The sequence below is a fragment of the Haemaphysalis longicornis genome, unplaced genomic scaffold (assembly GCF_048455015.1).
Source record: "Haemaphysalis longicornis isolate Haplotype H1 unplaced genomic scaffold, Haemaphysalis longicornis Haplotype H1 scaffold_7, whole genome shotgun sequence".
Classification (NCBI taxonomy): domain Eukaryota; kingdom Metazoa; phylum Arthropoda; class Arachnida; order Ixodida; family Ixodidae; genus Haemaphysalis; species Haemaphysalis longicornis.
In genome coordinates this window covers 137,513,257-137,790,247 of record NW_027526422.1, presented here as the reverse complement: position 1 = coordinate 137,790,247, position 276,991 = coordinate 137,513,257, and the positions used below count along the sequence as shown (strand labels likewise).

Sequence of the window (276,991 nt, the reverse complement as noted above, 5' to 3'; positions counted from 1 at the left end):
GACTGAATTCGGCCCCTTGGACCCTACGCTCCAACCTGGTAGTGACGGGCGCATTATCTCTGGAAGAGTTCAGGTAAATAAAAACTGGTTTGAACGACTAAAACGAGCACGCAAAAAGCATACGCTTGTAGCCCCCTCTGTTTGATAGGACTAAAGCTTGTCGCTGAATCATGGCGCCGCTACCGAATGTGAATGTTTCAACTCCAACTCAGTGTTTTAGTACACCAAAGCAGCGCACTTCTAGTAAAGATGCTGCGGCTTCAGTTCTACAAACGAAGATTGTCCGTCTGTCTAGGACTGCAGCACGGATTGAAGCGGGCCAGTTGGTACATAACGGAGTTATAAAACACCGCATGAAAGAGAGAGAGAAGGAAGACAGCCGTGATCCGCTACATCCACGGGGTGAGCCACAGGATCGAGAATAATAGTAGGACGATCCGGTGTTGACCTCGTGTTTCCACCTCGTGACAAATTGAGTAGCCTTTGCCGTAAAGTGAACAGCGAGAGTCCAGCGACGAAAAAGTGCGCGAAGAAACTTGCGAAGCCCTACGTCCAATGCAAGGGGTAGGTTATCTACGAGACACCACTGTCTTGTAAGCGGTCGTACGTGGGACAAACGGGGCGCTGCCTCAACTATCATCTTCGGGAGCCCGCGTGTGACGTAAGAAACGCCACAGGTAGCACACTCGCTGTACACGTTGCCAAATGCCCAGGCTGCTCGCCTCTGTTTGAGAAAAGCCACGTGCTAGCGCGATGCCGGGACCGGATGCGACGAGAGATTAGAGAAGCCCGGGAAATGCATACCCGGAAGCTTTGTTACAAACAGTGCACCACACAACTGGTCGTCAACCGCATTCTGTCTAAGCCAGTTTCGATTAAGTCGTCTGTTAGACAGGGCTGCCCCCTTTCACCCTTGTTGTTTGCCTTATACCTCGAAGCTCTGTGCCTTAGTATTCAGCAGAGTGAAAGAGTACGGGGCTTTTCATCGCTATCCTGTGAGGTTAAGGTCCTTGCTTACGCGGATGACATTGCCTATTTTTGTGCCGATAAAAAAAGCGTTCAAAAAGCCCTTAATCCCACCAGGCAGTTTTGTGGCGCGTCTGGAGCAGCTGTGAATATGGAAGAAACAAAGTGATTTTGGTTTGGTGAATGGGGTGCGAAACCGTCCTTATTTGGTGGCATTACTTGGGATAAGCACGCACTTCAATACCTAGGTGTACCTTTGCACCAAATACGAAACACCGGGCCTCATTGGTCACTGGCACTCCAAAAAGTCAAGCGAGCCTCTCAGGCATGGATGGGGCGAGAACTTTCTGTGTTTCCGCGTGCGCACGTTTGTAATGTCTTCCTTGTCGCAAAGCTTGTTTATGTGCTGCAAGTACTCCACTGTGCGCGTTCTAAAGTAAGTTTTTGCAACATTTGTGTGGGGGTCCCAATGGGAACCTATGTGTAGGGACAATTTGTTTCTTCCATTAGTGGCTGGGGGTGCTGGGCTGATACATTTGTTTGTACACCAGCTTGTATCTCGGTTTTTCTTCTATAAGGTGACCCATCATCTACTTCTGCTCAACGTTATTCAACAGCGCATAAGTTTTCATTTACCGTTTTTGCTTGTCTCCACTGGTGAAGTCAGTACGAAGCCGCCATGGGGGATTTTAAAGGAGGTGGTCGACACCTTCAATTTCCTTACTGCGAGGTTTTCCCTGCAATATCTGTTTACCCTTTCCAGGAAGGATTTGACGAACACTTTATTAGAGAGTCTGTTCCCAGTGCCGGTTTATCGCCAGCCTTACATTGGCCACCATAAGGACAGTGTTTTGAAGTGGGTCACACCTACGTGTCTTCCTCCAAATGCAAAAACGTTTTTCTTTAAACTGCATACATCAACACTCCCAGTGAAAACATGGTTGCGCGATAAAGGAATGTCTATTCCTTGGTCTGACAATTGCCGTTTAATCAATCAACCTGAAACTATTGATCATTGTTTTGTTTTGTGCCGGGATGCAGTGTTTTTCTAGGATGTGTTGCAACGAACTCTTAAAAAGGACATGGACATTACCCCTTATACAATTCGGTTCTTGCCTTTTAGAGATGTTACTGGAGTGCCCTATGATATATTTGTTGTGATCGGATAGTATAGCTTGTTGAACTGCCGCATGACGGACAGGCACGCGGAACCCCCTCGCCCAACGAAGTCCAGTTTTCGGGAGCAAACTGCGTTGGTGCGGAGCATTTATGCGGTGCAAAGTGACCCACCAGAATGGCTGCATCTGTTGGACGCGTGCGTCTGCTTGCCAGAGTTGTGACGGACGGCCTATTTTAGCTGCAGTGATGTGCATCTTCTTGGATGAGTCATAACGTTTGCAGGCTGTATTAAGGGCAGTTTTTCATGCAGTAAAAAAAAACTGGCTCATGGCCGAGTGGTTTGAACCGCTATAATTGGTAGTTTGCAATTCTCAAGTTCGAGTCCCCGAGGGTACATCTTTTCTTTTTTTTTTGTAAGTTGATGTTTTCGTTTGCGGGCGATCATTTCCAAACTGAGTTCACCATTTCTGGGCCGTAACGTTCACTGCTCCACGAGCGAGTTCGCAGAACGCGCGCAGACTGACACTGACGCGCTAGCGAGTTCTCGTCCGCGTGCTGCTACCACAAGCACCGACTTATTGCGGGAAGTGGGCACAGGCCAGAATCAGCAGACCCTTGGCCTGGTGCGAACACGCTTTTTACGATACAGGCATAAGTGAGGCAAGCTGCGAATATGCGAGAAAAGCGCATGGCATTTGAGCGTCTGCGGCGATGCGGAGGGCGTTCATCCACTGCGTAGGCCTCGGCTAGTGATTGCTACTATTCCAAGCCATCCAGTAAGGGTTATCTTAGGCATTTTGCAGCCGACAACATGGCAGAAGCATGGTACGACGATTACTATGATATCGAGAATGCCCATCCAACGATGCCGCCGGATGTGAAGCATGCTCTTTTACAGAACCGAAACCAAAACTTGTTTGAATGCTAACCTTAGACATCGTCCAATTAAGGTACATCTCCTACTGTCGTCACAGCCTTTAATTGGTGCGTCCGCCACAGACTGCGCACGGTAGTTTTTCTTCTTTACTGCTTTATAAAATAATTACCGACTTATCAACCGGACAAACGATGAAGAGTGTGGTAATTTGAGCCAGTCTACGCAGTGCAAGCAAAACCGGGAGCGTGACAAATTCACTTTAGTGTCCCTTTAAAATTTATTCAATTTCCAGCCGATAAATAAAACAGACATGGCTTCAGAATGGCTTCAGACATGGGGCCCGGTGTGGCCCCTCATGGCTATGCTCGTGCACACACCAAGAAGTTTTATACAACCTCCTTGGCACACACCCACGCATACGCCGGAACCGGTGCGCTGACTCACTTTCGCCTCGGCGGCGGATGCTCGCCGCTGCCGTTGCGCACACGCCGGCGCCGCTAGGCTGACACACTCATGTCAGCGGTGGATGCTCGCCGCTCCTCTTGGGCGTTGCGTGCTCTTGATAGAAGTTAATGACCTTGAGGCAGCAACGTAGTTTCCCTTCTTCTCCGTCGCCGTCTTCCACTCGCGCTCCAAGATCCGCAGTCTCTGCGCAGCGACCGCTCCGTCTCTCCTCTTGCGGGGAAGTTACGCTCTCGCTTGCCGCACCTCCATGGCCGTGTCGTCGTCACTTTCCTCCTTTCCAGGTTTTAAGTGCGAATGCACTTTATAAGCGACCCCAAACCATCCACCGCCGGCGGCGGCGGTGGTGGCGGCGTCCGCAGTGCTCCTCTATATTTAAAAAAGAAACAGCATCCGGCGCCAGGTTTCGATCCGAGGACTTTGCGGCCGCAGCGCGACGCTCTACCGACCAAGCCACGGACGCGACGGTGATATCAGTGTTAGTGACGCGCCTTATATCTTTAACGCATTCAAACTACGTCGTCAGCGGCGTGCGTTGGCGACTCAGCGGCGTTATAGCGGCTTGATAACTGCGTGGTGTACACGTGATACTACAAACCCGATGGAAGAGATGGAAGAGAAGGCGGCGAGGCGGTGGGCTGCGGGGGCCGAGCGCAAGCGCCGCAAGCGGGCCGACAACCGTGCATTCGCACTTTCACATTCTCCCCCTCGGGGAAATGGGGGGGAATTTTTTTTACCTCCTTGTCATTCTCCTTCTGTTGTACAGTCGCGTTCTCTTTAGGGTATTGTTTTGCCTGAACAACCTCCTCCTTCTCTCCGGCTTCCTCGACTGGCGCTGATTTTGCGGCGATGTTATTTCGTTGCTTCCGTCGACCTGCCGAGGACGCCCGCGGTGCTGTGTCGGCGGCGGCGCTGCGCTCGTTGTTATGCGCTCCCAACGCCGCAGTCGCCGCGTTCACAGCCTTCTCCTTCTCCACCAGATAAAAACTTAACAGCTGCAGAGCATCAGTCTCTCAGACAAATACAGACGAACACCTATACGAACATCCTCAGGCTATCGAAGATGTTCCCCGAGAAATTCTCTAACGCATGTAATAAGTGCGGTGAAATATCCACCCTATTTCATGCATCCATGGGTTGTCGTACTATATGGCCCTCAGTAAACACCAACACCAAGTTATATGAGCTATGGGAGGCAGCTCTGGCCAGCTCTGACCCTGGGGTTCAGAAGTATCTGATCTTTAGGGCCAAGACTGGGGCAGAGGAAACATTGGCCCTGGAAGGAGGGAACCTACCCTAGTTCAATCAAGACCATCCATTTCAAATAAACGTTTCATCTCTCTCTCTCTCCACGAGGTCGTTCGTGGGTTCGTTGGCTAGTTCGTTGCCTGATACGCGCGGATACGTGCGTACGCAGTCCTGCCGTTGGTGCACGACCCCGGGACACTTCAAGCACTGCGGGGTTTGGCACTCTCGCCTGATGTGGCCGTTCATCCTGCAACGCAGGCACGTAGCGGCCCGACCCAGCACGGCACACAACACCACGCTGTTTCCTCGGCTGACACAACACGACAGAAAAATGAGCAAACAATGAAGAAAAACTATGCACACGAGAGCCCCTATCACTAATGCAGGACACACGTGGTCTGCTTGGTTGGCCAAATGGGCTTAAAAATGAGCAAACAGTACAGGTCCACGACATAGCTGTACTTTTTCCACAAGACTAATAGCATTTTCAAAGCTTTTACAACGCGCATTCGCCACACCAGTGATGAATTTATACTAAAACAGAATTTCTGCGTCTAGAATACAGTCCGCAACGAACGCTGCGGGTTGCGTTACATTTTAACTTACGCTCTATGTTGTTTTGGGCGTTTTGTTAGTTTTCTCCCACGTGCTGCGTTAGCGCGCATTGCTGCGTTAGCGCGCTTTCGTTGCTCGCGTGCTCCGGCGGATTGGCGCTTTCGTGTGGTTCTCAATATTCTGCTCCGTACCTGTTCTTGCTTCAGGCGCACCGAGCTTTTGTTCCGCACTTGCATTTCGACGCTGACATGCGGTTTCGGTTCTGCTTCTCTTTTCGTGTTCCTATTGGCGGTGAGTGCGACCACAGGCGGCGCTGCGAACTACATCTCCATGACGTCAGCCTAGGAATTCTCGCGTTTGTCGTCCGCTTCATTGGCGCTCGCTCTCCCTGTTGTTTCTTGAGCACGGTTGACTTTTGATGCTTCTACGCATCAGACGTTTCGTATGCGCAAATGTTTCTCATAATCAAAGGCTTTAAATCGCATACACTGGCTGAAGGCGGGATTTAAACTATAGTTTTTTATACTGCTCAGAAAGAAACGTTGCCGGTGTCACCCCCATTCTTGCGAAGCCGGTTTGTGCTGAGTGCGAGGAGTCGGAACTAGGCGTCAGCTCGTGTGTCGAGCAATCTTTCTAACAAAGCGAACAGCGAGAGTCCGATATCCTGCAACAGTTAAAAGGAAAGACCAAAACACGTTCCAGGCCTTCGGGGCTGTCGGCTTTGGCAGGAGGCATTACGATATCCGGTAATTGTAGACACGCCAAAACTGTTTTCGAAACCTCGTCTAACGCTCGAACGTATTGCATCACATCACTTTATGTTTTCATGGCATGAAAGTGTGCGGATATGCACTAAGGGGCGCAAAAATGTAGGTTGAGTTCCAAAACACCTACTCTGCGTGTGCTGGTTTCATAGCAGATTTTGATCCGGTATGGAGGCTTACTGAGCAAAACGCGTCACGTATATGGTAAAAATACAATAGCACTAGGCTTCTTCAGACGTGGAAGGATATTTTGGCACATTTCCCGCAGCCATATCTTCCAAATATTCAGGTATGCGTTATAGTGATACTGCACTCAAGCGAAGGAGGATACGGAGGAAGAGAAAACGTTATTTAACAGTAAAATCGGGCAATGGTAAGTGACGGGGTTCTCACTCTAGGATAAAAGAGCAAGAATAATTTTCCTCAATTCATAGAATGTCCTCCCGAGTACGCCAGGATTTGTTCTTTACGCAGGAAGGGGTTGGAAAACAATAAAGAGCTGCTTGTGAATATTCATCGGTTTCGACTCTTGTTTTACTGAAAACCGGCACGAGTACGATCTATTGAGTTTGTTAGCGAAGATATCAAGCCTTCAACCCCGTAATCCTGTCATAACTGTTCGGATCGAGATTCCGTTCGTTACGATAACGATGGCTAAGATAGAAATTCAATGTACATACCCGCCTTTGAGTACTCGATAAGCTTGCCTCCGCCATTTCGCGGTGGCGTAGCACATACCTTCTCGTTGCAGTTTCATGTAAATAAACAGCGCACGCTGCGGATATGCACCTTCTTGTACGCAGGCATAGTGAAATATAATTTTTGAGGAACTTATTGTATGCCTTAAAGCCCGAAGAAAATTATCCACACGAACTTTGTAAGCCTACCAAACATCCCCAAAACTCCCAGTAAGACGTTTGTGACAGTGCAGAAAAACGAATGCGTTGGTCTCAGCAATAACAATTATCTAATACAGTAGGATCTTAATATAACGAAGTAGTATCGGGGCAGTGAATTAGTTCGTTATATCCGATATTCGTTGTAACCCTAGATGTAGAAATCGGCTCTAATAAATCGGAAATCTGGCTTGCGCGACAATCCTAGATAAAAACAACGCATTGTTCTTGTCTTCGCACCCACTATAAACGAGGTAATCCTTATCTGTCGCCTTGTAGCATTTCAAACTAAACATACCGGAACGTCAGTTCGTGAAATTACAGCCGATTAAAGTTCGTTCGGCAAAACAGGCCTGCGTACCCGCCGCGGTGGCTCAGTGGATAAGGCGTTGCGCTGCTGAGCACGAGGTCGCGGGTTCGATTCCCGGCCGCGGCGGCCGCTTTTCTGATGGAGGCGAAAAGCAACAACGCCCGTGTGTACGAGATTTCGGCGCACGATAAAGATCCCCAGGTGGTCAAAATTAATCCGGAGCGCTCCACTACGGCGCGCCTCATCGCCTGCGTTGCGTCCGCGCGTTAAACCCCTCAATCAATCAATCAAAACAGGCCTGCGTAGTTATTTATTTGAAGGAGGATGTCGCCTTCGCCGGGTGGCTTTTCACACTCTGAGCGGAAGGAAGTTTTTCAGTGTCCACGCAACAAAGGACTTTTCCTAAGTGTGCAGCTTTACAAGCTACTACTAAAAATGTTTGTTTTGTCCCACTTTTTTGCGTTTTTCAGATGCTTGCTGTCGAGTTTTGAACCTCGCGGAAACCAAATGTTTCCTTCGTTATAGGGACCGGGCAGCTGGACGGGTCGTGCCACCACTGGGCGCTCCGCTCGTTACTGGAATGAGCCGGTACATTGGACTACGCAGCCTCCCGTTGCTTTCTCCCTGTGTGCTTGGGAGCTTTGAAAGTTTTGGTGGTGTTGTGAGCGGATATGTGCGGTGAAACGAAGTCTAGACAGATGTGTTCAGTTCTTAGCCTAAAATAGCTACGTAAACTTGTCAGATGCTTCTAAATTTGGGTATGGGCTGCAATGACATCAGCGCTTTTTTCAGCAATCTACGCTTGGCACCAGGCGATCTGAGTATGAATTTTCTTCTTAAATGCACTAACGACTACGTAAACTTACTGGACGCTTCTAAGGTTGGGAATGGGCTACATTGACATGAGCGCTTTTTGCAGCGCTCTGCGACTGGTTCCACGCGATCTGAGCAGGGATAAAACTAATAACATTAGTATTCATTTCTACCACTGCAAAATATCTTCTCTGGTTACAATGTCTACCATTTCGAACCAAGCCTTAACGATCGGATACGTCGAAACGTTTGCTTTGAAGAGAAAATCACTTACGTACAAGATCGATTACCGTGTGGCCGTGGAAACATCGCGGCAGTTTACATCTTCTTTCTGTAGCCGTGAGATTTGTGCCGTCGGTTTCGGTGAGTAACACTGACAGCATGGGAGCTTGAGACCCGAAGTGGAACTCCCGCATTTGTAATGGTCATTTTATCAGGAGCCAAAGTTATTCAACCACCCAACAGCCGGAGCTACAAACCCTCCCCCCTCCGCTTCCTGTTTTACCACCTACGTGGAATAAAGGATGGCAGTGATAGTTAAAAATTGTGGCAGTGAGAACATCACCGTGTGGTTTTTAATGCTTAAGTAATGTTTTTTTGAGTACCTAAAAAAAATATGTAACGCCTTGTGAAGAAACCACAAACGGGCGACTAGTTTCCTCAAATAAGGGTGCATCAGCCCGAGTCCTCCAGCACAAACGCATCTCCGACACGCTTGGAAGCAGTTAGGATTTCTAAAAAACGTGCATGGAAGCGCAAAAATACACAGCACAATCATCCAGCCCTCCATCTAACGTCAAAGATGGTTGACCGCGAAGCTTCCCTCATGCGAAATAGAATGAGAAAGGGTCAAAGTTAGAGTCTCTCAGATCGAAAAACCAAACTGCCTGCTGGTGAAATTCAAAGCTAAACTAGTCAAAGTTTAAATCCGGAAGGCAACCAAGAAAACCCAAACGAGAAAGCATTGCGATAAACTATCATCGCGTCGTTAGACGGAGGAGTGCATGATTGTTCAAGCGTAGGCGGCAGCTTGTATATAAACCTCGACCGCAGCACTCAGTTGCGAAACTGAGTGCAGATTTTTGGCACTATCCTGTCTCTGGTCGTTCAACTACGCAAGAATTATTTTTTGCAAAATCATTTACCAACTACCCAGCAACCAAGTATGTAAAGCAATGCTTTTCGACGACAAGTAAAAACGTTCTACTATAATGCGGTATTCCTTGTGTAAACGATTCCCGGTGACTGTTGTAAGCTTATTTCTGTAAAATTAAACGTTTCTACCGAAGCTATTGAGGTTACGGTGCGCCGTTTCTCACAATTTCTGTTTTTGGCGCAAATATTAGAAGGCACCCCCAACTTTGTTTCTCGCTTGTGCACGACGCCGTTTCGTCATCAACTGCCAAAGGCCAGCGCTACAGCTTTCCTGAATCGGCTGCACACACGGGCTTTGTAGGAGCATTTAGCTGCTATAGATTAGTCGACACGCCAAACTGCATGCAGGCTGAAAAATGTGCACGAGAGAACGGACTTGCACTTCCAGCTTGACTTCCAGCTTGGCGCATTGAGCGTCGTCTGCTACTTGTAATTACTGAGTATGGGCGTATATCTCACGCATGGCATAGTTCATAAAGTTCGCTTCTATGTTCAAAATTTACCAATCTAAAAAACGTTCTTGTGATTACCTACGCTTTGCGAGCCGCCCCGCAGCAGAACGACAGAAAGCGATGCACAACTACGCTACGTTGACCGCACCGGCATTCCACTGACGAGCAGTTCGCCTCTGGCGGAGCTGTTCGCTGAAGTGACAGTGGTGCCATACAATGGCGTCCCGTTCCCAATAGCCGATATCGCGAGGCTCTTGAGGTTTCGTTAACAAAAGAATACGTGTCATTGAAATGAAGCACGACTACGCAAACTACGTGTTTAGTTTTCTATACCGGATAATTCTCTATATCAGTGTTCGCTATAACGAGGTTCTACTGCACCACTCAGCGCCACAAAAGAAATAAAAGACAGCCTTTTATTTTCTGCTGAGCGATGCGCGTACGCGACCCGATGCCTGGAGCGTAGCATTAAACTGATGAGTCGTCATAAGATCATCTCAGAAATACTTTTGGAAAGCTTACGTATTTAGAATACTTGTCGAAAAGCTCTGAGCACTGAACCTTCCAAATAAGCTAGAAAGGACGAGGTACACACCATCGTCTGAGCGATGCTCTAGGAAAGTTGTTGTCTCTCCTCGTGTATTGCAATCTTGTCCAGGATACAGCTTGAAATTTTTCTGAGAAGTTAGAAGCTGACAAAATAACTGAATGACTAGAAATACGCATTTTAATGCGCTAACACATCAAAGCGGGCGATTTCTAGCACAGGCACTGCTGCCCCTCATAAGCGTACGATAGCAGCGGGAGTGCAGCAGCGGCGTGAATGCAGCATACGACAGCGGCGAAAGTCCGTAGGCCGACGTCAGAGACAGGGGGGGCCTCTCAAACACCTCACCGCCAGTTAAGCGCTCCGCACGTTCGTTGTGCGTGCGTGGGTGTGCGCAAACATGTTTAATTATTTACATTCCCGAAAGTGAGCAGCTACAATAAACAGATGACACATTGATGTTGTCTCCCCGCTCTTGAGCCGCTGCACATGCGTGATCCTTAAAAAAATCGAAACCACTTAAGCCGCTGCCCACGATCTTCCGTTGTTAAATTGTAAGAGGAGCCTAGCAGGCACCGAACTTGTTAATATGTTCTTGGTTCTTTCTTTTAATTGTTCCTCATGAAGATGTAAGTGATTAAACGTAAATAATGAGTAATTATTTTATGTTTATGGATGCTCAGTGTGCCAAAAAGGGTGCAGTTTTACAATGTTCGCGCAGGAAAATGATTTCGTGTGGCTTGTTGCTTTTCTGAGAATTGCGGTTGCGAATCCTGTAAATTACAGGAGTTTCGTGTACTTGATTAATGTTTTAAGACATCTGTCATGTGTGCTGCGTGGGACAAAGTTGGAAAAAGACAACGTAAACGTTTGCGCACGCACGACGCTGTTTGCCCGGTAGGCAAAACTTGATATAATATTCAGCAAAAAAATCAACAAAAAAGCCGAAAAATGGACGTACGCCAGCCAGCCTAAAGCACGCCGCTCATTCCTCAGTTGATACAACACGATAGAAAAATCATGAAACAACGAAGAGGGAAGTTCCACACGCTAGCCTCCTTCGCTAAAGCACGGCGTGCGCGGTCAGCTAGCTTGGCCAAATGTGATGAAAAAATGAGCAAACAGTAAATACATGACGTAGCTACGTTTACTATAAAAAAACCCTTGTACATTAATAGCATTCTCTACATTTTTACACGAAAAGAAAACTGTAGCTTCTCGGAGACTGTCCAAAGCACGCCTGCCCGCCGCTTCCCGCGGCTTTTAAAGAAGCGCTCGGGCGGGGCACGCGAGCGCCCCCTCGTGGAGTTGGACACTGAGTGCCTCACTCGGAGACGGACCCTTTATCCACTGCCCAAGTATTCTAGTTCACTCTAGCGAGGTTGCGCTGTATCACTCTTCGAAAGACACTCCTCTCCGTCTTCTTTCTGCCGACGCACGGCCGGGCAACCGCGGCGGCGTCCGTGGTTGCCCGGCCGTGGCCTACGCTCCGTGGCCTACGAGCCGGCCGTGGCCTACGCTCCTGCGTTCGGGACGCCGCCTCCGCGAATTACAGGTAACGGCGGGCAGAATCTCTGGTTTCACCCTTTGTAGAGCCACGTGAGTGAATTCAAGCGACATCGCCTAGGCATGTGGGTGTCGTTTAAAGCTTTGCTTCCCAACCACCTTCCCAGCGTGGATTGGAGCTGATTTTTTCTTTACGATAGTCTTTCTCGAACTACCTCGACGGCAACATTGGAGCCTCTTTGTCTGTTTGCACGTCTTGCCAAAAGATAAACAACAATTGATGAGCACATAATAAACAGGCAGGGCCATTCTAAAATATTGGAACCACGTCGTATGGGTCATACATGTTCACATTATGCCGGGCAAAGAAAAACCACGGCGTGTTCGAGACAACAGAGCAGTGGATAAGCAATTGTAGCACGCTAATTTTAGCTGGGCGTAAATGCTGAATTGGTGTTCAACGAAGCAGGCAAGAACGTCGAAAAAGGGGGCAGCTCCCACCAGAGAAAGAAAGGTGAGATTTATCAATCACTGGCTGTGTCTCATAGTAAGCAATTTAAACTGTATTGTGTGTAGAGGCGATTTTTTTTATTTTCTAGGCATAAACGACAATCAGTCAAGAAGTGCTTCGTGTTTTATTTTTTCCTCCAGTAACATGTATTTCAGAAAAAAAAAATGGTTTCTGATATTGCACAACTTTAGGATTCTCATTTGTGGAAATGTACATTTTTATATACATATTTTTTTCTCTCTGTATTACTGGATCTTATTGCTAAGCATGCATTAGGTGACTGAAACGGGTCCTCTGTTGTCACTCGTCCCCTTTAGCCCCTGAAATTTCCGGAGGAATTGTAACGCCGTCTGCTGAGAAATAAAGTCTTCTTCTTCTCCTTTTTCTATAGTGGTGCAAGGCTGGAGAAGCAGCACAGCTGGGAGTCGAGATAGCGTTTCACTACACTGACAGCAGATTTCAGGAGCGCGGGAACTGCGGCACCTCAACAGTGCAAAACCGTTTTCGACGGCACCGTAAAGCAAGTACCATAAAAGTATTTGCAGTGTTTGATTAGTATCAATCGTCGTCATCCTTTTCCTCATCGTCTTCCGACGGCACAGCCACGTTGGGGTAATCCTCTTGTAGCTTGTCTTGGTCCCGGTAGACCTCCACTTTTAGACAGGTAGTCCGGTGGACGTCTCCACAAGTTAATTGTGAAGGGACGCCTTGAGAGATTTTGTTCTCGTCTGCGGTGTGGCGGACCCGTGGCGCGGGAGCTCCTCATGTGGCGCGAGCCCTCGCGCAAGCCTGGACGACGCCGGGCGGGCGCCGCGAGGCATGCGCTCACGTGGGCTGTTTTTTTTTTTTTTTGGTGAAGTCACTTGCGCGAAGGTCGTAGCCGGTGCTTCGCGGCGGGGACGCCGGGCAGTCACCGTCAGGCACGAGCTCACGTGCGCTAGAGGTTTTTTGTCTCCGCCGGATGGATTCGCATCCTTCAGCCTTATTAGTTCTGCTGTTAAAAACGGAGTAACACCAAGGCACGTTAGGCGTTGTCGCACCACACAGAACTCGATCGGTGCTTGGGTGTAAATATGAAATTTTTATGAAACAAATCCAATCGCATAATGGGGGAGGAGCAAAGGGAAAGGCAAAAACCGAGGAGTGTAGGTGTTGAAGGGTGGAGAGAAGGTGTTGAGCAGAGGCAGCGCAAAACAATTGTCTTTAGCAGACAATTTCTGTAAAGAAAACAGATCAGTGATGTTTTTTTATTTACCCGCAGTTTTTTTTCATTTGTTATGTTTTGGGTTTGATGTTTTTAAAACCTAGGTAATGCAAATTGTCTCGCTGGGCAAGTCCGCAGCTGTTGTATGCACCTACCGCCAGAGCAGCTGGTCAGCGTTGCCTGCATTGTTTTATCAACATTCCTCGTCTATGCAAATGAGCGGAGCCGATTTCCACCACAAAACAGTACATAGCAAAGCTGCAAGGTTTTATGGTTTTCGGAAGTTATCAGGCGAAATTATTTTTGCGTTCGCTAAATCGGCAGCAGCTGCCTAGTAATGTTCAATTAACCAGAATTGTACATTTGGTTGTTCTCCGTTTGCATGTAATAAATATAGGTGGGGATTTAGCGAAATCACCAGGGTGGTTGGCCGTGCGGCGCAATTACGGGTCTATACAAGGTCCGCCCCATACAGCAACTTGTAATTCCGCATCCTTTCAGACACGCGGTCATGAGGAAGGCTCATGAAGGAATTCCAGGTCATCATGGATTTTCAAAAACATCTAAAAGAATCCTCCGAGAGTTTTATTGGCCAAACATTTACGCCGACCTCCGAAGGTTTCTTAGGACCTGTCAGCGATGCAAGACGGCAAATCCCAAAAGGGAGGTGGGCATTGCTCTTTCAAGAAAGGTGCCTACTGTCGGCCTGTGCTTAACTGAAAGTCTGTTTTCAAGCAAAACAACAAGCCCATAGTGCACATACACGCCACGCCGAACAGAAGCATCTTCGTTCTGAAGTCAAAGTTTTTAACCTTGTTTTGGCGTCTCTGCAGTGAGGTGTCGTGGACTCCAGACGATGCTTACGGCCGGGTCGCGAAATCTCTTGACTGTGTGAACAGTGCTTTATTTTCCTGCACCAGCTTTCGCCCACCGGAGTCTTCTGAAAGTGTGTGTGTGGCGTCACCCCAAAAATTCCCCCGCATTTCCCCGAGGGGGAGAATGTGAAAGTGCGAATGCACGGTTGTCGGCCCGCTTGCGGCGCTTGCGCTCGGCCCCCGCCGCCCACCGCCTCGCCGCCTTCTCTTCCATCTCTTCCATCGGGTTTGTAGTATCACGTGTACACCACGCAGTTATCAAGCCGCTATAACGCCGCTGAGTCGCCAACGCACGCCGCTGACGACGTAGTTTGAATGCGTTAAAGATATAAGGCGCGTCACTAACACTGATATCACCGTCGCGTCCGTGGCTTGGTCGGTAGAGCGTCGCGCTGCGGCCGCAAAGTCCTCTGATCGAAACCTGGCGCCGGATGCTGTTTCTTTTTTAAATATAGAGGAGCACTGCGGACGCCGCCGCCGCCGCCGCCGCCGTCGGCGGTGGATGGTTTGGGCTCGCTTATAAAGTGCATTCGCACTTAAAACACTTTCTAAAGCCGGGGGTAATGTGATGAGCTCCAGGGAGAAAACAGGCGCAGAAAAGAAAACAGTGGAAGGAGAGGAGGCCAATCACCCACTAATGGGTATGCGCCTCCAGAGACGAGGAAGAGGAGGAGGAACGCGACCGGGCTCTTGGGCGGACGAGCGTTCGGGGTGCGCCTGCATCAGCTGCGAAGACACCCATCGACGGCGCCCGTGCTACCGCACCGGGACATCGCCAGGTACCTCCTGGTCACCAGCCGGATCCGCTACTGCACTGGGCAACAGCGCCGGGATCCCTCTCCTGCCGTTTTCGCTGCGCCTGGTCTCTTCGCCTTCCGTTCCGGTCAGCGTGGAGCCATCGAGCCACTCGCGACCGAGTCATAACGGACTGCATCAGTGAGAGTGTTGTGGTTTTCTTCACGCATGTGCTTTCTCTCACGAATCGCCAAGAAACTGCGACAGGGAAGGGCTTAGTTGTGGTTTCCTCTCCCTTTGCATTTCATTACTTTATTTTTCAATTTTGTTCTTGTTTTTCCATCGCCTTCTGCATAGCCCCGTGTGTCCGCTCTCTGCAATATATTGCCTCTACCCGCTTCACCTTCGTGTTGTGGCCTCTGTCGTCATTGATCTTGCGTATACGTCTCGTGGTTCCCACCACCGAACCCTGAGATTATCACAATTGGCGTCCACGAGATCATCACAATTGGCGTCCCTCCCAAAGTATACGAAACACGCGGGAATGGTGCAGTCAAGTAACGGTGATGGCGTTCGGTCACACATGGACGCATTCATTTACAATGGAATATCGTTGATACGTACTCCGCTTTCACAACGGCCCGCTTCGGATCACCGCAGTCCTGGTAAACTGCCCAGAAACTATGCATTAAAAACTCCGATGATATGACGATCGGGTGCACGCGGTCCGCTTCATACGACGAATCATGGCTCGGATAAACCGGCGTTTCCCCATATTTTGCACCACTTCACCGGCTTGTTCCGACCTTTATTCCGATTCCTGGTTTGACGCTTCGTGATGTCCAAAGGTCCGGAGGCGGGCCAGACAACTTGCTGAACAGACGCAAGTAAGCAAGCGGGTACTCGTAAGGGGGAGTTAACCTTCGGCAGCCCCGTGCGGCATCAGTACGCCGACTTCCCCAAGCGAGAAATCGAAGTTCAGGTGAAAGGCGAACCGTGAATTTCAAGCTCACATCGAGCCGCCGATGAACGCGAGAACACATACGACGCAACCCCACGGTGATGACCAAACAGCCACTTTCCCGTCCGCTCGATCCAAGTTTCTTCCTTTCAAAACGCTCTCTCTCCCTGTATCACTGCTGTCCGCTTATCTGTTTATTTCAAAGCCGCGTTGTCACTCCACTCTTTCTTTCGATAGAGTTCCTCAATTAAGGCGCGTCCGCCGCAAGGGTGGAGACACCTATACGTTGGCAGCGCCGTTTTGGATCATCCGCTGGCCGGCGCAGCAAGTCACTGTAGCAAAACTGCGCTATAAATTTCGCCGCGACACAGTTTACTCGCGAAGTGTGAATCATCTTGCCTATTTCGTATTTCTGGGTGTTGTGGGAAACGAAAGCACCTATGTCCTTTGACCCACAAGCGACCGCACGAGACTGTTCAAAGGGAATCTTATGTACGGCAATGCTGTTTTTTTTTTTCATCTCCGCCTTGTACTATCCTGCGTTTCGCTTGGCGGTTACATTTCCTGCTGTGCTGGCGGGTTATAAATAGTGCCGGGCGGAACGGGTGTTGCGTAGCACGCGGCGCTTGGCTGGTGGGATAGCCGGACGCCATGGAGGCCAGGCGGCACAACATAAGCATTGCTTTTTTACTTTGCATTTCAGCTAAAGAATCGTAAATCACGGGAGAAGGCGCTAAATATTGTAGTTAAAAAACAGCTCTTAACTCAACTGTCTCGTGAGAGCGTCTGCTAGGCCGACATGTACCCGCCTCCCGGGAGTACGACACCCCGGTTATACGACGCTTTCTCGTGGTCCCTAGTAAGTCGTATTATCGGAATTCTACTGTAGCTAGGAAGAAGGTGAAGAGAGAGCGAAAAGGCTGGGGAGTCCCGCAGAATTATAACGCTCAAGGGAGGGGATGCAAGAGCCAACTATTTATGGGTGGTATTCATTGAAAAGTTTAGCTGGCAGTTTCTTTGCTTGGCAACACTGAAAATGGCCACGGACATGACCGAAGCGCGACGGACATGGCGCGGCTTGTGCCGCTGCGGCCGCACTCCGTAGAAAAAAATAACACCGGCGTGCGTCGTCTGCTCCGTTTCAACCCCATTCTCAACGGTGGTGTCAACCGAGTTATTAATAATCGCACTCATATTGGAGCCGAGGCTTTTCGTTGCTTTCGGTGGGCTAAAGCTTAGAATCTCGGACCCATATCATGCGCTTAGCACGGACAAGTACCGCCATCCCGCGGAGCCCGACGTAAGCAGTGACGGCGCACTCACATGGTTGCCTGTATGCGTGCCTCGCTATTGAATACCGGCTATATACCCCTCTACAACACAGTAAGGACCATCGGTGACTACTGCAGTTGAGCAGTAAGCTACCTACTTCCACTTCGAGTTCTTGGGATCTATTCCGCAATAGCGCTCATGGAAGAAAAATGGAAATCTTTAAGCCAGACATCATGCGAAATATGCACACGGCCCCAAAAATAGATTACTTGTTGCTGAGCATTTGTTATTTTTATAGCAAATTCCTGTTTCTGTATCGCCTTCCGCCCCCTTTTTTCTTCTCTTCCTCGATCTTCCTTGCTTTCCGAGTCCCCCCACCCCTAAACACATATACACACATTTCCTACCTCCCTAAATGACATACTGGCCGTAACAGCAGCTGCATGATTCTTTGGCAGTACTCGATCACAGCAAATGTAAATACAAGCCCACGAAAATCCAGACCTAACGATGTTCTCAACGTTGTCGCATTTTGACTTGACAGCAAAGATGTGTATAGCGCTGTTTTCGCCTTTTTTTCGGATTCATCAACAAAACACAGTGCGCCTACTTTTTAGCACCGATCCAGTCACGTACGTCCCAGCTTCCTTCTCCTCCGCTCTCCTGCGAGTGCCGGTATGTCGCAGAGTGCGGAGCATGTGGAAAAGCCCGGCGTGTCAATATTTATCCAACTGTTCATGCTGTCGGTAGTCCTCCAAAACAAATTTTGATAGCATCAGAATGGAAAGACAAACATTTCGCGTACTTTTCGCCAGGACGACTACTGTAATAGAGAATAAATACTTTCGAACGCTTCTTCAAGACGTTTTATAACTTCAGCATCATTGGACATCAAATTTTACAAAATAAAATGTCTTAAGATTTCTAAAGAAATCATGTTTTTGCAGCAATTTTATTATAAAAGCCAGAAGGTTTATGTAAGCATAATTTTGCTCTGAATGACAAATGCACTAATTTGGCTATACGAAAATCGCAGTTGAATTTATATTTGGAGTAGCTTCGCTGGAAACTTACAAAATACCGCCTGAGTGGTGTGTTTGCCCGCACAAAAATAAAACCAATTCAACTTTGACCCGAAAGTGTAATGACAAGTAAGCGACACGCAGATAACGTGATTGAAGGAAGGACAGAGCACACATCCCTCACGTTGTAAAGCCTGTGTAGCGTGACAATATTTTCTGCTCTACCTGAATATGTTCTGCCGCCTATTCCACAGCGTACACGTAACTGCGGTTCCGCGGCCTTCACGGGCAAAACGCGAAGCAGTTTTTGTGCTCTGTTTATTACCTCGCACTCCTAAGAATGAGATATGCTGTCCTGGTTCTTATTGTAAAATGGCGCTGTCAGGGATGATAACAAGTTTTTATACTTCCGTTCTTTGTCTTCCAGTCGGATAAGCGCAGTCGGATATCTGCTCTTAAGTGCCAGTATGTGTATACAGTTAAAACCCGATCTAACGGGGTAACCGGAAACCGGAGAATATTTTGTTCAACTGAGAACTTCGTAAAATTGCGACTGCCATTTTACAAGTAGTTGATTCCATAAATTCCACGTTGAAAGAAGGCGCATACCAGCAGCTACCATAACATTGTAATTACGGCAGCCTCGGCACTCGCCGGCCGATAATATAGCATTTCGCTAAAAGTTTGCGGAAAAACAATAATAAAGTGATATGGGTTTGGGGAAACCAATTTATTTCATGGCAAAAAATTGGCTCCAAACGACGCTGTGAAGATGGTTCGAAAGCAAAGCTTTAAACGACACCAACAGCAATTGGCAATGCGACGTCAATTGTATTAACACACGACGCTCTACAAAGAGTGAAAGCACAGATTCTGCCATCTGTTTCTTGAAATTCTCGGGGGCGGCTTGCCGAATGCAGCAGCGTCGAGCACGGCCGGACATGAGCGGCGGACGCCACCGCTGTAGCCCGGCCGAGCGTCGGCGGAAATAAACGGAGAGGAGCGTCCTTCGAAGGGTGAGACAGGGGAGCATAGCCATACTGATGCGTGAACTCGGGCCTACACCGCCGCGCGACAGAATCGAAGACACAGAAAAAGTTTAGCATGTCCGTTTAAGGATTTGAATTTATACTGATTTCAAATAGTTAGTTTAAAAAATTAAAAAATTGCTAGAAGGCTGAGGGAACTTTTATAATCTCTATTTACCAGATGCAGTTGCTCCTTTCGGATTTTGTAATACCTCTTAAAACAGAACAGAATTGGGATTCGCCAATTTAGAAAACGGAGTCCCATTCGCGGCAAGCAGTGCGCAAAATGTAGCGTTTCTGTAGCGGACAGATGCCTGTATGTGGTCTCAACATTTAGTTTAATTTTTTATTACCACTCTGTTGCTGACAGCGATTGCTCAATTTGTGTACATTCATAGGTCCAGTGTTTATAGATTCCATGAAATATTTGTTGACATTACAATGCTGCAGACACAGTGTGTTGGGCGCTGAGGGCCCCTGTCAGATCGTGTGTGCCTCATGTCCCAATGTCTTGGCGCTTAGACAAGGAGTCATGGTTTTATATTGAAGAATCGCTAGTTGACAATACGTTCTGCCACTACAAGCTTGCTCGCTTGCTACCGCATACCACTTAGATCGTAGCTGGTGGGCCCACTCGCGGGGACGAGTCAGTGCTGATTACCAGCAGTGACTGCCGCTTAGCTTTGCCGATATTATTCTCCCTTGGGTGACCGAGAAATCTTCTGCATAAACTCCTACCCAGAAGCTGGCGGGGGATATTTATTCAACATCTGTCTAGCAGAGCCCAGTGGCAGGGGGCTCCGCATTTGGAGATCCCAGTGTGAGGAGGCGCTTTTGACGGCTCGAAGACGCGAAGAAGACGAGGTGCGTGCAGACGTCGAAGAAGAGCGCGTGAGAGAAAAGGGGAAGAGGGAGAAGAAGCGGGACGAGGTGACAAGCTGACGGCAGGAGGAACGTGGCTCTCGGCGAGTCCTCTGCGGGACGCGAACGCCCACGAGACTCAGAGCCGAGCCACACTTGACTCCTGGCCTTGTAGACTGCCAAAGCCGTATCTGTGGTGTCCTCACAACAGCCTTTTTCCGTGACCAGCGAGCGTAGAGGCAACAGCGTCGCGTCATCGCACGGCACCTCTCACGACACGGCATCTCTCGGCCACGACAGCGCCAACGACCATCGCACCGAGCCAGAGCACCGGAGACATCGTACTTGCACGTGAGGGCTAACAGTTTTGTGCGCAGGACTGTTCTTGTAGGACAGTTTCTTCTAGATTATGTTGAATATCTATTTGTGAATTTTGTTTTCCCAATTTGTCCCGTCAATATACGTTGCGCTTGTTCTAAGCCTACAGCTTCGTTTTCTACGTCGGGTCAGCATAACACCTCCTCGTTGTAAAAACAGTCTCCTTCAAACCCAGACTCTGTGAAACGAGGCGCGGCACCTGCCCGGAAATGTTTGAGGCGAAAGTCGTAAGTCTCATTGTTCAGTAGACCACTAGCGTTGTTAGCGTCTACGCCTATCTTATTGTAAAGAAATGCGCGCGCCTTCGAATGCCTAGCTCTATGAAGAGCCTCACGTTTCCACAACCCCGTTTTTTCTGATATCACATTAAACAGAAACAAAAAAATGACATTTGTGTTTCGTCACTGTCTCTGCCGCTCCGCACAAACTACCCAACGACAAGGAACGTATCACGCTTCAAACACGCAAAGGACTGTTTAGAAGCCTGCAGCGAGTTAACAATACGTAAGTGATAATTTAGTTTAGAAACCCTCTAAGTAGGGCAATCAATAAATTTCAAATCATACAGGGAATTATGCTGTTTTAATTCTTACGGAAAACTGTGGGCGACAAACGAAGGTTTTGCCGGTGGAATAGTGCCCGCTCAACAGGAGCAAGTATGTGTCCATAGTGGAGGTAAAAATAGCGCCGCTGGAAGAAGTATATGCACACGAATTCACAGGTGAGTCCCGCCAACATTTCCGAAACACGTGCGAGCATTTTGAGGAGTAATCGCAGAAGGCGAAGCGATGAAAACGTGAAACAGAGTAAACCATGTCTCTGTGGGCACGACACCGCCGCCTTCAAGTCGCCCTAGTTATAACATGAGAGACAAAGTCAGTTATTGCGTTCAGTGGAAAAGGGAATGGACCAGACTAATAATTATGCGGATAACGTAATAATTACTATGAGAGCATGATTTCTCTTCCAAGCTATTCACTAAGGCTACGTACCCTTACCTCTGCTGTCACCTCGACAAACAGTCAGTTTTTAAGCTTTAAAGGTCGAATTTTGTCGACAAATTCTACCACCCAGAATCGTTTTTTTATTGCTGATTTAAATTCTTCGGATGAATCTATTTCGAGAAATTATAATAATTTTTTATGGTGACCTTAAGTGACCATAAAAATCATTTGTGTTGTTGCATAGATGGGTTTATTCAATAGTAACACAAGAAAAATTCTAAATAAAAAGGAGAGAGTAACAAGCCGGTACCTTTTCAGTGAATCGAAATCAGATAGACATCAGTTTCGCGGGCGCTAAAAGCGGGACGCGCCCGGAGGACTATACCGAAACCAGCCGCTGAGCCCACGCGCGCGCGCGGCCGGATGCGCGAGTGATAAACGGCACACCGCTCCTGAAAAATACAAAAAAGGAGAAAACAGCCTGATCAGTTTCGCAGGCGCCCTTGGTCTGTGGCAAGCGCAAGAAGCGGGAGGCGTCCGGTGGGCGTAAGGGTTGTAAGGGGTTATGATGGACGATACCCAGCGCGCCCCCTTTTTACCGGATGCGCAAGTGATAGCCGGCGCCCCGCTGAAGTAAATCATAAGGGGCCTTAGATGGGCTAGAGTTCCTGTATATCGCGTAGCGCAAGAGTTGCGCGTCTGATTACCACATGCCGCTCGTTCCAGTTCGACAGAAAAGCCCACTTTCAGTGCTGCGCACAAGAACCCGTATTCAGTCAGTTCTGCTCAACTGTGCATCGGTGGTTGCCAGGAAGCGGCGGCCGCTGATAAGCAGCCGACCAGCGGACTATCCTTCGCCAGTTTTTGTGCGCGCCGCTCCTCGCCACTCCTCCTCGCCACTGCCGCTGGCGCGGCGGTTCGGCTGCAGCTCCTACATGCTACACTCGGTGACAACTTAAGAACGGCACCGGAAGTTGCCGCTTTGCCTTATCACCGTAGCCAAATGTTTCTTCGCGCGGCGCAAGTAGGGCGTTACTGGGAATATTTTGAACATTGCGTGAGCCGTTCCCATGATTTTTTGGATTTAATACGATTACAAACGACTCCAGTGACAACAAACAAACTGCGTGAGACAAGGCAGACGATATCACGCATTCATAGCAAACCCCTTTCAAAACGCGCGCGCACGGACGTCACGGGTGATACACTACATGAGGTGGTGCCGTTCTTGAGTTGTAACCGAGTATAGACGGGTGGCTCTCCCGCACGACTGGAACTCAAGATGGCGGATGGACGCGCAACTCTGCTCCCTTAGGGGAGTTATATACAGGAACACTAGATGGGCGGTACCAGAGTCCTTCAATGCCTTACTGGTCACGAAACTGCTCCGTAACTCAATGGGAGAGCTTCATACGCTGCGTTTGGCCGCCGCACGGTGGCGCCACCCTCTCACTGAGGTCCTCCTCGGGCGGCGTTGCGCTGGCTCGAACGGCGGAGCAGCGGCGAGTTGTATTTGTTTTATGCGGGGGAAAAAAAATGTAACGGGCATCTCGCGCTCTTGTGATGCGACTTAAGTAGTGCAACGACGATGCCGAACATGTGTTTCGTCCCGGGATGTCGTTCCTTGTACAACGATACCACAGAAAATGATTCCTTGTTCTGTTGACCGAGCGACGGGGAGCTGCGTGAGAAATGGAGGCGCGCCATTCCAAAGCAAGCAACGGGAGATTTCAGCTTCGATTATAAGTGTATGAGAGTGTGTGGAAATGCACTGTGTGTGAGAATGGAAAAAGCAATGTACCCTTTTGAGAGCATCGTGGACCTAGAATTGTACAAGGCTAACTTAAAGCCGGATTTTTGTCATATCAGTCAGGTTTTAGCGGTGCTTTATTACCTGTTTGTTTACTTGTGTTATATTGGGCTCAGGGTCGCATGTAAAAAAGCTGTGGGACGTCCTTGTGCTTTTACTTTTCATATTTCCGCGAATTATTCCTTAGGGATCGTTTTGTTTGTTTTGTAACCGCGCGTGGCCGATTCCGGTTTCTTATCTGGCGTTTCAACCGGAGCGCCCGTTTGCTCTTTTTGCCGCACTTCCCGTCGAACAATATTGTTTGATATGAAAAGGGTGCCACCTTGTCGCTAACTTGATTTTTTTAAGTGCGAATGCACTTAAAAGAATCAAGTTAGCGACATTATTAAGAGCGAATGCACTTTATAAGCGACCCCAAACCATCCACCGCCGGCGGCGGCGGCGGCGGCGGCGGCGTCGGCGTCCGCAGTGCTCCTCTATATTTAAAAAAGAAACAGCATCCGGCGCCAGGTTTCGATCCGAGGACTTTGCGGCTGCAGCGCGACGCTCTACCGACCAAGCCACGGAGGCGACGCTGATAGCAGTGTTAGTGACGCGCCTTATATCTTTAACGCATTCAAACTACGTCGTCAGCGGCGTGCGTTGGCGACTCAGCGGCGTTATAGCGGCTTGATAACTGCGTGGTGTACACGTGATACTACAAACCCGATGGAAGAGATGGAAGAGAAGGCGGCGAGGCGGTGGGCTGCGGGGGCCGAGCGCAAGCGCCGCAAGCGGGCCGACAACCGTGCTTTCGCACTTTCACATTCTCCCCCTCGGGGAAATGCGGGGGAATTTTGTTCCTTCGACAATGTTCTCGATCCTATTTCCATGGATTAGAAATTAATAACATTCGGAGAGTAATGCATGCATAGCAAACACCGCGCAACTCACTTTATCGACGTTCATCTGTGCACGTCATACTGCGGACTGCTTCTTCGACGTTTGTGTTTCATTGTAGTCTTTTGTAGAGCAGAAGCTCGCTAGCTGGCTGCGTTCAGAAAAGCTTTGCGTCGTTCTTGGCTACGTGGTAATAATATTCTGTTTTCTCCGTGTGCTGCACATCGCAGCGCGAAAAAATAAATTTTTGTACGCTGGCCCACGCTCTTTTGTCTCCCTTCGTAACACTGAAACTTTTCGTTGCGTGTGATAAAATCAGTTGTATTGTTATTTTTTCGCTTCCTGTTTTTGCAAGGATTGCAAAGCGTGGAAGTGGAAAGACACATGGTGCAACATTTATCTCTTCGTGTTTTGATCCTTCGCGTTTCTGCAGCGTTTTTAGATGTTCTCAAGTATGTACCCACTGATCGAAACGACAATACTATTGGGCTATCTCTTTTAGCGTTCTGTGCATTCCAGAGCAATCAACGGATTCATTAAGCGTAGTCTGAACGACGCGTACTTGGTTTCTTTCAGTTTTTTTTATTGTATTGTCGATAGGCCCGCAGCAGTCCGTGACTACGCATCTACCGTATGTGTGGTATTTACAACTTTTGCTTTAGGAAAAAAAGCAATAGAGATTTAAAAATTCGTAAACACGACAGCGTATTGCTTGTTCGAGAGCACGCAGAAGCCGTTGCCGTCCACGGCTGAAGACTAGGTAATTTACTTCGAAAACTAAAACCCCATTCAAGGCAGGTGATATACACAATGACTGGACTATTCGTCGCTAACTACTACGAAAAAAAAACACTTATTCAGCGCGTAGACACCAAAAGCAGCGAGCGTTTGCACGCCAAGAGCTGGCCAATACGCCGCACGCGGGGCCGCTGGATGCTCTTCGTGCGGCGGTGGCGCCTGCTGTGGCGCCCGCGGTCCCTATAAGTTCCGTTTAGTCAAGTTTGCCCAGCGGGCGTAGCGCCATCTACCGCGCCTCCGCGCAACACTGGGTAGGCCGAGCCGCACCGTCCTGGCCGGCCGCCTGCTTTAGGCACTGTGCACGCGCCCCTGCAAAGGCGTCTAACAAGTGGTTAGGTGGGCTTAAGTGGCTCAAGTTGGCGGAATACGCTGCAACGGCGACAGGATGGAGTGTAATCGACCGAGAGGCTTTAAAAAGAAACAAAGCGCAGAAGGAAAGCTACCGCCTGCGCTGCCCTGAATCGCCTGGTTCTGAGGTTGCTCACAGCCTCACAGGCGGCACAATTACGTGAAATGTTTAGAAAATACAACCGCGATGAGTAACAAGCAGATTATATGCTGCTGTCAAAGCAACGTATATCGGTTTGCCAGCTGTTAATACTCGTGAGCTTACAATAAATTACCCCTTTAGAGAATACCGCGCGCATTGGCAGTATTGGCACGAAGGTTGTTTTTTCTGCTTTGTGCATGTGTCTTCCGCGGCGGTTATAATGAAAATTCGTGCGGCACGTAACACTCAGCTGTTGTTTTAACGGGGCTCACAACAGCAACTTCAGAGAACAATAAAAAAATCACGCCATATCCACGGAATGAATGATGATAAGTGAGGCGAAGCTCGAGAGGGGGAGATCACCGGTAACCATAACTCTCCCGTGAAAGTTCGCCCATTACATCATTAGGAAAGACGTAAGACTGTGTGCGTACATTGTACAAATCAACTTTTATTTTGTTCTTTTATTTTGTTCTTGTTCGTTTGTTGTTGTTGTTGCAGGGTTCGTGAGGCTGCAAGCAAAAGCTCGTATCGGCAGGCAAACCCCGATGCAGTGAGAGCTCGCGAGGCGGCTGCAAAACGCATCAAGCGAGCTCAGCCCGAAGCTGCCGACGCGCGGTTTAAGCGCGACTTTCTAGACGAGATGCTTCGTCCTCTCTTTCGCGCACGGCGCGATCCTGTCGGCGAGCGCGCGCTGCCGCCGCCCTGCGCGCCCTCCGCTCCGAGTGACACCATCATGACGTCACTCACACCAGCGCCACCTGCGAATGAGTCATCGAACTAGGCGGTCACGTAGCGCCACCTGCGAGTGAGTCATCGAACTAGGCGGTCACGTACCACGAGACACAAGGAATGGACAGACCCACGGCTTTCGGAGCTACGCCCCTAAAAATAAACGGAGTTTATGATGATTCTAATATTTGGAGGCCCTGCTTACCCCGTAAAAAGGAAAAGGTAGTCTTGCAGCGAAACCCGTGTACATTGTGAATGTATTCACGGAAAAGGAGACGGAAGGCACAGAGGTTGTAGTCTTTCTCTCCTGAGGCGAGAATGGACTTCGTGCACGGAGCAAGAAAACGTGCTCACTCCGTGTTCTCGGGGTGGGACGAACTGGCACCTGCGGAAACGAACTGTCAGGGGCGAGGAGCAAGACGCATTCTGGGGCGATACTTCAAGCCGTGAAATTGAAAATTGTCGTCAGGTTCGTTTCCCGGCCGCAGCGGTCCCTTTTCCGATAGAGGTGAAAAGCGAAAACGCCCGCGTGTTGGAGGTTGTGGCCACGCGAAAGATCCCCAGGTGGTCAAAATTAATACCGATCCCTCCACTACGGCGCGCCTCATCGCCTGTCTGGCGTCGGCGAGTTGAACCACACAATCAATCGAAAGTCTCCGCCAGTAAGTGTGCAGTTCTCGATGCTTCCCACCTGCACGATCCACACTGGAGCCCACTTGCTTTGAAGTAAATGCTACTAGCACGTAGCGCAGCGTACACACCACTCTACACCCAAACAATCGACGCCGTGAGACGGGCACCGTACCCGCGAAACCACGTCGGTCCGATCTCAAGTATGCGAACAAAACGGCTTTATTCCAATGCTGTGAACAGCTAATTAATTTCTGCTTTCTAGTGGAAACACAAATTCTCTGAAGAAACTATGTGGAAACGTGAAAACGTGCGCACGAAAGGCTCCACCTGCGTTCTGCCTATCCATGGCAAAGTCAATATCGCTTGCCCTCCTCCTCCGTACGCGTAGTAAACAGTTCAGTCCTTTCTATTCCTAGCCCGGTGCGGCAGGATTACTGTAGTATGTTTTAATTATTCTGAAACTTAAAAATTGCCTATACTACATTTCATGCGGTGCCGCCAAGCAGGAGCGCAACCGAAACCCGACCACGCTGGCGAGCGGTGGCCTACCCAGTGTTTTTCTTATTCCCCGATGGCGGCGCTGGGTGTCGCGGCTCAGTGTCGCCCTCTGTTCACTGCACGGCCCCTATATGAAACGAGCGCGAAGTTTTGTGACCAGTAAAGCATTGAAGGACTCTGGCGATACCCAGCGGGCCCCCTCGTTGCCGGATGCGCACGTGATAGCCGGCGCTCCGCTGCAGTAAACCATAAAAAAATAAAATGAAGAGCCATCAGCACAAGACAATAATTTCACATATTTCCGCAGTGTAGCAGCACATGCCCAGCAATAGAAGTGGGCGAAAAAGGCGCACTTTTTAAACATACAAGTGATGACGTACATGTGTTTTATTGTCCATTTTAAAGGTGTTTACAGACGACGTACAAGTACGTCCTTGCCCTGAAACTGTTAATACCCGTAAAAAACTCAGCAAAACAATTTGAATTTCTGTTGAGTACACACAAGTTACTCAGAGTTTTTAATTTGACTATTTAATTCCTGATTGAGGTTATTGTTTTTATTTCACTTTTCCTCCATGCTTTTCGACTGATGATGCCGCTCTCACATGATCGACCACCCAACTAGCTATCACTTGCTGAAGAAAAGGTTTACTCACACTCCTTATTTCCTGCTTTAAATCTTTTCATATTCTGCCGCTCCCCTCTTTTCTGTGTTCCATCTTCCCACGAAATGAAATGCTGGCAATGGCATAGCCCCATATCTTCATCAATAAACATGTGGCAGCCTGCAACGCCTTCTTTTTGTTTTTCTGAGCCATACGGCTACACTGTGGTAAGTTTAAGGACTTGCACTCGATAGAGCAATATCACTACCAAGTAACACGATATAAATATCCGGCTGAGGCACTGTGAGCGGCTCTAAAGTTGCCATCATTTTTAGCAGCCTATTTACATCCACTGCCGGACGGAGGCCCCTCCCATTGACTTCTACCCAATCGTGTCCCGCGCTGCCCCAGACGTTCTTTGCCTCAGAAATTTCTTATTCCGTCTTTTAATGGCGCCATTGGCCTTTCCCTCTTTCTTGTCCTGTCTCTCGGTACCCTTCCATTTTGTCACCGTTCCATTCGATACCATTCAGCTACGCTCGTCGTCGACCTGTGTATAGTTGTTGTTACTACGTGGCCACGTAAATAACTTTTTTTCTGAATTTGACCGATCATATCTTCTACTCGAGGTGGTTCCGTGATCTAGAATGCTCGTTTCCTGTCCCTAAGGGTTACTCCTATCATTCTTCGGTCCATGATCCTTTGGGCCTACCTATGTTTGCTTTCTCGTTGTTCAGGAAGGCGCCAAGTTTCAGCTTTGTATGCCGACACCGGTAGAACGGATTGCTTCGGTCTGCAGCGCATTGGCGCTGGACTACCTTTCAATTATTATTGCGTTGAAACGAAATATTCCCAGGTTGTCCCAACCCAACCCAAGAGTAAATGAAGGGGAATAGTTTATTGGTGATGCTTAAAGAGAGGCGCATGTCTTCGTTACACGGTTTCTGTTTGAAGTTCGCTGAATACTCCCTGGGAGGAGCGCACCTCTTGTGTAACGTTGGCGCAAATGCGTACCGCGTACCTTTTGAATCGGAGTGTGGGTCGTGCGGGAATATAGGTCAGCCTGCTCACCTTGCAGACAGGAAATTTAAGAAAAGTAGATACACATCATCTTTTTACTGAGGCTATAAGCACTTTTTTGGGCTCAGGCTACTCATGAGAGCTGTCAAAAGTCTTGTAAGATGACTGCTTCCGTCTGGCTGCCTCCCACAAAATAAGCTGTCCTCGTTGCAGTCCGGAGAACGGGTTATGGAGCCCTTTTTAAATACTCACAAGAAAATGTCATCAGGAAGCGACAGGGAAGTATAAAACGACCATGATCAGATCGTCGCAAGAGCTGGTGTGTTGAGGCGGCCAGCAGGCGTCTTAGGGTTGTCGCAGGCATTCATTCGTAGAGGCGTCGCATGGGGCTCGCGGTCAAAATTCTGCACCTTTATTTCAGTTCCAGGAGCACAGCTCGGCGCCCACGGAACGAGGTCTTACGAGCGTTGCATACTGATAGCTGCTCCTTCACCTAACGCCAGTAGGATTCACACTTCTCGATGAAGCTGAACAGGCGCTAGTCGGACGCGTTGCTGTTGGCTTGGGCACTTATGGGACGTTTTTGTAAACGACGTGGTGACTGGCGGCAAGTTCCTGAACTTCTTTTGAGCAACAAGAAACTAGCACGCACTTGCATAGCACATGACATCTGACAGCGATAGAACCGGAGAAGATCAACAAAACAAAGAAGGCGGCGCCTCCGATTGATGCCGGTGGCGATGGTGTCTTTGCAGTTTGGGTGGGCCCGAAGGGCTGCTTGGTTGCCAGATGAGATCTAATATTAAGCCAATGACCAGTTAAAAGGTCGAAAGACGACTTTTCGGCAAATTCGTGGTTAAAAATCTCGACCTATATCCTCATTATACGGTGTTCTTTTCCAGGACCGGTACAAGCCAGGCACTTCCGTTGGGATGCACAACGTTAATTAAACGTGTCGGTGTGCCGCGAAGAGCCCCTGAGCCAACGTACCTGCGTCCAGACCCTAAGCCGACCTAAACGCACTTATGCAGAAAAATAATGCGGAAGCTGAAACCGAATTGATATTCTACAATAGAAACAAAAATGTCGGATGTTGTAAAATATTTGATACACTTGGGGCAGGCTGTTCTCAGAAAAACCGGAGTCACCTTGGATCTACAGAGGCCAATCTGAAGTTTTATTAAGCAGTTGCTCCAACAGTAAAAGCGTTCCAAATCAACCAGGAGATAGCGCTGGTTCGGCAGAAAGACTAGCGGAGTTCCACGGTTGAAGAAACAGGGGAAAGGAACCTCGCGGGAGGTACTCATTAGCGCGCGAATTTCACAGCAGTGGCCTTTGGTTCGGTGGCTCAGTGGCTAAGGTGTTGCGCTGCTGAGTACGAGGTCGCGGGTTCGATTCCCGGGAGCGGTGGCCGCTTTTCTGATGGAGGCGAAAAGCAAAAACACCCGTGTGTACGAGATTTCGGCGCACGTTAAAGATTCCCAGGTGGTCAAAATTAATCTGTAGCCCTCCACTACGGTGCGCTTATCGCCTGCGCTGCGTCGGCGCGTTGAACCCTACAATCAATCAATCAATCAAATTAATCAGTGGCCTTTGTTTACTGTACGATAGGTTTAGACGCAATAATGTTACACGTATGCTTCATGCGACGAGGAAAGCATTTTCTTGGAAGTTTCTTTTCTACTCTGGGATTAAAACGGCCCTCAAATGCGTCGCACCGCGAGCAGCTCTGCGTAGTACTTGAAGCTCACGTTGGTAAAGGGCAGCATAGAGTTTCTTACTATATACACTAGAGAGGAGTATGGCGCTAACGCCCATGTGGCTCGTACTAAGGCCGTCTGTGTCATGATGGTGCCGCGATTATATCCTGCGCTCACATTAGTTTTTTCATTGGTGTTAAGATCGAGGGGTTGCATTGAGTGGTTGAGAAGACTGGCCGGCGAGGTTTCTTTTTGTTTGTTTGTTTCGACTATGAGCGCCGGAGGTAGGAGCAACCTTTCGAGTGCCGTTTTTGTTTGTTCTTCTCTCGTGGTCGGGGGCCGCGGACCCCGCTCAACGCTTCGGCAGCGAAAGGAACCGTTTGCCGCTAATTCTCAGAAGCGGTGGAGGGGCGAGACCATGTGGTGCATTGCTCGCAACGGGCGCGTCGGGTGTCAAGTTCGGGAGCGGACCCGAAGCGGCCGGTTCTAAATCGTTGGGCAGCCTCGCCCCAAAGACGCGAAATGTCAACGTGGCGGCGGCCACCTTCTTTAAACAAATCACGACACTGTACCGGCCTGTTTTGAAATGGGGAATTCGGGGAATGACCGGAAGCAGCTGCCGGTGGCAGCTGGGAAGCGGGGATGAAGCGATGACGGCGATCCACGTAAACAAACTGCGCCAGCACGACACAGATGTGCATTGGAACAACGGTTCGGGATTTATTGCTTTCGGTACCTATGAGGCTACTCCTAAATCAATGCAACAACGCGTCAGACTTGGGTAGTTTGTTGGTTTTTAGTGTCGCGACTTCCAGTGCGAATCTTTTCTGAGCATTGATGTCTAGTTTGCGTGGGAATGGGAAAGGAGTTTTGGACAAGGGGTGGGCCAATTGCCTAATTATGAGCTCCGCCTGTGGGTGGGTGTGCGGCCTATAAACGGTCAGAACTGTTAATTTTGTGCCCTCCTCTTTTTCTTTGGTTCCGCCTTCCTTGGAGGCGTGGTTTTTTCTAATAAAACCAACGTGTTTGTCGTAGGAGGGAAGAGAGCCCCGCTTGATGCGGGCTCGTCTCGAGCTCTCCTCGAGCAATGGTACTGCGATGTTTGTTGTAACCCTGCTGTAAATATTGTATTAAAGTGTACAGTTTGTGGAGTAGACCGTCGTCAGCTATGTATCTTCGATCAGCGAGCCATCTTCAAAATGACATCATCATCACCGATCTCATCCATCCATCGTAATTTCAACTATTGGCATGAATCAAAACGTTTTAGCAACAGTGCATTAAAACACAGTGAGACAAAAACGCGGAGAATAGTGTGATATTATTAAAGGTAAAATAAAACAGGCTAGTTTTAAAGCTAAGAAAGAAGGGTGTAAATTGTGTTTTTGCCGGGGGGATGGTTCTGCCTACTATTCTCAAGATCAAACTCGTAGTTAACAATGGTTATATTCGGGGGGAAACTTATTAGAGCCTGTTCTTTTATTATTTTATCATTATCTCAAGTAATAAGGTGTTTGAAGAGCACCTGGAAATGTTTTTAGCGGGCCTATGAAAACTCGCCTTCGTAGTGAATCGGTGCACCGACATGTCATAACAAAACGTGTTGCTGAGCGAGTTGGTTCATAGTTGAAGGAAAAAGAAAACGTTGCGTTAAGCAATCGTGGACGAAGACAAGAGTAGACGGATACGGGCGCCCGTATCTGTCGTATCTTGCCTTCTTTTAAGTACGTTTGGTTTCTTTTTGTTCGTCAGCCACAAGTTTTGACAAACACTAGTTACGATTTCGCACTGCCTGCTATTTCTCCTAACGCACCGTTGCCACGGCTTACGGCTACCACTGAAAACAGAGGATTTCGGCTGCCTCGTGCCTCGTAGGCGTTTTAATGCATACTGAGAAAAGCAAATCCAAAAAAACTGCTTAAGAATCCAATTGCCATGCGAAGCCCAAGCCAGAAGATGTGGCCTTCTCATAACGCTTAGGACGACATGGATTCCCAGGTGCAGTTTCCTCTCTAGTATACTCGCTAAGGAACTCTATGAAGGGAAGAACTCCAGGAGGATTGACTGCCGCATGCAGCGAGCTCACGGCGGTACCTTATCGGAACACGCCCAATCACCAATTCGTTTACCTCTTGCGCACTTGCGCGTCTAGTTTAGTCGTTTCCCGGAAGTATGTTGTGTACTTCCCCAAATCCCGTTATGATACACACGCAGATTATAATCCATTCACGCAATTTGCGCGCAACGTATCACATGCCCGCACGTCACGCCTCCGTGCGTAATCATGAGAGGCAGCACGGCAGGCGGCGGGCCCTCGGGAGCAGCGCCTTTGGGATCAGGAACGGCTTATCCGGGTATTTCTTGGCCGTTGGCGAAAGGATTTAGCTTCATCCGCAAGCATCGCTGCTCATTGGGCGTGCTATCGACATATTTTATTACATTTCCCACTGGCGGTGATGGCCGGTGAAATTATTGATTGAAGGTTTGGTTTTAATGGCGCAAGGCCAACCAGTGCAAAGAGCGCCAAAGACAAAATTGTTTGATGATGACACAGATATGCAATTAAATACTAAATTGTCTCCGTGAAACCAAAAGTGAAGCGACTTAAAATTCATGAAGATGACTGGTGTATAAGGCCAGGATGATCACGCATGATATGAAAGCCAATGAAAGAAGCTGCAAAAACCTGACATACGATGACAACTTAAAAACACGCTTAATAGAAAACATTGGGTTGTCCGACAAGAAGTGTGCTGGGTGTAGCGGGATGCGTTGTCTGTAAAGTTTAGGAAAATGTTTGCGTCATGTGGTGTCGAGTGCCTTGCATTGAATGAGTATGCGAACTAGGGATATTGCTTCTCCGCACCTGCTGCACTGGGGTCTTGAAGATCGTATGAGCAGATACGAGTGCGTTGCAGGCGTGTGCCCTATTCCTAGCCTACCCAGAGCAACGTATACGTATCTGTTCATTGAATGAGTATGCGAACTAGGGATGTTGCTTCTCCGCACCTGCTGCACTGGGGTCTTGAAGATCGTATGAGCAGATACGAGTGCGTTGCAGGCGTGTGCCCTATTCCTAGCCTACCCAGAGCAACGTATACGTATCTGTTGCGTGTGTCAGTGGTGTATGGTCCTAAGTGTGGTCTTATTACGTTTAATTTGCTGTCTGTCTGTTCACTTCCCTCTTTTTGCCTTGTCTTACGAAGGTGTTGTCTTATGTGTCGCTTGAAGTCAGTGTAGGGTGGTGTTGGTAAGTGCACTGCATAAAGGAGTGTAGCGAAAGCGGCAATATGATCAGTGGTTTCATTAGCGGCAATTCCACAGTGTCCTGGAACCCAACAGAAGGTCGGGTGAAATGCTTTATTCGCTGTTGTGCCACCGCGTGCCACCCTGTTCCATGGTGCAAACCGCGTCCGGGCGGTACCAATGAGCGGGTATTTCAGTATTGCGCCCTTGTTTTGACTCTTATAAGCCTAACCCTGTGCCCGAGTTATGATACACGCTACAGAAGGTGAAATCAGGTGGCATGTATTCATAAAAAAAGTTTTTATATGGCGGATCGTTCACACTGCCTCTAGATGTACCCCCAAACACACCCCTTGTGGCTCCTGAACGGCTCCTTTTGGATACCCCAATCATGGTCGTAGTAGAGTGCCCTCGTCACAACTTCACCTGTGCATATCGTGCTAAGTGAACGAACGCTCACAGTGCAGTGCAGTCTTTATATGAACAATCTTCCCCTCCCCTTTTCCCCGTGCCCCACACCAGGGCCTATTGGCCTCCTCCTGTAATAAAGTAATCCATTCCATTCCATATTACCCGATGACAAAGTCCACACATCACGGACGTACGAAGAGGCTAATCTTGGCGTCGCCAGGGCAAATTGTGTACAATTGCCTGTGTTTTTTTTCGCGATCATATACGCCCAGTCAGCGGGCGCAACTACCTTGATTACGCTTGCGCTCAGGACCGCTGGCTTATTTAGTCACGTCCCACATGCATAATGTTACCATTTTGACAGAAATGAGCGTACGTCTTCTCATAGCAATTGCAGATATTTTATATTTCCACGCAGTTTGCAGATGATTGAAATGCGTAATAAAAAGATTGGTCGAAGTGTTTTTATTTCCAAGAAGGCATGTAAGGGTTCCTTCATGAATAAGAGAACACCGCAAAAGCATTCTTTGGGCTTCATAATAATCATTGAAAGCGAGGGTAACAAAACAAGCATTTTGGGCTACTGCAGCACCCAGGACTGGTTATCCGTAGGCGATACACGATGACATTGTATAGCATTTCTCTATGGCTATTTCCATGTAAATCGGTGTCTTCGCGGTAGATATACGTGTCGCAAAGCAGTGGTACTTAGGGCCAACATGCGTAAAGTTTATGTTCGGCGGTTGATTGATGTTATTCTTAGAACGGGGATTATTGTCCACTTTTGTGATTAAAGCACAAGCAGAAGGGCTAGTAAGTACATGAATGTGTGAGCAATGTTTATATAGAACAAGAATGCCAAATGATGCATGTTATTGTCTCGACGTTTTGTGAATTTGGGCTATGTTTGGGAACTATATAATCATTTTATACTCTGCTTTGGCGGATAATTGGATCAATTGCGGCCAGTATTTGCGCGACCTTGTTAGATTCCGAGCCAGAAGAACACGCATATATGGAGTTCTGCAAAAAACGGAAAAACTGTATTACACAAAGTAACCAGGGTTGAAATAAAATTCCTTCGTCCACCCGTTTTTGTTGACACTTGGTGTCTGCCTGTTTCCCCTGAGAGTTTGACATTCCATCACCATTTCGTGCACTCGATGCATCAGACCATCCAGGGACATGGAGCAGGCATGCTCACTAAACACTTTGGTTACTGCCGACATAAACCAGGATCCCATGGCCCTGTTTCTGAGTGCGATGTACCCAGGAATAGTCGCGTATGCGATGTACATATCCGACAGAACAGGTATCCGGTTGCGGGTTGGCTCGGAAGTCACCGTGGAGTTCCCGTCTGGTATGTTTGGACTGTCCGCCCTTATCCTGACATCATCGGTTCCGCTGTCCCACTCGCCTGCGTAAAAGCGCATTAGAAAAGGTTACCCAAAACGGTTACGCACTGGAACGTAGCTCAATCACATTAACGTTTCTCATTCACCAAACCAGAAAGGAGAAAGCACGCAAAGTCATGCCTTGACCTATCGTCCAAGCTGGAGTATGAAATATGTGAGTTTCAACACACCATGACTAAAAAATCTACAGAACGCGTGAAAGCACTGACACTGGCACCTACAACAGCAAAAACAGGCTGGACAAGTGAGCGCTTGCAAAACGCATCATCCCGCACTTTGATGACGCTTTTTGAGCCGCATTCACTCCAATGACAGGCTCATTCAGAAATGACGTAATAGTGCTGAGATACAAGCACGTGTGTTTCTTCCGTAGGTTGAACTGCGAGTGTGCGAGAGCATTGAAAAACGGAGAGCGCAGCGCTCTACGAAACACGTACGGGCGTCCCAAATAGACACACGCAGCCTACAGCAATGTTCTGCGAGAGCTCTCAAGCTTCATGGAGACAGCACCGTAGGTCACATAGTCGCTGGCGCCAATGGGCTCACATTTTCGGCCCTAATTGTCGCTGTTATTTAGCATCATCATCATCATCATCACCAGCCTATCTACGCCCACTGCAGGGCAAAGGCCTCTCCCATTATTCTGCAATTACCTCGGTCCTGTGCCAACTGTGACCAATTTATCCGCGCAAACTTCTTGATCTCGTCTGCCCATCTAACTTTCTGCCGCCCCCTGCAACGCTTGCCTTCTCTAGGGATCCACTCTGTTACCCTTAATGACCAGCGGTTATCTTGCCTTCGCATTACATGCCCTGCCCACGTCCATTTCTTCTTCTTAATTTGAACTAATATATCTTTAACACCAGTTTGCTCCCTGACCCACTCCGCTCTCTTCTTGTCGCTTAATGTTACACCTATCATTTTCCGCTTCATTGCCCGCTGAGTCGTTCTCAATTTAAGGTTAACCCTCTTAGTGAGCCTCCAAGTTTCTGCCCCGTAGGTGAGTACCGGTAAGATGCAGCTGTCAAACACTTTCTTCTTCAGCGACAATGGTAGGCTGCTATTCATTATCTGAGAATGTCTGCCATATGCACCGCACCCTGTTCTGATCCTTCTAATTAATTCTGCCTCATGGTTGTAATCTTTGGTCACAACTTGGCCTAAGTAGATATATTCGCTTACCACTTCCAGTGCGTCGCCACCTATCTCAAACCGCTGTGCTGTCCCGAGCAAAGTTATTTAGCATAGAGAAATAAACGAGCGGTTCAGCGTGTGTTCATTGGCATAAAAATTTCATTTATTATAATTTTTACCTTTATATGTTTATTACATTTTTATTTTTCATTTTTAAAGCATCATACTTCCATTAGTACATATTCTTACATTTCATTTATTATTCCGTACATATAAACTCCCCCGACTGTACATGCAAAGGACTGAAAAGATTTGACAGCATGTGACCGGAAAACTATCCTTATTACCACGTGAGGGAAATAAATTGCTTTAAAACTGCAACAGACGCTAAGTTTCGTCTGTATGAATAATGTATTCTTGGGAGAGTTTTTGCGTACACTCATGTAGCATTTGCCTTTTCCGGAGTAAACATTTTGTTTTAAAATTTCTTCGACGAGCTTTGCAACCTGATTCCGAAGCCACATTTTGGGGAAAACAGTAGTACAAGTGTTCAACACTATAAGGCATGACAAAAGTCGTTTCTTTATGCATTGGAATTGCTTTCTTATACGTTTTGTCCTAGAAAGAGTAGCACTCAAATTTGTCAGACAATTTACTGCTTGTAAATAAGGGAACTACCACTTGAGGTTTACCTACTCAAAAGAAATCTCTAGAAAAAAATGAGCGAAGTGTATTCGTCACGACACGGAGGAAAGGTGCACCCACCTCCGCGGCACGCCTGAACGAGAAAAATCTTTGGCTTCCCTTGAAGTGTGGGGCATTCCTCGTTGTTGAAGGGCCCGTAGACGTCATGCTGGAGGCGCAGTTTTTCGCCATCGCTGCCATATATGAACCCTTCCTCGCCGTGAGACATGAGTATGACCACCAGGCAGTCAGCGAACCTGTGAGATTCCGCTTTTGACACGCGCCTCAGGAGGTCTTTCATTTCCTGCGTGGCGGCACATAAAACATCAAAGCATTGCTTACACTTCTCGCTTGAGGTAAACAGGCTTAATATTTTTTGTGCGTGTTACAGTTTGGCCCTTTACCCGAGTTTGTTCCGCATCTTTTCAACAGCTCCGAAGTGGAAGGGGGTCAAGTTGTGAAACCAGGACGATGTTTAAAAGTATAGAAGGCACACACGGAAGAGTTCTAGAGAGAATGAGGGTACGTGGAAAGGTATGCTTCACCAATAGAAGCACGTCAAGCAACCAGCAGAATGGTACAAGCACAAAGTAGGCAGACATCTTAAATGTGTTCTCCCTGAAGTTTTTGACACCACCCTAATACACATCAAGATAACCTACGTATCGAAGACTGCCGCCGACGAGAAGTCCCCAATGGAGGCAGTTCCAAGAGATCCGTAACCGTTCCCGGGAGCAAATATTTATTTTTGCACATTTAATTTTAATATTCAATTTTAACAGCAAATATTTAATTTTAGCAAATGAAGTCAATGAATACCTGCTGGTTAACTCAGAAATCGCACAAGGCTTTTTGCATAAAAAGAAAACCGAATTTAGCCTCATTCACTAAATCGTTACTAACCGCCATTTCACAGAACGTTTCATACGGCAAAATCATCACAGATGAGCTATTAATTCATGTGTGGTCCACCTATTTTCGCCGCATCGACCAAAGAAGTAGCACATTAAAAATGTTTGATTAAGTGTGAAATTTTGCCTCCACACTTGGCCAGTATTCCTAGTGTATAGGTTAATTAGTCAAGAAATTAAATTTCTTTCGAAATGATTTATTTATTTATCGTGGGCTAACCAACGCGGCAATGTCAAGATCACGTAGGGAGGTTACTGAAATTAAGCATATTAGTCGCGATAATACTCAAGTAACTGCTTATTTACAAAATTTAGGTCTCTGAACGCGATCCCAACATTGCTCTTGGTCTCTTCCTTACGACAGCAAAAAGACTGATCACTTTCTCCTCATCTTTACTTCGTACATTATTCCGATATTTCAAATTTCCAATCATGGCCTGTTAGGCATGATAAATATTACGACGACTTGCAGTGACGTGCGCACGGACGGTCGATGGTGAAGTTTGACAAATATCGTATGCTCACAGTGATAGTGAACAGAAAAAGGAGGGCTGTCTTCCAAACACAACGCTTTTCTGCTTTTTTTATGGCAGAGCTTCAGCTTCTGGCGAAAGCGGCTGAAGAGCTCTAAAGGGGGTTAGGAGTTCATTAATTTTGCCAAGGCGTCTGGGTCTTTCAACAATATTACAAATATAGTATTTCTCGCCGCAAAATTTCATACCAGTAGAAAGAGTTAGAGCTTCCTATATTGTTTACCACAGTAGTTTCTCGTCATCATATATATGTGTTAAATACAACAGTCTTTCTTTGGGAACTAAAATGCGAAACGTTTGTCTATCTGGATGTCCGTCTCCGTGTCGGCAGAAGGCCAAAAGTTATGAAGAATTCTTGAACATGTTCATATACTTGTAAGAAAAACAATGCAAAATGACTTGATGTCGTTGAATACTTCTTCTTGGCGTCATTGTTCAGCTAAAAAGCAAACTATAGGCGTACTTGAGTAAAACACAATTACGTAACTGATACTAGCAATGATCTTTTAATTAGACATGATGTGTGTGGAACACTGAGGAAACGCGTAAAGACGAAATGGTACTCTTCCGAAGTGGTACTCCTTCGCGAGAAAAAAGGGAGAAATGGTGTTTTCGTAAATTTGTCAATATCACTCTAATCCGTTCATATATCTAAGTGGTTTTTGTTGATATATGTAGTCAATACGAGTGCCTAAAAAGTAGTTTTACGTTCTCCCGTAAATCAACGCTATTGGTCCGATTCTGCATTTCGGAACGAAATAAATGCTCTGAAAGATCCTCCAATAAATGCTTGATTGACTGATATATCCAATCCGGCCGCGGCGGCTTTTTACTGCAAAGCAGTATATGTCTATCCTGCCCCCCCCCCCCCCTCCCCCTGTTTTCATTCCGGTGTCATTGATTTACTCGGCGCCGCTCCCGGGTTCCACCTCACCACCGCTGACACCTCTTTCACAACTATTTTCCCCCTCGCATCCACCGATGCCCATTTGGCCAGTTGCGCAAACGGCTTCTAACGGCGGCAGTGCGATAATTACATGATTGCGAAAAATAAACATATGCACCAATAAGCGTAAAACATATACTGAAGATAACTACACTCCCTACCATGCAATTTGTGCGCAGCGTTAGCTGCAGTCTTCCCGGTGACGGTGCATTTCTGCTGCGTCTCAGGAACTGTTCGCGTGATCAGCTAACATACGGCGGCGTGCGCTACTCTGCTGCTACCTCGCAGTGCACCGCCGCCTCCAGCCAGAATGTTGCAAATCATGTTTGAACCTCCCGCGCAAATGTAACGTGGTTCGCATTAATCCCACACAAGGGAGCAGCGACCATGTTGTAGTATGTCATGTTTGAACCTCCCGCGAAAACGTCACGTGGTTTGGATTAGTGGAAAATGGAACAGCGTATGGGGAAAGTGTCAGGTGGAGGGCGCTCTTTGATGGCGACACATGAAACATGTGTGAAGGAAAGGCAGTGAGAGAGATGACGCCGTAGCCGCAGGTGTCGTACTCTACTTCACGCTACCCTAGACGCGCCTCTACGTTTTCCTCCTTTCGTCGCTCCTGCATTCGCTCACTCGTTTACGCATACATAAACAGACGCCGCTAGCACGACGCCGAGGTAACGGCTGCCGAAGGGCTGCCCCTAAAACGACCGATGCTCGCCGTCGCCGTTTCCGCTCCAATACCGTTCATTAGAAGCTGGGAATCCCACGCAGTAAAAGAGAAAGTTTCCCAGTTGGAACGCCGGCTTGAGTCCATATTTTTCAGCTAGGAAGGCCTTCCGAGCGACATTTTCGCCGGTGTCTTTCACGCCTGTTGCCGGTTTACGCGTGCACGGTTCGCGGGTACAAAAATGGAGGCGTGCACGCCCGCCTAGGCTTCACGATCCTACCGATAAAATGCCGGTTGTGCCGGTATTTAGGTGTCGAAATACATGGCTTAATGCGGTTAGTCGGCTGTCCTCCTCAATCGAGTGGTTAGGGTGGGTTGATGTGTTACACAGACATCTTACGCACACAGTAAGACGCATACGAGGGGGAAGGAAAACGGACAACACATGTCTGTACGTGAGAACAGAGCTCATGGGTTTCCAGGTTTTAAACCGTTAAGGGACGGATGCATGCCGTTCATTTGGAGAAAGAAGTGCAAGAATCGAAGTGTTGGCCCTAAAATAAGCCCGAATGGGTGCACCAACGGATAGCTACTGTAAGTGGCGTTAGCGCATGAAGTTCAGCTCGTGGAGCAGCGGCGAGTCGCTCCCGGATGAACAGCAAAATGCCCTCTTGGAACACCGGCGTGAGCGAATACCACTTTTTCAGAGAGCTTTTCAGGGGATATTTTCGACGGCGTCTGTCACTTCTAAGCACGCGCACATGACCAGTTGCCGGTTTATGCGTGCGCAGGTTTGTAGTGGAGAATAGTGGGAGGGAGGAGAGGAGGCGTGCAAGTGCGGCTATCGGTTTCGTGCCCGCACTGATGGAAGGCATGTTCGTTGTGCTGGTGCGAGATTTAAACTCGGACATTAAACGGCCCAAGGGGACCTGTCCGGAGTCCGTAGTGGTAGAGCAGATTGGGTTTGTGTTTGGGTATATTAAGATTACCGACGCAAAACCCGTATCGTGATCTAGGGACGTGAAAAAATGCCATGTCACGCAGTTCGGTAGCTTGAGATGTGAACTGACGCAATTCTTTAAAGTTATTACGACAGTTGCGGCAACAGTCTAAACCAGGCCTTACACAAACAGTGATGACGGGGGAGGAACGCTGGAGGGGCACGACGCGGGAGGGACACAGGCAGTTCCATGTTTATCGGAAAGAACAAAGCTTGGATACGCCAGAGACTCATTGAGCTAATTTGCTTGTAAATAAGCTCCATCAAAAATTGCGATAAAGGTATTTTGTTTCGTGCACTCCGTGGACTTCGTCCAGCTTTTCAGGTCGTCCTTCTTCACAGAGTGGAAGGGCACTAATTTTTGAGAGAGACCAAAAGCAAAAACTTCCATGTGTTCGATGTTTCAGCGCACGTTAAAAATTTTCAGGTGTTCAGAATTAATACGGAGCGTCGGCGCTGTAAACCTCACAATCAATCAATCAATCAATCAATCAATCAATCAATCAATCAATCAATCAATCAATCAATCAATCAATCAATCAATCAATCAATCAATCAATCAATCTTTCGATAAATCAATGATTTATACAATTGGTTTTCGCAAGTCATGTTCCATTACAAATACACACAAACCAATTTTAACGATTTCCTCCTGCGGCGCCGGTAAAAAGGGCGAAATAACTTTTTCTATAAATAACACGCCTGACGAACTGCAAGCAACTAACAGGTGGTATCAACGGCTAGCCAAACTGCTGATTTAAGTAGCTCCCAATTACAGTAGCCCATTGTGATTATGCTGTAGTCGCTGAATATTGCGTATACTTTTAAAAATTACACACGGGAGGGAGTGAAAAGCCCTGAAATAGATTTTATATATGTATTTTTTATCTCACGCCAGCTCAGACATCGAACTGGTTTTTTGTGATCGAGGTAACTTTTCTAGGTAGCAAGACACTGTTTTATAAGAATTTCCCCAAAAACCACCGGTTAGGAATAATCACTTTTTGGAACATTACGCGTTTTAACCAATTACACAATAACTTAACAGGCGGTTCGTATAGCCAATTTTTTGCTTGCAAGTGCCTCCGTTACAGTTGTCCACAAACACATTTCAGGATTTTCTCGTTATACGCAAATAAAAACGCGAGCGAGATTTTTTTTTCGCCCACACCCCTGTGAACACGGGATTCAGTTCAATTTTGCCGCGTTTGCATAGCTCTCGCCATCTCTTGGGAGTTTCTGACACCATGCACCTCCCAGTAGCAGCCATGTTATTCATCATTAAATTGCTGCTGATGAGCACCCTTCATACCAACTGAGATAACACGCCCTATGGGTAAGCGTAATTTGAGCGCACGATCTTGGTAGAGTGTTTCGGGAGAGCTCCAATAAAACATGAGCTCCAGCCTTTCCTCATTACCCCGCAGTTCCGTAGGAGCCAATGTATTGACAGCACGCGGGAGTTCCTAATTGTGCACTTCATGGTGAATTACATAATTGTGGCAAGAAATAGCTGAACTGGTGTTACGCCCATTAGTTTCATTAGTATAGTGGCCCACCAGGGCATCGCCGTGTACTACCGCTAGTCTAGCACAAAAAGTATGTAGTCTAAAACCATAGCCTTATGTATATGCTTACATCGCGTGTGAGGTTGAGTGCGACCGTGACATTGAAGTGGAGCTGCGTGAAAAGGGTCTTCATGCAATCAGCATCGAGCTCGGATCCCTCCCTGTCTTCTAAAGGGCCGTCGAAGTTGACGTTGTTGATGATGATGCACCGACCTCTTGGGTTCTGTCTCATGCTGTACACCTACAAAAGGCAACAGAAAGGTACAAATTACCGCTATGTTGGTTCTGCATTCTCACTACATGCCGTACTAACGGGGTCGTAACTGTGAGAAAGTAAAAGCAAAAAATCTCCAAAGCAGTCGAGCAATATGCAGCAGAAGGGTGGATGTGCTACGATGGCCATTGCATTGAACTCTAAGTGATACTGCTGCTGTCATGTGATGTAAGGAAAAGCGCAGTCGGCACGATCTTCAACTGTGATGACGAGAGACCGGAAGTTTAGGCACTAAACCAATGGGTTTTAGGCGCCTATTGTAGGCGCTCACAATCGTACTTTAAGCATACATAGTTGCAAAGGGCTACCTTATAGGCGTATATAGCCTCGAATAATATTTACTCACGCGACGTATTTCAGTGCAATTTTTCGGCTTTGAGGATAAAAACAGGATAGAAACATCGGGATTTCGAAAATAAAATTTTATTTCCTTCATGAAACACTCAAGGGTCGCTCTTTCAAGATATTTAGGGTGACGCAACACTGTGCGAAAGACTGTGGAAACAGTGACAAACAAGCACCATCTCCAGGTTTTCGGGCTTGAAGTTTGGTGTTTTCTCACTTGTACTTGTACTTGTACGAAGAAAAAGAACGCTCCACATCTACGGAAGTTAGCGGAGCGTACTTATACTTCGGCACGTTAGTTGTTTGGATTCCATTTGGAATCGCCGTATGTCCGCCTCTAAAAACCTCAGACAGCTCTTTCAGCCCAGAAAGTCTGGAATTTTTCTTCAAAACAGATGTAAGCTTCTCTAGCTCTGTCAGCAACAGGTCTCCTGGGAGCACTAGCGAACCTTTTCTGGGCGTCCAAAATCAGCTGAATATTTTGAGTCAGCGTGGTGCCCGAACTTTCAAGTTTCTGCATTGTTGTTGCCAAGAGCGTGAAATGGGCACACAAATACGCCAAGTCACGTGGAAGTGTACCATCCTGTAGAAACTTCTGGGCCCTTCTCACGGCGACACTCTCGTCTTCTGCAAAGCTGCTAACAACAGCCTAACACCGTTTAAGTGTTGGTTGTAGTGTTCCACTTCTTTCAGCCAAATTCCCCAGCGAGTAACAACAGGCTCCAGTGGAAGAGGTCCACACGGCAACTTCTCTCTGGAAGCACGAACCCGGGAAGGAGCCTTGAGGAACACCGCCTTCCCTGCAGCTATCAGTTCGTTAATCGAACTGAACAAGTTTTGTAGCTTTTCTCACACCCAATGAATCGCGTGAGCAAGACAAGTGACGTGCAATAATTCTGGATAAAAAACCTTGGCAAGTGCACCAGCCTTATGCATATAAGCTGCTGCATCTGTGTAGAGCAGCAGTACTCGGTCGTCGTGGGCTCCAGTGGGGTACAAAAGCTTCAAGGACGAGTTCATGAAGCGGGCGATGGTCTCGCCGCTAGTTTTTTCTAGCTGTTTTGAGCATACCAGGAAAGGTGTTGTTTTCTCTTCTGCGTCAAGCTTTCCGACTAAAAAGTGACCGAGTACTCGTCCGGTCGCATCGGTCGTCTCGTCCACAGAAATCCATATGTGGAGTTTACCGATTTCTCTTCTAATTTCTTGTAGCGTCATCTGGTACAGTGGTCGCAGGTACTCCTTACGAAGAGCCGACTCGGATGGTACATTTTGTTTGCAGTACTTTTGCAAGAAATTCTTGCAAGTGTTGTTTGCGATCTTCGCCCAAGAGGTGATAGCAGCGACTAATGCTTCACATAGGTGAATTAGCAATGTTGAATTAGCAATGTTAGCAATATTAGCAAGCTTCAAGTTTGCAATGGAGAGGGACAAGATGCTTATGCATTCCCATCGGTCCAACAATAGATCTCCCATTTTTCCACCGAGGTATACGAGTGATGTTGGTAAAATCTCTACTCGAGAGCCCAAAAAATGCATTTATAGGCGCTTAAAAACTTGTATAGGCACGAACCTCAAAACAGGCGCGCATAGGCACAGTGAACTATTGTTTAAAATGTTCCCCTTCCCTTAGTCCCTGCTTATATATTAAATAGGCTCGATACGGACTCAAATAAAAAAAGGCATTTTGCCTCAAGTTTCGGTCTCTAGTGCTGACTCAGCCAGCACATGGGCGAGACGGGCCCTCGACGGACGGAGCTCGTGGAGAAATCACGGTCTGCTGAACGAGATCAGTAGGAGCAGCGAGGTCGCGAACCAGGTGGAGAAGCGGCTCGACCCGCTCTCAACGGAGAGTGGGGCAATCTCTTTGGCCTGCTGAGCAGCAGAAACGCTGATTGACCAGCGGTCAGCGGATGCAGCAGCAGCCTGCTGAACGTGAACGGCTGCAGCTGTGAGCGAGCTGGCCACACCAGAAGGCGGTGACGTCTACTGCTGCGGGAGGACACCTCGGGGGAAGGAGCCGCGCATAAAGGATATCGAAGTTGCACCGGTGTGGCATCTCTACACGCACAGGTGTATGCAGGTCAGTGCCTCGCTTGACGATGGGTCTGCGGTTCAAGATGACATCTAGCGGCTATCTGAGTGTAGCGGCAGGATAATGATGAGGATCACGAAGCGTTGGATATGACCGGTGGAGAAACAGCAAGAATTCCAAAGTCGTTGCAATGCTTTCTAACACCTCTTTCCTACTGGGTGCTAAAATGATAATTGGTTCGTAAGAACCTCGGATCTGACAATTCAACTTGGAGCGATCACTGAACTCATGACTGGCTCTGATCAGTACTTCAAAACTGGGGTCGCCCCGGTAAAAACTTGGGATGCTTTCAAAAGAGGAATTCCTTTTGTAATATAAGGCCAATCATCTTTATTCGGCTGGCTCGATGACGTTCCTAAATATTCAGAAACCCAAACAAGAACATCTCTGCATCGTTTCATGCCTTTAGCGTGTACCATAAATACGCGCTTCTCGGAGGCCTGCTGAAGCCTTACCAGCAATCACAAGGAAGACAACCGCATCTTCTGTACCAACACAGAACCACCTAACAAAAAAGCACTAAATATAGCAGTAATATCTCGAATGGGAATTGACTTTCTTCGTGGCACACGTCACAAGCTATTCCCACCACTGGGCGAACTTGACGTTTACGTCAACGTCCGGTTGTCCGCTACCCAGCAAGAGTGAGAACCCGAAATTCTTGTTTGCACTTAAGTCTGCTTACGTGCTTCGAAGGCGAAAGCGTGGTGAAACGTTTTAATAACTTCTTTTCCGCAGCGTTTCATTTGGATTGCTTTTTTTCCCTCAGTTTATTTGCCTTGAATCACGCATGACCTCTCCCTACCTTCTTTGCGCTACACAGTCTACGCGTATGAGTAATCCCTTTTCTTTCTTCTGCTTAGAGCCTTAATTACTTCAGCAAGTACACTTGCACACGCCACAAAAAATCCGACTTCTCCGCGCCTTGTGTTCATTGGTTATACTCATGGGCTATCACGTTAAGGTTCACATGACAGGCTTTATTCTACAACGCCTGCGTTTGCAATTTATGGTTGTGCATTTCGTAAAGCGGGAAGAGTGGCCCGCAAAGTTCCCGATGCTTGTCGAAGCCCCGAACTGTGCGTGTGTGCCACAAAGATAGGAACAACGAAAATGACAGCAACTTTTCTGTCATGGTCCCAGCGTGTAGTGTCTTCATACTGTCGCAGTTGAGCGCATTCTCCCATGCAATAAAAATGAGAGAGCACAATTGGTAGAAAGCTCACCTGTTCCTGTACCTAAGCAGGTTCAAATCCTCTCAGATCACACATGTGTCCGTTATTCATAACACGCTTTGTTGCGGCGGCCATTTTCTGGACGGGAAATTAGTAACTACGACAACGTCGCTTTTTCGAAGAATGTGGTACTTAAGAAAATATACCGAAGATCTTTCACTCTTTGAATCATTCACTGCCACCAATATTCCACGCATTAAAAGCTGGATAGCGGTCACCACATGACTTGTTAAGCTACTACATAAAGCCTAGGCGAAGAATTAGCTAGCGATAATTTACAGCTTTCGAAGCAAGAAGTAGTCAGCCCGATTTGAGTGCAATAACAAATAGCGCCCCAATACCAGGCAATTCCACAGTTTGGATTCTTCCTAAACCTAGCAGGGACTAACTACGTAAGTCACCGAAATTTTCCCACATGAGCGGCGGTCCCCAAAACCAGCGAAACGCAGCTAATTTTAGCTGCATAAGAAATCGAATTAAGCCTCTTCGTTTTGAGAAACTATGACCTATTCCTCTTGTTTTCTCTGTGGGCAAATTTAATCGAAGCGGCTGTGCCCACACCACTTACGCATGCACTGCTCACTTACTTGATGCGGGCGTGTTTTGCTTGTGGAAAACAAAACAAAAACATCAAATTCGGAATTGAAAACACAAGCCATGCTTTGGTCTATTTCTCGCCCTGTTTTTATACCGCTCACCTAGGGTTTTTGTGCAGCTGAAGCTCAGTTCTACATAGCATTCCCCGAGATTCCCCAAGCACTCCCCATAGCAGCATTCCCCATACAGCATTCCCCATAGCATAAGAGCATCTCCCATAGCATTGCACCAGAACAGCATTCCCCCAGATACATTCAAGACACGTTCCAATGCTGTCTACAAAAGCAGGAACTTATCATCGTCCGTAAACATCCTTCTTTTTTTCAAGCTGATTGTGTGTGCACTCTTTTGACGGCAATACTGTACGACCATGTTGTTCACTTGACACATTCCCATACATAGAACGACCAAGAGAGACGGCAACCTAATTTATTGGAAGGAAAACACCAACAGGTCGGCCTGATCGTATAGGTTCTGGAATGCTACGACAAAGTAGGCGGGCACTCTTCAAGCCTTTTAAGTGCGAATGCACTTCTTAAGTGAGCCTGAAGCATCCACCGCCGTCCGCATTCCGCCGCCGTCCGCATAGCAACAGCTGCGGGTGCGCGCGCTCCTCGTCTTCCTTGGCAACGGGGGGAGATGGGCGCGCGCTGCCTGGCCGCTGACATGGCACATACCCACGTGGGGGATTGGCCAGGAATCTCCTCGTCTTCTTCGGCAACGGGGGGAGATGGGCGCGCGCTGCCTGGCCGCTGACATGGCACATACCCACGTGGGGGATTGGCCAGGAATCGGGCGTAAGAAGGGCTAATGCACCCCGCGCTGCCTGGCCGCTGACATGGCACATACCCACGTGGGGGATTGGCCAGGAATCTCCTCGTCTTCTTTGGCAATTGGGGGAGATGGGCGCGCGCTGCCTGGCCGCTGACATGGCACATACCCACGTGGGGGATTGGCCAGGAATTGGGCGTGAGAAGAGCTAATGCACCCGCTTAAAGGAGTACTGACACGAAATTTCAAAGCTGAGATCCGCTCTAGCAATCAAGTACAACGACAACACAAATAGGTGTCTGTGAATGAATGCATCTTTCTTTCTTTGTAGTTGTGTGTGTGTGTGATCTCTCTTTCGCGAACATTACCGAACCGCGAAAATTCAACTCATGCATTCGCACTTTCACATTCTTCCCCTCGGGGAAATGCGGGGAATTTTTTTTCCAAGTCTCTTCTACGCACCGACCGGTTTCTCACCGCCAGCGCTTAAGTGACGGAGGAAACCTCCCTTAACTGGTTGAAACCATCGCAACATATCGTGTCATGTATATTCTAACTTCCCTTTTAGTCCCTACAAGTGACGTTGGTGCAATTGGTGAATAATAACCAAACGTTCAAAATGTTCAAAGCTTTAGGTACCGTGTCTTAAAGTTGGGAATTTACAGCATGGCTTCTAATCGCGTCTAAGTTCCCCTATCCAGACAACGTGTCCACGGTACCCACACAAATGTAGGCTTAGCACTAGTCATGTCTGCATATAACAAATGTAGCAATCTACTGGCTCTGGGGCATTCGCGTCATATTGGTTATGTCAAATGCGGCGCCATGCCCTGTGCCAAAAACCGTGTACCTTGGCACCTATTTTGACCGAGAAAAAGTCTGATCTTAAGAGCGTGAAACGAATGCAGAGAAACATGCACACAAAATATAGTACACAACGTAATGGCTGGCACAAGGTGGTCATTATTATTACGAAGTCCACTGTCAGCATGAGTTCCTCATTCAAGGCCTCGTAAACTATTATTGTAGACGCTCTAGCTATCATCGCAATGGTCACATTTTCGGGGCGCCAACCTCGTCAGCCCAGTGCTCACTCATTGCTCACGCCCAACGCCTTGTTCATCAGTAAGCCTGTGCCATCTCCGGTCATGCTTCTAAAGAACGCGTACGGTAGACTTGCAGCGCAACTTTTTGAAAACGCCAAGCAGTTTTAGCATTTCCCAAGCCCCCCTCCTCTCCCCCCCCGCAGTACACTAATTTCTAAAATCCAGAAGATTGGCCAATTCCTAGTCTAATGACAAGTTCCATTTCTGATCCAATCCTGGGGCCCAATTTTCGACTTCATAGATTCACGGTGAATTCGCCATGTTTTTTTGCGTATACAGAACGTAAGCAATCAGTGACGTTATGCGAGTACGGCTATGGCAACGTGAAGCGTAATTCAACGCCTAGAAACCAAGCTCTCAAATAGTGGGCATAAAACATATATAAACACTTGGACTGTATTATAAAAAATGAGGACAGCAGCTGACGCTTGCAAGTGAAACAGATTTCTTCAGGTTAAAATTAGCATAAACACCTCAAGGCGATAACGTCACGTTGACCCAAAATCGAGCTAAATGCGGTTGAGCTAAAGAACGTAATGCTTTTTACCGTATTTATATAGTTCTTTCATTCGCTTTTAGTAATGTAGTTTTGCTGTCTGCTTCAATGCAAGCTTGGTTCCGTTGTCACCTTTCTTGCCGGCAGTGCCGTCACACTATCATCTGCTGCTGTGTTACAAGTTAGTGGCGTTATCCCAGAAAAAGACGTCCGTGACCGTCTGTTGCCTGACACAGTTAGAAAAGGGGAACGCTACGCCTGATAACGACGCAGCGTACGGATGCTGCCGATTCACGTATTTGCCTAGGTGGGACTCAATCAGCGCCGTAATGAATAAAGCAGTCAGTTTTCATTAATATATTTTCTTGAATTCGGACATGCTACCCTCCAGCTTACTGAAGGACGTGTGGACAAATTCCATGCATTGAGTCTTTTGGGAAGGTTCATACTGGCCTCGTATGTTACCGATACGCCAACAGAGTAATTGCTATTTTATTGACAAATAGAAAAACAAAATTTGGGACGGCATTTTTAGGCGCCGTTGTTACTGACTAGGAAAGAGGCAAAACTATTACTTTTTTCGCTAGAAATTCGTTTCAAACCGCGTGTTCTGCAAATTTTGTTCGGTACGGCGTTGAAAGTTTTCACCACAAGGGGAGGAACGTCCAAAGATGGCAGCTGCAGTCAGTTGTTTCCTTGTGCCAGTGAAGTGCAAACAATGCTACGGCTACTCAGTTTTTCGCGGTTGGACTCCCTGTTGAGGTCGGTGACAATGCCCGTGCATCACGATAACCGTCCAGTTACGTATTTTGGCATCGACGGATTTGTAGCATGCCGACGCGGGCTTTTCCAAGGACCTGGAACGGTGCTTTACGTCGTTGATATTTTTGTGGAGCTCTAGGAGTAAAAAAATGTGCAAGAGGGGGGATTTACGTTTCTTAACGACGTACCTATTGCGCGAGAAGTCCACGAACGTGAAGCGGGTATGCGTATCGGTAAAATACAAATAAAGGGTTATAAATGTCACGCGGAGTGCTTCTGTAATTTTGGTCGTCTGCTCGACAGCTATAAATCGCACAGACGATCGTTTATTACATTGCACCTGCTGACCGTTCAGAGCTCTGACCGTTAGCTAGCTCGCGGACGAACCTTTATTTCACTGTGCGGTGGTGGCGTATTGATGCACAGGCTCACGGAGGGCTGCGACAGCGATATCGTCTCTTCATTACCGGCCGCCGACTGAAAGCCACCGGTAGCGAAGAAACAAAGGGCGCATAACACTTGCTACTCGGCGCTGAGCCCGCGCGTCCGCCGACAAAAGTTGCCCCGGAGCTCGTCGCACAGCTACCGCGCGGTCCTCTGTGAGAGGCGAAAATGCTGGCGGAATGCTTCTTGGGCATATCGAACCTGTCTACATTGATTCTAGACCGCTTGTTCCGCCGGAGAGCCAACAACAAGGCGGTAATAGGCGCATTATGACTCTTCCAAACACCGTCTGTTTGAAATTCAAATCGCCTGTTCGAAGAAGCCGCGGTCAAACGCAGTGGTTCCGCCACGCTTGCGTTACGTCAAATCCGGTTGTTTGCTTTCAGCCTATCAGGGCTCGCTGAAAAGGGACACTTTTGAAAGGGACACAAAAGGGACAAAACACGAGAATACCGCCTCTTCTTCGTCAACCGAGAGCACGTGACAAAAACTGAAAGCCAATGAGACAAAGCTTCCGCCAAGTCCACAGATCATGGTGAATTTATGACGTTGGAAATAGGGCGCCATGTCAAAGTTCAACTTCTATTGCCAACCTTGCACTATGTGGATTAGGTGAAATCATAATAGCATGATAATGATACCCCAACTTTTCTACCAGTCTGTATTCTTTCCACCCACGAGCTGTTCAAGAGCGGCATTGCCAGTATTGGCAGTCCACCAGATCATGGCGTAGGGAGTCAGAAGAGCATGCTACTGTCAAGAAGCTTGCTGGGTGCTCTGTAATGTGCAAATAAATTGCAGAAAATCAAGAGACATTGTAAAACGAAAGCGAGAGGGTGGCGGTCGTTAAGATAAAATTTATCATTTGCATAAAACCTAACTCATAGGCGTTGCAGTCCTTCCTACTAACTTCGAGATCATGCTATCAGACTATATCAGTTACTAGAGTTTTTACGCTCACGCCGGGTTGAACAGAAAGGTCAACATGCAGAAAAAATTTACACCAAAAGCTTCTAACAGAAAAGTTAGACAAACCCGTCTGCGAAACATGCAGCAGAAAATTGAGAATATCCAGTCACAATAGCTGATAATATTGACTGGTTAAATCTGCCTGAAGAAAAGGAACAAAACATATATGCTTGTGTGGCTTAAGATTTTGGCACGACAGCGCGCGGATGCGCTGTTTTGGTGAGTTTGAATGAAAATGCGACAGTTTGTGTTCCCGCGTGTACCTTGCCGTGAACCATGCCTATTGATTTGTTACCTTCTTAATTTTTAGCAGACCTGCTAAACACCACTAGAAAGCGAACACAGGGCGGTACAACGACGTCTGAAAAAAACATTCTTATAGCGTACCATAAGAAGGTGACTGCATTAGTGTGGGTTAACGAGTAATTGTGTATGTAAGGCAGCGTCTTCTGAGCCAAGGCACGGGAGAGACAGTTTTACCCACTCATACAGTACGGTTTGTTAACACCACTACACATCACTTTATTCAAAAGTGGCTATCGACGGGCAGGCCCAGAACCAAAAGAAAGAAGCTCACAGATATTTCCAAGCGTGTGGAAGACGACTTTTTCTAGCAGTAATTATAAATTGGAGTATGTGGCTGACGAATCCTTAACCGAATTGTTTCATAAAAAAGAAATATCAATAATCAAATTGTAAAAGCTAATACTTTATACTCCCACGAAGGTTAACGAATTTCAAGCATTGGGCCAGGACGTTTCTCTTTTCCGTCAAACTAGAAAGCCCATTTTGCAACAGCAATTCATATATATATTGTCTTCGGTATATTCTCCGCCTGATTACTTTAAGGTGAGCTCTACAACACTGCAACTAGGCCATCACCTCAAAACAAGGTTCTCGTAAGTATTTCAGGACGAGCAGTGTACTATATTCGTACAGACTCAACCAGCAGGGGGTGCTGAGTAGATGCAAAATCTTTTCTGCGAACACAGATTTGAAGACGAGCCGCATCGCAACATCATCTCCACAGTGCGATTAAAGCAAAGAGAACGAGAACAAGAGAACTCACGTCGGAGGTAAGCTTGGGCGATGTCGCTGGTTTGACTTTAATTGTTTCCGGCATGGGTTTGGTCAGGTGTATGTTACCTGAAAAACAAAACGTCATGGTTTGAATTGCGCTGTAGTGTCGAGTAACAACGACGTCTAACGTATAAACCACTACTTGGTGCTTATTTGTGTAACGAACACTATCGCAAAGCGCATAGTGTAATTATTTAACACAATCTAACAATTAAATGACGTATTTAATTTAACTAACATATTTAAATAACATAAGTAAATATTGAACAGTTTATTTATTAAACACAAACAGAACGCAGCTGGCGCGCCGTCAAATGCGAGGCTGAGGAACGATGCGCATCAAATCAGCAGGCGAAACAGCGCTTACGTGTGTTTTCAGTCCCCGTGGAGTGTTTTCATTTATCATTCGTAATAACCTCGCCTAGTCACGGGGTTCACTTGTACTGAAACGCATAGAGTTTCTTACAGTATACACTAGAGAGGAATCTGGCGCTAGCGTCTATGCGGCTGACATCAAGGTCGTCTGTGTCGTCATTAACCGCCATTATACATCGCGCTCGCCTTAGTTTTATCATTGGCTTGGATTGAAACGTTTTAGTGACCGCAAATTTAAACAAAGTGCCACAAAAACGCGAAGAATAGTGTTCAATTATGTAAGGAGAAAATAAAAACAGGTTATTTTAAAACTAAGAAAAAAAGAAGTAAAGCGTATTTTTGCCGGAACGGTTGTGCCTGCTATTCCGCAGGCCAAGGTTGTAGTTTCGAACAATGTTATTATTTGGGGGGTAACTCAATAGAGAATGTGATTTTAATACTTTTACCATTATTTGAAATAATAAGTTGTTTGAAGAGTTTGGAAAGTATTTTGAGCGTGCCTGTGAAAACGTTGCCTTCGTGGTGAACCAGTGCACAGCTACCGCCAGCTACCCGAAAAATGAAAACGGGGCGTTAAGCAGTCGTGGACGATGACAAGATAGGACGCATAAAAGCTCCCGTATCTGCCGTATCTTGACTTCGGCGAAGTACGTTTTGTTTCTTCTTTTTGTCGGCTACAAATTTCGCGGTGGCGTTTTACCTGCTCACTTATACGTCCTTCGACTGCGGCATGAGCAACGTCAGGTGCGATCGCGCATTGCCTGCTGTTTCACTGAAGACGGTTACCACAGAAACGGGAGGATTTCGGCTTCCTTGTAGCTCGTAAACGCGTGAATGCTTAGTGAAGAAAGCAAATACCAAAAACCGCTTAAGAATCAAGTTGTCATGCCAAGCCCAAGCCAAAAAATTGCCCCCACCTCCCCGAAGGGAATCGTGAGGAAGTGCGAATGCATTTCTTGCGCCGAGAGTACACGGCGTAGTAATTCTGCCATCGCCTTGAGAGGCGCAGTACCGGCGAGGGGGAGCTGTCAGGCGAGGGGAGAGGCGCGCGCCGAGGGTGAGTGCAAACCTAACGGGGGGAGAGGCGCGCCAGCTGCAGAGCATGTGACGTCACGGTGCGAGGAGAGGGGGAGCAGACGCAAAGGCGCCAGCGCGCGGTCACGTGGGAGTGTGACGTCACGGCGCGAGGAGCGGTGCGGGAGCCGGCGCGGGCGCCGGCGCGGGCGCGCGCAGCCACGGCGCGGGAGGCGGAGCGCGCGCGGGTCACGTGGGGTGTGACGTCGCTGCGCCGTTGCTGCAGACGCTCCTCTCCGCTCCTCGCGCCGTTGCTAGGGAAGAGGAGGAGGAGCAATGCGGATGGCGGATTCAGGGTCGCTTATAAAGTGCATCGCACTTAAAAGGATGTTCTCCCATGAACCCCAACGACGACATGGCTTACGAGGCGCAGTTTCCTCTCTAGTATACTTACTAAGAAACTCTATGCTGAAACGGACGCGCAGACGGCCTAGCTGTCAGTGGATGATAAGACGCACGCGAAGCAACCCTGCACCCTCGCCCAGTTACGTTACACCGCAACAGCGAAGCTTCGAGTGAACGAAGGGATAAGAAAGGCGCAGGTTGTCGTAAGAGGACGACGCAGCTTGCTCCCCGGCGGCTGAAGGTCATCGCGACACAATGAATCGTCTTGAAAATGTAGCATAGCAGAGTTTTCGCTCTGAACTGTTGCTCCTACAGTTTGGTACACTTCTGTGGAGCAATAGGACTTTTGATTTCAGAACATTGCGTTATGGATCCTCACTTACCAGTAGCAGGCCTTTCAACAATTAGGGTTCCGCAGCTGAAACAGCGTTTCATGGGCTGAGCACAATCTTTGCAATATAAGCAATGCCCGCATGGTGCAAAAGAAATTTCGGCGGGCGCTTCAAGGCATCCGTCGCATTTTCCACTCTCAGGAATCCTGTAAATAAGCATATGCAGAATCTTATCACATGCGGGAATACATTGTACATTCTTGAGTATCTTTTGCGTGTTTATTAGCAACAAAATTTCAAATTGACGTTGATTCGGACATTTTGGACGGTATAAAGTGATGCTACTCTCAACAGCTGCGCAGGCATTCGTTCACTTTGGGAGGTAAGTATGCACTCTACGCCAAGAGTTTACCATTGAACCATGAAATCACTGTTATAATGATGATGCAGTTGCTCTCACATAACCTGATTTATGAAATTGATGAAATGAAACAACAATTTCAAAAAATGCTTATATAGATCGAAAGTACCTAAAGACTTTGAGAAGTCGAAAGCTTCACCTAGATGCGTGGAAGGCGATGATATGTTCGCGCACATTGCGATGAAGGGGACACAGATATATGGCACCGCATGAACCACACTCGCATCGGGCGTGAGCGGGCACTTCGTCATTCTAAGGACAACTTATAGCCCGGTGTATCTGGCGCCCTGGCAGCAGACGTCGACTTAGCGACCTCATGTTTGTCCTTCACGTTGGCTAGAAAACGAAATCTTCATATTTCAACGCGGTCAACCTACTGTGCCGTTTCATACCGGCTTGATGCATCCTCAAATTATACTGAGTTGCGACACAAAACGACGAGATGACACGAAAGGCATGAAACAAAACAATGAACTCTCAGTACTCCGGAGTAAAAACCCCACCAACACGATGACACTACACTAGCGACTCGATAACACTAGCAACACGATAACACTGGCGACATGCAGTCGTCGCCAGCCGCACCTCGCGTAGGCTTCCGCCAGAAGATGCCGGCTGTTTGGACGCGACCTTTTGGGGCAGTTGCTGACGTTGTCACTGGGTTTACCGGGTGATGCAAGCGGCGCTATAAATATTAATTCGGAGCATTATTTGCCGAATACCCGCACTGCCCGGACCGTGTAACGTCTTGTAGTGGCACCAAATTGAATAATTGGCGGAACTGACGCATAGAATCACTATAAGAGCCTAAAAAAAGATAACCGGTGAAACAAAACTTTGAAAAAAGCTAAAAATCTAAAAATAATGCAAAAATCCACGAAACTGTGCCAAAACTGACAAAATCGAAATTATGCGTTTGCTAGAATGCTCTACAAAACAAGGAGAAAACTACAAAAGTCCGGAAAAAAACGTTGGAAAAACTAGAGAAAAAAATTGCAATAAGAAGCCAACCGCCTAACGGCGCACATTCTCCCACAAAGGCGTAATTGTCGGACGTAACATACTAAGGCGGCCATGCAGACCGAACAAAAGATTGTTTCATTCGATAGATTGCCTCGTTATAATCATACTGACACGACTCTGAACGTAAACTTCACTCAAATGGGTTATATAGTTAGGAAAAAAGGGAATGGCCATGCGACCAACTAGCTTATTTCCCGCAACAGAACCTATGATGTCTTATGTGGCAGCTGTACGATTGGCTGGGGGTGACAAAAGCAAACAAAAATTAGTCGGGTTTATAGGCTTGCGGAATGAGATATTTGCGCTTACATTTAGGGCACATTCTTTTTATAGAGTAAGAACGGTGGGATAAACAGTGGAAGTTACAAAAGTACACGTAAACACAGAAGTGCCGATGCATACTTTTGTTGGTACTGCACGCACTATGCTTGTTTTAGCTACACAGCACTGCGGCGCTTTGCGTATAGGGAACTAGAAGTATTCTCGTTCACTGTAGTTATGAGTATGTCTCAGACGACAATGGCCTATTGGCGTAAGCGACTGTCTTAAGTGACCATAATTGTCGAGGGCGCCCAACGATTCACGAAACGATGATTTACTGTCTGAACAAAAATAAGCCTGGTAAAAAACACGGTCAAAACCAGAGCAAAGCAGAACACGGCCCACCGAGGTATGGTGGCGTCATGCAGGTTGACTCAGGGTAAGCACGGCTCCACAGTGCACCAGGTTTCGCTTGAAGGCCGGTTCTTGTGATGAATTTGCAGACGTCATGAAAACATGCGATTTTGTGGCGTAATCAAAATTTTACCTTAATTGGATTATTTTTCAGTGAATAAAGCACCTTTTCTTTCGGGAGAAGTGCTGCGGGCACTATAACGACGAAATGTTTCGAATAAAACAAACTTCTGTTTTGTCTGCATGGCCTCTTTCGGACTTAGCGGCTAGCGTGCGCTACACTAGCAGTGGTATGCATGCGACGCATTCCGATGAATGTCTGCCAACATCGCCGTAGCCGCACAATAGTTCCACTAGGAGTCATCCCCATCGCCTTCGCCCACGCGCGCATGCGCTGTCGAGCACCGGTACCCGCCGCCGGTAGCGTAGCGTACGGTAGCCACTGTACTAAAATTCTGTATTTGTTAGTTACAACAGTGCGAATAGAGGTAAACGATAGAATCAAATTTTCAGAAGCAAACAATTACGAAAAATAGAAAAAATAAAATACAAAAATTAATGCACTAAATAAAAAGTAGGCATCTTGTAGATGTCAGGAAACGGAGACTGAACGAAAACATTTCGCGAAAAAGACCGACAAAACAGCAATAAATATTTGCGATAAACAATTACGAATCCAGCTACGAATAAACAAGTAAGAATTGCATCACGAGGTAACTACAAATTTGGCGATGAATAGGCACATAATGGCTATGCCATGTAAACCTACAATAGTAGTGAAAAGAAGCAAAAATATCGTAAAAGCAATTAAATAATTCCACGTATTTTGATACTCAGCCAAATTTGGCTGTAAACTACTCGGAATGTCGACAATTGGGGAAGAATGCTACGAATTAGTATCAATCGTCCGAATCTATGCAGAGGTTTCGCCCATGGGCCTCGCCTCTAATGACGCCGCACCTCTTGTGCAGACAACAGGCCCGCGCCAAGTTCGACTGCTCTCATGGTACTCAATTATTTTTATACAGAACGTTTACGGCGGAAACCAGGAATTCAATCCAATGGTCACGCTTTTCGACGGTTTTTCTTCGCGGATTCGAAGCCTCCTTGCCATATAACATTTATCGAAACAGCAATAGCAGGAGTATAGGCCTTGGGCGAAATCTGCTATCCTCCTGCGGCCACCGCTTGCGCGACCGCCATGTTCAAGGGTAGAAACCGAAAGTCTGGCAGCTACCTGCAGGAAGTGTTGGGGGATCTGGCATGTGCTCTTAATTCAGGATGTCCACACAGTGTTGTGCTTCACAAACTGCGAATAAGGATGGTTAAGGGAGAAAGGAAACAACTCTAGAAGTCAATATATTATTGTTGATTGATTCATCGCAGGCGCCGTAACGACGGTGTGCGCTGCAACCTTCTCACGTATGTGCGTCGCGTCAAGCGCAAATCTTATCTCTTTTACCTTCATTCATGTAACAAAGACAAGAATAATCTTTTACCTTCATTCATGTAACAAAGACAAGAATAATTTGCAGTAATGCGAAACACAAGGTTTTACCAAAGAATTGTCTGCTTCCCTCAATTGTGCCATTTCCTTCGCGGTAACGCAGTGGCGACTGCGCTCTACTACTGCGGTGATCGGCGCGAACGCGACTGAGGCGGTAAAACGATTTACAGCCATTACTAAATGAATCGGCTACGTACGTGCGCCTAATTTTATGTTAGCGTTCGTTTTTGCTCCGTTGTTCCGTGAAATTATTTCATTATGGGAAGCAAAAATGTTAACTGCCGGTTTACCGGGCAGGATGCAATCGCTGTGTCGATATACACAATTAACGAGCTGAAGGAAAACTTAGCTGCTACAATTCATGGCCTGATGTTCCTTACGTACTGTTGGGAAGAATAATTGTTTTAACGTTTCCACGAAAAAGAAAGCTCCCCGCAGTAATTTTTGCACGCGATGTACGCACTCTCTTTTCGCACTGCAGGGCGTGCGTAATAAGCTCTAGTGGTCGTGTGATTGGACTCTGCGCGGAATCCCAACCACTGTTTGATCTGTCATTGTTCTTGCCACAAATGACGATTATTTGGCGGGCGCATTTAAACAACCAGAGCGCATAAAACGACTAGCGCATTAAAAAACGCTGCGTGCAGATTTTCTACAGCGAAAGTGAGAACATAAAAAAAACGCACAGTGTGGGTTCGTTACACATAGGTAATCTTTGTTGCTTCAGTGCGCGATCAGCTCAATAAATGATTTTCGAACAGCGTTCTCAGTGCCAGGAGATTCCACTAAAAGGTAAACGCTGAGGGGGGGGGGGGGGGGGGTACTGTTTCTTTGATTTTGTTCTGTGTGGTGACCACCGTCATACTCCATTTCATAAAAGATTGCTGTTCACAAGCACCAATGTGTGAACCTATCATATCATATCTGTGATTACCAGCAAGCACAAATTTTTTGTGAGGGAAACAGGATGAAGAGAATAGTTTTCTTTTTTTTGCCCCTCATAGCAATCATCCCACCTCATTGTTCGCATTAGTCATTCGACTGTATTCATCACAATAAACCGGCACGTAAGGCATGGCTTAGTGCCACGCATTACGTTAACAATCAGCCGGAGTTTTTTCCAGAGCGATTCCCCGAAGGTGGTTTCTTTAATACCGTGGCAACGTGGCAAACTTGTATCTCCGCAATTGGTGCCGATGGATTGCGTTTCGGACGCATATGTCTCCCGAGAAGCAGAACGGGAACCGGGGGCACCACAAACAAGTCCAAACACCATTCATCAGTCATTATATGCTATCAAAGAGCACGAGCAGGCAACGAGTTCGCACGATAGGAAAAAAACGCGCGTGTTGCATGCGTATCAACGACCGCCGCTACGCTTTAACGTTGCGTGAAAAGGAGGGCTCGCTTTGATTCCGAACGAGGGCCGCAGATTTGCATAAGTTCTACAACCTGTGTGGCTCACGGAAGGTACTTAGAACCTCTTGTTGCAGTATGAGCATTCAAAATCTCCTGAAACACGTCCGTTACACCGAAATAAAACGATGCATGAAACAAGGATTTGAAACTTCTGAAAAGATAATTCCAGAGGGTCATCTGTAACAACCACTATTATCGCTCACACACACACACACACACACACACGCACATACGCACGCACGCGCACACACGCACGCACGCACGCACGCACACACACACACACGCATACGCACACGCACACACGCACGCACGCACGCGAACACACGCACACACGCACACGAACACACACGCGTGCGCGCACACGCATGCACTAACGCACGCACGCGCAGGCACACGCACAGGCACGCGCTCACACCCACACGCGCACACACACACACACACACACACGCACACACACGCACGCACGCACGCACGTACACGAACACACGCACACACGCACACGAACACACGCGAGCGCGCACACGCACGCACGCACGCGCACGCACACGCACAGGCACGCGCTCACACCCACACGCACACACACACACACACACACACACACACACACGCACGCACGCACGCATGCATATGCATATATTGATATATATACCAAATATGCCACTCATTGCTGATTCCTACAGTAACATTTAAAACCAAACGAGAAGCATGCGTGCGCAATTAATGCCGCGTATCATATTATAGCGTGGTATATTACGAAGTAAATCTACAATATACAGTCCTTTTTGAGGATGCTTTGTCGAAGAAATTTCGGGCATACAGCCAACGAAAATTTGGTATCACAAAAGTGCGTATTCCCGCTTTAGTAATACAGAAAACGCGGCAAAAATTTTCGTTGTCCTAAGGCTTATTGAAAGTAACTCAGAATGTTGCTTTTGTGTGGAGAAAAATCATTTCAGCTACGAAAAAATGAGGCGTTAATATACGGGGCATTTTAATGAGCAGTGAAAAATTGATGCTTACAGCATCTATGGGAACGCAGTGGGGTTGAAACACAAATGGACTCAGTGATGTTCTGTGCGGGGATATTTCCCGTTTTCGGGGAAATTTCAGGCGTTTTAGGCCGATAGGGAAAAAGTAAATCTTTCATAAATCACGGAGTTTGAAGAGTCCTACGTAAAAAGGGAAAATAGCGGCAGTAAACCGGACTCCGCATTATTTATTGCTTTGTTTTCCTTTTAAAAGTTCTCAGCATTTTGTCGGATTTACTTTCAAATATTCATAGTCTCCATTCCGGAAGCAGAAAGCCTGCAAGACCGCTCACAATCCAGTTCGTAACACAGGAAGGAGCGTAGAGAAAAGAATACTCCATGAAAAACATGTGCTAAAGCGCGAAACTGCGGCGCCTGAAGTGCTGGATCCTGTTCGCATGTATACCTGCGCAGTATAAAAAAACATATCCGGGGTACGTCTTCATCCGCGTTCCGTTAACAAGCGAAGGCAAATTACTTGTATGGATTATATCAATTACACAGCAATGCCTTGTTCTTTTTGACACAGGCAGTTTTAACTTACAGCTTTAGCATGCAAAGTAAGCACGCTCTTTCGTACAAAACGTGACATAAATAATCAAATCTGCTTAGCGGCTGATTCAAAGGAACGGCAGAGTTCAAGCTGAAACTATGATTCTCTGTACGGCATCTGCGTCCGGAAGCCTACGTATAGTGGCACTGGCTAAAGACCTCAACCGAGCAAAACTCCACGTGAAGATCAATCAACTACACAAAACGAATACAGCAAAATTTACAAGGAATTGTTGACAATCCTGTGGTGAAAAGTGGTAAAGAGAGAGAATGCCTCAACCTAGACATCGGAATTCTCGTCCCCAGTATGGAACACCAACGAACGAACTACATATGTGCTATCCCTTTACGGCCCAGACCACACAAACGTGTGGGTCAACAAATTCGTTTACTCAGTGGCGCCTGTTTCGGTTTCGGTTTCACACCCCTAAGTAGCCGCTGCGAACGCTTCCGAGACTTCATTGGTTTCGGTAGTTCACACATTTTGCCACCAGGGGACGAGAAATCGCACATTGAAAACGGCTCCCGAGCAGGCGCGATCACGATAGCCGCCTTCAAGATTAAAAAGTGATATTTCTTCTTGCTATTCTCGTATTTTCTGAATAACAAGATTAAGACACGACTTGCAGGACTTGGAAAAACACGTTCGGGTAAAAAATACACCCGTTCCCTTCGTGTGCGTTCCGTCATTACGCTTGAAAAATGCACCCACACATATGTGTGGGCTGGGCTTTCGTCGTTACGAAAATTTTGCTGGGCGGTATAGGCTGGCGGGCTCGTGCACTGCAGCGCTAGAGATAAATAAATTTTTCTTGCTTTCTTAGTGCCTCATTTATTCGGGGTTTTGTGCTGGCTCATTGGTAATCTTTTCTTGCGCCTTAATCTTGAACTAGTTCAGTAATTACTTGTGATAATATTAATATTTATAATTATTCATGATATTAATTAAAACTTCATTATTATTTATTTTCACAAAATCCTATTTATAATATAGGTACTCCTGAAAACAATATAAAACTTCTAAGTAATGCATAAAAATGGAGTTTTTTTGGGCCTGATGCCGTTTTTAAGGTATTCTTACTATGCGCCGATCACACGAATAGAAGACCAGCCCACACATATGTGTGGGTTTGTTTTCTGTGTGAAATACTCTGAGCTTTCCATTTTCACATGTCGAAGCATCATTAGGAAGGGATAAATGCACAAAACTTAATGACTTGTTGCCATTTTTTCTAAAAAAAATTTGTTGTGCAGGAAAGGGCTATGAGAACATGCTCTAAAAATAGTGCTGTCGGTATGGAGTACCAAGAATTTCGGCGAAAACTATAAGGCATAGTACTTTATCAACAGTAAAAACGTGTGGTGGAAACGTGTTGACTTACCATGTACATGACTGTACGAATACCAGCACTTGTAGTGAAGGCTGCCCTAGGCAGTAAGCGATCTCCAAAGGGGTGATGCCTTCTTCGTTGCGGCACAAAATGCCAGCTCCGCGTCGAAGAAGAAAGCATGCCATCCGAAGTCGCGTGTCAAAATTAGGGTGGCCGTACTCAAGAATTTTCTTCTCGACCTGTGCAACAAACGCCACGAGAAATCAGTTTTCAAGATAACTAGGATTACAACACTGTTTTTTTTTCGGTTGTGTAAAAAAGCATTACATTGAATATTCATTAGAGCGGGGCACACATTATTCAATCACAACTGTCCATCTCAACCCTGTGTCGAAATGGTCTTGTGTCTCGCTGAATTGATTGATTGGTTGTAGTGTTTAACGTGCCAACACTACACAGGCGGTGAGACGCACCGTAGTGATGGGCTCCCGATTAATTTTGACCCCCTGCGGATCCTTAAAATGCACCGAAATCTCCAACACACGGGCGTTTTTGCTTTTCGCCTCCAACACAAAACCGGCCGCCGCCGCCGGGAATAGAAACCGCGTCCTTGTGCTCAGCAGCCCAACACCACAGTCACTCAGCCACGGCGGGGGGTGTCTGGTTGACTTGCCTATGATGAATCCGCTCCTGTGCATATACGAGGCACTCCGTTCTCTAAGTCTAACTCGTGTACTGCCTCCTGTGAAACTCCGACAACAGTAAAACTATCGAAGCACCTCGTCGAGACAAAAACCTAGCGCCTTCTTTTGAAAATTAGCTCTTTGCAGTGTTCTTGTGAAATTTACATAAACAATGACGGTCTTTTAATGGTCCTCCCGCCTGTCAAGTCTATCCCTCCGCTCAAACTGCCCTAATTTCTTTGCAGTCTTTTTCTTGAAATAGTACATAGTACACATTACAGTTCATATCTGTATACCTGGGTGTCGAACCGAAAAAAAAATACCGGTGTGGTCAAGGTTCGGGTTCAGGTGGATTCATTTCGTTCTAATTCCGTTCCGGATCGCCAAAATCCCATGCTGAACCGCTTCGCGAACAAGTGCGAAAGGTTTGAACCGGTTCCCGAATCGGTTGGATGAGTTAAAAGTGAGGAAAAAAATGTTAAGTAGTTTAGAGCGACCGGGAAAACAATGTATGTGTATGTATGTTTGTGTTTGTTGGCGCAAGGGTATCCAAGAACAAAGAACGCCAAAACTATGTTACGTGGTCCTTCAATAGTCAGGTTTGATCATAAAATATGTATGACACGAGTAGGATATATTTTAAAATACTAATACTATATATATAGGCGTAGAGCTTCCGTAGACTAAAACATGAAGATATGGCGGATGAAGGGAAGTATGGATGGATCGTGCCTGCAGCTCGGGCCGAAGAGCATGCTACGCGAGTGAGCTCTGCCGTGTTATCAAAGGAAACATCAGGGCCTTGGTCGATGCTCTCAGGCTCCGAGGTCACGCACTGTACGAGATGAGCTTTAAAACTTGATATCTGCAAGATAGCTGAAAAGACATTTGTTTGTGAACAAAGGTTCATCTCCTAAAAACAGTCAGGGGTGTCGCGGAATGTTACAGGCATATATTTTAGGAAAGTGTTCTTTTATATCCCCATTGTAAGATGTACACTCAATTAGCACATGGAGGACGGAGAGCCGGTCCCCACTCTTCAAATGGTATGCGTATGTAGCGTAAGTGTGACCTATGCGCAGCCTGCAAATCGTTACTTCAGTGAATCTGTCTTGTTTTTCTGTTCGTATTTTTCTAGGTGTGCTTTTATTAAGGGGGCTCGTCTGTGTGCGTGTCCAACGTGCGCTGCCAGAATTTACGGATTCCCCTTCGGATTACTAGCTTAAAATCCAGGTAAGGACTTGCGGTACGTCAACACCCCTATGGAGGGCCGCCAAACTGGCATTCCGGTCGGCAATTTTGTTGCCTAGAATGCCACTGTATCCAGGGAACCAGCAAACAAGAATTTGTAGTTTTCACTTATAAGCAGTCAAGAGAGATTTAAAAAGGTGACTGAGGACAGCGTTTTTGCTAGGTTAAATTGAATCTAGTACTGTAACCACACTTAAGGAGTCTCTGTATATAATTGAATCTTGTATTTTGTTCTGAGTAATGTGCTCCACTGTGATTAAAATACCATAGGCTTCGGCCGTAGGCATACTACTATTTTTGTTCAAGACCCTTGTGCTGGAAAAATTCGGGCCATGTGCAGCGCACGATACAGCGGAAGCAGACGTGATGGCATCTGAGTAAAACGAGGCACACGGATGTGTGTGTTGTAAATGTAAAAAAATGCTGCATGATTCATTCACGGGGTGTACGACGCTTATCAATGAGTTTAAAGGATGCGTCGCAACGATACCTTGAGATTTCCCAAGGCGGGACTACATCGGTGATAGAGGTCGTCATGCCCTCATCAAAAGACACCCCCTTCTTCTGCAAGGCCCCTTTGACACGTAAAGATAAATGGGAATGAATCGTGGGGCGTGATCAATACAAACGGGCAGATGAGGCGTAATTCAGAATATAGCTGCGTGGGTGATTCTTCACAGACATTGTCCTAATAGCACATAGCAGTGCTGTATACGCGCACTGGTGCTCTAGGCACCAGTGCTCTCATTCTACATAGATACTTTGAATTGGACTTGTCCTGAAGGTTCCCGAAGCAAGGCGAAGGCCCAGATGTAGCACGGGGCTAACACATTTAGAGCAGTTTTATACGCTGTCCCTTACATTAAGGTACCGCAGTCTATACGTGACCTCACTAAATTGACAAAAAGGTGTAGAAGGCAGTCTTTATCAGCACCGTAAGACTGATGCGACAAGACTTTTAAAATTTTCATGGTGTTTAAGCATTTTTGTTTGAGTGTCGTTATGTGCGGTATGAATGTTAGCTTTTCGTCAATTATGACACCTAAAAACTTGAGTTCTTTCTGGACAGGAATTCGTTCTCCGTTCAGTGTGATGTTGGGTTTTGATGAATACCACGCTGTTTTGGGAATAAAACACATGTACATTTTGGAGGATTCAGTTTAAATCCATTTTATGCTGTCCATTTGCAAGTCTGTTTACGCCTCAGTGTATCGGTTTTTCAGATATGGACAGGTTGCTTGATCTAAAGCTAACGTGGACGTCGTCAACATACATTGAGAAGGAGATTGCGGCTGGCAACGATTTCCCAAGAGAAATAATTTTCCCAAGCGAAGATTTCCCAAGCGAATTAATTAATTAATTGCCATGCCTACACACAGTACAGCTTAACACTCCACCATGGGAACACCATTTTCTTGGAAAAGTTTGGTGTTGGGCCTGTTGGTATATACCTTGCTTTTCCTTCCGAATTTTATTCATTAAACTGTTGCTAGTCCCAGCGTGAGTGTTGTCTATTGTCTCCTCGTGTACGCGTTTTTAAGGCTGGGTTTCACCGTTCTTCAAAAAATTTTCTTGTATGTACGTTCTAGGTAGCACTGTCCCTACTCTTACCCTAAATGTTCGCTGTGACAAATAACTTTCGATAGTGTCCAACATGTGCCCAGGCACACTGAATGCCTTGAGATTAGGCGCTATGCCATGGCGCCAACTTGTGTCGTATGCTTTTTCTAAGTCAAAGAAAACAGAAAGACAGTGCTGTTTGTGGATAAAACCCAGTCGAAAAACACAACAGAAAAATACGACAGAATGATCCTGTGAGGGAATGGGACAATCTGTAGTCTGTAGTAAATCCTGTCCTGTAGTCTGTAGTAAACCCTGTCCTGTAGTCTGTAGTAAATCCTGTCCTGTAGTCTGTAGTAAATCCTGTCCTGTAGTCTGTAGTAAATCCTGTCCTATAGTTTGTCGTAAATCCTGTCATGTAGTCCGTAGTAAATCCTGTCCTGTAGTCTGTAGTAAATCCTGTTCTGTAGTCTGTAGTAAATCCTGTCATGTCTGTTTTTGTAGTAGATCCTGTCATGTCTCGAATTTCAACTTGTTTTGCATAAGAAATTTACTTCCCGTGATGTTTTTTTCTATTAAGTACCTGAAGTATGCAGGATATGCATAACAATTTTAATAAAAATATGACCAACAAACATAAGCATTTGGGGGAATTCTTGCCTTTCTGGAACAAGCTTAAAATTGTTTTCAGTGAATAACTGATTTCAGAAAGCTGTACCAAAAGGCAATGTAAGCAATGCAACAAGTGGTACATTCATGCATGCAATACAAAAGTTTGATGTTACGCAGATTGCACATGCCTGATGCATGTGCAGTCGCGGAAACTCGTGCACACGCACACTGCACACGCGGAAACTCGTGGATCCGGCAGCCGCAGAACGTAACGCTGGAACACGGCGGAGACAACGCGGTCTCCAGCGAATAGCGTGGCCGATGCTCGCGCTACGCCTTTTTTCTTTAATGGCCGTGTAATTACAAACCCGCGTAGCTGTTAAGAAGAAATACACAAGTCCTTCAGGGACACCTAAGTAGCGCTACAAAATTTAGCTAGACTCATTTGGGCACTTTTCAGCTGATTTGGCCGTGCTTCTGAAGCAGGGCCAAATCGCGTCCCATCATCGCGTTCCGTCAATGACGCTCAATCTGTTCATGAAAGCAAATTTATTCTCCCGTACAGAAAAAAAAACTATTAAACGAGCATGGACAATAACCGTTCGAAAATTCGTTCCTTATACTAGTTAGGACCATTAAAACACAAGCAAACAAATATTTCTTGAACCTGATTTATTTAAACAGCAAAACGCGAGAGAACGTAAGAGAATTAAAATGGAAAGTCATATATTTAGCTGGAATGCTTGCCTTGGTGAACCTTGATCCGTTGACAATGCATTCGCACAGCAAAACGTGGAGGGGTATCCTGTGGCGAAAAGCGCACGTCTCTGTGGTGCTGCACTATCTCGAAGAGTATTCACGCCCGATACCTGCCGAAGTCACGCAGGGGTCATTGCAAGTTCAGTCGATTGTCGAAGCACATCGCACGTATTCGAGATCACACTGCCTGCGAAATTCGTCGTATTCACTCGCATCAGTGTGCCAAAATCCCAAGCGCCACGGTTACTCGTGGCTAGAGGAGTCCTCACTTCGAGATGCTTGAAATCCGGACCACTGATCTTGCTTTTACCACAGCTTCCGAAGCTTCAAATGTTGCTGCTGATACTTCGCGGAGACATAAGATGCACGTTTTAACAATAACTTACGCGTCACTTCAGCTAGGCAAAGCGCCGATGTTAAATGTGAACGAGCCACTCGGCCACGCTGCCACCGCCAAATTTTGACCGAAAGACGAAAAGCAAGAGGGAACAAAGCAGGAGGGAACTAAGGAAGGGTAAGGAGGGAACCGGCCGATCACGAGAAGTTGTTTCGCGACCCCTCCTGACCCCTCTCGATTCTTCGTATTGTGGTCTCCCCGTCCCGCGAGTGCTGTCGCGCCGCGACATGCCTTCAGTGGTGACGATGCTTCCCCGAACTTCTTCCGAAGGGCCGGGCTAGAGGGAAAACGTGCGTTTTCTTTCTTTCTACATTTATTTTTTTAACACATCTCGGTAATGCAACGAGTTCACTGGCGCCATTTCTTTTTTTTTTCACACAGGTAGTGGCAACTGGTTCGCTGTTTTTAAAATCTTATTTTAACTATTTAGGCTTGATTGGACACATGTTACGCGTTAAAATAAACAAATTGCGTGCTAAAAAAATAAAACAACAGCACGCAGATTGAAACAATGGGGCTCTCAAAGACACCCAGAAATACGTGTCAGAATGTGCACTGCAATTTTACACCACGTCTTCAAAAAGCATGTCTTGCTTGTCCTTTATGCGTCCGCTTTGCCGACGGGCTACCCTTATTGCCTCATTCTTTTATCAAAGATTGTCCACAGTACAATATGTGCAATTGCAATTCCCTCAAAGAATTAAAGGAATTTGCGAAGTTCTTTATGTATACATTTCTTTGGTTATGGGGCTACGCTTAGATGTTGCAACAATTACAGTGATTTGTGCTAAGTTGCGTTGTTAATTGCAAATTTGTAGCGAAGGTTTTTTCAAACACGGACGGAATGCTAATGGCAGTAATGCAACAAACGTTCATTACAACAGACGCTTGCGATGCAATTCAACGAGATGACCGTCACTCGCACGCACCATTGTTTTCGTGCAGCGCACGCTAAAAAAGTGGGGATTCGCGGCACCGCACAGGCCGAAAACACCACGTTTCGGAGCATCTGCGTCGATCGCGGCACTGGAATACAGCCAGTCCACCCCTTAAGCGGCGCGCGGCATTCCCGTGTCCAGCGAAGCAGCGGTACGACACTAACTATCCTGTTCGTGCTATCCCGTTTGCCCTGTCTGAAGCTCTGTCCTCAAAGGCAATGGCCCCGTGTTATTCGATGCTCTCCAGCAACCACCCCGCGTTGCTGTCGTTCAGCGCGGCGTTTTCCAATGTTTTCTGTTGTCTCCAGCGTATTACATCGCTCTCTCGATGGAAAATGCGGTCCCCGCGTTGATGTTGCCCAGCTCTGCGTTTTCCGGTGTATTCCGTTCTTTCCTGCCTATTCCATCGCTCTCCTAATGCTGGAAAACGCGGGGTTTGCCGACAGGGTAAGCAAGAGATTTTGTAGCAATACTGAACGGTCTGTCGTGTGACACTTTTGCAATGAATCTAAAATTCTCTTTCAGACTGTAAAAATCTGCAGGGACTAAAAATGTTAGGTCGCATGGCAGATAATAATACTAATTACGGAATCCAGTCGTAGTGGCTGAAGGACAGTCTGTGGTATTTGTGTAGTGCCTACAGGGTGTTGCACAACAGAAGTTTCTTTAGTATAGAAGAAATGTCTCATGCGACAGACATTTTGTAGTTCTACTGCAAAGGTTTTTGTAGTGGGGCTACACAATGTCTGTCGCATGATAGATATGTGTGTTGTACTACATAAATTTCTGTCGTACGACAGACATTCTGTCGTCCTACTACAGAGATTCCTGTCTCACAACAGACCATCCTGCATTCCCAACAGAAATTCCTGTTGTGCGACAGAAATGCCTGTCGTACGACAGATTTTGTGTAGTTGTACTACAGAAATTCCTGTCGCACGACTGACCGTCCTGTAGTCCCAACAGAAATCCCTGTCGTGCGACAGAAATGCCTGTGGTACGACAGATTTTCTGTAGTTGTACTACAGAAATTTCTGTCGCACGACAGACCATCCTGTAGTCCCAACAGAAATCCCTGTCGTGCGACAGAAATTTTTGTTGTGCGACAGAAATTCCTGTTGTGTTTTTCGACTGGGAAGCATCTTTCACATACGACTCAAAAGCAACAAGCTGTTTAGCCGTGCTTCGGCTCGATCTAAAACTTGCCTGACAATTGTGCAACACGCCATTATATTCAACAAAATGCAGTAGCTTTTTTATTACTATTTATTCAAAACCACCTTTCCAGGCAACTTTTCAGAGCTATTGGTCGGTAACTGGCAGGTAGTCAGGCATCTTTTCCATCTTTACACACAGCAACTACAACTGCTTCTCTCGAAGCCTTCGGAAAGTATCCTGCCGCCCATATTTTATACAATAAGTGCAAAAGCGTTTGGAGAGTTTCCGTGTGCAGACGTTGAACCATGTCGTATGATATGCCATCTGGCCCTGGCGCTGAAGTTTTACATGTTTTGAGAGCCACCAAAACCTCTTTTATGCAAAATTTGGAGTTGTATGATTCGTCAGATTTTTTGTTATCACAAATCCGTTTTTTCGCCATAGATGTTTTGTGTCGCAAGAAAGCATTCATGTAGTGAGGAGAACTTGATATGTAAGAGGAGTGTTTGGCCAGTGTGTTTGCCTGGTCCTCAAGGGTGTCACCTGTACTGCTGACCAAGGGTAGGCTGTGTTTTCCATCCATTAAGCTTTTTAATTGTGTTTCATACTTTGCCTGTATCTGTCTACGAATTAATAGAGGTTACAAAAGTGCGCCAGCTCTCCCTGTTCTCTTGCTGCCGAATGCGTCTTCGTTGTGCTTTTGCACGTTGGAAGGAAAACAAGATTTGCGCCATGGGGTACCTGCGAAGGATACCCCACGCCTTATTTTGAGCCTGCCGTGAATTCCTACACTCTTCATTCCATCACTGCATCCTATTTTTAGGTGTGGCGCCGGATGTTTTCGGAATGGAGCACTCCACAGCATAAAGAATGTGGGCTGTCACCAGTTCACAGGCTTCGCCATGCTCAAATGGCTTAAAGACGTGTACGGAGGTTGTGATGATTGCGTAATCTTTAACAAATCTGCACCAGATTCCTTAAATGTTTTGTGGCAGATGGAACTGTTTGGTCCTTTGTCAATGCCTTCAGGATGACTGGGAAGTCGTCACTCCCGTAAGGGTTGTCGACCACTCCTCCATTCAAGGGACGGAAAGAGGACAGAAGAGCCCATTGCCAGTTGCATGTGTGAGTATGTGTTGTGTGTAGTGTTGTAGTATGTCGGTTCTTTTTTGTTAAGAAGACAAGCTGCGATTGAGAAGAGAAATTTTTTTTACCAAGCGACCCCGGGAATCTGTGCGTTCATACCCCCATAGTGGACTGTGCGCATTCAGATTACCTACAAGTAAAAACGGTTCTGGCAGATCATGTATAAAGAATTCAAATTCGGAGCTCAACAATCGACATTCAGGAGGAATGTATAGTGAGCAAATGGTTCTTAACCTGTTGAAAATTATTGCCCGGACAGCAACCGCTTCTAGGGCGGTGGACAACTGAAGATATTAGCAAGGGACAGATTGTTGCGTAACTATAGCTAGGCTACCAGAGGAGTGCGTGCAGCTACCTCTGTCTTTTCTAAATACTGTGTATTGGTTAAGGAAGTTGGTGTGCTTGGGGTTCAAGTGTTTCTCTTATAAACAGAGGAGAGATGATTGCGTTTTGTGTAGGAATTCATTTATATCATCTATGTTTTAATCAGACCCCTGCAGCTCAACTGTGTGATTATTTGAGGTATCATTAATGTTCAAAAACGCTAGTTCGGACTCGGCCCTGTGACACGGCCAGCTGGTGGCGTTTTGCCCCGCACTGCAATGGTCCGCTGTACTCTTGCCAAATTTGGCGCTTGCTGAGGTGGTGTTACCTCCTGTCATCGTTTTCGTGTAGTGACAGTGAGGAGATGGAGTCCTTGCGGGCTCCTCTTCTGGATATGTTTGAGGTGGAGGGAGGAGTCCCTGCCATCACCGACTGTTGCTTGTCGGACCCCGAAGCGGTCGTGACACACGCCACATCTACGTCTATGACCGCCTAAGTCCGGCAGCGGAAGAGGACTGACGCAGAGCCGTCACTCCTGACGTCCGTGGGTGGCACAACACTTGCGGGCAGCGCAGGTGTCGTGTCGGCTGGTTGGGCTGCCTTGGGCAGCACCCGGGGGGGGGGGACGGCACCAAGTCTGCTTCGCAGTACTCGGTGGCCGCTGTGGCAAGACGCCGCTCCGCCCCCCATCGAGCTGCGTCGGCATACCATTGTGAAAACATCGAATGTTTTTGTCACTCTTATTCATAGGTAATGTTCAGGGTGACTTTCAATTTATTAGTTCTTTCTCTGCTTTGAATGTACTGCATGACCGGGAGTAAGCATCATGGCGTTGTTCACAGTTGGCACATTTCAATACCTTAGAAGCACAGTCCTCTGAAGGGTCATTATGTGCTTCGCACTTTGCGCATATCAGTTTTCGCATATCAGGCAGGTAGTAGTACTGTGCCCATAAAAATGGCACGTGACGCAGCGGAGTGGGTTTGGTATGAATGGTCGGACGTTGCATTGAAGGCAGCCTGCACTGACAGACTCCGGTAGGACACTTCGGTCAAAAGGTAAATTTACACGTTTGGTTTTTACTTCGTTGCCATCCCGTCTGATCCTTATTCTTCTCACGGCAGTAACGCCCTGGTCACGCATGCTATTAAGTATGCAGATCCATCTCAGAAATCACGCCCTGCGAATAGTTAAGTCTGCGATGTGGCGGCAGAGTTATTTGAAGGCCAAGTAAGTCGGTCTGGTTCCGAAGGCTGTCAAATTTTTTTAAGTAGATAGTTCAAAAACATGTCCCCTATTGCCAGCTTATTTGCCTCGTAGTTCGCATCTCCTACACTCTTAATGAACTTGGCAATTAAGAAGACCGACTTGCATGTAATTGAAGCTTACTTGTTCTTGGATTGTTTTACCAAGAAGCGAGGAAAATTGTCCGGGTTGTTAAACATCATGGTGGGAAGAGGTTTGAATATTACATGTCACCCAGAGTCATGTCTCTTAGGGTGCGGATGTATTATACCAGACATATAAATGTCTTGTATAATACCTACCCAGGGCCCGTAGAGTGAACGAAATGCATCCTTTTTGATTTAAAATGTTTGTTACAAACCCCTGCAGTATGCCACCGCAATACAGCAACAATGCCATATTTTGTGCTTTGTATTAGCAAAAGTACACAAACAATGCAATACGTTTTCGGGCATATGATACCCAACAACGTTTGGCTTGGATTTGCGAAAACTGTCAAAAATTTAGGATGACCATTACTTATACTGCTTATCATATTAGAGTAAAATCCCCTACTGATCGGCAGTGCGAAGCATATTTTTAATTGAACAAATTTTCCTATATAGACAACAATGGGAACGAAGAATAAAAACGTATAAAAATAGTACTCAAAATCGAAATACGTAGCTCTAAATTGAAATAACTAGGGCCCGCATTTCGCAATTTTTAAAATTCGGTCGTCTTTGTAAATTTCTTATAAATAATTCTGCTGGAAACAAAAAATAAATGCGATAACTCGTTTAAATTGAAAGATGACTTTACAGAAAAAGGTATGCTGCCATAGGTGCAATAGTACATGCATTACAAAGTTGTAATTTTAGAATTTCGTGTGATTTGTCCCACGCGCCTGTGACCCAATTTGGTTGTAGGATTTTTTGGTAAAACAAAAGTTATCGCTCTGCCAGCTACTTCGGATATCTTATTCCTCCATCACAAGGAGCTGTATAGAATATTTAGCAAGATTTAGAGGTATTGACGGGAACAGGTGTTTTACTTTTGGAGAAAACAACCCTAACTAATCGCCAGGATAACATAACGGCTGAGTGACAAATTTATTTACTAATAGTGCAGGCTTACAAACACCAAGCAGGAGTGGCAATGGCGAGTACACATAAAACTCTATACAAACCACTTTGTGCAATAGTAAAGTAAAAAACCAACACTGAAACATGATAAAAAAGAAGGAAAAGCCGCACAAGTAAACAAAACATAACGGCGAAAAAAAAAGCACAACGTGAGGTAATCAATACTAGACAATTCGCAGGCACAATGCAGCGAACTTCCATTCGGGACAGCGGCACCTCGGTAAACATACATTTCGAAGTTTTCCATCAAAGACGAAAGCGCAGTCACGGGTAACAAATTCTGTTCCTAAATGGTGCAAGGGAAAAACGAAAATTTGAAAGTGTTAGCCTTGGGAAAAAAATGGGTTTAAAGAAAAGCAATGGGTGTGACGGTCTTTTCGTGTTGAAACGGTTCTAAGATAAATAGTACAGTCTAACCCAAGCTTATTGGTGAACAATTGGTAAAGAAACTTCACCCTAAGGAATTTTAGTCTTACCTCGACGGTGGGGATGGTATTACTGACCATAAGATTCGTAACACACTCGCGGCGATTATGTTTTGAGCAAATAAAGAGTACAGATAAACCTTGGATTTTTTCGATACTGTTGTTGTGGATTGATTGTAGGGTTTAACGCACAGACGCAGCGCAGGCGATGAGGTGCGCCCTAGTAGTGGGCTCCAGATTAATTTCGACCACCTGGGGATGTTTAACGTGCGCCGAAATATCAAACACACTGGCGTTTTTGCTTTTCCCCTCCATGAGAAAAGCGGCCGCAGCGGCCGGGTATCAAAAGCGGCCGGGAATTGTAAGACAATTTCAGCGACGCGCCGCAAACACTAAAGGAAACCCTGTATATTACAAATGTGCGCCCAATTCTAGAGTATGGTTGTGTTTCTTGGGACCCTTTCACAAATGTACAGAGAGAAAAGTTGGAGAGGGTGCAAAAAAGGGCTGCCAGGTTTGTAACAGGTAATTACGATTTCAGAATAAGGTCTTCTGGAATTCTTGAGGCCCTGGGATGGAAACCCCTTTGTGGACGACGGAAAGTTCAAAGACTTAAATTTCTATATAATATATATCATGGCAAGACTGGAATAAATAAAGAGCGGTATTTAAAGACCACTAGTTATATGTCCGAACGGAAAGATCACTTATATAAAATTAGAGAATATACCTTTCGATTAAATGTCCTTAAATACTCTTTCTTTCCAAACTCTCTTAACGACTGGAATGCCCTAAAAATACCAATATTCTCTGATTCTAATTTCCTAACAGCCATTGAAGCAGCATTTTGAGTTGCTGAAATGGCCCATATATTTAATTTTAGCTTTGTACTTCTCGTGGTAGTTGATTTTTGATATGTATAATTACTGCTTTCGTTATATAATCTTGTGTTTTGTACTGTTGTTACAATGCTGTACTGCAAGTATTTAGATTTCTCATGTATAATGTTATGCATGAATTTAGTTCGGTTACAATTTTGCTGTTTGTATTCTATTTTCTACTGTAACCCCCCTACAACAATGCCCAATGGGCGATGTAGGTACTTGAAATAAATAAATAAATAAATAAAAACCCGCGACCTCGTGCTCAGCAGCGCAGCGGCGTAGCCACTGAGCCACCGCGGCGGGTGATACTGTTGATGTTAGATTCCGTGTAGGGATTCCGGACTATAGAAGCATATTCCTATTCTGGTATAAAAAAAGTGGTGTAGGCGAGATGTTTTGCATGAGGGGGAGCATGTTTAAGCTTATGCCGCCGTCGACAAAGCTTACCGAACGCTGAAGCACAAGCCTTATGGATGTGTATGTTCCGGGTAAAATTGTTAGTAATTGTAACTCTGAGATATTTATATTCGATAACTTCGACTAGGGGATAGCTGGAAACCATATGAAGCATATTGCGACATGACCGGCGCCAGAGGCAGAGATGGTAGTGCCGCTACGTGAGAGTACGATGGGATCATTACAGGAGCGGGAGTGTCGGTTGAAGAGAGACCAGGCATTGCCGCAGTTTCCTCCCTAACAATTTTCCATAGGCCGGTCGCAAAAAAATGTCTACAGTTCCTGTTCACCTTTATCTTCAAATGGGGGTGACCTCTAACTTAGTAGAGTATATACTATCCCCAGAAGACGATCAGGAGGAGACTAGAGCAGGGCGCTGTGTTGACGTGCGCCTGACGTGCGGGGGAGCACTCATGGGACAAACGTAAATATAATTCTGGACCATACTTCAGCTCACTTTGGTCCTTGCGCCGCGTGACAATACGTTTCTTGCTTAAAGGTCTTTTGACAACCACCTTTATAAAATCAGGATATTACAACGCACTCTATATAACACTGTTTTGACGCGACTAGAAAAAAGCGTGAAATTGAATATTGCTGTAATATAATCCACGTTCTTATGGCGCAAGGGCGTCTTTAGTGGAACGGCGCCAGGCGAACATGACAGAAACACAGGGTAGCAGCTAGGCGAAATTATCGTAGTGAGTACACAGAGAGGGTTTAATAAAATAAGAGAAGACGATGTAGGTATCTAAAGCACCAGGATGAAGCATTTATGTGATCTGTATAAATGTCTGCTCTGTTCTCCATGCACAATTGTGACCTATATCGCGGTAAAAGGGTGTTACGTACCGCTTTCATTGCAGGGTGTGTTGGTATATCTTGATGGTCGCCTGAATGCTCGTTCAATGCCATCAAGCTCAAGTGCAATGCTGTGTTTCCCTGCCGGTCTGCTAGGTGCACATTTGCCCCGGCTAGGATCAGCAACTGTACAACGCCCCAGTAACCTTGTTGGGCGGCGAGCAAAAGTGCCGTCTTCTGGTTTTTGTTTGGTAGGTCGACTGTACACGCCTCCTGTTGGCACATAGAAAGAACGTGAATATAACCATTAGGTATAAATGGCGTCAGGCGCGCCCTAGAAGCGTGTAAAAGTTCCGTTTGAAGAAGCGTCTTTAAATGTTACGAAGGAGTATAAGACTGCTCCATGCAATAGCGTTACTCAGCCATAGCTTCATTGATTCAGTAAGTGTACTTCAGTGTTTAGTCGCAAAAAAGATTAGTTCTATCTTCTAACCTACGAACGCCCTGAGAACACAAATATTCGCCCTTAATTGCGATCACAGCTTTTGCAAGGTAATAAGGTATTGGGTCGAAGATGCCGTGTGCAATGTGAAATATTAGCGAAATTGGTTAAATTGTCGTTTTAATATTGCTGTTATCATTGTCCTAAAAAGTTTTTGAATTTTTGTTTGCATACGAACAGACTTAAAACGGCTTGCTAGAAGCAATGGGAACGCGGAAAACAGGTTTCATTTAAGAGAATCTTTGACGACGTTTGCTTTGGACGCTTGCAGCCTAGTTCCTGCCGAGAATAAGGTGTGTCTCTTAGCAAACACAATGAGTAATGGTTATTTACTTGTGGTAACAGAAAGAACGCTCTGTTAATATTTATTGGTTGTCGTATAAAATATTTTGAGAAATATTAAAAACACGTGTATCGCGTCACCATTCTTGTGTGTGTTTAGGAATTATTTTGGTGCCCTTTTGCCTTCCTCCTCCCTCGATCGTCCCCTGCTTGTATTTTTCTGCGTTGCTTTGATGATTGACAGGCATGTATGAAGCTGGTTCCCGATTAAGTAAATCTTATGGTTGTTAGTAACCGTCGGTTTGTGTCGTATCCTGTTCGTCCCACTTGTAGCTCTGCCGTTTACCCTCTCTGGTGATTGGCCATCAAGCACAAGGCCGTAAAAGATGACGCTGGTGACTGGGAGAATTGCCAACTGGGGGAAGAAAGAGGGAAAGAAAAAAAGCGGAGGTAAAAGCTGTCGATGAAACTGGGTGAGTCTGGCTGGCGTATCTGGAAAGCCTGTATTCACATGGCGAGGCTTACGACCGTCCAGGACCATGTCGCCTGTCGACTCGGGAGCACACTTTGACTCGCCATCGCGTGTGGCTCCAGATCTACATGGAACAATCAGGCTCCATCACCCGCAGAAGGCCCGCTGTTCCAGGGCGAGGCTTAGCGACATCATACTGCGACCGCCTGACGGGCGGCTGGACACGCCACTACGTGTAGGTTCGGATGACCCAACGAAAAACGAACAACATTGGGTTTCAAGAGTTGTCGCTTGGACGTTAGGACAGCAACACTTGTCTCCTGCCTGCCCGCTACGCTGCTTCATCGCAAGAGATGGCTCCTGCGTCATTCCGTGGACACGGCGGTGAACACGCCACCACCACTCGTGAGAACGTTTTCATACTTTTGCGCGGAATTGTGAAAAACACTGGACCTGTTTACGCAGATACATGCATCGTGAGCTGCAATGAGTGCGGGAAAAAATGGCGTAGTAATTTTTGCTACGAAGTCTCCGTTGGCGTAAATATAATCGTTGTTGCCTTTTCCCTCATTTTTCCTGTAACTAAATTTCCTGTCACTGCAAATGTACTTGCGTTCTTCCCTCTCTGAACTTTGAATACCGCGCAGTTTCTTTTCCATGGTCCTAAGCCCTCTTTGTTTTTCCTTGTCAGACACCAGCAAGGAGCTCGCTTCATTCTTCACACCCTCCAACCACCTCAAGCTTCAACTCTTCTGAGGTGACCGAATAGTTGCAGGCAGATGCGAAAGCTCATTTTCTGCGGAAGAAAGATGTCAGGCATGACATGGGGTTCAAAAGCGGCCAAAGGCAAAATTTAGAAGCTTGCTTCCCCCAAGTTCAAATAAGCGATTAGACCCGCCGCATGCAGGCGAAGAGGTAGGGCTGGTGGATGAAAAAAGGAATGGAGGAAAAGAGGCAAAAAACATGAAACGTTTGACGAGCCCTACTAAAATGTGATGTGTAAATATGTTTCAGAATTTTCCAAACTATTTTGTAGCTTCACGTTACGCCAAGTTTGCAAATGCAAGCTTTTTATGAGGACCAATTGTTAGCAGTAGTAGTAGTAGTAGTTGTGGAATACGTCGACCCCCAAGGACAAGACTCGAGGGTCAAGGTAGGAGAGAAGCGATAATCAAGGTCTACATTTCATGGAACGTCGAGCGGTAAGGTGAAGAGAAAGAAGCAAAACGTGTGCTCGTTAAGCGTGATCCCTGATGATGACGACGATGCCAGCCAAGACAGATTGACCTCAGTTCACTACAGAAAATGGCTGGCCGCACCAGGGCTATGGCGGTCGATGAAGATGTGGCTGTGACTTCTAGAAAGAGATTCTACAGTAGTAATAAAATTTATTCCTGTGAAATTCAGAGAGGGGGGGGGGTTCAGTTAGCCTCCACTGCCGTGGAGGTCGCCTACTCCCACTCTCTGCTACCAAGGTTCTAAGAACGGCAGATTGTGTTCCTTCGGCGATGATTGGGTCAGTGCTGTCGCTCATTGCTCAAGGGAGGGGTTGGTGGATAGTTGGTCTGGTTGGGCAAGCGAAGACAGTGTCAGCTTGTAAGAGTAAGGTAGCAGTACCAGCATGAGAGGTCGTAAAGGGCGGAAGACATAGTAGTAAGCCTGGCGCCGCTGTAAATCCCAAACGGCAGTGCCTGACGGGCAATTTTTGGAAACCCCATGGGTCACTATTGACTTCCAAGCAATCGGCCACCCATTGGTAACTCGGACGAAGGATTGATTGAGCGCCAAGCCAGCGGCGACCGGAAGGAGCGTCACACGGAAAGCCGATCGGAAGCCAAGCTTTAGCAGGGCTTCGTCAGGGCTTCGTCAGTGTTCGGGCTCTCCTGAGCACGAATAAACCCCTTTACAATTATTTCCGGTGCGCAGTAGTAAGCAAATGCAATTATGAGTCCTTCAGGGTGGTATGTGCGGTCCCCATACGCTTTCCAGAAAGTTTTTTTATTTTTTATACATGCAGCCTGATATCGGGTGGTATGAATCCTAACAAATTTCAACAAATTGAACACATTCCATATGCTCGTACTGAAATGCATGTAGTCTTGCGTGCGGACCCATGATACTAAAATCTCGGAGCAACATCTCACCCCAATGTACAAAAAGCAGCAGTTGAAAATAGTTTGACGCGGTTTGGATGAACAAACCCTCAATGTTCACTCGTGCTTAAAAAAACTGAGTTGGCCACCCGAACATGTTCGATGTATGGCCATCCCAGCGCCTTTCTTTTTGATTCGAAATGATTCGCTGATTTTAAGAAAAATCTGTCTTCGCGCGTACAGAGAAATGACGTGTCATTTTAAATTAGGTTGTAACTGGACTAACTGGCTCATGCCCACAAAGGAGCAGCTGATCACGGGTCCTTAGGAGAATGTCTATCATAACTGCGCCCTGTTTAAAGATGAAACACTAAAGAGGGCTTGTAAAGGGGTTGAACACCTGGACCAAATCCTCAGCGACAAGTTCTATAACGCTACAGGGATGTGTCGGTGAGAATATAAAAATGCACGAAGGTATATTTTCATTTCAGCTTAATGCGAACAGAAATCGAAAGTAACCTAACGCTCTAGCTATGACTGTCCTGTGCACCATTGCGTCATCGCCATGCCTTGATTCACAAGGAAGGGTCTGGGACCTTATGTGCACTAAAAGTTTGATTCACTATTATGCACACCAAAAACTTTCCTCCCTACCTGCGTTAGTAGCGTCTCCACCACGTGGCAGTGGCCGTTGACAGCTGCGAAATGGAGGGCCGCGTATCCATGGTCCTGTTGTTTCACATCAACAAAGCCACTCATTTTTGACAGCAGCTTTTCCGTCATTCTGAATAAAACACAGAGAAAATAGCAAAAAATCAAAGTTTACGTCTCTTGGACAAGTATGAGATTGATATTTAAGAACAGGTAAACACAACCCACGCATGGGAGCCTATGAAATTCCAAAACATTTATTCATGCAAAAAACAAAAAAACTGGGAGTGGCTTGTGGCGCCCACTCTACGTAGGGGCAGTGTAGAGTTTAGCCTTTTATCCTGACTCACATCCTGCCTCAGAGATTGTTGGTAGTTTGCCAGCGCAAAATCTTTGAGCCTGGCTGTAAGAAAGGCGCATTTTCTTTGCCAAAATGTGTCGTACGAAGGTTTCGTAATACTCATAGGGTCAAAATCTTACAATGTTTTTTTTACCGGGTTTGAGTAGTATAGGTTCGTCAATTAGAATTTTATATCCAGACACAGTTGCGAAGAAATTCACCGTTGACGTTCTTTGTAGCGTTTGGTTCATGATGATTCTCTGTTTACATTACACCCACCATGTACTCATAGTCTCCGAGCATATGTGATGCTGACAGCAGGCAAAATACAATGGCCGTTCTTCATTTTAAATCTTGCATAAAGAAATATGCGAGCAAATGGGGCGCACACGACACAGTGGTCTGGTAAAAGTAAAATTCAAGCTTTAACTTAAAAGACTTCACTATGCTGGCAGTAATAAAAGAAGCTATTTCAGACTCAAAAAGGCAGCAAACCGGTTGGATTTCTTGATGTTTCAGTAAGGCTATAAATATCAGAGAGCCTTGGATACAACGCAGATGTAGTAGAAGGAGACTGTTTGTCTCTTCTTTTCGATAAAGTTGACAACAGGGGGCGATCACGTATTGGGATCGGGACCACTGCACCGAAGTAAAGATTCTGCAAGTTAACTCAACTATTACCCATATTTGGCGGCACCACAGGCTGCAGTGCTCTCCAATCATTCGGATATCTGCGAAAGGGCGTTTTAAGAACATGTGACTTTTCTTGGCTGTGGAGGACAAAGCAGACAAGCGTGTTCATTTTTGTATGGCTGGCGTTATTCTTCGCACAACGTACGTACTATCTCGCATGATGTCCCGGTTAGTGGAATCGGTCACGGCGTGCGACACTTGGCAGATGAAAATAATTACAGCGTATGCTTGATGTTTTCCAGGAATGTTGTTAGGAAGATTGTCACAGATTAGCTTTAAAAAGGACGCCAAATGCGCTGGGCCGAAGTGGGATCATAATTAATCAGGGGAAATGCAGATGATGCTGACGGTGACGTGTGGGTAGTTCGATGCCTTGCTTGCACCCCATTCTCTTCCATCTTGCCTTCTGTCAACCGCAACTTGTAAATCAGCACTCGATGCCTTGCTTGCACCCCATTCTCTTCCATCTTGCCTTCTGTCAACCGCAACTTGTAAATCAGCACTCTAAATAACTTCTGGTAATACCGTTCAACCCCGTATCATTTCGTAGAGGCGAAAGGACAGGGGCGATTTCACAGTTCACTTCAGAAACTTGGCACAGGACACGGAAGAGGCCGTAACAGAAGATAATCTTGTCAGCACGCACTACTAGGCGCGCAGGAAACCAGGGGAGCACGACGGATATGGGCATAACGTCCCGGGTGCGGCGGCGTCTTTCATAACAGGGCGTTTGGGAATCCTGAATGAAGTGAGCCTGTTGCGTGCAATGTCGCGGGCAAAGTCAGCCCGAACGATGGTATCTTGTGGATAACCAGGAAGATGCGAGGTTTGTTCGAGTAAGGTGTGCAGGGGTAAGGTCAGCTCAAGAGCCAAGAGGAGGTAGAAAGGAGAAAACTCGGCAGTAGTCTGACGGGACGACGTATATGCTAATATGTGGTAAGGAAAAGAAGTGTCCCAGTCGCGATAGTCCTCAGAAACGCACATGGAAAGCACATCAGTTAAAGTCCACTTAAGACGCTCCGTAAGGCCGAAGGTCTGAGGATGATACGAAGTCGTAAGTTTGTGCGTGCTTCCACCGGCGCGGAGGATGTCACCGGCTACTCGCGACAGGCAGCTTCGTCCGCCCTCAGTCCTTACCTGGCGAGGAGCACTATGCATCGGATTACCTCATATAGAAGAAACTCTCCGAAACCAGGAGCGCAGCTGTTTGGACGGGCTTATGTAACTGCGTAGCGTGTCGTATAATCAGGGTAACTCAAATCTACCGATTTCCTGCAGCGGAGTGGCGAAAGGGCCTAAGCAGACGTTAACGAATGCGGCAAAATGGTTCAGCGGGCACATCTAGTGGCTGAAGAGGGCCTGCGGGTGAAGAGTTTTGTGCTTTTCGACATTAGAACTTGTCGCATACACTTACGTAACGGCGAATAGGGCCGTAAGGCCTTGGATAGAAGAAATGGTGTCGGACGCGGTCGTATGCTCTGTAAACTCCTAACTTCCAAGCTGTAGGAAAATAGTGCCGATGCTTGAGGGTGTGCAAACGAAGGTCCCCACGTACAGCAGGGAGGAGCTTAGGATCTTAAGGGCGGACATTCTTAGGAGAGAGGACAGCGTCTTTTATTTCGAAAAATCATACTGTTGAGTCAAGGAGGCCGTTAAGCAGGCGGTCAATGATATCTCGCAAAAATGCATCCCGGCGCTGCTAATCACCAAGTTGGAGGAAAGAGGTAATCTATATTGATGCAAATGCCTCAGAACACGTGAGCTCAGGAGGTTCGTCGGCGTAGCGTGAGAGACAGTTGGTGTCCGGGTGTTGGCTGCCCGATCTGTAGTCGACACAAAAGTCTGGTTGGAACATTTGTTAATCTGCTGTTGATTTTGTTAATCTGCTGCGCGTTAAACCGAACAATCAATCAATCAACACTGTTAACATTGTGGTGCGGCTGCCAAGAGATATTACAACCAACTAATTTATTTGCAGTTTTACATCGAATTTTTCTCATGATTATCTGATAAGCTTATTACCCAATTAGCTTAGTAGGAATGGTGCAAGTTATCACCACTTTATTCTTCGAAACAAAAACATAGATGTATTTTATCCCGGTAGCATAATTTGAACTCTTAAGTGTGAGCACCCAGAAAGAAACGCGACAGTGATTTGGTGCTAGCATTTGTTCGACCGCCCGTCCTCTAGGTATTGACAAAGAGAAATGTTGAGCTATGGGTGCAAGCGCGGCTTGTTATGCACGGGGAGATACCGCAGATCTTACATACATTGATATGTAACCAAGTATGCTTCCTCTAACAGCACGTGCAGTTTATAGAATTTTTTAGTTTGCAGTTTTTATTCTGCAAAATAAACTCAAAGCGACCACTAACGGTATGTAACACCTCTTTGAAATGTGTAAACAGAAACTGTACGCATTTTATATTGTTCTCACCCCTGCAGGAACCCCTGCAGGAAAACGTAAACTAAACAACATTAGCGAATATCGACTTGAAATTTCAGCTTGAACAAAAAACGATAGGACTTAGGAAGGAAACACGGACACAGTGCTGTGTCCGTGTTTCCTTCCTAAGTCCTATCGTTTTTTGTTGAAGCTGAAATTTCAAGTCGATATGGAAAACCAACTCGCCCAAACCCAAGCAATTCAACATTAGCGAAGACATAAATCAGTCACTCAACAAAAAAGACGCTTTCTGTAGTTGGCGCCTACAGCAGCGGAATAAGCGGAATAATGCAGAATAATACGTCCGGCGGAGAAAAGAAATGGCACAATGGTGGATTTGAAAAGAAACCTTAGGATAATTGATAACATAGCTTTGGAAACACTATCCAGTTTGCCTAGACCACGCTACCTCTGCTCTTTGTGTTTACCTACACAAAGGTAATCGAGTGAGTGGGTTGAGGTCATCGAAATGCGAGGGGCAAAGAGGTGACAGCTGGTGCACGCAGCTAGACAAGACGTTTCTTCAGAGGAACGTCAGCATGAACCCTTTGGTAGTAACCACATCAATACACAATGGTAAGGGCCCGAGCAGTCGGCCATATGATATGACGTTCAAATGAAGGTACAGCAATCTAAGGCTTTCGCAGATATATCTACACTTCAATACACGTTCGTGACACGGCTACACACGGAGGTGGCCACTCAAAAATTCAGAGCGCACATCCTGGACGCCGGCAAATTGTCTCTGCCGCAGGCTTTCTGTGCTCTGCGCAAGTTAATGAGACCCGGGTGACACGAGGACTGTAGGCGTGGGGTATCTTCACTAAAATATGCTCTTCATCTCGTTAGTGCATATTGCTTCAAGAAAAAGAGCACTACAAATACCGGCAGAAAACATGAAGAAGGACGAGAGAGATGCGCTTCTGTCTCGTCCTTCTTTTTTTCTTTCGCGGTTTGTAGCACTGTTTTTCTTGAAGCGTGGGGTATCATGGGGTATCCCCCATAGAGGATACTCCAGGCTAGAAAAATAAAACCTGGGGTATTCTCCGTCGATACTCCACATCTGGCAGCTTCATATCCTTCAAAAGCGCAAACGGTCTTGGAAAACGTGTGGGCCCTGAGGCAAAAGGAGACACTAAGCACAGCAGGGGACACACTCGAAGACCAGGCTAACATTCTTACAAAATACTGGAAGCATGTGTCCAGTTGTGCACACTACATAACACCTTCATGAAGCACAAAAAATCTTGCGAAAAGAAGCTCTGACGTGACAACGAAAATGGAACCGCTTTTTTACAGACCCCTTTTGCCATTTGTGAGCTGAAGGCTGCTCTGAGCACATTAAAGCCTTTAGCTCCATGCGCAGACGTTACATATACTATGATGCAACGCATGCTCAGACACACTTGAAACGGTCCTCCACTTATACAACAAAAAAGGTGTTGCTTTTGGTGCACGTTCCGAGGTTCGGATGCAGGCCATCGTAGCAGATAATCTGAAGAAGGGGAAAACAGGTCTCATTCCTCCAGCTATTATCCCATCAACCTGACACACTGCCCATGCAAGCTTCTCGAGAACATGATCTTTAGGAGACTTCGGTGCTTTTGTAGTACATTGCACTCCTTCAGAGTTTCCAGGCACACATAAGACCGGTGCCATTGACGAACGATGGATTCATGACCCTTGAACAGTAGAGGAAGGATGTCTTCGTCTGTAAACATCTTTCGTAAGTGTTTTTGACCTTTACTGGGCTTCTGACACCGCTTGGTGGTAATGAATCGTTATGAACCTGAAGCCTTTTGGTAAATAAGGTAACATGCCAAACACGCCAGGTAGTTGTATGTCTGAGATAACCTTTCTGTGAGAGCTTTAACGACACTCTCTAAGGCTTATATGCAGTAAACTATCGTGCCTCATGACATAGTTTTGACGTGCAAGTTGTTTAGGTTGATTTCACTTTGACAGGCATTGCCACCACCACTGTCCTTTCAATCTATGGGGAGGATGTAGAACCATCCTTCAAATCCTCTAACCTCTCTGTTTGCAGGGGGCAAGTCAACAAACTTTTTGAATTGGCCGAGAGCAATTATTTTAAATTTTACGCGGCAAAACTTGCTCGTGTTTTGTTTTCTAATAGTGTGGGATTCGGCAAGACCCAAATACCAAACTAATAGGTGACGCGATTTCAGTCGAAAAGGAACACCAGGTTTAAGGTTCAGTCCTTGACCAAAAACTCACATTTGCCCACGTAGCAAAGAACATAAATATTAATGCTTAAAACAATCACTGTCGTCAAGGTTATATTATACACTTTCTATGGTGCTGCTGAATAACTTCTGTGTGTTTTACCGGCATGGGACGCCCTGCGAATGGCAGTGTTGTCTATGAGCCAAACACTAAAATATCCCTCGACATTTTGGACCCAGCTTTGCACCCTGGGCTCAGGCTTGCATGTGGCGCCTTTCGTACTAGCCTGGTGCAACCCCTCTGTATCAAATGGGACAAATCGAGTTTAAAACATCAGTGGGCGTACTCTGATCTGTTGTGTGCCTTCAAAATTTTAGCACTCCCCAACCATCCATTTGAATCAGATTTTACGATATATTCGTAACCAAAAACTGTTTTATTAAACCATTCATTTATGCCGCCTTCTCTTGCAGAGCGAGAAATAAGCTACATAGATCCTTATGCGCTTGTTAGACAACATAAAAATTTTTAACGGAATTTAAAGCCCCATGACGTCTTCGACGTCTATCCTGTCATGTATACTTCCGAAAGTCATGTCGAAAAAAAACGAGTGTCTGCTACTCAATCTTTCAGCATTTCCTTTCGGTGTAGTATAAATCCAATTCTGCAGAACTTTATAATGACGCATCATAAACTGCCATTACTGTGCCTTGTGCTGCGCGTGGACCCACGTTGAATGCCTGTAAAGGGCTTACTCAATATGTATTGCATGAAATATTATACTTTGAAATAAATTTCCCAATTCGTTATTTATACTTAATCTGGGAGTTTTACGTGGGCATTTGTGTGAACCGCGTGTAACAAGAATCATGTAGTCAAGTGTCTATATAATGCCATTACGTGCGTTATAAATTACTATTTATTACAGTGCGTTAAAACTTGAACTAACGGTATGCGGGGTCCAGGCCACTCTGGGATCGCGTGTACTGAGGCCGCGAATAAAATGGCTGCTGCTGCACTTACAAATTTCTCAAACATAGCAACAGTAGCCTGCAGCGAACTCAAGCCACACATCAAACAACACCTCCAATCAACCGGGCAGGCAGCTGGAATGAACAGACAGATGACAAAGTAACCGTAATAAAGCCACACATGGGACGATACAACACTCACACACAAAACAGGTACACAGACGTCACCTTATCTACGTTTTAGATAGGCACATACATGCAGTGCATTGAAATCTTCTCACGCAATTTTAAACAATGATAAATAGGAGGTGTGGAGAGCCCTAACTCGTAGTTTTTATTTTAATGCACTGTAAGACACTTGACACAACACGACACCTCCAAGAACTCTGTAGGCCACAGAGAGTATTACATCCTTCATTTTTTCTGGAGGACGACCTTTTAATTATTGTAAGCGAGTTTTCAAGTACCTGTCAAATATTCTAAAAAAACCTAAACTCAATTTAAAAAGGTTAAATTCGAAGTGCATACTCAAAACCTGGCCCTAAGGACCAGCCATCTCTATTGTCTTTCTATGGTCTCACTTTTTCTGCAAGCCATATAATGATTACCTTTACACTGCGTTTACAAAACTATGATTAGGTGCTCCTTCCCCTCCTTGACCTTGCGACTTTAAACCCCTTTACCTTCATAATACTTACAAATACACTACAGCAAAGACAAAATATAACGACCTTAGGCAGGATGTCTGAGTAGAACCCAACCACGATAAAAAAATCGGGCGCAGCAAATGAATGGCTTGCTGTGAAATTGTAAATTCATACTAAATACTAAAATGTAAGCTACGCCTTTGACGAGACAGATAAGTATGCAACAAATTCTAATTCCGATTCCAGAATTCCCTCACCCTTCATTAGAAAAAAATCAAAGCTGTTCCACTCAATGTGAAGGCTGCCGGAAGTGCAGAGCAGTGATTCGCCGTAACGGTCTGTAGCGCCATTATCCGGTCACTGTTACCACCCAATGCAAATCAAATTTCCCGCATTCACAGTGCTCGCGCGCCCCCTGCCTGAAACTGCGCCAGCGCCAGCGGCAGTTTTGTTCTTTTTGTACTTGCTTTTCCTCTCGCACGTGCCTGAAATGCACTGCCACTTTTTCACACTTACTATCGTAAAAACCAACCAAACGAGCGTTCCTAACTAAATAAGCATGGGGGCTGCCGCCTAATTACGTATATTTTGCCTCAAATGTACGTACAGTTTTCTTTGCGCTAAACAACGTGGAGATATATGACAGGCGCCAGTGGTTCACGAGTTTCTACCGCTTATGACTATATAAACCGCTTGGCTTTTGTTGCCTCTGGATCATGCCGCGACGACGTAGCGCCGTGTGGTTCACTTGGGCCCAGCGAGCGAGCTACGACGAGAAGGCAAACCTCCAAAGTGTTCTGCTCATAACAATCTGCAGGACTAGGCTTGCTCCACCTAGGTTTCGGAACAGCGCTAGGCGTCAGCCAATATAACAAAAAAGGTCGTAAGCCCCAAAAGCATGCGTAATAGTGAACGCCAATTTGAGAATCTCCAAAAACAGTCTTGCGGTAAAACTGCACCACATCAAAGCAAGATTTAGAAAGGTACACGTAAATTCGTATAAGAAAAACAAGAAAAAGATACTAAGAAGGCCGACACACTAGTTCACCACAAAGAAGCAGTTACACTGTGGCAAGAAACAAAATAACAGGGAATAAAAGAACCAAAACAAACTGGGACAAGTCGTTCACTATATGTGCACTAGTTAAACTTCAGTAAACGTCCTCGTGTAAGCGCGGAATTGGGGAAAGGATTAAGACATGAGGATAAAATATTCCACACAAAGGTAATCACACCGATTACATATCGTAATATGAACGAGCTACAAGAAGCCCAAGTAGAAAATATCTTAGTTGAAATTGAGGAATACGGAATAGATTTAGGCTGGCCGTGACGAGAGATGATATCTCAACCGCTGGTTCACCGCGGTAAGCGGGTGCACACTGTACAGTTGGTCTCAAAGAAGGAGGAGGCGATTAACTCGTGGAGGAAATTAAAAAAAAAATTAGCAATGGCTTAGCTCGGCTATGCCAGGATATACGTAGCGTGAGCTAAAGTTCATCTGCCTATTTATAGGTTTCGTGGTTGTCTAGGATTAGATCATTATCATGCTTACCGCTGCTATAACGATTTCAAATGCACTCCAATCCAATTTAATCTAATACAGTCCAGTCCAGTCAAGTGCAATCTAGTACAGTCCAGTTCAGTCCAGTCCAGTCTGGTCCAGTCCAGTCCAGTCACTGCTTCTCGCGCATACGCAGTACAGCTCTCCAGGAGCCACGCAAAATGGCTATCAAGCGTCTCCGCCCGACCGTTAGACTTGGCTACTGCGCAACGGAGGCGCACAGCTGGGCACGCGCCGGTGCCAGTGCGTCTGCCGCGGCTATGACGTCACTACTCTGGAATCCGCAGACCGGCGAATGTGCAGACCCGATACTCTACACACCCGTACTCCAATTGGATTTGCAACCCAATCCAATACAATCTAATTTAATCCACTCCTATACAAAGACTACAAATACAATCCACATTTAGTCCAACCCAATTAAATCCAATCTAATACTCCTCGCGCGTGCGCAGCACGGCCCTTCAAAGTAAACGCGAAACTGGTCAACTTCTGCCAGCGTAGGTTACGTTGCAAAAAATAGGGGGAAAAGAAGGACTGGGCTTCACAAGAGCCGATGGAGATCAATTGGCGAGGTATTCGTCCGGAGTCGGGCCTAAATTTGCTCTTGATGATTTTGATGTTTATGTTTGTCATTTAAAACAAACTGTCGAGCAATTAAAAAAAAATTGCGGCGAGCCAGTCTCCAAAAAGTTCTCCCAGGCACCTGGCGTGTTTCGTTCTAGCCCAATCGAGAAGATGTATTTCAATTAAAGTAACAAAATTGTAAATAAGAAAATATTGTTATTTTTGCAAGAAACTGGGCACTTCTAAAGTGTCTGCTCGGTGCAATTCTGTCTGATAAAGCAATAAACAGGCAGCCAGAAGCAGGTTTTTCTAATGGATGTGGCTAGCGTTCCCTCCAGACGGAACGATGTAGAAGTGCTACAGTTCCGTCCAGACAGAACAGAGCGCAGCGGGTTATCCTTCTGTCCAAACGGAATACAAGTGAGAGCTTAACGTCCCGTCCAGACGGAGCCGGCGCGAAATTTGTACAGTTCCGTCCAGACGAAAGCAAAACCGGACGATTAGATGCTACGCTTAGTCTTAAGATTTGGTGCAGAAGTTGCGCCTGTGATTATTGCACTATCGGAACGGGGTAGATTCCCCCCGTACATGCTTTTTTTTTCTGTTTTTGCGTAGTTGTGCCAGCGTTTTGTAACAGCTAACTTTGCGCCAATTTAAAATTGATGCAGTGAGAGCAGTTGGTCTTGATTTTGCACTCAACCGGCCGCTGCGCTACCGCTCACATGAGCCAAGGCCGACGTATCCACCGCCAGAGTTGCGATCATCTGTAGTTCGTAATGGCGATTACTAATTAACCGTTATTCTGGCTAGTCAATGAGCGGAATCGGTTCGTTTGGCTGAGTAAATATCAAGAAAGACAGCTATCGCTGCTTGCTGTGAAGCGGGCGTGGTCGAGGTAGCAGCTTGGAGTTCAGTGTGACGGAGTTAGTGTTAGTCCCATCGCCTTTCTTGAGTTTTGTTGATTTTTACCAAACTGGTCAAATGGCTTGCGCTCATTGACTAGCCAGTCACATTTGATTAATTATCACTCTCAATGATTACGGATTATCGGCCCTCAATTGAACCGCCAAGCTCGATCACGCCCGCTACACAAGAAGCAGCAAAAGCTGTCTTTCTTGGTATTGCCCAGCTGAACGAACCGCTTCGCTCATTGACTAGCCAGAATAACCGTTACTTAGTAATAACCATTATGAACTACAGATTATCTGAGCTCTGGCGATGGATACGTCGGCCTTGGCTCTAGTGAGCAGTAGTGGAGCGGCCGGGTGAGTGCAAAATCAAGACCAACTGCTCTCACCGCGTCAATTGTAAAGTGGCGCGAAGTTAGCTGTTACAAAACAGTGGCACAAGCGCGCAAAAAAAGTAAAAAAAACGTGTAATCGGGAATCGAACCCCGTACACTAGTGCAATATACCGAGGAGCAACCAAAATCTGAAGATTGAGCGTACCGTTTAATCAGCCGGTTTTGCTTTCGTCAGGACGAAGTGTAAAAATTTCACGCCGCCTTCGTCTGGACGGAACGCTAAGCTCTCACTTGTATTCCGTCTGCACGGAAGGATAACACGCAGCGCTTCGTTCCGTGTGAACGGAACTTTAGCACTTGTATCGTTCCGTTTGGACGGAAGGCTAGCCACAGCGTTTTCTAATTTATCTCTTTCTAAACATTTTGCATAAGTTCAACAATTTCCGCAAGGCTGACCAATACTAATCTTTGTTTAAAATCTTTCAATACTTACGTGGCGTCTCCTTTCAGGGCTGCCATGTGCAGAGCGTTGAGTCCATATTTGTTGGTGAGAGTAAAATCGACATTCGGAAGCTGCAAGAGCTCATTGAAAATCCCAACGTTTGTATTGGCAATGGCCACATGTAGGGCGGTATTTCCAATGTCGTCCTGGAGAAACAAGCAACGGGATAATTATTTGTTATAACGGCACACGGTGGAGCATTCAGGTAGGCTACTTGGCATGTGATATTCAGGTGACCCAAGAAAAAAAAACTGGCGAAGCTTGCACCACGTCGCGCAAGGCCTGAACTATAGCGAAGCTGCAGGATTTCTTTCTACGTGAGCACTGAAGAACACATCGCCCCACATTTGTAGAAGTTAGAATTTTCTCTTTACGTGCTCCGTCGTAGTTCTGTGCTGTGCTAGCAGTAGTCATCGTTATGTGCATTGATATGGTCGTGTTCCTGCTGCCAAGCGTTACATGCGGGGTAACGCTTTACTGCAGCTGGGGAGCAGACGCGTACGTGCACGATGCATGCTGGATGTTCTGGGAGCCGCGTCGAGGTTCCGTGGTGCAGGTGTTGCGCCAGCTCTGGCGTTGTTGGTTGCTAGGCAAAGCGAGGCATTTCTCGGTGATTTCGCTATTTTGGTCGTTTTTGGTAAAGACACTGGGCGAGCCGAAGAAGCTCGGCGGTCGCCGCGATGCACGCGCTTCCAGGCACGCTCGGTGTTTTCTTAGTATTGTTAGCGCGTTACGTGTTGCACGCCGCACATTGAGCAAAGCTACAACCGCTCCGCTATGAAAATTATCTCAGTCATAGTACATTTCCAAGCAACTCTTACAATATAATTCCGGGCATTTTAAATCTGTAAAACATGCTACCACCCCTATGTGCCTTCAATCTGCCCTGCACAAATCTTGTGAGCATCCCGCGGAAAGCAGTTCTGACCATCGAATGGCCAGGCCTTAAGCTGCTGGTTTTCCTAGATAAATCCTTACTGACGCGGCGGAGGGTTTGTTAAGGGAAACGAAAGCTCCTCCACAAACAGCTCCGCTGAACTTTTGTCAAATGACCCAAGGCCTAAGGTCATACCGTACTCCACCTAGTTGTGCGCAACCTTAAGAACGTTGCTTCGAGGTACGAAATTCAGGCTGTGTTTTCAGCGCACTTGAAATGTTCTGAGCTGTGGTCAAGAATAACGCGAGAACCGAAGCGCAAGAAATGCGACAAGAAGCACGTCAAGCCATTCATCAAGCGTGCAATAGAAGTTCCGTTTGAGATTCTTTGATTTGTAATAAGGTGTATATCGGCAAAACAAGCCGTTGCATCAATGACCGGCTGAGAAAACATGCCCCATTGATGAAAACTGGAAGTGGTTCACACTTGCCACTCCATTGTAAGGATTGCGCTTGAGATTATAAGCCTGACCTTGAATGAACCAAAATTATTGAATGATGCTGAGATGTGACTGCACGTGTGGTTGCCTAGGCATTTTTCTTAAAAAGAAAGGGGCTCATATGCTTTATTGTGCTGTACTTTCTATTTGTGATAAGGAAGGTGGTGATCTAAAAAACATTTTTAGATGTTTGCTCTCTGCCAGATGCACGCGGGGTATCTTTTCCTTCCTTTGTTTTTTTTCTTTGTTGTAAGCCTGTCCTATGTATTCTTCTCCTTTTCAAAATAAACTCAGTTGTTAGTTGCACATGTCTGTTCTTCCACCGTGCTCGTATTTATTGGTCTAAGCCTCTCACTATTGAATATTGTTCCGTTTTTAAGAAGTTTTATTTTTACTTGGAGCCATGATGTATGTAATATTAGTTATTTAATCGGATATATCTTTATTTACGAGCTATCACCCAGCCATCCGCACTGATTTTGACATTTTTCAGGCCTTTTTCACAGAGAAAAAATTAGGTCAGTTAAACCATTATATGTTGTCTGATTTTGCACCACTGTTGAACAATGAACTACGCTGGAACAAAATGTACCAGGAAAATCTCCGAAAGGAAGGACCCCGGACTGTGCTTCATAGGGACACAGGAAAGCTTGCTTAAAACAGTGCCTTCCTTGTTCGCAAATATTTGTTACTTCGTTCTACACCATAGCAGGAGGTTGTTCATGAAAAAACAACCGCTTTTTGTCGAGAAAGCGGCAGCCTGAAAGTAATTGTTTCGAAAATCTTTTAGTTGTTATTGTACAGAATGCTTTTGCTTAGGTAATGGATGCAAAATCAATTTCGGCCTGAATTTAGTCGTCTGCTTTTGTGTATTTTATCTGCAGCAAAAATGCGTTTGCAATGCTCGACCGCAACTGCCTGTGCCCGCCATCAGCGACAACTGAAACTAGAGGGTTCTTGCAAGCTGATGCTTGAATTCTTAGTCAAGCTTAACTCCGCTTGAATCCGCTGAACTTACAAAAATGGTCAAATGTGAGTGCACTGAACTTGCAGCAATATTTTGTACGCCTCTTCTACACTAACAAATATGTCGCAAACTCAGTATGCTTGAAATTACGAAAACCTGTTTAATGCCATTGTTCAGGCAAAATCAAGTTAAATGTTTGTCAGTAGAACGTCTGCACAGTTCGTAATCAACCACTTTGTTATCTCTATATCTTGATGGAATATATTGCCGGTGACCAAAACAGACTGGCATCACCGTGGCCAGAAATTGTAACATTTGCAAAATAAATCAGAATTATTTGGTAGGTTGAATAAAAATAATGAGGGTGTGGGTTAGACTACATATTACGGTTGAAACTACCATATTGTTGATATATCACTAATACGTTCCGCGTTTTCAAACCGGAGCGAGTACATCGGTTATTCCTTGGTACGAGCTTCAGAAAATTTTCACACCTCTGTGTTTTACTACGCAGCTTAAGGATATCATATTTGGAAAAATACACATTAGCCAGCGGTGAAATTTGGTTTCATCATTGCCGTAATTGGCGTGCTTTCGGAAATAGCTTATTGAGGGAAGGCTCTCGTTGGTGTTAAATGTAGTTTACTTTGTTCACACGGTTGAAAGGTTCCTTTGCCTCTTTTAGAGGCCAATAATTTACGAAGGACGTTGATATAAAGCATTGCAAGCCCGCCTTAAAAATGACCGTTTGAATGCGCAACGCTGCACGCGGAAAACACCCATGGGCACATTTGTTATTAGGTTAGATAATTCTGTCCCCTCAAAAAAGATGACTTACCTGGATGTTCGGATTCAGTCTGTTGTGGTGCTTTGTAAGTTCTCGCACACAGCCGAGAAAGCCGTCTTTCATGGAAACTTGCAGAGCTGTGTGGCTGCGGTTGTTGGTGGCATTTATATTTGCTCCCAAACTCAGAAGATGATTTATCATTTCTGGTTGGTTGCTGCAAAATAGAAAAAGTAATTCTTGAAATACAATAAAACCTACGTAGATTTTAAACAGGTTTTTTCACAACATTGTATGGTGGACCCACTGCAGAGCCTTCGATATATGGTGATAGAGGTAAAATTAACGTTTTTCTCTGATTAGTGGCCTGCAGTATTCAAATGCGTCAAAATAGCAATTTCAGCGACTCATGGTTAAGGGTCTGTACGCACATATTTATTTTAGGGGCGGAGCCCATTTGGGGCTGAGACTTTCGGCGTCCCCTGTCATCGTGGACCTTGTCCTCGCATCTTGTCTGATGTACTCACAGTACTAAAACACCGGGACACTTATTTTCCCACGCATAGCGGTAGAACGTAATTACTACTAAAACAACCTGCATGGACATTCGTTTTCAAACACGTCGCGAGAGAACGTAATGCGTACTAAAAGAACACACCAAGACACCCGTTTCCAAATGCCCTTTGCCGGAATGCTTCGTGCTCCAAAGACACGACACGTTTACACCAAAGCTGAATACCTCTACCTCCAAACTGTTTCATCTCCGTAGGAAAAATCGCCAAGGCGCCAAGAACACACTTATACATTGCATGGTTCGCCCTTCCGCAGGTTTCACGCTAGTGGCGATGATCCGAGGATTGTTCGCTGCCTTCAGCCGGCGAGTAAAAAACACCAAAAGGTGTATTTCTGTAATAATTTCAATTAGATTCAATTAAGTAATTCAGCGTTCTTTTTACATTCGTAAAAAAAATGCCAGGACAGAAACAAAAAGCCACAAAGGTAGCTTGACGTGGTTTCAGCCCCAAAATTGTCATCAGAGACAACGAGAGAAAGACTCATTACACTTTCATAACATACACTTAACGCAGACTTAAAGTATGATACATTTTGGTGTATCCTAAGCACAGGCTTGATATGTGGGTATTCATAAAGGTATGAGGCAAAAACAAGAATACAATCGAACACAACACGGTGGATGCGTACGAACACATGTGCGACAAAATCGGCAAATGAACCGTCACATACACGTCGGCATAATATAAATGTATGATTGTCGGCAATTTAGTGCACAGTCAATGAGAACTTGATACAATATTCTTTCCACTTACGCTTTGAACCAGTATCTGTATTTACGCGCGAGTTTTCTAGGCAGTTTTAAAACCTAGGCCTAGGATACTATTTCCTCTGCATGCCATGGTTTGTTCTGAAAAAGGGTACAAGCCCATTTTATTTTTGTCTCATATAATAACGGGCTTCTGCGGGTGTCCGGAGATTGCATAGTTTGAAGGAAAACTTGTTGTTAAGATTGAGGCATTTGTTATATTTTGCAACTAAACTGTATCTATACATTTGCGTAAAAGCAATAGCATTAGAGGCGGCTAACAGCCCGTACGTATCGTACCTATATGCAGCGTTCGAATATGTCGAATGGCTCTTTTCTGCAGTTAATACTACCTGTGAATATGTGTTTCAGGTGCGTCCCCCCAAACAAGGTTGCAACAACTTAAATGTGAAGATAAAATTGCGTTGTAAATGAAAAGCTTAACTTTCCGTGGCATCATCTGGCTGAACCTGGAAAGTACGCCACTATCCCTAGCCAGGTTTCTAGCAATAGGTTCCAAGTGTACCCCAAATGAAATTTTGATAACCCGTAATGTGTTGACAACGTCCGCTATTTTGGCGGGTTTGCCACTTATACAGACTCTACTGTCTCATGTGGTCCAAACATTCTGTTTTACGTGGTCCAGCGAGAAAATCCCGAATTGAGCATAACGGTTATGTAACTTTATACTGAAGTATGCCGTTGGGTACCGGGCGCAATTTTGCCATTATTTGCCCGCATCTAACAACTATACTACCCTGACACCACAATATTTCTGGAGCTCAACGTCCTCCAACAGCTCATTCTAAATGATGCGGTCCTACTTGAGCACAAAAGTTGTATTTGTGCAGATTGTATGGGTTTCAGCTGCAAAAATACTTTGCCTGATAGCAACGTCACAGATTCTCCTGCAGAAAACACTACACGTATGTCCAGCCAATACTTCGAACTACAGCCTCTCCATCACCGTGAACGCCTAGCACTGCAAGGAATGGTACACTGGAGCCAGTCCTGTATGACCCTTTTAGGTGTACCCCTTCCTTGAGCCAGTGAACACTTCTTCAACAATGGCCTTGTCAATAAAAATTCAACACCAATATGTGAGAAAATGGGTCGCCAGTGGACGTCTCTTGCACAAGCCCTACAAAAACGTTTTCGTCTGTGACCTTAACAATCTTCCTGGGAAACTGTTCTCTTGGTCACATCTATTAAAATTTCTACATTTCTTAACGCGCCAAAAACTACACCAATACAAAATATCGGAGTCAAAAATTTGTATTGTACGTTACATGACTCTTTTCAATCAGAGGTGTCTCATATTGGGTCATTTTCATAGGTCTACCTGCAGAGTCTAGTATAGAGATGCTTGCAATCCCTTATTTTTCGCCAACAACTGGTCGCAAGCTGTGCTCCTACTACTTCTGTTGCCAAGGTAACGTCAACGTTGTTTACTCACCTGTGAGCTGCGTAGTGAAGGAGCTTGTTTCCATTTTTGTCTTCACATTCCACGTTCACGTCTTTCGTGATGTTCAGACTGAGTAAATGTTTGCTGCCCGAAAAGCAGGCAGCACGCAGGCATCCTGTGCGTATCTGCGGTAAAGAGTGCCAAGCGGTAGACAATTGGGCCCAACTTTTGCTCGATTAGCGTTTAGTATTGTCGTTACTTTAAAGTGTTCTTCCACTGCAAACAGATGACTAGAAGAATTCCGCTGTAAGGCTGCCCACTTATTTCTGATACTGTTCCGATCACGGCATATAAAAAAACGCAGCTTCCTTCTACCACTATCCAAAAATACCTACGACGCGGCAGTGGAAAGAGCACCCGATGTTTGTCATTTAAAATAAAAGTGGAGTTCCTCACAGTTTCTTGCAAGTAAATGGCGTATACCTATTTAGAATCACGAACTACAAAGCGAATATTTTAAAGAGAAGCTTTCTATGCCCCACTGGTGGCGACGTCGCCGAAGACCGCACTCAAGAAAAGCCAGCTTTTTCTCATCATGGTGATGATCGCAGGGAAAGGTAAAGGTAGTTCAGCCGCGAGGCGTTCCCTGGTCGACAGCCAAACATTCGGGTAGTTATGCGGAAGATGCACCGCAGCCTACCAAAGTACACAATGATTGTTTTCAAGGGCTTGTTATCGTAGTCGCAATTAAAAAAAAACACGTTGCAACAACGAACGTCGCAGAGTCGCAAAAGAACGCTTGCTGAAGTCGCAATCCAAACTATTTTTTTCACGTTATGGCACCCACGTCGTTCCGGTGGCGCCAGTCCGACACGGTCGAAGCGTTTTGTAGTTTGGATACTGAATTTGATCCAGGTTACTTGAAAAAGCTTCGCAGTGTACACATTTTGTCTTTAAAAATGCTTTCATTTTTTTACATCACACTGCTTGTACTGAGCCGAGGTTCGATGCACAGCCTTCACAGAGTGGAAGGACACTGAGTTTTGAACTTTCCTTATAGCTGGGCCCCGGGAATTGGAAGCAGTGAGGTTTCATGAAGGTTGCTATGTATCCCCTTATAAACATTGCGTCTCAGAGACCTTATGCAGTTATGCCATACCTTGGGGTTTTGTTTGACCCTAAAATGATTTCGTAGGGCACTTCTCGAGAAGTTACACGTTTGCAAGTGGCACGTGTATATCACATACACGGGCTGTAGCTTTAAACGTGAGCCGATTAGGGAGCCTCTGTGCAATGTGGCTAAGGAATTCGTGACTTAGGCGCTAACTGCACAATCAGTCAATCGTTAAAGAGAAATGTTTCATATCCCCTGGTTGAGAAAAAACATTTGTCCCTTTACTGTGTGTGTATGCTTGTTTTTCTATAACCTTTTGCCGTCTACTCGGGCCCTCGTGCATCACAAGTTGACACAGCCGAATACCTAGTATCGCAAGTTTCCTTGTCAAACACACCGAATCGAAAGGCATCAACGATGTTTTTTTTTTCTCTCAACCGAAGTTCCAAAGTTCTTTTTACTAGTGGAAACTTTTCGGCAGAGCATCACCATTCATGCATTGTTGCTGTTACCTGGGAATGTGTACCTATGAATGCTAAACAAGCGAGAACGGCAATATTGGAAAGTGAAACTTTACGGAAATACAGATTTTTAAACCTCAGTTATATCTTTGCGTTTCTGTCAATCTGAGCAGACTAATCAGTCTGTTTTATGTCTTTTGAGCCATAATGTAGGCCTGGCCGAACATTGGTGGCCAATCTGTAAAGTAAGAGCTAAATGCTCTTGGAAACATTTTGAGTAAAAATCTGACTTTCTGCGCGTATCCCTAAACCTTTGACTGAACAACAGTCTGTTGCTTTTTGGTATCTGAAAGTTTCATACCACAGCGGTTACAAGTTGTATAGTCTCGGCCAAAATATTTAGTAATGGCCGCGGAGTACACACCAATGCTTTTATTATGCGCCGCAGTAACCCAGGAACTAGAAAAACATGCTAATCAAGACCGAAGTGGTAGAGCTGTCGTGTTGGTGTTAAAAAGAGTGTTCTCAGCGTGGGCACAAACACACATATGTTTTATGTCTGGTTTTAGTTTTTATGTCTGTGGTTTTAGTTTTTATGTCTGGAAAGAAAAAGCATTCCATTTGTTACGTTTGATGGTACGCAGGCGAAATAACCCTACCAGTTTCCATTCTGACACAAATCTCGTGCCCCCCTCATGAGCGCTTACGAATTTCCGCCGCACGTACTGAGATAATCCGATATGTTTTGTTCGCTCAAACTGATACACAATGAAAGCGCGATTCCGATATGTCGGGTTGCACCTTGGTCACCTTTAAAATCTTTTGTAGGTTTTTTTAAAATGGAATTCGCAATAATGAAAACACAAACACATAGGGAGCAAAGACGTTTCTTCGAAGATATAATTATGAAAAGTATTTCGTGAACTTAACCTGAGTGAAAATATATATTTAATGGACTAGGCTTAACCAAAGATCTTCGCTAGATTGATTGATTGTACGGTTTAACGCGCCAACGCAACGCAGACGATGAGGCGCGCCGTAGTGGAGGGCTCCGGATTAATTTTGACCACCTGGGGATCTTTATCGTGCGCCGAAATCTCGTACGCACGGGAGTTTTTGCTTTTCGCCTCCATCAGAAAAGCGGCCGCCGCGGCCGGGAATCGAACCCGCGACCTCGTGTTCAGCAGCGCAACACCTTAGCCACTGAGCCACCGCGGCGGGTAAAGATCTTCGCTAACCAATCTCGCATTGTCTTGCTGATCGCCAGTGAAAAATGTCTCAAGCAAGAGCATGAACATTGGCTGAAGTTTTGGGCATGAGGTCTGCAAAATTTGTGCCCCCGGAAATACAGGACCGCGGGAAGAATGAATCTGGCGCCGGTGAATGTAATGCAAGTGCCAGCCTTGAATATCCAGGTTGCTTCTCTGCAACCCTTGTGTATTTTGTGCTGTGGAAATTATTGAATTGTAAGCCAAGCGACAGTCAGTATAATAAATATGCTAGATATTTCATTGCATCTTCCTGACAACTTGAAACCAATCACAAAATGCATAATCACTAGGCCTGTCAGTACATTTACGTTATGGCTGTTTGTTAACCGACATACTGTATGAAATGCGCGCAGTAACCAGGTTGTTGTGCTTGCTTTTGCGCTATGTATAAGCACTTGGTAGAACGCCCCATATAATCGTGCAAAAAACTGTGTGCGATTCCAAATGACATTCCCATATTTATAATAGTGATCTAAGCTACCGGCTAACCAATATTCGACAAACGCATCGAATGAGCTGTTCATTCTGCATGATAGCGTTTTATCTTGATAATGGTTCAGCTTTAAGATTTGGAAAAGTACTTATTATTAGCAAAAGGTGTCTTATTTCGTTTTGCGAATTATCTGCAGGCACAGTTTTGTCAAAATTAGGTTACACATGTTACACTTCCGCTGCGGCAGTTGCACGCAACCTGTTGCACGCAATTGCACGGGACACTGAGCGGCAGAGGGCGTGCCGGGGAAGCAGCCGCAAGAGCCTCGGCTTGTGACATAGTAGCGAAGCACGAGTCACAGAGCAAGCGCACCTGCGACGCGTCTCTTCAGAAGGTAACGTGGCCTTAAAGAATTCTTACCACGCTGGAGCAGCTCAAGGTCACTAGGAAGGAAAAAATGATCTTGTGAAACGTGTTAACTAAAACTTTATAATACCATTCGCCCCTTTAGGACTAACGTATTAAATATGGCCTCATAATGCGAAATCGGTTCATAACTCTAGAATATGGCAATCGACTGATAGGATAATCAGAAGAAACTTTATTAAGTAGGTACAACCCATATATTGGCATTTGACTTGCAGGCGGTTTCGTATATTGATATTTCTATGGTTCAAGGCCAGAAGAGTATTACGTAAATGGATTTAGTTTGCGTGTTTGCACCGTTGGTGAGAGAAATTTGTCATTGAGAATATTTCTTATGACCTTGCCTTTACTCGGATGATACGTTGAAGTGCAACGGGAGAGAAGTGAATAATTGTCTGCCTCGCCCAGAAAACAACGTGTTCAATGCGAACAACATAAAGTTACGATATAACCTGGTCTGCTTTCCTTATTACAATCTCTGCCGGAACACGACATCATCATTGTCTAATGCAACTAATAGCATAGTATTTTCACGACGTGCTCGATGTGGTCTAAAATGTAAATATTATTCATCATAATACCCGCTCCTATCAGCCAGCACTAAAATTTCTTCCGGGCATTTGAATCTGCGTAAGTGGTTTGAAGACAAAAGCCTGGCGATAATTCTTAGGAATTTATTTTCTGTTACTTCGCACTGGTCTCAGTTTTTCGCTTTTGTTTCATTGTGTTTTTATAAGAATTATTTTAATTATTCAGTATTTTTTCTGCTGCACCATATATCTGTCCCACACTAAATACGTCAGCAAGCAGGCTAGCACACTCCACAGCCTCCATAGTACCGGGCACCTGTGCGACTGGCGCAAACCTATTCTAAAAAAATGTGGTTCGGTGCCCGTCTTTGGAAGCATGCGGAATAGTGGAATGAAGTGAAACTGTCCCAAAACACCTTGAATATGAAGAGCGCATGCGGCGGAAGCCTTGAAAGAGGCCTTGATTTATTCCGAGCGCCGTGGGGTCTCCTTCTACTGATGCCAGGGGCGCACGAGTCCTCCGGCGAGTGAGTGCGCTCATGGGCCTATGTTGCTCTGCTGCCGCTGACACTGTGGCTTGCCGCAACAATTGCATTTTGCTTACTCTTCAAAGCAGAAACTACAACTGCAGCAGGACAACTGGCCAGTTTGATCGGTATGAGCAGTCGTGAGAGCAGTAGTCTGAACTGGGGGCAGGAGCATAGCCGTGGTACAAAATTTTTTATGCTTGAGGTGACCTTGGTTACCTTGACTGCCATTGCTGTGTCTTTTGCTACCGGGTGCCTACATGTCTTGGACGGTCGATCGTACGTGAAGGGAGCCTGCTTCCGTTTTGCCGTATTGCCAAACGTCGTAATAATCATGTTCAAACTCGTTTCTTTCTAGCAGCTCACCTATCATCTCGTTCACATTGTGGAGTTCGGTGTTTTTTCTTTGAAGCTCGTACATTGCCCGGGCAAGTCGAACACAGACTGTGAGGGGTGTTTCTGGATCTCTGCCGCTGTAATTAACAGCATAATAATTGCTGCGAACCTTCAGCAATGAAAGCGGAGGGTCTATGTCATCACGAGCTGACTACAAGGAAGACGGGCCGTTAATACCGAGCCTGGTGCTTTTCTGGTTACGTTGCGCGGCACCGTCACGTTGAAGGTTCTGGTCGGTAGTAGGTGGCTGGTCAGGGCCAGCCATGCCGCCCTACGGCTGAGTGCGGGAAGACGCGGTCAAAGGCGGTAATAACAACAGGTTCTGCGAACCTGTAGTAAGAGGAGACGACGGTGGTCTGCTTTGCAGCATTCGGTGATTACTACAGGTACCAAAATGTAACCCTTTATAGAAAATAAACCTGACTTTTACTGAATCGATCAAGAATTGATGAGATCAAGAAGTTTCGGCGATAAATTGGTTGCCGTTAGCGCAAGACCCGCATAATTGGAGAATAATGGGAGAGGCTTTTGCACTGCAATGGGAGTAGATAGCCTGGTTATGATGATGATGATGAATTGAATTGAATTGAATTGAACATGCAGCGGAAGTGGTAGGCAAGACAGGCAGCAGCCGTGGCTACCCGCAAAGAAAATGATCACTGTAATGAGACGCGCATATTTTACACGATGATTGTTAGAAATGGCGCATGGCCAGACGTAGATTTAACACTAATGTTAAAAAGGAAGCGTAAGGGCGCCCCGACCGAGTGCGCCTCTCCCTTAAAGTACAGCCTTTGACGCAATACTTTTCGCCGCGTCACTGGGACACTTTGGGCATGAAAAACAAACCAACCGGTTTTCTCGTTGAGTGAAGATAGAAATACCTACCCACGTGAAAACCAGACGTAGGGTACCAGTTATGGTTACTTAGTTCTCGTCAACTTACCTCCAAATTGTGAAGACTGGATGACTCACGAACATCGTCAATCAAGAGGTCGACCTTCGTCGAAAGGACCTCTGGAAAAAGCGTTCTTTCACCTTCAAAAAAGAACATAAGAAGTAGCGAGTTTGCAAAGCTTTGACGACTTCCCAATAAAGAAGCCAACATCCTATTGTATGAGTATGCCTGGTTGAATGTGAAGGACTATTTATACTTCGTTAGCACATCAGAGACACTCATCTACGTGACCCGATTCATGCCTCAGTAAAAAAAATGAAAGCCCTATTTATTTATCCCTGCATGTAACCGCAACGCACACTGTTTTTCATCTTTTAACACAAAGAAAAGTTTCAGCAATGGGCGACGCCACCAATGAAACGTATTGTCACGTAGCCATGGAAGAAGCAGGTTTCTTCAAGTAACAAACGTTTATTGGAACAAAGCTATGCTCTGCTAAGGCCTTAAGAGAACACACGTACCGACGTGGCAGTCAACACCGTCATGGGCGAGGGCGGTGGCCGGCGCATCAAATGCCGCTGGTCTTGCTCTCCAAGCATTTACCTTTAGTCTTTAATCATTGGAGAACCATCCAATCACATCGAGAAAATGGCAATCAAAGGCGGACAGTTTACTGGCAGATCGCCTTAATGTAACCTTCTGCAGTTAAGGTTGCTGCTTGCTTAAAGCCATATGCGGCAACTTGGTCCTTACCGGACTGAGTTATTACGGCAGACGAATTGCGGCTGAAAAACAGCAGAACAAACCTGAAAGTACAGCTTAGTGCAAACCCTAGGTAATCAAACCGCGGAGTCAAATTCTCTGGAAGATCACCGCTGCCGACAAACCCCCTCAAAACCTCCTGCAAGCTTCAATCTTCGTCGAATTCGGGTGATGTTTCAAAAAAGGTGCCAATGAATATTGGACATCAGCTGCTTCTATTACAATATGCGCTGGCAACACTGACAAATAGTTTCGTTCACTAGGACACACAAGCAGCGCACAATCAATCAGCACCACAAAATGACAAGAAGCGTAAACATCCACGCCAGCAGCCTAGAAGTCCCCACCAGCAATTCTTTTACCAGGAGTAGCACTGATTATCTGCAGCGCAGGTTGCAGCTTCAAGGCAACGTTCCATCATACCTCGAACTCCTAGTACAGCGCCGAAGCACTCAGTTGCGATGAGATGTTTTTATCTCGGACGCACTCGGCAAGTCGCAAACAGACAAGACGCCGTCCTATGTGTAAGTTTCTATCTGCGGCGTGGGGCCCAAGTCGCCAAGGACTGGTTGTCCAAGGCTCCTCCTCGCACTAGCATCATAAAAACCATCGTATGCGCATGGGAGGTTCCCAGTCACACCCAGGAAACAGAACGGTAGGGGAAGGCTTAAGGTGCACGTTACACTGCTGAAAATTCTTGCCAAGGATGCTCGGTTGATTGTCGAACTTTTCCTATTCGAAAGGGTAAACCGACGGTAGAGTAGTTGGTATTCGATTGACGTGGACAGCTCCGCCCGTGAGAAAGCACTTCATTGTCGGCTCCGGCACGCTCACTCTGTCACAGATCTACACATCGTCCACGCCACCATAGCACGAGACCCTTACTGAAGCTGTGCACAGGTTGGACACAGCTAGGGAGCGACCTCCGTCTTACGTCGCAACGCATGGGCCCCCGCCCAACGAGTGGGTCAAGCAGGTCTTCATTGAGACAGATATAGCCGACTACGCGACCCTATTGTTGACAGCCGTCCGGAATGAATAAATGATGCAGACGTTCTTGGAGTCCTTTTTTCTTGGTAGGAATATTTAAGAAATTTGTAAGCATAGTCACGTTGTTGATGGCACATTTTGACTAATAGAAGTGCTCTCACATGGGTTAACTGTAACGCTCATGCTATGGCACACAATAAATAACTGCGTGCCATTCATTAGCAGCCTACTGAACGTCGAAGAAACTCGAGGATTTATAAGGCGCTCACTAAGTTTTGCGAACAACGGGAAATGCACAGGGGATGAAAGGTTACAGAAATCATTGGTGGTAAGCCGGTCAGCGAGAGAATTGGACATTGTGCAGGGGAACGTTTCTACGGTCAACGCACCAAACATTTTGTGACCTATTCTTGGGAGAATCTTCGTTTACATCATGCTGGATTGACTGCGCTTTTTAATTGCATACTGGCCCCTGGACCACTCGCAGGCAATTTTCTAGGCTCTGAATCAGTTTCCCTACATTTTAGCGCTTGTTGCAGGGCGCTTGGTTTGTCCGGTATTTCTAATGACGGTCGTGGGCACGTGGCTGCCGGTACCAATCAGTGCCTTTGTCGTGTTTTGTTTGGGTTGCGTGCTTGTCGTCAGCCTCAGCTCTTATCTCCATGACGCTGTGTATCTGGCGCTCGTAGTTTCTGTACTTGTGTGGCATTGTAGGCTTTCCGGTAAAATCGCTCTTTCTATTTTGGTCTATGACAGCATCCGTGAAACATTCAGCAGCCTGCATTTTTTCTTTGGGAGCCCCCACAGTTGATTTTACTAGCCATTTATCGACTTTTGCTAATCAGTGAGTGGTCAGTGTGGTGAACAAACGGACACTCAGGAGCGCACCACGTACAGCGGTGAGGTCGCTTAGGGTGACCGTCGGTACTATCAGAGCATGCTAACGTTGGCTCATCGAAACATCACGCAGACGCAGGGCGGGTCGAGTCAGAATTTGCCTTCAGCGCGCGCGTCGCGTCATCGCAGCGTTGGTTCGTCTTCTGCAATGTTGCGCGTCATCTGCTAATGATGTCTCGTTCGAACCTCGAATTCTCGATCCTTGTATGAACCTGCCTAATAAAAATCACCAAGTTGCTTTTACATCGGTAATTGAATCTATGCGGTAGTGCGAAAGGTAACTTCAAGCTCTCTATTTATTTTTTCTAAAACATTACGCCCACGTGTTCATTCGGGTTCAGTTGCAATAAATTACAAAAAATAAAATGCTGCTAAAATGAATGTCGTCCTTTCATGCAGTCTGCTTGAAGCAACCTGACCACTTGCAATATGACGAACCGATTGCAATGCTTTCAAGCTAATGAACGAATAACTGCTCACTCAGGACCATTTATTAGCCGATTCCAGTTTCCAGTTATTTATAGAGCGGCTGATTTCTCCACCTCCATAAGCAAGATGAAGTTAGCAGACGACGCTGACACGCTCCGATGACGCGATGCGCGCTCTGAAAGCATAGCCTCACTCGACGCGCACAGCACATTCGTGTTACTTCACGCATCCCATGGTGGGCTGTTGTGATAGTACCTGCTGCCGCGTGCTCCAGTGTTGACTCTAAGCGCGCTCACCGCTGTACTTTAGGCATCATTTAAACGCTTGTTCGACGGAGTAGTGAACGAAAGAACATTTGACTCCATCGTCTGCCACCCACGACAGAATATGCTCTAAAACGTGTCTCTCCGGGAGTACAGGGTTGGGCTGAGACAAGTGATTAACCTATACGTGCAGGGATCTATGCTTTCACTTGACTGACTGGTGACTGTGCCGAACAATGATGACGGTTGAACGTCGGCAACGTTTTTCAGAGCCAGCGTAAGAGACACAGACCTGTTGTGTGGCACCTACATGGCAAAATGGTTCTGCACTTAATACGATGCCAGCGTTCAAAAGCGGCAGTGTCGTGCTCCATTCTCAAGACTGCAATTTATTGTTTAACCCTTCAAGATATCTTTGGTCTTTGTTTGCGGATATTTGGCAATAAAGCAATTTCCACTGCGCGAATCCTGTGGCACCACAAGCGTTACAAACACAGAGTTGTTTTTGTGGAGTCGATATAAATGACCTAACGCCAGTACAGAATGAGTCAGTTATCAGTTATCTGACCGAGTCCGCCGACACTGCTGCAAACTTCAGCCACGCAGATAGCCTAGAGACACCCTACCAAAACAAAAGTAACCCCCTCGTTAAACTTCGCAGGAGAAGTTACACATGTTTGGGCCTCTTGCATGGTCGGCCTTGCTGGCCTTCTGAAAAGAGGCCACCATGGTTAGAAGTTAGTACTTTTCCACTTAAACCACACTACAGGTCCTCTTTCGAGGCTGAGGCATCAGTAGGCGGCCGCAACAATTTGTTAGAACGATTTGCTCTTTCAAAATAAAAATCAAATTTTAATCCACCTCTGAGAGTTGAACCACAGCGCAAACGACGGGACAAAGGACGAATGCAAGAGGAAACACGAAGCCCTTTCCTTTTGCTTTTGTCCTTTGTGTTGTCGTTCGCGCTTTTGGTCAGCATGCATCACCAACTCGTCCAAGTTTCACCTCTGAGAGGTCAGCTGGCCAGCTTGAATGATTCAGGAGGATATCACGCGATACCGGGGCTTCATTTGTGTTAGTAAAGGACACTGTTATACCACGGTGAGGTGCTGGTACGTTGAGCGAGACAGAGCGAAGTTCTACCAACGAAAAGTAACCAAACAGCCCCCGTGTTCCCGTCACGGCTGCCGACGTTTAGCGCTACCCTAAGTAGCATTAAGAAGCGCTATATAGATAACCCGAAGTCTGCAGTAGTAGGTTGTGGGAACGGATGGCTGTAAAGCTTACATCCAAAACACTACAGCACATAGTCTCTTTCGCGATAACATGGTGTATGTTCTGTTGTGGGTGTTTATGTAGCGCACCTGCATGCGCTGAATCTCAGTTTCATGCGCCGATCCCTCGAGGCTCCAGATACCGGAGCCTGCGCCATATTGGGCTCCAATCTCCTGCTCCGGTCTTCTTTTAAAGCACCGACGCGGCGGGCTGCCCAGCAAGAGGCAAAGCACCGTTTCGCCACACCATCCCCACGCACAAAAGAGCCCTAAGGGTTAAAGAACATTGTTGAACGGCACCCGGCTCTCAAACAAGGTAGTGTAAGGCACAAGCAGAATCATCGCAGGTTTGGTTGCGCCAGAGCGCCCGGCCCAAATTCGTAACACGGGGCGACGCGCCGACAGCGGTGCCGGTTCACGCCTCGACCAAACCAGACAAAACTGCCCGCTGCCGACAGGCCCAAACTTGCATCGCTGGAACGTCGCCTCTCCTTTTTCCGTCGTGGTGGCTCGGCAGAATCATGCATCGGGGGAAGGACCGGCCACCGACATGCCGCTACTTCGCTGGAGGCGGTTTCGCTGAGACGGCGTCGCCTTCCCTTTCCCCGTCGGGGCGGCTCAGCTTACGCAACCGCTTCGCCTCCATTCATCGGATTTCACTCTTCGGCCAGCGACAGTGCTGATTGGAGCGATTTAAACTTGTGTTGGCCGCAACGGACTTCCGGGGGTATAAAATCTCGCCCGGAGGCTCTAACCGATGGCACTTTTAGAACGCACCGAGTGGACAGGTGTTGTCGCCTTTGTGCGAGCTATATAATGCCTTTGTTAACCTTGTACATACTGTATATAAATGTTGCTTCAACTTTTCGCCGACTCAAGACCTTCAGCGCTCTGCTCTACGCTGCGTCGATAGCGGACGGAGCAAGGCAACGTGGCTACACCGGTTACTGTGCTCGGTCATGGTCAGTCGCTACATTGGTGTCTGCGGTGGGGTGCCCATTCCCAACATCTGTAACAGTGTTGGGAAGGCCCGTCCCAATAGTGGATGGCAGCTGCAGCATCGAAAGGCAACGATACTACCTAGTGTTTTAAGTGCTGAATGTTCGCTCTCAGTTCACCAGACTTCTCTAGCACAGGTTATCGTAGCTTAGAGAAGGGCTGTGTGAAGCACTGTGTGCAGCTTTGAATGTTTCAAGCCTAGACAAAGTGTTCTGAAACCAAAGCTAGTGCCGAGAGTGTAAACAAAGCACTGTAGGGAATTACTTGCTCGTGCCTTACTAGTAGGTGATAGTATCGGAAGGGCAAGATAATTCTCACATGGGCAAGCAGCAAGAGGATAGTGCAAACGATAGAGGACCATAAAGTAAATGTACTCATGGAAATTTGCGAGGAGCTAGGCCTGGACTTGGGCCATGCGAAACAGAAGCATGCTATCCTTGAGATCATGCCGAAGGAGAACCTGACGGCTGAGGAAGTCAATCAGGCCAGGGATGAAGTCAAAGAGCGCGTGAGCGCGAGGAGGTGAAACAGTGCCTTGAGTGCGAAGAGGCGGAAAGAAAGGAACGAAGGGACGAAGCCGAAAGGCAGGACCGAAGTGAGCAAGTCGAAAGGCAGCTTCATTTGAAGCGGTATGAGTTGAGGCTCCGGCGGTGCTCCCTGGAGTGCAGCGTGACTTCTGCAACAGTTCAGGCGAGCTGTCTGAGAATTCGGGACCAACCTCTGCCGTTTGTTGTTCAGAGGTCAGGGCCGCAAGACGGAGCGTCCCAGAGCAAACGCGAAGCGAGCTCAATCGTATTCTTGGACACACAAACTAGCCAGGAAAACGAGAACCGGGCATAGGCAGAGGACCCCCGTCGAAAGAACGATTTCGAAACGCCCAAACAGTCAGTGAGTAGTGGCCAGTGCATGTCACTTACGAGATCGCAAGCGCGGAAGCTCACAGAAACTTCACTCGTCCCCAGTGAGCGAGACGCAAAAGGACGCCGGCCAGCGCAGCCCGAGCTACGAGACGACGGAAAGCGCTCGTGGTAGCCTAGTCACGACGCCAGCGGGTGAATTGGGTTCTATCAAACCCTTCGGCGGAGAAACCCAGCTGGCCGAGCCGGACGAGGCAAACAGTACCTTGTTCCAGGTCTCCGATCAGCTGTTGCGCGAAAACGAGTTCAGGTTCGAAGGGCTGCCTAGAAAGAAATCCAGTGACCTCGTATCGAACGACACTAACATAGAAAGCACCGCCATCTCGGAGAGCAAAGGGGTAACTAAACGAGATAACGCCCTTTCTGAGACGTCCGATAGACGGCCGTACGAGTTCGCTGTTCGCGTTCATGTGTCGGCGTGGGCTTCAACGATCTCAGCAGAATGCTCAGAATCGGGGGCGGCCTCGGAGACGGCTTCCAACCGGAGCGCACACAGTGCGCGCGATAACGAGGTTTCGCGAAAGAGTGTAAAGTGCGAGGTAAGCCAGACGAAGCCGCACGAGCTCCCGGAAACAGAAGGCGTTCCTTCGGGTGTGAGCTCTAGCTTGGGCGATGCTGTGGCAAAGCCTGCGAACGGGACACAAAAGACGCTCGAGAAACAAAGGCAGTGCGGCGAGCGGTTCGAGAGCTCTGGCGGTAGCTTAAGCGAGCCGCCAAGGCCTAAGCGGTAGACGTCATCACCATTGGCAGGGAAACCCATCTGGCGGCGCCTTGCGAGGCAAATTTGATGTTTTGCCCAGTTCTCGATGGCTTGCCTGAAATCAAGGTTGGACACTTTCACCTCCATTCCAACCCAGTGGACCGGAAGTACTCAGGGCGAAAACTCAGAGCTCTCTGCTTTCAGCGAAAACACGATTGGGAGGCATGCGTGCCTGTCGCCATGTTGACCTTGAAGTCAGCTCCGCACGAGATTACGGTCGTTTGCCCTGCGAAGCTTGTATATGAGGGGGAAAGAAAACGCCCTTCATATGATGAGCCGAGCTGAGGGCAAAGAGCTAGTTCTAATGCTGGGTTCGTTTCCCTGTTAGGAGAATTAGGTCTCAAAAGCGAGCCGTATTGCTTCTCGAAACTAATGGAGCACGTGCTTCGTGGCCTGTTTGAGTACGCACCCGCTTACCTCGCCGATGTCGCCATCTTTTCTAACACATGGAAGGAGCACGTACAGCACTTACAAGTCGTGCTGAGCAAGCTCAAAGAGGCCTCCTAACAGTCAAACCATTGAAGTGTCACCTTGGTTGCGCCGAAGTGGTGTACTTAGGGCATGCAGTGGGGCGCGGCCAATGCTGGCTGTCGGAATTCAAAGTAGCCGCGGTAGTCAACTATCGCCGACCAACCATTAAGTCTGAGATAAGGGTTTTTGGGTTGGGCTGGATATTACCACCATTATGTGAAAGATTAGTCCCCACTTGCTAGTCCTTTAACTGACGCCCTTAAAAAGACTGAAGACTGAGCCAGTAAAGGTCGAATGGGACGCAAACAAGGAGAATGTGTTTCAAACGCTTAAAGGAGCCTTAAACGGGGAGCCAGTTCTAATGGCCCCGCCTTTTCAATGGGTTTCGTGCTTCAGTGCGATGCGAGCGATCGTGGCGTGGGAGCCGTGCTATGCCAGATTTCTAATTAAGCCGGAAGCTTATCTGCAGAGAAGAGGCGAACAGTACAACCGAAAAGGAATGTGGCTGCGTCGTGTGGGCAGTGCAGAAGTTTCCGCGCTATGTAGCCTGTTCCCAGCTTGTGGCAAAATCTGATCATTGCCCGCTAACCTGGCTAAATAGCATGTCGACTAAAAGCCGTCGTTTGCAAAGGTGGAGTATGATACTACAGCAGAACAATCTTGTCGTTCGCTACAATAAAGGAAAGTTGAACGCTAACGGCGACGCACTAAGCCGTGCGTTCTAAGTAATGCTGCCTTCGTCCTCCCTGGATCTTCGTCTCTTGAACAGTTTTTTGCTTAGCAGGTGTATGGGAGCAAAATTCTTGCCTTGATTTGTTGCCTCAGTTGATTATTTCCGCAGCGCGTGATGATTTCAAGTAATCAACGTCACGTACAATCATGTCATGCGGTGTGTCAGGTTTGACGCATAGTGTGAGCTCTTATTTTAAGAGGCTTCCGTCCCGCATGGTTCTCTTGGTGCAGAGGGTCCAAACTGGGGATGGACACTTATCTAGGGGAGTTTATTATGTTTTGGAGTGTAGTGTTCTTATGGAGGACAGAGGGTGGTTGTACAAAAGAGAAGCGAACACTGACCATGAATAAAAATATATTTGACGTTTCGGAACAACATACGGGTTCCGAAAAGGCAGTGAACAAGGAACTTGCATGTGGTTCCGAAACGTAAACTATAATTTTATTCATGGTCAGTGTTCCCTTTTCTTTTGTACGTTCTCATGCCTGACCACACGACATTACGCCGAATTCTGGATTAGAGTGTGGTTGCTTGCGCTGGGTGTTGCCTGTTCTCGGTCGGTTCTTTGCAAGCTGCAGAACGATTAGCCACCGGTTCTGAGAAACGAAACCGTGAGAGGCGGGCGAAGCTAGTCGAGACACCTGGGCAGCACAGCAGATGAACCTGTGATCCGGACCTGGCAGGTAGTATCTGTTCGTGGGAGGAGCTAGGTCCGCCCTTTTTCCTGGAGCAGTGGAGGTGAACCTGGATGGGCATAGCAAACGAGCGTGCCCGGCATCCCTGCCACCTGGCAGGGCGAAGAGGGAATGGAGAAGCAGGTGGAGGATGGCGAGGACGCCGTCGCCGCAGCGATAAGTGCGCGCGACGAAGCAAGGTGACGTGCGCGCAGAGCCGTGTGTGATAGAGTAGGACGAACATCCAACTGTGGTAGCTCGTACAGCGGCGACACTTAAACAACGCCGTGAAGCAAAAAAAGAGGAGACCTGCTACTGCTGTGTCCAGCTTCGCTACCTTTAAGTCTTACGCGTTAGTGTGAGCTTCCTTCATTTGTGCTGTAGCCACTGCATGGAGGTCGTGTTAGGGGGCTCTCACCTTGGACGCCGGGTGGTCGCCGGGGGGCCTCGCACACGTGCGCTCGGGGTTTCCTGAATCGGCCGACAGATTTGCGTCGGCCAAAACCACGCTGCGGCTAAACTTCCGGTTCGGCACCGTCTTGGCAGCCTTAAAACGCTTCTGATAAAGCTGGTGTACAAGTGATAGATTGGTTGGGTCGCAGGCCAAGCAACGCGTTGTGAACGGGGGCCTGACAGGTGGCGGCTGTAGGTATGAAGCACATGCATAGGTTAAGCATACAAAGAAAACGGTGGAAGCCATTTGCGATAGTAGCCCCAGAATAGTTTTGTACGGCCAAGTGGTGATCAGACACGGGTCTGCTCACTTCTGAAGATATTTGATAACCGAAGAAGGTAACGATGGGGAGCCGAGCATGCTATTCTTGTCAATGATTATGCCGCTGCTGGCGCTGGCACTGTTCATTGAGAGAGAGCATTAGAATGTCCTCTATGCAGACGAGTAATAAATCTAGGCCTCGAAGAACGTTGTCAATGAAGCGTTGAAATATGTGTCCCGCGTTATGGAGGCCGAAGATTATGAAAGGGGAGTCGAATGAGCCCAAGGGCGTGAGCATTGGAGTCTTTTAGACGTTATCCCGATTGAAATCAATTTAAGTGTCGGCCTTTAGTAGATAAGCAATTGGGAAGACGGTGCTCGTGTGTAAGTGGGGTCAAAAGTGCTGTATGTGACGGACGGGGTTCCTGTCTCAGGTGATGCTGGCGTTGAAGATGGGGTGTACTCCGCAATGTCGCCTGCCCCACGGCTTCTTTTGCACCAAATGGAGCGCTAAGGGGAAGGGTCCCTCTAAGCAGCGGGCGACTCATTCGGGATGAGTTTCTTCCAACTCGGCTTGAGTAAACCGCAGGTGGTCTGGAGCTAGGCGTCAGGTCAATGATACTTTAATGGTACGGATCAAAGGGGCCAATGGTACTTTATTCATTTGCAACTGAAACTCCGTTATCCTCCATAGTTCGGTGGTCGTACTATAGCTCGACGAGAAGAAACCTGCTGTGACATCGCTAAGTCGGTCGTGTCTACAGTCGGATAAGAGATTGCAATTCCCCAAGAATACAAACCCGATGATTAACTCTGGTACGCCGGCGATACCAAAATGCCAAGACATTTGCAGCATAGGTTTTCGAGAGGGATGTTAGGCGGAGCAAGCCGTAGCTGTAATGTTCCAGGAGTCCCCACATTTAGCTGAAATGGATGACATGTACTTCTGTCGTGCAGAAAGGCTTGTGCAGAGCAGCAGATGACCGAACCGCAGTCGACGAAGAATTTGTGCTTATTGACTAAGTCGGTGACCAAAATGCGACGGGCTGCAGGTTTACAGCTGGGGGTCATCTCTGTTGGCTGGCGTTGCTGTTTTAATGCGGGTTGGCTGAACAGGGTGGTTGACCTTTCCGGACCCTGTTCCCGAAGCAATGATGGGAGTACCACGGACCGTTGTCATTGCATTGTGATGAGGTCTCGGCTGCATGAGCCGTTGCTGGAATTTGGGTGTGGGCGTTGATTGAGGTGCCTTAGAATCGAGTTCAGAATACGGTGAACGGGTTCGGGGGGTGGCTGGGGGCCGCCGATGGCATGCGTGGTTGTTGGCGGCAATCACAGAGAGACTTGACGCCTCCGCCCGCCAGCTCGGCTAGTTGGTCTAGCGGTGGATTGAACTCAACCTGGAGGATGGCCTGTGCCAGGGGCTGTAGTAGGGGCTGGAGCCAGGGAAATCGGAGCACGGAATCATCGACACGCGAGTTCTCGGGGGGGGGGGGGGGAGGGCGGGTGAGGGGGGGTATACAGAAGGCGCCGAACTAGGACGTGTTGGCGTTGCCGTGCTCTCGTACGGCAGTAGTTGACGAATTTTCTGGTCTTCCAAAAGGCGAAATGATCAGATCTTTTCCGCCCTTAAATGCAGGAAATTGTCCTTAGACGGAGCAATCGCGTAGTGGGAGTCGAGGTGGACGACCAGTTGTTTATAGTGCGTCCTGCCCAGGGTGATACATGCCGGGCACACTGGTGCAGTGATTAAACGCCATATTGGATGGGCTGTTGCTGTTCACTGACAGTATTTATGTTGTGGCACCCTGAGGACCATATGATATTAGAGAAGGCAGTGATAACAAACAGAAGTAGGGCATTACGCGATACAATGTTTTACACTTGCTTGACCCTAGTATCGGAGTGTTTTTAAAATATACGGTGATCCTGGATTTCGGCCGCAAGCTCGGGAAGATGGCTGCATGCAATGAATGTGCGAGGTGTGTACACCTAAAAATTATTATTAGTTTGGCATGGTGCCTCACATTTTTGTGCACATGATATGAATTAGCTGTAGTGAGGAAATGAGTCTATAACGCTGGAATGAATGGTTAAATGTTTTATAAAATAGGCTGAGGCGAAACATTTTGCGTCGAGATCCCAAAGGTTGCCGGCTAGCACAAGATCTTATTTATGTTATTCTTGTGGTTCAATTATGTTATTAAGTACAAAACGAACTCAGTTGTTTCGAATAATTAATAATGAATGTATTAGCTAAGTTTGTTAAGGGCTTCCACGGAGGCGGCGTATTCCAATGTAGGTCGAATTGGTGCTTGATATCAAATGATTTTTTCTTAGGAATGGGCTTTAGCAAATTTATAGCCGAAATAACCCGACATCCCATTCGCATTAATAATTAGTCTCTCCATAAATTTTGCAATTGTAATAATCGCAATATAAAGAAGAATTATTGCAATTATTATTCAATAAAACATTGAATTTTTACTCATAATTAGTCTGCTTCCTTAGAAGTAACAGGTGGTATTCCGCAAAGGTCGGTAATGGGTCCTCTACTTGTTCCTATATTTAATAACGATTGGGTTAAACTCTCGCCGATTAAATTTTTTGCCGGTGATTGCTTAATAACAAAATTTTTAACCCCTCTGAAGTTCCCAATCCTCAAAAGAACCTTAAGAGCATTACTAATTCTTGCGATAACCGGCGTATGCAATCAAGCATTTCGAAGTGCAAAAGTAGGCGAATACTTCACCGGACTGATTACCCAAATGCTTGCATGTATTTCCTCGATAACATTCTCCTGCTGTCTGGTAATAGTTACAAGCACCTAGGGTTTTACATCTGTAATGGCCTTTCTTGGAATACCACGATATAAGGGTTTATAGACAATGCTAACGCATGCTGGGCTACTTACACCGCAACTTTTCATCCGTTTCTTCATCCCTTACACTAACACTGTACAAAACACTTGTTCATTCTAAATTAAAGTACACATGGGCATAACAGGATCCTGATGAATTCACACTCAGCCTTCGTCCGAAATCAATTGAAGATTCAGCAACTCGCTACACCTTTTCTTCGTTCACGTACTTGCAGTGTTACGTGGGTAAAAAACAGCAGAAATCTCGGACCATGCACCGCAGCGTAAATGTTCCCTGTTTATTTAAAAACTATTTATCAACAAACCCACCTTACCAAGGTTTGAGGAAGGGCTTCTCAACCTTAGATCATATTCACACTATTCAGAGTATAATGCACCACTGTGTATGGCATTCACATATTCTGAAAAGGCATTTGACTCAGTGACCTCTTCAACATTAATAAACGCGTTACGTGATCACAGCATCCACGAGGGAGATATTGCGCTATCGAAAGATATATACGGCGACAGTACGGGAAGTACCCGGCTCCATCGCAAAACCCGTAAGTTGCCTATGCAAAAAGGGGTCCGACAAAGGGCCACAATATTGCCATAATTATTTACAGCCTGTCTGGAGGGTGTGTTCAGAAAGCTCAGGTGGAGGAAAACCGGAGGCCGCATCAATGGGGCTATCTATCTATCAGCTATCTAAGGTTTGCAGACGGCATTTTCTTGTTCAGTCATAGCAGGCAGGATGTGTAGCGCATGCTTTGCCAATTGTTCTCGGCAAGTGTGATTGCAGGCTTGAAAATAAACACTGAAAAATCCAAGATAATGTCGAGTCAGTACCACGCCAAGATACATCATTTCCACATAGGCAATAAAATCTTGCAAACAGTCACATAATACATATATCTTGGGAAAGGCATAGCTGCTGATCCAAACCATGAACGGGAAAATACCCGCAGAATAAGCATGGGTGGGCTGCGTTTGTTATGAACTCCGACATACTTACTGGTACGCTTGCTCTGCCACTCAAAAAGGTTGTATTTAATCACTGCGTTCTTCCAGTAATGACGTACGGGGCAGAAAGTTGGGGTCTCACGAAACGACTTAAAAAAAAACATATCGCACAACGGGCCATGGAATGCCGAATGCTAGGGGTCGGGTTGAGGGAAAGGAAAACAACCGTACGTATTAGAGAACAAACCAAGGCGGAGGACAGTCTAGTTCAAATTAAGCGAAGGAAATGTGGATGGGATGGTCACGTAGTGCCAATGAGGGACAGCAGGTGGACCTTCAGTTTGACGGAATGGCTGCCAATTGACCCCAAACGCATTAGGGGTCAGCCGAGAACTCGTTTGCGAGATGAGCTACGAAAATTTGGAGGGAAAACGTGGACTCAGCTAGCCCTCGATAGGCGTGGCTGAAAATCTTTGGGAAAGGCTTTCGTCCTGCAGTGGACACGTGCTGGCTTATGATCTCTCAGTATTCCGTCTGCCACCCTGGTGGCCCAATGGCTGTCATTTCGCCAAACCTCTTAGTCAGCCCTAGTTCATTTCTTTTTCTTCCTTTGAAATATGATTGGTTCTATCCTAGGTTGTTGTCTAATGCTACCTTGCTCTACTCTAGCTAACTTCTAATATTCTTCTTTCCATGGCCCGTTCAGCCGACGTAAATTTGTTTCAGAATTCTTAGTGCACCGCCAAGATTCAGGTTTATGTTTAATCCCCGAGTGGGCGCATTCGTTGCACAATCTTCTTTTAAGTGGTACGCTCTGCTTACTTTTCATTATTCGAGAGTGTCGGCCGAGTTAATCCGAGCCCATGCTTATCATGCGCCGAATTTCCTTCTCGTGATTGCGGTTAGGTGTGGTAACCTGACGGAGAGAGATATTTTGTTTTACTTGCTCTAGCGTTTCGTTACACAGGCTCAATAGGGGGATTTCACATCATTATTCGCCACGACTTTAGATTTATTCGTATTTATCTTTAGTATTTCGCCTTTTCTGAGGGTTTGCAGCTCTTCAGGCGGTTTTTTTTCAGGTGCTATGCAGAGTCACTTAGCAAGACAATGTCGTCTGCGAAGGTAAACTTGCTCAACTATTCTCCGTTTATCCGTCAGGATGTCTTCCCAGTCAACTTTCCTGAGCACGGCCACCTGACAAATTGTGAAATATTATGACCAGATAGTATTTTCGGATCAGGAATTTGTCGCGTTTCTTGTGAAGGATTAAAGTTCTTGCACATACTTTATACATGTCTGCCAAGAGCCTAATGTGGGCCTCCTCAAATTGTCACAGCACAACTTCATTGCTCATCGAGTTAAGCGCTTCTGTGTAGTCTATTAGGTCAAGTAAAAGGTTTCACATACTATGCGGATTTTCTTGTCACTAGAAGTAAGCTTTCCTAAGCCCAGTCTTCTTACTCGGTTGATAACATTCTAGGCAGTTACTTATTCGATTAACTATTACTTTGGTAAGCAGGCTTGTACACAAACGAGAGCAGGCTGATAAGTGTGTAGTTCTTTAATAGCCATGCAGACAAAACACAAGTACGTTTTATTCGAAAAATTGCCTCGTTAGAATCAAACTTACACCACTTTTAAAGTAATCTTTGCTCAAATAAGCTACATCATTAAGAAAAAAAGGAAATGGCAATGCGACCCACTAGCTCATTTCAAGCATCAGAAGCTATGATGTCATATGTGGCATCTCTGCGATTGGCTGAGGCAGGCAAAAGCAAACGCAAATTAGGCAGTGGTTGCAAGCTTACCGAACGAGTTATTTGCGCCTAAATTCAAAGCACATTCTTTTTCTAGCACTAAGAATGGAAGGAAAAACAGAGGAAGTTACGAAAGTTCACGTGAACATAAATAACGATGCGTACTGCTGTTTGTACTGACGCACTATGCTTGTTTTAGCTGCACAGCACTGCGCCGCTCCGGGGTTGCCTCAGACAACACTGGCCGACTGGCTGTGGTGCGTTACGTGACCATCGCTCTCGAGCGAACACCATGTTTCCCGAAACGATTTTTTTCTAACTTAACAAAGACAAGGCAGGTACAAATACGGTCAAAAATAAAGCAATGAAAAAAACGGCCAATCGCGGTATGGTAGCGCCATACAGTTTGACTAACGGAGAACAAGGCTCCGCCATCGGGTGCAAAGCGGTTCTTGTAGTGTCATTGCGGACGTCCCGAAAACACGATTTAGTGGGAGAAGCAAACTTTTTACCTAAAACAATTAATTCCTTGGTGAAAAGGATCGTTTCTTTCTGGACAAGCGCTGAGGCGCTGTAAAACACAAAATATATGGAATAAAGAAACTTGTCTTTTGTCTGCATGGTCTCGTTAAGGTTTTCGGTGTCCCCCCTATTGCGAATCGCAGTTATGTTTCCGTCTTTCCAGGCTATGGACATTTTGCAGTCTTTAAATGGTGCAGGAAGCTCCTCCTCCTCCTCCTATCTCCTCCCGCTTTTAAATGACTTATGCTTATGCCATCGTCTTCGGCAGCGTTCGGCACTTCTATGCCCTTCAACGTCTTTTCAACTTCGTCTTTGGTTATTAGTGGGACTTTGGTTATTACGGCCATGCTGGACAGCTTTTACAAGGATCACGCTGTCCGATTTTGCTCACAGGCACAAGATGTTTTCGCACCTTACGTTGGTCTTTCAGCAGTGCCCCTTGTATAATAAATTTAGAGCCGTGCGATGTCTGCGACATGATTGTTTGAAAAGAAGACGCCTCGTCTCCCTCGTGCCCGTCATCATCATGATGATCATGTTAGATTAAAGCACGCATCAGAACGGGTGACTGCGGCTCGTCTCTTTCTCTACAATTTGGTGCAAGAAACCCGGGACCAAGGGACCTCCGGAGATAAGCCACTCCGACCGGAATTGTCTGACTACCTTCGACCGCTTTCTCACCTCTGGGGAATAGAAATGAAGCCGCCGTTCCAGCGAACCCGTTGAGAAAGGTTGGCCAGCTAAAGAAGAAGAACCGAGCCGGACCCATTCATACTGCATCACATTTGGCGACTTGTGAATTCTGCCTTCGTGGCTGCGTGACTGCCGCTACTATGGCGCCGACTTCTGCCCCATGAGTGGGAATCCAGCCATATTGACGTCTGTGACGCTGGGCTGGAACATAAGGGCCCTCATCGAAAGACGGCGGATCGTGCGAGAGCGACTAAAACTTGTTATCGGCAAGGTTGAAGACTTTCTCCTCATCGAGCAACCACCTATACGTGAGTTGACTGATCTTTTAAAAACTTTGACTTACCAAAACGATTGCTTGGAAAATATTAACCGGGAAATAGAAAATATCGTGGAGATTGAAAAGCTCGGAACGGATATGTTTGACGCCTTTGATTTTGAAGGCAGGGTAATATCGGCGAAAGTTCAACTGGAAATGAAGATCACCCACGCCAAAACTAACCGACAAGCTCGCATAGCGTCCGTCAAAACCCTAATTTGGTCAAACCTCCGACAGCACCGAAAGGGTGAAGATATAGATGGGAAACATATGGAAACACCGAATGAAACGAGCAAAGTTGGCCCCCCAAATCCCAGATGCCACTACAATTCAGCATTATATTTGCAAAGTATATTGCCAATGGAGAACGGCCGTCCGGGGTGCTGTGCCGCAAATCCTTCATACCATCTAACGGCCGATAACTGCTCAGAGTAAAGTGAAAATCTTTTGAAAAGAGACAGACTAAAGCAAACAAAAAACGTCGTTGACGACTGGACCGTTGGGTATCAGACAGCAAGAATCATAAATGTGGCAGTTAATGTATCCGACCACAAGAAATTGCGTGAAACAGATAGCCGCAGGTCATCTCAAGGGCAAGAGAAAAAGACACCACGTTTCTGGAGCGTCCGCACATGTTTATGTTCCCTATATCTATATATCTACGTAATAGATATATCTATATATCTACCCTATATATCTACGTAAAAATCAGCAAATGGCGTTGACCACTTATGTTATCGGCACGCTGCCCCCCTCACTGAATGTTACCTGGGGATGACGAGTTCTTAGGTTCGTTGCGGCTCAAAAAACCACCTACCGTATTGAACGCCTCGGCGTCTCCACCTTTTTCAAGGGATTAGGTCTTTGCTTTATCTTAAGTAACTGTGCGTGCAGGGCACAAATATTTGTCGTGAATTTGTGCAGAGAAACTTGAAAATGTCGACACGGTAACAATAATTCTCTCACCGCACCGTGATAAGGGACATGACGACGTAATGTCCCTTCCGGGGGAATAATGGTGCTTGATTTCAATTATGCAGGTATTTCATAAAACAGCGTGCATTGTTAGAACCAGCAGATGACGTTTTACCTTAAAGTGCACCTTTGCTCTGTGATGTATTGCTCCCGAAATGTCTAGTGATGTCATTCTTCATTACACTTACTGGCAGTGCTCATGATACTTGACGTTGGAATTTTTTTTCTCCTATTGCAAGCGTGTTTACTATTGCCACATCTTGTTCATTATGAAAGTAAACTGTATCAAATTTGGCATCTTCCTGCAGAAGCCGGTTGAAGCATTATTTATATTATTATTATTATTATTATTATTATTTATATGTTTTTTATCAGAATGTGCGAGGTCTTCGAACTAAGGCGACTGAATTTTTTGGTAATGTTCTGGCATCTTGCTTTCCGTTAATAGCTATATCTGAAACTTGGTTGTGCCCTGATATTCTATGCACTGATTATTTTCCTCAAAATTACCATGTATATCGTAATGATCGTGCCTTAATGGGATGCAAACAAAAGGGGGGCGGTGTACTTCGCGCAGTTAACAAATCTCTCCCGTGTGTGCTACGTAGCGATATTGAAAACGCAGGTGAGTCTTTATGGGTCGAAATTCATATCTCTAAAACTGAAAAACTTCTAGTTGGTGTTTTTTACGTTCCTCCTGATGTAGTTCCTGACGCGTTCAATAAGTTAGTCTCCTCCACTGAACAGGTGCTCACTACTCATTGCGACCTCAAAATCCTCCTCCTTGGAGATTTTAACGCTCCTGGCGTTCAGTGGAGCCACATCACCTGTTCCCACTACAACCACCACTTTCAGCAGAAGGGTAATAGGTTACTAGATTTTTCGTCTTTCCCTTCTATGGCACAGCGTAATCACATAAAAAACTGCAATGGAAACATTCTGGACCTGTGCTTTTCAAACTTCGATGGCGTTAGTGTGTCGCGCTCTTTTTGTGCTTTAGTAATACCCGACAAATATCATCCTCCTGTTTCTATTTCCTGTTGCCTTCCTACAATACTCCACCGTTCTGTAATTTCAAGCAATGCGTAACCTCGCTACGCGTTCGCCCGGGGAGATTACGTTGGGCTGTATGGCTACTTTTCTGCTGCCCCTTGGTCAACAGTCATTGACCTCTCTGATGTCAATGAACAAGTTGACCGTTTTACTGAGATTGTGCTTTTGGGTATGAAGAAATACATCCCGCAAAATTTACCAAAGAAGTTCAAGTTCCCACACTGGTTTTCTTCTGAATTGCGGGATGCCCTGAAACTCGAAGAACGTGCGCACAGAAAGATGAAGCGCTCTGGTGCAAATCAGTTCGCTCAGGAGTTCCGGCGCCTACGTGCCCTATGCAAAATATTGCACAAGCGTGATCATGCTTTGTACCTGGCGTCAGTTGAAGCTAAAGCAACTCATCAGCCGAGAGCCTTCTGGAAGTACATTCATTTTAGATGTAGTACAACGGAAGAATCTATTTGTCTTCTGGATTCCAACGGCGATGAGGTTGCAGATGCGGCCGACTGCTTTGCTCGTCAGTTTTCCTCCTTGTTTGGGCTTAGCGGTGGTAGTGATGACGGCAGCGTCTCTTGTCACCAGGACGGTAACTCCGCTTGTTTCCAATTGGATGAGAACATCGTGCGGGCCAGCATCAAGCGGCTAAAACCCTCGTTGTCTTCTGGCCCAGATAGTATTCCTGCTGCAATTCTAAAAACGTATACAAATATATTCGTTCCTGTGTTCACCTCAATATTTATTAACTGTCTCCGCTCTGGCACGTACCCTCGCTCATGGAAAATTTCTCGTGTATTCCCTGTTTTCAAGTCAGGCCCAAAAACTGATCCCATGGACTATACGCCAGTGTCGCTCCTTTGTTCTGCCTCTGAAATATTCGAGTTATCTCTTCATACGGTCTTGTCTTTCTCACTTAAACACGTCCTCATTCCTAATCAACATGGTTTCATGCGTGGTCGCTCAACTTCCACAAACCTCGCATGCTTCATGGAGCAGGCTGTCCCAGCAGTCGTTGGTAGAAGCCAGCTTGATGCGGTCTACTGTGACATGAGCAAGGCCTTTGATGTAGTCAACCACTCGTTATTGCTTACCAAGCTCATTCTGTTAGATGTTCACGCTTCTTTAGTGGGTCTTATGCGTTGCTACCTCCAGGAGCGATATTGCTATGTAAGTGTTAACGGTCAAACATCATTTAGGTACAAAGAAACAAGTGTTGTACCCCAGGGCTCCGTTCTGGGCCCCCTTCTTTTTTACATTTTCATTAACGATGTTGCTTCTGCCATTCAAAATTCATCTTTTTTGTTGTATGCTGATGATATGAAAATCTTCAGAGAAGTGCGTAATGTTGAGGACTTTAATTCTGCTCAGGCTGATATCGTGTCATTCCATCGTTGGTGCACCAAAAACGACTTAATTTTAGACCCCTCAAAAACTAAAGTTGTTTCCTATAGTACGAAAACTCAACAGCGGCAATACTCCTATAAAATAGCAAGCACTGCACGGCCGAGGGTGACCGAAATTCGGGTCTTGTGAGTACTATTTGATTCTTCTCTGACTTTCTCTTCCCACGTTACACAAATTACCGGACGCTCTCTTCGATGTCTGGGTGCTGTTTGCAGGTATTCTAGAGAGTTTAAAATTCCTCTTCGTTTCTTAAAGTTGTATTCAGCTCTGTGCTTACCTCTTCTCGAATACGGTTCTGTTGTTTGGAATGGAACTTGCAAGTCCAATAGTGACCGCATCGAAAGGGTTCAAAATAAGTTCCTTTCTATCTTTAGGCATCGTTTCCGTCATGTACAAGAAGACGCAAACGGCAGCATGTCTTGTCTCAAAAGTATTCCTTCCCTTTGGTGTCGACGAATGAGAGCTGACATTATCTTTCTTTATAAACTTCTTCATGGTGATATTTTGTGTGATGACTTGGTTGCACTTATCAATGCCAACTTGCCGAACAAACTTTTCCGAAGATTTCGAACGTTCAGAACAGATGCTTTAAGTAGACGACGCTCGTCCATCTGCAGAATACAATATGCATATAATGAATATTCCGATCGTCTTGATATATTCCAGAACTGTTTGTCTTTGTTCTCTAATGAATTGAAAACTGTTGTAGCTTAAGTGCCTTTATGTCATTTATGTGCCGTATTTCTGTTCCGTATTTATTTTATGCAAATCATCATCTTGCTTCTTTGTTTTTCACTTTTCCCTATTTTGTGTTGCTTGAATTTCTGTCGGTTTAAGTGTCAGTGCTTGTAACGCTGAACTTCGTTTTTCCATTTTGAAACTTCCTAAGATTTTGTTACAAAACCTTTCTTTTATGTGTATAATCTATCTCCGTCATGTTCATTGAGTATTTGCTTGTGTATTTTCAATTTTTCACGTGCCCTCAACGTTTTGCTGGCCGGGTGTTATGACTTCCAACACTAGGCTTCCTTTTTTTTTGCTGTTTTGCTTTCTGGGATCTCTGTAACTATTTTTACTTTATTGTTTCTTTCATATATATGGTTTTCTGTGTAGTGTTGTCTTGATTTTAGTTTGTTTTTATGAATGCTCGTATATGGTGTACCAGTACCAAGACCCTAGGGTTGTTCCTGGGCACCAAAAATAAAGGTTGATTGATTATTATTATTATTATTATTATTATTATTATTATTATTATTATTATTATTAAAAAGAAAAAAGAAATTATTATTATTATTATTATTATTATTAATAAGAAAAAAGAACACATTAGCCTGCTTAATTCCGATGGGGAACAGGTTGACGATGTCGTCACAAGCTTTGCTCAGTACTTTCATTCTGTCTTTCAACTGCCAGATGGTCACGACGAACGCCTATCGTTTAATAATATGTCTAATTTTAGTACACTTATGTTCGATGAAAAACTTGTCAATGATAGCCTTAAACGGATGAAACCGTCATTTTCCTGTGGTGCAGACGGAATTCCAGCAGCCCTCGTGAAGGCTTACTGCAACATTTTTGTGCCTGTCTCACCTTCCATTTATAATAACTGTTTACTTTTCGGCAAATTCCCTCGTGCATGGAAGATTGCTCGAATTTTTCCAATATTTAAGTCTGGTGATAAGTCAGCCGTTACCAACTATCGCCCAATCTCACTCCTTAGTGTCGCCTCAAAACTCTTTGAGTCAGCTCTGCACAACGTTCTTGCTGCCTGCGTCAAGAACGTTCTGATACCAAATCAGCACGGCTTTTTCTCGGGTCGATCGACGGTTACAAATCTTGCAAGCTTCATGACTCAGGCTTCGGCTGCAGTTTGTGAAAACGGCCAGTTGGACGTTATCTATTTTGACCTCAGTAAGGCGTTTGATGTAGTGAACCATAAATTATAATTAACAAGCTTACTATGTCCGGTGTTGATGCAAGCCTTGTTGCCTTATTGTCCAACTATCTCCATGACCGATCCTTTTACGTAGATGTAAACTTCAAAAGGTCTAGTGTTTACACTGCAACGAGTGGTGTACCTCAGGGTTCTGTGCTGGGTCTACTATTGTTTTCTATCTTTATCAATGATGTGTCAACAGTGTTAACAAAATCTTCATTTCTTCTCCATGCTGATGATGTCAAACTATTTAGGCACATTAGCAGTTTTCAGGACTGCTGTGCCTTGCAGAGGGATGTGTCGGAATTATCGGTCTGGTGCAGCAAAAACTGTATAATTTTAAATCCAGCTAAAACAAAGGTTGTCACGTACAGCCGGAAAACCCATCGTCTACTGTTTTCCTACAGTACAGAGGGAGCTCCTTTGCAAAGGGTTGAGGAGATTAGGGACCTCGGGGTTCTTTTCGACAGTACCCTCTCTTTTTCTTCTCATATTAGGCTCATCACCCGCCGAGCGCTCCGAAGTCTTGGAAATGTGTGTCGGATTACAAAGGAATTCTCTTCTCCAGATCCATTTCTAATGCTATACAATGCAATACGTATCCCCCACTTAGAATATGCTTCTGTTGCCTGGAACGGCATCTCCAAATCTAGTAGTGAATTAATAGAACGTGTGCAGAAGAAGTTTTTATCCATATTTAAGCACCGTCATCACAATCACAGTTTTCATCCTGATTCTGACTTACCCATAGTTACTTCCATCCCTTCGTTGACCTGCAGACGTATGCGTGCAGACCTTTCATTTCTTCACAAAATTGTTCATGGTGACCTTTCTTGCGCGGACCTGCTTAACTGTTTAGAGTTTAGTGTTCCACAGAGGCCCACCAGGTCGCATCGCCCTTTCTTGACCGCTGCGCGCAACTCCAATAATTCTCCTGTGCGCAGAATACAGAATTGCTACAACCGCTTATCTGAACGCCTTGACATCTTTCAAAGCTCCTTTACAATTTACCCTACTGCGCTGTTGAACACAGTATGTTAAACATCTATGATATCTCTGTCGTTCGTTTTTCTTTTTTTTTATTGCTGAAATTTGGTTTCTCTGCGGTTGTGTTTAACCAATATAGTTGCCTGTTTTTGAAACTGTTTACTTATCATGCTTGTCTTATCATTTGTCTCTATACTCTTGTCATTGTCTTTGTCGTCTTACTGTCAAACTTTGTTCTCTGCTTGTTGTGTATTCATTACAATAAGCTGAGCCACAAAGGCATCTTCTTTTTTCTTTTTTACCTCTACCCAGGCTCCGCCTGTGCTTTATTTCTGTAATTTTCGCTACTTCAATTTGTGTGTGTCTTGTCGCTTGTTTGTTTCTTGCAATATGTTTCTTGCATTTTGTTTTCATGTAACTATCCGTGCGCCAGCACTCAGGCCACTGGCTGTTCCTGGGCACGTAAATAAACATGATTGATTGATTGCAAGCTTCAATCCTCGTGCATGGAAAAAATGCTTCATCCTATTGCTATGGTTCTTGTACGATGCGTTTTTTCAATGTACCGTAATTTGTAGTCTCTGTTAGTCGTGTAATGTAGGTTGGATAACACTTTTAATTTTATTCTCTGTAGTATTTCGAGTTTTTTTATTCTTCTTCACTCACCCACCTTTTTACTAGCTGTTTATTTGACAGCCGCTGGTGTATTTCAATGCGGCCTGTTTTCCCCCTCTCAGTGCACCGGCACGAAGGCTTCGGCTGTTCCTGGGCACTCTAATAAAGGCTGATTGATTGATTGATTGATTATTATTATTGGTATTATTATTATTATGTTATTATTATTATTATCATTTCAAAATAACCCTAAAGGCCCTGCGGCGGAGGGTATTACATAGGGTGTACATCCAAACACAATGGTGAAACTAAATCAAAATTTCATTAAAACAAAACACAAGAACAAAAAGAGCAAGAAAAACGACAGTGCATCGCGTAACAAAAAAAACATTCGCAGAGGAAAAAAATAAAGAAAGAAAAAGAAAAAAGAGTAGTTCTGGGAGCCGCGTAGCAAAATTGATACAACGTCCCAGCACGTTTTCTAGCCTGTGGAAAGAAAATTAGCAATAAAAAGGAAAACAAAATGTACAAATGGGGCAGGTAAATGGCGTTAGGTCTGCATATTTCTGTTTAGGGCATCTGTAAATTTCGAGACATTTTTTTCCATGACAATGTGTGATGGCAGATTATTCCATTCTATTGCGGTTCGAGGTATGAATGATTGAGCAACTGCGAGTGAACGACATGTGATGCATTTGACCTTGTTCGGATGATCATGACGCAGGAAGATTACTGAAGGTTACACATGAAATCATTATGAAGAGACGCATGATAGTAAAGTTTGTGAAAGAGTGTTAAACGAGATACACAACGACGATGGAATAAGGCTTGAAACCCGGCGCGATTTTTTAATGCTGTTACACTGGTGTGACGTGAATAATCCGATAAAATGAAGCGTACAGCACGGTTTTACAGGGCTTCTAGATCAGTTATTAGGTATGCTTGATGGGGATCCGATATCGCTGAAGCGTGCTCTATTTCGGGACCTATTAGTGTTGTGTATGCTAGTTTGCGTAATTGTGCAGGAGCATGTTTCAGGTTACGTTTCAGAAAGCCAAGAGAGTGGTTTGCAGATGCGAGAATATGGTTAATGTGATCATTCCTCCTCAAGTTAGTAGTTAGGTGAACGCCAAGGTATTTGTAGGAAGCAACCTGTTCCACATGATTGTTGTTTAAGATGTAAGATACTGATTCCACGTTCAGCACAACGCGGAAGAGGACGAATTCAAACTTGTTTCTCGGGTTGATTTTTTTTCTGAAATAACAGGATAAGCACTGACTCCTTTTAAAATTTATGTCTCGTATTTTGGGCACTGATACATATGCTAGCTGAGAAAGATTTTGCTTTGATCTCACCCATTTCTGGAGAAACACGGTGCCCAATCTCATTGACGCACAATTGATTTAAGTGTTTTCATCAGAAAGAGGCTTGACAGAAATAAACCGTGCCACAATATATGACTTTAACAGACAGGCCGCACAAACCGCACAAACTGATACTCTCGTTTTTTATTTCTTACAGTTGCCCGGTGTCCCTATTTCTTATTATTTTCTTTCTTACAGCTGCCCTGCCGTTTGATCTCTGTGTGAACGTCCATACTTTTCAACAACAGCATGAAACATTTGCGTTCAGACTCACTGCAGTAAAACTTGAGAGCGTCATCACAGTCTTACCACTGCCGCAGCCGTTCGAGCTTTGGACGATCTTGAGAAAGCTGGATTGTATGTGCCACACAGTACCATCAGTGAACAGTACAGTGACGTATCCAGAAGAGTTGACCTGAAGTACTTTGCCGTATCTTTTCAGGCTTTCAGTCCTTTCCCAGGGAGTCTGAAAAGCGGAATAAGAACAGGGTTTCTTTCATTCATAGCGCGTCCAGAAATTGTTGCGTCAACACTTTAGTTGTTTCTTTATTGACAACATAAAGCACCTAGCTCATGTAATTTTTAAACACTAAGTTTTTGCACAAGTGTATATGTGTTTCTTCAATACGTTGGCATGGCACGTTCCGATGCATCACCCAATATTAGGGCGCACTAAGACACTCACTCCCGTTTACTACTTCCAAGCTAATGAAACACAAGGAAGCTGCTTTTTGTAGAACCCGCACAGACACCTCCCCTTAATCACTTGGCTGCAGCGCCTATATCGAGCGAACTACCGGACAAATCAAAATGTCTAACCACATCCAAACTTATAACGTGTAAACAGCAGCTGCGCTTGCTCACAAAAAATAAGCAACAACTTAATTTAAAATGCACCGCTCTTGTTCATTATTCATTTTCCCTGCTCGCTAGGGGATCGGAACTTACCATTTAAGCTTCGTTTGAAAAACCCGGTTTAGTGAATGCGTTCTTATAATGGCTTTATATCCTCTTTCACAACATTGTATCTGACCTAAGAAAGCTAACCTACCTGAGGGGCCGTGCGACTTCCGTTTCCCACGTCCGCTGTAAAAGCGCTCCGTCACTATGGCATATTGGTACAGGTCTTATGCGCACATTGTTCTAGCGAAAATTTAGCCCTCCGACGAACACTGAAGTATGACGCGAGATGGAGGTCAGGAATGGGGTTAATGAATATTCCCGTAGTGTTCACATCACATGATCACATGAGCGTTTATGAACGGAAAAAGCCTAATAATTGTAGGCCTTTGTCTGACCTGAACTTCCAAATCTAAATACCTCATGTAGTATGTGCTTTCAGTATGGGTGCTTGAAGCCGAGAAATTTGCAGACAGCGCCAGAACCTGGGTGAATGGGTGAAAGCCATTTTGTATCCGCCCGCCCCCTCACCCACCAGCCCTGCCTAGACCTTCTGCAGCATGTGTGCAGGAATGCTTTTGTGGTACTGTCGGCACTTACGCCGCCATAACTAAGGCCCCGGTGTGCACTAGGATTAATGATATTGAAAACATAGGCACCCATAATACCAGACAGGAGAATTTCCCCCCTCTAATGAGCTAACTAATATTTAGATCAAGTAGTTTGTCTGCTTCAATTAACACAATCTGTGGGAAATTTAAGGGGAGAAAGGCGAGGAAACTTGTCTGTAGAAAGCGAAATGACTGCCGGAAAATATTACGTATCTGTTTCCAGCCAACGGTGCAGCCACAGCGTTTTAGGATGCTAATCTTCGCAGCCTGACCAATTTATCGCACCATACAAAAATTTGCAATTGCGAAGCTGCGGCGACGCTCTCAGCATGTGAAAATATAGTAAACCAACCTGGATAATCCTTACTGTAAGGACCCATATCTTAGTGTAGGCGCGTATAAATTTGTTGCACTACCTTTCCGGCGCCTATCTTTGCACACGCCCCAAGAAAAAGCTGAGGGTCTGTGTGTCGGACCCTTCACCGATTGTCCGAACTACATCGACGTTGTGAAGATAGTTCAAATGTTATGCGAACCCGGCATTCTGTGAGAGTTTCATTATACCGAAGGGACAGAACTCCATGTGTTGTCTGACGCTCTCCACTTCCTCTTCTATGACGAAGTTTAGCCCATTTCCAGAAACGTTGAGGCGAAATAAACAAAATTTTACGAAGCCCTAAAAACTTCGAAGATTCCTTATTCCCAATCATTGCACAGCCAAGACATCAACCAAAAAGTGTCCCTTCACCGAACCTAGATTACTTTCCGTTTTGTGTTTTATTGATCAATTTTCTATCTTGTATATTTCTTTTTGTCGTTATATCACAAGAATATTACGTCTTGTGTTTTAATTTATAATGATTGTGGTTTCTTTCAGTTTGTGCTTCTGCGCGTTTGGTTTACTGTATGTGTTACTGCCCCTCCATATATAATACCCTCCAGCGAGAAGGCCTTTCGGAGTGTTCTGAATAAATTAAATAAATTAACTCTGCGGCACTCGGCTTCCCATAGCATAGCACATACGTTCATTATAAATGTCATTTAAATGTATGGCATTCACCGGAACCTCTCCGAATATGGTATTGGAACCCTTGAACGAGAGATGTTGCTGTCAATGAGCCGAAAATGCTGAACTGCGTTATCGCAACTTGATATGCCCATATTCTGTCGATACCGCAGTTTGGCTTAGCCGACCCACAACCTCAACCACTATAGAATCTCCCTATTAAATGAACACTTTTCTTTGACTGTGTGGTTTGCTACCCCAGTAGCATTGCGACTGGCTACGTAAACCAATGAACCACTCGTTCGTCAATAAGCCTGAATAGGGAAGTATCCTACCCAGCCTCTGGATTTCCTACTCAACCCTTACGCACCATTTTATCAAAGCTAGGAACGCCCTTCACATTTTAATAGGTATCATTCTTTGCCGAGTACCCAAAACCAGAACTGTGTTACTCCATGCACTTTTACAAAAATTCAGATTTCGTGAATGTTACACATTTGATCGTTGTAATACCGGAGAGAATTCGAAAAACCACAAAATAAGAAAAATTAATAGCGAAAATGTGGAACCGTGGAACGCCTAACTTCCACAAATTCAAGATTTCGAGGGAATTCCATGTGTATTCTTTAAAATATCATAAATGGAGGTAATTTGTCGTACAAAATCTTCAAAAACTTAAAAACAACAAAATAATACTGGTAAAACTGGCCAACCCTCTAACGCGCTGGATTTCTCCTTTATTCTACCGTTCTATTCTCTAGAATAGAGTACATGGAGATCATTTTTCACTGCAAATTTTTAAAATCCAGAGAACAAATAAAAAAAATGATGAAAGTGGCGAACCGTGTAACACCCTGCATTTCTACAAAAATGCAAATTTCCCCCAAGTTCCACCTTTAATTGTTATAATTGTTTAAATGAAGATATTTTCCCGATGTTTTTTTTTGAAAAACACAAAAATAAGAGAAAGAGAAAATAATAGCGAAAATATTAAACACTGCAACGCCTCGCGTTTCCAAAAAAATGCATATTTCGCTGAAGTTAGACTTATAATTGTTATTCTGGTGTTAATGCAGGTTGTTGCTGAGTCTGAATATTGAAAAACCACAAAACATGAAAAGTACGCAAAAAAGACGAAAATTGCGACCCGTGTAACGCCCTGCATTTCCACAACAACACAAATCTCGCAGAAGCTCCGCCTTTAACATTTAAAATAGTTCTGACAGAATTCTGAAAACCCCAACAGAACAAAAACAGAAAATTAGCAAAAATGAAAAATCGTGTAACGCCCTTCATCTACGTAAAAATGCAGATTGGGTGCAAGGAACACCTGTAATGGTTATAATACCATAAATAGAGATAGCTCGTCTTACAATTCTAGAAAAGCCAGAACAAAAACTTTGCTTGTAAAGAACTCACACTCTACACAAGCGGCATAGAAATGCTGGGCATTAGTAGACAATTAAGCAATTTTGGGAATTTCTGCAGATTTTTTAACAAGTATTCTATGGTTGGCCTGTAGCGTTCACGTGGTGAATGAAGTATTGAACAAGTGATGATGCAGTTTTGCATCGTAATAATGGAACTATAGATATGTGGGCGCGAGTTGCATACCGCTAAAGCTGATAAATAGTTTCAGGCTTCGAAAAATGTGCGCGAACCAAAATTGCTTCTTTGTGACAGTTACATCACTTAATAGTGCCATAACAAGACTTCGCTCTAAATTACAAGCATTCATGTAAAGTGGCTACGATACAGAGAGAACTACCATCAAATAACCATATCCTTTCGCACAAGGTGGAGGTGCCTGCAAGAATGTCCACACCTAGTCTTGTGAAGCCGAACTCAATATATCTAGAAGGCTGGTTACTTCACAAAAAAAAAACGGGTCGCAATTTTCCCTACGTCTTCTAAAATTGTTTCTCACTGTAGTCATAAACAATGTTTATAAAACGCCCCCAAGAATTTTTTCTGGAAACCGTAATGGTTGCTCAATTTTTTCTTCGCGTGCCTTGTAGATTCAGCGTTTAAAACTCTCACAACAAAAAACGCCCTTTCATTTATACGCTTTTCGTCAGCCGTTCTGTTGGTAGGTTCGCACTTTGCTCATCGAAAATAGCAGCAATTTTCAAGCTCACTCGTACAATGTTCGTTTGTTATTGCAGGGATGTGGTACACAAAAGCACGCGGGCATGATTGTGGCATCTGTAAGCGCTTAAACGTGTAAACCAATAATATTTCTTTCCCTCAAAATATTTTTACAACGTTTTATTTAGGGCATAGTGGTTTATCTTGTAGCAGCCAGGAAGGTCGGCTGCCGAAGAAAGCGAGAAGCAGACGTGGTGCTCGAGTAAAGTTTCAAGACACCCTGTTTATTTTCCTAAGATGCGAGTGCCGAGAGTCCCCCCCACCCCCCGAGAGGGAGAGAACGGGAACCCCCGCGTTCTTCTAAACAAGAGAGTAAAAAGGGGCCCCCGAGCGAGCAGACGTAGCATGCCGCCAGGGCTAATCCCAAGAGTCGGCCCGAGAGGAAGTTGTTCTCCGAAAAGGGTAGGGACAGGCGCCGGCGCCGCGAATACCAGTGTTTCACAAAGGCGCGCTGTCGATGGCCGGCTGCAGACGCGAGAAAGGAATGCGGCGGTGCTAAGCAGCTTCCGCTACAAAGGCTCCCCTCCCCCCCTAGATTGCGGAGCTTTTAAAGAAAGACAGCAGTTACGGGCTGAATGGCGAAAGGTCAGTCCAATGGTTAGCACTGAAAACGTACGTGACAGGCTGCATGAACGAAAACATCAATATGAGCAGGCTTGGCGAGGTCAACGTCGACGACTTCTCGTTTGCCCCGCACTTCGATTGCGATGGTTTTGTTAGTACGTCCCAAAACTTTGAATGGGCCATCGTACGGCGGAGTGAGGGGCGGCTTCGTTGCGTCGTGTCGCTCGAACACATGTGTAGCTGAGTCCATGTCGGGAAAAGTGAAAACCTTCCTGTTGCGGGCGATGCGAGGTGCTGTTGGCCTGAGTAGCGGAAGCCATGCGCGCAGCTTCTCGATGTGATCGCAGGCTGTTGGGACGGAAGGTGTCTGGTCGGAGCAGAATTCTCCCGGGAGGCGCACTTTTGAGCCGTAGACCATTTCCGCTGCACTGAAGCCAAAGTCTTCCTTCACCGTTGAGCGTAGGCCACGAAGAACGAGCGGGAGTTTCTCCACCCAGTTCGGGTGATCGAGGTTCGCTGCAAGTGCGACTTTGAGTTGCCGGTGCAAGCGCTCAACCATTCGGTTGCTGGCGGGGTGGTAGGCGGTTGTATGCTGCAGCCTCGTGCCGAGAAGGGTTTAAAGCGCGGAAAAAACGTTGCTCTGGAATTGCCGTCCCCGGTCAGTTGGTATGCGGGCGGGGCAGCCAAAGCGGGACACCCATGTTTGAGTGAAGGCCTGCGCAACGGTCTCAGCTGATATGTCCACAATTGGTATAGCTTCGGGCCACAGGCTGCACCTGTCGATGCACGTGAGCAGGTACCTGAATCCTTGGCAGGGCGGTAGCGCTCCCACCAGGTCGAGGTGAACGTGGTCTAACCGCGACTCAGGAGTCCGAAATTCCTGTAGGGCAGCATGAGTGCGGCGAGTCACCTTCACTTGCTGACATGTTTCACATTTCCGAGCCCAACGTCGCACGTCTGCGTTGACTCCGGGCCAAACGAAGCGTTCTGTTATCAGCCGCTGGTTGGCGCAGACACCTGGGTGGCTGATGGAGTGGAAAGTGTTGAATACCACTCGGCGAAAATTCAGTGGGACGAAAGGTCGTAGGGCAGCCTGGGAGAGGTATCGCTGGTTATCATGCCCTGGGCGTAGGGAAGTGCAACCTCCGAGAGCATGAGTGAAGATCCCCCTCCGTTAAGACTTGTCAACTCAGTGTCCTCCCGCTGAGCCGCGGCCATCGCTTCGAAGTCCAGGACTTCTGTGCCGGAAGCGTTGACGCTAGACAAGCCGTCGGCTGCTTCGTTTTTGACCCCGGGAACGTGGCGGATGTCTGTAGAAAACTCAGGTATGAATGAGAGCTCACGAATTTCTCGTTCTCAGTAGGAGGAACTGTTGTTGTTGAATACGTACGTGAGGGGCTTGTGGTCTGTCAAGATGTAGAACTCACGACCTTCGTGGAAGTAACGGAAATGCTTAATGGAACAATAAATTGCGAGCATCTCCCTTCCAAAAGTGCTGTACCGTACTTCTGGAGGCCTCAGACGTTTCGAAAAAAAGCCCAGTGGCTTCCACTGCGCACCCTCCTTTCGCTGCAGCACTTCTCCGACCGATGAGGAGGAGGAGTCCACCATGAGGAGTGTAGGAGCTTCAGGCAGTGGATGAATGAGCGGGGTAGCCGTGGCCAGTTTGTCCTTAGCTTTCTGGAAAGCGTTCTGGTGTTCATCAGACCAACAAAATGCTGGTGCCTTCTGGTCATCTCAGCGCAGCAGGTTGGTCAATGGCTGGAGTACTCGAGCACAACATGGAATGAACCGCCTGTGCAAGTTTAAGAGCCCAAGGAATTCTCTCAGCTTGCGGAAAGATGTTGGAGCTGGAAACTTCTTGACGGATTACACCCTCGATTCCAATGGCATATTGCCTTCAGCAGTGATGTGGTGGCCGAGGAATTTGAGCGCCTCTACCCCAAACACGCACTTTGGAGGTTTCAACACGAGACCGTGCTCATCCAGATGCTGAAAGCCCTGGTGGAGGTGCTCTTCGTGCTCCATAAGCGTTCTGCTGGCCACCAAAATGTCATCCAGGTAGACCAAGACGAAAGGAAGACACCGGGTGACCTCATCCGCGAACCTTTGAAGGGTCTCTGCGGTATTTTTCACGCCGTAGGGCATGCAGACAAACTCAAAGAGCCCGAACAGAGTTGTTATGGAACAAGGTCGAGAACTGGACCAGTTGGTATACATTCATTCTGAGGGAGCAGCACAAACTAGACAGGACAAAGGGTAGGGCACAACACGAGCGCTCGTGTTGTGTCCAACCCTTTGTCCTGTCTAGTTTGCGCTGCTCCCTCAGAAAGAGTTGTTATGGCTGTTTTTGGTATGTCTTTCGGTTCGACCGGGATTTCGTGGTATGCCGCTACTAGGTCGATCTTGCTTTATATTTTCGTACCTGCCAGCCGCGCACTAAAATCGTGAATGTGTGCCAGAGGATACTGGTCCAGCGTTGTCGATGCGTTCAAGGCTCTGTAATCACCGCGCGGGCGCCTGTCGTCCCCGTCGTATTTAGGCACCATGTGTAGCGGCGATGAATGGTTGCTCGACGAAGGGCGAACAATTCCCAGCTGCAGCATATGCTCGAACTCCCTGCGTGCAGCTTGAAGCCTTTTGCTGGACAGTCGTCGTGGCCGGGGTGTGACTGGCGGCCCGGTGGTGACGATGTGGTGAGTCACGTTATGTTTCACCGGTTGTTCCGTGTTGCGGGGCTTGGTGAGAGAGGGGAATTCGGCCAGGACGTGGTGGTAGGCAGATACTGGCTGGAAGGCACAGGTGCCAGATGAGCAGATGTTTTACTCGAAAACACGTACTTTGAGGGATGTGTTGTTATCCTTGAGGCAACGGTCACGTACGCTCACATTCAGGTTGAAGTGGCTGAGAAAGTCTGCTAAGAGTATGGCGAAATTAACGTCCGCCACCACGAAGACCCAGCGAAACCAGAGCCTGAGCGCGACGTCTATTGTCAGCGAGCGCACGCCGTACGTAGCCATGACAGTGTTGTGGACTGCCTGCAGCTACGATGTGTTCTTGCTAAGTCGGCGGGGGTTGCCGGGACAATAGAGATTTCGGCTGCCATGTCGACTAGCAGGCGCGAGTTGCTTACGCGGTCGACTACGAAGAACAGGCGGCTGGGTGGAGGGCGGATATCGTAAGCCGCCGTTAAGGACTGGCCGGAGCGTTTGCCGGAAACGAGCAAGGTTTAGTGCAGCGGCTAGCACCCGTGCCGAAACGACGGTGGTACCAGCAAACTCCGTTCTGTCTATCTCGTGAATGGCTACTCAGGAAGAGCTTGGCTGTCTTGAAAGGTATCGGTTACATCGTGGCTCGTCCTGTTGGGGAGCGCCAGATGCTGCATTGTCTCGGTAAGGTGTTGCACTTTCTCCTCAAGGCGCGACAGTCGATGTGGTTGCTCATGTGTCCTTGCCGCAGCTATGGGCGCGAAGGTTGGAGTTGAGTATTCCGTGATGTGATGGGGAAGTTGCGCTAGTCGATGAAGGGACGTCTGATTTGAACCCGCGAGAACCACGCGCACCGACTGAGGCAGCCGTTGCACAAAAGGTTCACGAAGAAGTGGGAGCTGGCCGTCCTGACGCGCGTGCACACATAGTAGTTGCCGCATCCGGTGCAGCAGTTGGGAAGGTCGTTGGTCGCTCAGCTCTTCGCCACACAAGAGCTGCTGACGTCTGCTTTCTTCAGACGCCTCGAAGCGGTCCAGCACCGTCTTTTTGAGGGTGTCGTATTCTTCTTGTGCGGGGGGTGAAACCAAAATGTCGTCGATAGCATCGGCGATTTCTGGGGGCAGAGCTGAGACGACGTGAAGGTACTTCGTCACCTACGAGGTGATGTGCCGGAGCTGAAAACGGGCCTCCACTTGGCTAAGCCAATCTCTTAGATTTTTAGGCCAAAAATTTGGTAGCGTCAGTTCTGTGGCGATGACTGCAGGAGTGGAGACAGCTGTGTTGTCGTCGGAGCTCATCGCGGCGTGTTCGTTGAAGCGTTGTTCGGGTCACCAATTTTGTAGCAGCCGGGAAGGTCGGCTGCCGAAGGAAGCGAGAAGCAGACGTGGTGCTGAAGTGGAGTTTCAAGACACACTGCTTATTTTCTAAAGATGAGAGTGCCGAGAGTCCCCCCCGACGAGGGAGAGAAGGGGGAACCCCCGCGTTCTTCTAAAGGAGAGAGGAAAAAGGGGCCCCCGAGCGAGCAGACGTAGCATGCCGCCAGGGCTAATCCCAGAAGTCGGCCCGACAACAAGTTGTTCCCAGAATAGGGTAGGGAGAGGCGCCGGCGCCGCGAATACCAGTGTTTCACAAAGGCGCGCTGTCTACGGCCGGCTGCAGATGGGAGAGAAAGAATGCGGCGGTGCTAAGCAGCTTCCGCTACCATGTCGAGCTATTTGCGAGAAGCCCGACATCGTACGAAAAAGGAATATCTTACCGCACGTGTGGGTTTAGGCCTTTTCAAGAAAATGTTGAAAGACATCAGTTCTGCCCTGATTGAAGTGAGCTCGTCCATATGGTCACGTAGAGCAATGGCCAAGTCCTCTGAGACCTTGACAATATTTCCAGACGCATATGGTGAAGCCTGCGGGAAAATCACAGATTTCTATTTTGAACAATGTTGTGCGATCGAGAATTGGTAAATAGTTTTCAATGACATTCTGTCTAGCTGTGTCGTTCGGAGCCGCTGTAGGCGAACATACACTGTTTCCTGCATTAAAAGCGTAGGACCAGGCTTAGGTGCTAGACCAACCCATCTCACATACATAGGCAGCTCACTCTAAGGTACTGGGCTATATATAAAAAATCCGTCAGAAAACCAACGTCTGAAAAAGGGGTTAATCCGAAGGCCTCCCGTTTGCCTTCTCAAAAATGTGCAGTGCAAGCACTAAGCAAAATTCTTATTAAAAAGGCCCCGTATCTGCTGCTCTCATTGCAAGTGTCGCCGAAAAACGACAGTCTATGGCGCCCCTGCCAAGTAAATTTCTCCACTCTCTTTCCCGCTCACCTCTCATGCTGTTCTTCTCCAGTCTCATTCCTCCCAAGATAACAAGCTAGAACTTCGCTCAACTAAATCTACATTTACCGCGTCCTACTGCTCAAAGTCGGGTGCCTCGATGCCGGCGTTGCCGTAAGGCGGTGACAGGAGTATATCGAGGCACCGCAATACAGCGTTTATAGAACCGCGTTGCCCTAATCTACAGCTTTCCATGCGGAACGAGGAACCTATCTAGTGGAAGCTTTCGTTGTTGTTGCCGTTTGGCTTTCTAAATGCGGCCAGGTAGAGCGGGCCTCAGCACAAGGCGGTTTTCTGCAGTTGATGTAGCATTACATTTGCTATCGCAAAACGAAGCATCCCTTAATTTTTAAGGAACACTGCAAATATCACTCATGTATTGATTTTCGGCCTTACATTTGCGTAATGTCTTGTTCTTGTTCAATATTGTTTACACGTGTGAGCATTAACACCTCGATTAGCCGTTTAAATTTCGATGTGTGTATATAAGACTATTGTGCAGCTCCTCTTTCACTTTAGCAGGGTAGCGGAATCGAGTCACAGACAGACAGCAAGACAGACATACAGACAGACAGATCGAACTTTCTGCGTTTAAATAGCCCAAGAAACATTGTCCTCTTTAAAAAGTAAAAAAACACTCTAACCTTCGCCATTACAATTTCTAGACAAGAATCAGGGTGTATCTCCGATAACTCGCGCACATTGCGGTAGTAATAGTATGCGACAATTCAAGGCACAAAGACGGCTCAGGGCAAAGGGCGTGGAGATTTTGTGGCCCACTGCCACACTATTCTTTTCCGCTAACATGCGACTATCAGGACTTTCACGTAACTCACGTGGTTTCCAATTGTATGAAGAATTGGAAACTAGGTGAGTTACGTGGAAGCATGTTCAATCGCCCAAAAAATGAAACGCCTCCTTTCGGAATTAGCAGGACTGACCATATTTCAGAAGCAAAAAAATGTACAAGAATACAAAGCACTGGGCAGGAAATATGCAAGATCAAGATGACCACAACAAGGCAAAATGTTTCGAATGAGACCGATCTTCCAAACACAGACAAGCTCTAGAACCTACTTTTGAAGAAAAGCGCAGCTTCTCCAGCTAGCGATCATAAGAAGCTGCGCACGGCTTCCTCGCTGCCTGGCGGATCGGGTTCGGAGTAAAGCAGGCTGAAGGTGACGCTGTGCCCTCTCCAACCATCGGCAACTCGCACGAGATGCCACTTCATTGGAGATGCCGCTTCAATCCACTTCAATGCAGCCCTGAACGTCTTCACACACCTTTGGCCCCTCCGTGCTGGTAGCTGCTTCCCCAGCATGTTTAACCTATGTTCCTTAAGCCTATACTTTAAGGATATATTTGCAGAGAGTCGTGCTCCCCGCTATTCCCGAAAGCATTGTTACAAATCGGAATCGCAATGTTCGCACCATCGCTCATTTTTACGGCGATGCCGTCGAGGGGTGATTCTAGTATTGGGCACGCTTAAACATGTTCAATGCCAGAATTCCTATTGGTAGCCATCGTAAGCCATGTAAAGCTTGAAGTCGGCTTCCCAATATTGCAGGGCGCTACAAGGAAAGCCGTTTCAGTTCAAGCCTTTTTGCTTGGTATAGGCAGCACGTACTATAGAACAATATGTCGGTACGGTAGTACCTTTAATTGCCTGATATTGCAAAAAAGCGGCGTTGTTGCTCCAGTTGTACGATCTAAAAAATGGCTAAAGCAGTACAGAGTAAAAAACTGACACACGTACGATCCAAGGCCGCGGGGGACGCTTTTCTGATTGAGGCGAAAAACGGAATAACCTGTGAGTCTGAGATATCGGCCCACGTTAAAGATTCCCAAATGGTCAAATTCATACCAGTGCCCTCCACTACGGCGCTCCTAATCGCCTGCCTAGGTTTGGAGCGTTAAACCTCATAATCAATGAATCAACCAGAACTGTGATACGACGGGACTTCTACACGGGATTGCACTGTAGCAGCCTACAGCTCTCACAACTGCGCTATCTGATTTTTTCCGTAAAATATTAGCTAAATTAACGCATGACAATTACACACAATATAAATGCTAACAGACCGCGAGCAATGATCACATCAACCTACCAAAAAAATCGGCATCATTTAGAAACTCGGCAAGACGCATGTATTCAAAATAAATATACAGCCACTCCGATGGATCACACTGCGCCGCATAGACGCTCCGCACCAACGCTGCCTATTCGGGAAAAAAACGCACGTGCTTGGCTGAAAGGATAGCCCAGGAAAACAAGAGAACGACTATAAACAACAAGTAGCGACCGACCGCCAACACACCCGAGGCGTTGGACCTGGCCCCAAAGCACCTGAATTTCAATTATGGCAATGTTCGTCTGAAAGCTATCTGCCGACTGCTGTGATTTGACCCACTCGTAGACACGGGGCCCACTAAGTTATGAGAGATAATTGGCGTTGAAGCTGAAAAAAGTTACGTCCTGCTTGAAAAGTCCACATATCCGCGCAGTAAGAGGCAATTACGTCATACTACATGGAAAGTGTGCATTACGCGTCGCAATAATATTACCACGTGCACGAGCGATTTTGGCATACTCCATAGTTTCCCCAGCGCCGTAATTTTCGAAATGGAGTCTGTGACCAACCACGTAGCTATTATACATTTCCAGGACAAGTCCACCAGTTCCTCCACTAATCGCGCCGTTACAGGGATAACAAGCCCCAAACAAATATATGCTCTAAAGATTGCCGACGACAGCGTCACCTTACTTTTCAGTGCAACTCGTAACCATTCAGTGCAACTCGTAACCATTAGAGATTCTGCTCCTAGATTCTTATTTAGTGTGGTTTTTGACACAGGGGCATCTAAGGTGAAGAGCGCCATAGCTATGATGAGGTAGATATGTATTGATGAAAGGGGTGCCAATAGTGCATAAATTTACTTCGGTGTTAATGGCGGATTATACAACATAAGTCAGCAGCATAACGAGGCATGCATTGAGCTTGTGGTGTAAAGGGCCATGGTAATTATAACACTAAGAATGGACATGCTAATGAAGAAGGCCTTAGACGAAAGTAATGATTCTCAAAGTGGCCTGATGCTACGTGCCAAAACAACGTGCTTCAAAAAAAATTGATGTCATGGAGGTATTCTAAAGCTTTCCTAGAATTAAACACAAGACAATCTCATAAAACATGGCAATGGGCCGTGGGATATGCTTGCTCTGCATTTCTGGTAGCTGGGATGTCCTTTGCAGATCCATAGCAGAGCCCTCAACCAAATCATGGAGGACTCAGAGGCCCTCGCCTCATCTAGCGCATTTTAGCGGATATCGCAAGAGGGAACGTAGCACTGGGTGCTATGTGTGTAACCTATCTGAAAAGTCCACCGCAGGACCTCTGTGGCCCTCGTTTTATGGGCGAAGCTCCTCTTGCTCGGGTTCTGTCCCGTCTCTCGTTGCTGCTGTACACGGCACAATAATGATGACTGCGGCCGGATCCCTCTAGGGATTGGCGAACCAAAGATTGACCAAAGAGGTCGAAACGTTCAATGCGTTCATTGCTACACAACAAGGAGGAGAGGAAGAAGAAGAGGTTGTCGTTCGTCGCCTGGCAGCTCACGACTTGCTCGAGCGCTGTCCCGTCCCTCGTTGCTGATATACACGGCAGAATGATGAGGAATATGGCAGGACCCCCCTAGGGATTGGCCAACCAAAGATTGGCTAAAGAGGTCAAAACGTTCAACGCATTCGTTGCTACCAAACAAGGAGGAGAGGAAGAAGAAGAGGTTGTCGTTCGTCGCCTGCGAGTTGAAGACACGTACCGGGGGTACGCGACACAAGACGCTCTACAGAAGGCGACGGCCAAGGTGGCTAAAATGTCACACACCGAATTCGCCAACTTACCCATGGAGATTCTCATCGTCCCAAACAAGCCCTACATAATCACCACAACCATCGACGTCGTCGCCGGGCATGTCAATGGAGCAGTGGAAAGCTTGACGTGTAGAGTCTTTATTTGATATGTGGGCAAATGTTTCACGGTTTTACCAATAAGCATTTTAGCTTCGCCCCTCTTATCATCATTCACTTCGTGGAGAGGGCGGGATTTTTTTCTCTGCAATATTTGGTCGTCGAAGTCTTGTTTTGTGGCAGGTTTGTTGTCCAATTTGTTGTCTAGGTTTGTTGTTGGGGTGTTGTCCACTTACTATTCTCATCCTTTGTGCATAGCTCACGGATAACGAGCTTTACTGTCGGTTTGATTCCATGCTGTGGTACTTCAGGAGTTTGAGTACTGTTCTTTGCTCTTTCAGCTGTTTGGGTGGCACCTTGGTCGACTTCGTTGTTACCACCATTGTAACAATGGCCAGAAACCCAACACACTATGATTTTTAGCTTTTGTTGGCGTGATCTATACAAAGCATTAAGAAGGGTAGTAAATGTGTCGTTTCTGCTTACCTTTCCTGCCGGCAGGGCCGTGAGAACACTGAGTGAGTCTGTGTATATTATAAAACTTTTGTTTGGCCTCCGATTATGTGGTCAAAACCCAGATATGCTCTGTGTGCTTCTGCTGTAAATGTGGTAGTGTTTTTGTTGGTTGTTTTTGTTACTGAAATATAATATCCAACGGCTGCACAGGCAAGAGCCGATTTGGTTTTCCGTGCATCAGTGGAAAACTCAGCGACCTTGTACTTCTTTTGGAGGTATAAGAAGTATTGTTTGAGTGCCAGTAGCGAACATTATCTGTATGTGTTTAATGAGCACTCCATGATATGATGCTAATAACCAACGGCACCACGCTTTCATTTGAAGTCACTCTGTGTGCCTCAGTAGAAGAGATGGATAACTCTTAAGCAATAGAGTAGATCACCAGGAAGAACTCCTTTATTAAAGAAGGCCCCATCATTCTTCAGGTATCTGTTATCAGAGAGCTACCTGGGTGTTCAGGCTCAGATGTAGCCGGCAGGGCGTAAGTAGAATCCAGGGTGGTTCCCTGGTGTTCTAAAGATCAGAGGTCGGAATCCGCATAAAGACATTTTACTGGCGTAATGCGGGAAGCCGTTCTGACCAATCTGAGACCTCGATTGCGAATGGGATTAATCATCTTGAGCGCTCTGTTGGAGGCTAACCAGTACAGCATGCATCCATAGTGCGCTCGAGACAGGACAAGGTTTCTGTACACATGCAATAAACACTTTTTTCTGTGCCTCGTTTCATATATGCCAATAACTTCAGTACAGTCATTGCCTGCAAGTACTTTATAGATGCTTTAGTTGCGGAAAAAAGGGCAACCTAGAGTCAATGGGTTGATATGTAGGCAACAGCACGGGCTCAGGCAAGGGCTTCCCACACTATCCCAACTGGTTGCATCTCTCCACGATTTTACCGCTGCTGTAGATAACAAGGAACATGTCGACGTGATATGCATAGATAAGGTCTCGCACCGTAAATTGCTCTTCAAGGTAAAACAAACAGGCGTAAACAATAATATGTTGAAGTGGATTGAGGCATACTTAACGGACCGCAAGCAGTTGGTGCGAATTGATGCGTTTGAGTCTGAAGCTCTTGACGTTTATTCCGGTGTCCCACAAGGGTCCGTGTTGGGCCCATTGCTGTTCTTGGTGTATAGAAATGATGTTGACGTTGTTAACCCTCCTTTAAAAATTCAATTGTTTGCCGATGATTGCCTAATCTATGCCCCAGTGACGTGTACGAATGACCAAAATGTAATTAATGACTGCCTCCAGGATTTTCAAACATGGTGCGATGAATGAGAGAAGAAAATAAATTATTCTAAGACAACATATACGCACATAACTAACAAGAAACACCTTCACCAATTTACCTACAGCATTGGACCTAATTATTTACCGCAGGTGTGTGCATTTAAATATTTGAGAGTGCATATTACGAATGGCTTGAAATTGCGTGTACATGTCGAGAAAGTATGTTGTGTCCCTTACAGAAAACTGCGGTTCTCACATGCCTAATTACCGAACGCTACGAAAGATGTCAATCTGCTTGCATATAAAACATTTGTGTTCCCTGTTTTAGAATATGCTTGTGCTATTTGGAGCCCCCACCAAAGGATTTATTAGGTAAACTGGAACAAATTCAGAGACCTCCGTGCGATTTATATGTTCGAAGTATAAAAGAACAAATTCGGTTACCGAGATGTTAAAACTAAGCGGTTTGGAATCTCTACAAACTAGACGACAAAAACAGCGCTTAAAAGTATTCTTTCAGGTATGGCAAGGTCAGATAAAAATAGATAGAAGAATTTCCCTACACCCTCCGAGTAAGCTCAGCGTCGGGATCAACCATGACGCGGCAGTTCGCCCCTTCGGTGCTCGCGCGTACGTCTTTCGTAATTCTTTTTTTCGTAATGTTATAAAAGCATGGAACAAATTGCCGCGACATATTGTTGAAAATTCTGATGTTAACAAATTTGAATGTGCTCTGCATGAGTACTTCGCCGAGCAATGAATATGTGATTTTGCTCTTGTTCTAAGTTGCTGAAAGTATCAATGTCTGTATTTACTTTCCGTATGGTATGCTTTCTCCCTGTAATGACCCTAAAGTGAGGGTTGACAGTATAAATAAAAAAAAGAACAATCCAAGAAACTTGTGTTTTCTTAGGACAGGTAGTGGGTGACTGCTTAGGTCGACTTCTGATTCTGGAGCAATGCCCCTTTCTTTTGATAGTAGGACAGAGACCCTTCTTGATGGGTTGAACTTGAATCTTTTCTTTTCGGCCCATTTTGACAAATTATAAACTGAAAACTGAACGTGGCGTTCGTAAAGAAGATTGCACTATTCGAACCTAATCTGCACACCATCAACATTTACAGAGTGAAACATAGCGGCGGCAGTACGGTGCGAAGGTAGTTCATTTTTCCAAAAAGCATTGTGCAAATGAGCACACCTGCCGCGGCGCATCTGTTGGTTGCGTAAAAGGTTCTCTAAGGGTAACACGTGACCTAATGCCAAAAGACCGATCAGAGTGGTAGTTTTGAGATATTTTTAAGTGTATCTTCTTGAACATCAAGGGCACAAAAGTCTTTTACAATACAGAAACGCCATGTTGTACGAAATGCCTTTTTAATCTAAACAAATATTACCGACAAAACAATTTATATGCGAACGCAGTCAGTTCGGATTTCAAACGCAACACACGGGTTGGTCAGGCGTGAATTTTTGTTTTCGGAAGCCGCACTGGAAGGGATGTTGGAGCCTGTTCACCCGTAGACAATAGATTAACCTTCGGTTTATCAACTTTTCAAATAAATCTCAGAGACAAATTTTCAGTGATATAGGTCTGTAGCTTGATCAACCACCTGGATATTTTCCTTGTTTCATAAATAGAACAAGAATGGCATCTTTCAGACTTGTGGTTTTGCATCCGTCTTTCACATCCAACTGAAAAGGAATAATAAGGCGATTTTTGTTTCTGCGTGAACGTTTCTGATAATTTCATAATAGAAGTTACCAGGACCAGGCACTGTTGTATTGAGAGTATTCAGGGAAGCTTTGGGCTCGCACACTAAACTCGGTGTTATATGGTTAATAGGAAGACGGTTTCCGACGAAGTTGTAGTTTTCTTCTCTGTGCCTGTACTTCGGAACCCTACTCTAGGAATGAATTTGAATTGATACAGAATAAAAGTACGACCCCTGTGCGTCTGCCTGATCTTGCAATCTGTCACTACCATTGCGAACTATAGGTGGAGGACAGCTTTGCTGCCCATGCAGATTGTGTATCCTGTTCCATACCTTTTTTGAGCAATGTAAGAGTTGATTCTCTATAGGAATTTCTCCCAGCTGTGACTTTTTGCTAAGCGCCTTATTCGTCTTGGCTGGGATTTGACGCCATTGAAGTTGTTCCATGCTGCATTCTGCTTCTTCATAGCATTTTGGCAGTCTTCATTTCACCAAGATATCGGGTTTCTCTTTATATTGCTGAAAATCTGAAGGATACACTCCGTAGCCCCTTCAATTATGTGACTTGATATGAAGGATATAACCTGTCGATGCCCACAGAATTTTCGTGATGCAATGGTAGATAGGCAAGTCAAAGATTCTTTTTATATTCCCAATCGGCATACGCCTTCTAACAGCGCGGTACACTGATCCGAATGCCAGTAAACTGACCATTTTCCTTAATTATGACGGGGAAGTGGTAGTCCTCGTATAGGTCGTCCAGTACTTGCCAACAAAGTAGCAAGAACAGGTTAGCTGAGCAAAGAGCTAATGGCGAATTTCATTGAGAGAACAGAAGCAGTGGCGTCGTGCAGTGAGGAGTAGGGGACAGAAAACTTGGGAGTACGTGGGAGCAGGGCCACTGCACGCGCCCTTGGAATGCGGCACCCACCCGAAGCGCAGGTGGGAGAGGAAAAAACGACGAGGGGAAAACACGGTCCCGACCCGAATGTCGTGGCTTGTGCCGCCGAGATGAGCATGCACGATAGAATTCATAAGGTTAAATATGGGCAGTACGGTCACATAGCTTGTAGTAGTTGAGGCCAGTCTGCAAGATGGGCGAGTGAGGAACAGGCGGTATCACTACGAGGGCTTCACAAATACGACAAAAAACAAGTAACAGCTAGCCGTATTAGGACGCTGTACTTTGCACATATGCGCCGTCTCTCGAGGTGGAGTAGAAGTTAAATGCCGGCTACTTCTTCTTAGACTCGCTGGTTCGAATCTCTCCGGCAACGTTCGTCATTTTTTGTCCTGTCAAGCGTTTTCGAGAACAGAGAACGAATATTTCAGTAGAAGAAACGCCCCCTCCCCATGCAGAATCGGTAAATCACGTAGAACCAAAGTGGTAAGCTACTTCGCTGGGCCTGTTTACTGAACGGCACCGTTGATTCTGGGCATGGATGTCACTCAGAGCAACCCAGCGGCGACGCAGCAGCGTGCCGTGTCGTTGCTCCATGTAGCTCAGCCCGACAAACATACAGCATCCTGCCGCAGGAGAATTCCCTCCGCGCGAACGTCGTCGTGAAAGTTCGCTCCACGTATTCCGGCCTTTAAGCATCCCAGCAATGTCTGCGGAAAAGCATGTGTGAGCAAATCCGGCCAAAGCACGTGTGGCAATAGGAAGCACTCGCATGCTCGTAGGGCTCGCTGCCTATTCCGCAAAGTTGCAAATGCCCGATAGATACCGCCGCGCTCTACGGGCCGCACTCGCCGAAGTGAGCAAAAGCAAAAAAAGGGGGGATAGATATGACGTTAAGGTCATGTGATTTCCTTCCTACTGTGCTTACTCCGCTTTTCATGCGGGAGCAGATCGGACTGCCCCCAGCTGCTCTCGGAGCAGTGAAAGTGATCTCGCTCTACCCCTGGATGACAGCTCCTACTCCTGTTCGACCACTGTAACACGCCTGCTCAGGAGACAGGACTTTCCAAGCTCTTTTGAGTGCTCCTGCTCTCCCAATGCAATTCGCCATAAGTGTAAATATTAGTATGTTCTTGGGTTGGACTATGTGTTGACCTTTTGTTTAATAAGCATGTTTTGGGGGAACGTGCAAATTTTTCGATCATTTACCCCCTGGCATCGATTTCTCCCAACTCATAAAAGGATGATAGGCGTTGCAGTCGCCTGCTCTTTTTATGATTCTTGGAGCTGGTTTACAGCGTTGTGCAAGTCATATTTTTGGAGTCGTTTGTCAGGGCGAACATTGATTCAGCGCATTAGAATGAGTTTCTGTAGCTATACAACTTTTACTACTGCAGCCTCCATATCATTCGGGAATTTCACTTCTTTAGCTGTGGCTGACCCTGGAAGAATAATTGTAAGACCACCTGATTTTTCGCCGGTGTTTTGCCTGTCTCTTCTATATGTCCTGTATTGAGGAAAAAGACTTCCGTGCTTACTGCTGAGTGGGTTTCTTAAAGGCACATCGCCAGTGGCGCATGCTCACAGAGCAGATCTTTGATATCTTCGAAGATTTTTATAAACCCTCTGTAGTTCCACGGCAAAACACCACAAATACCCATTAGTAGTATGAACACTTTCGTGCTAGAGCAAAGCTCAGCCTATTAGCTGCCAACGTCTATTCCAAGCGGACTTATTTTAGGGCGCTCTCTTCTTGTGACGGGTTTTTGTGAGTTCCAGCGCTGCAGTGATTTTCGACGATCCCTTGGCGAACTTGATAAGGGTGGTTCACTCGCGGCCACACCTTCCTCATGAGGCTTTTTGTTTCGAGAATGCGACCTCTTCACTTTGAATACCTCGGGTTCTCTTTTGAGGGGGCACCCCTCTTATTCACATTAGTAAGGAGGGATGGCCGCGAGGCTACGACCGACATATTGTTAACCGTTTAGCGGCTGTCACTTGGGTATGGTGCAGCAGCTGCAGATGCTTGCACCCGGGGAGCTGGAGCTGTGTTATCAGGTCATCCCGAGAAGGTGCCTGACGAGAGGAGTGCCGCACGTGGCACTTCCCCCGGACGCGCCACGTCAAGGTATTCCACCGTGTGCGTGATAGCAAGATGCCTTCGTGCTTCGGGGTAGGAGAAGTTTTCTTTACTTTTCGGGCAGGATTTATTTTATTTTTAGTTCTGGGAAGTTGACCTTACTGATCCCTCCACGAAAAGTGTTCATGAAGCGAAGTGGGCTTAGGCTGACGGGAATTTAAGCTTCTTTTTTGACTTTTTGCAGCTCCATGCATTGCTCCTTGTCTTTCACTTTCATAGCAGCTCGTCGCTTGACATTTTTTTCCAGAGTAACCACTCCCGGTCAGACTCTGGAAGTACTTGAACAAAAAAGCTAATAGTTTTCACATTGTGGTAGTCGCATTTTTTCAGTGCTTGACGTGAAAGCGGGAAAATAATCGTTGTTTCTTAGCAATGAATATTCAAACGTTCTTTCGGTGCGCCCTTTTTTAAGAGAGCGATTGACAGAACGAGGGTTGGAAGATGCCATACGAAAAGCATGTGCTGGGAGGCAAGGCCGATCTCTTACAACCCAGCCCAACAAGGGAGCGTGACTTCGTAGAACACGCTAACCACAGCTTGCCACTGTAATATTATGCATGGAATCAAAAGTGATATCTTCGCACAGGGTTAACCCTCGCGGCTTGGAAGAGCATGAATATAATGAAGAATAGCGATTACAGGACACAGTTAAGAAAGTAGATAGGAAAGAGGAAGAGCTGACGGGAGAATAAGAAAACGCTTAGGACTGTTTCCACTCTGGCGATTGACAAAAAAGTGATGCGGCGCGGGGGAAAAGAAGCGGCCACCTCCAGGGGCCGAGAAGGACCAAAACAGCCCTGGATATTGCTTAGGCACCACGATGCCCCTTGCCCACCTAGGGCACTCGCTAGATTTGAGCCTCACAGAAATAAAAGTTCTCTCCCTGTCTCGTCCCTCTCTCTCTATCTATCTCTCTCTCCCCCCGGATACGGCGAAGCCACGCACAGCCTATGGCGCGAGTGGGTTCAACAGAGGTCACAGGCTAGGGCGCGAGTGGGGTCTACGGTGTTGCCACTACTGTCACGCTGAATTGAAACGGTGCTCCTGACACATACACAATAGTGGATACGTAGAACAGCTCGCTTTTGTAGCGTTGCGTTTCTATCGTAAGAGGTATTGCGCTCTTGATGCAAAAAACAATCTACTTTCAGAAAACAAATTTTACTGAAGAATATCAGCACTTCAATAAAGGCACTTGTAATGCCTTCCTCGAAGTTTTTATGCAGAACGTCACAAGATCACAATCACCGAGTGTAAGCACGATTTTGACGAATCCCTCAATTTTGTTGACCTCATCAATTTCAACTGGGTGCTACCACACGAATACCATAAAGAATTGAGGGTTGCTTGCAGCTGCAGCGACTATTTTTTGTGGTACGGTCCTCTGCTGCGGCGCTGCAGTCGCGCGTCTTAAGAATTAGGAGAAGAAACGCAGAGTGGGAATACATCCTGTTCGCTGAAGCTGGAGACACCAGTCTGTTCACATCTGCGTAAACCAGACAAAGTCGTTTTGAAGATTGTGGTTAGAGGTGGAGCCTGATCATTCTGAAGCAAAATTCCGTGAGGAATCCACCGCTAAACGAATCGAACCTCGACAAGAAAGCAAGCAAGACGGTCGACGCTCAGACTGTCACACCTCCACATCGCTGAACGAGTGGCCGAAATAAACGATGTGCTTTCAAAGCTTTTGTACCTCTTCTGTACTAAGTGCAAACCCTGAAGAACACCAAAGCGCACCCTGCATTATATCACGGATGACCAGGCTGAAGACATCCTTCGCACCTTCAACCTGACCACCAAGGTCAGGTTGAAGGTGTGCCTTCTGCGCCTTCACGCCGTTCTATGAGGATGCCCAATTAAATTTAGTAAGTCCAGCAGTCGTAGAAGCGGCATCGTCATCAACTTGCAGCTCCACAATAATCATCATTAGCCGCATCCTGCCACCATCATGACCGCTGAGGTTGTACCGAGCGTCGCTGGACGACGGCAGGTCTAAGATGACTGTTCGCCAGGGCTCTCGCAGTACTTACAAAACTGCGCTAAGTTTATGAAGCCACATTCAAAATTTTAGTCACTGGATCCTTTCTCCAAGTGCTAACATGGACGTCTGCAAGGTGTTGACCCAGACATCCTAGCAGTGACTGGGATGTTCTTGCTTGGAACTCGAGCCGCGGGACACCACTATGGCGACCTGCAGCCCACTGCTGCAAGAGTTGCAGCTACGCTATCCAAGCTACGCTTGCAAACACCTACCGCCTAAGCAACGTCCCCATACACCCTCTTAAGCCCTCCATCATTTAGAAAGCGCACTCTATCCAGATGCACAGCTCCTTCATGGTACAGTAATGTACCACCGCCCAGCGCCACCTTTCAGTATACCCTCGCGCCTCCCTGTTCAAGCATTACAATTTCAGGTACTGTTTCGGTCCGCCTGCAGCACAAAGTCAATGCACATGACCAGTACATGATTCGCCACCAAACTCGGTATTCTTCACGCCATCCAGGACCGCGTCATTCCTTGTCACTAGCGTCAGCTTACTGATCCTCATCTCCAGAGTGGCAGACATGCCTCAACCGACAAGACTTACCACCGATATCATCGCAGTCTCTCACCGGCCACCACCATCCATCTTTCGCCCTCTTACCACGGCCTGGGACAATTCCGGTTAGCCGATCTTCTTGGATAAAGTGTTCGAATTTTCGCATCCCTCATGCACACAATAGTCATCCACACCCAGTGTAGATTATACTGTCTTCACCTCCAGCTGTCCATTAACTTATAGTGATATATGCCAGGACCAATAGCGACGTCGAAGCAGACACACTTCAACCAACAACCCTAAAGGCACCACCCTCGTGTTTCACCTGAAGAGCAGGTCTAGGTCTTAAAAATGAAACCTCTACGCCAGAACAACCTGCCGGGTATAAAATAGCCTCTCCATCAATATCCCGTGTCTGACACGGTGCAGCCACCATTACGTGCGAGTTGCTGTAGCCATGGCGTTCTTCGAATTGTGTCGTCGGCATACCTCGGCAAAGTTGGTGCGGCGCACTCAAACTCACTCACAATTTGCTTTTTCGAATCACCACTCACTCAAACTCAGACTCAATGCTGAGCAGCACATCTGCGCTCACTCAAACGCAAACTCACATTGAGGGCAAAACTCAGAACTCACTCGGACTCAAAATTCAAAATGTACTCAGGACTCAATGTACTCAAACTCAAAATGTACTCAAAACTCATACGTACTCAGAACTCAAAATATGCTCAAAGCTCAATATGTACTCAAACTCAAAATGTACTCAAACTCAAAATGTACTCACAACTCAAAATGGACACTCAAAATGTACTCAGAACTCAAAATGGACTCAAACTCAAAATGTACTCAGAACACAAAATGTACTCTAAACTCAATATGTACTCACACTCAAGATGTACTCAAACTCAAAATGTACTCCGAACTCAAAATGGACTCAAACTCAAAATTTACGCAGAACTCAATATGTACTCAAACTGAAAATGGACTCAAAAGTCAAAATGTGCTCAAAACTCAAAATGAACTCAGAACTCGAAATTGGCTGAGAACTCCAAATGAATTCAGAACTCAAATGGCATCAAACTCTCCCGTGCTAGGAATTTACTGTGGCTCAGATGGACTCTGATTTCATTAGCATTCAGTATTGTCAAATTCACGCGTTGTAAAAATATTACGGGGGCAAATTCGTGAGCTCAAACTCTTGCATTCGGCACGACATGACACCGTAGCTCCTGTGAGGTCGGAAACAATTTTCGTTGCATATTTAATACAGCTATAGCTGCGGCCTATGATGACTAGCGCTGATTGCAAGTAATTGTACGTATATATTGGATACCAAACTCTTGATGTAGGCTCCGTGTTCGTGTTTATGAGAGAGCTGGTCCAGACTCGACGGTGTGCTGGGTCCCTTGGCCGAAACAAGCAAGATTGAGCGAGGGGATGTGCGCTCACTGCTCCGTTAATTTATGTCGAAGCTGTTTAGGGTTACGGTTCCGTGCATTCTTGCTCTGCATCCTGAAAAAAAGCCTTGCGTCAAATCGAACTGTCCCCGCGAATCTCTTAAGTGCGAGGTGTTCATGGATATGCCTTTGGTTTTTTAATGCGTAGCATTCTTTGCCGAGTACACCCTCTCCCTACCCCCACCAGGATCGTGTAACGCCCTGCATTTACACAAAAATGCAGATATCGCGGAAGTTTAACCCGTAATAATTATAAAAGCGTAAATGTAGACAATTGATCAAACTAAATGTTAAAAAACTAAAAAAATAATAATAAGAAAAAGTATCGAAAATGGCGAACCGTGCAACACGGGAGTCATGGATAGTCTCAGATTGGGTTAAATTCAGAGATATGTGGCGCTAAATAATGTGGGGTATCAAATTGAGGGTCTCGAGGAGGGAAATCACGTAGGACAAACAGAAAAGTACCTCGTTGTTTGCTGAGGCACTTGTATTAGTTGTTACTAGCATTTTCTAGGTGGGATGAGCTCTCGTAGCTCGGCTCAGCACCACGCTATCGTAAGCAATTACCGCCACCGTACCCATCTGTTAATTTCCAGCATGCACGCGTGTGCGTGTGCGAGTGCAAGTGCGAGTGCGAGTGCGCGTGCGTTTGCGCGTGTGTGTGTGTGCGTGTGCGTGTGCGTGTGAGTGTGCGTGTGTGCGCGTGCGCGGATGCGCGTGCGCGTGTGCGTGTGCGCGTGGGCGCGCGTGTGCGTGTGCTTGTGCGTGCGTGTGCGTGTGCGTGGGCAAGTGTGCGCGTGTGCGCGTGCGTGCGTGTGTGCGTGTGTGCGTGTGCATGTGCGTGTGTGTGTGTTTGTGTGTGTGCGTGCGCGTGCGCATGCGCGTGCGTGGGCGCGTGTGTGTGTGTGTCTGTTGCGTCAGTCATGTGTTCTTTCATTGTGTTTGAGATGTAGTCTTTGGAAAACTGCAGAGCCGAGTTAATTCTTTTCCTTTACAATGTCATCATGTGCTAGTTTTGATATCTTGCGCTGATTTCTCATTGTAATAAAATCAGTTTAAACGCACACACAAACTGCTCTTGCTTATTTTTCTGAAGTGTTTTCCTTCTGTCGCAATGTCTGTTTATGTCTTGGAGGCTCTGTTGCCTCTCTATCTCCGACACTCCAGCAAGGAGTTATGTCTCGCATGTAATTGGCAGACTCTGGATTGGAGTGCACGCTGGTACACTGTGGGAAAAAAATTGCGGACACCAAACGCGGCCGCGAGGCTTATTCACAAACAAATGTGAAATTCGCCTTTCTGATGAGCTCTGATGCCCCCGGTTACCTATGGTCGTCCACAATTTCCACAACACCTTATGTGCCGAAGGATTTGCTTGTTTGTTGGGACACGGGGAAATGGAGGAAGTAACGTTTGAATGGCAGCTATTAGCAGAGAGGTTTTAAGTCTGGTGATTTAAGTTCGAGAGCTTGGCATGGCTTTTGTTCTTACCCCATGCGATTCTGCCTCTATGATTCAGCAATTACCCGCCAATATTTTTATTACTATATACCGCATTGATGGACATCTCTGGACAAGCCCTCGCATGTATATAGCACAAATGCCTTACCGGTTGGCAGGGAGTTTGGTTAAACCCTACCCAGCAAAAAAGAAAGATACCATTTGCTATATCCTCATAACTATAATCAGAAAGCATTTTTATATTTGTCCCACGTGATCCCCTTCGGCGAGACCTTTAATTTGATACCCCACACACCCTTTCAGGCTCATATGGAATTCATACCAGTCAAACTAACCATGACTCTCATGACTGTAACCAGGACGCATTCTTTAAATGTCCGACGTGAATATCCTAACTGAAAGCTTCAATTTGACCTCCCACATGCTTTAGTGACCTCACCTTGAATTTAACCCTTTCTATGACTCATAATGACTATCTCATGATTAGAACCACGAAGCCTTTATTATTTGTACCACGTGATTCCCCTCGTCAAAACCATAAATTTGATACCCTACATGCCCTAGCGGGGACACTTCGAATTTTAACCAAATATAAGATTCGCCATGACTATCTCATGGTTATAACCAGGAAGGATTTTTGTGTTTCTCCCACGTGATTCCGCTCATCAACACCATTATCACATCCTAGCGGAATGAATTTGAAAGTTAAACCAATCAATGACTAACCATGCCTATCTCATTATACAGCCATACCGCATTTTTGACCCACGTGATTCCCTCATCGCAACCTTCAATTTGATGCCCCGCACACCCAGTGGTGTCATTGTGAATTTTAACCTAATTTATGACGCACCTTGAGTATGTCATGATAATAATCGGGAAGCACGTGATTACCCTCATCGAGACCAATAATTTGATACGCCCCACACCCTAGCGCAATGAACGTAAATTTTAACCGAATCTATGACTAACCATGACTACGTCATTATATAACCAGAACGCATTTTTGTGCCGAATGATTCCCCACCTTGAATTTGATTCCGCACATACCCTCGCAGCGTCATTTTGAATTTTAACTCAATCTATCACTCATTATGACTGCCTGATGACTACAATCAGGAAGCATTTTTTATTTACCCCTCGTGATTCCGCTAATCGGGACCTTTCATTTGATACCTTACACGCCTTAACGTCATCAGTTTGACATTTCACCCAATCTAATGCGGTCATTATTCTGTCTAAAGGGGCGTTGTCCAGTCAATTCAGCTAATTCTTTTGAAACAGAAGAAGGGACAGCTCCCGCCCCCTTTTCCCCCCGGCTCTCACCTCTTCCATTGTGACCCCTAGTATATCAAGCCGTTAACAGTAGCAGGCGAACAACAAGCAAGCAAGCGCCGCAGTGTGCTTTGCCACCACCCTATCCCACCCTCTTAGTGAATCCATCAGGAGAAAAAGTTAAGACAACCCTTTTTTATGACCTCAAGTCAATTATCTCTCACGCGCCAGCCGCGAAAACTTGGTATACAGAAAGTGCTTAGGGTCATGAAAATTCAGCAAGTAAAAAAAATCAGACACCCCCTCCCTCCCAACCAATCACGCGGATCGCGAATGGTGCCGTACCCGCAGGTAACCTGAATTCCGAGCCCACAGCGACGCATGAAACTTAACAGCCAACCATAGCTCCCTGCTAGGCTACTCATACGTACTCAAACTCAAAATGCACTCAAAACTTATATGTACTCAGAACTCAAAATGTACTCAAAACTCAATATGTACTCAAACTCAAAATGGACTCAAACTCAAAATGTACTCAGAACTCAAAATGGACTCAAACTCAAAATGTACTCAGAACTCAAAATGTACGCAAACTCAAAATGTACTCAGAACTCAAATGGACTCAGAATTCACTAGGTCTCAGTCGTACTCAAACTCAATCGAACTCAAAGTCAGTCGGGCTCACTCGGCTCAAACTCACTCAAGCTCAAACTCACCATGCCACACTGGCCTCGCGCTCACTCAAACTCAAACTCACGCGTGAGTTTGAGTCCAAATCAGTCTGAGTGAGTGGACTCATGAGTGTGTTCGCCGACCTCTGGTCGTCCGCGCACCTCCAGCCCCTCCTTGTACGCGCTCCCTTCCCACGCCACGCGTGGGTACGGCGGAAACAGGACATAACAGCTGGATGGCCTCAACCATAGCGGTATGCCAGTACCGGATGTGGCAATGCGGTGCCCTTCCACGATCTTTCAGCATTACACAAGACGTCCCTTTCAACAAGTTGAGCTTGCTTATAACATCATTTAGTACTATTCAACGATGTCACCAACGTCACAGGCGGTGACACACACACACCACTGCCGTGTACATTTTTCGACGCGAGCGCCCCTCCGACGTCCAGTACCGATACTCAAGTGTCAACCTCCCCATCATGCTGAGCGCGCACGCTGGACACACTTTGTGCACCGCTCCTCGTCTTCGAGACGACGTCCTGCACCGCGGCTTTGCTCCACAAGTGCAGTCCCGACGGCAACCTAAACGTAATCTCCATGTACATAGCGGAATCGTCTGCCACTTGCGTAAGCCAATGCTCAAATCCACGTACACTCACAATGTGCATTTTCGTCTGAACAGTGACTGATGTTACCCCTGACGAAGCACAGTCACGCTTCCATTGCGCCTGGTCAACTGCCCAGCACCAAGGTTCGACCAACGATGAGATCAAAGCAGAACACATCGGGATGACGGCTTGGACAAAAGGAAACCTTCACCTACGCCGTCGCTCCATGAACACTACGTGTACATAACTGGAGACACCTGTGGATATTTTTTGCCAATTGTTTTTGGCATTACTCTCCATACATCGCTTTGTACAAGTATTAGCTAAGTTAGTTTCACGCCTTCCGCAATAAGGGAACTTTTTACTGGCGGAATATTCTTCGGACTGCAGCGCCATTATCATCATCATGAAATAAACACTCCCTCGATCATAATCGCCGGTGCATTCCCTCGGGCACATGAAACATGGCTGTGTGGCTGGGCTGTCGCAAGCCTTCACTGCCCACAGTTCTGGCACCCGCAATGAATGTAGAAAGACACGTCAACCTTCCAAGTCCACGGCTTCTTCGTACACTTGCATAATAAATGCAAAATACCAAGCCAAAATAACTGCATTTTGCGCGTATTTTAATAGCGAGATTTGAGCGCAGAGACGAAAACACAGACGTGAGGGAGACGAACACACACTAGGTTGTGTCTGTTCGTCCTCACCCACTGCAGGAACACTATGATCAGCTAAGCTTATTCGTCGCTCACACAACCTACAATACTTCCTGAAGCCATGTGGAATCAGGGACAGAAAAACAATGGAGACACCTGGGTACCATCCACGTAACCACGAAACGCGAACTGTAGCCATAGAAAGATTTCAGCCCCGAATGTGTCCCAAGGAAACTACGTACGAAAAGAATCAAGTTTGCAAATCCCAAGCCCTGGTAACGTGGTTTATTCAATGCAACATAATTAGGCGTAAATGAATATAGTGCGCACTTGAGTTCTTCGGCAAAGAAAAAGCTTTTTTTGTGACTCAGTATTGAGCTGAAACTGCTTGTTCCAACAAAAAGCCAATAACACACCTAGTAAGAGCAAAAAATATTTAACAGCCCGTAGTGCGTTATTTTTTAGAACTTTAGCTGGGCTACGGGGAGCAAATACTCTTTTTTAAGCAAGCTTATCAACGACTTTCTCTGACTTTCTTACTCTTCCATTTGTTTCACAAGACATTTGTGTAATTATTCCCAAAAGAGAAGCTATTTAACGAAATTCATCTATGCGCATCGCTTACTCGACCCTTTTAGGTGTCCCTGACATGGAGACTAAACTAGCAACTTCAATTTCTTCTATCTTGAACGCAGCGCCCAGTAGTAAATTGGTGTAACACTGAATACCTTCCGGAGCGATAATATAGAGAACGTTGCTTAGACAAACAGCTTCTTTATTTGTGACCTGTAATAAATAACCATTATTGTCCAGAGCTATGAATCCACCAATTGCGCATTGGATACTGATTTTTAGCCAGCTAAAATTCACCCAAATCACGGACACAGCCTGGCACCAAACGAACGTATTTCGAACATGCCACAGTGCCTGCGCGGGTTTCTTGAGTTCAACTTTAAAAACATGGGAACTTACCATTCTTCTGGGTTCCATGTTGACGTCCGGAAACTCTTGCATGAAGTCTTGCATTCCCTGGAACCATTTCTTTGCGAATGATTCCGAAGAGCAATAGTCCTTCAGGGTGGCCCCTAAGGATTTTTTTAAAGCAGTGTAATATTTTTAGTTCATGCGGAACTGGAGTTCCTGAACAGTCATGTTTTATTCGATGCATCCTGTATTACCCAAGTGCAGCAGCATCTCTCGTTGTGCCAAGCCGCTGAAATGTAACGTAGTTTATTCGTAATTCCGGTGCGGCTAAAACATAGCTACCTGATCTTGGTGTGTTTTGCCTTGAGGTTACTTTTGTTTAAATAATTCTGCGATTGCTCCCAAATTTCGGGTAAACTTCTTTTGTGAAGGAAATTTACTACGTGGTTTAAGCACCGTTTTGAAGCAGAAAACCGAGCTCACAAATGCACTACATTGATCTGTCAGTTTTATACAAGTGAAGCAGTTCTGAGTAGTACTTGGCGCCCCGACTTCACGGCTGCGCTGTAAGTTGTGCAATAGAAACTCAAAGCAACCGGAACGCCCTAACTTGTGTCGACACCTCCCACGCAAGCGCGGTATACCATTCGCACGCACAGGCACAAAAAACAACACACTAAGTATTATTATCGTCCGCGCCTTGTCTTATCCCCTTGCCACGCGAGTAGCAATAGGGAGAGATAAACTTGAACTGCAGCATACTCGTCACAAATACACTGACACAAGCGAAGGCAGCTACGTTTTCGTAGCGCAAGTTACACTACGCTACGTTGGACAGTCTTCGCGGGGTGACCAGTTTTGCCCTTGAGCGGTAGAGCCCAAACCACAATCCGCTACTCCGTGCCGGGCGCTTGCGGAAGCAAGCGCCCGGCACGGAGTAGCGGCCTGCAAACGCGTACAGATACGCGGCAGGGAAGAGATAGGAGAGGAGATAAAGGAGACGTGTGCGGGACCCGTGCGCCGGACGTGATGGAGGAAGGCGAGGAGGCCGCAGCGAAAAGCGGGCGCCCCCGAGGAAGGCCATGAGGCCACGCGCAGCGCAGAACTGTGTGCGATAGAGGAAGTCGACTATCCAGCTGTAGTCCCTCGTATAGCTGCGACGCTTAAAGAACACCTTGATGCGCAAAGACGAAAAACGGTACTGTTGCGTACAGCTTCGCTGCCTCGAACTCTTACGCATTACTGTGATCTTACTTCATTTTTTTGTGGAATTTCTCTACACACTCATCAGAAGTTTTATTTTGTACATAACGCAACTCTGCTTTCTTTATACCAAGCCCCTTTGGAATGCACAGCTTCAGCAGAGCTCCTAAAGTGGTGACTCGCTCAGTCACGCTGTCTTGCCTAAAGTGTCTGCGCTACAATATTTCGAGATGCGCTCCTAAGTGCACTTCGCTCAGCCTCAGAAATGTACAGTCCTAGCTCTGCCAGTTAGGCATTAGTTTATCATTTTTTTTTAAGTGCGAATGCACTTCTTAAGCGACCCTGAATCACGCGTCCACCGCCGTCCGTCCATCCGCACCACATACCCACTTAGGGCGATTGGCCAAGAAGAGTTCCTAATTTCTTTAGCACATACCCACTTAGGGTGATTGGCCTAGTCCTCCAGCGCGCCACCGCGCCCGCCGCCCCGCCCCGAGCCTGCCCCCAGGCCACCGACGCCATCGACGACTGCTGCTTCGCCAGGAGCGGAAGTCGGGGCGAGTACTGCGGCGTCTACCTCGTCGGTCACGTCTACGCGAACTTCGTGTCGCACGCCGTGTCCACCTCGCCGGTCAGGGACGAGTCGCCGTACAGTGCCGTCTACACCGACGCGTACTCGGGCGACGGAATCGTGGTCGTCACCCTCTACCTCGCGCCAAACATCTCGCGCGACGACGTCGTCGAATACGTGGACGCGGCGATGGAGAGTGTGGCCAGGCGCGTAAAGCCCTCGGACCCGGTCGTGGTTGTTGGGGACTTTAACGTGGACGTGCGAAAGGGCGGCGAGTGGTTGATGGAATACATGCTCGCCAACCACTCCATGACGTGCCTACCCCTAGAGGCGCCCACCACCATCAACGGCAGCTACATCGACCTGGCCTTTGCGAGGAACTGTCTGATACGCGCGGTCTTGCAACAACTCTTGACCGTACATTTCAGTGACCACAAGGCGGTCATAATGACCGTCAACTACAACGACAACACCAACAAGTGCTGAATAAAGAATACTGTCGTTTCACTTTACTTGCGTGTGTGTGTGATCTCCTCGAACATACACTTTAATTCACCAAGATTTCCAGAGAACGACTAACGGGGTGTGTGAATCCCCACTTGATGACGCGGGGGTGTTAAATGCAACTAACGGGCGAATGCCAACACAGTTCAACATAACTCCTCCTCATAGCATCACCCGTGCATTCGCACTTCCCCATGCTCCCCTTCGGGGAAATGCGGGTGAATTTTTTTGATGAATATTTCACTATACTGCAAGCGTCACCATGGAAATATCATCCGAATTTATAATAGTGCTGTATTGTCTGTAGCACTAAGACGCACGAAGAAACATAGAAAGAGGAGAGACTACAATGTAATGAGCTGGCTAATGGCAAACATAGTGTATCTACAGATAAACAATGGTAGCCAAATGAACCCATCCTCCCAAGCTGATGACGTAAGCCAGCATAAAGTACATACATTGTGAGCGTGAACTTAGCATACGAGAAACTCAGCAAAGTGAGCGGCCAATATCCCTTTTAGGCTTCGTCGTCGTTTCTATATTGTGCGCGTTCATCATCATCTCATTTCATCTTCTTCCTCCACGGGTGATTGTTGCTGTTAAATCTTTTATTTAAAAAGGGAATGCCGGGGGCCTTGTGGGGGAGTTGGGAAGGGAGGATTCATGGTTGAAGGGGGCTCGTATGAGTTCGTGGTCTTCGGGAGGCGGCATCAGTTTCTTACAGGACAATTGTTCAGCATGCAATGGTCCATTCACTGGTGTAGGCCATCGCTATATAACTCGCGCTAGACCGCTCTTAGTGGCGAACCGTATTAAAAGGTTAATGGTGTGTTCATCTAATGTGAGGTGATCGATACGGGGTGAGGGATCTGGGTTCGCGGAAGTGAAATTCCGGTATCGAGAGAATTTGGGGCATATCCAGACCAGGTGGTGAAAATCAGCCTTGACGGCTTGCTGACAGTTTTGGAAATTTTGGGTTGATGTGGGGGTAGTACCATTTTCGAGTTGTTTCCGGTGAAAATTATGCATCTGTATAAAATTTGTTAACAGATATTTCTGGGGTGCTTGTAAGAGAAGGCCTGTTGGAAACGCGATTCTTCTACGTAAGTTGAGTCAGGTTTCTTTTCGTGTTTGTACCGGTGTATGCGAATGGCGGGGGATACGCTGGTATTTTCGATCGTGTCCTAGCCTTCAGGAAGGTCTGAAGGCTGGGCGACGGCGGCGTCAGCGGAGGAGAGAAAAGAGCAAGCCTCCTGTGCAGCTTCGTGGGCTGCCTGATTCCCCGGTGCAGCCAAATCTTGGCCAGGACTCCTGTCTATGCGGACTTGAATGCCATACAGTTGTGAGGTCATTGTTTGCCTGATAATTTGGTTTACGGAAGGGTGTGTTGAAAATGGTCGTCGAAGTTCTTGACATGCTTCGTAGCAACCGGGTAATATTCTGATCTTTTGTGGTATGGGTTGATGGTGCTCGCACATCAAGTACTCAAGAGCATGGGTAATTGCGAGTAGTTCCTCTTCCATGGGCGTGAGAATAATTTCGGAGTGTCGGGTTCCCATAATGGTTCGGTCATGTGGGGAAACTCAGGCAATTCCAACATTTCGTGGTGTCAGGTGTTATCAGTATAAATGTCGATTTCGTCGGGTTGTTTTGTGCTGAATTGCCTCTGACAAAGTTTTTGTCTAGAAATGGCCGTTGTGCGGGTGAGGGGTGAGTTGTTGGTTCGGTCAGGAGACGTCGTTGCCACGGAGGAATAGGTATGGGGAGATCAGGTAAGAGGATGCGATTTTGCTTATCCCAGGCCGTGAGTATGGCACCTTGAGGGGTAAGTTTCCGCTTGAAGTTGTAATGGTCGGTTTGCTCTTGAATATTTTTTTCAATTGGTGGAAGGGCAGCCGCAGATTGCAGTGTAGAGATTTTTGTATGGCGTGGTAAGCCAGTGATTGTACGAAGAGTCGCATTGTGAAGGACATCAAGAGCGCCTCGTTGGGTACAATTCAATGTGTAAGATTAGGCTCCATATATAAGAATACCAACTTCGACGGCGCGGGCAAGTGTCTGCACTGCTTTTTGCTTTGCAACTCCATGCTTATTAGATAGTCTTCGTATGGCATGTTGGGTCGAATTCCATTTTTGTTTTAGTTGGTTCAGCCATATAGTCGGGCTACTTTTGTAACTGACGGGAATGCCTAGTAGGCGATTGTGGTCGAGTTTGGCGGTGATCGGTGTGGTGCCAACGATGATGCAAGGCGGACTAAAGTCAGGAGCTGGGTTGCCGCCAAGAACAAATAGAAATTCTGCTTTATTACGGGCTGAGGAAAGCCCGAGATCTGCTAAGGTAGACTCAATGCTTTGTACTGTATTTTGGAGGGCCGTAATCATAGTTCGTTCATTCGGGTAGTCCCTTGACTCGGTCCATATTGTGATATCCTTCGCATAGATAGTAAACATCGCACTAGTGTCTCTTTGAAGGTTCCGGGCGATCCTAGTCATGGCTAGATTAAAGAGTTTGGGACTGAGGATCGAGCCTTGAGGAAGTCCTCGGTCGAGGTAGAAGGTACGAGTGGTCCAACCTGGGAATGTTCCTTGAAGCTTGATAAAGCGGGCTCGTAGGAAGTTTCGAACCCATGTCTGTGCTCGTTGGCTACGTAAGGCCTTAGCAAGTTCATCGAGGATGGCGCTCTGACTGACCCAGTCAAAGGCCTTTCGGAGGTCCAGTGCGAGTACATAGACCGGGAGTCTCGAACAGCCTGAGCGATTAATGACACGTTGCAGCATCCATAGGCTCTCGGTAGTGCCGAGATTAGGGCGAAAACCAGTTTGTGCTGGGTGAAGGTATGGTTCGACATACTCGAGGTAGTGCACAAATCGATTGTTATTGAATCGTTCGATGAGTTTGCATAGGAAAGGTGTGAGGGATATTGGCCGAAGGTGGGATCAATCGACAGGAGAGGTCTGCTTTTTGTTAGGTTTCGGTATGGGATAGATGAGGGATAGCTTCAGAAATGGAGCTACCTGCCCGGTTTCCCAGGCATCATTGATTTGTTCCAAGAGTTTATATCGTGCTGGTTCTGGAAGGTTGAGCAGGCGGTTCGATTGTATGCCGTCGTGTGCGGGGGCAGACTTCGGTCTGCCTTGACGAATAGCTGTAGAAAGTTCAGCGATTGTGAAGGTGCTTTCAAGGTCGGAGCTCGCTTCTGTGATCAGGATTTAGGGTAGAGGAGGTGGGGAGAGTTATGATACGTATGGAAAGAAACTTCCGAGGAGCAACTCTTCGGTATCCACGGGATTCGTGCTGCTCAGCATGATGGAGCTAATTATTGGTGTCTCACTGCGTTTTTTTGTCCCCAAGGCTTCGGTAAAGTTTCCATAAATAAACATAACCTGGTGTTTTCTTTCCTCGAGGTTGCGTCACAGATTTACCCAGTTGTCGCTAGACAGTTCTTTTTGGTATTGGTTAATGACCTTGTACTGATGTCGGATACGTAGGAGTATGTTGTGCCTTCTTCCAGTAGAGCGGTAGAGCTGGGCAAGGTACTCCATTCGCTTCCAAAGGTTGGCGAGGTGATTGTCAAAGGTAGGGGAATGTTCACCGCATGTTATAGTTTCCAATGCAGCAGCAGGTGATTTCCTTATAAATTCAGCCATTACTGCAAGTGATGTAGGGGGGTCGTATTGAAGCAGACAATCTTGGAAGGAAGACCAATTAATGTGGGTGCATTGTTTCTTGTTCCGTCCGTCCCTGATTGGTTTGCCGGGAAATGCGATGATAATAGGGAAGTGATCACTGCGGCACGTTGTAGAGGAGAGCGCCCATGATTTTGTAAGACCTGGCGAGGTCCACGCAAGGTCTGGTATGGTATCCTTTTTAGATGGATGGAGACCGATGCGGGTAGAGTATATTGTATCATTGATTAGTTGAAGATTTAGGATTTCAGTAAATTCACCGAGCTTTGTTCCGCGAGCCGAATTTGTTGACAAACCCCATGCCGTATGATGTGCATTGAAGTCACCCCCAACAAGAAATGGGTATTTGGATGTGCATTGATAAGGTATTGAAGCCATGTGAAGGGGCCGGTGCCGGTGGAGGCACAGTATGGTTGATAGTAGGCGGACGCCAAGACTAACTTTTTAGCGTCGGGTGGCTGGGCGAAAATGGCCACAACTTCGTGCATCTTCGAGTTCGAGGCGGGACCCTGTAATTGTACAGCCGGAAACGACGCATCGTCCAATATTGCTGCATACCCGGGGGTTGCTCCTTTTCGTGATATGGCGGGATTTACGACTTTCTTGTAGCAAGAAAGTTTCGGTGTATCCAAAGTTTCTTGAAGGAGGAGGAAAGCTGGGCATAGTTGCTTTACTTTACTGGTCAGAATTGTATTCGCTGAAGAGAAGGTTCGGCAGTTCCACTGTAGGGCTGTGAGTGACGTGGGAGTCATTGGTTGGATCGAGGTTGAAATTTTCTTGGGGGTTCGGGGATGGGTTCCGGAGGCCGCATTGATTTACGGACTTGCTGGAGAAGGTCGCTGATTTGGTTGAGTTGACCTTCAAAATATTCTTGCATGCGACGGCCGTCCTCAAACAGGGCAAGCCGTTCTTGATGGATCTCCGTGCGAATTGGTTGCAACGTCGTGGCCATCTGGGGGTCATTTTTGGCCTGAGAGGTAGGGGTTCACTTAGAGCTGGGGTTGCGGCCGCGAACTGCCAGCGGCGCCATAGATTGTTTTGACGGAGGGTTATTTGGGGGGTTCCGCTTGGGCACATGCACTCGCTTGAGCTCAGCGATTTCTGCTTTAAGTTGCTGGTTTTCAGTTCGAAGAGCATTCAACTTAGAAAGGTTGGCGGCGAGTTGTGGATTTTGGTCGGTTGTCCTGGCTGTATTTTTTGTTTCGTTTAAAGGCGCTGTAAGTGGAGGAAATTCTATTTCTTTGGTGCTGTTTTTGACACAGTCTACCCACGAAATTTCTTGAGCTTTATCTTTGGAAGGAGAGCTGTGGGTGGTTTGTGGTACGCGTCCAGGGCAATTTGGGTTCAGCGAAATGTGCCCGAACTCATCACCGACCACGCAGTAAATCGTCGGGCCACAGTCGTCTGATTCTGGGTTTTTTTTTACCATAAGTGGCACACGGTTTGAGAGGTTCAGTACTTCGACATGTGACCAATGTTATGACAATTAAAGCACACCATTCTGCGAGGTTGGCATGGGGACACTTTCACAATGGCCATATAGTATCTGACCACTTTGAGGGGCAAGGGGGAATCGAATGTAATGACAGCTATGTTTGTGCGGCCAAGGCGGTGGCAGTTAAGGATTTTGGCCTGTTCACATCGTGGCCGTTGCTTGATTTCATCATTGGTGTCGCTGGGTTCGATTTCAATAGCCCGATGAGAGGAGTTGGGTCTGTAGATGGAAGGCTTTATTTCGACTGGAAGGGTGAAAGTGGTGCCAGACTGAGGAGACTGAAGGTGAGTTACTGTTAGGAGACGGTCCTTGTGGGTTTCGTCGTACGTCGTGATGTGCCGGCAGTTTCCGACAGTATTGTATCGATGAGAGGCTAGTTCTGCAAGGTACGGTTAGGAGGCGGTGTTACCGATAAGGTGAGCGAGAGTTTGTTTGGGTATGTTGTTAATGTTAAATCTTGATAGCGGCCTTAGCACGAGCAGATAGCGAGGTCTACTCACCCGGTCGGTTTGGTTGACAGGAGGCTGTGCAACGGATGGTCTCTTACACGTGACCGACTTGTAACGAGGATCGGGGCCTTGATGTCCAGTCTGAATGAAGTCTTTGGAGGCTTCTTGATTGCAGCCGAGTTGATGACCAGGATTGGTGTCTTCAGCAGGAACAGTTTATGTTTCAATTATCGCGACGTCTTTCGGTGTCAGACGGCGTTGGAGAGTAGTGGGGCTGCGGGGTAGGTGGGGGCTCTTGCGATTGTGAAGACTGCGTGTGGGGGTCCTTCAGGTTGGTCGGCGGGCATAGATATGCTAGCAAAGATGGTCGAAAGAGCCCCGGTGGCGTCGAGGAAGACATGCCCCATTCACTAGGCCTAACGGCCAGACTTCACTCCACAGGTGATCATCTCCGCTGCTGGAACGGTTGCTGCTTTTTTCTGGCCGTGGCCGGCGCTTGCAAATAAAGCGGACCTCAAGCGTTCTCGTCGGCTCTCCAAAGTGGTGGAGGGTGCCTTTGATCCCGCCGTATACCTCGCGCGGTCACACCACTAGAGCTCCAATCAGGTCGGCGGTTGCTACTGCCCGCCAGCTCCGTGCAGCACGAGAGCAGTCACTCGGACAGCAACACTGCGGCCCCGGTCCTGCCTCCCATCACAATCAACAGCTGTCAGCGCGATTCTCCGTTTTTATCTGGCATCCGGGGTGACGATGCTGAAAATTGGCTGGATCAATTCAACCACGTAAGCGCTTTCAACCGATGGGACGATACATACAAGCGGAAGAATGTCTCGTTTTCTCTGACTCAAGTGGCGAATCCCTGGTTTCTGAACAATGAGGAAGACATCCCTGATTGGACCACCTTCGTAGCAGAGCTGCGCAAAATTTCCGGAATGTCGTCGAAAAGAGTCATTGGTACTTATAAGTGAAAAAAGCACGTTTGACCAACGCCGCCTGTATAAACATTGCCTAACGCGTGAGTGAAAAATGGCCAAACAGCCACTCTCCTGTTGCTCTCTCCTACCCTTCCCCGCTCCGTAGCCTTCCAGCGTGCTTTCGTGTTCGCCAGCCAGCGCCGCTTCTTGGAAACTATGCAAAATAGTGGAAAGTTTGTTTAGCGTTCCCGAGGCGGCGCTCCTACGCCTTGTTTTTCACCATGCCTGTCTGCCTTGGTCTGCACTGATTAAACTTCCTTTGTCACGAAGCAAAATTCCTTGCGCTGCCGCAGGCTGATGCCGGCTTTGCGCGCTTATCTACTCGGATCACAGGCCCTGAAATTTTCTGAGTGGGGCATCCCACCTCTATCCCCTCCCCATTGAGGTATTGTTTTGACCCCGCTGTTCGCACTCCGCATCGGTACGCACTTCTGAAATTGAGGACTGTACTGTAGAAACGCCCGGACAGCGTGGCGGGATCCCAGCTGCTTATCCTTTTGTTTCCTATAATTTTCTCAAGTTTACAAGCACGTGATATTATTGGAAAGTGATCGTAGAAGTGAGCGCCTGAACAAAAAACGTGCACGCAATTTTTTCTTCTCTAAATACTCCAGAAAGAAAGATATCAGTAAAATAAAGGCTGCCCCATTCGAAAATATCATTTTTCTGTTAGCTATATGTCCAACCGACAATCAGTATGTTCTTACACTATTTCAGTCCGCCTCCGTCATTTTCTTTGGAAAAATGCAGCAAGCATGAAGCGAGCGACACATTGAACGAGATCTCCCAGTGCGCCACAGAACTAGCGCCCCATCGCGGCGGCCCTTGAAGCCCAACAGTCAAGCTGACAGGCACACGTCGTAGAAGTGGCTGCAGCGTTCGCGACTCGCGAGCAGTGACGTAAGGCGAAATGTCCGCCAGCACGCGCCACATAGCGGATCAGTGCCTGAACTAAGCGTCCCTACCCTTCCCTATGAAAAGCGCGCGACGCGTCAGGCAATGTTAATACAGGCGGCGTTGGTTTGACACACCAGACGACCATGTAAGAAAATTCAAGTTACTTGTTTCTCTGAAACAAAAACGTTCAAACATACTCTTCCCACAAAACAAAGGACACTATAAGAACACTCAACTGAAATCGCCGGCTGCAGGCCTTGCGATCAAGTCCAGTTTCAGGCTCGTGAAGCATGCGGAATTGAAATCTTTTTCCACGGATATGTTGTCAGCGTTTCCGTCACTGTCGTCGACCACTAATCCCACACAAAACTGCAAAAAGAATGCCAGCTCTTACGGCGCCACGAACATCAGTCTTCCCAATTGTTTACTCTACTTTAGTTTCCTCTAGCAGTGCTTTTGTCTTGTATATGATGTTCATTGTGTATGCTCATTACTCTTGTGCGGGGATGTTGAGCTCAACCCCGGGCACGACATAGGGAATATGCTGAAGGAGTTCCTAGATGGTCAAACCAGAATATCTTCGGATATTGCAGCTATAAAGTCCCAACAGAAAAAATTGGTAAAAAATTACTTCCAACTGGAACTCGCGTTTTGCTGAATTTCAAAAACGAAATGCTAGTATTGGTGGCCTTCAGAAAACAGTGCTTTGCTTGGAGCTAAAATTAGTGGTCTTGAGGACAGGAGTTGGCCCTCCAACTTGGTAGTTTTCGGCATACCCTCGGAGGCTGAAGAAACCGAGATTATGTTGAAAGAAACAGTGCTGGCTGAGGTTTTCGTGAACAAGCTTGACGTACAATGCAAATCAGTGGGTATCATTCATAGGATTGGGAAGCCCGGTACAATCAAGCCAGTTATCGTGTACTTCCAAGATTATAACGAAAAGCAGCAAATGATCTAGAACGCCCATAAGCTAAAAGGAGAGACATATTGGTTCAAAACGATTACTAAAAAAACACTCCTCAAGCAGAACCTACTTTGCAATAGCGCGAGAAATGAAAAGAAACAAGGCAAAAAGGTTAATTTAGTGCACGACAAACTTATCGTTGATCGAGAGACGTTTGTATGGGATAATTAAAAAAAATAGCGCCAATCCACTCAGTGAGTATTGTCGGAAAGCAAAGCTGTATACGGCACCCACAACGATTTCCCATGCGACATGAGTTAAATTCATTCACGTCGCTCTACAAATAGTGATACCAAGTGAATTGCACTTACCTACACCCTCTATTACTTCGAAAAGATATTCTTGGTAAGGTTAAGTTATTTCATGATGCATGCACGGTGGTTGGTTGAGTTGAACTGGTGTAGCACATGAGTGGAAATGTTTTTTTATAAAATAAAGCTCAAACATGGTGTTAGACGACCTCACTTCTCCGTCTTTGGCCTCGCGGACAGAGGCGACGCGATCGGCGGCAGAGATGGAGTATCAGGAGGAGGAGAAGGAGAAGGCGTTGGAGGAAGAAATACTTCTATTCAGATTTCTGAACGGCCCTGAGCACTGCCCATGGCAGTGGTTCTCTCTTCACTGGAGCCCATATACCGTACGCGCTGCCTGTGCTCTGTCCACCAGCTGAAACTGGGTAGGCAGAGATGGGCTGGACAGCAGCATCTCGCATTGCTCTTGTTCGGTAGTTGACGGAATGCGAGGAGAGTGCTCAGGGCTAAAGTCGCACACCCCGATTATGTGGCAGAGTGTTCCTACTTCTGATCAAAATTTACAATCAGCGTCGCCACGATTCGGGTGCATTTAGTGAAGACGCGTCGGGTGTGGGAAGGAGCCGGATTGTATGGGCTGTAGGGTAGTCTGTTGTTGTATGCAAATGTTAGAGTAAGGGGAAGGTAGGGTCTTTCTCAGGAGACGATAATGCTGGGTTGTCCATGAACAAGACAAGCGGGTGACAGTCCTCGTGCAGCTCCATAGCCCGGGGGGTAAAAGTGCAGGCTTGCTGGGCGTATTCGTTGCCCTCCATAGAAGCGTGAGCGGGTGTGCAGAAGAGCTAAGTAGAACCGTTTGGGGAGTGGTTTTTTAGCACACGCAGTGTAGGTGGAGATACAAAACCCGACAGGTAATTCCGGTAGGCTTCTTGAGAATTAGTGACTACCTTACTAACCCCTGGTTGAGTGAGAGCCAAGGCGATGGCTGCTTCTTCTGCTGCCATCGTGTCTTAGGTCTTGAGTGGGGCACAAGCAAGGAGGGTGGTTCTGGAGGTAGCCATGAGGATGGTGTACTGCTTCCCTCGATGTTTGGAGGCGTCTCTGTAGACAACTGCATGATCCCCACCGAGGCTGGTGTTGAGCGCTTGAGCCCGTGCTTGTCGGCAACCCTCGTCGTCTAAGGGATTCATATTTCTATGCAAAGGGAGCATCTTTATTTCTTGTCGCCAAAAGTTCAAGAGTATAAAAGCGCAGTGACAGTCTGTGCTACCCAGCCAGTACGGCGAAAGATGCGACGACGCGCCGCAGTTCTGAAAACAAGTTTATTGGAGCGAACTTGTGCTTCCCTAACCATTCAAGGAATACACAGGCGGCGAATCAGAAGTGAACAAAGTGACTTGCGTAGGCGAGCGTCGTCGAGTCGGATACCCCGGCGTCTGCTCTGCAGGTTTTTTATCTTTCGGCGCGCGCGGTTCTCGAACTGTCGATTTACATCTAGAACATTGTAGATTCAAGAAGGTTATTCTAGGCTGTTTACGTCACTTCAGAATGCCCTCCCGTTCAGAAGAGATAACACATGCGGCACAGAAAGAAAAAAATAGAACACGCGCTTCCCTTGGCCCAGAGATAACAGAGACCGGCGCCACCGGGCAGTAAAAGCAAAGCACAAATAAACAAACCCAATACAAGGTTTGCAGCATTAGCCCCCCCCCCCCCTCTGAGGGTGCATCGACCCGATGCTAAAATAAAATGACAGTGTGAACAAACAACAATAACAACACAAAAAGTCGATCATCTTGCGCAGTAAGGTTTGAGGCGAACAACATGGACGACTTCGGGTCGCGTGCGTCGTCGTGATGTGCCGGAGTCACCATAGGGGGGACCACCTCGTAGGTAAGTGGGCCAACACGTCGTAGAATCTGGTATGATCCGAAATACCGTCGCAGAAGCTTCTCACTCAGTCCGCGTCATCGGATGGGAGTCCACACCGACACACGATCCCCAGGGTGGTACTCGGCGTCTCGGCGTCGGATATTCTAGCGTCCGGCATCCACCACCTGCTGGTCCGTTATTGGCTCCGGACAGCGCCCAGAGGGAGACACAGAGCCCGCGACACCCAGAGCCCCCTTCGGCAGTATGCGCAACACTGGGTCGGTCCCCGCAAGCCGGTACGTTGCTGGCTCGGGGGCGCCCTTCTTTTTGCAGCGCAGATTAAGCATATTAGTCGCCCCTTTTGAGCTTAAAACAAAGTAAGAGATTGTAAAGTAATCTGCATGTGAATGGAGAAGAATTTATTCGGTTGAACTCGCGTATGAGAAGGCATATAAAGGCCGCATAGGCGTGATGCCCAGAAGAGAAACGCTTGTACAGCCTTACTGCGGGGCAAACCTTTCTCACGATCAGCATGTTTCACTTCAAAAGAAAACGTAATTTATATTGTTCAATCCACAAAAGAAAAGGCTTTGTGTGCAAATATATCAGACGTAGCGCGATGTTTCCGCGCGGGGTATTCCATCCATGTGAGTGCACTTGCATGCGACTCTGGACCACACGGGAGTTAAATATGGGTCTTTGATCCGAATGTGATGCTCCATACATGTAACAGTATGAAAGTAACTTTTGTTGGGGTATAGCGAAAGTGCGGACGTTAATAAGTGCCCGCTTCTCCGAGAAACTTTTGGGCTTCCAGTTGTAGCCCAGTACGTTAGTTGCATATATGTAAACACGCCCCCCAAAAAGAAACTCATCACGAGAAGGCTATCACAAGAAATTCCTTTGGGCAGGGATGGGAGGGGGAGGAGTAAGCAGAACATCTAATAGGCGTATCGCAATTAGTTACGGAATATTCATATTCGGGTATTTTTTTTCTTCACGCCAACGAGTTTGGCAGGAGACCTCCCTTAGGAAGGAATAGTAGCGCTTTTATTACCGTCGACACTTTTGCAACAAAAGTCACGGGAGAAAAAATTTAGTTCCTTGAGTACACCCCTCACTGGTTCGGAGTGACCGATCACAACGGATGGGATAAATAAAGTTTGTCCTCCTCGTGCTCCCCGAACGCGAAAATTTGTTTCCTGGGTACATATTGTTCCAACTTTGATTGCGGCACGTCTTAGCTCTATTTTTCTTTGCTTTTCAGTGGCTTAGACAACAATTTAATTGTTTCTTTTGCAAGAAGATGCGGTTATTTTATGCTATTTAAATGCTCGCGAAACATTTGGGAACATTAACGCCAATACGTTTCCGCGCCCCATATGTGGCTATATGCATTTAATTCGGCGGTATAAGCACGTGGAATTTTAGATGAAGCAGAGTAGAACCGCTGGGTGATGAAGCAACAATGCTATAACTCTGCTTGGGGGCCCTCTTTGTTACGAAATTCAGCGAGAGAGAGAGAGAGAGAGAAGCTCTTTATTAAAGAAGGAAAGGCAGAGAGGTTTGCCAACATGCGTACGTCGACATGCTACTCTGCAGGAAAGGGGAACGGGGAAAAGACAGATGAGTAGTAAAAAGAAGAGTAGTAGATGAAAGAGGAAAAAAAAAGAGAGTGTCATATAAAGGGACATGCGGCGTAGCATAGACTGACCGCTTAAGGGGGGCTATAAAGTCTCGGTGACGGCAATATCTTCAAGATACCCAAATAGCGCATCCAGGACTTTCCGTTGAGATGACGGAGAATGCCATGGTCCAAGTAGCAGGTTCAGCGTAATTGGTCTAGGGTGAAGACATGTAATCCTTTGCTCTAACCGAGTCCTTGCGTCAATGTAGGCGGAGCACTCTAGCAGGACATGCTCGACGGTTTCAGGGGCGCCACAGTTGTCGCAATGTCGGCTTGTACTTTGGCCTATGCGATGTAAGTAAGCATTAGTGAACGCCACATTAAGTCGCAGTCTATGAAACAGTGTTTCCCGCCGGCGAGGTAGTCGTCCTGGCAGCCTCAGTCTTATCTGTGGGTCAATCGAGTACAGAAAATCATGATGATGTTCCGGAAGGGTCCATAAGCGGTTTCTTTCTGCTAGAGCTAGGGCCTTGGTCATAGTTGAGGCATCATTTTTTGTAAAGAAAATCTTTCTTTTGTTTTTCATTTCTAGGCCCCTGCGTGCAGCCTCATCTGCTCTCTGATTTCCTAGGACACCGCAGTGTCCAGGGAGCCACTGAAAAGTTACGCGATGGCCAGCAGCGTAAGCGAGATGGTGCAGGTATTTTACTTCGCGCTGGATGTTGTCGTGGATGCTGAAGCAGCTAGCACGTCGGAGGCTTTGTAGGGCGGCTTTCGAGTCTGTGAATATGGTCCAGTGTGTCGGTGGCTGAGGAAGTATGTGCCGGATGGCTTCTTTAATTCCATAAAGTTCAGCTAGCGTGGATGAAGTCGCTCGCTCAAGCCGGCATGACAGTGATTTGTTAGCTGACGGAATAAAAACTCCTGAAGAACTGCGCTCAGATGTTGCCGATCCATCTGTAAAAATATGGGTCGTTGCGGAGTGAAATTTGTGAATATGGGCAAGTGTAACCTGAAGTAGAACAGTTTGAGATATGCGCTTTTTTTAATCAATTCCAGGTATAGAATGTTTTATGGTAACAGGTGACAAAGTTCAAGGCGGAAAACCCAGTGGCATGGTCTGCGGTGCTTGATTTGGCACGGAAGCATCAATTGCCCTTATTGTTCGTCCAAAGCTAGAAGCGTCTTGATCCGCACTGCGAGCCAGGAAATGAGTTTTGGCATGTAGTCTGTACCTCAAGTAATTTCGTAGCGTCTTTGAAGCCGTAACACATCCATGGGCAGGCAGCCAGCTTCTGCAAGGGTCCCACAACATGACGAGCCTGCAGGGAGGCCAAGGCACTTCCTCAGACAGTTGTTCCTTGCCGCTTCCAGCTGTTTTCTGCTTGTCGGGGACAGTGTCTGCAGGACAGGAAGGCTATAGCGCAAGATACCATCAACATATGCCTTGAAGAGGAGCACCGCAGAGCGACAATCACTGCCCCAGCGAGTGCCGCAAAGATATCCAATAATTTGGGATGCTACTAAAATTCGCGTGCGTAATCTTTTTACTTCTGGGGACCAGGAGATGTTACGAAATTCAGAGCGCAATTATGTGTATTGACCGCCTGCAAATCAGCCTACTAACAAGCTGATCACACACCACGGCAGCATGTAATCCGCTCGCTTAAAGGGCACTGACACAAAAATTTTGCATCTTGTTTTTTTTGTTGCGATAAGTAGCTAGTGACCTACTTATAACCTGTAGAAACCTCATTTGCTTCAGCGGTTGTTTAATTAGAGGCATTTTAAATGCGGCCAGTCGCAGTTTCGGTTTCAGCGAGTTCCGCGAAACGATGGATTTTGTGGATTTTGTGTGAACAAAGCTGACCTTGTGACCGTCGGAGGGATATCACAGAGCAGAGCCGCCGTAGCACGGTCGAATCCGCATCAACGGCAGTTTCTACGAATGCACCCACGTACTGATCTCGTGAGGCGCTTAATTAAAAAGCGACCGTGGATGTGACGTAGGCGCTGCGAGTGCAAATGCTACCGCGGATAAAGAACGACGCGCGACACTCGAGACGGTGGGTGGCAAGACGCGCGCTGGGAGCAGCCGGTCGGTCTTCCTACAGGTCTACCTACAGATGTGTTCGGCTTAGCACTGCGGCGGATATTCGAGTGCCGCTCTCGTAAGTGGTGCAGATGACAATTTTTAATCCAACCCGCCATCGCATCATTAACTCCTTTCTCATGTAACAACCACGGTCAGGACTTTGGGACAATTTCGTGCAGCGGTAACAAGCTCTCACTCGAGCTACCTGCGCCGGCCTGGCCCACTTCGCGGCCGTGGCCGTCGCCTGCACAGCGACCGCGCGGCTAGCTCAGTGGGCTTTTCGTGCCTCCGGCGCGTTTTCGCATCCAATGGTAATAAACAGTAATAGAAACAGAGTGCCTGGAATCGCTGTAGAACTTTGGTTGCGGCCAGCTGCCCCATGAGCTGACAAAATCACGGCGCCTCCGCCGCCAACGGCTCGTTCGTTCTCGACAGCAGAAGCTCCGCCCTCCGGCCCTCCGATTGGAGCGGCGAGCCGGGTGAGCCGGCGAAAAACGCCTGCAGTGCGGAAGCGGCAAACACAAACTCGTGACGTGTTTGGATGTTGTTCATTTACACAATATTCTCGGGATGTCGATTGCGCGTGGTCCTCTGCTGGCTGCTCGGTTGCGTTTCGCACACTTTAAAATTGATTTTAAATATGTTCTAGGCTGTATTCGCCGCTGATATTTTGCAAATGATGAATATGTGTTCCCACCAATCTATCTCCGAAGTTATCTCGCCTTCAAAATTTTGTGCCAGTGCCCCTTTAATGTGGGCCTTTCAAGATTTAGTAACCATGCTTGGTATCGGCGAAAAAAAAAAACCCCGCATCTTCCCACGGGGGGAACTCGAGTAAATGCGTCGCAGAGTGGTGGGGGTATCGCGTGAATGTTGCGTAATTGGGTATGGTTTGGGAATGCTTAATTGTTATTTCGTCTTTATTATTCTTATTTATTGAATGAAGAAGAAGCGAAGGCAAGGAGTGTAAAGTTAGTCTGTCTTTATTGCTTGGTGCCGTCGTTCTATTGGACGGAGAGGATGACTGCTTTGTGGTCGCTAAAGTGCACTGTCAAGGGGTCCTTGAGGAGCGGTCGTGCTATTGCGTAACTGGTGAAGATGTTGCTTCCATCGTATCTACTCGAGTCAAGGAAAGCGTCAAGTCAAGCGAAAGCCAAGCAAAGAAGCCCTTGACTGAATTCCGAACGCGCGCTCCGCCGCCTATATACACACCGTCCGCGTTCGAGGGAGAGGAGTACGGGGGAGAGACGCGCATGCGCACACTTCCGTACACAAGCGTGCGAACTTTCCACGCACCCACAACGCCGTTATCACGTGTACACGCCGTGCCGCCGTTACTGTTGAGCGCGACGCAGCGCACGGGTAGCTACGACGCATGCGCGCACAGACACGCTCCCCCCGCACCGCCGCAGCTGTTGTTGAGAGCGACGGAGCGCACGGAGTACACGCGCTCCTCCCGCACCGCCGCACCTGTTGTTGAGAGCGAGGAGGGTACCGAGGAGGGTAGCATTTCGGCTGGCGTACCTGCGCACCTGCGCAGAGACGCGCACCTGCGCCTCGACGCGACGCGCATGCGCAGTGCGCGTGTGGACGGCGCCGACGCCGAAGCGCGACATCGTGCGACTAAGAAATGCTCCGCATTTAAAAAAACAGAGAAGAAGAATCCGCGGGAGAATGCAAAGCCTTGAACACATGCTTCCCAGTCGTGCTAGCCTACGGCTCGGCAGCGAGGCGCCAGCATTTTATCAGTGCCCCGTTTTATTTGGAGGCTTCCCCCGACTGTGTAACATTTTGCATGACTTTGTTGCACTATGTAGTACATATACGCGCAAATAACGTTGTAACAAACGTTTTTTGCAAAGTTGCGTTCACTGGAGCTAAAGGCGGTGGGCGCGGCGGGACCGACCCAGAGTTGCGCGTGTCTGTCGCAGCTGGCGCTGCGCTCGCGCGGCAAACTTCGCTGTCCGGAGCCTATACGAACTCGAGCGAGCTTACGGGCCTCCTCCGCACGTTGAAGGTATCCTAGGACGTCGTCGTTGAGTTTGTCGTCTTCTAAGTGGGGAAGCATGGCGTGGAGCATCGTAGTCAGCCGTCTTCTGTAGACAAGCTCGAATGGTGTCAATCGGCGTAGTTTCCTGGGTCGCCGTGTCGTACGCAAAAGTGACATACGAGAGGACTTCGTCCCAAGTCTCATGTTCAACGTCGACGTACATAGACAGCATATCCGCGAACGTCTTGTCCACACGTTCCATAAGCCCGTTAGTTTGGGGGTGGTACGCCGTCGCTCTTCGGTGATCCGTGTTGCTGTAGCGTGAGATTCCTTGCATAAGCTCCCAGAGAAGGCAGTTCCGCGGTCTGTGATTAGGAATGCAGGGGCTCCATGTCGCAGCACAACTTGGTTTATGAAGAACTTTGCGACTTCTTGTGCAGTCCCCCTGGGAAGAGCGGCTGTCTCTGCGTAGCGCGTCATGTAGTCGGTAGTCCAAGCGTCGAAGCACCAGTCAACAAAGTGACTTGCGTATGAGAGCGTGGTCAAGTCGAATACATTGCCTTTGCTCTGCAGACTTTTTATCTTTCGGCGCGCGTAGTTCTGGAACCATCGATTCATATCTAGAACATTGTAGATCCAAGAAGGTTATTCTAGGCTGTTCACGTTAGTTCGGAACGTTCTCCCTATCAGAAGAGATAACACATGCGGTACAGAAAGAAAGAATGGAGCACGCGCTTCTCTTGGCACAGAGAAAACACAGACCGGCGCAGCCGGGCAATAAAAGGAGAGCATAAATAAACAAACCCAATAAAAGGTTTGCGGCAATATCCAGGAGAATTTGAATTTGTTGCTTGAGATACCGTCTGGCGTGAGGGCGGACGACAAGGAGCTGAGAGTTTTACGTGAACATTGGAAGCCACAATGCCATTGGCGTACTAGAAGTGAGATGCTGTGGGTTGGTGAGAGATTCCTTTAATAGGTATTGCTGGCACTTAGCAAAAATACAGGGGTTAAACCCGTATATGTGCTTGGTGAGTGCTCACTTGTTTTCCTCGTCTTCGCGTGGGCTCGTAGTTAAATCGGTAAGACAACGGGCTCTTGCTTTGTTACTCTATTAGTTCCAGGTTCGATTCCTGGTGGTGACGCAAATTATTTTAATAGTTCGCGGAAGTTTTCTGATGACACCAACAATCACGAAAGAACCCTTGGGAGGTAGAGGTAAAAAGGTTTTCTTTAAAAAGGCTGACGATTATTATACTCCCTAATGCGAAATTTAAGCGAAGCATGAACTGCACCCTTCTGGGTGACGGCGCATAGCTGCTGCATCTTATGAAGTGATCGCGTCATGAGCGAACGCAGGACGGTGCGCTATACTACGGCCACGACTCTGGCATTATCTCGTAGCGCGTCGCAACCGGATAGCATGTATCCTGCAGCCTCGGGATACTACCCTCCCCTCTCAAGTTCTCCATACTTCGGTCCTCCGCTTTCCGGCTTGCTCTCTCTTCGGTGGCCTCTTCGTTGTCTCCGTTACAACAAGGTAGAGGCTGAGGTACGTGGAAACCCAAAAGCGGGAGATTAAATGGACCATGCAGACAATATACACGTTTGTTTTATTTGAAATATTTGGTGTTTTACAGTTCGCTCCCCGTTTATCCGGTAGCAAGTAATGCTTTATTCACGCAGAAATTGATCATTTCAAATTAAAATTTTGATTCTTCATTTTGATTTGAACATTTTGATGGTCATTTTTGTGACGTCTGCAATGGCGCTGTTTTTAGCAATGTCATGCCTTGAAGCGAACGTTAGTACGCCATTTAGTCTGCAGCAGACGTGGGAACATCTCGTTTATTGTTAGTCCTCCTAGATAGCGCCACCTTACTGTGAAGGACAACTGTCGGCCCTCGCGTTGTTTCTGACCATACTTGGCTTTGTTTTTTGTTGTTGTGGCTGGAAGCAATCGTAGTGGGTATGCTCGACAAATATGGCCACGTAAAACAATGTTCCTTAAGCCAATCGGGTGCTGTCGTGTCAGGCAACCCCAAAGCGCAGCGTTGCTGTTCAGCTATAGCAAGCATAGTGCGCGCAGTAGCACCAGCAGTACACACAGGTGCTTCCACCTTTACGTGTACTTTTGTAACTTCCATTCTTTCACCCTACCATTATTACTGTTACAAAATGAACATGCATTACACTTTAAGCGAAAATAGCTCGTTCTGCAAGCCTATAAGCCCTGGCTAACTTGTGTTTGCTTTTGCGGGATTCAGTCAAGCGCAAAGCTTCCCACAATAATTCATAAACTCTAGTGCGGGAAATGAGCTGGTGGGTCGCATGGCTATTCTCTTTTCTCCTAATGACATAAGCTATCTGAGCGAAGTTTACGCTAACAGTGGTGTCTGAATGATTCTAAGGAAGCGATCTGTAGAATGAACTCAACTTGTGTTTTGTCTGCATAGCCCCTTTATGATCTGCACTCTGACATGGCTCCACGTAGCCGCAGCGGTGCCGCTTTGTCACCTACTCACGCCGCCGACCAGTGCTGGGCCGCACGTCGTCTCCAAATACGGTAGAACGCCGATTCTTGGACTTTCTCCAGACAGTGAAAATGCGTCGAAAATTGTCCGCGTCGTAAAATTCTAACAGTAACAATTACGCAGGAAAATATAGTTTTTCTCGACGGATTTGCAAGAAACTTCAATTTCAGCCTCATGGTTTGCAGGGAAGGGTAACCCAAAGCACAAACTAAAAGTCCATATGAAAATAATAATGAAGTTAATGAGCTAACAGCCAAAACAAACATTGTACCGCACTCCACTTCCGCGATTTCTGCAAGCCAGTGTGAATCATGGCACACCCGATCACCAGAAACACACGTGGAAGCCTAAGCCTGCCAGCGTAGCCTTGTTGGTGATTCCTGCTAAGTGGGAGAAATGAACACCTGCGCACCGCCCCTGCGACCGCTGCAGAGAAAGAGTAGAAGCTACCGAGGACGGGGGAAAGCGTTTGTGCAGTGGAGCAGGCGGCTACTGGAACGAACAGAAACGAAAGATGAAACGGAGAAGAAAGCGGGCCCGCCGGAGAGAACCGATTTAGCTAGCACAAGGCTCGCGGAACAGGCCCGCCGCAATTTAATTTCGTCCGCCGGTCGGTCGCGAGCTTCGCTTAGATCGTAGGATAACCTGGGTCAGGCATGAAATCGCGTCGGATAACCGAGGTTTTTAACGCATTGCTTTTACCGGGCCTTCGCCAGGACTTTACTAGTCCTTCGCAATACCCGGTTGTGTTAGTCAGACCTGCACCCTCATGAACCGTAGGCAGCGCCCCGGTGCCGCCGATGCCTCCCTCCGCCTCCCCCGTGTGGCACCCTCGGCTGAAACTGGTAACGGGCAGCCTCCCTGCAGACTGCCCATTGCCTCCTCCGCCCACAAAGCAGACGACAAGCCATTCCACCATCGTTTTTGGTACCATCGAGTGTCGGTGTGATGTGGCTTAGCGTTGCTATCCTCACCCACCACTCGCCTGCTCGTGACGGGCCACCCCTCACCTCGAAATCACGCATCCTTGCCCTAATGTTCTGGTTGGTACGCCGTTAAGCAGACAGGCGGCTTACTGCCAAGCGTGCCGTCTCTTTGGGGGGCAGGCAACGTCGCTGTGTAGCAGAGAGCCCGCTGGCACGCCACCGCTTTTGGTACTACCAAATGTGTACACAAGTACCCGGGCACGCACACTTGTTTTCGCACAACGAGACAAAAATTTCGCATTACATAAGCGGTTGGTATGCCACGCTTCTTATGCACGTACAGTTCCAACGGAGCTCTAGCTTCATCACGAGATCATCAGCACAGCTAAAAGTGGAAAATTGTCCAGCATCGGCATCGGCTTCCACTGTCAAGCGTGGCAGGTGGCGTTTAGAGCTATTTCATTCTGCCCGCCGTCCGTCTACTTACAGACAGGCTATATCGAAGTAACGCCTATAATGACTCACTGAATATAGGGAAACACCGGCGACAGCAACTTGCTAACGGCACTTTAGCGACAGGAGACGGTGATTCGGCTGTGGTAAATATAGTAGCTTAGTGAAATCACAAGCAGCGGTAATGGCCGTCCGTAGCCCAGAAGTGCAGAACGTTAGCACAAGAAAAAACAAGGTTGTAGCAGCATCCACAACAGCACCATCGTCATCGGTAGGCTGTTGTGTGGGCTGAGAAAGAAGAGAACGAAGTGGGCCCCCGAGGCTCGAACGCCAGCACTGCGTCTGTGTCTCCTTACTCCGCGGCCCTGGCCCGTCGGCCACAGGCGCCGTGCAGAATTTGTGGGCGCGGGCGGCCCGTTGCCTTACGCAACGGCCAGCCCAGCCTACAAAAGTGGTGACCCGGAGACACCGGGCTCAACCCAACCATGGATTCACCGCTGGGGTATCAGCGAGGCTTCAACAGCGAGCCGCCATCTCCGCCATTCCATCCTATGCCACCTTTCAACCCCAAGGACCCGGACCTATGGTTCGCGCTCATGGAGAGCCACTTTTACATCCGTGGCTTCTTTAGCCAAGCCACAAGGTACAACATGACGCACCGGGCTCATCCGAGCGAAGTCTTTACCCAACTCCGCGTGGAACCATCGGGACCAAATCTCTACTGCGACCCTAAAGACGCCGTGCTTAGGCATACCAGTGGTTCGTCTTCCGCCGCTCGCGACACAACCGAACTCACCCACTTCGAAGGCACAACCGCCAGCGCATATGCCGAAACTCGAGCCTCCCACCAATTTCCCCGAACTCAATGACAACGGCGCGCCTATGGAGACGTCGTCAACTGCGCAGTCGTCCTCCCCGTGGCTCCCAATAACCGGGACTGACAAAAACCTCGAGACCCCTTCTGGCCAATCCAAAATGAAGACGCCAAATCCACCTCTAGTGACTGACACTTGAACAAGCGCCTCCTTGACACAACCTTGCATCATTGATTGCGCGCTCACCAATCTTCAGCGGCACGCGTCTGCCCCTGAAACTATAGAGCCGTTGTCCACTCCTGATGTGAGCTCCTCGGTGTCTCCGACAGTTCTCGGAATCCATGCACCACCAAAACACCAAGAAAGTTGCCTTGCTCAGCTACAGTTCCATTGCCTGGTACACTGTCGTGTACTTCTGTCGATCCTGACCACAATTGCACTTCAACTGCTAGAGGCCGGCGTAGAGCTCACGCCATTGGTTTTCGAACCGGCAACCGTGGTCTCCAATACCCGGCGTTTCATCCAAATGTTGCTCATTGGAATTTCGCCCCACTCCTTGAGCCCCGTGGCGCGAAGAAGGTATTCGCCTTGGCTGCGACAAAGAGCACCGTGCGTGGCGTCGACGCCGTGGTCGACCACCGCGCCACCACTCAATCTCCACGTCCCTGTCTCCTTCTAGACGAATCCACGTTCGACATCGGCACCATCCCACGCACGACGGCCAGCGGAATTTGTGTAACGATACAATCCGTCACGCCATCCGACCGCTGCCGCACTCCCAGCCCAGACCTCCGGAACTCGCTGTGTTAGCGGTGCTGCAAGGACCCCGACTGGGCATGAACACTGAACCTAGGGATCTCGATTAAGAAGGACATCCTTTGTACATATCTGTAAATATTTATAGCGCTTTCTTCTGTCATATATTGCACATAGTTACCGTATATATGCAGTTCTGTCTTAGCTAATTTCCAATCTCAGCACATTTCATCGCTCACTTCAACCTGTTCGCTAGGGGGAGGCCATCTGTAGAAGCATCCGCAACTGCACCATTGTCATCGGTAGGCTGTTGTGTGGGCTGAGAAAGAACAGAACGAAGTGGGCCCCCCGAGGCTCGAACGCCAGCACTGCGTCTGCGTCTCCTTACTCCGCGGCCCTGGCCCGTCGGCCACAGGCGCCGTGCAGAATTTGTGGGCGCGGGCGGCCCGCCTCCTTACGCGACTGCCAGCTAAGCCTACAAGGTGTTGAACAACGCTATCGTACGTCCTTCGTATCCGATCGGTTGATCGCTTCTCTTTTTTTCAGTTATTTGCTTGTTAGAGCCCTACGGTATATATATATTGTCGCGAACACAAGGACGACGCAGTTGTCTTGAATGAGAAACACGTTTATTGGAGCGAACTTGTGCTCCCCTAACAACTCAAAATAATACAGAGGCGGCGAAGCAGCGGTCAACAAAGTGACCTGCACAGGCGAGTGTCGTCGAATCGAATGCCCCGGCGTCTGCTCTGCAGGCTTTTTATCTTTCTGCGCGCGTGGTTCTGGAACCGTCGATTCGCATCGAGAACATTGTAGATGCAAGAAGATTATTCCGGGATGTTCACGTTAGATCGGAATGCTCTCCCTATCAGAACAGATAACACATGCGGCACAGAAAGAAAGAATGGAACACGCGCTTCCCTTGGCACGGAGATAACACAGACCGGCGCAGCCGGGCGGTAAAAGCAAAACACAAATAAACAAACCCAATGCATGGTTCGCGGCATTACCCCCCCTCTAAGAGTGCATCGACCCGATGCTAACATAAGCGACAGTCCGAAAATGAAAATAAAAGTTCGTCATCGTTCGTAGAAAGGTTTTAAGCGAACCACGTGGACGACTTCGGGCCGCGTACGTCGTCGTGATGTGCCGGAGTCACCATCGGGGATCACTTCGTAGGTAAGTTGGCCAACACGTCGCAGAATCTGGTAGGGTCCGAAATACCGTCGCAGAAGTTTCTCGCTCAGTCCGCGTCGTCGGATGGGAGTCCAAACCCACACACGATCCCCTGGTTGGTACTCGGCGTCTCGGCGTCGGAGGTTGTAGCGGCCGGCATCCACCAGCTGCTGGTCCCTTATACGAACTCGAGCGAGCTGGCGGGCCTCCTCCGCACGTTGAAGGTATCCTTGGACGTCGGCGTTGAGGTCGTCGTCTTCTACATGCGGAAGCATGGCGTCGAGCATCGTAGTCGGTCGTCTTCCGTAGACAAGCTCGAACGGTGTCATCTGCGTAGTTTCCTGCGTCGCTGTATTGTACGCAAACGTGACATACGGGAGGACTTCGTCCCAAGTCTTATGTTCAACGTCGACGTACATGGACAGCATATCCGCAATTGTCTTGTTCAGACGTTCTGTTAGTCCGTTCGTTTGGGGGTGGTACGCCGTCGTTCTTCGGTGATCCGTGTTGCTGTAGCGTAAGATTCCTTGCATCAGCTCCGCGGTAAAGGCCGTTCCGCGGTCCGTGATTAGGACTTCAGGGGCTCCATGTCGCAGCACAACTTGGTTTATAAAGAACTTGGCGACTTCTTGTGCAGTCCCCCGCGGAAGAGCGGCGGTCTCTGCGTAGCGCGTCATGTAGTCTGTCGCTACGACAATCCACTTGTTCTCCGATCGTGACGTCGGGAACGGGCCTAGAAGGTCCATTCCAATTTGTTGAAAGGGCCTCCGCGGGACGGCGATCGGTTGTAGAAGTCCGGCGCGTCTTGTCGGCGGCGTTTTTCGTCGCTGGCAGTCCCGGCAACTCCGAACGTAGTGGGTGACGTCGGATGTAAGGCGGGGCCAGAAGTACTTCGCCTTAATTTTTGCAATAGTGCGAGCTGTGCCGAGATGTCCGGAAGACGGGTCGTCGTGGGACGCTTCCAAAATTTCGTCACGAAGGTCTGCGGGGATGACAAGTAGATAATTCGTTCTTGCTCCGGGGCTGAAATTCTTCTTCACGAGGACGGAGTTTCTGAGGCTGAATGCTGGTAAGTTACGCTTGAACGCTCTAGGCACGGCGACGTTACGTCCTTCGAGGTAGTCGATCATTACTCGCAAGTCGGGGTCGGCACGCTGCTGGGCGGCTAGGTCGCTCTCCGTAACAACCCCGAAGAACGCACTGTCTTCATCGGAGTCTTGTGGTGGTGGGTCGACAGGGGCGCGGGACAGGCAGTCGGCGTCGGAGTGTTTCCTGCCGGATTTGTAGACGATTGTAATGTCGAACTCTTGCAGGCGCAAACTCCACCGCCCTAGACGGCCAGAGGGGTCCTTCAAATTGGCGAGCCAACACAGCGCATGATGGTCTGTTACAACCTTGAACGGTCTGCCATACACGTATGGGCGAAATTTTGAAATGGCCCATATAATAGCCAGGCACTCTTTTTCGGAGGCAGAGTAGTTTTTCTCCTCCTTCGACAGACCACGGCTGGCATAGGCGATTACGTTTTCGCACCCGCTTTGTTTTTGGACAAGGACGGCACCCAAGCCTATATCACTGGCGTCCGTGTGTATTTCCGTTTCGGCGTTGTCGTCGAAATGAGCGAGCACGGGCGGGCTTTGCAGGTGTTTTTGCAGCTCGCAGAATGCCTTTTCTTGGTCGTCTTCCCAGCTGAAAGCGGTGCTATCTTTCGTCAAGCGCGTGAGCGGCTCTGCAATGCGTGCGAAGTTTGCGACGAAGCGCCGGTAGTATGCGCACAATCCAAGAAATCTGCGCACGCCCTTCTTATCTTTCGGCCTTGGGAAGTTCGCTATGGCTGAAGTTTTCGCCGGGTCAGGCAGGACTCCCGCGGCGTTGACGACATGGCCCAAAAACTTCAGTTCCTCGTACGCGAAGCGGCACTTTTCAGGCTTCAGCGTTAACCCCGACGTACGGATGGCCTCGAGTACTGACTGCAACCTTGCGAGGTGTTCGTCGAAAGTCCGGGAGAATACCACAACGTCGTCGAGGTATACGAGGCAGGTGTGCCACTTCAGGCCAGCTAGCACAGTGTCCATGACTCTTTGGAACGTTGCTGGTGCCGTGCATAGCCCAAACGGCATTACCTTGAACTCGTATAGGCCGTCCGGGGTTATGAATGCAGTCTTCTCTCGATCTCTCTCGTCCACTTCAATTTGCCAGTAGCCGGTCTTGAGGTCCATCGATGAGAAGTACCTCGCATGGCAGAGGTGGTCGAGGGCGTCGTCGATTCGTGGCAGGGGATACACGTCCTTTTTGGTGATCTTGTTCAATCGCCGGTAGTCAACGCAGAACCTCAGTGTGCCGTCTTTTTTCTTCACGAGTACGACCGGCGCAGCCCAAGGACTTTTCGATGGCTGTATAATGTCGTCGTTGAGCATGTCGTCGACTTGAGTCCGGATGGCTTCGCGCTCGTGGGAACAGACGCGGTACGGTGACTGTCGGGTAGGTCGGGCTCCATCCTCGGTTATTATCCGGTGCTTCGCCAGAGGTGTTTGACGTAACTTTGAGTTCGACGAAAAACACTCGCTGTAGCGACGCAGCAAAGCCAATAACTTGTTCCTTTCTTCTTGCGGTAGCGCCGGATTCACGTCGAAGGGGTGCGGAAGCTTGAAGGTATCGTCGGGTGCGCGTTCAAAGTCGGCGACTGCTATCACGTCACTTGCTAGTTGCGTTTCTTCGACGAACGCAATTGCAGCGCCCTTGTTTAAATGCTGGTACTCCTCGGTGAAATTGGTGACCAAAACGTGGGATTTGCGATGCTTAAACCGCGCAATGCCTCTTGCGACAGACACACCGCGGTCAAGAAGCAACCTTCGGTCACTCTCCACGATAGCGTCAACGTCGGGAGCAGCACCTTCACAGTAGACGGTGATCATCAAGCTTGCGCGGGGTGGCAGGGTGACGTGATCATCGGCAATCCTTACTGCAGCCCGTCGTTCGGGGTTCGGTTCCGGCGACGTGGAGTGATTGGGGGAAAAAGTTATTGACTTGGTCTGCAGATCGATTATTGCACCGTTGTCCATCAAAAAGTCCATTCCAAGAATTACGTCGCGGGAGCAGTTAGGCAGAATGACGAATGCCGCAGGGTACGTTGTGCCGTCTATGGTGACGCGCGATGTGCACGTTCCACTTGGCGTCACGAGGTGGCCTCCTGCTGTGCGTATGTGCGGACCGTCCCATCTGGTCATAACTTTCTTCAGTTTAGACGCAAATGGTCCGCTCATTACCGAATAGTCAGCTCCCGTGTCGACGAGGGCGACTACGTCAAAGCCGTCGATGGACACCTTGACGTCAGATGCAGTCTTCCTCGAGTTCCGGGTTCGTCGGGGCGTCGTATCTCTGCTTGTACGTGTTGCCGGTCGGGCAGTGTGCATCGTCGTTGTCGTCGTCTTCTCAATGGACGCCTCGGTCAGGTCGGGTACGCGTCGCGCCGTGTAGCTGTCGTCGTGTTCAGGAGTCTCGTTAGGGCTAGGTCGGGTCGTCGGGATGAGGGCATTTCGTGAATGATGGTCTTCAGCGAGTGGCTGCGTCGTTGGAGGGTTTTCATTTTTCCGCCGTTGTGCAACTTTACCTCCCGAAGTTGCTGCTTTTAGTTTCCCCCGCGTGGGCTGGGGGACCTTCCACGTGAGAAGTCAGCAGTGCTGCGGCGGTTCGGTGACTGAGACGGGTAGGGCGACGGTGAACGGTTGAAGCGGGCTGGTCCTCGGTTGGTGTTGGAGAGGTATTCTTCGATCTCAGCAGGGCGCTGGCCTAATCGGGGGCGTGGGGCGTCGACGGAGAACCCTCGCAAACCGAGCCTCTTGTAGGGACAGCGACGGTAGATGTGGTCGGCCTCTCCGCAGTGGTAGCACAGCGGGCGATTATCGGGCGTTCGCCACACGTCGGTCTTCCTTGGCGTCTGGTATTGGTCTACAGGGCGTCGGGCGGGCGGCGTTGGACGGCGGTATGGCTCGGCCTCTTGACGACGGGTTGGAGCAGGGCGGGGTTGACGAACAGCCGAGGAGTAGGTCATGGCTTGTGGTTCGCGGGGTGCTTCCGACGGCGTAGAAGTTCCCAGTGCGTTTTGGACTTCTTCTCGGATTACGTCGGTCAGGGAAGCCACTTGAGGTTGCGGCGTCGTTGGAAAAAGCTTCCGAAGCTCCTCCCTGACCACTGCTCGGATGGTCTCTCGCAATGTATCGGAGCTTCCATTTGCGGCACCGATGGTCTCCGAGAACAGCGCGTTGACAGGGCGGTCGTACTGCCTCGTTCGAATTTCTAGCGTCTTCTCCATCGCGGCCGCCTCAGACGCGAATTCCGCCACTGTCTTCGGAGGGTTACGGACTAGACAAGCAAAAAGCTCTTGCTTCACTCCTCGCATTAGAAACCTGAGCTTCTTTTCCTCGGTCATTTCAGGGTCCGCACGACGAAAAAGTCGCTTCATCTCCTCAACGAAAATCACGACTCCTTCGTTGGGGTGCTGCGTTCGAGTTTCAAGCAAAATCGCAGCTCGCTCTTTTCTCACCACGGTAGTGAAGGTCTTAAGGAATTCCCTCTTGAATTGAGTCCAGTCGGTCAAAGAGCTCTCATGGTTCTCGAACCAAGTTCGAGCAGCATCTTCTAAGTAAAAGAAGACATGCCGGAAAGTTTCTTCGTCGTCCCACCTGTTGAAGATGCGGACGCGCTCCAGCTTCTCCAACCATTCTTCGGGGTCTTCAGCGGGGGCTCCCCGGAACGATGGCGGTTCTCGGGGCTGCTGCAGGATGATTGGCGACGTCGTTTCTTGCACCATGGTGTTGGTTGCAGCGTTCCTTCTCTTGGGCCCTTCTGGCAGAAGACCGAACTCGGGTAGCAATCCTTGCAGTCGGGGGCTTTCTCTGGTTGGACTGGCTTGGCGGCTTCGAGATGTCGTAGAGGGCATAAAGGCTTAGTACCCAGCAACTCCACCAGATGTCGCGAACACAAGGACGACGCAGTTGTCTTGAATGAGAAACACGTTTATTGGAGCGAACTTGTGCTCCCCTAACAACTCAAAATAATACAGAGGTGGCGAAGCAGCGGTCAACAAAGTGACCTGCACAGGCGAGTGTCGTCGAATCGAATGCCCCGGCGTCTGCTCTGCAGGCTTTTTATCTTTCGGCGCGCGTGGTTCTGGAACCGTCGATTCGCATCGAGAACATTGTAGATGCAAGAAGATTATTCCGGGATGTTCACGTTAGATCGGAATGCTCTCCCTATCAGAACAGATAACACATGCGGCACAGAAAGAAAGAATGGAACACGCGCTTCCCTTGGCACGGAGTTAACACAGACCGGCGCAGCCGGGCGGTAAAAGCAAAACACAAATAAACAAACCCAATGCATGGTTCGCGGCAATATATATATATATATATATATATATATATATATATATATATATATATATATATATATATATATATATATATATATATATATATATATATATATATAGATATATACAAGAGAAGAAAAACTTCGAACAAGGTAAAAGCACGATTGTGGCCTACGTTTCAGCAAAGAGAACTTGCTTTCCTCAGGGCAATCTATATATCCTCAGGGCATTCTATCGATTGCCCTGAGGAAAGCAAGTTCTCTTTGCTGAAACGCAGGCCACAATCGTGCTTTTACCTTGTTCGAAGTTTTTATTCTCTTGTGTTCTCTACCATCTTCAAAGTTCTACTACTCCCTGGATTTCATATATATATATATATATATATATATATATATATATATATATATATATATATATATATATATATATACTTCTTTTGAAAGCCCTTGGATGAATATAAAATATGCATTAGGCAATATTTTTTTTTCAGAGCGATACGTCAATCTTACACTAGAAAGAACATAACAGCCAGTACGTGCATAAAACGACATTCTATAGCACTGAGGTGGTCATCACACAACTTCCCAGCTATTTTGTACGCAACTAAATGTTCCTATTCGTTGACAGGGAAATCACCGCAAAATTTCCAAATGTCAAAGACACCAAAACATTGAAGTTGGTCCGACCCACTAATCGACCTTAAGCAGCAGGAGAATTCCTCTAATCCAAATTAATTAACGCACCAATCCCACTAATTCACATTAGCTTACCCCCTCATCTCACGAATCCTCCAGTGTACCCAGTAATCCACTTTAATCTATTTTACTCCAAGCATCCCTTAAGATTAGGGCTGAGAATATTCGAGATGATATAGAACTGCTAACGCATCTACTTTAAAAGTGTACTTGACAAGGCCACAAAGTTTTCGTTCAATCCTCATGCTCCCTTACAGCAGTAAACAGGGGACACAATCAGGGATGTTCCGTGCGGTGAATTTTCCCCTTTTGGGGGAGTTTCCGGCTATAATATTGAACAAAAAGGAAAAAGGGAACCTTTATTCGATGCAGGAATTTTTACGTCTCGAGGAGTAAAAACGAAAGTAATGTCAGTGAAGCGATCCTCGCATCAAACCCAGACGCAGAGTGCGTTGGCGACGTTAAGTCACGTAAGCGCAATAATCTGGCCAGAGAGACTCTGAAATCCATCTTGGTAGTGCACTATAGATACAACAACAAAGGGATTGGCTGCAAGAGCTTCAAAATTACGCCGAAGCATACCGCTCTCCCCAAGCAGAATGCATAGCTGATCTGATCCGTACGACGCCGGCGCAATATTGAATCAAAGTAAAAAAAAAGCCTCAATCACCCAACAACGTCTTGTTACAAAACGTCGGTACCAAAAGTTGGCACAAAACGTGAAATGCGTAGTCAAATGCTGCTGACAGGTAGATGTAGTGTGATTTTGTTCAGGCTGAAACTCAGATTCTCTGAAGAGCGTCTGCGTCGGGAAGGCCACGAAAAGTAGACGTGGGTGTATCTATCTATCTACTGCAAAAACAGAATGCAGGGAAATTTACAGGACGGGGAGAAGAAAAGCGAACGGTAAGGCTGAGAGGCTATCCAGGCTTAGAACCAGGATTGCTACTCGGCCCTGGAGAAGGGGTGTTCAGGGAACGAAAGAGAGGGCAGGTAAAAGGAAAGGATAGGAGCGGGGACGCGTGCACGCACACTTGCGTTCTACGTAGATGCTGCACCACACAGGCACAAGCCGCCCTTTACTGTAGCTTTCGTCTCGTCGCCGACTACTAATCCTCTGACATCTCTCATTATTCCCACCACAGCCCAACGTGTTGCGGAAGAGGTGGACATAGCCCTGGCTCCCGCACACCAGCCTCCCCCTGATCTAATATTATCTGATTCAAAAACGGCCATCAAAAGTTTTCCTAGCGGCAGTATCTCTACACTAGCCTGCTAAATTCTGCTTCAAAAGTCAGCCCCCCGCATCCTACGGAGCTCCTCTGGTTACCGGCACACACGGGACTAGACGCCACGGAGTGGGCTCATAAGGCGGCACGAGCACTCGTCACCCGTGCGCCTGACGAGACCACTTCGAGTCAAGGAGTTTACTCCGCCAGGGACTCCCTCACCACTTATAGAGAGGTTACAGATCACTACCGCCTCTCCCGCAACACACTGCCCCTGGCTCACCCATCCCTAACCCCCTCGGCGGAACGGCTGTGGCGCCTCCTCCAAATGGAATCGCTCGCCAGCGAGCCCTCCTTCATCATATTTACCCAACCGCCTACCTTTCTCGTCTCTGCCGGCTTTGTGGCGCTAAATCCACAGTACAACACCACACGCGGGCCTGTCTTTCTGACCCCCACCCCACCATAACTTCCCCTGGCCACTGGACGGAGGCCCTGAGCCGCTAGGACGTAGACTCCCAGCGCCCACTGGGAGTATTCCTCCCAGTGGGCTGGGGAGAAGCACATCTGTCTCGTCGTCCTTCGTTTTTTCTGTCCTCGTTTCTAGCGCTCGATTTTCCTTAACCCACTGGTCACCTGAGCACAAGCCGTGGTGACGGCCCTTCGGGCAGCCATGGTGGCCTCTTAGGCCAGTGATGTCAATAAAAGTTTATCTCTCTCTCTCTCTTTCTCTCTCTCGCTCTCTCCCTTTCTCCCTTTGTGGGCACTAAACCCTGCGGGGAATTGTGCTAAAAATAGAAAATTTCTGAACCCAGAAATGAGAATTTTTCTCCTAAAACATCACTGGACACAATGTCACTGTACAAAAAGGGGTTCGGGTGACGTAGAAGACTGAGTGTTTTTGCATCTCACTGGTGTTTCTGTATAGCTGCCTATTGAAACCAGAATGAGTGAAACTAAGGGTTTATTGTTGATGATGTCCCTGAAGGCCTTCACAAGGGGGCAGGAATGGAATCAAATGAAGAACACATTGAAAACATTACCCAATATTAAGCACCATGCACGCAGGAACCATGAAGAATATCCCATGATATGTTGTCTTGGGATATACATCCTAAGTGAATTTATGCTAAATGCAAAATACAGTTGGGGCACATGGGCAGCATCTAAGGCAAACTGATAGTATACACGGACAACTTTGCCTTATATTGAGGATAATAAGAACAAAAGAACCTGATGGGTTGTGGAACCACTGGCTATGCATAATATTTGGTGGTGCTGTCAGGCGAGTGGTAAAAATATCTGCAGACGCAATACAGAGAAGCATGATCAAAATCTAGCGAGTACATCTATGCAGCATCGGAAGCGGTTTGGAGCGGTTCGTTCGACTCAATCCGGTTGCGGTTCAGTTCCAAAATGGCGGAAAAAAGACGGGTTCGGTTCGGTTCCGGTTCGGGTCAAATATTTCAGTTCAGTTCCAGTCTTCGGTTAGGTTCCGGTTCTGGTTCCGGTTCGACACCCTGGACGTTGTGCGCTCCGCGCGCATATGCGACGCCTGCACCGCGCACCGGGATCGGGGCCACTCCGCCCACTGTCGCGACGGCCGGCGTTTAGCTGTATAGGCTAGTCCTGTAGCTTGATTGTAGCTGCCAAAACGCGTTTTACCTTTTTTAACCGCGAGCGTAGTTCCGCCGTTTCCTTCTCCGTCTCCCGAATGCTCCGAATTAGTGTCGACTACTCTTTACACCCACCTCGTTTCTTTCGTCCCTAATGGCCGCCTCGGCGGCATTGTCAAAGGTCCCTGCGTAGCGCGATAAGGAAGATCTTCGCAAGGAGTATCCCGTGTCCCGTTCGGAAACTTGGTGTGCAGCTGCTCGTTCAATAGCTCTTTATTAGCTTACCGCAAACAGTCGGTCTCCGAACTTTCATACTTCGCCACAGTGGCATCGGGACGTCTCCCGTGGGGTGGAACTCACGTCGGGTCTTCCTTGCTTTAGTGGACGTAGTCAGCGGCAGGTATCAACACCTCAACGTCACGCACATAAGTAGAAGAGTTGCACATGAGCGGGGCAGAATGTTGACTCTGAAGAAGCTGTGGTATCTACCAGTCTGCGTTCTGGTGTAATTCGCACCGTTACACGAAGAGAGAAAGTATAAACTGTTATTTGCAGCAGAGCAAGCGCTGGATGTTCTGGCGCCCTCCCGATGAGGCGCTTTCTAGTGGGGAAGGCCTGGCCTTCACTGGCCGTCCTGGGAGTCACCACTAGCCGCCGCAGGGATGCAAGGTCGCCGCCGGTCAGCTGCCCACCCAACACTGTTAAGTTGGCCGGGGATTAGGTGTCAGGGATAGGGCGTTTTGGCTCTCCGTTCCACGTGGTAGAGAGTGTCGAGCAGTGGACATAATTTGCATGTGGAACGCAAACAATGAAAGGGACGCCCACACGGGAAAGCAGGAAAGAAGGTGGTTTAATTCTTGACAAACGACAACCAAACAAAAGCGAATACAGCTATGCCAGTGCGAAGTTGCAAAAAAAGGTTGTTATAAGGGTCGGATGCGCACACCTTCAAAGCACATGCGCAGGGAGATGTGTCCCGGGGAATTTTTAAAGCCAAACATCTTACCTCTACCACCCGACGGTCCTTTCGCGGCGTGCGGGAGAGAGAGAGAGAAATAACTTTATTCACATAAAGGGTTAGGGCGCGGTGGGCACGATCCGAAGGGTCGCGACGACTTCAGCCGCTCGAGTCACGAGCTCCTTCTGGAGCTGGGGGTCCGAGCGGCCCAACGCCTCCATCCACTGGTCAGGAGAATTAATCGGAGGGAATGGGTCCTCATTACAAGCCCACATTTGGTGTTGGACCGTGGCTTTTTCACCGCAGCGGGGGCAGAGCGAGGATGGGTAGAGGGAGGGGTGGACATGATGGAGGACGGCTCTGCACGGTAGAGATTCCGTTTGGAGTTGACGCCAGAGGCGTTCCTCCTCCAGAGTGAGGGATGAGTGAGCGGGTGGTAGCTTGCGGCGGGAGAGGCGATAATGCTGTGTGACCTCTCGGAATGTGAGGAGACTGTCCCTGGTCGATCTGGCTCCGTGGAGGGAAGAGTCCATATCGTACGCCCGGGAGACAAGTGCTCGGGCTGCCGTGTGGGCCGTCTCTATCCCTCCAATGCCCGTGTGAGCCGGGAACCATTGGAGTTCGACCGCGTCGGATGGCGAATTTAGACCGAGAATTTTGTGTGCCTGGGCAGAAATGAGCCCTTTGGCGAAATTTTGGACGGCCGTTTTCGAATCCGAAAATACAATTTCAGGGGTGGGCCTTTGGGTTATTGCTAGTGCGATTGCCGCCTCTTCCGCGACATGCGGGTGACGGGTGTGAATGGTGAGGGTTGCAAGGGGAGGAGATGACGTGGAGTGAATTACAGCGATGGCGAATGCATCTTTATGCCGATATTCTGCGGCATCGACATAGAGTGTCGCTCGGGAAGGGGGAAATTTTTTATCCAGTGTCGTGGCTCGATGAATCCGCCTGTCAATATGAAATTTTGGGTGCATGTTTTTGGGAATCGGTCGAACGATGATATGATTTCTGATTGATGATTTGATGCAGCACACAGACTCGGGGCTTTGAGCTGGTCCGATCCCTAGTTTCTGCAAGAGGTGTCTGCCCGCGGAGCAGCGCCCTAGGCGGTTGACTTGGCCAGTGCGGTGGCCTTCGATTAGTTCTGCTGCCGTATTGTATGTCCCTGTTGCCTCTAATCTGGCAGTGGATGCGTTCGGTGGTAACTGCAAGGCGGCTCGGTAGACTTTGCGGATGAGACCATCTACTTTCTTCATTTCGCTGTCATTGAGGGGAAGATAGGGAAGAGCATACGTTAGTCGGCTGATAACAAACGCTTGTACAAGTCTCAAGCGGTCTTGTTCTTTCAGGCCGTGCCCTCGGGCAACGATCCTACGGAGCAGGCCAATTATTTGGGTAACATGGGCCGAGAACTTTTTGATTACCTCCGTATTTCTCCGATTACTCTGTAGCAGTAGGCCTAGAATTTTGAGGTTGTTGACCCGCGGTACAGGCTTTCCGTCCACTGAAATATGGATGGAAGCCTCTCGCGAAGGTCCAGATCTTTTTGCTGGGAAGACAAGCATCTCTGATTTGGTGGGAGAGCATTGCAGGCCCGCTACTCGGGCTCCTTGCACGACGGCTGTAGCGCCAGCTTGCAGGGTTTCTTCTATGTATGCATCACTTCCTCGAGTGACCCATAGGGTTATATCGTCTGCATACATGCTGTATTGAAGACCGGGCACTTGATCCAGAGCACAGGCTATGTGTGACACTGCTAGATTAAACAGTAAGGGGGATATGACCGACCCCTGCGGTGTGCCGCATGACGGTAGTTGTATTTCAGGAGATTGCAAGTCACCCAGTGTCAGCGTGGCTGTTCTGTGAGATAGGAAGGCGCGAACATAGTTGTACGTCCGTACGCCTGGCCCTATGCGTTCTACGCCTGCCAGGATGGCTGAGTGAGATACCTTATCAAAGGCTTTTGTCAGGTCCAAGGCTAAAATGGCTGCGGAGTCACGTGAGGGAGGCTCCTTCAGCAAATCCCAGTATAGCCTCAGGTGGACATCGTTTGTCGCAAGCCCTGCCCTGAAGCCATACATGTTGGGTGACAGCAATTCTTTTTCTTCTATAAGCCTGTTTATTCGTGCCATAATTATTCGTTCCATTATTTTTCCAATACATGAAGTTAGCGATATCGGCCTGAGATTTTCTGTCGAAAGCTGTTTGCCCGGCTTAGGGATCAGAGTAACATTCGCATGACGGAACTCTCGAGGAAGAGTGCCCTCTTTCCAATGCTTGTTAAAGAACTTGGTGAGATAAGATATCGAACCATCGTCGAGGTTTCTAAGCATCTTATTCGTGACTCGGTCTTTCCCTGGGGCGGAAGACGTTCGCACGTCCTGCAGCGCTCCCCTGACCTCTGCCTCTGTGATATCCTCGTCCAAGGAGGGGTTAGGCGGCCCGGAGTAGTCCGGGTGCTGTTGTTGTTCTCCATCTGGTACATATCTATTGATGAGGTCTCGAAGTGACTGGTGCGGATCGATCGCAAGCTGTCTGGTTAGTCGGGTAATTTGGTTCGCCTGCTCCTTTTTAGAACGTGATGGGTCGAGTAGGTGTCTTAGGAGGCACCAAGTCCTCTTCATGCTCATAGCGCCTTGTAACCGATCGCACAGCTCTTCCCATCCTGATCTCATTAGTTTGTTTGCATAACATTCGATTTCCTTAGCTAGGATGGCTATTCGCTTTCTTAGGCGCCTGTTATGCTTTTGAGTGCGCCATCGCCTCTTAAGGCCTTTGAGGGCTTCCCACATATGCTGCAATTTAGAGTCGACGTGTGGCGTCGGTATTTCGGGATCTAATTCTTTTTGGTGATTCCGTACATCGCCCAGGAGCTGTTCCGTCCATTCAGCTAGGTCAAGCGTTGGGGAGGAAGGCAGGTCCCCAGCTTGTCGTGCGTCCCGGAAAGCGTGCCAGTCTGTGATGAAAGTCTGCATACGCTTTGGTGGTGTGGGGTGTTTGAGTGTCGTGTGTAGCTGTATTATGTGATGATCACTGCCGAGGGTGTAGTCTATCCTACTCCATTCTGCATGGCCCACTCTATAGGTAAGGGTGAGGTCCGGGGTGGTGTCCCGTTGTACACTCGTTCCCTCCCTAGTTGGTAGATCCGGTGGAGTTTCGAGTGTCAGCTTCTGAGATTGAATCAGATCCCAGAGCAGCCTGCCCTTTTTGCTGTCCCTACGATAACCCCATGCAGTGTGTGGAGCGTTAAAGTCTCCAGTAATGATGAGGGGTGAGCCTGAAGCGGCTTGTTTAGCGGCCAGGATTAATGACCGAAAATTATGTGTGTGTTGCTTGGGGCTACTGTAAATGTTTAGTAAATGAATAACCTGTTCTGTCCTACGCTTCGGGTAGACCGTTACAAAGTCATGGGGGATGCAGCAGCTATCAAAGTGTGTGTGTTGTGCTGATATGTTTCGCTGTACTAGAACTGCAGTGTCGTGTTGTGTTTGCAAGGACTGATAACCTAGACATCTGACACGCTTTCCGGGTTCCTGCAGCGAAATTATATCCGGGGGATTCTCAGCCTCTTCTAGCAATAGCTGCAGTTCCGCTCGTTTCCGAGCGAAGCCCCGACAGTTCCACTGCCAGATCACGAGTCCCTTAGAGGCCTTCATCGGTGATACCATTAATTGGGACGTTTTGGGGAATTATTTGTGCGGCCAGGTCTCTGACACTGGACAGCATCTCCCGAGTAATGTTCTCAAATCGGGCCTGCATTTCGGCCTGGGCGCTCAGGATGCTGTGTACTGTTTGGGTGTATTCAAGCTTTTGCTCGGCTAGCACCCTTTCTATACCCTGCAGGCGCTCCTCCGAGGGGGACTCGGGGAAGAGATGACTCTTCCCATTGGGTGGGTTTGGTGCTCTCCGCTTGGGTGGGGGCTCCTCTCGCTGCTTAGTTCGTAACTGCGTGATCTCCTTTTTGAGGGCGGCATTCTCAGCTCGTAGCGCGGCTATCTCGAGGCGCATGGCTTGCAATTCGCGTGCTATGTCAGATGAGAGGGGAGAGGTGGGTCGGATGGAGTTGGGTGATGAGAGGGGGGATGATGGAATGCAGGTGGGGGTCCTGACCAAGTGAGTAGAGGCGTTGGGACCGCTCACCTGTTGCTGTGGTGGTCTGCCGTCTTGTTGGAGGGCGGCCTTGTAGCTGTTATTGAGTCCCGTGCCGTGCTGGTTTCGGGGTGGGTGCTGCCCCGCCTTGTGCTCGTTGCCCTCGGGAAGCTTGTTTCGGTCCTTGGTGTTGCGGGCCTGGCGCTCCAGGTGGTCGGTGCGGGTTCCGTGATGGAGTCCAGGGAAATCGGCGGGCCGGTCGTACGGAGCCTTGAGCAATTTTTCTTGTTCCGAGACCACCTGGGCATACGAGGGGGCTCGCTTGCGTGGTTGAAAGCGTCTTGGGCAGTCGACGGAGCCCGTGGGGTGAGGGCCCTCGCACACTATACACCGCGGGGTGCATGGGTGGCCATCAGAGGGATTCGTTGTGCCGCAGCTGGAGCATCTCTTGGGCTCTGTTATGTTCGGGCACACATCTTGCCGGTGCCCGGCTTGCCAGCACACCGCGCATGCCTCCGTCTTGCGGCGAAAGGGCTTGCACCGGTACGTCGCTGCCCTGTATCTCACCCAGAAGGGTACCCGATGGCCGTCGAACAAGATTTGTACCATGTTAGAACTGTTCAAACGTTTGGCATCAAGGATTGGTAAGTCCGAGTTGTAATCAAAAATGCTGTCGCGCACTTGTTCCGGGGTGTCTTCCTGTGGAATGTTGAAGATGATTCCCATGCTGGTATTCGCTGGAGCGGGCACGTGAGCGGCTATTTCATATTGCTGACCGCGAAGCACGAGACATTTAATCCCGGCGTATCTGGTGGCACGGTCTTCGGAAGGTGTGCTAATAAGCAGGTAATTAGCCACATGGTGTATCCGGATTTGGTCCTCACGGTTGGGCGCCACTCCCGCTTGGGCCAGGATGGCGTCGGCTAATGTGGCTTGCGCTATAGACGAGAGCGCAAGTCCTCCTCGAGGGCGCAAGACAATTTTTACATCAGAAGCTGGCAGAGGCGAAGCCGGCGGCGGGCGACGCGGGGAACGCTTCTTGTTTTGCTTTGGCGCACGTGCAGAGCTCGAGGTGTTCGTGCCTCCAGTCGAGGCACGTGCTTGATCGCGCAGGGCGTGTTGCCGGTGGCGAATCGTAGCCCACCCGGGCTGCTGCAGCTCCTCGGGGTCGATGTCCTCCCCTTCCACGATGCTTTCCATCCCGGGTATTGGCTCGCGCGGCCACTTGCAGATGTTGTGCCGGCGGCGATGGCGACTTCCCTAGGCCTGGTAGGCCTAGCGAAGCTGGTGGCGTGGCAAATCTATGAATCGCTGTAGCTGACCGTTGGCGTGGTCCACGGCTGCGATGTTGGTGTCCTCGGTGTCCGTGTGACTTGCCGGTTGTCGTGGTGCACAAAATGGCAACGTCCAAATAAATTAAACAGCAAGAAAGGGGTCCAAAAACGGAGCCGACGAGAAGTGAGTTCGCATCGTGCGGCCCCCTAGCGGCCGGCGTGCGGGACAAAAATACCTATGGCGGTGGAGGCAGCCGTGGAGGAGCTGGGGGGGGGGGGGGTGCGGCAGGTGGGTTTCACTCACGGAGCATAGTGTAGATGGCGCGGCGAATTTACCGAGTTCCCGGTGCCGACGTGCGCGCTTGCCGGTGGGCGTACCCGGGTTACGGTTTTGTCGTCTGCTTTAGCAACGGTTGTTTTGGGCCAGTTGTGGCGCAGCTTTGCGTACATTACGCGCTTCCTTCGCACGGCTTCATCAACTTGTTCGACAGCACCTCCTGGGTAACCCGGACCGACAGAAGTAAGTGGCCGTACAGCAAAGATACGTTAAGGATTGGTCTGCAGGGCGGAAAAGCCAAATGTCGAGACCATATACAGATCTCTGGCCGCTACAAAAACGCTATCTTTTGCGCACTGCTTGCACGAATGGGACTCCATTTTCTAAATTGGGGAATACCAATTTGGTTGTGTTTTAAGAGGCATTACAAAAGGCGAAAGTAGCAATTGGTTCTGATAAATCGCGATTATAAACGTTCCCTCAGCTTTCTCGCAATTCTCAACCTTACTAACTAATTAGTTCAAATCGCTATAAATTGGAATCACTAAGCTCACATGCGGAATTGTTTCGGTGTCTGCGCTTGTGTCGCGCGGTGGTGTAGCCCCACGCAAGTACATCAGGATGGCTAGGTTCCGCTGTATAGTCTAGCCCACTTATAATATTATCCAAGTGCAAAGGAAATCCCATCGTTACAACCGATGATTGTTATATGCGGGTTGCTAAATAAAAAGACTTAACAGAGCTCAAAACATTTTATTTGCAGGCAAGCAAGGTTGTACTGCTACCTATTTGTGGAAAAGAATCCATACTGGGTCTCCGCGGTGTTTGCTGCACATGAACCTGGCGCACATCGTTTTCAAGAGTATCTATAGGTTCTGCACGTAGCTGAGCGATGGGTCCTTGGTAGAAACGAAGTCCCTGAGGGTCTATCATGCGTTGAGGTCGTACCCGTTTAGGCTGTGTAACCGCGTCGTCAGAGTTATCACTGACACCACTGTCCGCAGCACGTATCCGCGCAGCGATCGCCTTTTCAGTGAGACACTCAGACGTTTCTAAAACACCGTCCCTGACGTCTGATCCGCGGAAAAACGGAGGTAGTTGAAGAGGCACCCAGTCAAATTCAAAGCAGCAGGCACGGGAACGGGGCCAAAGCAGCGGCATCGGGAAGGATGTTTGGAAGGAGAACTGTTCCCCTCGACCTCTCACTTAATCGTACGCTGCGCAGTTGACTCGTTTTCTGAGGGGTGAACGGGATGCGAGGCGCATCGCGCCGCATGGTGTCGGCGTGTTTGGCTTGGAGAGCCGGCGGCACTTCGCATTTTTGGGGCTTGCTCTAACCCGATTCAATCGTTATATCCGATATAGCGGCACTGGCGCATTGTAATAAGCGGTTTATTTTCCCATGGGAAGCATACAAAAGCGGACCGTGTCATAGCTGCTCATCATTATATCCGGTATATTGTTATAAACGGTGTCGGTATAAGTGGACTAGACTGTATCACACTTACAAAGACGCTCCCCTCCGTTTTCTTTCTCCCGACTCACGGCCGGGCTACAGCGGCGGTGTCGTCTGCCGCTCTAGCCCGGACCCGCCCGACGCTGCTTCGTCGTTCAGAACGTCGCCCCCGCGAACTCCAGGTAACGGCTGGCAGAATCGCTGGTTTCACTTTTTGTAGAGAAACGTGTGTGAATTCAAGTGACGTCACATGGGCAATTGTTTTGGGTGTCGTTTAAATCTTTGCTTCCCAATCACCTTCGCAGGTTGGATTGGAGCCATTTTTTTATGAAGTGGTTGGACGAATATTCCCTTCATTTCAAAGGGAAACCATATAAAAAAAGAACGCTGCCATACCAAAATCTAATTTTATCGAAACACCAGTGTACTGCCAGCACCATGAACTTTTAGATGCATATATCCTACACAAAAATACGTAAGCGACATTTGTATCTTGTAATACATATTTTTTGTCTTTGACACTGCCGTTACAAAATAAACAGCTGGCAATAAAGCGGATAGCAACAGCAAGCCAGCCTGAGCTTAGAAAATTGCAACCAACTGATCTTGATTAGGGTTCGTAAACTCATTTAGTTAAGCCCAAAATCAGCACGTTCATAAAGCCGATACACTTTATGAACATCGTTTATATTGGCGCCAAACTGAAGTAATGTCGCTGTCCCCCCAAGCCGAGTGCATCCAGTAGGATAGCCTCCTCTCAACGCTACCTAAGGTTTTCGCATCCGTTGGCCTGTAAGTAGTTGAAGAACGCATTCTTCCACTGCTTTCCACGGTACCGCTGTTCGACCCGTACATCACCACTATGCAGTTTTCTGCCTTAGTAATTGCCCTTAAAAAACTGATTACTAGCCTTCACAATTAAACAGCGCGAAATTCTGCAAATGTTCCTGCAACATTAAAGTAAAACCTGGGTGCTTTGTACATGTTGTCGGACTACTCACGCAAATTGTAGCCTGGAGTCACCAGGGCACGTTTCGACCGCTCTCCGTGCGTTTACGTGACTTTATATAGTAGAAAAATGCTTTGGAAAGTGCTTTCCACTTCTCGGCATCCCCGTTGCTGATTTTCTGTGACTTAAGATGGCTTGGTTTAATTTATAGCGTTACTGCGTGGCACGCCGACCCTCCCACAGTCAGTCACTCGGCCGCCAGAACGCCGCCGCAATTATTTCGCTCAGTTGAAACTAAGCCACGAAACGATTATTACCTGGAAGAATGTGCCTTTAGCTTTTAGTTGGTAGACTCTACCCAGCCTAGTAATGTATATCTCCACAGAGCGCACATGAACGCTTCGCTGGCTGGCACGCCTGTAGAAATATCCAAAGCCGATGAGGGCGTCAGAAGGGTCAGCGAAATACGTTAGGGAGTATAGAATTAAAATTTACCGAAACTATTATTGCAGAGCGCAAAACCAGTTGCATCCAGCCCCTTTTGATCTGGGTGAACTAGCACAGCCTTCCACTGCATAGCCACATATTCGCAATCTTTTCTCTGCCTAAAGAATGCAGTCGCTGGAGCTGAATGTTTGTAGAAATTAGGGGGAAGATTACTGCATAATCTTCAGTCCAGAAACAATCATCTAAACTGCTCGGAATGCTAACATTAAAAACGGTATATGCTTTACATGAACCCCACTGGTAGCGCTTTTTTTATGGCCGAGTGATCCGGAGCGTTGATTCCATCTGTTTGCAATTCGGAAGTTCAATGCCTCGATAGCACATGTCTTTTTGTTGAGTTGTAGTTTTGTTTTGAGTTATTTTTTTCTGTATTGAATTCAACCTTTGGCGCGGCAGCCTTCATTGCTCTACGAAAGAGTTCGCAAAACGCGTGCAGCCTGACACTGACGCCCTGGCGAGTTCTCGCTGGTGTGCGTTGACAGAAGCACAGGCTGATCGTGGGCACACTGCCGAATCAGCCGAATTCGACTCTTACGACACAGAAACGAGCCAGGGAAACTCTAAAGTGGGGGAGAAGGCAAAGCGCACCGCATTAGAGCGTCTCCAGTGAAGCAAAGGGCCTGCATCCCTGCATGCGCCTCGGCTAGTGATTGTTACTATTCTAAGCCGTGCTGCCAGGCCTACCGGACGCATTTTACGGCCGACAGATGGCGGAAGCGCCCTATGCCGATTCGGGATATATCGATTATGCCCAGCCTCCGATAATGTCGGATGCAAGCATGTTTTTGCACAGAACCGAAACCGAAATTGGTTTGAATTTCAGTTTTGGACATCGTCCAGTCATATCTTATCTCGACTACGCGTCACTGGTGTTAGTTGTTTCGGCGGTCCCAATGGTAGCATGGTATGTTTTCTTCTTTCAGGCTTTATAAATTCAATAGAGTTTTATCGACCAGACAAACGATGATAAGCTCGCTAATATAAGCCAGTCGGCGCAGTAAAAAAAGTACGAAAGTTTGAGAAATTCCCCTCAGTGTGTTTTTGAGGATGACTATGAATTGCGAAAGCTGTTGCTTATATGTATACGCCCATTACGGTAGTTACTTCAACCGTAGTTATTTTCAGGGTCTTCTCAGAAGTTATTTCGCTCCTAATCATCAGAATAGTCCTTATTTGTGGAGCCAGGCTGGCCGTCCAACGTTATGTGGCCACTATGACGTAACAAAATAGTTCATTTGAAGATCATTTCTGAACCCTCAAGCGTTTGTGCCTCTGTGAAGGAAAATATCTACAAGCAAGAAGACAGGGCACCTGCGAAACGATAGAGGAGAGCAAAAATGTGTTACGGCAGGAAGACACAGCTGACTCAGTCGTACAGGGAGGACAGAACACCGTTCGTATAAAGCGGAGACAAGAGTTGTGTGTTGTGCCGTCTAAGAAGAAGAAGAAGAAGAAGACTTTATTTTTCAGTAGACGTTGTTACGATGCCTGCTGTGTTTAAAGCAATTAAATCCCTCAAAAACCTTAGTTAGCCACATTACGAAAACAGTTTTTTTCTCGTACATGGCCTAGCTACCAAGAAATAGGACACGAACAGGTCGACCCCCTGTCCGTGTGTTCCTAGTTTATGGCGCGGAGAGTGAGCCTATGGCTGAATGTGTGTCAGCAGAGCCTCTGTACGTCCCGGAGGTACTCACCAAGCACCTCAATTAATCATAGTGCCCCCAGCTGATTTTAGGGGATATAAGTAAATGATAATTTTTAGCCCTAATAAATCGTGTAAAAAGAAACATCTAATCCTGAGAAAAACTAAATTTCCCAAAACGTTTTGATTAGGTAAAAAGTTTCCACATCTCGTGAACATGCTTGGTATTATGCATAGCATAAAAGTTCTATTTTCTCGTGGGGCAAATGTTTGATGACTAGAGAGATTGACATGCATACTTGATGAGGACGCTTTCGTTGTCAAGCTGTGCCAAGGTAACACCAAGCAAGTAAAAAAGACACATTGCACATTACACCAGATGTTTGATCGTGGGGATAGTCAAAATGGCATTTCCGTTGAAAGTAGTGCCAGAAGGTCCTTGGGGTAAAAAAAACATTATGTCTGGGTACCAATTGAGTGAAATTGCAGCTCTACATGTCACTTCTGTCTTATAGTAGAAAAGCCTCTTTGGTGGTTCACAGAAAAACAAGTAAACAAATTAAATCCAGGTCCAAACTTGTCAAAATCTACTGAAACAGCTGAGCTAATTTCGACACACTGGTGCCCACTTCCTTTAGTGGTGGGGTCGCTCACAACGCCACTCGACGCGCAAGTACGCACTCAAACCTGACCCACGGAGGTCTTCTATTTAATCGGTGCATATATGTGGGGTGGTATTGGGCCAAGTGCCACGACTCACGAGCCGAGATCGCGCATAGACGTTCGTGGCACCGTTTCCGGAGCACTTCTGGACCCACGGAAAAAGTCTGAAGTTGGGGGTCGGCAGTGGGCACGTACGGCCCTAGGAGGTCGGTGCCGCGCGATCATGTACGGCAACGTTTTGTTGAACTACGGCAGCAGTGTTTGCCGACTTCGTCCCGCTGGCGGCCACCCCCCGCTAAAGGGGGGGGGGTGACGCACAATGCCGCTCACCGCGCTAGATACTTACTCGAAGCTCAGGCATAAAAGTCTGCTACTTTATCGGTGCCTATATAGGGAGATGCACCTCCCTCCCGTACCAAGGTCGCGCCAATAACGGCCATAGCGGCGATGGCACCATCTGTCGGCCCAGCGGGGCACCTTCGGATAATGTGACACCCATCATCGTCGGACATTTTGAGCGCCTAAAAAGCTTCGCTGTTAAAAAATATGTACACTATCTCCCCGAAGAAACTATGTGGTGATGCAACGCAGAATTGTTGGCGTCCATTCAGCTCATCGGAGGGTGCAGCGTGTCTCAACCGAAGCAGCAACTCAGAAAGCGGCGCGCGGACCGGGTTTATTATATAGAGCAGATGGAGTGGGGAGGAGGAGATGAGAGAGGAGATGTGCATGCGCGCTTATTGCGCAGCTGGCGTGTTCACGTTATGTTGAGTAATCTGGTGTTTAGTAGCGCCAGAGGGAATTCTACGTCCGGGTCCACACCAGTGGCAAAGGCACGCAAGTACTGTTGTGTTACGGTGAGTAGGCGGTAGTGCTCGAGGCACCGAAACTCCTCCATCATGTTCTTGGCGATGTTGTCGTCTCTGTGGTAGAATCGGTAGTCTCCATCAGCGTTGGTCAGGTAAAGGTTGTTGACGTTAGTGCACCGGCTGAGAGCAACGCACACGCCCTCGTCTTCGCAGGTTTGTCTTCTTCTCCTTCTTGTTTAGCGGTTTCCCTACGTGAAGATGACGACGGTGGTTGAACGCGAAGCTCTCTCGTGATGGATTCTTTGGTTGGCCAATCCCTAAGGGCATCCTGCCAAAATCATCATCAGAAGCGCTGCGGACGGGGCGAGAGCAACGTACACGCCCTCCTCTTCGTAGCTTGGTCTTCTTCTCCTTCGTCTTCAGCGGTTCCCCTACGGGAAGATGACGACGGTGGTTGAACGCGAATCTATCTCGTGATGGATTCTTTGGTTGGCCAGTCCCTAGGGGCATCCTGCCACAATCATCATCAAAGGCGCTGCGACGGGGCACGGACGCTGGACATTCCCCTGAGCAAGAGACGCTAACATCCTCCTCTAAAGTTTTCTGTTCGTCGTTTTTATTGACGTTCAGCTTCGCGTGCCTTCGTTGTATCAGTAGCTTCTTGACGTAGTTTCAATGAGTCAAGGACATAAGGCGCGTTCGTAGCACTTGCTCCTGCCTCTGTTTTCAAGTGCAGTGGGAAGAGCTCCATGTACCTCTCGTTGCGGCCAGAGAGTCGTTGGATCGAAACCGGGCGCCGCTATTTCTTTTTTTATAGTGTAGGGGGAGAGGTGCGGACAACGAACGGACGCCGGACATAGCCCCGGACAAGAGATGCTTTGCATCTAAAAAACTTGGGTACCCAAGTATGCTTACGTGAATCGAATGTCAAAGCGCGGCGATATTTTCTAACCATTTTTACTACTTTTTATTTGTGTTTTTTTTATTGTTGATTGCCTTTGGCAGAACAGCTTCGACCGCATTTTTAATGCTACAAGAAGGTGCTGTCTTTTGCTTTGCTTTCGGTTGTTCGTCTGACAGGGTGAATTAAGTCAGCAAGCAAACTGGTACTGGGAAAGGTTCCCCCCAATCAGGCATTTTACGCGGCTGGCCTGCACCGGTTGAGAGGTCAGGCGTCACGCACCGGACACTATTTTACAGCTTTTGCGTTTCTATTTGATTATTGTAGCAATATTGTGACACGGGTATTTTTCTCTCGCCACTCAACCAATGCAAAGCTCCGAATTCCTCGCCAATCCCCAAGAGGTTCTGTGTCATGCAGAAAGTAATAACAACGACAACAACATTTTTTATACCTTTGGCTTTGAGTTTCTTACAATATACACTGCACAGGAATCTGGCGCTAGCATCTATGCAGCTCACCTCAAGGCCGTCTGTATCGTCATGGGCGCCATTACATCATGCAATCCCCTTAATTTCACCATTGGCTTGGATTGAAACGTTTTAGCATCCGCAAATTTAAACCAAGTGCCACAAAAACTCGAAAAATAGTGCGGAATTATGTAAGTCCAAAATAAGGCAGGCTGTTTGAAAACTAAGGAAAAATGAAGTAAATAGAATTTTGCCGGAAGGGCTGTTCCAGCTACTCGGCAGTCTAAGTTGGTAGTTGCGAACAGTATTAATATTTGGGGAGGAAACTGTTTAAAAACTCTTATTTTGTTCTTTTACAATTATTTCAAAAAAGTAATTTGTTTGAAGAGTTTGGAAAGTGTTTTGAGCGTGGCCATAATAACGTCGCCTTCGTGGTGAACCGGTGCACCGACCGGCAGCTACAGTTTAACAAGAAAAAAGAAAATGTGGCGTAAATAGTAACGGACAATTAAAAATAGGAGAGATACAGGCCCCGTATCTGCCGCACCTGGACTTGGTCGAAGTACGTTTCGTTTCTTTTTTCGTCCACTACCAATTTCGCGACGCATACTACCCGATGAGTGATACGTCCATCAACTTTGGCATGACCAACGTCAGGTATGATCACGCACTGCATGCTGTTTCGCCGAACACTGCTACCAAAGGAAAGGGAGGATTTCTGCTTCCCCGTAGCTCGTAGACGTATTAATGCATAGTGGAGAATGTAAATCCCCCAAACCGCTTAAGAATCCAACTATCATGCCAAGCCCAAGCCAAAAGGGGGGTCTTCCCATAAACATCCACGATGACATGGATTACCAGGCGCAGCTTCCTCTCTGGTATATGTATTAAGAAACACTATGTACCTTTGGCAACGTAAGGGATACCGCCGTAGTATGGCAACGGGGCAACTGCGCAGACCCAGATTCAAATTCCATTGTAGCACATAGGTTCTGTATTCTCTCTTTGGATCCACACCAATTTTGGTTAATGAACAAAAACTGCAACAGCTTTTGTCGCATAATATGACATTTATACTTTTAGGGTTTTTTTGAACAACCTCTATCTTTCTCTTGAACAAAATGCAGAATGGTAAATTTCTGACCCAAGTTATACTTACCCACGGTGGTTTGCCTGGTCTTCTATCTTTATTGCGGTTGAAAACAGCTCGGCTGTGGCTTCTTAAGAAGTGGGCCTTACTCAACTAATAATTACTGCTCTCATAATTACTACACTAACATTCAGTGCTCACCTTTGCCTCAAGTGTGCAGCAATCATTCGTTGTTTCCGTGCTTCGGTCAGCGCGGATATCAGACACAAACTTCACGAGATCTTCTTTCAGAAGTTTTGGAACCTGCAACCATACATTATGACGGAGTTAAACAGGTATAGCAACCCTTCGAGAATTTTGTTTTGGAGCTTGCTGACACAATTTATGTGCTAAAATTCGTATTGTCAAACACAAGGCATAGAAGTAACATCAAGTTGCTGTAGAATGTTTAAATAGTTATCCTTCACAAAAAGAGATGATTAGCAGGAGATATATTGAAATGTTACTTACTAATATTTTAAAAACAAGGAGCAAACCTTTTATGTTTTGTGAGCAGCGGGCGTTTTAGGGAAGAAATTTACTGGCTTAAAAATAGTTCAGTCTAATAGAGCAACCTCAAGTTGTACTTGTCCTGTTTCACTAAAAGGAACAACCATAATAACAAAAAGGATTGCAACAGCGAGTTTACTTTGCCTTCGGACTCTTTTCATATTGATAGTGAATTGATAAGAAGCTGCACGACTGCGATTTTTTCGCTTAACGCACCGCCTCGTGCTTTCGATGTTTTAGTTTAGGCGGATTAAGCAGGGCCAACAGGTTAGCCGTGCTTGATCCGCCTAAAAAACGTTATATCATTTACCCAACCTAATGTTTTGAACAGGTCTGTTCTAAACATTAGGCTCGGTAAATCGTAAAACGTTTTTTTTACATGACTAAAAAACGTTTACTCATCAAATGACTGCCTGTATTCAACGTAAAACGTGTTATCTCTTGCAGCCCCAGACCTTCTTCAAAAAGCCAGGAACGCTGTTACAGTCTAATAGAGCAACCTCAAGTTGTACTTGTCCTGTTTCACTAAAAGGAACAACCATAATAACAAAAAGGATTCCAACAGCGAGTTTACTTTGCCTTCGGACTCTTTGCATATTGATAGTGAATTGATAAGAAGCTGCACGACTGCGATTTTTTCGCTTAACGCACCGCCTCGTGCTTTCGATGTTTTAGTTTAGGCGGATTAAGCAGGGCCAACAGGTTAGCCGTGCTTGATCCGCCTAAAAAACGTTATATCATTTACCCAACCTAATGTTTTGAACAGGTCTGTTCTAAACATTAGGCTCGGTAAATCGTAAAACGTTTTTTTTACATGAATAAAAAACGTTTACTCATCAAATGACTGCCTGTATTCAACGTAAAACGTGTTATCTCTTGCAGCCCCAGACCTTCTTCAAAAAGCCAGGAACGCTGTTACATAACTTGTAAAGCCCTCAATGGCTTTTGGACCACTTTTTTTCCCTCCAACAAAATAAACGTAAAATTATCTCATGAGCTCTCTGTGGGTACTAGATGAGGCTGGCGGGAGAGAGCACTTTCCTTGAATAGTTCGGTATGACGGCAAAAGACGCCCGACCTGAGGTGAAAATTTTTGTGGGGATTTCATCTTGTTCGTAGTTAGGGTTTACACCTTCATTTCATTTTTGTTTGAAGGTATATACAGTTTTGACGTTATTTTACAAATTATATTTCCGATTTTAGAGCGAAGTGGTAACGTTGTTGTTGGATGGCTTTTTTTGGCGTCTGACGGTCGGTAAGAAAAGATTGCGGCCAAATTACCCGAAAACGGCACATTTTACACGGAATCAGGCAAGCAGTATGGAGTGCTGATTGTGTTTCCGTAGAGCACAAGTTCAGAACAAGCGTAAAAAACACCTAACTAATAACTGAGCTCCATTCCTGCAAGAACAATGACCTTGAGACTGACTGTATTTTTTTTTTTTCAAACCTTTCGATCGTGTAGTCCTTTGCCGTCTCATTTCTAATTTATCTGCCCTCTGATTACCCTCTTAACCCTATCTAGCTTCGTAGCTTTCTTTCACTTTGTCAAGAGTTTAGCGTAATTAAATATTCCACTTCCGCCCTTTCCCAGGTAACTACCTGGCACACCACAAGGGTGCATCCTCAGCCCCTATTGTTCAAATGTACATAAGTGATCTGCCAAATAACATTTTATCCTGCATGCGACTTTTCCCGAATGATTGCATAATATATCGTCCTATATCCTCCCCGACGACCACTTAAGATGGCAAAACTGCCTTCACCACACTAATGACTGGTGCAACAAATGATAATGTACCTGAACACGGAAAAAATGTAAAATAATCTTCTTTAAGCACAAGCAAAACGTTTATACTTTTGAGTACGCTATAAATAATTACCCACTGTAACAGGCATCTTCCTATAAGTACCTTGTAGTGTATTTCACACCCAATGTCTCCTAATCTCACTACATTCCTACCATTAGCGCGCGAAAGCTTCTAGGTGTTTCGGATATCTACTCCGTAATTTACATAGCTGTCCAAGTAACGTTTGTCAAATAGCCTATCAAATTTTCGTCCACTCACAGCTCCAGTTTCCCGCTACTATATGGTCCCCTTGCCACAAGTACATAATTAATTGCTTGAAGTGGTCCAGAATAGGGTAGACTGTTTGATTTCCCACAAGTATGACTATCACAGCAGCAGCACGCAAATTAAGCACAGCCTTTTTCTTCAGCGCCTAAGTATTCCCCGCGACAGTTCCCTTCTTTGCGTCCTCCACAAATACGTGTGCAGCGACAGACCTTTACCAGTTCACGTTGATGTTCCTTCCATTACATCACGTAGGTTCAGTTTAAGGCGGTTGTTCGGGTCAACTGATGCGTTCAACACTTCTGCTGTTTCTCGCGCCATACGTGGTTGAATAGTGGTTGAATGACATCGCATCTATATCGGACAATAATTATTTCCGTCAGTTGCTGCTCACTCTCTTTTTGCAATAGGACCTTACCATGTTATGCACATTTTTTTATTCTCCCATCTCTTGCATCCCGGTTATGCACCTCCAAAAAATTTACTTGAAGACCGCAGGAACTTGTCGTCTCTGTAGCACCGCACGTGCTTTCTTGTTTAGTTTTTATTTTTTGAGTGTCGCACTTTGTGCCCCATCATGAATGTTGTATACAGAAAATGTTTTTTTGCGTCTGCGCATTGGTTCTGAGTATTTTCTTGTTCCTTTTGCTTTTGTGCGTACTGCAAACTATAGCCGCTCATTGGTGGGCGTTGAGTGCGTATATTGGACTATACTTGGTTTGCTGTTTCCTTCATCTACTACCCTGAATGTATTCAGTTCACTTTGTCATTCTCTTGCGCACATTTCGTTTGAGCATTATGCAATCGAATTTATCTTTTTCTTCTTATCGTCTTCCGACTTAAACTTACATTGCAAACCTCATAGCCATTAGTTGTCCTCATATATTTTGTACCGCGTGAAATAATTCTGTATTATCTGTAGCACTTCAACCTTTTATGCCTTGACTCAATGCCCGGTAAAGGGGCCTGTAAAGAATTAAAAAAAATAAAAAAAATCTTCCTCGTTGTCAGCGGTCGTTCCTACCTGTTACTTTTGAAAACGCAGTCAATATACCGCGAGGTCGGGGTTAAGCTTTTGGTCACCCTCCAACTTACTGAAAATGAGGACCTCTCGTCATTTTCTCGCTTTTAGGAGTTTTTGCCATGTTTTTTGCTAAAGCCAATGCGCGCGCCGAGTACGCTTGGTGGTCGCCGCGGGGCACGCGCTCAGGAGCGTTGGTATGTTTTTGTATTTTTTCCTGCAACGGTGCACCTAGCGTTTGTACAACAGCTCCACTGTTACAATCAGTGTAAAATTAGATGTAATAAACAGGAAAGAGCGTCTAATTACATGACTGGAACAATACTCGTCATGTCTCCGATCGCACGGTCACAGGCGCAATTCCAGCGCCCTGCCGCCATGCACCTTACACTCCAAAACACCAACACTGCCGCGTTCTCCGACAAACTAAGCAGCTTCCTTCTGCCGCACGCTGTCACATATTTTTCAAACTCGGCAAAAGCTTACGTATTCTGTGTCTTTTTTAAAGCGAAGCTATTTATGCCTCACTGAAGGCGTTCGATGTCGTGCCAAAATGTAGTGCTGGAAAGCCAATTTTACACAAACAGCGTCATAAAACGCTGATGACGATAAGCAAGGTTACAGAAAGGGCGACACAAACAACGCTTCCCGCCATCGGAATCGAACACGGGTAACTCGCGTTATGAAGCCGACGTCTAACCTATTCCGCGATTCCGGCGCAGTCAAAGCAACTTGACGTTCTAACCATATTTTCTCTCAGTAAAGGTCCTTTAATTTTTTGTGCTGTAATCCGCGTTATTGACGTATAGCCTCTCTTTAGGGCACAGGCGGATGTTCACGTGATTTTTTGCAGCCTAAGGAAACTTCTCCTTTTAGTCAGCGGTCGTGGGTCTGTCTTCTCTTTATACTGTGAACTTCGTGACAGTCTGTCGTTAGGTAGCTATACCAACTGCACAAGCTTATTAATTTAAGATGCCCATTCTTCCGCTATATCACGCAGCCAAATATCCGCCGTGACAACTCAGTCCGCATCTGGATGGGGATGAGTGCATTAAGGGAACACTGAAGTGTATTTGTCAAGCTCCCGATTAGGGTTGTACTGCGTAAATTGGCGCAAATGATCAAACATTTCATCGTTTATATGGGCGATAATGTGGTATTTACTTGGTTCTGTGAAACACATGCTTGGCATCTGACGTTATCGTTGGAGGGGCATTCTCGATCTCTCAATAATCGCCATACAGCGCTTCTGTCACGTTGGCGGCTGTACAATGTCTAGGATAAGCCTGCCAGGACGGCTTGGAGTCGTTACGATCAGTAGCCGAGGTCTACGCGGAGGATGAACGCCCTCCACGTCACCCCAGACGCTCAAATTCCATGCGCTTTTGCTTCATCTTCGGCGCTTCCCTCACTCAGGCCTGTATCTTAAAAAGCGTGTTCGCATCAGGCCAAGGATCTGGTAATTCTGGCATGTGCCCACTGCCCGCAAGCAGTCGGTGCTTATGGGAACATCTACAGCCAGCTTATTTAGTGGCTCTCGCAGCAGCACTCTAACCAGAAACTCGATAGCCCGTCCGTACAAGTCTGCACGCGTTCTGCGAGGTCGCCCAGCGGAGAAATGAACGTTACAGCGGAAAAATGGTGAATTCAGTATAGAAAACTTCGACCAAAAACGAAGAAATCAACTTAGGAAAAGAAATTCACTCCCGGGGATTCCAACTTTTCACTTGCAAAATAACAAACCTAGCGCTCCAGAGCACTCGGCTACGAGGCAGAGCTGTCCGAATTGGAAATATAAAGTATGTAATGTGTAAAGAGCTTAAACTGTCATTTAGTTTAGGCATTTAAAGAAGCTTATATTAATATTTCTCGTATAGCGCTCGTGCAGTAAGCGTCCCCCGAATGTCTGCAATTACTCATGTAGCAATGGCATTTCGTAGACTAAAAAGCACTCGCAGATGTATGGTCATGCTGCTGACCGCTGTGCTTGTTCACCTAACGCAAAAAGTGCTTCCTGCACCCTATTTTTAGTCTGTACGGTAATAGTTTCGGTTGATTTCATTTTCCCTGAGGACCTATATTAACATGGCTGACTCTTCTCCCACCTTTAATTTCCCTTAGATTATCGTTCTACCGTAGCAGTCAGCGAAACGTCGCATGCCCGCTTCTGAAGTGCTTGTGTGGAGCCACCTGAACTTTCAGCTTGATACAGATTACAAACTAACAACCTATAGCCCATTTTCCCATTCACAAACGCGCTCTGGCTTAGTTTCAACTAAGCCAACAAACTGCGACGGCCCGTCGGCGGCCAGCAGACTAAACGCTGGGCCTACTGAGTCTGTCGGAAGGTAGGCGAGCCGTGCAGTAGCGGAGTCAAGCCAAGCCATTTTTATGACGTCATACAAAACGCCACCGAAAGTGGGCGAGGATGCAGAAAGGAGGACAGCATTTTCGAATGGACTTTTCCAGTGACTTTAGCCGCGTAAACGCAGCGAGAGCGGTCGAAGCATGGCCTGCAGACTCCTGACTACCTGAAAACTCCTGCAGGCTCATACTCGCGCAGCGTTTACTACTCACTTCAGTGTCCCCTCAAGTGTAGTCGCATCGTACGAATTTAGGCATGGCGCTACACCAGGGTGCAGAGACCTTGCTGGGGTGAGGAAGTCTTTTTGTGTCCGAAAGTGTTTTGAATGGGTGTTTCCCAATCTCTAAATTACCCAGTAGTGCAACTGATAAACTTTCGACGCACTTAAGGATCTCCAGGTAGTAAAAAACACCTGGAGCCCTACACTACGGCGTGCCTCATGGCCTGTGTACCGTCGGCACATTGAACCAGAAAATCAATCAATCAATCAATCAATCAATCAATCAATCAATCAATCAATCAATCAATCAATCAATCAATCAATCAATCAATGAAACAATTGATCAATCAATCGATCAATCAATCTACACAAACCTGGAAATATGCAATTTAAGCTACGTTTCACGGGCGGTTCTTCGTCAGTACAGCATTGCCGTTGCTCTCCACGTTACATTAAATTGTTTAACGCCATTTTATAGCAGTAAGCACCGCAGAGTCAGCAGATATTCTGACCTGCAGCCATTGTGTTAAAGAGCAGCCTCTTGCCATGAGCAGGGAGTAAACAAATCAGCGACAAAAAAAGGTAAATATCAGCTGTACCCAATGCGAATTCGTGCAAGGCAGCAAAACCATTGTTAATTATGTCATATACAAAACTTGTTATTGACAACAAGCTACCCACAACTATTAATATTAAGAGTAAAACTCACCTTTGCCGAAAAGAAAAAAAAACACGATACTTGTATTTTGGGTGCAATGCAAATGCAAAAGTGCAGTAAAAAAATCCGTGAAAGTAAAAAAATAAGCCTTCAATTACAGCCTTTAACCACGCTCGTGGTAGACTGTAAGTATATTACCATAATCACTACTCTAAATAGGTCCTCTCAGGAATAGTTGTAAAAGGGCTGTTTGTTTCTTTAACAAGAGTGAGACAGGCCGCAACATTCGCTTCTTGTGGAACTGAAATTATAGAGAACAGATGTACTGAATGTCTCATTTAAGGTAAATAATTGTGTGATTTTGTACCCGACGAACAATAAACCAACGTTCAGGAGGGCGCTTGTTGCGATTGAAGAAATACAGAGTTTTCAAGTCGGCGAGGTAAAGAAATGGGCGAAAGGAAGAGCGCGACATTAGTTCTGACTACGCTTCTATTCTCACATATCATGCCTGCTCTCAAACCAATAAAAAGGATTGCCATGCCAAAGTATCCTCTAAACTCGACCTTAAATTACAAGAGTTACTAAATGGTTGGCACTCGTCCGTTGGTTACTATTGGGTGAAACGCTGTGAAAAAACACGTGGCGATTTTACCTTGACAATTGCCTCAGGCACGACAGTGTATGTGGTATTTTTTATTCCAAAAAGTCTCCAGAGTAGCTTCTCTGCAGGTCTCTGTAGGTTACCAGTTCCTTCCCTGCCGCATTCAAAGATGACATCGACATGGCCGGTTGGCCGGACTTGAACCACCTTGCCTATCGATCTGTAAATCTGGAAAATACACAAGAAGCCATCAACCGGTGGGAATGGACACGAATAAAAATACCTTACGACTGACGCGAAAGAAATATTTAATATCAATAAATCCCATTATACGTGGGCGATATTTAGTTGATGAAAGGCCCAAACTTCAATGCAGATATTTAACTCAAAGCTCGTGCAGACAAATTTTATTGTGGCTCTTATACCGGCCATTTGAATAAGTCGTGGCAAGAATAAACTGTTGTGGTTCCCACATGAAATGCAAATTTTGTGGTGAGTTCTTCCGAGTAGCAACAAAACAATTAAGAACAAATAATCTGTATGTTTTCTGTTATGATGCAGTCTGGGAGTTAAGAAAATCGTGTACACGTATAATTGCCAAACATTTGCAGTAGAAATCATAGAGGAACTGTGATGTTCATGTCTTACAAGGACCACCGCAGAATGTACACGGGATTTTTCAGAACAGCATGCATGTGCAGAATATGAAAAAATACCGTTAAAAAAGGGACTGGAGATTTATTACGCAACGACCCCCGATTAGTCGGAATGCGCTAGAGATTGGAAAATAGTCGGAAAATAAGAATTAGAGGTGATGCATAACACATTAGCTGGTAAAATATCTGCGACAAAACTGCTTATTGCTTTAGTCTCGTTTAATTACTTGACACAAAATTGCGGCAGAAAGCATTTCCAAAAATATGGAGGGGCACACTAACAGTTTCACAGAAAGTTGTGGAAATTTGTTGTAAGCAAATGCCACATAAATATTTGCAGTTATAGATAAGTCATAGCAGCAAACAGAGCGAATATAAGAAATCTGCACGTAAGAACTTTACTACACTTTGCTTAAATGTCCATCAATTAACCGGTGTGAACATGTTCATCTGGAACGAAAAACTAACGTTTCGCGACTTGTCGCCACGTCGTTACCTCCGGGATGGAAGTCAAATATGCAGTTTGTGCTCAAAGACTCTTGGTCCATTTTTCTGTCTGCTACGGGAAATGTCCTTCATAGAAAACACTAAACACAAAATCTGAATAAGCGTTACAAAACCTACAACTTCATGATTCACGTGATTCAAGATTCTTGAGTCAAGATTTATGAATTCATAACTTCAAGATTCATAACATCGAAATTCATGAGTCGTGAAGCCTCCGCTCGAGTTGCAATCTTCACTCAATCTTCAATCTGCTATCTTCACAATTCTTTTAGATGCGGCTCATCTCTTGCTCTGAGGCATGTCCCTCCTGCGCTGTCGGCGTCCATCCACACGCCAACTGCGCATGCGCCACTCTCCTCCGTTCGTCTCTCCCACTGCTGTGCGCAACACTCACCCTGGCGCATTAGCATAACGACAGCTGGCGCGCTTGGTTGGCGCGCGCTTCACTGCGTTAACGCTGCGTTAACAGCTCCTCCTGTGCGCGCATACGCGACTCTCTCCCGCAGTCTCCTCTCCTTCAAGCGCTGTGAATATAAAGCGGGTATCGCTCCGGGGCGGTTCAGTCAGCGCTGGTTCTCGTTCTTCTCGAACATCGACAATGAAACCAAGATTCGACCACTGCTGCGGCAACCGCTCACTGTGCACTTTACTGTCCATAAAGTCATCATTCTTAAATGTAATAAAGAGCTGGGTGGGTGTCGCTAAAACACGTGTACTGTCTCGTTGCACGTATGCATGCGCCGCATCACACCAGAGTTCCCTTGCGGAGAGATGGGGGCAATTTTTTCTGTTGTTTTTCCCTTTTCTTATTTTGCCTGGGCGCACTCAAAGTCATTCAGTCGGTACTCAGCGCTCCTGATTGTCTCTTATCTTCCTTTCCATTTCTGAGGGCTGTTTTGCCCTACGATTATAAACCAACCTGCCCGTCTTACACCTTAGTACAGTTTAAAAACAAAGAGCTGAAATTATTTTTTCCGTTCTATACGCGAGGTCAGTTTTCCTTGTATTTGATTTGAACACCTCTTAGGTAATTCAGCGAAGAAAAATTAACCTAATTTGGCCAAGCCAGTTTTTTCTACTAGTGTTGCTGCCTTTCGTTCATTACTTCATTTCACGCTGCGTTATACACGCGGTAATTAAACACGCTAGTACACTTCGTGCACATTCAAAAATGCATAGATGAGTTGCTGCCAATTTATAACAAAGGCTCGCATGCGGCGCAATTTTTAATGCCGGGCGAAACATCCGCTGGGTTGATGGTTCAGATCTTCCGTTGTTTCGGAACTCACGCATCTATTGCATCTCAAGTGACCTTGCGGTCGACCTGAACCAGTTGAGCCATCTTAGGCTTCAGGTACTATCGAACCGGAATTCGGAGAAACTGCCATTATGACGACAGCTTTGATCTGGATAAATAATAAAACGTATTGAAACAGCCTAACAACACTCCTCGCTTCATTATTCTGCCAAGTGTGCCCTGAAAGCTTACCAATTCTTCGGGAACCCCAAGTGGGTATGTGCAGACAGAAAACAAGCAACAAGGACAGTTTTTATTCTACTGCAGAGGGCTGCTACTGTATGCACCGTGGCTTAAATCAAATTGGTTCGTAAGCCCTTTTTACATAAATTACACTTTGTAATAGATGCTATCTTTGGGTGGTAAAAAATGAGGGTTTTTGCAAAATAGACACTTAAGCCGCTTTTTACTGCAAAGCAGTATATGATTGCGACAAATGAACAGAAGCACGGATGGGCGTAAAAGATGCACTGATGATTACTGCACTCCCTGATATGAAATTTGTGCGCAGCGCGAGTTGCAGTCTTCTCGGTCACGGCGCATTCCTGCGGCGACTCAGGAAGTGTTCGCGTGATCAGCGAACGTAGGGCGGCGTGCGTTACTCTGCTGCTACCTAGCAGTGCGCCGCCGCCGCCGGCCAGCATGTTGCAAATCGTGTTTGAACCTCCCGCGCAAATTCACGTGGTTCTGATTATCCTCGCACAAGAGAGCAGCGAGCATGTTGTTGCGTATTGTGTTTCAACCTCCCTCGTAAACGTCGCGTGGTTTGGATTAGCGGAGAATGGAAGTGCGTCTGGTGAAAGTGCCAGGTGAGGGCGCTACTTGGTGGCGACACATGAAACATGTGTGAGGGAAAGGCAGTGAGAGAGATGACGTCGTAGCCGCGCGTTTCGTACTCCAATTCACCTTCGCTAGACGCTCCTCTCCGTTTTAAATGCAGAGCATCTCTTTAACTCACGATGTCACCCGGCGTTGGCGTGCCTCGGCGTCCGCAACAGCCGTTCCAGGTGCGCCCTCTCCCCGCATCACGCTACCCTCCTCACTCTCAACAACAGGTCCGCACCCCTCCCCCTACACTATATAAAAAAATTTATGAAACCTCCCCCTCGCGAGGGGCACGGTCAAATGCAGAGCATTTTCGGGGGGCGCACGACGTTAAGTAGGTTGGGTTACGTTAATGTTGTTGCAGTTGTTGCTGTTGGTTGTTGTTGTTGTTGTTATAAATATTATTGTAATTAATGAGGAGTCGTAATTAAGTGGTCACGTGACATCATTTATTATCTGGTTGGAAAGAAATTGACAGCGAGAACGAACGCCGAGAACCGCCCCATCACGGCACGACCGCGCCACGACCACGTCACGACTACGTCACGATCACGCCACAACTGTTGTTGCTCCCGCGCCAAACTACGATGCATGCGCGCCCCACCTGTTGCTGAATGCTATCCGAGCACGCAGAGAACACGCGAGGAGCAGCGGAGAGCAGGCGAGGAGGGGTGGGGGAGAGGGCGCACCTGGAACGGCTGTTGCGGACGAGGCCGCGCGCTCCCGTTTGACTTGCACGCCGCGGAACGCAGCCGCGGCGGAGAGGAAGCAGACGACGCACGCGACGCGCCTTCGTTGTCATAGCAACGCGGCGCATGCGCAGAGAGCAGTGGGGTTGAGATCAACTGCGAAACGCGAGGAGCAGCGGAGAGCAGGCGAAGAGGAGTGGGGAGGGGGCGCACCTGGAACGGCTGTTGCGGACAACGAGGCACGCCAACGCCGGGTGACATCGTGAGGTAAAGAAATGATCTGCATTTAAAAGAATACTTACAGGCGCCTGCTTTCGATCGCACGACCCTGCGGGCGGAACAAAAGGTACATGGTGCTCTACCAACTGCGCCACAAAGCCGACACAGAATGGAAGGCTACGAACGCGCCTTATATCCTTGACTCATTCAAACTACGTCAAGAAGCTGCTGATACAACGCATTCACTACCTGTGGGCGGAACGCGAGGTACATGGTGCTCTTCCCACTGTGCCACAAAACCGACACAGAATGAAAGGCTACGAAGGCGCCTTATATCCTTGACTCATTCAAACTACGTCAAGAAGCTGCTGATACAACGCATTCACTACCACCAACTCCCCAAATACTAAACGTCAACGCAATACACCCATCCCCTATGCGACGCATTTACTCGAGTCCCCCTCGCGGGGAGATGGGCCCTTTTTTTTCTTTCTTTCGTCGCTTCTGCGTTCGCTCACTGGGTTATGCAGACATTTATTTATTTATATATTTATTCACTACTGCAGGCCAGAGGTGGCCCAATGTACATGAATTGTTACATTGAGATAAAAATACACATCAAGGGTAAACATGCAGAAGTGCATTGCATAAAAATTCAAATGCAAGGGGCGGAAACACCAAGAGATGCACGTGGGATTAAACACGTCAGAGAAAAACGAAAAAAAAGGGGGGGTGTAAGCGATCATTATAGAAATCTAGTGAAAGAACTAATCTTCTAACCGTTCAATGAAGGAGCGTGCATTTTTTTACATAAACATTTCGGGAGGCAGCGCATTCCATTCACATATAGTACAAGGGAAGAGTGTTTGTATACTCCGATACAGGTCAAGAAAAAAGGGGCGTAGCCCAATCCCCCACTTCAACTACCCCGCTTCCAGCCAATGGTGTCGCTCTACCAACGTGACGTCGCAGCCGACCGCCTTGCACCTGCAGGCAGCGCTCGGAGCCAAGCTTTTCTGAGTGAGTCCGCGCCGAAAAGTAGTTCTTCAGGACGCCTTCATTTTGGGCCGAGATAAGAACCTCAGCTAAAAAATTTTTTATTTGCCGATATAATGCAACGCGTGAAAACTTATTCATCAGCCGGAGTAGTGAGTTTCAATTTTATTGCTCATGGTAAATTCCTGCTCTTCCGGGTTTTCTCTCAACCCCTTGCTTCTGGTTTTATGCATTGCCTGTTTCCTTTCCCGTTTTGGAGCCCTAAGAAGTGGCGTCCGAGTCTGCGTAATCCTGTTCTGCGGCGTTATCATTGTTGTGGTGCGTTCCCATCCACGCTACGCCGGCTACGCCGATGGTACAAGAACAACAAAAGCGTCGTGTCATCTTCAGCTGCGGGCGGGAGATGATCTGGAACGCGTACGTTCGCTTGCGGCAACTACACCCAGAACGCAGCGTTGAAGAAACGGTCGCGACAATGAGCGATCTTCTTGGAATCCGCGTGAGTTTGGTGATGGACGTGAAGAAGAAGATGAAAAATAACGATGGGAATCTTGCGACGCCCTCCCGAAAGTGCCCGCGAAGCGGTGGAAAGAAACGACGCACAGAAGTGTACGACGACTTCACGAAGTGCGCATTGCGGTCGTCCGTGCATCGCCCTTTTTGCCGCGATGGGATCCCGACAGTGACGGCAATTGCTGCGGATGTCAACGCTAGCGACGATGTTACTCCTCTCAAGCCATGGACTGTGCGCCGGCTGCTGAATGACATCGGGTTCAGGTATGAGAAGAGGAGCTGGAACTCGCTGCTGATCGACCGGCACGACATTGCGCGTGGCAGCAGAAGTACCTCTACGACATCGCCAGGTACAGGATTGAAAATCGAAAAATATTCTACTTTGATGAAACCTGAGTGAATGCGGGACACACGATATCGACTGTTTGACGGGCACAATGGTTGCTTCCCACCACGACGCCTTCATGCGTGGTCTGACGACAGGTTTGAAGCAGCCGTCAGGGAAAGGATAGCGCCTGATTGAAACGCTCATCGACAGCGAGGGTGGCTTCGTTGGTGGGTGCCTGGACATCTTTCGGGGTACGAAGGCAGGCGACTACCACGAGGAGACGGACGACACCCGCTTCGAAAGGTGGTTTGGGGCCGTTTTCCCACAACTGCCACTCGGTAGTGTAATTGTCGTGGACAATACCTCGAACCACTCGTGGCTGGAAGAATCAGTGCCTACGACAACTTCGCGCAAAAATGTTGTTCAGGACTGGGTGACGTGCGAAGAACTTGCTTGGGATGAAAAACGCTTAAAACGGAGCTCCTCAGCCTTGTGGCATCTGTTAAGACACGGTAAATGAGGTATCGTATTGACAGTGCAGCTGAAAGGACAGGATGCATTAGGGAGCCCTGCCATTGTGAGCTCATACCTATTGAGCGCATATGGGCACAGATGAGGTGAGGCGTCGCAGCAAGAAATGACACATTTAAGCTGGCAGATGTAGAGGTGCTCCTGAAGGAAGAAGTTGCCAAGTTAACAGCTAAGCACTGAGCAAACACCCTTCAGCTTGTGATCAGCATTGAAACAAAGTTCAGAGGAGACGGTGAAGCAAGTGCGCATGTTCCACCTATTATAATACATCTGGGTGAAGACAATGACTCCGACAGTGACCTATCTGCTATCGAGTCGTTTCAAGATGTGTAAGGCTGCGACCTATTCGCCAGTGCAGCCTTTGCCTCGTTCAGTTAGTGTGGAGTGCGGTGTTTAGCTTAAGTACCTGTGTTTCCATAGCTGCAGAAGCAAGAAACTCTTTCAGACAGCAGAGAAGACCAGATATGCCGTTTGTGTGCTTTATTAAGACTTATTTCTGGAGCTAACTGAGCAGCCTGTGTGTGGTGCGTAACTTGCTCAGGGTTGATTGCTTTGACATGTAGCTATGAGAATCACAAGAGACCATTGCAATGTTTGGTTTGTAATCTCATTTGCCATTACTCAGGGTTGTCTGCTGTGTTGTAGACTCAACAGTGATCTTACAGTGTAACAGTGAGGGCGGTAGAAGCTATTTCAACAATCGGGTTATGATCTCATTTGCTGTAGTTAACGGAGCGGTGTGTTGTGTGGTGCTGGCTCATGGTTGATTGCTTTGATATGTATCTATGAGAATAAGAAAAGGCTGTTGCAGTGCTTGGTTTCTGATCTCATTTGTTATAAGTGTGGGGCAGGAATTAAGCCGAATAAGTTCAGTAGTTACAGGATACTGCGCGGCAGATGTATTCATAAAAGGAAATCGCACATCTCGAGCTAGAGAAGACCCGCACTGTTCCAAACTATTTTCTGGAAGTAAAGCCACGCTTACATTGCACGAGGAGGGTGACTATTCGCATGTGTAGCATGAGGTATGTGCAAGCCGAGTCAAGCGAGTTCACAAATTCACTTCAAGCAGAATCACTTCTGCGGTGTGTGGCGTTGGGGCTCTTTGTGCGACACTGTAAACGTGATAAAGGCAAGTTTCACCTACAGAACAAGACACTAGTTTGAATTTTCACTGCAAGTTTTTTACATTGTTTGGACACTTACGCACGTATGGGATGCAGAAACAGTTCCAAATAAAATGCCTACATGAAAGCTTGTAACTGTCTGCTTGTGTGGCTGGCTGAGCCGAGTTGTCTTCTGATAGAGCGTTAAGAACAAATGAATCTGCTTCGGTATCTAATTGCTCATTTCATTTGCTCTGCATAATTTAGCAGTGTGTCTATTTAGCTCTCTGAGCCAAATCTAACTTATGATACCAGTGAGGACCAGAAAAGTTGCTTCGGTGTTTTATTTCTACTTTGATTCTGTTTAGCTTTATCTCGCTGTCTGCAGTATTACGCAGGAATTAGGATAGATATGTTTTATCTGTTTTCTAAGACACTGGATAAAATGCAGAAGCACAACGTCAATAAAAACAATTCCCAAAGCTTTGGGAAGAGGAAACACTGTTGGCGTCAATCGATCCTCCCACGTATGGGGATAATTTCATGTAGTGAATTTTTGGCAAGATAATAAATTTCTTCCTTAGCATATGATCCGATTCTCGCTCTTGCGTAACACGAAAAGTACGTAAGCATTGACCAGTTTCAGCGGAGCGATATGTGCCATATGTGTGTTTCCCTGCATTCACTCAACCGACATGTCATACATCAACCAGTGCAGCTAACTTTCTATGGTACAGATCACTAAGTAACCCTTCAGACATACTTCATTGCCCGTGTTATGAATTTGGCATCAATTGATGTGCTGTCATTGTGATTTACACTCCTAATATATGCGTAGACATTGCACGTGTTGCATTGTGAACAGCGCTGCAGCAAGTAGCAGCTTAGCTGCATCCACGATGTTGAGCACTGACTTAGCATCCACGATGTTGAGCACTGCTGAGTGAGCTTCTTGCTCCAGCAGCCACTTGTGATGCGACAGGGAAAATGGGTGAAATGCTCACATATTTTCCACCCTGAATCCTCTTTCTCAAATTTACAGCACATGCATGCAAATTACCATTACAGCAGCAGCTTCTTAACTGATTTGAACACAAGGCGAGCAGTGCCTATATAGCTTCAATAATGCACATATCTGATTCAAGAATTTGATTGGTGAAGGATATGCATGCGCATGTGTAGGAAAAGCTAAAAGTGGTTTATTTCATTTCAGTGCTGCGTTTCATGTCTTCACATGCACTGTTGCAGCTGGTCATACCGGTGAAATCTAGCTCATGAAATTTCACTATCACGAAGCACTGCTCATTCGCGAAGCCTAAGCAAGATAATGAAATTGAACTTACAGTGGTAATACTCATGCATAATCTTTATTATCATAGACAATGCAAACTCAACGCAGATCCCTATTCGTATTTGATTCACAAATGTTTTTGTCCGAAACAACAACTTAAAGCGCTCCAATATAAAACAGGCGACGAAAACATTCCAGAAGCAAATAACACAATTAACAATGGAATCTCAGCGTAACCGAGAATCAAAATGAAAAAGGTGGCATATTAAATCACACCACGCAGCTAAGCTACAGCTCGTACGCGTTCACGCTTCTTGTATTTGGCGACTTGATCACAATTTGGGCGACTACGCTTGCGCCCTGCGTGGACTTGGGACACACGGCTCAACATATGCTCTAACGAAATGCAGCGCGCGACATCTCGCTGTTTGCGTTTCGCCCCGTGCATAGAGATAATATAGTGGCCCCGAGCATTACTCTCCATGGCGTTAACGTCGCGCGCTATGCACAACAGTGATATTTACGACTGGCGTAATCAACGAGAAATAAACAAGGAGTTATCGCCCTCTGTCCCAGTCACTGGGGTGATAACGTGGGTAGCACAGACACAGGAGGGACTAAACGGTAGAACGAGAAGCACTTCACGCTCAAGACGAAACACCCGCACAGGATGACGACGATCGCTTTGTATCACGCAGCGTACACAGAATCCAGTACCGGCAGCGGCGGCTGTTTCCCGGCAACGCCGGTCGCTCACAAAGCAGAAAAAAAAAACATCATAGCGGTTGTCGTTACCGAGCATGGTAAGAACACTGCACACAACACGCAAACAAGGAATACTACTGAACGGTACTAAAAATCATTCTCAGAGCCGGACGACGCCGATGGATTGACGCGAACAGCCATGCGAACCAACGATGCGAACATGCATGCGAACAGCGGAGGTGGCCATTTTGGTAGAAGTCCGTAAGCGCGGAAGAACATGCTCTGTGATTTCTTCCGTGAACGCGGCGTAGAGGCAGTCTACCATGACGTCACGTTGATACGGTGACACCATTGGCTGGAGGGGGGTCCTTTGATGAGGAAAAGCCGCATTTTTCTTGAGTTGTATCCGAGTATAGTTGTTTGTGCGAGCAAACATTGGAGTGAATTTTATAGGGTGATAGTTCTGGTTGGCCGGGATGAAAGAGGCTGGAAGTAAAATGAAGGATCAAGTAGAAATTTGCGGTTCCAGAGTTGGTAGAGAAATTTAAATCTAGGTAATTTCCTGCGAGCTTGCAGTGTCATTATGTTTTTTTAGTTTCATTGATTGGTTGGGGAATCATTACGACAGTAACGGTTATAAAATAAACGTACAGCAAGTCTCTGAATTTGCTCGAGTTTATTGATGTCCTTTTTATTGTGAGGATCCCAAACAATAGCTGCGTATTCTAGAAGGGGTCTTACGACTGCATTGGAAGCAAGCAGTTTGACATTGGACGGTGAATTCTTAACTTAGTACCTTATAAGACCGAGTTTACGTCGGGCTGAAGCGCAATTGGTATTTATGTGTGTTGACCACCTAAGGTTGCTAGTAAATGTGATGCCGAGGTAATTAAAACTGCTAGCTTGGGATATTTGGACGCCTTTATGTAAGTACTGGTATAAAAAAGGACTTTATTATTAGTTATCCGCATCATTACTGTCTTATCGTGATTTAGCTTCATATCCCAGGTGTCGCACAAGTTAGTTATGGCATTTCAGCTGTTGTTTAGAGTGGTTCGGTCGTTGATAGAATTTACAGCTGAATATAAAAGACAATCGTCGGCAAATAGACGGATACCAATGCCTTCGTCGACACATGTAGTTATGTCATTGATATATATAGCAAAAATAACAATGGACCTAGGACGCTTCCTTGAGGTACTCCTGAGTTTACTGGGACGTTTTCTAAAATATGACCACTTATGTCAAGAAATTGCTCGCGCATTTCTAGATACGAGGCAATCCAATTATTTGTTGACAGTGAATTTTTATTTGATTTAATTTAAATTGAAGGCCTGAATGTGAAACCCGGTCGAATGCTTTGCTGAAATCTAAGAAAATGACATCAATTTGACCTGACTGGTCCAGAATTGATGAGAATGTGTGCACGATACTAACAAGCTGGGTGGTTGTTGAAAGACCTTTACCGAAGCCGTGCTCAAATGGAGTTAAATATTGTGCAGGTTCAAGAAATCAGTCAAGTAGTTCGAAATAATGTGCTCTATGATTTTGCAGCAGGATGAGATGATTGAAATTGGACGATAATTTGTACGAACACCATGATCACCCTTTTTAAAGACTGGGACGGCACGTGCAATCCGCCACACAGTGGGTACAACACCGAAACGGAAGGAAGTGACGAAGATAATTAGCAGAATTTCAGCAAATGATTCAGCGTAACGGTAAAGAAAAAAATTTGCAATATTATCTGGCCCTGGTGATGTCTATAGCTTTAGGTTGAGAAGCACGGAAACCATTCCCTCGTAACTAATAAAATCGGAACTCACGTCGGTAGAATTAGATATCTGGTCGATGCTGTGTCGCCAATGAGGTTCAGAGAAAACAGACTGGAAGAAGCGATTAAATTCAGTTGCAATCTCGCCAATTTCAATACTGTTTACTTGGTGGGTATCATTTGTGTTTAAGTTGTTCGAAATCTTTCATGGATCTGTCTTGATTTACTCAGTGAGTGTCGTTGAAAAGAAAAATTGTTTGCTTGTGCGGATTGTTTCGGTTAGCGCGGAACTTAAGCTTTGAATAAGCGAATTGTTAATACAGCGTTCTTTGCACCTTTTTATTTTCCGTAATAGATAAATTATTTCCCGATTAATCCAGGGGTTGGAGCGGCGCACACGCTTCGTTTAAACAGCTATGAAATTATCGACGCAATAATGGCAGATGGATTGGAAAGTTTCCCCAAGAAAATTGACGTTATCTCCAGTGAACTTCTCCAGCGCCAATTCTAAATATTCGATTATACTTTCGTCATTTGCCCTAAAAAATCTTTAATTATTTCGGGTTTTGTTGGAACCTTTGATATCGGGCTTTGGAAGCGGGACGTCAAAATCACCTTTTTGTCGTGGGATAAACCATCTACAACTTTTACTTGTGTCGTCGGATAAACCATCTACAACAATTATTTCTGTTTCGGGTAAGGTGGCACTGTAAAAAATAAGATCCAAAATAGAAGAAGATGCTCCCTGCACTCGTGTTGGAATGTTGTCTGCATGGTTAAGATTGAAGGCAAGCATAATGTGGAAGATAATGTGATCCTCGAGGGAAGGTGAAGACAGAATAGGCCAATTTATGCTTGGGAGGTTGAAGTCGCCGGCTATAATGACGCAACTTTTGGAGTGCCTGACCATGTAAGCGTAAAGTGTCCTCAAGTATTAATTGCCAGCAGAGGGTGCACGGTACGCAGCAATCAAGACGATTGATTTTACTTGGCAGATAATACGAACACATAAGCTCTCATGATCATCTACCTGGTCGAGCGAAATTGCCGTTTTATTAGTTTTTACTATACTTGCGACGCCGCCGCCGCGGGAGGAGCTGTCGCGCCTGTAAGTTCGGTACAGACGGGGCACAGCATCACAATCTAATATGGCATCATGAAGCCATGTTTCTGCTAATACTACGACATCAGGATCATAGCACAACAAAATGCTTTCAAGTTCACCAGTTTTGTTCACAATACTTCTTGCGTTGATGTTCAGCAGGCAAAATTTCATCAGTGAAGTGTTATTGGTTTGTCATGCATTGCCAGAATGAGATGCTTTGGCGTACATTTTCACTGGTGCGTTTTGAACGTCGTCCCAAAGGAAAACATCATCATCGATGGGAAGTTTATCCTTGACCAGATAAACTTTTGTTCCGTTGTCCTTTTCTAACTTGGCGCTTTCCCGCAGCAGTTTTCGCTTTCGGAGGGTTTGCCGAGAGAAGTCATTTTCTACGAATATTTTAGTTCCCTATCTTTTTCGCATTTTTAAGTATTTCTACCTTTTCATTGTAATCCTGCAGGCACAAAATAACCGGGCGGTTCTGTCCATTGTGTCCTAATCTGTGAATTCTACCCACAGAGGAGCATTTAACTTCCAACTTCTTATCAAACAAACCATTTATTACTTGTGTTTTAAGATCATCTTCCGTTTCTTTATGAGCTTCTCGTGAGCCAAATATCACAACATTAGAGCGGCGACTGCGGTCTTCTAGGCCAGTAAGCTTGTATGAATTAGTGGCGATTGATGATTGCAATTAAGCCAACGTGTTACCTATGGCATCATCCGTACTATTTGGCGAGCTCATGCTATGTTAAGACTTGTCCAACTGGTTCACTTTCACGCTCAAGGCGTTAATCACTACAATAAATTCAGCCATCTGCGCTTTCAACTCCGCATAAAAGAATAGAACAGATGCCGCTCCCACGAGCCGCTCCCCTAAACACCCCCTAAAACGACCGATTTCCGGCGCCGCCGTTTCCACTCAAAGTCGTTTATTTATTTATTATACCTTACAGGCCCATTGAAGAGCATTGAGTAAGGGGGGTTACATTTTTGAAAGAACACCAAAAAAAAATAGTGGGGAAAAAGAAGAAAAGACAAGTACACAATATAGAGTTTGGGTAATCGGCTTACAGACGTAAATGAAACACGTCATACACGTTTCTAACAGACAATGATCACAAACGCACAGGGTTTTTGTGGAATAAAAAAACATCACAAAAACACAAATACAAGGGGGAAACACCCATAAACAGTAACAATATTACTCTAGCAATTCATCATTACACAATTACTAGAAAAATGTCGGTGCAGATTATCGCTAAAGCTATCTTGACTAAGTATGGATGCAATTTGGTCAGGAAGATCATTCCAGTGCATGATTGCTCGAGGCAGTGCAGATGAATTGAAAGCAAGCGTCTTGCCAAAAATTCGCGTGAAACTGTGACTACTATGAAGGCGTCGTGACGTACGTACTGGGGCGTTAAGAGGAAGTGGGTTAGGTGTGACGCGAACTATGTATTTATGAAAAAGGCATAATAGCGCGATAGTGCGACGGGTATCTAGCGGCTGAAGTGATAACTCTTGTTTGATTTGGGTAACGTAAGATGACGGTCGTACTTGCGTGTAATAAATCTGGCGGCTCTGTTTTGAATAGATTCCAGCTGGACGATTAGGTAGTTTTGGTGAGGGGACCAGATCGCCGACGCGAATTCTAGCTGTGAACGAATAAAGGTTAGATACGCATGTTTGCGGACAAGGGCTGGTGCGCATCGTAAATTTCGTCGCAGATAACCGAGCGATTTAGAAGCCTTTGCGCAGATGGCGGAAATGTGGGTACTCCAAGAGAGATTAGGTGTTAGATGAACACCAAGATATTTATTGGAAGCGGCTTGCGAAACTGCACTGTGGTTGATGGAATAAAGAAAATCTGAATTATCGTGTTTCCGACTAAAAGACATTACTTTGCATTTACTCAAATTAAGTGACATTTGCCATGTATTACACCAATTGTAGATTATGTTTAAGTCATTTTGTAAGGAAAGGTGGTCGTTAAGGCTAGTAATCGTACGATATATAATACAATCGTCAGCAAAGAGTCGTATCCGTGATGAGATGTTGAGGGGCAGGTCATTTATGTAGATCAGGAACAGTAACGGGCCCAGGACGCTCCCCTGGGGAACTCCAGAAGTAACATCAGCGAGGTGTGAAGAAAAGTTGTTGACCACGGTAAATTGTTGGCGCATAGACAGAAAGTTCCGAATCCATGATAAAGTTAAAGAATCCAGGCAAAGGGCTGATAGTTTTGTAATGAGGCGGGAATGAGCAACACGGTCGAACGCTTTTGAAAAATCAAGGAAAATGCAGTCTGTTTGTTGGTTAGCATTCATGTTAGAGTGTAGGTCGGTTGTAAATTCCAGCAGTTGTGTATCACATGACAGGCCTTTTCTGAAACCATGCTGATGGACGAAAAAAAAGTTGTTGGATTCGAGGTGTTTATACACGTTAGATGCAATAATGTGCTCCAGTAGTTTACAGCATATGCACGTCATAGACAAGTAGCTGTGAATCCATCCTGGTAGAAGAGACACTTCCCCAGTTGGAAAGCCGGCTTGAGTCCATATTTCTTTTTGAGCTTGGAAGACGTTGCGATCGACATTTTCGCCCGTGTCTTTCGCGCCTATGTATGCGCCATCACAGGTTACCGGTTTATGGGTGTATGGTTTGCGGTTACAAAAAAAATGACACCACCTTCCCGGGAGGGAACCCTGAGGTGATGCGAAGCATCTCGTAGGTTCCGAAACGTTCATGAGATGGGGTATCCAAATAACGGAAAATGACGGAACTCGGGACGGCGCAGCGTGACTCAACCGAAGCAGTAACTGAGGGAGCGCCGCGCGGACGGGGTTTATTATATAGAGCAGATGAAGTGGAGAGGACGAGATGGGAGAGGAGACGCGCATGCGCGCTTATCGCGCAGCTGCGGTGATGAGTAACGCGCGCGCTATCGCACAGCTCGCGTGGAGGAGGTAGAGAAGGAGCAGCGCAGGCGCTATCGCACAACTGGCGTGGAGAGAGGGAGAGGAGGGGAAGTGCGTGCGCTATCGCACAGGTGGTGGGGAGAGGGGGAGAGGTGTAGACGATTGATTGATTGATTGATTGTGGGGTTTAACGCGCCGACGCAACGCAGGCGATGAAGCGCGCCGTAGTGGACGGCTCCGGATTAATTTTGACCACCTGGGGATCTTTTTCGTGCGCCGAAATCTCGTACACACGGGCGTTTTCGCTTTTCGCTTCCATCAGAAAAGCGGCCGCCGTGGCCGAAGATGTAGACGGACCGACGACGGACGATGGAGCCGAGAGCAAGATACAGGGGCCGGAGACTTCGCCTAGTTTCGGTATCGCAAAATAAAGCGCCGCCATGACGCTGGTAGCCAAGCGAAAATTCAGCAACGTTGCATACGCGGCTTTATCTTTTCAACACACCCAGCAATATAGTAAAGCGATTCCATTGTGTGTAGAAATAAAATGTGTTCTTGGCTGTTTCCTTTTTTGGCACCCCATTTATTTATTTAGTCGCTTCATTCGTTGCGCCCACGGGCGGCGCTTTCGCTCTTATCCCTTCTGCTGCCATCCTGTCCGTCTGCTCCTGCCGATTTCACTGTGTGCACGTGTAGAAGTTTTGTAGTATGCCTTGAAGGTGAAAATTTTGGTGTCTGCGAGTGCTAACGGGCTCAAAATGTCAGAGAAACTGAGAAAAGGACCCAACGCGTGCTTCGATGCTGTGCGGTGCGACAACTCGGGAAGGAATAACACAGCGAAAATTTTCCGCATCCCAGCGGACGGTATGCAGGTCAGCACACTTTTGATTCAGTGAAAGTTATGAAGAAGCAAGCGCTATCCTTATCAAAAAAGCTGCTGGGCGGACCGAATCTTCTTCTGCTGTTGCTTTACAGTGAATTTCTTTTTGTTTGGTACAACGCATTTGTCCGTAATGTTGTAAGCATGTGAAGCTACTTGTCGGCAGTTTCTCATGAGCCGATTGATGCCAGCGGACACGCAGACGGAAATTTCGCTTCGCTATCGGTTTGGTGAGTGGTTGCTCTTCATTTTCTTTCCACCAGAGAAAAGCTTGGAAATTATTTTCGCCTAATGTGCCTAAATGCTTCTTCGACGAACTGGTTTGGCTTTATAGCGTTCCGACGATCAGTTTCTCTGAATGCTTATTAGCACGAATGAAGCCCCAAAAATTATTTACGTGGCAGCTGACCGCTCGCATTCCGTGTTACGAGAAGTTCGAGTTACCTGCACGACGGCCGAGCGGCGCTTCGCTTTTCAACCTGTGCTAGGACACATTGTTTGTACCTTGTTTCCTATCTCAATATTTGTTTCGCTTTTACGTGTTTCTTGATATACATGGTGGTATTTGTTCCATTTACCAATTGTGATGTATGGCGAAATTGCGCAGAAAATTTGGTAGCTCTAGAGGGTTTTTTGGGCTAGCAAGTTTGCGAGAATAAGAATATGGACCGTTGCTAATGGTGGCGAAATGAGCTGGTCATCTTGCGTAGTAATCATTTTATTATTCACAAACGTGTGTGCTTATGAAACATCGTTTCTGTAGAATTGTATTGTGTACGGAAAATGAACGCGACCTCTGCAGCAATTTTGTATATTCGACGAATTGTTCGAAGATTTCTGTTATGTTTGTGTAACCGACCCAGTATGCGGACATTTGTACTTACTATACGAGATACACAGCTATGTGCTTTTGTGGCATGTATTGGACTTCGCTTGCCATACGTTGCTAATAAAATCATTCAATAAACCACATTTCCCGCCTACTACTTTTTGTGCCCCAAACAAAATTGCCACGCTTCAGGGCGTGCTGCCTCACGCGTATTCAACTAAGAAATATATCCAAACAAATGTTTTCTGCACGTGCTGAGAGTCCAAGCAAATTAGCAACTGAAAGCTGTCGAAAACAAGATGTGCAGCAGTAGCCCTATCTGAAAAGCGAAATGCAAGCGGTGTTTGTTCACGCTTGCGGCACACAAAGACAGGCGCGCTCGTTCAGACCATAGCAGACGATAAGCGGCACGGCGTTTCCTCCTCGCGCATCAACGAAAGCGTTGCCATAGCAGCATCAGTGATTTTTTTGTTGTTTTTTAGTTGGACAGTTTGGCCTACCAAGCACCAGGGGACAAATTGGCGCTGGTGGCGCAATTATCGGTTACCTGGGGGGTATACCAGCTGACCTAGCCGTGGCAAGATATGCTTTTCATCTAAAAGAAGGACGTGCACGCACAGCTAGGCGTCACGCTGCCACCGATGGAATTCCGGTTGTGCTGGCATTAAGATATGGAAATAACATGGGTGTATGCGATTAGTCGCCTGTCCTTCTCCATCGAGCGGTTCGTGTGTGGGTTGATGTGTTACACAGACATCTTACACATACAGTGAGACGCATACTAGGGGGAAATAAAACGTACAGCCACATGTTTGTACTCGAGAATAGAGCTCAAGGGCTTCCAGGTTTTTAATTGTTATGGGACGGTTGCATGCCGTTGGTTCGGAGGAAGAAGAGCAAGAATCGAAGCGTTGGCCCGAACACAAGCGTGAATGGGCGCAAACACAACGGAAAGCGACCGACACAGCCGTTACCGCCTCAAGTTTAACTCGTGGAGTATAGCGAATCCCTACCCGGTCAACAGCAAGTTGCCCGCTTGGAACGCCGGCGTGAGCCATTATCGCTTTTTCAGAAGGCTTTCAAAGGATATTTTCGACAGCGTCTGTCACTTCTAAGCACGCGCTCATGACCGGTGGCCGGTTTATGCGTGGGCAGGTTTGTCGTGGAGAATAGTGGGAGGGAGGAGGGAGGTGTGCCCACGTAGCCACAGGTTTCATGCCCGTTCTGTAGGTTGGCATGTCCCTTGTGGTGGTGCGAGATTTAAACGCGGACGCTAACCGGCCAAATGGGACCTGTCCGGAGTCCTTAGTGGTAAAGTGTATTGGGTTTGTGTGTTAGATTATGTTCAGATTACCGACGCAAAACCCGTTTTGCCATTTATGGACGTAAAAAATGCCGTGTCACGCAGTTCGGTTGGCTGAGACGTGAGTTGACGTAATTCTTTAAAGTTACTACAACAGTTGCGACGACAGTCTGAACCCGGCATTACACAAACAGCAAGATGCTTACGACGAGGGAGGGACACAGGCAGTTCCATGTTTATCTGCAAGAACAAAGCTTGCATCCGTAAAAGTTTCATTCGTCTAATTGGCTTGGAAATAAGCTCCATCGCAAATTATGGTAAACATGTTTTCTTTCGTGCACTCCGTGCACTTCGTCCAGCTTTGCAGGTCATCCTTCTTCACAGAGTGGAAAGGCATTAATTTTTTACTGTAAAAAACAGTGTATTCCACATGTAACAAACGCTGAAGTTAAACCACGGCTATTCTTTGTTATAACCGGAATATGGTCGAAATCATATTTGGGATGTGTGGGTTGAATTGCGCTTTAATTTGCAACGCTGGCCTGGAAAAGTCGATCATTGCAAAACATTGTGATAGTTATTTATTAGCTTAAGTATACCGCTGATCATATGGCAGTGGTTCACAGGCCAAAATGACAAAAGACAAAAACTCCCACTGCTCAACTCATTTAAATGACCACTAAAGTATTGATGTATAATGTCTAGGTTTCACTTTCGCGAAGTGGCTTGCATAATCGCTGTCATTTTTTGGTATTCATGCCACTGGACTTCCTGGGGAATTTTAATTACGCGATTGAGGCAAGGCTGACTCATTTGTCAGACAGTAGCTCAGCTAACATACCACTCCTCCCTCCATAAACACGCATAGACACGAGTTATTTTGTTTGCTTAATCATGTGTCTCGAATGTGTGGCTTTCTAAAAAAAATTAAGGTGTATCTTGTGGAAGTCAGTTTATCCTGTAAAAAACTGCAAAAAAGTACAATGTCGGCTTGGCAAAAAAAAGCCTTCCCGGCATGACTGAGGAAAGCACAAAAATCTTGGACAGCGAGCGGAATTGCATGAGAAAGTACGGTAGCAAATTAAACCTGATGCCTAAATGGTCACTCCTAACGCGAAGTGCGAGCGCTGAGAAACCGGTCGCACGCGCACATGGCCTGCTAGCCACACTACGAGGGCATTATCAAAAGATCGCCTCGTTCTACTTAGCCGCGCAAGCAGCGGGAAGAGGCAACGGCAGCGTCAATGCTGGTGCTGGCCCCTGCTACGGCCGCATTTGCTGTCACCTACAAAATTTTAACAAAGACTGTGCGTTGGTAAACATTGTAATCATAACTGGAATGACTGGCTATTATTTAGGTACTGTGTTACTCCTGTGCGGTGTGCTGCCTTACCACTTGTACACATTCGCTTCGAAGGCAACACATTGAAACATCTGCACCTTATCCAAACTTCGGCAGTCTTGACCATAGGAGAAACTCTCACCAGCTCGTGTAAGAAATGTATTGCGTGTAACAACTTCCTTAAACCATAGAGAATTATTCCAATGGTGTTTGCCCCTTTAAAAAACGCGCCCTAAAATATACTCTGGAAGTTGAGAAGCGCGTACTGAGCCTATTTCACCATTATTTAAGCGTAGGAAGAACTCCTATAGTGACGCTTGTAACAACCCAAATGGCCAAGACAAGCTTGTCGCAGTTCTCGCAATATACACCTTCATCCTTATCTACATCAATGAAGAAGTCATCAGCATGTCACTGCTAGGAAAATCGGTGTGGCAGAGTGTGATTACCATCACAGACTTTCGAGCTGCCTGCAGAAGCTTCTTAGACTAAACAGTGGCCCTGCCCACTCAAGATATTCACCCAACATCACCTGCTCTGAAGTCCTATCTGTACCGCTTTCAAGACCCGATTAACCGACAACTTCTTATTAGCGAACCCGGCCCCTCTCTCTACAGGCTACTCGGTTTCCCCACCTCCCGCTCCCTGTGTCTCTTTCCCAAACATCACGGAAATTTACAGTTTTGACCCCCAACCTTCCTTTTCTTCGATTTTAGCTATCCGAACGGGAAGAACTTCTATTTTACATACCCTAATCTAATCGCTCTATTTACTCCGCCTACCTCTAAATGTACAGGTGCCGCTAAGAATAATTGAAACACGTTCTCATGAAGCTACAGAAATTTCTTCTACCGGAAAGTGACTGGCTTCATTGTGGGCGTTTAAAGTAGTTCTCCCTAATAGAAAAAGCATCCTGTAGTCGGGTAATGGCTGTCATAAAGCCAGTAAGACAAATATTCTGTGATAGTAACCAATGCGCGTTCCTATTACTTAGGACGGCGCATTTACGTCCCCTCGCAATCTCCTGCTAAATGCCACCTCTCCTCCCACCCTATCACTCACCCTATCACGCAGCTTGGCAGCTTGCGCCGACATTCGCAAGCTGCCAAGCTGTGGCGCCGGTGGCGGTTGCGATGTTTATAGCAGGTCCTGCGAAGTCACATGTCACCTCCTCGTTTACATCATGGCCGCAAGTAGCGCGCCTGCCTTCCATGGTTACGCTCTTCTGTGAACAGTAACTTGCATCTGATAGAACTAGTTTTGTGCTCCCTCACGTAGCTCTGTTTCCCCGAAGAAAGTTTTGCACCCAGGCCGGCAGCCAAAGCTCCGTGCGTGTCGTAGTCTCGTTCACTTTGCTCATGAAATTCCTCGGAGTTCCCTTGAGAATGAACTGTGCTTACCAAGTTGGAATTATCACTGGAAACGATTCAACCCCACACCATGTATGTACAGTGTGCACGACTTTTTTAAAACTTTTGCCAGCTTGCACCGGTGTGAAGTGACTTGTACGCCACCGTAAAGCGAGGGAAGCGAGTGTTACCCTTACGGCGAACAGGGGAAGAGATCACGTGTTAATTTTGTGCTTCTGCATCAAAGCACGTGCCGGGTGGGTGTGGTTTGTTCGAAACCATTTCTGGTTGTCTTCAAGTTGAATAAAATGCTTTCTTCAAACCGGGTCTTTTGATTAAGGGCGTTGTGTGCTGCTATGGTTCCACTACGGTGTCTGCTTAGGTAAAACGAGAGTATTTGCATTATGTTATGCACATTTTTCATTCCATACTGGCACCATGACGTTTGTTAGTCGTTCTTAGGGTGCTCCTGAAAGCTCTAAGCACACGTCTGGCAGATGGGCTAATACGCAACTCGCCTCTGAGAACATACAACTGATGGCGCCATGTGCGTTACCACCATACCGCGATGGAAAAAAAATTTAGCGTTGCACGCTGTTTAAAGTTAAACAAACAGGCGGCACCAGACTTTCGAGCAGAGTCCATCGAAGCGACTAAACCGAGGCTATCCATAGAGATAACGCAAATCAAAATTGCACCCCTGTAATCGTTCTCGCTGCGGTTGCGCTATCCGCTGGGCCTTTTGTAGGCAAAAAAAAAGGCCGCGTGGCACATTCACATAGTTTAACCACCATCCATCGTCCCGTAAGGCACCAAAATTGACGCACAAAGAGTGGTAGCTAACAGAAGTGTGGGGTGGGTAAGTTGTTTTGTCGTATGCGCCCAGTGCGCGAGTCCTCCTCTGGCAGCGATGTTTAGCTCGGTACGTTTTAATTTTCCTGCTAGAACACACCTCTGTCTCACTCGCTTCCGGCAACCAATGACATCACGCAAAACGTGATGAAATGGCGTGAGGAATAAAATGCGACTTTCAATCACTAAATTTCTCGGTAATAAAGCGTCTTTCGTCGTAGAATAAACGCTGAAAGGGACTCGCGGCAGTTGAACTTTCGTCTGAGCCCAACTTGCTATTTGACTTCAGGGTTCCTTTAAAGGCTCCAGGAAAATAATATTTGCAACTCTGATGAGTCTGATCAAATTAGCCTTTGGTACTTCAGTGAGCTCACTTCTAGCCTCTGAAGACGTTTTTGGCAGAAAAAACGGAATAAATGTTGTTACCGGATCAGAGGGCCAATCAGACGGCAGTGGCACGATGCCTGCCGCATCAGCATCTGCGGCATCGGGTGAGCTGGGTTGGGCACGTTGCCTGACCTTGTAAGACCCTTGGCCACCTTGTACATTCTGTAAAGAGATCGCTCATCATTCTTAATCATGACTCGCATCACCTCTTCTGCCATCACGTAACAATATTTCAAGAGCGGAGTATGAAAAGAACCAGTGACGTATTGTGGCCGGGCGTGATGCCATATAGGCCAGCGTTAAAACTTTTTATCATTGTGAAACTGAACGTTCGTTTTCAAGTCATACGTTTAAAGTACAATAGTGGCCCTAGTTCACTCGCTTAGTCATGTATCTTTGTGGTGCCGTAGTTGGTGGCCGCTAAGTGCACAAACAAGTTTATGTGACGTCATTGAAAAGTTGCTTAAAAGTGAGTAAGGAGTTCTCGCTACATTACACGTTGTCGTTTTTTCCTCTTATTTGATTGCAGTTTGCAATAAAATTGGTGTAATGGTCATCAGAATATAGATGTCTTTCTGATGACACACACTTATAATTTGTCTGACCATTTATGCCACATTTCTGTCCCCGCGCGAGTGCCTTGATTCGTACTTTTGCCGCTAACCCGCCAGCTGTCATCATCTTTTGGCCAACCATCTCTACTGCACACGTGAGCAGTGCTGAAATTATTCGGGACTTCCTTCAGAGAAGCTAGATTTGTTTTATTAAGCTATCATTCTAGATCAAGCATAACACACGCGATCCAGCTGTGAAGGATCAGCACTTGAAGCGAAAAAGAAATCAGGCGACCTCCAAACCTGTGTCTGGTAGGGGTAAGCGTGGAATAGCGGTCACGTGACCGGTTTTTTTTTTACAGCGTGTCTCTGCGTTAGATTACTATATCAAATGTAGCTTTTTCTTACAGGAGCTTGGAATTGTGCGCACGCGCAGCTCTGTACTACAGGTTCCTCCTTTTAGGGGCACATAAGGTTGTCAAATAATATCTAACGTTGTGCAGTGCAGCACTCGATAAAGACTCTCAAGGTTGTTCTCCTAAACACAATCTGCTGTAAAAACATTAAAGTTGTAAAAACCAAAACAAGATAAGATTACCGATAGCTTCGCTTTACTGTCTCTTCTGTAATAACAGTACAGTTTTTATGGCGGCACCCACTGAAAAAGTACACATTAGTTAAATTACACGAAACGCTGTGGCGCTACAGTTTTATTTATTTATTTATTTGTACGTACTGCAGGCCCTAACCAGACCCTCGCAGGAGTGGATACATAGGTAACATGAAATACAATAACGCTCCCCAAAAAGAAAAGAAAAAAAGTATTAATACACACAGGATACCTCGTAATTCACACGCAAACATTTTTAGAAGAAATCAATCTCTTCTAGACAGTTCACAAAAGATTCTAGCTTGGAACGATTCACAGCATTGACCGGCAACTTATTCCAAAAACAAATGGCCATTGGTAATAAGGAATACTTATGTGTATTGACACGACCAGCAGGCTGAAAAACGACCTTGGTATGAGTAAAGATCGTTTCCCCGAAGTCCGGTGTTGATCAGGAACCCTATCGCCCGGGCTCCGGTTGATTTGGCAAGAGGCTGGCAGGGCGATAGTGTTGTAGTTCTTGGAGATGGCGGTCGAATTGACGAACTCGAGGCGTTGGAGTTGATTAGGTGAAACGAAGAGTTTATATACAGCTATTTACAGTAGGAAAACTGGGTACATGAGTAGTAAAAGAAAAACTTCCGACTTCAGCCTGACGCTAGCTCCGAGTGCGCACAAATCACTCGAGCTCCTCAACTTCGTCTAACTCTCCTATTCTCGGAGCGTACACAAACCGCTCGAGAAACGACGGCCGAGACTCTGTCTCGCCGCAAGATCCGTCTAGTTGCCCGGTACAGCGCTGTACCCTAAACCTCCGACGCGATCTTAACCTCTGGCCTAGGGGACTCACAAATCCCAACCTAGCCTTAACGGTCGAGACTCCTTGTCCCGCCGGGAACTGCCCAGCTCGGCGCTCAGACAAGAACAATTTCGAACGGCCGAGTTCGGCCTTATAAAAACTCGAGATCACCCTCTCTCGGGAACGCCCCTGTAGCTTTCGTACACGCGTAAGGGAGTGCCCAAATTCACGTAGACAGCTGTCACTCAGCACGCCACGGAATATTCAATGAGGCGCCGCCATCTTTGGGTCAACCTCACGCTCGCAGAAAAGCAGGTGCGTGCGACCCCGCGGGGTGAGAGCGAAAGACGGCGACAGTGCACTGTGGCGGACGAGGCGCGTTAACAATGGGGTCCTGCGCGGCGCGCGCTTCGACGCCGCTAATCCCACCTCCTCCGCGGGTCACGCCGGCGGTTCCCGGAATCCGGCGCTGCCGTCTGCTGTCTCAATGGGGGATTATCCCTGTGGTATGCGGTGGGCCGGACAATCCGTCTCCCGTGCGCGCCGTGACGAATTGGCGATGGCTGCAGCGTGGAGTCTACAGTGCTGGGCCACCAGACAGGGTGGCGGGTTCTCAAGCGCAGCCCGGGCGCCTGGCCGCTAATCTCATAAGTGGACCTTACAGATTGGTTTGTTCTAAATGAGTGTTTAAATAGGTCCTGTAAGTACAGAGTGCGTGGTATCTTAAATGACCGTGACAGAGTAAGTATAAGAACTTTAACCTAGAAATTATTCTTCGTTTGGAAAGTAGATGAAGATTTGCTCTATTAATTAGGTTGGCGACACTTGAATGCCGCGAAAAAAAAAGTAGATGAATGGTAGCGTTAAGTTCTGCATTCGTTCAATTTTTCTATTAGGTGTTGTTGGTGGGGACTCCGTATTATGTCGGCATATTCTAAGGCAGGGTGAATAACAGTCTTGTATGCGTTTATTTTGATATGGGTCGGAGCATTTCGCAATCCTCTTCTAAGAAAGGATAGTTTCCCTACCGCTTTTTGTTTTGCAGACGGTGTCAATATGGGGTTCCCAAGTTAAGTTATCTGAAAGCGTGACGCCAAGGTATTTCACCTGATCACTTTTAGGGAGTTGAATATTTCCTAAAGTGTACAAAAAATTAAGTGTATGCTTCTTATTAGTGAATGCAATGCATTTGGTTTTAGATGCATTCAGTCTCATACCCCGTTTTTGGCACCAACCGTAATTATTTTAGTGAGTTGTTCAGTCCGATTTGGTCCTCTGATTGTCTTACAACTGCATACACCACATAACCATCTCCGAAACAGCGCATCTGGATTGGAGACTGGATAAAATTGGATATCATTGATATAAATAGGAAATTGTAGAGGCGCAAGGACTGAACCCGGCGGTACTGTCGAGTACACATTGAGCCTATCCGATGTATGTGTGTTTACGGCTACACAGTGTGTTCTCTTCTGCAGGATGCTTGAAATCCACAAGATTAATGTGTCGTCAATACCAAAAGCCAGTAGTTTTGTGAATAAATCTCCAAGTGGGACCAAGTCAAACGCCTTTGAAAAGTCCAAGAATATGGCATCAACCTGACTGTTGCTAATAATGGCGTTGTCTAGGTCATAAGTTATTTCGGCCAGCTGTGTTAGTGTTGACAACCCAGATCGAAATCCATGTTGTTGGTTACAAATAAAATTATTCTTTTCTAGATGACTGATAATAGACTGATAATTATGTGTTCCATCACCTTACAACATGTCCTTGTTAGTGAAACAGGTTTGTAGTTGCTTGCTTCAAATTTAGAGCCAAATGTTAGTACTGGAATTATTCTTGCCCTGCGCCAGTCATCAGAAATAATCGAGGTATCTAGAGACACTCTAAAGATTATAAGCAAATATTTTGAAATGCAGGCACCATATCAGTTCAAGAATGCATTAGAGATAGAATCGGGAACAGTGGACTTCTTAGGTCAAGGTTATGCAATAGATGTTATATTCCCTCTTCACTTATAAACAATTTTTCCATAGGATGCTCAACCTATACCATAGGATGCTCAACCGTATAGGCAATCCGTGGTTCTTGTGAAGACGTTTGTGTGAAAACTGACTGAAAATAGTTATTAAGCTGATTCGCATTGTCCTTAGGTTGATTAAGTGTTCCATTGCCAGTTCTTATTTGTGCAATGGTTGTCATATCTTCTGACAGGTAGCGCCAAATTTTTGAGTGTCATTCTTCATAAAACTTGGCAAAGTTACACCGTAAAAACGTGATTTCGCTCCACGTTCTTTCACACGCATAATGCCAACGCGACCAACCATTTCGTTTTTATCTCCCTTTGTGCGACGGGTCAGTTAATTTTTCGTTTCAACTGAATTATCTCCCGCGTTAGGCATCGGTAATCTTTGTTGACCCGTTTCTTTCTTTGTGGAATAAAGCTGCTTTCGCAAAAAGGTATTTCTTTAAAACCCCTCCACAATTCCGTGACACTGTTCAGGGCACTGAATTCGTCAAAGTTGGGTTTTAATATAATCTGATATTGCGTCAAGGTCTGCGCGCGCATAATCTTTCACGTAAAGGCACGCTCGTTTGGTAGATGAGCGAGAAACTGTGATAGGGCATGTCAGGACGAGCAACTTATGATCTGAAATACCTTCTTTACGCTAACTGTGCGCTTTTGAAGTGTATGGCCAACGAACATCATGCAGAGAAGAGAGGAGGACGACGGGCAAATTCTGCCTTGTTCGGACACCAGCTGGTTCAGCGAAAAGCTGTAAGCGAAAACATCTCAAATACAACCCGAACAAAGAGTGGTCCACATCCAAGACAGTGGCAAGCTTCACGCAAAAACATACATTCTCGCTTGCTTTTGCTGCTTCAGATTCAGCGGAGGGGAAACCCACCTGAAAAAACTTGTAGTAGGCTGCTGTTGATGCGATAACCACATCGTCACCCTCCTGAAATGTGTAGATGCCCCTTGCTAGACATTCTTCATCCATGGTAGCTGTACCTAATAGCAAAAGAAAGCTGTGTTTACTACTTTGTTACTGAAGCAATTAAACTCTCTTTAGGCATAATATTTGCGTCCTTGTCATGTCAAAAAGACGTTCTACGAGTCAACACAGCAACACATTCGCTCAGAAGTGTATTTGCCATCGCTTTCACACAAAACTTCAGCGCTTTGGAAGAAATGTCCAGCTCTAACCTCGAAGGAATAACACCAATAACTTTAGTAGGCGTGCAGTGAACTTCACGTGGCTTGGTGCATCGTCGGCTAAACGTAATGGCTGTCTTACGTTGAACCTAGGAAACACGCTGCAGAAATCCCAAAACGTATTGACCAACAATTCCACCTGTATTTTTCACGCCAGCCCACGTATTTAAACACAGTAGAATACTTAAAATACTGCAAATCCGCAAGCGCAGAAGTTCAAAGTACACCGCTGTCGCCATGATTTTGAGTTCACGCGAAGCGCACTATTCACGTGATCACGCTAAAATACGACATCGCGCATACACTACCTCTCAGACCACGAACATGTCGGTTATGTGAAAGCCAGTAAACGCATAATCTACTCGGCACCTGGAAAATTCCAAACTTCGAGTAGCGACACCTTTACAATACGCACTTTTCTCTGTAGAGATAAGAACGGGGCACACTCCTTGCTTTCTTCAGTGAGTCTGCCAATTTTCGCAGTCACCCTATTTCGCAGCTTGCCGTACAGCTATATCTAATATCTACAGTAGGATTGAAGGATTGATGTTGCAAACTCAAGAAAAAGAAAGCGAAGTGGTGGTTGTCTTGGGCAAGATTAAACTAAAATCCCAAAGAAAAATTTTCTTTGTAGAGATCGTATTTCAATTTTTTGTTGAGCGAACTGAGTGTCACCACACACAGAGAGTGAGGGACGAGGTGACTATTCATGAGGTCTCCCTCTTAGACACATTCAAATCATCTCACACTGATCTTGTAGCACCATGGCATCTTCGTCCTGTAGCATGTGACTTGTCTTTCGTACAATACAATAAGAACAGGACACCAAGAAGTGGGATTTTGCAGCATTTCATGCATCTGCAGAATAAATACAGGGCTGCAGAGTTTTTCAGCGATGCATCTAAAACGTCCACTGCGGTGTCTTGTGCTGCGCATGGGCCCAATTTTGAAGCATGTAGAACAATGAATGTTAATACAAGTATTTTTACGGCAGAGGCATATGGTGTATTTCTAGTTGTAAGTCACATAGTTGAACATCATATTCCTACATCCGTCATTTATACAGATTCGTTGAGCGTCGTCCGTGCATTATCATCCGGAAAGTCATCAAAAAACCATGTCATTAATCTTGTCTTCAGAACGATTATGGTAGCTTATTCTTCAAACCTTGGGGTGACTGTGTGTTGGGTGCCAGGCCACTCTGGCATTGGCGGTAATGAAGTGGCGGATGAAATGGCCGCCAATGCTGCACTCCGAAACACAGTCGACATGTCAACACTACCTTACACAGACCTCAAGCCACACATTAGACAACAACTCCGTAAAACTTGGCAAGCAGACTGGAGCGAACAGGCAGACAACAAACTACACGTAATAAAACCACACTTGGGACAATACACTACTGACTCACACAACAGGCAGATTGAAGTTACCTTAGCTAGATTACGGATAGGCCATACACATGTGACGCACTCGCACCTGCTCACGGGATCTCCAAGACCCCTGTGTAGCAGGTGTGGGGAGGGCCTATCCGTAGTCCACATACTCATACAATGCAAGGCACTTGACACAACACGACACAAACACTTCAGAGAACTCTACAGACAACATATTCCCCTACACCCGTCTCTGTTTCTAGGTGACGATGCCATGGTTTCTGTAAAACGCGTTTTTAAATACTTGTCAGATGTTAAGTTTTTAAACCTCATTTCCTATCATGCGTAATCACATCTGGCCCTATACACCAGCCATCACCATTATCTTTATCGATCTTACTATGTCCAGTTTGGACATTTTATACCTACCTTTTGTGGTAATCACTTGTTTTCATTAAATAACTTCTCTGGCGCTCTTTGCCCTCGTTGGCCTTGCGCCATTAAACACCAACCATCATCATCACACAGAGAGAGAGAGAGAGCTCTTTATTAGATGAATGCAGAGAGGTTTGCCGGCATGTTCCCGCCTGCATTCTACTCTGCGGGGCTGGGGAGAAGGAAGTAAAGGCCCTAAAAGAAGTAGGGCAGAAGGAAGAGGGAAAAGAGCACGTCCTTCTAGAGTGTCCGGCATACATGCAAGAAAGAAATCACCATGCAGAAAAAATTGAGTTCCTCAACAACGCATCTATATCTTTGAAATGTCTCCTTGGACTCTGGCCCTCTCCATCGTCCCAGAGAAAAGTGTTGGTTGCTTTATTTGACTATTTACACGGAATCGGCCTCGCAGAGACAATTTAGAAGTTTACGTGTGAGATCGTGTGGACTTTTAAATCACCACCACACAGAGTCACAATAAAACATTGCGTCCGCCATGTGCAGGCGCAGTAGATTTGCAACATCATCTTTGTAATTCATCGCATTTTTGCAACAGATCGCTGAGCAAGAACTAAGAGTGGACAGAAAGGCCTTGATTTGCGGCGAAAGCATCAGGTTTCCTTTTATGTGAAAAATTAGCGTCGGCGTTCCTAAATGGCTGATGCTTCAGTTAGTAAAAAGATAAAAAAATGTATTAGGTCTAAAGCTTCTAACCTAGTTATCCCATGGTAGCGCAAAGACTCCGCTTAGAGCTTTTTGTGAAACATGGCCTTTGCTACAGATTTCGCTGCCGGCTGCAAAGCTATAAGTGCTTCTTGATTGAATTTGTCCTTTTTCTGGCTATCAAGAGCACGGCACACAGCTTAGCCGCCGGAATAATCGATGGCGAGACTGAGCGATCAACCGCAGACAAGACAAAGCAGTTATTTTAACATAATAGAGCTTTCACTTCAAAACATTGGGTGCAAAATGGTAGTAGGCTATTCATCGACTGCGAGCCCAATTATCTGTGGGTTCACGTAAATATAGAGGGCGTGCTTCATGTGTTGTGGCCTGTGACTTATAAAGCTGTCAAGTTCCAGCTTGGCTTATGCGGGTTGATTTTACAGCCCTCTTTTGTGATTTATTTTGAGAATTTTTTTGAATCGGAAAGTACAAACAATGACGCGAATTAGCCGGTCAACAGAACTATATCGTTATATCTGCATGAGGAGATGAGTGAATGAATGCCATGAATGGCTACTTTGCCTTTATTGTATTGGGCGCTTTCTTCCCTTTGTGAAGCAGTGTTAAGTATACTATTTCTTGGTTTGTGTAATGCTCACCCATCTAGCCTCCACATCTCTACTACAGCTCTGATGCGATCAAGCTAAGTGCCGTGATCTCTTAAACCAATAGCACTGCCTGGTCTTTACAAACAACAGCAGCCGGGGCATTTCTTTTTTCACATTTTTGACACCCGATTCCGAACATGTGGTTGTTTTTACTATTTAATTTTATCCACTCATGGAGTATCAAAGAGTCAGTCCAATAAAAAGTTTGCTCGATCCTTTAGCTGTAGTGCTTGTTTAAGTACTGACCCAACCTCGCTGCAACCAAGGCGGGCATAAGCTCTGGCCTTACTTACGTCGGGGTCTCCATGGCAGGCACTCTAATTTTTGCTGTCAGTAGTTTGGCTTTTCATTAGCCGTGGTTGTAAGCGAAGATGGTGTACACCGCCAATCCCTAAGCTTGAGGACTTGCACAGGCAATGATATGTAGATTGATTGATTGATTGTGGGGTCTAACGCGCCGACGCAACGCAGGCGATGAGGCGCGCCGTAGTGGAGGGCTCCGGATTAATTTTGACCACCTGGGGATCTTTATCGTGCGCCGAAATCTCGTACACACGGGCGTTTTTGCTTTTCGCCTCCATCAGAAAAGCGGCCGCCGCGGCCGGGAATCGAACCCACGACCTCGTGCTCAGCAGCGCAACGCCTTAGCCACTGAGCCACCGCGGCGGGTAATGATATGTAGAGCCCTAGTCTCGAATTTTTCCCGTACCCTCCTGTTCTCGCCTACTCTACCGTTATAGAGTGGTACTTCTAAAGGCGTTAGTCTGCATGTCTTGCATGAGACATATTCCATTTCCTGTTGCATATAAAGGTAGGTGGTTCTCCCTAGTTTCTTCTAAGTGCCGTAGCCTTAAAATATTATTCTCGTTCTTATGCCAAATAGCGATGAAAATTCAAGCTGGTCAGGTATTCTCGCCATAGCATCAAGGATGGCTCTTTTTGTGTAACGACTGTTGTGTGTTGTTGACGCCCATTTTTGGACTGAAAACAATACCACGTCCTGCAAATGTTTCTACACCACCTCGAGCATGGCAGTTTTCCTTTTTAATTGAGCATACTCGTGTGTTCATTCATTTTTCTGGTCGTCGAATATGTGTTTTGATACATCCAGCAGAACGTCATCCACGTGAGCAGCTTTTTGCAGTTTGTTTACCTCGTAAGGAAATACGTTTTTCATTGCCTTCAGGTGGCGTTTGATGGTGGCATGCTCGTTGGGACATGCTCAGTGTCATTCCGAAAGTGGCCCTTGCCGTTCTTCATGTGTTAGTCTCCTCAATTATTTTGCATTAATCGTCGTATTTCCACTCTACTACCCGAATGACATCCATATATTCCTCATGGATTGCCATTTGAAGAATGCCTTTCCGATATCTGCGATGGTCGTGACATTGTCACTCCTGAAGTTTGTTAGCGAAGTACATCACCGTTGAAAATATGCTCTTTTGAGCTGTGATTAAGAATCGTTACTTTTGTTTAGCTGGATGACGGTTCAAACACTATCGGAATTTGGTTGTTTGTCGATCTTCTCGAATGATAGCTTGGTGTTGCATGTAGTACTAAGCATTTTCATCTTTTACCTTTTGCCTTATACACCTTTTACGATATTACATAAAAGTATTTCGTGATTGCCTTGTCGGATGTATCTAACGTTTGAACGTTTTCAGTATATCTGGTTGTTTGCTTCATCATGCTCATCTCCATAAGTTCTTAATTAGCGTTTAGCGGGGCGATTTCTTTCCACTACGAACGTACTGCCTATCAGTCTTCTACCTTTACTATTCTTTTTTTGAAACCTCCAATTGCCCTGCACTCGGTACTTGAAGTATTCATCTTGCTTTAAATGCTGATAGGTTCGATGCTCCAAAAAGTTGGCAATTCTTCGTGAAGTCCTTTGGCGTTGGATTCCACATGAAGTACAATCACCGCTTCTGCGTTTGAGAATGCCTCATCAGCTCGGTTTGACTTGTCCTGGTACAATGCCGCCCACCTTGTGTATCGACGGCCATAAGCTTCTCACCCACGCAGTTCGACATCCCCTTAAAAAGTCCCAGTAAATAGCCAATCGTATTAGTATCCTAATAGATTGAAATGGAGGCGAATTTTTTGTCATCGAATAATTTTATGCCCTTTTTCTCCATGTCTTAGCAACTTCTTTTGGCAAGACTGGATAACCTGACACATTTTCAGTGTATTTGTGTGGTTAGCCTGATTAGCTTTGTACGCAATTCAAGCACATATAAAAATAGCCGCTTTTCTGAAGACAACGAACGAATGCATTAAGTATTTTATCCCTTATGACTAAACACAGAGCGGGCTTGAAAAAAATATTCATTACGATATCAAGATATTCGCTATACTGTCGCTACCAGAGACCAGCATAGCGGAGCCAGTGCCGGCCAGCGGGTAAACCATGCGAATTACTACAAATAATGGATATCAGAATCCCACGACAGACATGAGCGATTACATTTTTAACTTAACAACGTGAGGGTTCGAGCTAGTTGGTACTCCATAGTGAAAATTTAAAGCGCAACAAATTTAGACAAAAGACGAATGACACAGGGACAAGCACTACTTCCAACTGGAAATTTTATTTACGAAACAACATATATATACGAAAAGGGGATAAAACACAAAAAAACAGTGCATGTGCGTATCGTCCTAAACTAGAGTATGTGCGCACTGTACAGGCGCGCACACGCTCCTCATGCCATGGGCGTACCTAGGAAGGCCAGCTCTTTTGCTGATAACGATACCGAGGTCGTGCTCACACAATATTTGCCACTACGATGTACGGTGGAGGCGGCTGAGATACATCGTGGTGGCAAAGATTGTGTGAGCACGACCTCGGTATCGTTATCAGCAAAAGAGCTGGCCTTCCTAGGTACGCCCATGGCATAAGGAGCGTGTGCGCGCCTGTACAGTGCGCACATACCCTAGTTTAGGACGATGCGCACATGCACTGTTTTTTTAAGTGCGAATGCACTTTATAAACGACCCCAAACCATCCACCGCCGGCGGCGGCGGCGGCGGCGGCGGCGGCGTCCGCAGTGCTCCTCTATATTTAAAAAAGAAACAGCATCCGGCGCCAGGTTTCGATCCGAGGACTTTGCGGCCGCAGCGCGACGCTCTACCGACCAAGCCACGGACGCGACGCTGATATCAGTGTTAGTGACGCGCCTTATATCTTTAACGCATTCAAACTACGTCGTCAGCGGCGTGCGTTGGCGACTCAGCGGCGTTATAGCGGCTTGATAACTGCGTGGTGTACACGTGATACTACAAACCCGATGGAAGAGATGGAAGAGAAGGCGGCGAGGCGGTGGGCTGCGGGGGCCGAGCGCAAGCGCCGCAAGCGGGCCGACAACCGTGCATTCGCACTTTCACATTCTCCCCCTCGGGGAAATGCGGGGGAATTTTTTTGTGTTTTATCCCCTTTGCGTATATATATGTTGTTTCGTAAATAAAATTTCTAGTTGGAAGTAGCGCTTGTCCCTGTGTCATTCGTCTTTTGTCTAAATTTGTTGCGCTTTAAATTTTCACTACATTTTTAAATGGTTTAAATTATTTGCGCCATAAAGAAGCAGGGGACTGCGGTACACAGACCGCTGGCTAAACCCTGGAGGCCTGTTTTACCGGAAATCGCTGCCTGAGAAGCAGACAGGGAGCCCATTGGCCATAGTTCACCAGAGCTCCGAAGGTTACCGTCCCAGGTTTGGATTCTCAGCCTCCCAACTCACAACTGACTTCCATCGTGAATATTCATGGAATACTCGTGTTGTGTCAATAAGGTGAGGGATGAGAGCGTCGAAAAAAACCTCCTCAAGGGCACTGTGCTAACACCCAAGCGTGTAACCTAATTTTAAGGTGTGGTATGGTAATTTTCCTGCCTCTTTGTAGGGTTCTCTATTTCTGAGCTAATAAGTAGGTGGATGATAAATCAGCAAATAACAGCAGAGCTGCTTATGCCCGAGTTCCATTCATGTCTGGCGTCGCTCAAAACTGTGAGCAGCAAAGGGGAGAGTAAGAAAATGCTAGGCCACGAATCATGAGAGAAAGTGTCCTGGAGACCGTTATGAAACGGTCTCCAGGGTGCAAGAGAGAGTCTCTTGAGTGCAAGAGAGAGTCTCTCACCAGCCACCGTTTAATTCATATCATGAATGACACACCACATCTACTACTCTTTGTGCGGCCTGTCATGCGGCCTGGGTACCTCGCGATATAAAAACGGCATCGATCCGATTGCGCCATCATCGTATTCGTGGCGCTCAGCATTTTCTTTTATTCATCGCGGGCGTTCGCTTTGGACTTTCGCTGCGGTGAAGTGGAGTTCGGCTTCGGACTTTCGCAGTTCGAATTTTAGAATTTATGGTGAAGCATTCTGGACTTTGATTTGACTTAGTTTGCATGAAGATAGCCAAGCTTTTACCCACCTTTCAACCAAAAAGGGGTTTGTTTTTATAGAAAGCCTGAATACAGTCAGTAGGCTACGTACAATACAAAAACCTCAAAACAATTGTTTTTACTCCAGTTGCGCTGCGCTAGCAAAATACTGTTCAGGTGTATTCTTGAGTGCAAGAGAGAGTCTCTCACCAACCACAGTTTAATTCATATCATGAATGACACACCACATCTACTACTCTTTTTAATCCGGCCATCTACGTCTTCACCTTTCTCTCTTTGAGTGAGGGAAAAAGCTTCTGGACTCCAGCCCCCCCCCCCCCTTCAGACATGCACTAGACACAAATCAATAATTTTATTCCACCATGACATCTCTGTCCTGTGTTGTGCGGCCTGTCATTCACACAAGTAGAAAAAAAATGGGGCACCCCGGATGGCGATTTGCAGCATTTTCTGCTCCTGCAGGGCAAGTGGAGGTGCGCCGAATTCTCCAGCGACACGTCGAAAACTACTTCTACTGTCTCTTCCAACGAGACTAGTCATCTTAAAGGAGCGCGATCTATTACACTCAAATAACACACACACACCTTAAAGACAAACAAATCATTGACGGCAGACGGACTGAATTTCTTCTCCTTTTCCGTCCTGTAGAGGTGGCGGAATTGACATTTTCTTGTGGGAAAATTACAGTTTAAAGGAGGTGGAGCCCTCACTCCAGGATCCGATATATATTGCCAGCCCCCATAGCCCGTTTGATCAGCTGAGGCTTGTCACACAGGCATAAGCTGCGCACAGTGGGCCTCTAGAACGCAGGAGAGTTGAAGAGATTCAGTCGCTATTCAACAGCGCTAACGGTAGCAGGCTTTGTCAGAAAGATGCCGTACCTTGCAACGCCGAAACGCGGTGGCGGGATTTTTATATTACACTTAAACCTAGATGTAACGTCCCTCTATGTAACGAATTCCTGGTTTTAACAAATGTTGTCAATTCCCCGTTGCCACCCCCATAGAAGCCCATGTGTTTAGGACTTCTATGGAGCGAAGTTGCTGCGGCGCGTAACGTGATGTAACCAATTCGCTACGCTGAGGAGCCATGGTTTTTTGCACTTTTTCTGAAAAATCTGGTAGAGAAATGCACCTATTGAGCGAATTTCGCCAGTAACGCCAACTACCCTGTGTTTATAGTGAGTGCGGTGTCAGTTAGGTGGTAGGACTCTCTGTGGGCGTGTGGTCACGCATTCCCAGTGCCATGTAAGTTGTCGGTTTGTCGGTGTTGCGTTCTGGTGCAAAAACGAAAATTTAATTGTTTTTCTTTCCCAGACGAGCTCGCAATTTTAAATGCCGTGTCCGCCGGCGAGAAATACGAACGTCGCCGCCCATATACAGGATCCCATATAGCATCGTCTCAACAATTTTGAAGGCGGCAAAGAGCATCACGTTCCCGTAAAGACACCCTTTCAGCATTAGCTTGGGCCTTGGAACTGATTAAGATGCCGAAAAGAGTCGGAACGCTAAAGCGATAGTGAAGTTACGTAGTAAATTCAGGGTAAGTGACCTTGGTTCTCAGAGATGGAGGCAAAAATCAAAAACTACCGCGTGTACGAGATTTCGGCACACGTTAAAGATCCCCAGGTGGACAAAATTAATCCGGAGCCCTCCACTACCGCGCGCCTCATCGCCTGCGTTGCGTCGGCGCGTTAAACAACCTAAATCAATCAATCAATCAAACTTGGTTCTTCGGAGTGCCGTATAGTAACTAAGTTCGTGCGAAAGCTTCATGCGGAAATCTAGCAGTTCACCACTCTGAAATAAATCCTTTAAAAGGAGTTCACCCTCACTCATGTCTAGCATTTTGGCTTCGTTTCTGTTTCCTTCACGAGAGCATTAACCCGAAACCTTCACGTATCGTAAACGTGCATGTAGCAAAAAATTGCGAAGTTTCGTCAACTTCGTTATCAACATCATCATAATTACCAACAGCCTATCTACGCTCAATGCAGGCAAAGGCCTCTCCTATTAATCTCCATTCATCCCAGTCCTGTGTTAACTGTGACCACTTTATCCCCGCAAAATTCTTGATCTCATCTGCCTATCTAACTTTCTGCCGCCCCCTGCAACGCTAGCCTTCTCTAGGTATCCACTCTGTTACCCTTAATGACCAGCGGTTATCTTGCCATCGCAATAAATGGCCTGCCCACGTCCATTTCTTCTTAGTCTCTACTAGTATGCCCTTAACACGCGTTTATTCCCTGACCCACTCCGCCTTCTTCTTGTCCCTTAATGTTACACCTATCATTTTCCGCTCTATTGCCCGCGGACTCGTTCTCAATTTAAGTTGAACCCTCTTAGTGAGCCTCCAAGTTTCAGCCCCGTAATTAAGTACCGGTAAGATGTAGCTGTCATACAATTTGTTCATTGACAATGGTAGGCTGCTATTCATTATCTGTGAATGTCTGCCGTAACTTCGTTATATACATGTCTAATTGTATTTACTTTGCCGCTGAGCGATACAGAGAGATAGAAGACCAGGAAATTCGTCAGGGATCAATGCGTTTTTCATTTGTGTTTGGGCAAACGGGTAGCCGAGCTGTACCAACTATTCATCTTTTTTTTTTTCAGAATATATACACGCCTCGTAGAAGACCCCGGCACTGTACAGTGAATTATAACCCGCACACGCGATGTCCACCCGTAATTTTTAACCCCAGGCGTAATTTCGATCTACAGGCGGATCCGCATAAGCCATTGCGATGTGGATCAGTCTATGTGGTTATTGCTAAAAAACACAGTTTCCTGTGGTTTTTAGCAATAAATATTACATTACAATGAACATTTTAGAAATGAACAGTATAGTTCCCAGAAATACGAAATCGAAGTACGGTTGGGCATTTCGTATTATTAACATGTTCAGTAGTTGCGTATAATAAAATTCCGGTGATAAAGTTAACAACTAAAGCAGCGCCCATGTACAACGAGCTTCAGATGATCTTAGGGAAAAAAAATAGCATATCCTTATACAAGGAATAAATTCAAGAACAAGAAAGGGCAGAGAATTCTTCCGTTCAACCCGCTACTGCAGCATATGGGTTCTAGGAATAAAGTATTCGAGTGCTCTCCAGGTCGAGATTAACTGGTTTACTTTACAGGTAATGCAAATTCCTGATATTTTGAGGCATTTATTTCTCAAGGTTGCGCTTTTTACATAGAGTGATATATATACACAAAATCGTCCGCGTGTCTGCTCGCTTTTCTGCAAATGTCGCCGAAAAGCCATAGTCTTCTGAAGCCACGGCCCAGTGACTGTCTTTCCCATTTCCTCCGCCGAACTGTCGCACTGTTTCTGTCCTATCTCGCTCCTCGCTCCTCCAATGCTAAACGCAATAAAGGTTTTCAGAATTCAATTTTCTCATGTTCGCAATGTGAAGCTCCTTCTCTTGAGACCTTTTGGTAATGTTGCGACTAAAGCCCGAGCAACGAGCCCAGGGCTGGTGAGGAATCTCTATTTGTATTACGTTTGATGCTACCAATAGACCAGAATAGAAGCAAATACTTAAACGTTGATAGAGCGACGGAAGAGGACTTTTCGGAGACAAAGAATAGACTCGGGCAGCGCAGTTCAGAAACGGTTGGACATCAAACAAGAGTCATTTTCCGAAAAGTGGGGTTAGAAAGACTTATAATTATCATTATATTGTTTTCTTGTTAGATTACTTCTGGTGTACTCATATCGTACCTTGACTGCTTTTTCACGGGGGCAGCACAAATAACCTCCGGCGTTCCAGGGCATGCTAATAAACGATTGATTGATTGACCGGTTATTATTGTTATCAGCTAGTAGTTTTCAGAGACTGCGGAAGTATTGCACTTATGTTTTCGTGGATGTTTGTTGATGGCTCGTTACATTTTGGCACCATCATGACCCGTCGCGCTTCTCGCAGAATAAGACCAGCACCGAGCGCAAAAGCCAGCAATTAACGAGGTGTTGCCCCTAAACTAGAACTCTTTAAAACAAGAATTTATGAAACCCCCTTCTAAGCAAATCTCTCTCCCCGATACTCCCCGTAACATTGTTTCCGGTGTAAGATTATGTTGTCGTATTGTCGTAGTGTTTCAGATACCATTAGGCACCTAAAATGTACAGCTTAAATTCAAAACGGTGTTTTTTATCGATAACCAATGGCTGCGAAGAAAACAGCCGGTTCTGGATCTCCTAAGCTAAGCGCAAGCACCTACAACTGCGGGCGCGTATAAGAGGCGCTCATGAATTCCATCAAGTAAAATGTGAACGTAGCATCTCTCGCACCCGCAGGTGTTCGTCCCACTGGCGCCTCAAATGGAGCGATCGTCGTAACGACACTTTCCCTTTGTTGCCCTAAAATACAGAATAACAAGCACTGTCTGCCAATTTTTTTTCTCTTATAAGCGCGATTTTCTCAGTGCTGTTTGTGCCAGTTAGCCTCGTCCATGGGCACAATTGTCGGCCTTTCCTTACTTTTCCGCTTAGGCTGTTTATTCATGAACCTTGACCGCTTCAATTCTTAAAATCATACGCGAAGGAAACCGCGCATGTCTACCAGACACTAGAGCTGAGGATGTTGTGTAGGCAGCTCAATGCCTCGCGTGTCAGTTTACTTCTCTTTATGAGCTTACCGGTGGTAGTGATGACCGCTACGGCCTTTCTCGCCTCGTGAAAAACCGCAGTTTTTTGACAAGCTGGACGACAACATTGTGGTGACGAGAGTCAAGTTGCGGGGCACAGGATTTTATGCGGGCGAGATTGATTTGCTGCTGCCATTATAAATAACGTATGGAAGTACATTTAATTCTGTCTAAACTTAAGTGCTCAGCAAATGTATCTGGTCTGGCTCGTTTTTTCGCTCGTGAAACATATCTAGTGTGTTCCCAGTTTTGAAGGCAGTCACAGGAACTGGTGTCGTTAACTATGGGCCAGCCTATCTCTTTTGTTAAACCTCTAAAATACTTGAGTTAGCTCTACATTTAAACGCTTCCTGATTCCCAATTAGCATGAATTTATTTGTGCTTGTTCAATTTCAACAAACCTCATGCTCCACGAGGCAGGTTGTCCCAGAAGTCGTCGGTGTCAGTCAGCATCATTCTGTCTACTCTGCCATGAGCAAGGCCTTTAATGTAACAACCACTCGTAATTGTTTGCCAATCCCTTTCTTTTAAATGTCGCTACTTCTATTGTAGCTAATTTAGAGTTTTTCTATTGATAGTATTTTCCTCGTTTATGTGTAGACCTTCTTTAAACAAACACTGATCCAGCCGATGAGATTATAAAATTGCACCTCACCAAAATTTATCGGCAAATTGCCAATAGACACATCGTACAGTGGGGACTTTTCACGTGCTTTTAATAACGACGCTTGCATGTCCACTAACTGACTCAATTTACTGAGCAGTTTGTCAACTTACGTAGAAAGTAAAAACGCCCGTGTGTACGAGATTTCGGAGCACGTTAAAGATCCCCAGGTGGTCAAAATTAATCCGGAGCCTTCCACTACGGCGCGCCTCATCGCCTGCGTTGCGTCGGCGCGTTAAACCCTACAATCAATCAATCAATCAACTTACGTAGAAAGTACAAAATTCTTACTTCGACACTTGGGGGATCGCGAAAAATTGTCGAATTGTCCGATTATCGAAATATCGATTGTTGCACAGCCAGAACGATGTACCTTTATTTGCCAAAGAAATTTGTAATCTTAGTCTGTTTTTTCGGGCGAATTTGAGCGCCGACAATAGCTCTAATGGCTGCGATCATACAAGTTATAAAAACGACGACACACGCGGATACAAGCAAAAATTACGAACATGCCAAAACGAGACTTGCTGAAGATAGGGGTATCTGCGACACGACTGCACAATGGCGACAATGGCAACGAAGCACACGGGCTTCCACCGCGGCAGCCGCCTCCAACCTCGCTTTCCCCGTGGATGGAGGGATTGATGGTAGTGGCTTAACACTTTGTACCGGGCGGCAGCTTGCTCAACCTAGTCTATACATCTACCCGTTTTGAATGAAGCCGATGACGATGCGGTAGGACTATGCGGCATTTCTTTTTTTTTTTCAGCTGAAAACTAGCGTTGCACGTGGAGGCGAAAAGCAAAAACGCCCGTCTGTACGAGATATCGGTGCACGTTAAAGATCCCCAGGTGGTTAAAATGAATCCGGAGCCCTCAACTACGGCGCGCCTCATCGCCTGCGTTGCGTCGGCGCGTTAAACCCTACCAGACTCCTTCAATGGACTCTGACCATACAATCAATCAGTAGCGTTGCTCTTGGCAGTGTTTTCTTCTCTTTTTTGCTCTGTGCGCATGGACTGGGCGAGCTCTCACGCTGTGGTGCTAGGTCAAATTAACCGATGCGCGCTAACATTTGGCCAAATTAATTAGAATTCTGCTCCCCAGACTCCTGTATATAATTGTAGAGACCACGCGCGCAGGTCGAATTGAATGATTTGCCGAGTTAAAGGGGTGTCAACAAAACTTTCACAGTAAGCATTTCTTAACAATAGCTAAAGTGCTCTGCATACGTACACTCGAGCGGCTAAGTCAGTTTGGGGCTGCGTGACGCATCCCTCTTATCGTATCATTGGACTGTGACGCTGAAGAGCGTACATACAGTCACGCTACCCCGAGGTGACTGCTTCCGAGATAACAATGTTTTCCCATAGTCAGAAAGGCAAACACTCTGTACAAGGCCCAAAAAATGTAAGCCGCCTTTGCTCAACCAAAAAAGAGCGTACGTTGTCCCGCATACAAACAAAAAATTATGAAGCGATTGTCGTGCGGTACACAGAAAGTCCAAGACCAGCATTTGTAGAATTACAGACCGATGCCACAACATCACGAATTCACGCAGTAAGCCCGGATGACCATAACGAGAGAACAGGGATCCCCGCCGTCGCTTACCTTATGTCTCGCTTTGTAGTGCTGCACAACACGCCATTTAGATATACGTCGGTAATTCCCGCAGCACGCGTTTGTGGCAGCCGCTCTCAGTGATATTCAGAAAGGAAGTACCAGCCATCGCAGAGTGGGAGGTGCGCGGCGCCGACGGGCGACATCTGTTGACTGAACCGATAAGGGTAAAATGTCCCGCCGCTTCGCTTGCTCCAATTTGTCCCGTGGTGATATTGATGGTTGGAGCATTCTTTTAAACGTATCGCTCGGCGCTTCCTACTGTGGTAGTGCTAGTACTGCATGGCGATACAGAAGTACCCTCCTTCAGAGGGACGACATTGCATTCACAGTTACGGAGTTGAGAACACATTTTAAATACTTGACTGAGCAGTATAGAGAGGTTTTTATTAGCGGATTAGCTTCAGCTATATTGCCTGAAAAACCTACCAGGAGCGTTCTGAATTCGTCATTGAAATTTTGGATTTTTAAAAATGGTCTAGCACATCTATGCTAGCCCTTGCGCTATCTAATATGCAACCTGTTACGACAACAATCTGTTGCAAGAACAAAACACACCCCTTTAAACACCCCAACCAACTTTTCCCAACCTCACTAAACGCGCTATCAAGCACACAAGTTTTGATTTCGTGCTTACGCGATTTAAAACATGCAAAAACACATTGTCTGTGAGAAGCTAGCTTCAGATAAAAAAAAAGCAATCTTAACTCAGATACAGCATTGTATTCTGAATGAACGCGGAATGAGCTGGGGAAGAGCATGAAGGGTGGCGTTGAGATAATAGCAAAACGTTTACATGGTAGCAGCGGCAGAAGGCTGCCGTCTTTTATCGTCAATTGCTGCAAAGTAAGGATCAGCACAATAAGCAACCGAGAGCCCTTTGGACTAGTTGTGACAAATAACTTGTCTGCTCGTGTATTATCGGTAACTGTTATGACAGGCGTAACTGGCAATTTTCGCATTTTCACGATTCATGAGTACAAAAAACACTAGGCAAAGTTATAAGTAATGTACAGGTGCTGTCAGAAGTAACTGGAGCACGGGAGCTGTGGCCGAACTGTATCGGAGCGCCGTGTAGCTGCACCGGCGGTAAACAAAAGGACGAGAACACGCATGCGCGCCTGTCGACGGCGATAGCCCATCTATACCTCGCAAACCACTTCTTTTAACCTAGCCTCGAACATTGTTGCCAGTATACTGGTCTCGGCGATGGTGCTGATAGCGCATACCCCTAAAACACTTGAAAGAAAAACTGTCACTGCAGATACCTGTGATAGAGCGCCGTTTTTCAGGCAGTTCGCGTGCGCTGCACGTGCGCCAAAGACGTTGGGAGATGCGACACTACCATCAGCGCCATCGCCGAGACCAGTATGCTGGGAACAATGTTCGAAGCTAGGTTAAAAGAAGTGGTTTGCGAGGTATAGATTGGCTATCGCCATCGGTAGGAGGGCATGCATGTTCTCGACATTCGTTTACTGCCGGTGCAGCTACACTACGCTTCGATACAGTTCGGCCACAGCTCCCGTGCTCCAATTACTTCTGACGACACCTGTACAACGAAACGGAACAGAAAAAGCCTTTGAAAAGGTACCAAGGGAAGCAGACAACATAAACTGCAACTCTCTTTCAATTACCGAAACCCTCATGCTTATGACACGTTCACGCATACTGTTCAGAAAGCATCCTCTGTAGTTTCAATCTAAAGATTGTCGGAACGTCAAAAAATTTGGGAAAGCACCTTTAACTAATGCATTTATAACAGACTAATACGAAATAAGGAATGGATGAATATTAGATCAAAACAGATGATATCATTCGGACGAAAATTCCTTTATTCGAATTTTGGAGAAAAAACTACCCTAATGATTTCAAAATATAAAGAAATAACGCAATTTTATATCGATATTTCCTTGCTTAAGCGAACAAAGCACAACTTGACAACCTGTTTTCGAGCTACCGTAAGGACTTTATCTAGCGTCAAATAAAAAGGCTCTTAAACCGGGGTTGAAGGAAATACAAGAAGTACAATACAAGGTGTCTGGCTGGAAAGCATTTTGAATACGTATTTGGTTGATTGATTGATTGATTGTAGCGTTTAACGCGCCGACGCAACGCAGGCGATGAGACGCGCCTTAGTGGAGGGCTCCGGATAAATTTTGACCGCCTGGGGATATTTACCTGCGCCGAAATCGCGAACACACGGGCGTTTTTGCTTTTCGCCTCCATCAGAAAAGCGGCCGCCGCGGCCGGGAATTGAACCCGCGACGTCGTGCTCAGCAGCAGAACGCCTTAGGCACTGAGCCACAGTGGCGGGTCAATACGTATTTTAAAACGTTTTGGCGCATTGAGTCATATTTAGTGGGCCCCCAAAACATCACCCAGGGTTTTACATTTGTACCCTTCTCGTAACAAGAAAAATAGAATAATTGTAGCAATTCACACATTAATCAGAAGCCCACGCTGTAGCTGCGGACACAGAAGGGCGAAATGAAAAAGCGCATCTAAGGCAGCAGCACAAGCCGTTGCATCAAAAAAGATTATCAGTGCGAGCAACGAAAGAAACAATCTCCATAAACGTCGCATAGAATCCTCTTTCAGGGATTGACCGGAAGGTGAAAAAAGCAGTGGACGGCGACAGCACTTGAAACCTCAATCAATCTTTTTTACACTGCATATTTTCTTCGTCAGAAACCCCGTCCCCGCTGCCCGTCCGGTTGCAAATACCGCTCGTTTATCGCAACTCGTAATTCCCCATCCGCATGCTGTGGGGACCGGAAGCTGAATCCGCTGAGCTAACCAGGAGGCTAGCCGCTTGTAGCGCGATAGCTAATTGATCAACACCGCGAGACGAAGGACAGGTGATACTCGACATATTTATGGGAAATAGACAAGGTGGAGCACGTTTCTGCGAAGGAAAATTTGACATCCACCTAAATGATCCTATGGCCACAAATGAAAGCTGTACAGCTTTCCCGGAAACTTTAACTTTCAACTGCGAGGTTTTCGATAAAGCAGTACAGATTTTCTTTTTAGCCATGCGACTACATTTAGGTGGATGTCAAATTTTTCTTCACAAAAACGTCCTCCACATCGGGGATTTTCCCTCACTCTGTCGACTAACAACCTGTCTTCGCTTCGTTCTTCACTTCACACCTGTATTCACTTTGTTCAATGATTCTCTATCGCGCGACAAACGGCTAGCCTCCTGCGAAGCTCAGTGTGTGGAGTGACTGCGCTAGATAGGCGGTGTTTCGGGGGTACAATCCCAGACCAGGAGGAATTTTTCTCCAACTGCAAAGTTTCCGAAAAGCTGCATAGCTTTCCTTTGTAGCCGTACGGCTGCATATAGGTTGGAAACAAATTTTCTTTCGCGTAAAGCGAAATCGTTAACAGACTTGATGATGTTATAGACCGAAGGAGGAACTGGTTCTTTTTAGTCGTTTTGATTTTTCACATGAAGAGCGACCGCTTGAAGAGATTTATTCACTGTGTTGAAGGGAGCATACCTGCGCAAACTCGTACAAGTAAGAGCTGAGTGCTTCTCAGGCAGAAATTTTTTTCCGACGCCGTAAACATCAGCGAACGCAATAAACGGGAAGCTCAATTTCAAAATGCACAGAAAGCAACCCTTGTATTCAGAGATTAAAAAAGCACTCTTATTTCACCAGCTGCCTACAAAATGGAAAGAGGACATGGCGTGCGCATGAGACTACTATCCAGGGAAGCCCTAGTATAATTTAGAGGAGTTGCCCCTAACAGTCCACACGAAAGAGTTGAACAAGGTAGTTTGAAATGGAGCGTTAGTGGAGTCCCGTACCCGTGCTCACCTGATGACTCTTTTTGCTGTGTCTGAGTAAGACGGCCCACTACATCTCACTGCTTCGGCAGGAAGCCAACAGGATGTGCAACAAAAGAACCCTCGGTGAGCTAAATGCACAAAGTACACACACACCGTAGAGAAGCCGATAACGATAAGCCCTCCTTCAGTAAATTTTCCTCCATTCCCACCATTCGCGATCTTGAGCGAGGTGCTTTGTGTAGATCAGACGACTTTGAACACGAGTTTTTTAGTGGGTACGCATTGGGTGTTTGTGAGCGTTCTGCCATTGTTGAAATCCCACTCTCCGCGATGTGCGCAGTACGAATGGTAATTACACGAAAAGTTTCTTTCCACCACGGATGAACCTTTCAGACAATAGTTTTTTTCGGGCTGTTTAATGCGGAATTGTGGTCTGTCTGACCACATGCCCGTCGGTCTCCGTGGGTTCATCGTTTCAGCCGCCGGTCCAAAAGCCAAAATGGGTTCTTCAACGAGACGTTTGTATCAGCAAACCTTTTCCAAAACAGAAACACTTGAAGCACACTTCATACTTTCCAACATTGTTCACAAAAGGGATAAACAGTACGCATATTTGAGGCAGAAAAATCGGAAGTAAAGTAGCGTTTGCATGATTCTTTAAATTAAAATTACATGGTTGCTCGATTTTTGCGACTGAAAATAAAAATTTACGCTTTGAAGACAGTGTTCTGGCTCAACAATGCAAAAAGCTATTGTGGGCTATTTTAGAGTCACCGCGGCAATCCAAGAAATCCAACATTAATCAAATGTATTAGACTTTTGCGCGTGAGAAATGAAACGCGGTAAACCTGAAATGACTTTTAAAAATATCCACAGTATTCATTGTGCGACGAGCGACAAAGGTGGGAAGAGCGTGAAAGTTGGGCGACAAAGGCACGAGAGGAATTTACTTAGCTGGCACAGCAGAAGGTAGTCTTCTTTCGACGAAATTTGCATCAAGGTGAGCACATGCACGGTATATTTATTTTATTTTAACGATCTCTAAATAAACAAAAGAAAAAGCGCACATGCGGTTCACACGACACGCGATTCGGCTGCATCCGAGGATGTGACGACTCTATCGGTGATGGAAGCTTCCAGTCGTTCCCGCCGATGGCGTCGTCTACCGAGGTCGATCCTTCGTGCGGTACGCTGTTGTGATAGGCTGCGGCCGAACAAAGTCCATATATATCAGCGCGCTTCGGCAGCTTTTTAAATCAAAGCTTTCTATCTGTACCAGCCAAGGGTTTCATTGTGTCGTCTGCGACAAGAAACTCCCAACACGGCTGGGGAGAGGGAGGGCGGTTTTCACTCACGGAGCACAGTGTAGATGGCACGGCGAATTGCACAGCGTTCCCAGCCCGCAGGTGCCTGCTTATACCGTCGGGCGGGTCGGCGGGCTTTGTCGTCTGTTTTAGCGACGTTTGTTTTGGACCTCTTTAGGCGCAGCTTCGCGATCATTCCACGCTTCCTTCGCACGGCTTGATGAACTTGTTCGAGTGTGCTTTCTGGGTAATCCAAACCAAGCGGAATTAAGTATTCACACGTCAAAGATACGTTAAGGATCGGTTTGCAGGGAGGTAAAACAAAATGTAGACAGCACTTACAGACGTCTGGAGGCTAGAGAAACGCCACCTTTTGCGCACCGCTTGCCACGGATGGGACTCCGCTTGCAAAATTGATGATTACCAATTCGGTTGTGTTTTAAGAGGTATTACAAAAGGCGAAAGTAGGAACAGGTTCAGATAAATACGACCTATAAAAGTCATTTCAGCTTTCTCGCGATTCTCAAACTTACTAAACTAACTAGTTTAAATCGGTATAAACGGGAATAACTAAGCTCACATGCCGAATTGTTTCGGTGTCTGCGGTTGTGTCGGCGGTGGTGTAGCCCGGAGCTAGTACGTCAGGATGGCTAGGTTAGAGTGAACTAGAACAATTGTGTAGTGGACAGAGCGGCACTTGCTCGCCACAGCGCCCGTGAAGGCCAACATGTTAACCACGGCGCATGGCGCTGGTGTGCCCCTCTGGAGGAGATCCCCGAGGCGGCGCGCGTTAAACGAGGTGCCGCTATGCTGTTGTTCAGTAATTCACGCTCGGGTTTCATGTTTCCAAAGCCGCTGCAAGTGATATTTTAAGTCCGGAGTACCTTAGGACCACACAATGTCCGTTACCGTCCGTGCCCATACCATTTACAATCGCAAGAAATCACACAGGCACCCGCAGGATTCGACCCTGCGTCTGGTAGACCAGAGAGAGTTAGTGTCAGTCTTCTTACCAATGGGGCTACGACCGTGAGTTACTACCCGAAAGTCAAACGGCTTACGTCCTCGCCTGTAACGGTGCAGAGTACCTTAGGACCTCCCAATCTCCGTCCGCGGCCCACCGTGCGCACAACATCAAGCGAAAATCAAGCGAAATTCGATTTTAGACGTGAGTTGCACTTTTATTTAGGGTGTAATCAAGGTATCACCCTCGGCTCAAATCATATCACGGTCTGGGGGCAAGCGGATGTCACTCGGAGCGCAACTTGGATGTCATTTGGAGTACCCGTACTCGGCACCCTCGCCATCATCCATGGAGTGGAGAGGCTGTCAATTTTTTGTGTGTGTAATTGAACAGGCAGTTTAGGCGGCACGACACTCTTGAAATGTTCTTAGCTCTTTCTTTTGTTTGGAATATGACGAGGGCATATGCCTGCGGAGGTCTCGTATTTCCGAAGGCCCATTGCCCATGCAGTTTGAAATGATAGTGCAATAGCGTGTGGTGGGACTGTACCCCTAATAAGAGTATGCGACTGCTACAAAGATTATATATTTGCGATTAGTTTTAAGCTGCTTTTATGTGTTGAATTGCCAACTGTTCCATAATTATGTCTGCAAGGAGCGGGCGTACTTTTTATAAACTTGTGGATTTGTCATATGGTAATTGTTTTATCCTAATGGATGACGAGTGTACCATTGAACTGTGCAGTTTTAAAATGATCGCGCTATAAAGTGTGGAGTATGGTGCTTTTCTAAGAACTACTGTTGTGAATGTTGGTGCTGCATGCCTTGAGTGAAGTTTTTGAAAACATATCGTGTTTTTATGGGTGGATTAGTGCACTGCAAGGGGCCGTGCCAGGTAGCACGCGTATTCTGGGGCCCGCGCCGGGCTCGGCCTTCAAAATTTTTTTTCCGGTACTGCTGGCCCGTCTGCATTCATGCACTGTCTGAGGCCCGGCAGTCGTCTGCCGCAAATTCATGATTGCTGATACCGAAAACTTTGCTCGTTGAAATAGGCTGAACAAAGATAAAATCGGAGTGCGTGAACACTGCGGCTCTGTTAAAAATAATTTTGCTGATAATCTTAAAAATTAATTTTCTGCGTCAGGATATACATTTATGTTGAAAAAAGCTCGGCCCAAGTGTAAAACATTCATTCTAATATACTCGCTCTATGCTTACTTTTTTAGTTTGAAAACACCGAATTTTTTGGGACTTATGGTTATAACCTGTCGGACGCGGGCTCATATTTCAAAACAGTCTTGCGGGCTCAACCTTGTTCTATTACATTTTGTCGGGTAGGGGTGGGGCGCTGGTTTATATTTAAAAACTTTGTCGTGCTCCGGCTGGGCATATGAGTTCTAGCCTGTGCAGTGCTTTATAGAGAATCACATTTGAAAAAAAACGGGAATGTGCGTAAGTCATCCTGCCTAACGAACCACGCTGTTCGGTCTTTTTCTCTTTATTGTCTTACAAAGCACAACAGAACAACAACAATAACTGCACAGACACGCAATCAGCCAGGTTTTACCTGGAGAACCAGTGCACTATCATCCTTGTCAGTTTACTAAGCACCGATAACATTTGCTCATCACATTTTTCTTTCTCCGTGACTTTATGGATTCTCACAGCACTTTCGACAATATGCTGTTCTACAGACCATGCCCTAGAGTCACTGTTTCTAACGGCCATACGTGATTGCCAGATGCTGTGCAACCCACAAAGCATGACTAAATCCTACTTGTATTCATTGCCCATATTGGGAAGTAACCGGATCCCGTAGGCGTCTATTGGGAGTTCCTTCTACAGCGTGCGCTGAAGGACGTCCCAGAACACAGCATCCCAACAGTCAATGAACACATTCTCTACGGTCTCCGGCTTCTTACACAACTGCAATCTGCAGTGCCCCAAGGCACGAACAGACCTCTCTCCTGCACCTACACTAGTACTGGCAGCGTGCGGGTGTGAAGTTTAAAAAAGAAAGTCTTTACTCCCGATGGTACCCACATCTTTTTTACACGTTGCAGAACATTCTGGCCAGGGCCATCTGAGCGCGCTGCTATAAAACGGTACATAGAATACAACACTCACTAAGTCTTTACACAGAACTAGTGACACTGCTCAAGTAGTCAACTGTAAGCCTGGTCTACAAAAAATTTAAAAAAATATAAATCCGTTCCACTCAATTTCAAAGCTTTTGGAAGGGCAGAGCAGATATTTGCCATAATGAATGGCTGGGGCACCGTTATCCGCTCACTCCTACCACTCATCATGCTCTTCGCCGCCCTGCCTCACTCCTCTCTTGATGAATATGCAATTCAAATTTCCTGCCTCCGCAGTGCCCGCGCGCCCCCTGCCTGAAACTGCGTCAGCAGGAGTTCTGTTCTGTTTGTGCTTGCTTTAACTGCGTATGCTGTAGCTGTTTTGCGTCATCTTGAGCGCGTAATTTTCATTGCGCGGCTGGAGCGTTTGTGCGGCATTTTGAGCGCACATTTTTTTCTTGTGCGCCTAGAGCCTTTCTGCGCCATTTCGAACGCGCCGTTTTTTTCTTGCGCGGTCGCTTTTTTCGCTTACTATTGTAACACCGACGCAATGAGCGTTCCTAACTAAATGAACGCAGGAACTGGCGGGTAATTATATATGTTTTGCCTGAAATGTGCCCAAAGTTTTCTTTGCGTTAAACAACTGGCAGGTTTATGACAAGCGCCAGCAGTTCACGGGTTTCGAACGGTTACGAATATATAAACCGCGTGGCTTTCGTAGCCTCAGCGTTACCCCATGACGACGCTCAGCTAGCCTGTACTTGAAGAGATGCCCCAGACGCAGACGTCCACTGCCCACGGTTCGAAACAACTTATCTCGCCATTCGCTCCCACACGGAGAACCACAAACGTGGCGAAGGCGCGGTAGAACCTTTGGAAGATTCGAACTTGTACAAAACAACGTCTGTAGCACATAGCAAATCATTGCCGCCAGGAAAACGTTACAACCAGTGACACGCGCGAAAATTGACAGATCTCATCCTGCCCATCTGCAAGGTCCACTTATGAGATCAGCGGCCAGGCGCCCGGAATGCGCGTGAGAACCCGCCACTCAATCTGGGGGCCCAGCACGGTGGACTCTACGCCACAGCCGTCGCCAATTCGTCACGCGGCGCATGGGAGACGGATTGTCTGGCCCACCGCATACCACAGGGATAATCCCCGGGGACATTGAGAAAGCAGACGGCACCACCGGATTCCTCGAACCGGCGACGTGACGCGCGGAGGGGGTGGAATTACGGGCGTCGAAGCACGCGCCGTGCGAGACACCATTGTAACGCGCCCCGGGCGGCACGGTGCACTGTCGCCGCCTTTCGCTCTGACCCCGCGGGGTTGCGCGCACCTGCTCGTCCGCGGGCGTGTCGTTGACTCAAACATGGCGGCGCTTCACTGACCATTCCGTAGCGCGCTGAGGGACAGCTGTCTACGTGAATTTGGGCACTCCCTTACGCGTGTACGAACGCTGCAGGGGCGTTCCAGAGAGAGTGTGATCTTGAGGTGTTATAAGGCCGAACTTGGCCATTAGAAATCGTTCTTGTCTGAGCGCTGAGCTGGGCAGTTCCCGGCGCGACAAGGAGTCTCGACCGTTAAAGCTAGGTTGAGATTTGTGAGCCCCCTAGGCTAGAGTTTATCACGTTGGTGGTTTCGGGTACTGCGCCGTACCGGGAAACTAGACGGATCTGACGGCGAGACAGAGTCTCGGCCGTCGTTTCTCGAGCGGTTTGTGTACGCTCCGAGAATAGGAGAGTTAGACGAAGTTGAGGAGCTCGAGTGATTTGTGCGCACTCGGAGCTACCGTCTAGCTGAAGTCGGAAGTTTTTGCTTTTAATACTCATGTACCCAGTTATCCCAGTGTAAGTAGCTGTATATAAACTCTTAGTTTCATTCAATCAACCCTAACGCCTTGATTTTGTCAATTGGACCGCCGTCTCCAAGAAGTTCAACACCATCGCCCTGCCAGCCTCCTGCCAAATCAACCGGAGCCCGGGCGATTGGGTTCCTGATCGACACCGGACTTTGGGGAAACGAACCACAACCATCTTTACTGGCGCAGCCGACAGGATTTGGTAGAAGAAATCACCAGGCCACAACCAGGGGCGGCAAGATGACGCAAGCCCACTTTCATCGGCAGCTGCCGAGCTCCGCGCAAAGTGGAGCGGCAGAGCCAAGCCAGCGCACGGGGCCAACGACGCGGCAGCCGACCACCGAAGGTGCGGGTGAGTGGGATTTCTTGCGCTTCGTTGTGGCGGTGTAGGCTGAGTCTGGTGCTGCATGGTAGTCACGCGGAGCATGGTGGCGAACATGGCAGAAGGAGACGAAAATTGTCAGACACATGAGGCGCCACCTCAAGGAGGAACGGAGGCAGGAGGGGTGGTCCAGGCGGAGTCTGAGGCAATAATTCTTAGACTGGAGTTGTTTCAGTAACGGGAGGGAAAAGCAGCGCGCGAAGCGGAAAAAAGAGCGCGAGAAGCAGAGGAGCGAGAGTTAAGAGGGGCGCGAGAATCAAAGGAGCGTATACAAAAACTTAGGCTCGAATCGGAAGAGCGGTTGAGAAGGTATCAGTTGGAGCTGGAGCGGAGAAGGCAGACGCCCTTGCGCTCGGACACCCGCGAGCAGAAACAATGAGGCACAGACCCAGCGAGTTTTATAGCGACAGAGAAGTTGAATGGCGCCGGCCAACGTTTCGGAGTTGAACCTGGCAATGCCAAAGTAAGTATCCGTGGCTTCCTACACGAGGCTAGCATTTCCGCCAGTGTCGAATGGGTGGAAATGGTCGTTGGGATGAGGAGCGACGAGGTAAGCGCGTCCGGTGATACCGTAGAGCACTGTAATGAAGCGATGCTCGAACATGACGAGCAGCCTCGAAAGCAAAGTTTGGGGATGAAGCTGCAGCGCATAAGGCAGAACCCGTCGAGCAGGCCCAGTTGTGCACTGACAGCAAACTTGAATGGGGGAAGCCCGTTTTTCAACTTGAAGCCGCGCGAGAACAAGGTAAGCGGCACGGGAAGCGAGCGGCTCTGCCGGGAACAGCTGCATGGAAAGGGAAGCGAGCGTGAGGAGTGTTCCAGCGAGCGCGTCCGGTATAAGAGCAGAGTAAACGGTAGCCCTGTTGGTGCGAGTGTATGGCCGCAAGTTACGTTTGCACCAGACACTGAGCTAATATATGCCGAACTTGCTAGCACGGGTAGCACTCAAACTCTAATCGGTGGACCGGAGGAGATTGGCGTCGCACAGGAAATTCCTGGGGCCCGCCCCGTCCCATATTCCGCTCAAACGTCGCACGAGAAAGGGAACTCCGTTTCGGCCGCTCAGGAGCTCGCCCAGAAGCGGACGAAGAGAGAAGACGAGGAAGCATGGGACGAGACGGGGCATAAAAGAGACGGAGTTCACGATCAGGCCGAGGAAAAGCAGGAGTTAATGGCGGATAAGGAAGCTCAGATGGTAGGCTGGGTTGAACATATAGAAAATAGAAGAGGAAGTGAGAGAGAACGCTAGAAGATGGATTATGAGGAGCTCAGAATGTTTGAAGAGGGTAGGGACGATACAGAGGTGTCGCGTGGGTTTGGTAGTCGTGATGGTGAGAGTGTCAGCGAGGGGGCCGATGGAGAACACGAACACGCATGCGTGGAGACTGCGAAACCAAGAATGAGAGCTCCCGACAAGGTTGAGAATGAGAGGGAAAAACCATGTGAGGAGGCAGCTACATTTGAAACAGAGGAACGAGACGCAATCGGCGATCTCGCGAAACTGGCGTCTGAGATAGAGCTTCGTAGCTGTAGTGTTGGTGGCGGCCATTACCGAGATTTAGTCAGCAGCCGCGCTGGATGGGTTGACGCACTAAGTTCTGCGACCTGGCAGTGTGTCACAGGCCCTAGTTCTGAGTTGTGCCAGGTAGAGTGCGTGCTGGGACAGCCGAAAACTGTCTTTGTCAGGTCGCTGCTCAGAATGCACCTAGCGTGCACGAGCGGTTTTTGGTAATGACAGGTGCTTCTGAGGTTGTTGTTGTGGGGCAGTCTGAGCGTAAGGGAAAGAATGATCCCGAGAAGGTCGTTGCGTTCGTGGGCCGCCATTCCGCTCCAGCATCAGACCCTGCGCTCACGTTGCCAGCACGCAGGATTGCCTTACGTTGGGGCATTGGAGAGGCATGGCCACTTGGCCTATTGGACAGGAAGCGAAGTAGCATTTTCCGATACCACTCAGTCTTCCCCGAAGTTGTGTTCGCGTCATGGGGATAAATTGTCGAGACTTGCGTTGACATTGCAACGCTACACGGTCCGGGTCATCTGCAAAGGGGTTGGAAATACTCGAATGAACTACCCTGTTTTCGGAATGTTGCTTGGGGAGGCCATTATTGAATTCCCTCCCAGCCTTAATACCGCCACGACGGACGTGAACGTTCCCTTTACCCGTCCTTTTTCGTTGGTGGTGTGTGTGTGTGTGCCGTAATTGTGCGGGACGAGATGCCTTGGGTGCTCGATCTGTGCACCGAATTGATCGATCAACGCACTAAAATGAACTTTCTGCGCACCGCATGTGAGCGAAACACCACCGAACATTCTTGAGGGAACGCTATCAGGCTACGACGTCAAGGAGGACATTTGCGTGCGTACGCATAGTGACAATGCAAAGTTTCTTAACGTTTTACTTTTGGTTGACTGCAACATTTCCCGTGTTCTTTGCCAGTCCTTATTCCTTTTGTTCTTGTTGTCGAGTGCCGGAATGTTTGTGCGTGTAGCAGTTATAGTGCGCATCAGTGTTACACGTTGAGTTGTCTCGTTGTTCGTGGCGTTTACGCGCCCCGGAGACACGACCCAATTTCCGTTTAATCGGAATTAGTGTTTTTAGCATTTTTGTGTGTGTGTGTGTTTCCGGTTTGCTAGATTATTCCGTCCCTTTTGAACGGCTAGTGAATATGTTGTGTTTGTAGTTTAGGCGAGAGAGAGTTCGAATAAGCTGCAGAAATAAAAGGGGGCTCATATGTGGTTATACCTAGCTTCTTACACGTGTTTTTTTTGTTCCGCTCTTATTGCTGAAGGAGAGATGAAACGAGTGGCCCTTTTAAATTCTTTTCGCATTGACTGAACCAAGAGGTCCAGTAACCCTCTTAAAGGGGGGAGTTGTAAGGTCCACTTATGAGATCAGCGGCCAGGCACCCAGGCTGCGCGTGAGAACCCCCCACCCTGTCTGGGACCCACCACGGTGGACTCTACGCCGCAGCCGTCGCCAATTCTTCACGGCGCACACGGGAGACGGGTTTTCTGGCCCACCGCATACCACAGGGATAATCCCCGGGGACATTGAGAAAGCAGACGGCGCCGCCAGATTCCAAGAACGGGCGACGTGACGCGCGGAGGTGGTGGAATTACCGGCGTCGAGGCGCGCGCCGCGCGAGACACCATTGTAACGCGCCCCGGGCGGCACGGTGCACTGTCGCCGCCTTTCGCTCTCACCCCGCGGGGTTGCGCGCACCTGCTCGTCCGCGAGCGTGCCGTTGACCCAAACATTGCGGCGCCTCATTGACCATTCCGTAGCGCGCTGAGTGACAGCTGTCTACGTGAATTTGGGCGCTCACTTACGCGTGTACGAACGCTACTGGGGCGTTCCCGAGAGATTGTGATCTCGAGGTGTTATAAGGGCGAACTCGGCCGATAGAAATCGTTCTTGTCTGAACGCTGAGCTGGGCAGTTCCCGGCGCCACAAGGAGTCTCGACCGTTACAGCAGGGTTGGGATTTGTGAGCCCCCTAGGCTAGAGGTTAAGATCGCGTCGGAGATTTAGGGTACAGCGCCGTACCGGGCCACTAGACGGATCTGGAGGCGAGACAGAGTCTCGGCCGTCGTTTCTCGAGCGGTTTGTGTACGCTCCGAGAATAGGAGAGTTAGACGAAGTTGAGGAGCCCGAGTGATTTGTGCGCACTCGGAGCTAGCGTCTAGCTGAAGTCGGAAGTTTTTCTTTTTACTACTCATGTACCCAGTTATCCCACTGTAAATAGCTGTATATAAACTCTTCGTTTCATTTAATCAACCCCAAAGCCTTGAGGTCGTCAATTCGACCGCCGTCTCGAAGAACTTTAACACCATCGCCCTGCCAGCCTCCTGCCAAATTCAACCGGAGCCCGGGCGATTGGGTTCCTGATCGACACATGACTACGGGGAAACGAACCACAACCATCTTTACTCCATCATTCAGTCTAGGCCCGCGCCTCGGTCACCTTTTCCCGCCAAAATTTGCTATTTTCCTTGTACCTGTCCATTAGTACATCGAGGTACGTAGTTAGGGTGGTATTCCACTGAACGGTTTCAAACAACCTGGGAGGATCATTCCACGCCCGATGCCACACCCCCAAGCACATGTCCTTGTTAATAACACTCCCGCTCATATCGCAATACCTCTGTGTGATGGCCAGGGCATTGCAGACACTTACTTGTTCTGTTGTCAAAATGGCCACGTCGCGTGCATACGCTAGTATGTGCTCCTCGCTAGACTCGAACTGAAAACTTTGGACCTTGTAACTACCTATTGTCTTACTCCACGAGGGTTCTCAGAAGAAAGAAAACAACAACGGTGACATGGACCATCCTTGCCGGAAGGATGAGCGGGCGTCAATCCGCCTCGACAGCTCGTGGTTACTATAAAACTCGTTGTGCAGTTTAAGTACCACATGCGCACCCCTTTGCATGGGATCGACCCAAGCCCGACATACTCCGAAATAGGAAAAAAAGAACCTAACGGGGGACTCGTTCAAATGCTTTCGAGAGGTCGATCTGTAGAGTGGCTACTCTGAGAAATTCAATGTCACAACATTCCAAAATGCTTCAAACTACATGGCTATTCGCGAATATAAAACTGCCACTTATACCGCACTTTTCGTGGTCTCGTACGACGTCTCCCGTTAAAGATTGTAGTCTGTTTGCAACTACCGTCGAACCTCGTTATAGCAAAGTATTATCGGGGAAGTAAATGTGTTAGTTATATCCGATATTCGTTGTTACAGTAGAGGTAACAATCTGTTTTACCTATCGGCAACCTGCTTCGCGCAAAAATCAGATACTAAGACTGATTATTCCAGGCTTTGAACGCGCTAAAAGCAAGGTAATCCTAATCTCCATCCTTGTTGAATTTAAAACAAAATGGACGCGAACATGACAACATAAAATTACAACAGAACAAATCGCTTGTCAAAGCAGGCCTGCGTTCTTGTTTATTTGAAGAAGGATGTCATCTTGACTGGCGGCTTCTCAGAGCTCTGCAGGATAAAGTTTTCTACAGTGCCTACGCACGAAAGGTCCTTTTCGACTGTAGTTTTACAAACTACTACCTTCTATGTAATTTTCTTGTTTTTACTTTTTAAAGCTAGGTTCCAAATTTCGAGCCTCGCTCGAACCAAGTAATTCTTTGTTATAGCTGATATCACGCGCGGGTCTGGCGGTTTTGTATAAAACAATAAGTGTCACTGAAATAAGGCGTAACCACCCAAACTTCGTATTTTGTTCGTGATAGCCGATAATCCGCTATATAAGTGTTCGTTAAAACGAGGTTCGACTGTACCTTCATAAATACCTTATAATCTACACTGGAGAGTTTTGTCGGCCTGCAGAAATTTGCACTGTTCGGTTCGGTTTGGTTTCGTCCTCACACTTCAAAAAACAAAATTGCTTGAGCCCTGGAAAACAAAATGGGCGGCGCCCCCTTATACAATGGTTCTGCGAAGACCGTTTGTAAAACTGCAGCCATCTCATGTTTAAATTCCTTGTAGCAGGCGGCCGTGAGACAGTCAGGTCCCGACTACTGGCCTGGATTTAGATCGTCTATGGCCTTAAATAGGTGTGCGACAGAAATTTCAAGTTCCAACGCTTCAGTTTGTGGAGACTCTAGTTTGGGTAAGCACGATAGAAATTCCTCATTAAATTCCTTTTGGGGGGGCGTGTGAAGCAAGGAGAGTGTAGCAAAGTGGTCCTCTAAAGCTTTTTGAAAGAATTCCTGATCGCTCCACACCGTTCCTTTATACGCTATTTCCGTGAATTCGTTTCTCCGCGCGTACATCTTTCATCTGGTCGGGCTTGTTTTGTTGGCGCTTCACCACCTAACAGTTTTTCCGGCGTTGCCCGGATGACTGCGATTCTGTAGACATGTTCGTCTATTACTTCTAATTTTTAGCGCAATAGCGTTAATAGGCTCATTTTTCGACTTCCACGTGGCTGCTAGCCGTCCGCTATCAGCCGTGCTCATCAAGTGTCCACGCAAATACATCATCACTGTCAGCCGGAAGCTACGACTGAAGCAGCAAGATTCGAGGGCTGGACTGAATCGGGGCAACTGAAGTGTGGAAAGAGGACAGTAATGCTACGGCGGAGGCTAAACAAAGGACAAGCATTTTCAGTAGGTGCCGTGCCTGCGCAGTGAAGTTCGTTGAACGCAAAGTCGGTCGTCGCAAACTCCGCAGACACGGTCACCCGCCATGCTCGCAACTGACGCCCCCATATCGAAGCGTCTTTCCCGCGGAAGGCTAAAATAAAATTCCCGCAATTCATGAGCCGAAGCTACGCCGGGGCTACGAGGCACGCCATAGCGAAGTTTGCCGGAAATTTCAACCAGCTGACGACCTTTAACGTGCGCCGAAGTGTCGACACACGGGCGTTTCAGTTTTCTGCTTCTGTTAGAAAGACGGCCGTCGGGGCCGGTAATCTAACCCACGACCTTGGGTTCAGCAGCACGATACCTTAACCACTGGGCCACCCCGGAGTGTTTTCAACGGGACTGATGCCGGCACCAGCATTGGGTCACCTAACCAAAACGGGGGCAGAAGATTAACGCCAGTCTCTCTGAACTAACGGAAAACATTGATTATGAGTAGCAACGAACTAAAATAAAACCCAAGGGTCTAATCACATGAATTTTCAAACTACGTTACAATGTTCCCGTGGTTCTGTCTCCGTTTGGCAAACGACGGAGGTCGCTGCGGGGCCAAGTGCAAAATCACCCTAAAATACATACGGATGTCCTCCCAGAGAACAGTCACATAAGGGAAGCTGGACGTGGCTCTAGAGTAACCTGGAAGAGCCGAACTCACCATCACCAAAAGAGAGAAAATCTGTAGCCAGTTGTCCCCATCACAAAACTCCTAACCAAGAGAAGAGCAGTAAAGAAAGGAGAAACGGTAAGACTCACTCAGCCACTGATAATGAGCTGGATATTGCACAGCTTATAGTACCGCAAATATTACGGCATCGAAGAAAGAAAAAAAAACACCAACCTCAGGACAGCACATAGGGCAGTCCTCAACCTCGCAATTTTCACCGTGAGAGGAACTGACAACCGGTGGTTCACCTAGCCAACAGAATGGACCTCCAGAGATGGGTCTAGAAAGGGAAGGCCATTACCTCGATCGAGCGAAGAAATAGCAACATTCGGAGGCAGAAAATGGGCTTGGGCCGCGCAGGACAAGAGCGGTGAACATCAATGTGAGAGGCCTTCGTTCTGCAGTCGAACTAAATAGGATGTTTATGATAATGACGATGAATAGGTACTCAAACTCTGTCTTTATAACACTCTCGAAGAAACCTTGGAGACCACTCTCTTAGCGCTAAGTGATCGGCTGGGGAAACAAACAAACAAAATATGAAACACAGGTTACCCCCTTGAAAATAAATGCCTGCGCGCATTTATAGACAGTCACCGATTCAGTGACAACGCATAAAAACTCTCCTCTACCAAAAAATGGATCCAAACACCTGTACAAGAACAGGCATATGTCAGGATCAAGTTTATTTGAGGAATGGTTCAAACTTACGAGACCGCAGTCTGCACCGACTCCGCCACGTACGAAAGTACGAGGCAGCAATTGTCGTAGTTGGCTACTTAGGTAATCTTTGTGATTGCATGACCCTTATACGTACAGGAAAAAATAAATGGAAGTTGGAGACATCCTCTTCGCAATACACCTAGCGGAAGTATCGAATAGAGCCGTAAGCATTTTTACAGGCTCTCGAAGGCCATTAGACTGTTTTCTGCACACAGAAAACCCAAATGCTTCTTTAAGATACTCCTTTCAGAATTCAGAAAATTAAAAACGTCACTTGGACGTCGAGACACAAGGGTCTGGAGGAGAACTAGGCACCGACCAAGAGGCAAG

General features: G+C 46.9%; 2 protein-coding genes across 2 annotated transcripts; both read right to left on the bottom strand.

Moving 5' to 3' along the window:
- Positions 1 to 35,299: 35,299 nt before the first annotated feature.
- LOC144147058 (caspase-2-like) lies at positions 35,300 to 53,378 on the bottom strand. The gene is made up of 4 exons (XM_077679087.1): positions 53,305 to 53,378; positions 43,215 to 43,385; positions 37,598 to 37,820; positions 35,300 to 35,700 (listed from the first exon to the last, which is right to left on the bottom strand). Exons 1-4 carry the CDS (start codon positions 53,356 to 53,358, stop codon positions 35,330 to 35,332), a joined length of 819 nt encoding a protein of 272 aa, XP_077535213.1. The 5' UTR covers positions 53,359 to 53,378; the 3' UTR covers positions 35,300 to 35,329.
- Positions 53,379 to 55,484: 2,106 nt separating this feature from the next.
- LOC144146570 (uncharacterized) lies at positions 55,485 to 263,045 on the bottom strand. Its single transcript, XM_077678513.1, has 17 exons — positions 262,544 to 263,045; positions 243,919 to 244,025; positions 239,086 to 239,208; positions 216,693 to 216,869; positions 209,351 to 209,452; positions 169,925 to 170,057; positions 159,957 to 160,069; positions 139,254 to 139,400; positions 129,870 to 130,026; positions 104,279 to 104,370; positions 98,226 to 98,359; positions 95,503 to 95,665; positions 92,313 to 92,467; positions 81,164 to 81,293; positions 77,212 to 77,433; positions 63,449 to 63,636; positions 55,485 to 55,647 (listed from the first exon to the last, which is right to left on the bottom strand). Exons 2-17 carry the CDS (start codon positions 244,012 to 244,014, stop codon positions 55,485 to 55,487), a joined length of 2,295 nt encoding a protein of 764 aa, XP_077534639.1. The 5' UTR covers positions 244,015 to 244,025; positions 262,544 to 263,045.
- Positions 263,046 to 276,991: the final 13,946 nt, after the last annotated feature.

What these genes read in the sequence shown, in the direction of transcription:
- LOC144147058 (XM_077679087.1), bottom strand. Translation starts at nt 53,358, where the DNA reads ATGCCGGAAACAATTAAAGTCAAACCAGCGACATCGCCCAAGCTTACC. An exon ending in CGCCCAAGCTTACCTCCGAC is followed by an intron (nt 43,386 to 53,304) that starts GTGAGTTCTCTT and finishes TGCCTTTTGTAG; the next exon opens with GTGTACAGCATGAGACAGAA. An exon ending in CACTCAACCTCACACGCGAT is followed by an intron (nt 37,821 to 43,214) that starts GTAAGCATATAC and finishes GCCGCCACGCAG; the next exon opens with GAAATGAAAGACCTCCTGAG.
- LOC144146570 (XM_077678513.1), bottom strand. Translation starts at nt 244,014, where the DNA reads ATGGATGAAGAATGTCTAGCAAGGGGCATCTACACATTTCAGGAGGGT. An exon ending in CTCGAACGGCTGCGGCAGTG is followed by an intron (nt 104,371 to 129,869) that starts GTAAGACTGTGA and finishes TCTTTTTTGAAG; the next exon opens with GTGAAAGAACGCTTTTTCCA. An exon ending in CACACCCTGCAATGAAAGCG is followed by an intron (nt 63,637 to 77,211) that starts GTACGTAACACC and finishes TTTGTTGCACAG; the next exon opens with GTCGAGAAGAAAATTCTTGA.